The sequence below is a fragment of the Bufo bufo genome, chromosome 1 (genome assembly GCF_905171765.1).
Source record: "Bufo bufo chromosome 1, aBufBuf1.1, whole genome shotgun sequence".
NCBI classification, from domain to species: domain Eukaryota; kingdom Metazoa; phylum Chordata; class Amphibia; order Anura; family Bufonidae; genus Bufo; species Bufo bufo.
Window position 1 is genome coordinate 382,621,676 of NC_053389.1, and position 230,876 is coordinate 382,852,551.

The 230,876-nt window shown below is 45.6% G+C and overlaps 1 protein-coding gene across 7 annotated transcripts; it reads left to right on the forward strand.

The window, feature by feature from the left end:
• The first annotated feature begins 44,474 nt into the window (after positions 1–44,474).
• Positions 44,475–212,029, forward strand: NSD1 (nuclear receptor binding SET domain protein 1). Of its 7 annotated transcripts, none has more exons than XM_040405307.1 (23): positions 44,475–44,676; positions 82,959–83,836; positions 87,880–88,003; positions 91,456–91,625; positions 125,770–127,801; positions 135,255–135,379; positions 137,565–137,805; positions 138,196–138,314; positions 150,628–150,682; positions 153,270–153,376; positions 153,534–153,674; positions 155,659–155,782; positions 155,915–156,115; positions 162,529–162,708; positions 167,440–167,596; positions 167,679–167,884; positions 167,966–168,078; positions 182,878–183,147; positions 183,329–183,445; positions 197,553–197,694; positions 205,405–205,511; positions 206,569–206,758; positions 207,346–212,029. In XM_040405307.1, exons 1-23 carry the CDS (start codon positions 44,619–44,621, stop codon positions 208,734–208,736), a joined length of 7,248 nt encoding a protein of 2,415 aa, XP_040261241.1. In that variant the 5' UTR covers positions 44,475–44,618; the 3' UTR covers positions 208,737–212,029. The 7 variants fall into 7 exon arrangements, with proteins under 7 accessions (XP_040261241.1, XP_040261291.1, XP_040261265.1 ...); XM_040405357.1 differs by having other exon boundaries at positions 125,770–126,019; positions 207,346–212,028; XM_040405331.1 differs by lacking the exon at positions 44,475–44,676 and adding an exon at positions 81,766–82,500.
• The last annotated feature ends 18,847 nt before the right edge of the window (positions 212,030–230,876 follow it).

Here is a 230,876-nt window from a genome sequence, read left to right on the forward strand (position 1 = left end):
TATAAATGCCCCGCCATCTCTTTGTTATAAATGCCCCGCAATCTCTCTGTTATAAATGCCCCGCAATCTCTCTGTTATAAATGCCCCGCCATCTCTCTGTTATAAATGCCCCGCCATCTCTCTGTTATAAATGCCAAATGCCCCGCCAAATGTTATAAATGCCCCGCCATCTCTGTTATAAATGCCAAATGCCCCGCCATCTCTCTGTTATAAATGCCCCGCCATCTCTCTGTTATAAATGCCCCGCCATCTCTCTGTTATAAATGCCCCACCATCTCTCTGTTATAAATGCCCCGCCATCTCTGTTATAAATGCCAAATGCCCGCCATCTGTCTGTTATAAATGCCCCGCCATCTGTCTGTTATAAATGCCCCGCCATCTGTCTGTTATAAATGCCCTTCCATCTGTCTGTTATAAATGCCCTTCCATCTGTCTGTTATAAATGCCCCACCATCTGTCTGTTATAAATGCCCCACCATCTCTTTGTTATAAATGCCCCGCCATCTCTTTGTTATAAATGCCCCGCCATCTCTTTGTTATAAATGCCCCGCCATCTGTCTGTTATAAATGCCCCGCCATCTGTCTGTTATAAATGCCCCGCCATCTCTTTGTTATAAATGCCCCGCCATCTCTTTGTTATAAATGCCCCGCCATCTCTTTGTTATAAATGCCCCGCCATCTCTTTGTTATAAATGCCCCGCCATCTCTCTGTTATAAATGCCAAATGCCCCGCCAAATGTTATAAATGCCCCAAATGTTATAAATGCCCCGCCATCTCTTTGTTATAAATGCCCCGCCATCTGTCTGTTATAAATGCCCCGCCATCTGTCTGTTATAAATGCCCCGCCATCTCTTTGTTATAAATGCCCCGCCATCTCTTTGTTATAAATGCCCCGCCATCTCTTTGTTATAAATGCCCCGCCATCTCTTTGTTATAAATGCCCCGCCATCTCTGTTATAAATGCCAAATGCCCCGCCAAATGTTATAAATGCCCCGCCATCTCTGTTATAAATGCCAAATGCCCCGCCATCTGTCTGTTATAAATGCCCCGCCATCTCTTTGTTATAAATGCCCTGCCATCTCTCTGTTATAAATGCCCCACCATCTCTCTGTTATAAATGCCCCGCCATCTCTCTGTTATAAATGCCCCGCCATCTCTCTGTTATAAATGCCCCGCCATCTCTCTGTTATAAATGCCCCACCATCTCTCTGTTATAAATGCCCCGCCATCTCTCTGTTATAAATGCCCCGCCATCTCTCTGTTATAAATGCCCCGCCATCTCTCTGTTATAAATGCCCCGCCATCTCTGTTATAAATGCCAAATGCCCCGCCAAATGTTATAAATGCCCCGCCATCTCTGTTATAAATGCCAAATGCCCCGCCATCTGTCTGTTATAAATGCCCCGCCATCTCTTTGTTATAAATGCCCCGCCATCTGTCTGTTATAAATGCCCCGCCATCTCTTTGTTATAAATGCCCCGCCATCTGTCTGTTATAAATGCCCCGCCATCTGTCTGTTATAAATGCCCCGCCATCTCTTTGTTATAAATGCCCCGCAATCTCTCTGTTATAAATGCCCCGCAATCTCTCTGTTATAAATGCCCCGCCATCTCTCTGTTATAAATGCCCCGCCATCTCTCTGTTATAAATGCCAAATGCCCCGCCAAATGTTATAAATGCCCCGCCATCTCTGTTATAAATGCCAAATGCCCCGCCATCTCTCTGTTATAAATGCCCCGCCATCTCTCTGTTATAAATGCCCCGCCATCTCTCTGTTATAAATGCCCCACCATCTCTCTGTTATAAATGCCCCGCCATCTCTGTTATAAATGCCAAATGCCCGCCATCTGTCTGTTATAAATGCCCCGCCATCTGTCTGTTATAAATGCCCCGCCATCTGTCTGTTATAAATGCCCTTCCATCTGTCTGTTATAAATGCCCTTCCATCTGTCTGTTATAAATGCCCCACCATCTGTCTGTTATAAATGCCCCACCATCTCTTTGTTATAAATGCCCCGCCATCTCTTTGTTATAAATGCCCCGCCATCTCTTTGTTATAAATGCCCCGCCATCTGTCTGTTATAAATGCCCCGCCATCTGTCTGTTATAAATGCCCCGCCATCTCTTTGTTATAAATGCCCCGCCATCTCTTTGTTATAAATGCCCCGCCATCTCTTTGTTATAAATGCCCCGCCATCTCTTTGTTATAAATGCCCCGCCATCTCTCTGTTATAAATGCCAAATGCCCCGCCAAATGTTATAAATGCCCCAAATGTTATAAATGCCCCGCCATCTCTTTGTTATAAATGCCCCGCCATCTGTCTGTTATAAATGCCCCGCCATCTGTCTGTTATAAATGCCCCGCCATCTCTTTGTTATAAATGCCCCGCCATCTCTTTGTTATAAATGCCCCGCCATCTCTTTGTTATAAATGCCCCGCCATCTCTTTGTTATAAATGCCCCGCCATCTCTGTTATAAATGCCAAATGCCCCGCCAAATGTTATAAATGCCCCGCCATCTCTGTTATAAATGCCAAATGCCCCGCCATCTGTCTGTTATAAATGCCCCGCCTTCTCTTTGTTATAAATGCCCCGCCATCTGTCTGTTATAAATGCCCCGCCATCTCTTTGTTATAAATGCCCCGCCATCTGTCTGTTATAAATGCCCCGCCATCTGTCTGTTATAAATGCCCCGCCATCTCTTTGTTATAAATGCCCCGCAATCTCTCTGTTATAAATGCCCCGCAATCTCTCTGTTATAAATGCCCCGCCATCTCTCTGTTATAAATGCCCGGCCATCTCTCTGTTATAAATGCCCCGCCATCTCTCTGTTATAAATGCCAAATGCCCCGCCAAATGTTATAAATGCCCCGCCATCTCTGTTATAAATGCCAAATGCCCCGCCATCTCTCTGTTATAAATGCCCCGCCATCTCTCTGTTATAAATGCCCCGCCATCTCTCTGTTATAAATGCCCCACCATCTCTCTGTTATAAATGCCCCGCCATCTCTGTTATAAATGCCAAATGCCCGCCATCTGTCTGTTATAAATGCCCCGCCATCTGTCTGTTATAAATGCCCCGCCATCTGTCTGTTATAAATGCCCTTCCATCTGTCTGTTATAAATGCCCTTCCATCTGTCTGTTATAAATGCCCCACCATCTGTCTGTTATAAATGCCCCACCATCTCTTTGTTATAAATGCCCCGCCATCTCTTTGTTATAAATGCCCCGCCATCTCTTTGTTATAAATGCCCCGCCATCTGTCTGTTATAAATGCCCCGCCATCTGTCTGTTATAAATGCCCCGCCATCTCTTTGTTATAAATGCCCCGCCATCTCTTTGTTATAAATGCCCCGCCATCTCTTTGTTATAAATGCCCCGCCATCTCTTTGTTATAAATGCCCCGCCATCTCTCTGTTATAAATGCCAAATGCCCCGCCAAATGTTATAAATGCCCCAAATGTTATAAATGCCCCGCCATCTCTTTGTTATAAATGCCCCGCCATCTGTCTGTTATAAATGCCCCGCCATCTGTCTGTTATAAATGCCCCGCCATCTCTTTGTTATAAATGCCCCGCCATCTCTTTGTTATAAATGCCCCGCCATCTCTTTGTTATAAATGCCCCGCCATCTCTTTGTTATAAATGCCCCGCCATCTCTCTGTTATAAATGCCAAATGCCCCGCCAAATGTTATAAATGCCCCAAATGTTATAAATGCCCCGCCATCTCTGTTAAAAATGCCAAATGCCCCGCCATCTCTCTGTTATAAATGCCCTGCCATCTCTCTGTTATGTTCCAATAGAAGTCTATGGGGCTATACACTACCTCTGCATGCCTCTAATTGCATTATGGACTGTTCTAGTAGAGAATACTTCTGAATTATGGTGCTATATAAAACCATATGGCGGCACAAAGAGTGTACTTGAGACTTTACAAAGCAAGAATTTCCCATTCCCCCCTTCTGCTTTCTCTACACGGATAAATGCCCCGCCATTTCTCCGTTAGGGCTCATCTACATGAATGTGTGTCGGCTGTTCCATGCATTGGGGACCACAATTTGCGGTACCCTATGCACGGGCAACATCCGTGCAGCTGCCGCAGATGGATCCCAGACCCATTCACTTGAATGGATCCGTGATCCATCCGTTCCGCAAAAAAGTAGTGCAAGCACTACTTTTTTGCAATGTGTAGGCACGGCCAGAAACACCACGGAAGCACTCTGAGGAACGGAACGGAATTCCAGGAACGGAATTGTGGATCCCGAAAAAACAGATCCTGAAAAAACAGATGCGGATCCTGCAAATGCGGATTCGCATCAGTTCCAGCCCCATTGAAAGTGAATGGGTCCGCAAATTGCGGAACGAATGTGGACCCAAATTACGGATGTGTGAATGGACCCTTAGACTGCAGGACAGAACATTTTCCTGTACACTGAGCTCACTTCACATGGCTCTCTAATGATTCCCCAGCAGGGGGAGGGGCGTCAGACACTGCAGGCTTCCAGACTGATGACTCATACTATTCACATGAACGAGCACGTAAGAACTCCACATAAGGAGGCGTGGCCGGCCTTCACTCTAGCTGCCTAAGCCCGCCCAGCCTTATCTGCAGAAAACCAGGAAGTGAACAACAGAGTGACTGCAGGGAAGGATGAAAGAGCAAGATGATAATACCCCTTTAATTTAACTTGCCAACAGTAAAATTGTTATACGGTGACCGCGTAATATATCTCCAGCCACATAATCACTTGTTCTTTTCTGTACGGTAAATGCCTAATATTTGGGGCCTGTACTCCACTGGCCTGCAGTAAAATTGTTATCCACTGACCGTCTAATATACCTTTGGGATTTAGACGGTATACATTTTAGCCATAGGTGCTTTACACTATAATGTATCTTATATGAGGACTCTTGCATCGTGGGTCGCATTGCCATCTGCTGTCCCTTGTATGTTATTCACTATTGAGAGCTCACCTTTACAATTTATCATGATTTAATGCAATTGATGAATTTTTGATTGTACATACATCTACCTGGATTTATAATCTGTAGGTTGCTGGGATGGTGTTTTTCTCTGTTCCCTACCCTCCTTTTTAATGGTATTATATACATTATTTATTATGTAACAATAAAGTACTTTTTTCATATTGGATGTTTATGAGCTTTAGTTTTTCTAGTTTTTTGCTATATTATATTTATATAGATGGCATTATATTTATGGGCACTACGGGTGGAGGGGGGGTCTGTTATCTGAGGATGATAGTAAAAAGAGAAATCTAAAAAATAAATCTGCGAAACTCTGCAGAGACGCGGCTGAAAGAAGGCATCATGGCGGTCTTATCTCCGAATGAAGACGTTGAGGAAAGTCTACTTGACAGGAGACGTCACTGGATGTAATGGGTATGTGCTGCTCTATTCTACTGTATAGTGTGTACCATTATATGTAATGTCTATCCACATATCTGTTTTGGGGGGGGGGGGGGGGTGGCAATAGGATTTGGCCCACACTGCCGAAGCCTGGCCCCAGACTTCAGGTCACACTGTACGTGTTCTGAATTCTGGGGCCTCACACCCATCTACTACATGAGAGAGTTACCACTGTGTCATCTGTGGTGTTACATAGGACTGTAGGAGATATCTTCTACATTATCTGTACTCAGAGAGTTATCACTGTGTTATCTGTGGTGTTACATAGGACTGCAGGTGACATCTGCTACATTATCTGTACTCTGAGTTATCACTGTTATCTGTGGTATTACATAGGACTGCAGGTAATATATCCTACATTATCTGTACTCAGCTATCACTGTTATTTGTGGTGTTACATAGGACTGCAGGTAATATATCCTACATTATCTGTACTCAGAGAGTTATCACTGTGTTATCTGTGGTGTTACATAGGACTGTAGGTGACATTTACTCCACAGTCACCCCCCATATAAGTTAGTTATATAACATTAAGTTAACGCATAAAGTATGTTCCCTGCTGCTTGCTACCCCTCCTCAATTATATAGGGGTAATATAACTGAGGAGGGCTATCTCAGAGGACATGATAAAGGGGTAATATAACTTATATAATGTCCCTGATAGCCCTCCTCAGTTATATTACTCCTGTATAATTTACCCTGATACCCCTTAGTTATATTACCCCTGTAGAAAAATGTATCCTGATACCCCTTAGTGTATTTGTGTATATAAAAATGGTGGATCTTTTATTCCCCTCTGCAACGTTTCAACCGCTCAATGCGGTCTTTCTCAAGCATACAACATGGTGTCATACAAGGGTATATATACCCACAATACATAGCAACAAATCAAGTGACAATGATTCAATTAGAAATATTCTATGGATAAAAAAAACTGTGTAAAATACAACAAGCATCTCAATATTGTGAAAATTACATCAGTAGTGATTTACATAATAAAATACATCATATACAGAGATGATAATCATAATACAAACATAGCAGTGCATTAATTTGTGAAAATAAGACACATCATTACAATGTGATATCACCTGCGTGTCGGTGTTGAAAGTGATCATAATCAATAAAGTTAAAAAGCTCACATGGCGGTGCATGGACTGAGGCGCCAAAGGTCCGCGTCCTCACAATCGGACCGCGCATGCCCGAAATCCCAACAACGTCATCCACACAGACACAGCCCAGCGACGTCACCACGGATATGTGAACAAACACATGACCAATGCGACGATCACGTGACCAGTCCAGGGGAGGCGTCGGGCTCGGTCACGCCAGCGGGGCGAGGCAAGCGCCGCCCGGCCACCGACGTCAGCATTACCGACGTCGTTGCCCCAGCAACCGCAAGCCAAACACCGCAGGCAATGACGGGCCCAAGTTAGAGAAAAGGGCCGGCGCAGCCAAAATGGAACAGGAGGGGGAGAAACACAGGGCACAATATTATAAAAAAGAATAAGAGAGACAAACAAACGGGAGCATATAAGCACCCCATATGGTCACTGTATGCAGGTTTAGGAAATAGAGTGAACGTGGTATATAAGTATATCGGCACTGAAAAGGAACACCTTCAAGGTCTGTGCCATACTGATACAGAGAAACAGGGGAACGAGGGCCAGTGGTCCTGTCATTCTCACGACCATGACCACAGGTCCATTACGGGTATGGGGTCAGGGACACGTCCATGCCCAAGAACCCATACCCAAAACCGTCCCCTAGACCTCTAGAGTAAAATAATTAGAAAGACCACCACTCATAAAACGAACAACCCTATACAGTCGACCATCATGGTATATAGTATAGGAAATACTTTGCGCCCCATGGATCTCCTCCATCACCAGAATCTCAACGGAGGAACGTAGAAAAAAGCGTCCGCCATCCATAAACAACGCCATTAGAGCATAGATGACAGAAATCTAGAGAAAGAAAACAAAAAATTATTTTAGAAAAATAAATCTAAAATTAACTGTAAATCCAGTTATCATAATTAATTGTATAGTAGATGACACCAATAGAGTTCACATATCCCAGGGCACAACGAGGAGAGGATCAAGAGGGACCAATGAAAAGGCCCACCTCATATCACACTCCACTTAAAATCAACATTAAGACCACCCGGTCTCAAAGTATTGAGGCGATGGATCCATCGAAGCTCTCTCTGTTTGAGAGCCAATGTCCTATTACCTCCCCTTCTGGACGGAGTGATCTGATCCACTATGATAAATTTCAAATCCCTCTCCTTATGATTGGCCTCCACAAAGTGTTTAGGGACTGGCAGATCTTTCCTTTTTTGTCTAATTGAGAACCGATGATTGTTTAAACGTGTCTTCATGTCACAAGTGGTCTCCCCAACATATAGGAGACCACAGGGGCAGGAAAGCACATAAACAACATATGAGTAGGGATGAGCGAACCCGAACTGTATAGTTCGGGTTAGTACCGAATTTTGGGGTGTCCGTGACACGGACCCGAACCCGAACATTTTCGTAAAAGTCCGGGTTCGGGTTCGGTGTTCGGCGCTTTCTTGGCGCTTTTTGAAAGGCTGCAAAGCAGCCAATCAACAAGCGTCATACTACTTGGCCCAAGAGGCCATCATAGCCATGCCTACTATTGGCATGGCTGTGATTGGCCAGTGCACCATGTGACCCAGCCTCTATTTAAGCTGGAGTCACGTAGCGCTGCACGTCACTCTGCTATGATCAGTATAGGGAGAGGTTGCAGCTGCGACGTTAGGGCGAGATTAGGCAGATTAACTCCTCCAAAAGACTTCATTCTGTGATCGATCTGCAGCTGTGGATCATTGAAGTGCTATTATTGACTTGCTCACTTTTTTGAGGCTGCCCAGAGCGTTTTTAGATCACTTTTTTTCTGGGGTGATCGGCGACCATTTTGTGACTTGTGGTGCGCCAGCACGAGCTATCACCAAGTGTATTTAACCATCGATAGTGTGGTTATTTTGTGCTATATCCTACATCAGCTGCAGGCTGAGCCTGTGTCACCGAAGTGCATTTAACCATCAACAGTCTGGTTATTTTTTGGCCATATACTACATCAGCTGCAGGCTGAGCCTGTGTCACCCAAGTGCATTTAACCATCAACAGTCTGATTATTTTTTGGCCATATACTACATCAGCTGCAGGCTGAGCCTGTGTCACCCAAGTGTATTTAACCATCGATAGTGTGGTTATTTTGTGCTATATCCTACATCAGCTGCAGGCTGAGCCTGTGTCACCCAAGTGCATTTAACCATCAACAGTCTGATTATTTTTTGGCCATATACTACATCTGGTGCAGGCTGAGCCTGTGTCACCCAAGTGCATTTAACCATCAACAGTCTGATTATTTTTGGCCATATATTACATCAGGGGCAAGTTGAGCCTGTCACCCAGCGCCTAAAAAATAGACCTGACATTTCTATTCAACCAAATCTGCACAGTTTTAGCTGGTCAAGTTATTTGTAGTGACCGTAAAAGCAGACTTTTTGTTCTGGGTTGAAAAAGCATTCCCAAATTTGCCATTCTGAAAATAACTAGTTTGTGGTATTTGAGGCCTACTTGAAATCTATCCCAAAAAGAAAATCTTACATTGAAGGTATTGATAGTGTCATTCAGAAAAACCTAAGACACACGCTAGCGTGCTGATAGAAGTGTCATTCTGTGATTAAACCTATAACTGTCACACAGCGCAAAAAAAAACAGGTCTCACATCTCTATTCAACCAAATCTGCACAGTTTTAGCTGGTCAAGTTATTTGTAGTGACCGTAAAAGCAGACTTTTTGTTCTGGGTTGAAAAAGCATTCCCAAATTTGCCATTCTGAAAATAACTAGTTTGTGGTATTTGAGGCCTACTTGAAATCTATCCCAAAAAGAAAATCTTACATTGAAGGTATTGATAGTGTCATTCAGAAAAACCTAAGACACACGCTAGCGTGCTGATAGAAGTGTCATTCTGTGATTAAACCTATAACTGTCACACAGCGCAAAAAAAAACAGGTCTCACATCTCTATTCAACCAAATCTGCACAGTTTTAGCTGGTCAAGTTATTTGTAGAGACCGCAAAAGCAGACTTTTTGTTCTGGGTTGAAAAAGCATTCCCAAATTTGCCATTCTGAAAATAACTAGTTTGTGGTATTTGAGGCCTACTTGAAATCTATCCCAAAAAGAAAATCTTACATTGAAGGTATTGATAGTGTCATTCAGAAAAACCTAAGACACACGCTAGCGTGCTGATAGAAGTGTCATTCTGTGATTAAACCTATAACTGTCACACAGCGCAAAAAAAAAACAGGTCTCACATCTCTATTCAACCAAATCTGCACAGTTTTAGCTGGTCAAGTTATTTGTAGTGACCGTAAAAGCAGACTTTTTGTTCTGGGTTGAAAAAGCATTCCCAAATTTGCTATTCTGAAAATAACTAGTTTGTGGTATTTGAGGCCTACTTGAAATCTATCCCAAAAAGAAAATCTTACATTGAAGGTATTGATAGTGTCATTCAGAAAAACCTAAGACACACGCTAGCGTGCTGATAGAAGTGTCATTCTGTGATTAAACCTATAACTGTCACACAGCGCAAAAAAAAACAGGTCTCACATCTCTATTCAACCAAATCTGCACAGTTTTAGCTGGTCAAGTTATTTGTAGTGACCGTAAAAGCAGACTTTTTGTTCTGGGTTGAAAAAGCATTCCCAAATTTGCCATTCTGAAAATAACTAGTTTGTGGTATTTGAGGCCTACTTGAAATCTATCCCAAAAAGAAAATCTTACATTGAAGGTATTGATAGTGTCATTCAGAAAAACCTAAGACACACGCTAGCGTGCTGATAGAAGTGTCATTCTGTGATTAAACCTATAACTGTCACACAGCGCAAAAAAAAACAGGTCTCACATCTCTATTCAACCAAATCTGCACAGTTTTAGCTGGTCAAGTTATTTGTAGTGACCGTAAAAGCAGACTTTTTGTTCTGGGTTGAAAAAGCATTCCCAAATTTGCCATTCTCAAAATTGTGGTGAACGGGAACAATGAGGAAAACATCTAATAAGGGACGCGGACGTGGACATGGTCGTGGTGGTGTTAGTGGACCCTCTGGTGCTGGGAGAGGACGTGGCCGTTCTGCCACAGCCACACGTCCTAGTGAACCAACTACCTCAGGTCCCAGTAGCCAGCAGAATTTACAGCGATATTTGGTGGGGCCCAATGCCGTTCTAAGGATGGTAAGGCCTGAGCAGGTACAAGCATTAGTCAATTGGGTGGCCGACAGTGGATCCAGCACGTTCACATTATCTCCCACCCAGTCTTCTGCAGAAAGCGCACAGATGGCGCATGAAAACCAAGCCCATCAGTCTGTCACATCACCCCCATGCATATCAGGGAAACTGTCTGAGCCTCAAGTTATGCAGCAGTCTCTTATGCTGTTTGAAGACTCTGCTGCCAGGGTTTCCCAAGGGCGTCCACCTAGCCCTTCCCCAGGGGTGGAAGAGATAGAATGCACTAACGCACAACCACTTATTTTTCCTGATGATGAGGACATGGGAATACCACCTCAGCACGTCTCTGATGATGACGAAACACAGGTGCCAACTGCTGCGTCTTTCTGCAGTGTGCAGACTGAACAGGAGGTCAGGGATCAAGACTGGGTGGAAGACGATGCAGGGGACGATGAGGTCCTAGACCCCACATGGAATGAAGGTCGTGCCACTGACTTTCACAGTTCGGAGGAAGAGGCAGTGGTGAGACCGAGCCAACAGCGTAGCAAAAGAGGGAGCAGTGGGCAAAATCAGAACACCCGCCGCCAAGAGACTCCGCCTGCTACTGACCGCCGCCATCTGGGACCAAGCACCCCAAAGGCAGCTTCAAGGAGTTCCCTGGCATGGCACTTCTTCAAACAATGTGCTGACGGCAAGACCCGAGTGGTTTGCACGCTGTACCATCAGAGCCTGAAGCGAGGCATTAACGTTCTGAACCTTAGCACAACCTGCATGACCAGGCACCTGCATGCAAAGCATGAACTGCAGTGGAGTAAACACCTTAAAAACAAGGAAGTCACTCAGGCTCCCCCTGCTACCTCTTCTGCTGCTGCCGCCTCGGCCTCTTCTGCTGCTGCCGCCGCCTCGGCCTCTTCTGCTGCTGCTGCTGCCGCCGCCTCGGCCTCTTCCTCCGCCTCTGGAGGAACGTTGGCACCTGCCGCCCAGCAAACATGGGATGTACCACCAACACCACCACCTGCGTCACCAAGCATCTCAACCATGTCACACGGCAGCGTTCAGCTCTCCATCTCACAAACATTTGAGAGAAAGCGTAAATTCCCACCTAGCCACCCTCGATCCCTGGCCCTGAATGCCAGCATTTCTAAACTACTGGCCTATGAAATGCTGTCATTTAGGCTGGTGGACACAGACAGCTTCAAACAGCTCATGTCACTTGCTGTCCCACAGTATGTTGTTCCCAGCCGCCACTACTTCTCCAAGAGAGCCATGCCTTCCCTGCACAAACAAGTGTCCGATAAAATCAAGTGTGCACTGCGCAACGCCATCTGTGGCAAGGTCCACCTAACTACAGATACGTGGACCAGTAAGCACGGCCAGGGACGCTATATCTCCCTAACTGCACACTGGGTAAATGTAGTGGCGGCTGGGCCCCAGGCGGAGAGCTGTTTGGCGCACATCCTTCCGCCGCCAAGGATCGCAGGGCAACATTCTTTGCCTCCTGTCTCCTCCTCCTCCTACTCAGCTTCCTCCTCCTCTTCTTCCACCTGTTCATCCAGTCAGCCACACACCTTCACCACCAACTTCAGCACAGCACGGGGTAAACGTCAGCAGGCCATTCTGAAACTCATATGTTTGGGGGACAGGCCCCACACCGCACAGGAGTTGTGGCGGGGTATAGAACAACAGACCGACGAGTGGTTGCTGCCGGTGAGCCTCAAGCCCGGCCTGGTGGTGTGCGATAATGGGCGAAATCTCGTTGCAGCTCTGGGACTAGCCGGTTTGACGCACATCCCTTGCCTGGCGCATGTGCTGAATTTGGTGGTGCAGAAGTTCATTCGCAACTACCCCGACATGTCAGAGCTGCTGCATAAAGTGCGGGCCGTCTGTTCGCGCTTCCGGCGTTCACACCCTGCCGCTGCTCGCCTGTCTGCGCTACAGCGTAACTTCGGCCTTCCCGCTCACCGCCTCATATGCGACGTGCCCACCAGGTGTAACTCCACCTTGCATATGCTGGACAGACTGTGCGAGCAGCAGCAGGCCATAGTGGAGTTTCAGCTGCAGCACGCACGGGTCAGTCGCACTGTGGATCAGACCCACTTCACCACCAATAACTGGGCCTCCATGCGAGACCTGTGTGCCCTGTTGCGCTGTTTCGAGTACTCCACCAACATGGCCAGTGGCGATGACGCCGTTATCAGCGTTACAATACCACTTCTATGTCTCCTTGAGAAAACACTTAGGGCGATGATGGAAGAGGAGGTGGCCCAGGAGGAAGAGGAGGAAGAGGGGTCATTTTTAGCACTTTCAGGCCAGTCTCTTCGAAGTGACTCAGAGGGAGGTTTTTTGCAACACCAGAGGCCAGGTACAAATGTGGCCAGACAGGGCCCACTACTGGAGGACGAGGAGGACGAGGATGAGGAGGAGGTGGAGGAGGATGAGGATGAAGCATGTTAACAGCGGGGTGGCACCCAAAGCAGCTCGGGCCCATCACTGGTGCGTGGCTGGGGGGAAACACAGGACGATGACGATACGCCTCCCACAGAGGACAGCTTGTCCTTACCTCTGGGCAGCCTGGCACACATGAGCGACTACATGCTGCAGTGCCTGCGCAACGACAGCAGAGTTGCCCACATTTTAACGTGTGCGGACTACTGGGTTGCCACCCTGCTGGATCCCCGGTACAAAGACAATGTGCCCACCTTACTTCCTACACTGGAGCGTGATAGGAAGATGCGCGAGTACAAGCGCACGTTGGTAGACGCGCTACTGAGAGCATTCCCAAATGTCACAGGGGAACCAGTGGAAGCCCAAGGCGAAGGCAGAGGAGGAGCAAGAGGTCGCCAACGCAGCTGTGTCACGCCTATCTCCTCTGAGGACAGGGTTAGCATGGCAGAGATGTGGAAAAGTTTTGTCAACATGCCACAGCTAAGTGCACCACCACCTGATATGGAACGTGTTAGCAGGAGGCAACATTTCACTAACATGGTGGAACAGTACCTGTGCACACCCCTCCACGTACTGACTGATGGTTCGGCCCCATTCAACTTCTGGGTCTCCAAATTGTCCACGTGGCCAGAGTCAGCCTTTTATGCCTTGGAGGTGCTGGCCTGCCCGGCGGCCAGCGTTTTGTCTGAACGTGTATTCAGCACGGCAGGGGGCGTCATTACAGACAAACGCAGCCGCCTGTCTACAGCCAATGTGGACAAGCTGACGTTCATAAAAATGATCCAGGTATGGATCCCACAGGACCTGTCCATCCCTTGTGCAGATTAGATATTAACTACCTCCCCTTAACAATATATTATTCTACTCCAGGGCACTTCCTCATTCAATACTATTTTTAATTTCATTTTACCATTATATTGCGGGGCAACCCAAAGTTGAATGAACCTCTCCTCTGTCTGGGTGCCGGGGCCTAAATGTGTGACAGTGGCCTGTTCCAGTGGTGGGTGACGTGAAGCCTGATTCTCTGCTATGACATGAATACAGATTCTGCGCTGACATAAGGCCAGATTCTCTGTTACGGGACCTCTCTCCTCTGCCTGGGTGCCTGGGCCTAAATGTGTGACAGTGGCCTGTTCCAGTGGTGGGTGACGTGAAGCCTGATTCTCTGCTATGACATGAAGACAGATTCTGCGCTGACATAAGGCCAGATTCTCTGTTACGGGACCGCTCTCCTCTGTCTGGGTGCCGGGGCCTAAATGTGTGACAGTGGCCTGTTCCAGTGGTGGGTGACGTGAAGCCTGATTCTCTGCTATGACATGAAGACAGATTCTGCGCTGACATAAGGCCAGATTCTCTGTTACTCGACCGCTCTCCTCTGTCTGGGTGCCGGGGCCTAAATGTGTGACAGTGGCCTGTTCCAGTGGTGGGTGACGTGAAGCCTGATTCTCTGCTATGACATGAATACAGATTCTGCGCTGACATAAGGCCAGATTCTCTGTTACGGGACCTCTCTCCTCTGCCTGGGTGCCTGGGCCTAAATGTGTGACAGTGGCCTGTTCCAGTGGTGGGTGACGTGAAGCCTGATTCTCTGCTATGACATGAAGACAGATTCTGCGCTGACATAAGGCCAGATTCTCTGTTACGGGACCTCTCTCCTCTGCCTGGGTGCCTGGGCCTAAATTAGGACTGAACAATTATTGTTACCAATCCCAGCACACTTTAAGGAACACCACCACCAGATTTCATCCTTACGCTACCAGGTCTTGGAACAAGTTAATACCCCACGGAGAGGTGGCAACAGGATTAAAACATTGAAAGAAAGAGAAAGCTTTTGGATACACCGACTGGACACCTAATCGGGAATGTGACTTTTATTGTGATCTCTAAATATTTATACTTATCTTTGAGTATTGTGGACTGATATGGTACTATAATGTTACTTCTGATATTAATACGTATGTACCTCTCCTTTATTTCAGGCTCCCTAGTTGGATTATAAACATAGTCAATATACAAGTTGGTGAGAAAACTACCTTCCCCCCCCCCTCCCTTTTGCCCCCCTCCTACCCTCTTCCCCTTCCCCCCCCCCCCCCCCCCCCCGCCTCCCCTCCCACCTTTTCCTCCCTTCCACCCCTTCCCCTTCCCACCCCCAACCCTCCCCCCCCCCCCCCCCATCATAGATTAGAATATAGTATAAGACTTTAGTACGCATAGATACCTATATGCTTAGATATTCATTCATAAAATCTAAGAACTATATAATGTTTTTTCGCCTTTCGTTTTTTGTTTTTTTGGCTTTTTTGTTATTTATTTCTCTTCTTTTTTCCTTATTCTTTATATCGGAGTATGCTAAAAATCAAAGGAATTGCTGTATTATGCTTCAAATTATTCCTTTTTTTATATATGTATGTGACCCCTTTTCAACTTCGACAACTGTCCCTATTCTCCCTTATTCAAGCAGCAGCATAGAACTACAAACACTCTCTATTTCAAATATCTTTAATATTTCTCATACAACCCCTCCCCCTTCTTGTGAATCAATCAGCTGACTGATCCCCAGTCGATTATTACCATTATTCACCCCTCCAGACGTAATATAGCACATATATCTAGTACAATGCTAGACCTCTACTTATCGTCCCAGCACTTAGTGCGCATGCCCCACTGTGTCCTGCGGCCGCGCTGCTCACATGACGTCACCGACGATCATGTGAACCGCTGAACCCGGACACAGGTCAAAGCAGACACATGACTTCCGGCCGCTCGTCTTAAAACGCCACCAGAGGTACACATACGCAGCGCCTACACCATGCAGTTTTACCAACCGGCCACAGTAAGTTCATGTATTACTGCAGATCGAGATATTATATACTCATATCCTAACTGCTACTCCATTTATCTATAGACATAACGTTTTTTAAGCTTACCATACTAAATTTTACCCACCTTTTTGATTGATTCCTAACTCTGACTGATATCTTACTGATGAGTAAGGGTTCATGCGCTAGCCTTATCTCATTTATCATGTCCTCTCTTCATTAGAAACAGCATCTACTCGACCAGTCATATATCCCCAATCTCCCTCCTACTTTACCTACCCTCTACTCTCTCTTTACCAAAGTCATTAATCTGAGATCTATATGTTTGCATGCAGTTGTATGTGCATGGGTGTGTGTGTATGTGTGTGTATGTGTGTGTGTATTTGCATACACATGTGCACACATGTATACATGCATGCATATATATATATATATATATATATAAATTCTTCCTATTTCTTTATGTTTTCATATGGGTCAATAGTGCACTATGGTCGCCATTTTGAGACGCCAAATAAAACCTTTATTTATACTCCTTTTCAGATCCCTTGAGAAAGGTCTTTGACAGGACCGAAACGTTGGGACATAGCAAGGCCTACAAAAATATATATATATGTGATTTTTGCTTATATCACAGTTATGGCGCGACTAGTCATATATTGACAAAATCTTGTGAAATACCAATATGTACCTACAATAAATTTGCAAAGTAAAAAGATATGGGTGTGCCGTGGATTATCTCTATATATTCTGCGACTGAAGTCCTCTGCGAGCACCCACCACCATACCAAGGTGTGCGGATTCTACAATTTCCTATAATTGAAGTTCCTCTGTGGATCCAGCACCCAGACTATATGTCTCAGAACACCTTCTCATATTATCTAGAAGCTACTAACAACATCATCGCCCAGGTACAACTGGGGAATGATTTCCTACAAATTCCCTCACAGGAATGGAAAACCAGAGATTACACACGTGACCAACGAAGACTGGTCTCACTGCAGTTACATTGCAGTACACTCACCGAGTATCACAAAAGTGGTCGCATACCGAGGGGACTACGGTCTCACTTGCGTCCCACACTTTTTCGTGATGATCCTGATTTTTGCAATCGCTTTGAAAGCATACTCAACAAATGCTCTTTTGATTTAATGCTCCTGACTATAGACAAGGCTCATCAAACAATTGGCGAATTAACGAAACAGATTGAATCCACAGAGAACCAACTCTCAACCGTATTACCGCAAGAGGAGTGGACAAACCTAAAGGAGAAAACAACCAAACAGATTTCTGAGTTCCAGAAGCTGACCGAGAACAGGAAAAGAACAAAGTTCATCAGAGACGCGGAAGACTACCGCTCCAACCGAGTCTACAGGTGGAGGGATCCCAACTTTCGACCACCACGGGATAACCGTCAACAACACTTCTCCGCCAGCTCCTCAGGATCCGAAAGCGATCGACCCTACAACCAATACAGTTCCCAACCTTTTTTAGGACGAGGACGGACACGCCAACGCTACAACAGAAACGAACGCGGAGGGGCAAGAGGCGCAGACACCGACAACAGAATACAGACTCGCTCTCAGGTAAAGTTGAGAACTTAGTCGTTAATATTTCCTCCATGAACTTATCTCCAGCACACATCTCAGTTTTGCAAAAAGGATTAGCCTTTTGCCCTACCACTCCTCTTGATACATTCCATCTAGAATTAGAATTGCAGCGATTCTTTCGCAATATAAGATTAAAGGCACATTTCAACCAGACAGACCCCATATCAACTCCATCACAAGCCAGTACCTCAGACCCTTTATCATTAAAAAACTTAGATCTGAGATTAAAAAGCACATTCATGCCTCCTAGAACCTACCACCCAGCAGAAACCTATATCTCCTTCACATACCAATCAATTCAACAGATTATTAAGGCCCAACAGACAGGTAAATTTAAACACACTAATAACCTCCCCATAGAAGAACAAAGGGCCATCACGGAATTACAAACCAATCAGGACATCATTATCAAACCGGCTGACAAAGGGGGAGCGATAGTAGTTATGAACAAGTCCATGTACATTAACGAAGTGCAAAATCAATTGAGAGACTCCACTACCTATGTGCCATTATCATCTAACCCAATATCTATGTTAGCCAACAAAATCCAGTCCGTCTTATCACATTATCAAGAACGAGGTATAATAGATAGTAAAACATCTACTTATTTAACCAAACAACACCAATAATTCCAGTTTTTTATATCCTGCCCAAAATACATAAGAGTTTAGAGAAACCCCCGGAAGACCAATCGTTGCCTCCACAGAATCCATCTTGTCCCCTCTCTCCATTTATTTAGACCGCATACTTACCCCACTTATCAAGATCATTCCTATTAGACACCAATGACTTTATTTCCAAAATCAAACAGATCCAACCAGAACCAGAAACCATACTGTTGACCATGGATGTCAACAGTCTATACACATCCATCGAACACGACAAAGGCATAAAAGCCACAGCACATCTACTTTCTACTACCTCCACTTTAACTCCTACACAACAGGAATTCTGCTTATCCTTGCTTACTTTAGTGTTGAAAGAAAACTACTTCCTCTTTGGGGATCAGTACTATGTTCAAAAACGGGGTACCGCAATGGGGGCCAATGTAGCCCCGCCTTATGCAAACGCCTTCATGATCCACTTTGAGGAACAGTTTGTCTACACACATCATCTTTTCCAACAGCACGCGAAAACATGGCTCCGATTTATCGACGACATTTTCTGTTTGTGGAAAGGTCCTATATCAAGTGCTTTACATTTTCATCATTACCTTGATAACATCTACCCTGAACTCGGGTTTACAGTCATAACCAATACTGAGAGAATTAGTTTTCTAGACACCCTAGTTCTCAAAGATCCATCAGGTCACATCCAATTTGACCTTTACAATAAACCAACGGACAGGAACAGCCTACTACATTATACCAGTAACCACTCTAGAGCCACCAAAGCGTCACTCCCTAAATCTCAACTCACAAGGTTAGAAAGAATAGTAACAGATCCATTAACATTACAACAGAGACAAGCGGATATGAAAACCAAATTCAGACAAAGGGGCTACCCTGACCAATTGATCACCAACAAATCGTCAATATGCAAACAAACTACTCCACAAACCACCATTCCCCCACCACGGATACCATGCATTCTCACATATCATCCCCTGGCTCCAAAAATCCAACAAACAATCAGAAAACAATGGTCTATACTGTCACAAGCATACCCCGAGATTCCAGAATTCCAGTCTCCTCCTATCACCTGTTATAAAAGATCACAAAATATTAGGGACCACCTTATCCGTGCAGATATTGGACCTTTAGAAAAAATACCTAAGCAACGTTTTTTACAAAATCCGAAATATGGCACCTTCCCGTGCCTACATTGCGCACAGTGCTCGAGTGTGATTAAGGGTAACTTTATTACACATCCACACACGGGCAAAAGATTCCCTATCAAAGGCTACTATACCTGTGATTCCTCATTCGTTGTCTATCTAATTAAATGCCCTTGTGGACTTTGTTATGTGGGTGAAACCACGCAACAAATAAGGAACCGTATTTCCAAACACAAATCCACCGTTAGGACTGAACAATTATTGTTACCAATCCCAGCACACTTTAAGGAACACCACCACCAGATTTCATCCTTACGCTACCAGGTCTTGGAACAAGTTAATACCCCACGGAGAGGTGGCAACAGGATTAAAACATTGAAAGAAAGAGAAAGCTTTTGGATACACCGACTGGACACCTTATCCCCGAGAGGCCTTAATCGGGAATGTGACTTTTATTGTGATCTCTAAATATTTATACTTATCTTTGAGTATTGTGGACTGATATGGTACTATAATGTTACTTCTGATATTAATACGTATGTACCTCTCCTTTATTTCAGGCTCCCTAGTTGGATTATAAACATAGTCAATATACAAGTTGGTGAGAAAACTACCTTCCCCCCCCCCCCCCCCCCCTCCCTTTTCCCCCCCCCCCACCCCCCTCCCTTTTCCCCCCCCACCCCCCTCCCTTTTTCCCCCCTCCTACCCTCTTCCCCTTCCCCCCCCCCCGCCTCCCCTCCCACCTTTTCCTCCCTTCCACCCCTTCCCCTTCCCACCCCCAACCCTCCCCCCCCTCATCATAGATTAGAATATAGTATAAGATTTTAGTACGCATAGATACCTATATGCTTAGATATTCATTCATAAAATCTAAGAACTATATAATGTTTTTTCGCCTTTCGTTTTTTGTTTTTTTGTCTTTTTTGTTATTTATTTCTCATCTTTTTTCCTTATTCTTTATATCGGAGTATGCTGAGAATCAAAGGAATTGCTGTATTATGCTTCAAATTATTCCTTTTTTTATATATGTATGTGACCCCTTTTCAACTTCGACAACTGTCCCTATTCTCCCTTATTCAAGCAGCAGCATAGAACTACAAACACTCTCTATTTCAAATATCTTTAATATTTCTCATACAACCCCTCCCCCTTCTTGTGAATCAATCAGCTGACTGATCCCCAGTCGATTATTACCATTATTCACCCCTCCAGACGTAATATAGCACATATATCTAGTACAATGCTAGACCTCTACTTATCGTCCCAGCACTTAGTGCGCATGCCCCACTGTGTCCTGCGGCCGCGCTGCTCACATGACGTCACCGACGATCATGTGACCCGCTGAACCCGGACACAGGTCAAAGCAGACACATGACTTCCGGCCGCTCGTCTTAAAACGCCACCAGAGGTACACATACGCAGCACCTACACCATGCAGTTTTACCAACCGGCCACGGTAAGTTCATGTATTACTGCAGATCGAGATATTATATACTCATATCCTAACTGCTAATCCATTTATCTATAGACATAACGTTTTTTAAGCTTACCATACTAAATTTTACCCACCTTTTTGATTGATTCCTAATTCTGACTGATATCTTACTGATGAGTAAGGGTTCATGCGCTAGCCTTATCTCATTTATCATGTCCTCTCTTCATTAGAAACAGCATCTACTCGACCAGTCATATATCCCCAATCTCCCTCCTACTTTACCTACCCTCTACTCTCTCTTTACCAAAGTCATTAATCTGAGATCTATATGTTTGCATGCAGTTGTATGTGCATGTATGTGTGTGTATGTGTGTGTGTATTTGCATACACATGTGCACACATGTATACATACATGCATGCATATATATATATATATATATATATATAAATTCTTCCTATTTCTTTATGTTTTCATATAGGTCAATAGTGCACTATGGTCGCCATTTTGAGACGCCAAATAAAACCTTTATTTATACTCCTTTTCAGATCCCTTGAGAAAGGTCTTTGACAGGACCGAAACGTTGGGACATAGCAAGGCCTACAAAAATATATATATATGTGATTTCTGCTTATATCACAGATATGGCGCGACTAGTCATATATTGACAAAATCTTGTGAAATACCAATATGTACCTACAATAAATTTGCAAAGTAAAAAGATATTGGTGTGCCGTGGATTATCTCTAATGATTCTCTGCTATGACATGAATACAGATTCTGCGCTGACATAAGGCCAGATTCTCTGTTACGGGACCTCTCTCCTCTGCCTGGGTGCCTGGGCCTAAATGTGTGACAGTGGCCTGTTCCAGTGGTGGGTGACGTGAAGCCTGATTCTCTGCTATGACATGAAGACAGATTCTGCGCTGACATAAGGCCAGATTCTCTGTTACGGGACCTCTCTCCTCTGCCTGGGTGCCTGGGCCTAAATGTGTGACAGTAGCCTGTTCCAGTGGTGGGTGACGTGAAGCCTGATTCTCTGCTATGACATGAAGACAGATTCTGTGCTGACATAAGGCCAGATTCTCTGTTACGGGACCTCTCTCCTCTGCCTGGGTGCCTGGGCCTAAATGTGTGACAGTGGCCTGTTCCAGTGGTGGGTGACGTGAAGCCTGATTCTCTGCTATGACATGAAGACAGATTCTGCGCTGACATAAGGCCAGATTCTCTGTTACGGGACCTCTCTCCTCTGCCTGGGTGCCTGGGCCTAAATGTGTGACAGTGGCCTGTTCCAGTGGTGGGTGACGTGAAGCCTGATTCTCTGCTATGACATGAAGACAGATTCTGCGCTGACATAAGGCCAGATTCTCTGTTACGGGACCGCTCTCCTCTGTCTGGGTGCCGGGGCCTAAATGTGTGACAGTGGCCTGTTCCAGTGGTGGGTGACGTGAAGCCTGATTCTCTGCTATGACATGAAGACTGATTCTGCGCTGACATGAAGCCAGATTCTCTGCTATGGCATGAAGAGACTGATTCTCTGCTGACATGAAGCCAGATTCTTTGCTATGGCATGAAGAGACTGATTCTCTGCTGATGTGAAGCCAGATTCTCTGCTATGGGACCTCTGTCCAATTGATATTGGTTCATTTTTATTTTTTTAATTTTAATTTTAATTCATTTCCCTATCCACATTTGTTTGCATTTACCTACATGTTGCTGCCTTTTGCAGCCCTCTAGCTCTTACCTGGGCTGTTTTACAGCCTTTTTAGTGCCCAAAAGTTCGGGTCCCCATTGACTTCAATGGGGTTCGGGTTCGGGACGAAGTTCGGTTCGGGTTCGGAACCCGAACATTTACGGGAAGTTCGGCCGAACTTCTCGAACCCGAACATCCAGGTGTTCGCTCAACTCTACATATGAGCTATCACATGTTAGAAAATGACCAATGTTATACTGGCTACCCGTAACAGGATGAGTAAACCTCTCCCCCTTGGTCATGTATGAACAATTCACACACCCAAGACAAGGATAGGAACCCCTCCTCCGTGAGCCAATATAGGTTTGTACCAAAGCTTTAGCTGGAGTATCCGCCCGAACCAATTTATCACAAAAATTGGTGGGACGCCTATAGGAAAGCAGGGGAGGCACCGTAAACGCTGTGACATTGGGAAGATTACTTTTGAGTATAGACCAATGTTTGCGGACAATCTGGGCAATTTTCACACTCTGCTCAGAGTATGTAGATATAAATGGAATCCTTTCCACTTTACTGCATGTAATATCTGGTGGCACATGTTGTGAACCTTTCACCTTAGTGAGATGTTTATTGATCACCCGAGTAGGGTAACCTCGTTCTTAAAACTTATGTACCATCTGCGCAAACCGAGTGGGTAACATATCTGGATCCTGTACCACCCTTTTTACCCTAAGCAATTGACTATATGGTACTGAATCAATAATTGACCTAGGGTGACAACTGTTGTAGTGTAACAGAGTGTTACAATCAGTGGGCTTAGTAAAAATATCAGTAGATAATTGATTACCCACAATAGTTACAGTAGTGTCGAGGAATTGAACATGGGTGACTGAGTGTATCAGGGTAAAGGTGATGTCCGGGTCCAAGTTATTCAAAAAATCGTGAAAGATCTCCAAAGAAATTGAGTCACCATGCCAAACCAGAAAGACGTCATCTATGTATCTCTACCACCCCAGAACATTACTGAAGTGGTGGGATACATAGATAAGGTCCTCCTCGAGGGCCATGAAGACATTGGCGTAAGTGGGCGCCACATTAGACCCCATGGCGGTCCCTCGTAACTGAAGATAAAAACTTTCCATAAACAGAAAATAATTATTTCTCAGTACCAGGTCCAAATCCTGACAATCAGGAGAGTGATTGCTGCCAGATAGATGTCTCCGGACCGCAGACACCCCCCTGTTGTGGTCAATGGAGGTGTACAAACTCGTAACGTCAAAGGAAGCCAAGAGACAACCATCCGGCAACATAACATCGGAGATCTTATCAAGAAAATCCCCTGTGTCTCTAATGTAGGACCTGGCACTGACTGCATATTGGCGGAGTAATCGATCCAAAAAAATAGAGATGTTAGAAAAAATGGATCCGGTGCCTGCAACAATGGGACGACCTGGCGGGTCAACCATTGATTTATGAATTTTCGGTAACATGTATATAATGTGTACGTGGTTGTGACATAGTTAAAAACGAATAAAGCTCACCATCAATAATGTCCTGACTCAAAGCCTTCTTGATGCATCGAGCACAGGGCCGGATTAAGAGCATCATGGGCCTGGTGCAAAAGATTTTAATGGGTCTTTTTATAGAAAATGAAAACGCAACGCAGAGCAACTTTTTATAGCATAAATAAAGTGTGAATTTACACAAAATTACACATGTGAAAATACGCATGCAAAAAGTTTGAAGTGTGAACGGGTCTGCGTAATCCCATTCAAGTCTATTGGACTAAACTTCATGCGTAATTTTGAAGCAGATTTACACACGGGTTTGCGTGTGAAAAATCTGTTGTGTGAACTTAGCCTAAGTGTACATCTCTGGCCACAGTTTAAATATACAGCCATCTACACTCACCTAAAGAATTATTAGGAACACCTGTTCTATTTCTCATTAATGCAATTATCTAGTCAACCAATCACATGGCAGTTGCTTCAATACATTTAGGGGTGTGGTCCTGGTCAAGACAATCTCCTGAACTCCAAACTGAATGTCAGAATGGGAAAGAAAGGTGATTTAAGCAATTTTGAGCGTGGCATGGTTGTTGATGCCAGACGGGCCAGTCTGAGTATTTCACAATCTGCTCAGTTACTGCGATTTTCACGCACAACCATTTCTAGGGTTTACAAAGAATGGTGTGAAAAGGGAAAAACATCCAGTATGTGGCAGTCCTGTGGGCAAAAATGCCTTGTGGATGCTAGAGGTCAGAGGAGAATGGGCCGACTGATTCAAGCTGATAGAAGAGCAACGTTGACTGAAATAACCACTCGTTACAACCGAGGTATGCAGCAAAGCATTTGTGAAGCCACAACACGCACAACCTTGAGGCGGATGGGCTACAACAGCAGAAGACCCCACCGGGTACCACTCATCTCCACTACAAATAGGAAAAAGAGGCTACAATTTGCACGAGCTCACCAAAATTGGACTGTTGAAGACTGGAAAAATGTTGCCTGGTCTGATGAGTCTCGACTTCTGTTGAGACATTACAATGGTAGACTCCGAATTTGGCGTAAACAGAATGAGAACATGTATCCATCCTCTGATGGCTACTTCCAGCAGGATAATGCACCATGTCACAAAGCTCGAATCATTTCAAATTGGTTTCTTGAACATGACAATAAGTTCACTGTACTAAAATGGCCCCCACAGTCACCAGATCTCAACCCAATAGAGCATCTTTGGGATGTGGTGGAACGGGAGCTTCGTGCCCTGGATGTGCATCCCTCAAATCTCCATCAACTGCAAGATGCTATCCTATCAATATGGGCCAACATTTCTAAAGAATGCTATAAGCACCTTGTTGAATCAATGCCACGTAGAATTAAGGCAGTTCTGAAGGCAAAAGGGGGTCCAACACCGTATTAGTATGGTGTTCCTAATAATTCTTTAGGTGAGTGTATATAGATGGCTGTATTATGTATAGCCACCCCCCAAGGAGTTAACTAGTGCTGCTGGATATGTCATTCAGGAGCATGAAAAAGCTATTCACGTCTAGCTTTTCCATGCTCCTGAATGGCATATGTGTTTATAAAAGCTAATCTATTATAAGCAGATATGCCATTGAGGAGCTTGGAAAAGATAGGTAGGCAAGAAATAGTCACCTAGCTTTTCCATTCTCCTGAATGGCATATCTGCTTATATGCATACATGTTTATAATAGCCAAGCTATTATATGCAGATCTGCATTCAGGAGCATGGAAAAGCTAGGTGAGAAACAGTCACCTAGCTTTTCCATGCTCCTGAATGGCAGATCTGCCTTTAGGCATATCTGTTTGTAATAGCTGAACTATTATAAGCAGATATATCATTCAGGAGCATGGAAAAGCTAGGTGACAATTTCTCACCTAACTTTTCCATGCTATGCTCCTGAATGGCAAATCTGCCTTTAGGCATATCTGTTTATAATAGCTGATCTATTATAAGCAGATATGCCATTCAGGAGCATGGAAAACCTAGATGAGAAATAGTCACCTAGCTTTTCCATGCTCCTGAGGTGCAAATCTGCCTATAGGCATATCTGTTTATAATACCTGATCTATTATAAGCAGATATACCACTCAGGAGCATTGAAGAGCTAGGTGACTATTTCTCACTTAGCTTTTCCATGCTCCTGAATGGCATATCTGTTTATAATAGATCAGGCTCAGCTATTATAAAGATATATATGCCTATAAGCAGATATGCAATTCAGGAGCATGGAAAAGCTAGGTGAAAAAAATCATCACCCAGCTTTTCCATGCTCCTGAATGACATGTATAAATTATACAGTATACAGTATAATAGGTGAGGTTAGCCAATGCTGATTTACTTACCGCCTATGAGTTGTTTTCTGGGCAGTACACTGAAGGCTGCTGAACACGACTCACCGCTGGCAGCACCCCTGACTCCACGCAGGAAGAATTTTGAACTTTACGGTATGGCCTAGGCCCCAGGGGAGGAGTCTGATGTGACGATGCAGCGCGGCGCGCACAGCTGACCTGTCACCTGACCTGATCTGTCAGCTGTCACTGTCCTGGTGAGTTCTGTAAAGGGCCGGCCTGGGAAATTTCTCCTTGCGCGCCGGCCCTGTCATCATCTGACAGTCGGCACAGTTCGGTCCTACTAAAGGGCTGCGGGGCGGCCGCCAGGCAACCTCAGCGAGGCGGCCAATGCGGGCTGCGCTTTTTGCTCCGGCCAAAAATCCTGAAGACTTGCCGCAAGGCCGGATCCGGGATGAATGCCCATTGAAAGGCATTGATCCGGATCCGGCTTTAAGCTAAACGTAGTTTCGGCGCATTGCCGGAGCCGACATTTAGCTTTTTCAGAGTGGTTACCATGGCTGCCGGGACGCTAAAGTCCTGGCAGCCATGGTAAAGTGTAGCGGGGAGCGGGGGAGCAGTGTACTTACCGTCCGTGCGGCTCCCCGGGCGCTCCAGAGTGACGTCAGGGCGCCCCAAGCTCATGGATCATGTGATCACATGGATCACGTCATCCATGCGCATGGGGCGCTCTGACGTCACTCTGGAGCGCCCCGGGAGCCGCACGGACTGTAAGTATACCGCTCCCCCGCTCCCCGCTCCTACTATGGCAACCAGGACTTTAATAGCGTCCTGGCTGCCATAGTAACACTGAAAGCATTTGGAAGACGGTTCCGTCTTCAAATGCTTTCAGTACACTTGCGTTGTTACGGATCCGGCAGGCACCTCCGGCAACGGAAGTGCATGCCGGATCCCAACAACGCAAGTGTGAAAGAGGCCATAGCATCAGCCTCATAACTTCTTTTCAAATCAATCAAGGTGGGAGTGGACAAAAATAAAGGCTCACTCACCAGACCCTGTAAAATCCTCTCCTCGTCCGCCCTGGTAAACGTAAAAACATCGGGGAGATCCATGATGGAGATCCTGTTGACACAATGGGGTACGGTGCAAGCTGGGCGAGTCCAAATAGACAAAAAAACTAAAAAAGTCACAGCAGCACAAGACCGATGATGTAGGTGCAAGTAATCCTCACAGCTGCAGGCTCAAACGGCTATAGGTAAGTATAATGCGGACCTTTGGCGCCTCGGTCCATGCACCGCCATGTGAGCTTTTTAACTTTATTGATTATGATCACTTTCAACACGGACATGCAGGTGATATCACATTGTAATGATGTGTCTTATTTTCACAAATTAATGCACTGCTATGTTTGTATTATGATTATCATCTCTGTATATGATGTATTTTATTATGTAAATCACTACTGATGTAACTTTCACAATATTGAGATGCTTGTTGTATTTTACACTGTTTTTTTTCATTGTCACTTGATTTGTTGCTATGTATTGTGGGTATATATACTCTTGTATGACACCATGTTGTATGCTTGAGAAAGACCGCATTGAGCGGTTGAAACGTTGAAGAGGGGAATAAAAGATCCACCATTTTTTCACTTTATGCCTGGAGTGCTGCCTCATCCTTTTCATGTTATACTTGCCTATAGCCGTTTGAGCCTGCGGCTGTGAGGATTACTTGCACCCACATCATCGGTCTTGTGCTGCTGTGACTTTTTTTATTTTTTTATTTTTATATATATATATATATGTGTGTGTGTGTATGTGTATATAATATATATACATACATACATACATACATACATACGCGCGCAGCGTGTGTTTGTGCTTTAGGGTGCACACCCTAATGCAATAGGCTGCGCACGCCTATGGTCACAGAGTGTCATCAACAGGTAGCAACAGAGATAGAGAGAGACTGGAAGAGTCACAGAAAGGCATAGAAGTGGATGTCCTTTGGCCACATCCCACACTGATGATCGCTTCATTGTGAATAATGCCCTGCGGAACTGGATGATGAATGCCACACAACTCCAGGCACATTGAAGGGAGGTGAGAGGCACTCAAGTGTCATGTCAGACCATTCAAAACAGTTTACATCAGTGTGGTCTGCGTGTTAGATGACCTACAAGGGTACCTAACCACACCACCAGGAACAGGCGTCATCATCTTGCATGGGTCAGGGAGCATCTACTCTGGATGAGGGACCAGTGGGCCTCACTGCTGTTCCCTAAGTCAAGTCAATTCACGCTGAGCAGAAATGATGGCCGCCAATGATGTTGAAGATGTCAAGAAGAGCGCTATGCATCAACCACTATTGTCACCAGATCAATCTTTAGTGGTGGTGTTGTTACTGTGTGTGCAGGTGTGTCTTGTCAATATAGAACTGCCCTACACTTTATGAATGGCACAGTGACAAGCCCATACTACTTGAATAACATCATTAATCCAGTCATTGTGCCTCTGCATGAACAACACAGACCTAATTTAATTTTCATGGATGACAATGCGCCAGCTTATCGAGGTCGCATCATTAGGGAACAGCTCCTGCACACTAGAGTACCTCAAATGGAGTGGCTTGCACTTTCTCCAGAACGGAATCTCATCGAAAACCTATGGGATCAGCTGGGAGTCGCCATGTAGAGGCTCGTAACTCTGTACCCCAGAACTTCAATGACCTGAGGGTTGCCCTTCAAGAAGAGTGGGATACCATGCCTCAGCAGGCAATAAGTTGACTTGTGAACAGCATGAGTTGTCGTTGTCAACCTGTAATTGATGCTCAAAGCCACATGACTAGTTATTGAGACACTGACATTTTTTGTGGGGGTATAAATTGTTTGAGATGAGGAAATCACCATTGCATGCTTCTACTTAAAGGGCTTATCCCATGAATAATGTGAAAAATGAAAATCAGACATCATATAGTACATGACACTCTCTTTCTAACAAAGCTAGAACCAGCCCTGTACCTCACATGGATCCAGAGATCTCCCCATTCATTACTCTGCCTGATTTATATCAAGCTGACAGCTCAAGGGGAGTGTCTTTTCTGCTGCAGCTCAGGAGGTGTGTCTCAGCTCTCCCTATCACAGCTCAGGAGGCAGTTGAAGGATGAACTGAGCATGTGCGGGCTTCTCAGTGAGCAGGTCAAAGAAATAAGAAAAAAACTAACAGCAGGTGGCGCTATACATATACATTTTATTGAATAACCCGGTGGCTATGCAAAATTTTTAATTACATGCATTCTCAAAAGTATTCAGATCCAGGTGCTGGTTGGAAAACTGTAGAATATTTTTCGTGGGACAACAACCCCTTTAACCTCATAAGGACATAGGGCGTACAGGTACGGCCTGATGTCCTGGTACTTAAGGACACAGGACGTATCGGTACGTCCTGTGTATTTCCGAGCACTGCCGCGCGGTGATCGGAACAAGGTGCCTGCTCAAATCATTGAGCAGGCACCTTGGGTCAATGCGCGGGGGGGATCCAGTGACCCCCCCCCCCCGTGTCGGCGATCGCGCGCAAACCGCAGGTCAAATCAGACCTGCGGTTTGCGGCTTTTACATGTTGCGATGCCATCGAGTCCGCATGCGGCTGTAGAGGGGACCCGATGGCATGGAAGGCAGCGCGATGCCTTCCTTAGGCATCAGCGTTGCCTTCCAGTGAGGAGCCTGTGATATCCAGCCCCCTGGATCTCACAGGCAGGAAGCTGTATGAGTAATACACACTGTATTACTCATACAGCCAATGCAAAGTGGGACAAAAAATTAAGTAAAAAAAAAGTTGAAAAAATAAAGTCCCCCCCCCAAAAAAATTAAAAGTTTCAAGTAAAAATAAATAAAAACGTCATTTTCCCCAAATAAAGTTAAAAAAATTGGTAAATATTAGGGAAAAATTTGGTATTGGGTATCGCCGCGTCCGTATCGACCGGCTCTATAAACATATCACATGACCTAACCCCTCAGATGAACACTGTAAAAAATAAAAACTGCTAAATAAACCATTTTTTTTGTCACCTAACATCACAAAAAGTTCAACATCTAGCGATCAAAAAGGCGTATGCCCACCAAAATAGTACCAATCTAACCATCCCCTCATCTCTCCAAAAATGAGCCCCTACCTAAGACAATCGCCCAAAAAATAAAAAAAACTACGGCTCAGAATATGGAGACACTAAAACACCATTTTTTTTGTTTTAAAAAAGCTGTTATTGTGTAAAACTTACATAAATAAAAAAAAAGTATACATATTAGGTATTGCCGTGTCTGTAATAACCTGCTTTATAAAAATATCACATGACCTAACCCCTCAGGTGAACACTGTAAAAAAATAAAAATAAAAACGGTGCAAAAAAGCCATTTTTTGTCACCTTACATCACAAAAAGTGTAATAGCAAGCGATCAAAAAGTCGTACGCACCCCAAAATAGGGCCAATCAAACCGTCATCTCATCCCGCAAAAAATGAGACCCTACCTAAGATAATCGCCCAAAAACTGAAAAACTCTCAGAATATGGAGACACTAAAACATGATTTTGCTTGTTTCAAAAATGAAATCATTGTGTAAAACTTACATAAATTAGTATACATATTAGGTATTGCCGCGTCCGTGACAACCTGGTCTATAAAAAAAACCACATAATCTAACCTGTCAGATGAATGTTGTAAATAACAAAAAATAAAAAAGGTGCCAAAACAGCTATTTCTTGTTACCTTGCCTCACAAAAAGTGTAATATAGAGCAACCAAAAATCATATGTACCCTAAACTAGTACCAACAAAACTGCCACCCTATCCCGTAGTTTCTAAAATGGGGTCACTTTTTTGGAGTTTCTACTCTAGGGGTTCATCAGGGGGGCTTCAAATGGGACATGGTGTCAAAACACCAGTCCAGCAAAATCTGCCTTCCAAAAACCGTATGGCATTCCTTTTCTTCTGCGCCCTGCTGTATGCCCATACAGAGGTTTACGACCACATATGGGGTGTTTCTGTAAACTAAAGAATCAGAGCCATAAATATTGAGTTTCGTTTGGCTGTTAACCCCTGCTTTGTAACTGGAAAAAAATTATTAAAATGGAAAATCTGCCAAAAAAGTTAAATTTTGAAATTGTATCTCTATTTTCCATTAATTCTTGTGGAACACCTAAATGGTTAACAACATTTGTAAAATCAGTTTTGAATACCTTGAGGGGTGTAGTTTCTAAAATGGGGTCATTTTTGGGTGGTTTCTATTATGTAAGCCTCACAAAGTGACTTCAGACCTGAACTGGTCCTTAAAAAGTGGGTTTTTTGCTTCTAAACTTCTAAGCCTTGTAACGTCCCCCAAATATAAAATGTCATTCCCAAAATTATCCTAACATGAAGTAGACATATGGGGAATGTACAGTAATAAATATTTTGTAGGTATTACTACGTATTATAGAAGTAGAGAAATTGAAACTTGGAAATTTGCAAATTTTTCAATTTTTTTTTCAAATTTGGTATTTTTTAAATAAATAAAAATGATTTTTTTTTACTCCATTTTACCAGTGTCATGAAGTACAATATGTGATGAAAGAAGTTCGTCACCAGCCTGCCAGCCAATGATCATCGCTGGCAGGTTGGTGACTTTTAAAAAATCAAATCAGAAGCCATTTAACACATTATATTTATAAATATAATGTGTTAAATGGCTTCTGTGTTCTATGCTGGTTCCTTTTCGTCGGTTGGTTCCAGCAGAGAGGGCACACATCACTGTAAGTACACAAAACACTATACATTTAGCCCCAGATCACACCCCATCACCCCAATTAACCCCTTGATCACCCCTGTCAATCACTAGTAAAAGGGAAAAAAGTGATCAGTGTAAACTGTCACTTTTTTTTCCCACCAGTATTGACTGTTAGGTTTTAGGTTAGTTTAGGCCCCTTTGGTACATAGTTAGCGTCAGTTAGCGCCCAGCCCACCGCACCGCAGTCACTGATTAGCGTATCGCTAATCAGCATTGGTACTTTTATAGTACTTTTATAGTATCTGTAAGTAATCAGAACTGATCACAGTCAGATCTATAATAGTATTAGTGTCACCTTAGCTCGCCCTCCACCCAAAACGTAGTGTTTGCCCGATCAGGCCTGATCGGTCGCCCACACGTGCGTTCACCCACGCCCGCTCCGCCGCAGTGACAAAATTTTTATTTATTTATTTTCACTGCACAATCACTTCACAAGCGCTGCGGCGATAAAAAAATCAGTTTTGATATTTTTTATCAATCACAGCGGCTTCCTGTACTTCGCTAGCCTCCCATTTGTAAGAGAGGCTTGCTTTTTTTTCTTAGGTAGTCTCAGGGAATACCCCCTAAATTTAGTTGACCAAATGGCAAGTAAGGGGTATTCTTCTGAAGAGGCCTATAGGCTTCTGACCCAGTCGGATGAGGAATGGGAACCCTCATCTGACGAATCCAGCGGGTCAGAATACGAACCTGTAGAAAGCAGTGGCAGTCTGACCCAAAGTTCGGACGATGAGGTTGAGGTCCCTGATACCACCAGGCGTACCCGGCCCCGTGTTGCTAGACCACAGGTTGCACAGGATCCGCTTCAAGGGCAGCAGAGTGGGGCTGGCGCTGTTGGATTACGTGGTGAGGCATACACCAGCAGCGCAGCCCATCCTGGACCTAGTACCAGCACTGCCGTAGAACATGGTGAAGTGGCGATGTCATGCCCCACTCTGACGATGTGCGGAGGTCGGCCAGGATAGCAGCACGAGTTTAGTATTTGTTTTGGTGTCGTGCTGGATCCGCCTCTCATCAGGTGCACTGGGTGGAGTCATTAGTTTAAATGGCCTCCAGCTAAGTGCTCTGAGCGGATTATACTGATCATTCTGGTCTGGGAAGTTTGGAGGGAAGGTTGGCTGTCAGTTCCTGCTCTCAGAGATAAGTGGCATTTCTAGCTTGGTTGTTTGTGTCATCTAGCCCATCCAGGTTCTGTGCGAGCAGGCTGCTACTATCCTCCCACTTCACCATCTCAGGGAGTTCAGGGTTTTGTCAGTCCAGGCTGGAGGACACAGCACACCTACCTTCAAGGTCTGCCTGTGGGCTGAGCAGCGCAGGGAAAGAGGTCAGGGATTAACTAGGAGGTGACACTTCCTCTGTCTCTCGTCCAGAGCCTGGTTGGTGTGTTATCGTTTATTCTGAGTGCACGTCCATCGTGACATTATAATCCGCCATACTGTGACTGCCATTGCTCAGCGTTTTTGTGATGGCGTCAATTGATACACTGGTTGACCGCATGCAGGGTTTATCCCTAGAGGTTGCGGATCTGCGTAGTACGGTCACACAGTGTCAGAGAGTGCTGGCATCAGGTACAGGTCAAATTGTTGGGGAGCCTAAAGTCGCTCTTCCTGAGAAATTTACAGGGGGTACTGATGATTTTTTCCGTTTCAAAGAGTCATGTAATTTGTATTTTCGATTGTGCCCATTTTCATCAGGTAATGAGGATCAGAGGGTGGGTATCATCATGTCTTTGCTTAAAGGAGACGCGCAATCCTGGGCTTTTTCTCTGCCGCCCGGTTCTCTGACCCTCCGGTCGGTGGAGGAATTTTTTAAAGCCCTGGGATTGATTTATGATGACCCAGATCGAGTTTCGATGGCAGAATCAAAATTACGTAACTTACTACAGGATAAACATACTGCTGAGGTTTACTGCACAGAGTTTAGGAGATGGGCTACTGAATCGGGGTGGAACGACCCCGCGTTACGTAGTCAGTTTTGTCAGGGGTCATTTTATTTTTTCTTGTCCTTATGTTAAACCACAGGGGGAAGAGATAAAGAAAAAAGAGAAAAAAAAAAACTCCCCTCACACTTAGTAGTAGTATGTAGTAGTATGAATGGTGTGGTGGAGCAGACTGGTATGCAAGTTCCCTGCAGTTCTCATTTTATCCTTTCAGCTATGGTGGCGCTAGAGTCTAGAAATGTGTTTGTTGATGTTTTTCTTGATTGTGGTGCTGGGGTAAATTTTATTGACTTTCTGTTTCTTCAAGGCCTGGGACTAAGTACTTGCACATTAGAGAACGAGATTCGTGTTTTTGCAATTGATTCTTCCCCTCTTTCTCAAAGGAGCCTTACTCACATTGTTCATGGTATTCATTTAAGGGTGGGTGATTCACATGCTGAGATTATTTCTTGTTTTGTCATGAAGGATTTGCCAGCTCCAATAGTTTTGGGGTTGCTATGGTTGTCTAGACATAACCCAATTATAGACAAATCATTGGTTGGAGCAAGTTTTGTTCGGATAATTGTCTTGTCACATCGGTTTCTGAAGTGTCCATTTCGGCCTTGCCTCAGTATCTCTCGGATTTTTCGGATGTCTTTTCGGAGGGTGCGGCTCAGGAATTGCCCCCTCATCGTGACTATGATTGCCCAGTGAATCTCATTTCGGGGGCTAAGTTGCCTAAGTCTCGGCTTTACAACCTCTCTCAACCCGAGAGAGAGGTCATGCGAAAGTATGTCGCCGAGAGTTTGGCAAAGGGTCATATTAGACCATCTAAGTCTCCAGTGGCTGTAGGTTTGTTCTTCGTGAAGAAGAAAGATGGATCACTGAGACCGTGTTTGGATTTCCGGGAGTTGAACCGTATTACAGTCCGGGATCCATATCCCCTGCCTTTGATCTCTGATCTTTTTGATCAGATTGTTGGAGCCAAGGTCTTCTCCAAGTTGGATTCGAGAGGAGCATACAATCTGATCAGGATCAAGGAGGGGGATGAGTGGAAAACGGCCTTCAATACGCACGAGGGTCATTTTGAGAACCTGGTAATGCCTTTTGGGTTGACGAATGCGCCAGCGGTATTTCAGCGGGTCGTCAATGATATTTTTCATCACTTGGTGGGGAGGTTCGTAGTTGTTTACCTGGATGACATTTTAATTTATTCTCCTGATCTGAAGACCCACCAGGATCATGTGAGACAGGTTTTGACGATCCTTCGGGAGAATAAGTTGTATGCCAAATTGGAGAAATGTTTGTTTGCGGTGCAAGAGCTTCCATTCTTGGGATACATGCTTTCTGATTCCGGTTTTCGTATGGACCCCGAAAAGGTCCGGGCGGTTCTGGAGTGGGACCGACCGGAGAATCGGAAAGCTTTGATGCAATTCTTGGGGTTTACTAATTATTATAGAAAATTTATTTCAAATTATTCCACTCTAGTCAAACCTCTTACTGATATGACCAAGAAGGGCGCTGATGTCTCTGTCTGGTCGGATGAGGCATTGCAGGCCTTTTCGGCTATTAAGGAACGTTTTGCTTCTGCTCCTATTCTGGTGCAGCCGGATGTATCTCAGCCATTCGTGGTGGAGGTTGATGCATCAGAGGTGGGGGTTGGGGCGGTGTTTTCGCAGGGTCCTTCTCCTGGCAAGTGGGTCCCGTGTGCCTTCTTCTCCAGGAAGCTCTCGGTCGCCGAGAGGAATTATGATGTTGGAGATAGGGAGTTGTTGGCTATCAAGTTGGCCTTTGAGGAATGGCGTCACTGGTTAGAGGGGGCGTCTCACCCCGTTACTGTGTATACAGACCATAAGAATTTGGCTTACCTGCAATCTGCCAAGCGTCTGAACCCTAGACAGGCCAGATGGTCATTGTTTTTTACCAGGTTCAATTTTGTGGTTACCTTTCGCCCAGGGGTCAAGAACGTCAAGGCAGATGCCTTGTCTCGCAGCTTCCCTGGGGGAGTGATTCTGAAGATCCAGCGCCGATATTGGCGGATGGGGTGGTGGTCTCCACTCTGTACCCTGAATTGGAGATGGAGGTATTGAAAGTTCAGGAGGGGGCTCCTGGTTCGTGTCCCCCAGGGAGGTTGTTTGTTCCTGAGGGCCTACGATACAAGGTGTTCAAGGAATATCACGATACTGTTCTTGCTGGACATCCTGGTGGTAAGTCCACCTGTGATCTGGTGTCCCGGAGGTTCTGGTGGCCAGGGTTACGTAAGAGTATTGAGAATTACGTGACAGCTTGTGAAACCTGCGCTCGGTCAAAGGTTGCTCATACTCGACCGCCTGGTTCACTTCTTCCATTGTCTATTCCATCTCGTCCTTGGACGCATTTGTCCACAGACTTTATTACGGACCTGCCGAGTTCCTCCGGGAAAACAGTGATTTTGGTGGTAGTCGACCGATTCAGTAAGATGACTCACTTTATACCACTAACGAGTCTGCCTAACGCTAAGACTCTTGCGCAGATTTTTGTGGATAATATTGTGAAATTGCACGGTATTCCTTCGGATGTGGTCTCTGATAGGGGCACGCAGTTTGTCTCCAGGTTTTGGAGGGCGTTTTGCTCTCGGCTTGGTATTCAACTTTCTTTCTCGTCGGCTTTTCATCCACAGTCGAATGGTCAGACGGAGCGTACCAATCAAAACCTGGAGACCTACTTGAGGTGCTTTGTGGCTGAGAATCAGGAGGACTGGTCCTCATTCTTGTCCTTAGCAGAATTTGCATTGAATAACCGTAGGCAGGAGTCCACGGGTAAGTCGCCATTTTTTTGGCGCATACGGTTTCCATCCTCAGTTTGGTACCTTTTCTGGGTCTGGTTCCTCCGGGATGCCAGAGGAGGAGAGATTCTCTTCTGCCTTGTCCTCTATCTGGCGGAGGATTCAAGGGAATTTGGAGAGGATGGGTGAGAGGTATAAACGAATGGCTGACAGGAGACGTGTGACTGGTCCGGACCTGTGTGTGGGTGATCTGGTGTGGTTGTCCACTAAGAATATCAAGTTGAGAGTGCCATCTTGGAAACTGGGTCCAAGATTTGTTGGTCCGTATAAAATTTCTGCGGTGATCAATCCTGTGGCGTTTCGGCTGGATCTTCCGCAGACTTGGAGGATCCATGATGTCTTCCACAGGTCTTTACTAAAAAAATATGTTAAACCGGTGGTACCATCACCATTGCCTCCTCCTCCTGTTTTAGTCGAGGGAAACTTGGAGTTCGAGATCTCCAGGATTCTCGACTCGAGAGCTCTTCGGGGTTCCCTCCAGTACCTGGTGCACTGGAGGGGATACGATACCCCTGAGCAAAACATCTGCATAGACGAGTCCCTGATACATTTTACCGGGCGCCTTGGCTTCAAACAATACATCCCAAGCAAGCGCGCCCGGTATGGGGTCAAATTGTATAAGCTCTGTGAAAGGGCCACAGGCTATACGCACAAATTTCGAGTCTATGAGGGTAAAGATCAGACCCTGGAGCCGGTCGATTGCCCTGACTACCTGGAGAGCAGTGGGAAGACAGTCTGGGACTTGGTGTCACCCCTATTTGGCAAAGGGTACCATCTTTATGTGGACAATTTCTACACAAGTGTGCCCCTCTTCAGGCATTTGTTTTTAGAACAGATTGGCTGCTGTGGCACCGCGCGACCTAGTCACCAGGGCTTCCCCCAACGGCTCGTTACCACCCGTCTTGCAAGGGGGGAGAGGGCTGCCTTGTGTAACGAAGTACTGCTCGCGGTGAAATGGAGAGACAAGCGTGACGTTTACATGCTCTCCTCCATTCACGCAGACACGACAATCGAAATTGAACGAGCAACCAGTGTCATTGAAAAGCCCCTCTGTGTCCACAACTATAATTTGCTCATGGGAGGGGTGGACTTCAATGACCAGATGTTTGCTTTTTATTTACTTTCCCGCAGGACCAGACGGTGGTATAAGAAGGTGTCTGTATATTTAATTCAATTGGCTGTCTATAATAGTTTTGTTCTCTACAGTAAGGCTGGGAGAACAAGATCCTTCCTCAAATTTCAGGAAGAGATCATCGAGAACCTCCTGTATCCAGGAGGTTCCGTGGCCCCAACCACCAGTGTAGTGAGCCGTCTACACGAGCGACATTTCCCCAATGTCGTTGCTCGTACCTCAAACCAACCGCCACCCCTAAAAAAATGTTGTGTCTGTAGCAGGAGTGGAATAAGGCGTGACACCCGCTATTTCTGTCCTGACTGCCCTGACCACCCTGCCCTATGCTTAGAGGAGTGTTTCCGGAAGTACCACACACAGGTACACTTAGTATAGGGATTGCGTGACACAGGACAGGCACACAGGGGTCTTAGGGCTCTTTCACACAGAGCTGCTGCAAACCTCTCCTTTCACCTGGGACAAAGTGCATAATGTACTTCGCCACATCTCTGGGCGATTTGCGCTTTGCACATTGTCCCATGGGGAAGGAGAGGTTTGTCCTATAAAGGTAAAAAAATAAAAAAAATAAAAATTTAAAAATCACCGGTAAGCAAAAAAGTTAATGTTCTGTTCCAAAAGTTTAATAAAGTTTATAAAAGTTAATGTTCTGTTCAAATGTTATATAAAGTTAATGTTAATAAATTGATTGCGTTGCGGCCAGTTTTTTTTTTTTGTTTTTTTACCTTCTAGGTGGACCAACCGATGAACCAGCTGCAGCACTGATGTGCATTCTGACAGAAGCATTGCACTGCAGTCACATTACACAAAAGTCGGTGTATGCGGCGCTGCAAGACGAGATTTCTCCTCTGCAGTAAAAAAGATACGTTTGCCGAGGCTTATGAGCTGAGGGGCGGTGTTCATATGCTTTGGCAAACACTTTGTATATAAAAAAAAATAATCCCGGCAATGATTTATTCATCCACATCGATTGATGTGAATGGAGAAATCGGGTTTGCCAGGGCATACGGGCTGAGTGGGTTTGGATGTTGGGCGGAGCTCCTATGTCCTGGCAGACGCCTTTCCCCTCCTTTTTTTTTTTTGCACATTTTTTGGCAGAGATTTTTTCATCCACATTGATCGATGCGAATGAAGAAATCTGTGCCATTCATTTTTTCTTTCAGTCCAGAGGCTGAACGGAAAAAAAAAATCTCATTACCCGTATGCTCAATATAAGGAGAATAGCATAAACTCCTAATGCTGGCCATACATGTAATGATTGCGGAGACCCTCAAATGCCATGGCAGTACAAACACCCCACAAATGACCCCATTTTGGAAAGAAGACACCCCAAGGCATTCGTCGAGGGGCATATTGAGTCCATGAAAGATTGAACTTTTTGTCCCAAGTTAGCGGAAAGGGAGACTTTGTGAGAAAAAACAAAAACAAAAAAATTTCCGCTAACTTGTGCCAAAAAAAAAATCTTCTATGAACTCGCCATGCCCCTCACGGAATACCTTGGAGTGTCTTCTTTCCAAAATGGGGTCACATGTGGGGTATTTATACTGCCCTGGCATTTTAGGGGCCCTAAAGTGTGAGAAGAAGTCTGGAATCCAAATGTCTAAAAATGCCCTCCTAAAAGGTGCTCTTTAGAATTTGGGCCCCTTTGCGCACCTAGGCTGCAAAAAAGTGTCACACATGTGGTATCGCCGTACTCAGGAGAAGTTGGGCAATGTGTTTTGGGGTGTCTTTTTACATATACCAATGCTGGGTGAGATAAATATCTCTCTAAAATCACAACTTTGTATAAAAAAATGGGAAAAGTTTACTTTTACAGAGATATTTCTCTCACCCAGCATGGGTATATGTAACAATACACCCCAAAACACATTGCCCTACTTCTTCTGAGTACGGCGATACCACATGTGTGACACTTTTTTGCAGCCTAGGTGCGCAAAGGGGCCCAAATTCAAAAGAGCACCTTTAGGATTTCACAGGGCATTTTTTACGCATTTGGATTTCAAACTACTTCTCACGCTTTAGGGCCCCTAAAATGCCAGGGCAGTATAAATACCCCACAAGTGACCCCATTTTGGAAAGAAGACACCCCAAGGTATTTCGTGAGGGGCATGGCGAGTTCATGTAAAATTTTATTAGTGGAATATGAGACTTTGTAAAAAATGCCCTGTGCGATCCTAAAGGTGCTCTTTCCAATTTGGGCCCCTTTGCGCACCTAGGCTGCAAAAAAGTGTCACACGTGGTATCGCCGTACTCAGGAGAAGTTGGGCAATGTGTTTTGGGGTCTCTTTTTACATATACCCATGCTGGGCGAGAGAAATATCTCTCTAAAATGACAACTTTGTATAAAAAAAATGGGAAAATTTGACTTTTAGGCCTCATACACACGACCGTTTTTTTTTTTTATGGTCCGCAAAAACGGGGTCCGTAGGTCCGTAATCCGTGACCATTTTTTCGTCCGTGGGTCTTCCTTGATTTTTGGAGGATCCACGGACATGAAAAAAAAGTCGTTTTGGTGTCCGCCTGGCCGTGCGGACCCAAACGGATCCGTCCTGACTTACAATGCAAGTCAATGGGGACGGATTCGTTTGACGTTGACACACTATGGTGCAATTGCAAACGGATCCGTCCCCATTGACTTTCAATGTAAAGTCAGGAGTCCCTATTATACCATCGGATCGGAGTTTTCTCCAATCCGATGGTATATTTTAACTTGAAGCGTCCCATCACCATGGGAACGCCTCTATGTTAGAATATACTATCGGATATGAGTTATATCGTGAAACTCAGATCAGACAGTATATTCTAACACAGAGGAGTTTCCATGGTGATGGGGACGCTTCAAGTTAGAATATACAAAGAACTGTGTACATGACTGCCCCCTGCTGCCTGGCAGCACCCGATCTCTTAAAGGGGGCTGTGATCCGCACAATTAACCCCTCAGGTGCCGCACCTGAGGGGGGTTACTTGTGCGTATCATAGTCCCCTGTAAGAGATCAGGGGCTGCCAGGCAGCAGGGGGCAGACCCCCCTCGGCCCCCCTCCCTCCCTCTACTGTATTAATTTCATTGGTGGCCAGTGTGGGGCCCCCCCGCGGGACCCCTCCCTCCCTCTATTGTATTATTTTCATTGGTGGCCAGTGTGTGTCCCCCCCTCCCTCTATTGTATTATTTTCATTGGTGGCACAGTGTGCGCCCCCCCCCCCCCCCCGGCACCCCCTCCTTCCCTCTATTGTATTATTTTCATTGGTGGCACAGTGTGCGGCCTCCCCTCTTCCCCCCCCCCCCCCCCGATCATTGGTGGCAGCGGAGAGTTCTGATCGGAGTCCCAGTTTAATCGCTGGGGCTCCGATCGGTAACCATGGTAGTAGTGCCTGGTTGCCATGGTTACCGATCGGAGCCCCAGTGATTAAACTGGGACTCCGATCAGAACTCTCCGCTGCCACCAATGATAGGGGGGGGAGAGGGGAGGCCGCACACTGTGCCACCAATGAAAATAATACAATAGAGGGAGGGAGGGGTCAATACAATAGAGGGAGGGAGGGGTGGGTCGGGGTGGACAGGTCATACTTTTTTGACGGACAGGAAACACGGCTCACGGATGCGGCTGCAAAACGGTGCATTTTTCCGATTTTTCCACGGACCCATTGAAAGTCAATGGGTCCGCGAAAAAAAACGGCACAACGGCCACGGATGCACACAACGGTCGTGTGCATGAGGCCTTACAGAGATATTTCTCTCACCCAGCATGGGTATATGTAAAAATACACCCCAAAACACATTGCCCTACTTCTATGCCCTACTATACTGCCCTGGCATTTTAGGGGACCTAAAGCGTGAGAAATAATTTGGAATCCAAATGCGTAAAAAATGCCCTGTGAAATCCAAAAGGTGCTCTTTAGAATTTGGGCCCCTTTGCACATGTGTAACTTGTGACAAAAAATAAAAACTTCCATGAACTCACTATGCCCATCAGCGAATACCTTAGGGTGTCTACTTTCCGAAATGGGATCATTTGTGGGGTGTTTCTACTGTCTGGGCATTGTAGAACCTCACATGACAGGTGCTCAGAAAGTCAGAGCTGCTTCAAAATGCGGAAATTCACATTTTTGTACCATAGTTTGTAAACGCTATAACTTTTGCGCAAGCCAATAAATATATAATTATTGCATTTTTTTTATCAAAGACATGTAGAACAATAAATTTTGAGAAAAATTTATATAGAAATGTAGTTTTATTTGAAAAATTTTACAACTGAAAGTGAAAAATGTCATTTTTTTTGCAAAAATTTCGGTCAGTTTTGATTAATAACAAAAAAAGTAAAAAGGTCAGCAGCAATGAAATACCACCAAATAAAAGCTCTATTAGTGAGAAGAAAAGGAGGTAAAATTCATTTGGGTGGTAAGTTGTATGACCGAGCAATAAACCGTGAAAGTAGTGTAGTGCAGAATTGTAAAAAGTGGTCATTAAGGGGGTTTAAGCTAGGGGAGTTGAGGTGGTTAAAGTTATCACCACATAAAGTGACACTGGTCAGATTTGCAAAAAATGGCCTGGTCCTTAAGGTGAAAATGAGCCCGGTCCTTAAGGAGTTAAATGCCCTACTTTCATGATATAATATCACTGTAATGTGAACTTTTAATGTTTTCCATAAATTTCATCCGAAAGTCAAATATCCCTAACTTTTTGTGCTGTATATATATATATATATATATATATATATATATTATACTTATTTGGATACCATGGTGTACTATGTTTTGACAAAGGGATTATCTATGTACTGTAGCAATACATGCTCTGGTTTAGAAATAACATCAGCTGCAGTGTCCTATAATATCTTTCTGTACATTACTTGTCATGGCCATAGTGATAAATAACATTCACGATGGACATCTTTGAATTGAACACCATAGTGCATTCAGTTGCTGACAGTGTTTGTCTCATAATAGGATCTTATAAGAATCCCATTAGGAAGCATATGGCCAGGAGACGTGTGAATTTCTCCATAGCAACTAATATCCAGTCCTGCAGTATGGCCGCCAATAAATCAGTCAGATTGTGCCTTACAACCTTCTATAGTGTGTCTTTGAATCTGATTGGGTGATAGGCATGTCTAATCTGGCAGGAGGCTGGACTTTGGGCTTAGAAGACTACTAGGTGTAGCAATCTGAGCCAATTTGCAAACTGAAAATTATCCTAGAAAAACAACTCAGGCATGAAATATTGTTATTCAGAATGAGGGATTTATAGTCAGGGTATGAAAAGGTTCCTGCAGCGGATCAGGGGTCATCCTTCTCAGGTTACACATCTGGATTAGGGTGAGATCAGCAACATTTAGCCAGAATATAGGGCTGTACAGCACCCAAATACCGTATACCCCTCAAAATGATCCCTGACCGTATGCATACACCAACAATATACAGAGCGAACTCGCTCTTTACTCTCTACACAACACAAAACCTGACTTGTTCTGTCGATACAATTCTTATAATGACTATCTATATCTATATACGTTGGCCAGGTAAATTAACTAATTTATATTTTAAAAATCCGCTGTTATTATTCCTTAAACAATGCAGCCATGACGCACACTTAGAGGTGTTGGCCACTTTCTGGTTATTGTTGATCAATGTGTATGTAAGATGACTATATAGCAATTAATATTATAGCCTTTGTTGATATTCTTCTCTATTTTCTATATTTCATAAGATATGTGGCCTTGTTAGCTAGCAGCTAAGTCTTTTGTGATGTCCACATGTAGGTCCTGTCCACAAAACGGCAGCAGATGGAGGATCATAAGGCAAAAATAACTCCAGACACATCACTCAACTCCCTCCAATCAAATACACTGCACCTGCCATCCGTACTTACACTGTTGGGAGTTTAGTGCAAGTGTAGTTTGTAGTGAGGCAGAGTGATATTTCTGGTCACATGACCCTCCATCTGCGGCCATTTTATGGACAGGACCTCTACGTAGACAGCACACAAGATTTCTCCAACAAAGGGACATGGCTTATGCAGGGGTGAGATTAAAATTTTTAACAACAGGTTCCCTACTCCACGGCAGACACGCGACATCACAACATGGTTAACAGAAGCCAGAAAGTGTCCAACCCCTTTAACTCATAAATTGCAGGTAATTATCAAAGATTATCAAAATTAGGGTTAATTAGTTTAGAAAAAGACAACTAAGGGGAGATCTAATTACTATGTATAAATATATCAGGGGGCAGTACAGAGATCTATCCCATCATCTATTTATCCCCAGGACTGTGACTGTGACGAGGGTACATCCTCTGCGTCTGGAGGAAAGAAGGTTTGTACACAAACATAGAAGAGGATTCTTTACGGTAAGAGCAGTGAGACTATGGAACTCTCTGGCTGAGGAGGTGGTGATGGCGAGTACAATAAAGGAATTCAAGAGGGGCCTGGATGTATTTCTGGAGTGTAATAATATTACAGGCTATAGCTACTAGAGAGGGGTCCTTGATCCAGGGAGTTATTCTGATTGCCTGATTGGAGTCGGGAAGGAATTTTAAAATTGTCTTCTATCTCACAGGAGTTTTTTGCCTTCCTTGCAGGATAATAGGCCAAACTGGATGGAGAGATGTTGTTTTTCAGGCTTATAAACTTACAAACAATGTTACCTTCACGAATACATGAAATATCCCTTCAATTACTTCAGCTTTTCTGGCAAATATACCTTAGAAATACAGAGTAAGTATTTCTGATACCTACTGACTTATTCCAGAACAAAAATCAGAACTCAGGAAATGTTATTTCATATGCCTTGGTCTGCAAAAAATTGCTTGATTACTGTAGTTACATACATAAGCCTGTAGATGGTGCTGCAGCATAAGAAAGCGCAGAGTATATTTGACATTCCCTTATTTGCTCTTTATGTATTGCATTAGGAAACCCCACATTGTATTAAAACAATACAATTGTTCATGACAGATCAGACTCTATTATGTAAGTCAAAATATATTTGCTGTGCGTCACTTTTTTCCTTTTATTGCTGACTCCTATCAATATAAATAAATAGTGCAATGTGCCTTATAAAATGAGCCATCAATTTTGCAGTCTGTTTTCGGTCAGAGGTTGGTATGATAACATCATTGTAGTATTATTGTGTTATGACATTTCTGAAATGAAAACGTTCTTGTGTCAATGTTATTTGCACTTTCTTAGAGTACAGCCATTCAAAACAGACATGCAGCAAAATCTGTATGTGTTGTAATACACTGATCAGTATACATAAAAACGGATCTGAATATCATTAGATGTAAAACACCATCCATGTGGCTGACAAATGGCAAGTTCAATCTGGCATATGCCAGTCACTGCAAGCGCCTGACCAATCCTATTCACTATAATTCATGAGTACTGGCATTCTGCTGGACAAAATATTTTGCCCAGGAGTACTGGCTCCTGCTGGAACTTCCACCACACATGTACAGTTGCAAGAAAAAGTATGTGAACCCTTTGGAATTATATGGATTTCTGCACAAATTGGTCATAAAATGTGATCTGATCTTCATCTAAGTCACAACAATAGACAAGCACAGTCTGCTTAAATTAATAACATACAAATAATTAAATGTTACCATGTTTTTATTGAACACACCATGTAAACATTCAAAGTGCAGGTGGAAAAAGTATGTGAACCCCTAGACTAATGACATCTCTAAGGGCTCTTTCACACTTGCGTTGGCCGGATCCGTCGTGTAGTCCATTTGCCGGAATTACACGCCGGATCCGGAAAAACGCGTGAGAACGCATCATTTTTTCATTCCGGATGCGTCTTTCCTTTTTTTTTTTCCGGAGATACGGATCCGGAAATCCTGAATGCAACATTTACGGTTTTTTTCCGGATCCGTCGTACGGATCCGGTATGCAGCCGGATCCGTCGTACGGATCCGTCGAAACAGCGGATCCGTCGTGAATTTTTGAGCGGATCCGGTATGAAAAATAAATAAACTAATAAAATATGCAAATTTTTTGGTCTATAAAAGTAGCCTTTTAGGGACTAGCTCAGATTCTGTTAGGATTGTCGCCAGGATGATGCCTGAACAAGAGTTTGCTTTCAAAGCCCTGATCTTGGTTTCAAGATGGAGGAAACAACAGCGAGATAGACGTCGGCGTCGTCTTCGTCGGTATTGGGTTCATCCAATTTCGTCAGCACGGATTACCGAAGGAGCATTTGAAGTCCTGTACCCGGAATTGCGTCATTATCCTGAAAAATTTAATAATTTTTTTCGCATGAATATGGCTAGCTTTGATGAGCTCCTAGACCGAGTATCACCGAGACTGGCCAGGATGGATACGTATTTCCGCAGGAGTGTGTCACCTACAGAACGACTCATGTTGACCATCCGGTAAGATATTGACATATAGATATATTAATTTTAATAATTTATGTGTTGTTTAGTATTTATATTTCATTATCAATTTTTTTTGACGATTTTTATAGCAGCTATACTAATCTGGATGTATTTAAATATTACAGGCGGTAAATATATATTGATGCTTTCAAGTATAGAAAAATTTTACTCATAACAATATTTATGATAATTATAGTGAATCAGGCCATATCAAATTTGACAAATCCATAATCTAAAATTTTTATGTATTTCAAATTACTAATCTAATATTTTATTTATTTTTTCCTCAGCTTTCTGGCTACAGGTGACAGTTTCACGTCGCTACACTACCATTTCCGGCTTGGGATTTCGACGATTTCAACAATAGTAAAAGAGACGTGTCAAGTTTTATGGGAGGAACTGCATGATGTGCAGAGATGGCTTCAAATTGAAAAAACATTTTATGAGGTATGCCAATTTCCGCATTGTGTCGGCGCAGTGGACGGAAAACATATCCGTATTATAAAGCCACCAGGTACCGGATCTGAATTTTTTAATTATAAAAAGTATTTTTCAATTGTTTTAATGGCCATCGCTGATGCTGAGTACCGGTTTGTGGCAGTTGATATTGGTGCATATGGCCGCACCAATGATTCAATGATTTTTAAAAACTCTTTCATGGGACGGAGCGTCTACAATCGGCAATTTGACTTTCCACCTCCTGAACCTATGCCTGGAACCGACAGTCCACCACTGCCATACGTCTTAGTGGGTGATGAAGCTTTCCAAATGTCTGGAAACCTGATTAAACCCTACTCCAGCCGTGGATTGGATGCCACAAAACGCATATTCAATTATCGGTTAACAAGGGCACGAAGAATGGTTGAGTGCACTTTTGGGATCCTTGTCTCTAAATGGAGAGTTTTTGCTAAACCTATTCAGTTGAAGATTGAAACAGTAGACGAAGTGGTAAAGTGTGGGGTAGTTCTTCACAATTTCATACGGAGTAAAGAACCCGTTATTGAGCGAATAATCGAGGACAGTGAAATGACTAGCATTGAAACTTTTGGACCACGTGGTACTGTGGCGGTGTCCGCCATGCGCGATTCATTTGCTGCCTACTTCAGCTCAGATGCTGGACGTTTACAGTGGCAGGACCAGAATGTTTAAAATGGAAATTTTTTACTGTTGAATTTTTTTTTCTCTAAAAAATTGTCCATTAATAAAGTTTAATAACTTTTTCAAATATAGTAGTATGGTGTTTCTTTTTAAATTTATATTATTTTCACAAAAAATCTTATCACCGCATGAATAGCTACTATCATTGGCTGGCTCCCCAAGCGGTGTGAGAGCATGTCAGGCCTTTATCCACCACACCCTCTCCCACCGCCTGTAGAGCGACAGTTCCAGTGTCGCTCCCCAAGCGGTGGGAGAGCATGTCAGGCCTTTATCCACCACACCCTCTCCCACCGCCTGTAGAGCGACAGTTCCAGTGTCGCTCCCCAAGCGGTGGGAGAGCATGTCAGGCCTTTATCCACCACACCCTCTCCCACCGCCTGTAGAGCGACAGTTCCAGTGTCGCTCCCCAAGCGGTGGGAGAGCATGTCAGGCCTTTATCCACCACACCCTCTCCCACCGCCTGTAGAGCGACAGTTCCAGTGTCGCTCCCCAAGCGGTGGGAGAGCATGTCAGGCCTTTATCCACCACACCCTCTCCCACCGCCTGTAGAGCGACAGTTCCAGTGTCGCTCCCCAAGCGGTGGGAGAGCATGTCAGGCCTTTATCCACCACACCCTCTCCCACCGCCTGTAGAGCGACAGTTCCAGTGTCGCTCCCCAAGCGGTGGGAGAGCATGTCAGGCCTTTATCCACCACACCCTCTCCCACCGCCTGTAGAGCGACAGTTCCAGTGTCGCTCCCCAAGCGGTGGGAGAGCATGTCAGGCCTTTATCCACCACACCCTCTCCCACCGCCTGTAGAGCGACAGTTCCAGTGTCGCTCCACAAGCAGTGGGAGAGCATGTCAGGCCTTTATCCACCACACCCTCTCCCACCGCCTGTAGAGTGACAGTTCCAGTGTCGCTCCCCAAGCGGTGGGAGAGCATGTCAGGCCTTTATCCACCACACCTTCTCCCACCGCCTGTAGAGCGACAGTTCCAGTGTCGCTCCCCAAGCGGTGGGAGAGCATGTCAGGCCTTTATCCACCACACCCTCTCCCACCGCCTGTAGAGCGACAGTTCCAGTGTCGCTCCACAAGCGGTGGGAGAGCATGTCAGGCCTTTATCCACCACACCCTCTCCCACCGCCTGTAGAGCGACAGTTCCAGTGTCGCTCCCCAAGCGGTGGGAGAGCATGTCAGGCCTTTATCCACCACACCTTCTCCCACCGCCTGTAGAGCGACAGTTCCAGTGTCGCTCCACAAGCGGTGGGAGAGCATGTCAGGCCTTTATCCACCACACCTTCTCCCACCGCCTGTAGAGCGACAGTTCCAGTGTTTGGAGGAGGAGGTTGGGGGGTGGAAGGCAGTGCACGGCTTGATCCCTCTCCACCGTCGTATGTTCTGGTGGACTCTGAAATGTGTGATGTGGGAGGAGAGACAGTGGGAGTATGCAAACGGGATGGGGGATTGGGTGAAGGAGTTGTCCGAGCCAGCGAAGAAGGAGTGGTGAAAGTAGTTTGAAAAAAGTTAGGAGGAGAGAGAGAACAGTGTTGAAAAGGCTCGGGGGTTGTAGAATGGGGAGGTGGTTGAGGTGGACGGGTTGGAGTTTGTGGAGGTTGGAAGGGGTGAGAAGGTTGGAAGTGGTGAGGAGGTTGTGGTGGGGGATAGGAATGGGAGGGGGGATAGGAATAGGAGGGGGGATAGGATGGTGGTTGGGGGACGGAAGTTGTGCGGTGTCTCAAATCCCACACCGCATCCTCCACCCTACGTCTGAACTCCAACACCTGGTCGGGCGTGAAGTCCGCCACCAGCTGATTAACTGACGGCCAATAGGGTTGTAGCGGGCCCGGCTGAGAAAACTGCGCCACACACTCCCGCAGACTTCTCAGCTCGGCCTCCATGGCTACAATCCTATTGCTGTAACCACACAAGGTCTCATACAAGAGCCTTGTGAGGTCTTCATAATCAGCTTGGCGGCTTCTACCGGCCCTCTGGCGACGCATCAACGCCTCAAAAAGTGGCGCCATAACGGCCATTGTTGCGTCACCAGAGGGCACCAGTAGAGGACGATTTGGGTCCTGACCAGGTGCTGGACGAGGTGGAGAGGGATCCGCGGGTGGCAGCTCAGCAGGGACCGCCTCTTGATGACTTTCACAAGGAGGTTCAAGCGCCCGAGTACTGCTAGTAGTTCTGTAAAAAAAACAAAAAAGAAAAATTAGCATGTATTTAAAATTGATTTCAACATTTTAACATTTTTTGGGGGAATTTTTTACTTACCTTCGCAGTTCTAGGGTTCTACGTAGGAAGCCTAGGGCAGCCGCATAGCGGTACGGCTGCCGGCGGGTTCCGCCAGACCCACTCGGCAATTGACCTCCTCATTATAATCTTTCTTATAGCGGTCCCTTATTGAGCGCCATCGCACCATGACTGCCGTCTCTGAAAAATATAAAAATAAACATTACTCTCAAATTACTGGCATTACCAAACTGCAGCCCTACAGCTGTTGCAAAACTACTACTCCCAACATGCCTGGATAGGGCATGATGGGAGTTGTAGTTTTGCCACAGCTGGAGGGCCGCAGTTTGGACATGACAGATAACTAATCAATTAAAAAAATTTAAGGCTACTTACTGCAATCTTCCTGTTGGCCTTCACTGAGGTCGTCCCAATCCGGCACTATTTTGCAACAAATCTCCATCCACAGACTCCGGGTCAGGTGATGATCTGCATGTCGGCGGTCGGTATGGTCCCAGAGTGGGACGCGTTCCTCCACCAGATGGATGAGGAGTTCATTATCAATATAGAATCCCGATAATTCCTCCTCATCCGTTCTGGCAGAGGCCCTTGAACCCTAAAAAAATGAGAAAATAATTTATTAATTTTAAAAAATAATTTAATAATTACACATGATATAACAAGATTCAATACTGAGAAATACTCACACGTCCCCGACCGCCGCGTGCTCCCCGGCACCTTGTGGGTGGTTGCTGACGACCTCTTGAGGCAACAGTAGGATTAGACTAAAATAAAAGAATATCCAACTTAATAACCAAAAATTTAAAGAATTAAGAAAAAACACAATACTTTTTAAAAAAAAATAATTACCGATTCATGGTGTCCACCCCCGACTTCCTCCTCTCCCGCTGTCGGAGCAGGGCCGTAATACGTCTCCTCCGTTGACGATTGCTGTAAAAGAAAAAAAAAATTATATTTGGGACATGGATGTGATAATAAAATAAAACTTTAAAACCTGACATACCGTTTCCAAGCGAACTCGTTGGCTTGGAGGAGAGTTCCCGGACTCACTTGAATAGCCTATTAAAACAATTAAAAATAATTAACCAATTAATTTTGAATCATTGAAAAAATTCCCTCAAAAATTATACTTACTGGACATTTTTTTCAAAAGTCTGAAGATCACGGCTGTCTCCCAAAAAATATAAGCTAAGAAAAATGAGAACAAAAAGATGAAAGTTAACACATTAATATTAAACAACAGTACCAACCAGGGGACTACTACCCCCAACATCCACCATGCAGTCACCCCAGCCAGCTGCAGTCCCAAAGAAAAAAGCACTTGGGCCTGAAGCTGGGGTGACTGCATGGTGGGTGCTGGGGGCAGCATTCCCCAGGGGACTACTACCCCCAACATCCACCATGCAGTCACCCCAGCCAGCTGCAGTCCCAAAGAAATAGCACTTGGGCCTGAAGCTGGGGTGACTGCATGGTGGGTGCTGGGGGTAGCATTCCCCAGGGGACTACTACCCCCAACATCCACCATGCAGTCACCCCAGCCAGCTGCAGTCCCAAAGAAATAGCACTTGGGCCTGAAGCTGGGGTGACTGCATGGTGGGTGCTGGGGGCAGCATTCCCCAGGGGACTACTACCCCCAACATCCACCATGCAGTCACCCCAGCCAGCTGCAGTCCCAAAGAAATAGCACTTGGGCCTGAAGCTGGGGTGACTGCATGGTGGGTGCTGGGGGCAGCATTCCCCAGGGGACTACTACCCCCAACATCCACCATGCAGTCACCCCAGCCAGCTGCAGTCCCAAAGAAATAGCACTTGGGCCTGAAGCTGGGGTGACTGCATGGTGGGTGCTGGGGGCAGCATTCCCCAGGGGACTACTACCCCCCAAAATTCATTAGCTGCCTCCTACATGCATCTACTATGTCTAGGACATAGTAGATGCATGTATTTAATGTATCTTAAAGACAAAACACACACTGAACACTCACCTCCAGGAGCTGATGACACGACCTGTCCTCTCCCGCGCGGGTTGTCTGGGGAACTTCGCGCCAGCCAAGACCTTCCTACTTCCTGGCGCAGGCGCAGACGCAACTTTCGGATCCGTCGTTGCGTCGTAACAACTGAAGATGTTAGGACGGATCCGGAATAATACATTTCGATGGGCTATTATTCCGGATCCGTCGATGCGGCAAGTGTTCCGGATTTTTGGCCGGAGCAAAAAGCGCAGCATGCTGCGGTATTTTCTCCGGCCAAAAAACGTTCCGTTCCGGAACTGAAGACATCCTGATGCATCCTGAACGGATTACTCTCCATTCAGAATGCATGGGGATAATCCTGATCAGGATTCTTCCGGCATAGAGCCCCGACGACGGAACTCTATGCCGGAAGACAATAACGCAAATGTGAAAGAGCCCTAAGAGCTAATTGGAGTGAGGTGTCAGCCAACTGGAGTCCAATCAATGAGATGAGATTGGAGGTGTTGGTTACAGCTGCCCTGCCCAATAAAAAAACAAAAAACTGTTCTGGGTTTGCTTTTCACAAGAAGCATTGCCTTATGTGAATGATGCCTCGCACAAAAGAGCTCTCAGAAGACCTACGATTAAGAATTGTTGACTTCCATAAAGCTGGAAAGGGTTATAAAAGTATCTCCAAAAGTCTTGCTGTTCATCAGTCCATGGTAAGACAAATGGTCTATAAATGGAGAAAGTTAAGCACTGCTGCTACTCTCCCTAGGAGTGGCTGTCCTGTATAGATGACTTCAAGAGCACAGCGCAGACTGCTCAATGAGGTGAAGAAGAATCCTAGAGTGTCAGCTAAAGACTTACAAAAGTCTCTGGCATATGCTAACATCCCTGTTAGCGAATCTACGATACGTAAAACACTAAACAAGAATGGATTTCATGGGAGGATACCACAGAGGAAGCCACTGTTGTCCAAAAAAAAACATTGCTGCAAGTTTTCAGTTTGCACAAGAGCACCTGGATGTTCTACAGCAATACTGACAAAATATTCTCTGGACAGATGAAACCAAAGTTGGGTTGTTTGGAAGAAACACACAACACTATGTGTGGAGAAAAAGAGGCACAGCACACTAACATCAAAACCTCATCCCAACTGTGAAGTATGGTGGTGGGGGCATCATGGTTTGGGGCTGCTTTGCTGCTTCAGGGCCTGGACGTATTGCTATCATCGAAGGAAAAATGAATTCCCAAGTTTATCAAGACATTTTGCAGGAGAACTTAAGGCCATCTGTCCACCAGCTGAAGCTCAACAGAAGATGGATGTTGCAACAGGACAACGACCCAAAGCAAAGAAGTAAATCAACAACAGAATGGCTTAAACAGAAGAAAATACGCCTTCTGGAGTGGCCCAGTCAGAGTCCTGACCTCAACCCAATTGAGATGCTGTGGCATGACCTCAAGAAAGCGATTCACACCAGACATCCCAAGAAACACTGAAACATGCACTGAAACAGTTCTGTAAAGAGGAATGGTCAAGAATTACTCCTGACCGTTGTGCACGTCTGATCTGCAACTACAGTAAACGTTTGGTTGAAGTTATTGCTGCCAAAGGAGGATCAACCAGTTATTAAATCCAAGGGATCACATACTTTTTCCACCTGCACTGTGAATGTTTACATAGTGTGTTCAATAAAAACATGGTAACATTTAATTCTTTGTGTGTTATTAGTTTAAGCAGACTGTGATTGTCTATTGTTGTGACTTATATGAAGATCAGATCACATTTTATGACCAATTTGTGCAGAAATCCATATAATTCCAAAGGGTTCACATACTTTTTCTTGCAACTGTATACCTAGCCTAAAGTCCCTTTGTCAGCAGATTGGTACCTATGAAACTGGCTAACCTGTGGCATGTGTACTTGGCAGCTGAAGGCATCTGTGTTGGTCCGTGTTCATATGTGCCCGCATTGCTGAGAAAAATGATGTTTTAACCGCCTCAGGACCGCCGTACGCAGGATTGCGTCCTGGCGGCGGCCCTGCTATTCTGGGTGGACGCATATACGCGTCCTCTCGCGAGAGGCGATATTTCCTGTGAACGCGCGCACACAGGCGCGCGCGTTCACAGGATCGGAAGGTAAGCGAGTGGATCTCCAGCCTGCCAGCGGCGATCGTTCACTGGCAGGCTGGAGATGCGATTTTTTTAACCCCTAACAGGTATATTAGACGCTGTTTTGATAACAGCGTCTAATATACTTGCTACCTGGTCCTCTGGTGGTCCCTTTTGCTTGGATCGACCACCAGAGGACACAGGCAGCTCAGTAATAAGTAGCACCAAACACCACTACACTACACCCCCCCCCCTGTCACTTATTTAACCCCTTATTAACCCCTGATAACCCCATATAGACTCCCTGATCACCCCCCTGTCATTGATCACCCCCCTGTCATTGATTAACCCCTTGTAAGGCTCCATTCAGACGTCCGTATGTTTTTTACGGATCCACTGATACATGGATCGGATCCGCAAAACACATACGGACGTCTGAATGGAGCCTTACAGGGGGGTGATCAATGACGGGGGTTATCACCCCATATAGACTCCCTGATCACCCCCCTGTCATTGATCACCCCCCTGTCATTGATCACCCCCCTGTAAGGCTCCATTCAGATGTCCGTATGATTTTTACGGATCCACGGATACATGGATCGGATCCACAAAACACATACAGACATCTGACTGGAGCCTTACAGGGGGGTGATCACCCCATATAGACTCCCTGATCACCCCCCTGTCATTGATCACCCCCTGTCATTGATCACCCCCCCTGTAAGGCTCCATTCAGACGTCCGTATGTTTTTTACGGATCCACGGATACATGGATCGGATCTGCAAAACACATACGGACATCTGAATAGAGCCTTACAGGGGGGTGATCAATGACAGGGGGGTGATCACCCCATATAGACTCCCTGATCACCCTCCTGTCATTGATCACCCCCCTGTCATTGATCACCCCCCTGTAAGGCTCCATTCAGACGTCCGTATGTTTTTTACAGATCCACGGATACATGGATCGGATCCGCAAAACACATACGGACATCTGAATGGAGCCTTACAGGGGGGTGATCAATGACAGGGGGGTGATCACCCCATATAGACTCCCTGATCACCCCCCTGTCATTGATCACCCCCCTGTAAGGCTCCATTCAGACGTCCGTATGTTTTTTACGGATCCACGGATACATGGATCGGATCCGCAAAACACATACGGACATCTGAATGGAGCCTTACAGGGGGGTGATCAATGACAGGGGGGTGATCACCCCATATAGACTCCCTGATCACCCCCCTGTCATTGATCACCTCCCTGTAAGGCTCCATTCAGACGTCCGTATGTTTTTTACAGATCCACGGATACATGGATCGGATCCGCAAAACACATACGGACGTCTGAATGGAGCCTTACAGGGGGGTGATCAATGACAGGGGGGTGATAACCCCATATACACTCCCTGATCACCCCCCTGTCATTGATCACCCCGCTGTAAAGCTCCATTCAGACATTTTTTTGGCCCAAGTTAGCGGAAATTATTATTATTCTTTTTTCTTACAAAGTCTTATATTCCACTAACTTGTGTCAAAAAATAAAATCTCACATGAACTCACCATACCCCTCACGGAATCCAAATTTTTTTATACATTTATATTCCAGACTTCTTCTCACGCTTTAGGGCCCCTAAAATGCCAGGGCAGTATAAATACTCGACATGTGACCCCATTTCGGAAAGTAGACACCCCAGGGTATTCGCTGAGGGGCATATTGAGTCCATGAAAGATTGAAATTTTTGTCCCAAGTTAGCAGAAAGGGAGCCTTTGTGAGAAAAAACAAAAAAAAATCTCCGCTAACTTGTGGCAAAAAAAAAAAATTTCAATGAACTCGTCATGCCCCTCATTGAATACCTTGGGGTGTCTTCTTTCCAAAATGGGGTCACATGTGGGGTATTTATACTGCCCTGGCATTTTAGGGGCCCTAAAGCGTGAGAAGAAGTCTGGGATCCAAATGTCTAAAAATGCCCTCCTAAAAGGAATGTGGGCCCTTTTGCCCACCTAGGCTGCAAAAAAGTATCACACATCTGGTATTGCCGTACTCAGGAGAAGTTGGGGAATGTGTTTTGGGGTGTCATTTTACATATACCCGTGCTGGGTGAGAGAAATATCTTGGCAAAAGACAACTTTTCCCATTTTTTATACAAAGTTGGCAATTGACCAAGATATTTATCTCACCCAGCATGGGTATATGTAAAATGACACCCCAAAACACATTGCCCAACTTCTCCTGAGTACGGCAATACCACATGTGTGACACTTTTTTGCAGCCTAGGTGGGCAAAGGGGCCCACATTCCAAAGAGCACCTTTAGGATTTCACAGGTCATTTTTTACACATTTTGATTTCAAACTACTTACCACACATTAGGGCCCCTAGAATGCCAGGGCAGTATAACTACCCCACAAGTGACCCCATTTTGGAAAGAAGACACCCCAAGGTATTTCGTGATGGGCATAGTGAGTTCATGGAAGTTTTTATTTTTTGTCAGAAGTTAGTGGAATATGAGACTTTGTAAGAAAAAAAAAATCATCATTTTCCGCTAACTTGTGACAAAAAATAAAAAGTTTTATGAACTCACTATGCCCATCAGCGAATACCTTAGGGTGTCTACTTTCCGAAATGGGGTCATTTGTGGGGTGTTTGTACTGTCTGGCCATTGTAGAACCTCAGGAAACATGACAGGTGCTCAGAAAGTCAGAGCTGCTTCAAAAAGCGGAAATTCACATTTTTGTACCATAGTTTGTAAACGCTATAACTTTTACCCAAACCATTTTTTTTTTTTTACCCAAACATTTTTTTTTTATCAAAGACATGTAGAACAATAAATTTTGAGAAAAATTTATATATGGATGTTGTTTTTTTTGCAAAATTTTACAACTGAAAGTGAAAAATTTCATTTTTTTGCAAAAAAATCGTTAAATTTCGATTAATAACAAAAAAATTAAAAATGTCAGCAGCAATGAAATACCACCAAATGAAAGCTCTATTAGTGAGAAGAAAAGGAGGTAAAATTCATTTGGGTGGTAAGTTGCATGACCGAGCAATAAATGGTGAAAGTAGTGTAGTGCAGAAGTGTAAAAAGTGGTCTGGTCATTCAGGGTGTTTAAGCTAGGGGAGCTGAAGTGGTTAATATATGTAAATGAGCCTTTAGGAGCGACAGGGGCATTGCTATTACTCCTAGAGACTCTGTTCTCTCTGCAACTGTCACGTCCTCTGCACTTTGATTAACAGGGCCAGGCAGTGTATATGTGATCACATCTGCCTGGCCCTGTTAATCAGAATGTGGAGAATGTTCGGCAGTTGCTGGGAGAACTGAACCTCTACCAGTAATGGAAACGCCCCCGTTGCTCCTAGAAGCTCATTTGCATATATTTAAAACATCATTTTTCTGTATCTGTATGTAACGTAAGGATCTTGGAACACTCCATGTAACAGCCTCCAGCATTGCCATATATGAACTCTTCCATGTGTTCTTTTCTTAATTTTCCGTTAATGTTTTAACAAATAATGTCAAAATCTAATTGGAATCTAGGTGATTGAATAAACCTTCTCAACCATCACCAGTTGCCACAGATTTTAAATTGACAGTTCAGACCCCAAAGCCCTAAAAGAATGGACTACATGCCACGTGACACTGGGCATACGGGGAGGGGGTATGGCTAAACTAGGATAGGAAAGCAATTGGATTTCCTATAAGGATGCTATCAGCATTTAATTGTGTTGGCTCACTGTGAGTACAATAATCTACTTCAACTATAAAAAGTGAAATATACATGTTCAATAAAACACTGATGTGGAGATTGTCCTTTGGAAGAAATAAGAATATGTAGAAAATAGATGAAAAAACCCACTGATAATCTCACGCAGGCGCACTTGGCTCTGTTTCCGCCTGCACCGTCTGTGTCCTTCTGTGTGCATTCAGCGGCATTAGAAACTGAATTGCACATGCTCGGAAAGAACGTGCAGTTCAGCCTACCCAGAAGTGCAGTTCAGTTGCTGAAGCCACTGCCCACAGAAGGGCAGAGATTGCGCAGGCACAAACAGAGATGAGAAGTATGCCTGTGTATGATTTCCAGACAGGGGTGGATTGGCCATAGACCTTATAGGGAAATTTCCAGATGGGTCGATGCACAGGGGGCCGCCTGGGCCCTCCTCAAGGCCGGCCAGTGGAAGTTTTTGGGGATGTATTTTGTGCTGCTGGCAGTATTTTGTGATGGACTGTGGTATTTGGCTCTGTTGGGGCGGTATAATGTGCACAATATGGTATTGCTGGCCCTGCCTTTCATCAGTTTGTACCCAACTACAAAACGGGGCCAATTTTTGTATTTTTTCCAGGGCCACTTTAAAGGGAACCTGTCATGTGGATATTTGATTATAATCGAACTAATTATATACAATCATTAACTACTAAAAAGTGCCTTAGATGTATTCACTTACTGGTGTGACAGATGGTTACCTCATAATATACACACAAAGATGCCGCATGCTAATGAGCTGATTGGAGTCCAGCGTGATGTCATTGAGTCCAGCGTATATTTAATTCAGAGCTATAGCCACCCCCCTGCCCACCTGCTGCTGATTCCTATGGAAACAAACTGTCATTCAGCAGCAGGTGGGCGGGGAGAGTCAGGAGCTCACCATTAGGAGCTGGAGCTTTTCAATACAAGATGTTGGCAGATTGACTGGGTCAATTAAAGAAAGTGACCCAGCATTGTGCTAAGAGAACCAATCACTTATTTATGTTGCTCTTAGTTAGGACACCATAAAACTGGTGACAGGTTCCCTTTAAGTTCCCACTCCACCCCTGTGTCCAGAGGTGGCCTGGTGACGTCTGGAGTGGAGAAAGCTGGAGTAAAGGGGCAGAGGAGAGGAACGGGGCCTGATTTGAATGGGAGCAGCTAGGCTACAGCTAGGCTCTTTTATACTAATGTGTATGTGCTAAAAAAATTATTTTCGGGGGACAAAATGGGAGAAATTGCACAGAAAAGTCTGTTTGTAATTGGAAGTATGAGAACTACAGTGCACCAGAAACTATTTAAAAATTACTGCAGTAGTGACAGACTCCCTTTAAATCCCACTGGACAACCTGGATTAAAAATAATAATATTGTACACCGATCAGAGTATAATTTCAGTGGACATAAATGTATACACAAACATCCATCAGGTCAACAATTTGTCATCTAAAATGATAAACACAATGGGAATGGCTATGCGCGCTGTAGCTAATAACTGGCTTCAGAAGTGAAGTATCATTTGGGGATATGTCACTACTGAAGTCAGTCATTGGTTGCAGCAGTGCACACGGCCATGTCCATGCCTCGGCCGGAAGAGAACAAGCCTCATACTGTAAGATGGAGGAGCGGGAGCCAACGTGCAGGACCAGAGTGAAAGTATGAATCTACAGGCCTTTTTTTTGATAGTCAATATTTTCTGCAAACCCCTTTAATTTGTGGAGATCCACTAAGAGGATATCACTACTGTGTAGGGGGCATCATTTCTGTGTGGGGAGAACTAAGTGTGCATAATTATGTCAGGACACCATTACTGTTATGTGTTACAAAAAGGGCAATTTAAATGAGTGGGAGCACAAAAGGGACTAAATTGGAGTAGGCAGGGTTAGGGGCATGGCCTAATGTAAAAAAATGTTTGCAGCAGAGCACTCTACACAACTTTGAACGTTCGTAGGTATGCAAACAGGAAGTCAGACAGTTAGGGTGACACTGTTCCTGTTTTTATCTTCTTTGTATAGTGGGAAATATAATGTGAGATAGGGAGACTTCCTGGAAATTCAAAAGGAAGTGATAAAGGGCCTAATAATTGGGAATCAGAAAGCTCCAACCAAGTACATTTTCTAGACAGGGGAGGAGGGACAGGGGAGCAATGTTTCCGACTTAGCAAGTCTGAGACAGTATGACTATGTTTGTCTGTACTGACCATTACTTAGGGGTGTATTACACCAACAAATGATCTGACCTATTTCTGTCTAATCTGACCAAGAGTTGGTGTGTATAACTAAAGATCTATATTAGAGGTCTGGAATGTATGGGATAACACTGACAATATGCTGTCAGTGTTATCCAATACATTCCAGAACTGTAAGGCCCCTTTCACACGGGCGTTGCGGGAAAATGTGCAGGTGCATTGCGGGAACACCCGCGATTTTTCCGCACGAGTGCAAAACATTGTAATGCGTTTTGCACTCGCGTGAGAAAAATCGTGAGTGTTTGGTACCCAAACCCGAACTTCTTCACAGAAGTTCGGGCTTGGGATCGGTGTTCTGTAAATAGTATTATTTTCCCTTATAACATGGTTATAAGGGAAAATAATAGCATTCTGAATACAGAATGCATAGTAAAACATCGCTGGAGGGGTTAAAAAAATAATAATAAAAATTAATAAAAATTTAACTCACCTTAGTCCACTTGTTCGCGGCCCGGCATCTCCTTCTGGCTTCATCTGATCTCTGTGCAGCAACAGGACCTTTGGTGACGTCATTTCGGTCATCACATGATCCATCACATGATCTTTTACCATGGTGATGGATCATGTGATGACCGGAATGACGTCACCAAAGGTCCTGTTGCTGCACAGAGATCAGATGAAGTCAGAAGGAGATGCCGGGCTACGCGAACAAGTGGATTAAGGTGAGTTAAATTTTTTTAAAGTTTTTTTTTAACCCCTCCAGCGATGTTTTACTATGCATGCTGTATTCAGAATGCTATTGTTTTCCCTTATAACCATGTTATAAGGGAAAATAATAATGATCGGGTCTCCATCCCGATCGTCTCCTAGCAACCGTGCGTGAAAATCGCACCGCATCCACACTTGCTTGCGGATGCTTGCGATTTTCACGCAACCCCATTCATTTCTATGGGCCCTGCGTTACGTGAAAAACGCACAAAGAGGAGCATGCTGCGATTTTCACACAACGCATTAGTGATGCGTGAAAATCACTGCTCATGTGAACAGCCCCATAAAAATGAATGGGTCGGTATTCAGTGCGGGTGCAATGCGTTCACCTCCCGCATCGCATCCGCGCGGAATACTCGTGTGAAAGGGGCCTAAAGGTTACATAGAATCATAAGTTAATAAAATGCTATGCGACCCCATCAGTGCTGGGAGGTCAGGACGGAAGCTGTCTTATACTCACGCTCCAAGTCCGGAGTGTACAACTCGCTCGTCTGAAAGCAGCCTAAAGATAATAAATAAAAAAGGGCATATATGAAGAATCCAGATGAACTGGATAATCTGTTTATATTGACACAAGAACCCCTGGTGATTCGTATTTGTAGCAATATTGATATTATAAAGGAGTGCATTCATCCACCATAACATGTATTTGCAGATGACATTCTAATGATAATATCATCTCCTCATATTTCCCTCCCTAATCTGCTTTTGGAGTTGTCCAGGTTCAGGGCAGCCTCAGGCCTCACTATTATTAATGCAAAATCAAAAGCATTTAACATCTCATTCCCACTGTCAAAAGTTTCACAACTTTGCTCTAATTTCCCTTTCCTCTATGAAACAATTACCCACCTCTCCTCCAAAAGTTGAGGCTTCTTCTAGAAAGCTGGAGCCGCTCCCACATAGCTTGGATCAGGAGTTATCTCTCTAAAAATTTCTTTCTTTCCCAAATTATTGTACTCATTTAGAGATCTCCCGGTCACAAGTCCAGCATATTTCCTGAAAGCCATACAATCAATGTCTCTTCAATTTATTTGGAATAATTCTATTCCTACAGTGACTCGCTCCACTTAATATAGACATAGACTGAAAGGAGGTCTTGGGGTGCCAAATTATCAACAATATTACCAAGTCGCTCTAATAGCTCAATTAGCCCTTCTTCACTCTTCCCGAGATGCCAGTTCTGGCTTTCCCTTGAAGCCTTGGAGACTGATCCCCTGTCCACTGACTCCATGCTATGGACTCCATCCATCTCTCAAACCACTATTACTAATCCCATCCTTAACCACTTAAGGACCACAGGTTTATACCCCCCTAGTGACCAGGGCCTTTTTTACAAATCGGCACTTCACAACTTTAACGGTTTATTGCTCGGTCATGCAACTTGGCACCCAAATGAATTTTACCTCCTTTTCTTCTCACAAATACAGCTTTCTTTTGGTGGTATTTGATTGCTGCTGAGAATTTTTGTTTTTCTGATATTAATCAAAATAGACCGCAATTTTCTCAAAAAAGTGTATTTTTTACTTTTTCTGGTAAAATTGTTCAAATATAATTACATTTCTATACAAGTTTGTGTCAGTATTTATTGTGCTACATGTCTTTGATAAAAAAAATGCAATAAGTGTATATTTATTGGTTTGCGCAAAAGTTATAGCGTTTACAAACTATGGTACAAAAATTTGAATTTCCGCATTTTGAAGCAGCTCTGACTTTCTGAGCACCTGTCATGTTTCTTGAGGTGCTAGAATGCCAGGATAGTATAAATACCCCCCAAATGACCCCATTTTAGAAAGAAGACACCCCAAAGTATTTGCGGAGGTGCATTGTGAGTTCATGTATGATTTAATTTTTTTTCACAAGTTAGCGGAAAATGACACTTTCTGAGGAAAAAAAATAATAATAAAGTTTCCATTTCTGCTAACTTCTGGCAAAAAAAAAAAAAAATCTTCCACGGACTCACTATGCCCCTCAGTGAATACCTTGGGGTGTCTACTTTCCGAAATGGGGTCATTTGTAGGGTGTGTTTACTGTTCTGGCATTTTGGGCGGGGCTAAATTGTGAGCAACCCTGTAAAGCCTAAAGGTACTCGTTGGAATTTCGGCCCCTTTACGCACCTAGGCTGCAAAAAAGTGTCACACATGTGGTATCGTCGTACTCAGAAGAAGTAGGGCAATGTGTTTTGGGGTGTATTTTTACATATACCCATGCTGGGTGAGAGAAATATCTCTGTAAATTGACAACTTTGTATAATGTTTTTTTTTAAAGTTGTCATTTACAGAGATATTTCTCACACACAGTATAGGTATATGTAAAAATACACCCCAAAACACATTGCCCTACTTCTTCTGAGTACGGCGATACCACATGTGTGACACTTTTTTGTAGCCTAGGTGCGCAAAGGGGCCCAAATTCCAATGAGTACCTTTAGGATTTCTCAGGGCATTTTTACGCATTTGGATTCCAAACTACTTCTCACGCTTTAGGTCCCCTAAAATGCCAGGGCAGTATAAATACCCCACAAGTGACCCCATTTTGGAAAGAAAACACCCCAAGGTATTCCGTGAGGGGCATGGCGAGTTCATAGAAGTTTTTTTTTTTTGGCACAAGTTAGCGGAAAATGATTTTATTTTTATTTTTTTCTTACAAAGTCTCATATTCCACTAACTTGTGACAAAAAATAAAATTTTACATGAACTCGCCATGCCCCTCACGGAATACCTTGGGGTGTCTTCTTTCCAAAATGGGGTCACTTGTGGGGTATTTATACTACCGTGGCATTTTAGGGGCCCTAAAGCGTGAGAAGAAGTCTGGAATCCAAATGTCTAAAAATGCCCTCCTAAAAGGTACTCGTTGGACTTTGGGCCCCGTTGCGCACCTAGGCTGCAAAAAAGTGTCACACATGTGGTATCGCCGTACTCAGGAGAAGTAGGGCAATGTGTTTTGGGGTTTATTTTTACATATACCCATGCTGGGTGAGAGACATATCTCTGTAAATGACAACTTTTTCAATTTTTTTATACAAAGTTGTCAATTTACAGAGATATTTCTCTCACCCAGTATGGGTATATGTAAAAATACACCACAAAACACATTGCCCTACTTCTCCTGAGTACGGCAATACCACATGTGTGACACTTTTTTGCAGCCAAGATGCGCAAAGTACCTTTAGGATTTCACAGGGCATTTTTACGCATTTGGATTCCGTGAGGGGTATGGTGAGTTCATGTAAGATTTAATTTTTTGTCACAAGTTAGTGGAATATGAGACTTTGTAAGAAAAAAATAAATATCTATTTCCGCTAACTTGTGGCAAAAAAAAAATCTTCTATGAACTCGCCATGCCCCTCAAAAGTGATCTTTATAGCGCCGCAGCGATTTTACGGTGTTTTTGCAGTGATCAGAAAAAAAAATATTCTGTCACTGCGGTGGGGCGGACTGAACGCAAGTGTGCGCACAAGATCAGGCCTGATCGAGCGAACACTGCGTTTTTTGTAGAGCCTAAGGTGACCCTAATGTACTGATATAGATCTGATTGCGATCAGTCTTGATCACTTACAGATACTATATAGTACTAGTGCTGATTAGCGACAGCGATGACGCTAATCAGCAACTAATCAGTGACTGCGGTGCGGTGGGCTGGGCGCTAACTACCTAACAAGTAGCTGTGGCGAAACCAACCTCGCCACGGTGTTTTGGAGGGGGCTGTTTGCCAGCCTCCTGCCCCAGGATTATGGCCCATTACGTTTGGTAATTGTATTTTGTTGATTGCGTCTCAAACAATGCCAGTGTGTTAGTTAATTGCGTCTCAGACAATGCTCATTGTATTTTGTTGATTGCGTTACAAACAGAGGGAAGGGTATTTTGTGTACAATTGCTGGGAAGGTTTGAATACTGTAAATGCATGTGATTGGCTGTTTTTACAAAACCCTGTGGGTGGTAACATTGTTGGAAGATGTGTATAAATCAATGCTTGTGTGTTCAAATAAAGAGAGTTCTTGTTTTTATACCTTCATGAAGTTTTGGCTCATGTTTGGGGAATGGGATAACTACACTCTTGGGGATTGCTATATCACAATACTCCCCTGAGTATAAGCTCTTGTAAGAGCTTGTTCATGGTTCCTGCTCTCTGCATTTAGGAGAGGTTCACCCACTGGAGCCTGGAGCCTTGTCGTAGGTCCAGGGTGGGTAGAAGACGGCGAGACCTCCACCAAGCTTCGGCGGTTCGTGGGGTCTGCAGTGCTGACGGTGTCAAGTGGAGTGCTTGGAGTCCTCTGGAAGCACTAGGAGCTTCTATCAACGGAGGTACCCGGTCGGGGTGCTAGGCGTTCCGCTACAGTAGCTAACTAACTGGCGGTGATAAGGAACCCTTAGGCTCCATTCACGCGTCCGCAATTCTGTTCCGCATTTTGCGGAACGGAATTGCGGACCCATTAATTTCTATGGGGACAGACTTTGTCCCGCTCGGATCCGGAACTGCGGATCTGCACTTCCGGGTCCGCACTTCCGTTCCGCAAAAATATAGAACATGTCCTATTCTTGTCCGCAATTGCGGACAAGAAAAGGCATTTTCTAAATAGTTCTGGCAATGTGCGGTGTCCGTTATTTGCGGATCCGCAAAACACATACGGACGTCTGAATGGAGTCTTACAGGGGGGTGATCAATGACAGGGGGGTGATCAGGGAGTCTATATGGTGTGATCAGGGGTTAATAAGTGACAGGGGGGGTGTAGTGTAGTGTGGTGCTTGGTGCTACTTACAGAGCTGCCTGTGTCCTCTGTTGGTCGATCCAAGCAAAAGGGACCACCCGAGGAGCAGGTAGCAGGTATATCAGACGCTGTTAACAAAACAGCGTCTAATATACCTTTCTGATGCGATTATTTTAACATCTACAGCCTGCCAGCGAATGATCATCGCTGGCAGGCTGTAGTTTAACTTCTCAGCTGTGCGTCGCTGTGAACGTGAAATCTCGGGTCTCACGAGATGACGCCAATAGGCGTCATTGAGACCTGAGAGAGCCGCCGCACTGACGCCTTTCGACGTTAGTGTGACGGCAGGAGGTTAAGAGCTATGTACACCTTTGGGGGTTTTGTGTTTTATGATAGAATTTTACTGACTTTGGGCTTAAAATCATTTTTTCAATTGGTCTTTATTAAAAATATTCATCAGCATTGTCAAATAGAGTTAAAGTCTATGTACACCTTGGGGGCAATTTTGTTTTATTATTTCCCTAATCATGTGCAGACGGTGCAATCATGTAATTATTTTTTCAATCGGTCTTTATTAAAAATGTTGAACCATTGTCTTTGTACAGCCTTGAGTTTATCTAGTAGCAGGATCTGAATTTTTATTTGTGTTGCATCAGACAGCTCAGCTGACAGGCTCCTTATCTCTGACCTTATAAACAATCATTATATATAAATTCTTATCTTACTGATAAGAATGTGGCTTAAGGTGGATTTAGAAGTGCTCCTTCCCAACAGTCAGCACCTTATTAAGTGGAGGTGAAGCACCACATTTACATACAGTGATCACCTCCATAATATGAGGATGAGGGACTGCTATTGTGATTGCTCATCCTCATACAGCTGCATTGTTTCAGGGCAGCAGATTGCAGTCTAGACGCCTTGATCTGCTGTCCAGAAAGAGCATTTCACTCATTCTTTGGGTGATTGGCACCTTCAGACGGGCAGATTGTCAGGAATGAGCGTCCACAGGAACTTTCGTTCCCAATAATCTGCCCGATTATTTGCCGGTCTAAATCCACCAAAACATAAATGTTTATGACCTTTTAGTAATTTAGAGATGAGGCTTATTAGATGACCAGCACAAAGTGAAAGTAAAAGGTATGATGCACACATCTAGAAAAAACAACAACAGTTAACCCTTTGTGACAGAACAGCTCAATATGTTTTTAATAAAGACCAATGGAAAAATTTATTTTTAGCTCAAAATGAGTAAAATGCAATCATAAAAAAATTGCCCCCGAAGGTTTACATAGACTTCTGCCTAGCTGTGAGAATCATGCTTTCACTTTGTGCCAGTCATCTAATAACCCTTATCTTTAAATTACTAATAGCTCAAAAACACTTATTTAAGCCATGTTAATTTAGTAAGATAAGAATTGAGCTATAATAAGTGTTTATGAGGACAGGAGATCAGAGATAAAGAGCCGTCAGCTGAGCTGCCTGATGGAACACAGTAAAAATACATAGCATGCTACTAGAGAATCTCAAGGCTATACAGAGAGAGAGGCTTAAAAGACCAACTGAAAAAATGATTTTTAGTTCAAAATATGTACAATACAATAGTAAAAAATTGGCCCCAAAAGGTGCCCATAGCCTTTATGCATTCTCTCAATATACTTAGCTCAGTTATTTTCCCCACACCTGCCTCTTCTACCACTTAAAAAAATAATAATTATGTCCCCTGCAACAGGATTCCCTCAGGATCATTTAGACTTTCGACAGCCAAAGGAATCAGTAGGATTTATCACTTAGGATTCTTTCACACTGGCATTAGGATTGTCAGGCAGGCATGTTTGCCATGTCTGGTCCGTCCTTATTATAGTGAATGGGGCCCGGGCGGACTTCCAGCAGCACACGTGTGCAAACGTTAGTACGGATTCGGCAGACTGTTCGTGTTGCGTGAAAATCGCAGCATGCTCTATATTGTGCATTTTTCACGCAACGCAGGCCCCATGGGGGGGCTGCGTGAAAATCGCAAGCATTCGCAAGCAACTGCGGATGCGGTGCGATTTTCACGCATGGTTGCTAGGTGACGTTTGGGGTGGGGACCCGATCTTTATTATTTTCCATTATAACATGGTTATAAGGGAAAATAATAGCATTCTTAATACAGAATGCTAAGTAAATTAGGGATGGAGGGGTTAAAAATTTTTTTTAACTCACCTCATCCACTTGTTCGCGCAGCACGGCTTGTCTTCTTTCTTTTTCTTTGAGGACCTGGGAAGAAAAGGACCTTTGGTGATGTCACTGCGCTCATCACATGGTCCGTCACATAGGCGTAGAAAATGGTTTAAATGTAAGACCGCTCGGAAGCTGTCTTACAGTTTGAAGCGGGGCTGGATACATCGAAGTTATGTAGAGGCAGATGCCTCTACATAACTTTGGCGATTCACTGCCAGAGCAGGAGCTTTATTAAGACAGCGTCTAAAACACCGGTCTTAATAAATGACCCCCTAGAGTTTTATATGGTCAACAAAAAATTTACCATTTTAGCAGACTGTCATGATCAATTCTTAAAAATATGGACATCTTGGGTGGAATACTTCCTTCCTGCTTCACCTAATAGGCCTCTGCTATCTATTTAAGAATCTACCCATACATGAGTGCCTACCCTGAGTCTGCCAGCCAGCAAGAGAACTCATGCTCCCCGCAGACAGCACCTACTGTAAAAAGATGGGACAAAGTGTACTGCAATCAGTTTACAAGAACACATCTACACAGGCAGGTTTCTTTTGCAGGTGTGTGTTGGCAGATTCTCTTTAAAAATGAATAAACGCAATATGTTACAAAAAAAAAATGAAAAAAATATTAATGTAGGTGGTAGCAACTGGATGCCTCATGCACGGAATATGATGCTGCTTCAGACCTTATATCATTGACTGAGAGGTGAGTATCATGCCAGGACTATTTTGCAGCCCACAAATCACTGATCCGCAAAACATGGATACCGGCCGTGTACATTCTGTATTTTGCGGAACAGAACATTTGGCCCCTATTAGAACAGTCCTATCCTTGTCCGTAATGTGGACAATAGTAGGACATGTTCTATTTTTTTGCGGAACGGACATGGGGACATATGGAAACGTAATGAACACAGAATAATTTAATTTATTTTTTTTGCTGACCCATTGAAGTGAATGGTTCCGCATATGAGCCTAAAAAAAACCCAGAACAGACACGGAAAAAAATATGTTTGTGTGCATGAGCCCTTAGGCAGAGATTGAGCAACCCCTTAGTGACCACGCACATTTTTTCTAAATCGCATTCTAAGGGTACTTTCACATTAGCGGTAGGGGAGTCCGGCAGGTGAACAGCCTGTCGGATCCGTCCTGCCGCTAGTTCACGTGTGTCCCTGGACAACAGCTCCGTCCTCATTGACTATAATGGGGGTGGGGCGGAGTTCCGGCAGCAGCACGGCGAGAGGCAGCAGGACTAAAACTACGACATGCAGTACTTTTAGTCCGGCTGCCTCTCGGCGTGCGCTGCTGTCAGAACTCCGACCCGCCCCCATTACAGTCAATGGGGACGGAGCGGGAGTCCGGGGGCACACGTGAACTAGCGGCAGGACGGATCCGACAGCCTGCCGCTAGTGTGAAACTAGCCTAAGAACTATACCTTTTTTATTTTTTCATCAATGTACCTGTATGAGGGCTTATTTTTTGCAGGACAAGTTTTAGTTTTTAATGCACCATTTTGGGTACATATAATCATTGATTAACACCAGCTATCTAGCTTAAACCCCCTTTGTTTACGTCAGTAAAAAGTGGTATGGGTAGTCACTAAGGGGTTAAGTGTGTTGAGACTCCACCCTCTTTGTCTCTGCAAAGGTAGAAGCATTCTTCTGGTAGAGGAACACCCTGTTGGAAGACATTGTAACAGACATAGCCGTTAAAGGCCGGAGCACTGCCAGGCCCCATTGACATTAGTGCCGGAATTTGGCCAAATACGCTGCGCCAGACAATTCGTTTTTGTCTGGCTGAATCTTGGCAGTAATGCCGAAAACAGGATCTCTGCCAAGTCTCATTATAGCCAATAGGCTATGGCAGGGGTGAGGTAGTATCTGGCTATGCTGGATATGATGTCTTACCGCAGGCTGTTCCTCTGTCAAAAGAATTTACTGCTAGTGTGAAACTAGCATTAGCTTCACTCGCATAGACTGCGGGTTCATCCGCTCGGGGACCAACTGGATATGTGCCTTTCTCTTTCTGTTCAGCTGAATTTACTATTATGCTGCTGAACAGGCATTGGTGGCATGTCTCAGGGGTAAGTACTAAGGGACACATTTATTAAGACTGGGGTTTTAGACGCCGGTCTTAATAAACCCCTAAGATGGCGGTGGATCCTCCGGAGTTATGAAAAGGAGCCGGCCTCTCCATAACTTCAGCTTCAGTTCTAAATGTAAGACCGCTTCCGAGCCGTCTTACCTTTGGCCCATTTTCTACGCCTTCAGTTGTAAAATTTTGCAAAAAAAACGACATCCATATATAAATTTTTCTCTAACTTTATTGTTCTACATGTCTTTGATAAAAAAAAAAATTTGGGTAAAAGTTATAGCGTTTACAAACTATGGTACAAAAATGTGAATTTCCGCTTTTTGAAGCAGCTCTGACTTTCTGAGCACCTGTCATGTTTCCTGAGGTTCTACAATGGCCAGACAGTACTAACACCCCACAAATGACCCCATTTCGGAAAGTAGACACCCTAAGGTATTCGCTGATGGGCATAGTGAGTTCATAGAACTTTTTATTTTTTGTCACAAGTTAGCGGAATATGATGATTTTTATTTTATTTTTTCTTACAAAGTCTCATATTCCACTAACTTGTGACAAAAAATAAAAACTTCCATGAACTCACTATGCCCATCACGAAATACCTGGGGGTGTCTTCTTTCCAAAATGGGGTCACTTGTGGGGTAGTTATACTGCCCTGGCATTCTAGGGGCCCTAATGTGTGGTAAGTAGTTTGAAATCAAAATGTGTAAAAAATGACCTGTGAAATCCTAAAGGGGCTCTTTGGAATGTGGGCCCCTTTGCCCACCTAGGCTGCAAAAAAGTGTCACACATGTGGTATCGCCGTACTCAGGAGAAGTTGGGCAATGTGTTTTGGGGTGTCTTTTTACATATACTCATGCTGGGTGAGAGAAATATCTCGGCAAATGACAACTTTTCCCATTTTTTTATACAAAGTTGGCATTTGACAAAGATATTTATCTCACCCAGCATGGGTATATGTAAAATGACACCCCAAAACACATTTCCCAACTTCTCTTGAGTACGGCGATACCAGATGTGTGACACTTTTTTGCAGCCTAGATGCGCAAAGGGGCCCACATTCCTTTTATGAGGGCATTTTTAGACATTTGGATCCCAGACTTCTTCTCACGCTTTAGGGCCCCTAAAATGCCAGGGCAGTATAAATACCCCACATGTGACCCCATTTTGGAAAGAAGACACCCCAAGGTATTCAATGAGGGGCATGGCGAGTTCATATAAAAAAAAAAAATTGCCACAAGTTGTTTTTTCTCACAAAGTCTCCCTTTCCGCTAACTTGGGACAAAAATTTAAATCTTTCATGGACTCAATATGCCCCTCATGGAATACCTTGGGGTGTCTTCTTTCTAAAATGGGGTCACATGTGGGGTATTTATACTGCCCTGGCATTTTTGGGGCCCTAAAGCGTGAGAAGAAGTCTGGAATATAAATGTCTAAAAAATTTTACGCATTTGGATTCCGTGAGGGGTATGGTGAGTTCATGTGAGATTTTATTTTTTGACACAAGTTAGTGGAATATGAGACTTTGTAAGAAATAAAAAATAATTTCCGCTAACTTGGGCCAAAAAAATGTCTGAATGGAGCCTTATCAGGGAGTCTATATGGGGTGATCACCCCCCTGTCATTGATCACCCCCCTGTAAGGCTCCATTCAGACGTCCGTATGTTTTTTACAGATCCATGGATACATGGATCGGATCCGCAAAACACATACGGACGTTTGAATGGAGCCTTACAGGGGGGTGATCAATGACAGGGGGGTGATCAGGGAGTCTATATGGGGTGATCACCCCCCTGTCATTGATCACCCCCCTGTAAGGCTCCATTCAGACGTCCGTATGTTTTTTACAGATCCATGGATACATGGATCGGATCCGCAAAACACATACGGACGTCTGAATGGAGCCTTACAGGGGGGTGATCAATGACAGGGGAGTGATCAGGGAGTCTATATGGGGTGATCACCCCCCTGTCATTGATCACCCCCCTGTAAGGCTCCATTCAGACGTCCGTATGTTTTTTACAGATCCACGGATACATGGATCGGATCCGCAAAACACATACGGACGTCTGAATGGAGCCTTACAGGGGGGTGATCAATGACAGGGGGGTGATCAGGGAGTCTATATGGTGTGATCACCCCCCTGTCATTGATCACCCCCCTATAATGCTCCATTCAGATGTCCGTATGTGTTTTGCGGATCTGATCCATGTATCCGTGGATCCGTAAAATACATACGGACGTCTGAATGGAGCCTTACAGGGGGGTGATCAATGACAGGGGGGTGATCAGGGAGTCTATATGGTGTGATCACCCCCCTGTCATTGATCACCCCCTATAAGGCTCCATTCAGATGTCCGTATGTGTTTTGCGGATCCGATCCATGTATCCGTAAAAAGCATACGGACGTCTGAATGGAGCCTTACAGGGGGGTGATCAATGACAGGGGGGTGATCAGGGAGTCTATATGGGGTGATCACCCCCCTGTCATTGATCACCCCTCTGTAAGGCTCCATTCAGACGTCCGTATGTGTTTTGCGGATCCGATCCATGTATCCGTAAAAAACATACGGACGTCTGAATGGAGCCTTACAAGGGGTTAATCAATGACAGGGGGGTGATCAATGACAGGGGGGTGATCAGGGAGTCTATATGGGGTGATCAGGGGTTAATAAGTGACAGGGGGGTGTAGTGTAGTGGTGTTTGGTGCTACTTATTACTGAGCTGCCTGTGTCCTCTGGTGGTCGATCCAAACAAAAGGGACCACCAGAGCACCAGGTAGCAGGTATATTAGACGCTGTTATCGAAACAGCGTCTGATATACCTGTTAGGGGTTAAAAAAAATCGCATCTCCAGCCTGCCAGCGAACGATCGCCGCTGGCAGGCTGGAGATCCACTCGCTTACCTTCCGATCCTGTGAAGGCGCGCGCCTGTGTGCGCGCGTTCACAGGAAATCTCGCGTCTCGCGAGATGACGCGTATATGCGTGACTCTGCGCAGAGCTGCCGCCTCCGGAACGCGATCCTGCGTTAGGCGGTTAATTACCGCGATCAGCATTATTGCCGGTCACGGTAATTAGCCGCAGGTCTCTGCTGTTTAAAACAGCAGAGACCTGCCGGCAATGTCGCTCGCTGCACGTGTGCCATGTCTACACATTGATCCAGTGCCGTACGGTAGAGAAAGGGTTAAAGGGCATTTGTGGGTTAGAAGAAAAGGTAGCTGCACTCAACGTTAAATAAACTTTGGCAGCCTTATTGAAGATAAAAAAGGTCGGACACAGGCACTGCACAAAATATCAGGCTACAGCCGTTTCGCGCACCTTGCGCTTTGTCAAGGCTTGACAAAGCGCAAGGTGCGTGAAACTGCTGTAGCCTGACCTTTTGTGCAGTGCCTGTGTCCGACCTTTTTTATCTTCAATAAAGCTGCCAAAGTTTATTTAAAGGGGTTGTCCGAGTTATGGAAAAAAAAGATTTAGCACTGTAAATCTTATTGTCAGCGATATATAACTAAGCTAAGCAAGTTTTAGGCAAAAAAATATCTATTTCCTCATTTTACTGGTTCTCTTCTGGCCCTTTGTTTACTTGCAATAAAAACAATCTCTGCCCCTCCCTCTGCACTGCTAAGGGAGTGAATACAAGTGCTGCCCTGAGTGACATGTCTGCCTACTGGGAGACTCAGAAGCATGTTGTATGTACAGAACTACAAGTCCTAGCAGTACAATGACACTGCTAATACACACAGGATCTTCGCCCTACCTGCAATGCTCTGCAGAACTTCTCTTTCAGCTCCTCTGCCGAGCATTTGTCTCCTCACTGCCTGCAGCTACACAGTAAACACTTCAGCCCTGAGTCTGTGCAGCTGAAGGGGTTAAGAATTCTGGGAGAGAGCAATAAGCAGCAGCCGGCAGTGCTGGGGGGGGGGGGGGGGGGGGCGTGGCCAGCACAGAGACTTCTTGTCTACAGGCTTGTAAATGACCTTTATCAGAGCAGGGAGAGAAGCTGACATCACAGGTCATGTGACCCTCAGTGAAATCTGAGAAGCCAGGCACTGGAGATAAAGTGAGTTAATTGGAAAGCTGTTACATTTGCTTAGTTAGAAACATAGAAAGAACAAAAAAATAACTCGGATAACCCCTTTAACCATGAGTGCCGCTACCTTTTCTTCTAACCCACAAGTTTCTATTTTTATTACGCGGAGCAGAGCACCATTGATTGTCACTATCTGTCTCGTGCGTTGAAGTGTGTGCTTTTATTGTGTAAAAACCCAGATTTGATAAATATGCAAATTAACCTGAGAGGAGTCAGAGCTTGAAAATATGACTCTTCTCTGGTCACACAAGAAAGATATGACTCTTATGTTAATTTGCATAAAAGGCGGGAAGTACAAAAATGCATAATACTTATTGAATTAGTCTGCAAATTAAATGTGTAATTGATATGTTTAGGGTAACATAGTAGAGGTGACAGGTTCCCTTTAAAGGGCATTTGTACCTATGAAGCTGGCTGACCTGTTACATGTGCACTTGGCAACTGAACTCATCTGTGTTGGTCCCATGTACATATGTGCCCGCATTGCTGAGAAGAATTATGGGGGAGTTTTATCAAAACTGGTATAATGGAAAACTGACTTAGTTGTCCATAGCAACCAATCAAATTTCACATTTTATTTCCCAAAGGAGCTCTGAAAAATGAAATGTGGAATCTGATTGGTTGCTGTGGGCAACTAAGCCAGTTCTTCTTTACACCAGTTTTGATAAATCTACACCTATGTTTTAAAGGGAACCTGTCACCTAAAAAACACCTCCCAAACCACCAGCATTACCTAAAAGTAGCCAGCAGTATGTTCCTAAAGACCCTTTTCTTCTTCTGGACAGATGCACCAAAATCTTGAAAAACATACTTTAATCCCCTGCACACGCTATGTAACAGCAGAGTTTGAAGTCAAGGGGGCAGCAGCCTCCTCACTTCAAGTCAAGATAACCCCACCCCCTTCATTTTTGATTGACAGACGATAGCTTTCGGCTGTTCAGCAAAGCCGGCCGAGTGTGCGTCAGAGGTCCACTTGCGCGGCTGTCAATCAGAGGTGAAGGGGCAGGGAAAGGGTGTGTGGTTATATTGACCTGCAGCGATGAGGCCACTGCCCCCTTGACTTCAAACTCTGCTGTTACATAGCGTGTGCAGGGGATTAAAGTTTGTTTTTCAAGATTTTGGTGCATCTGTCCAGAAGAAGAAAAGGATCTTTAGGAACATACTGCTGGCTACTTTAAGGTAATGCTGGTGGTTTGGGAGGTGTTTTTTAGATGACAGGTTCCCTTTAACCACCTCAGCCCCCTCGCTTAAACCCCCTTAATGACCAGACCACTTTTTACACTTCTGACCTACACTACTTTCACCATTTATTGCTCGGTCATGCAACTTACCACCCAAATGAATTTTACCTCCTTTTCTTCTCACTAATAGAGCTTTCATTTGGTGATATTTCATTGCTGCTGACATTTTTACTTTTTTTGATATTAATCAAAATTTACCGAAATTTTTGTAAAAAAATGACATTTTTCACTTTCTGTTGTAAAATTTTTCTAATAAAACTACATTTCTATCTAAATTTTTCTCTAAATTTATTGTTCTACATGTCTTTGATAAAAAAATGCAATAAGTGTATATTTATTGGTTTGCGCAAAAGTTATAGCGTTTACAAACTAAGGTACAAAAATGTGAATTTCCGCTTTTTGAAGCAGCTCTGACTTTCTGAGCACCTGTCATGTTTCCTAAAGTTCTACAATGCCCAGACAGTAGAAACATCCCACAAATGACCCCATTTCGGAAAGTAGACACCCTAAGGTATTCGCTGATGGGCATAGTGAGTTCATGGAAGTTTTAATTTTTTGTCACAAGTTAGCGGAAAATGATTATTTTTTATTTATTTTTTTATTACAAAGTCTCATATTCCACTAACTTGTGACAAAAAATAAAATTTTACATGAACTCGCCATGCCCCTCACGAAATACCTTGGGGTGTCTTCTTTCCAAAATGGGGTCATTTGTGGGGTATTTATACTGCCCTGGCATCTTAGGGGACCTAAAGCGTGAGAAGTAGTTTGGAATCCAAATGCGTAAAAAATGCCCTGTGAAATCGGAAAGATACTCATTGGAATTTGGGCCCCTTTGCGCACCTAGGCTGCAAAAAAGTGTCACAAATGTGGTATCGCTGTACTCAAGAGAAGTAGGGCAATGTGTTTTGGGGTGTATTTTTACATATACCCATGCTGGGTGAGAGAAAAATCTCTGTAAAAGACTACTTTTCCCATTTTTATATACAAAGTTGTCATTTTACAGAGATATTTCTCTCACCCAGCATGGGAATATGTAAAACTACACCCCAAAACGCATTGCCCTACTTCTCCTGAGTACGGCGATACCACATGTGTGACACTTTCTTGCAGCCTAGGTGCGCAAAGGGGCCCAAATTCCAATGAGTACCTTTTAGGAGGGCATTTTTAGACATTTGGATTCCAGACTTCTTCTCACACTTTAGGGCCCCTAAAATGCCAGGGCAGTATAAATACCCCACATGTGACCCCATTTTGGAAAGAAGACACCCCAAGGTATTCCGTGAGGGGCATGGCGAGTTCATAGAAGATTTTTTTTTTTTGGCACAAGTTTGCGGAAATTATTTTTTTTTGTTTATTCTCACAAAGTCTCCCTTTCCGCTAACTTGGGACAAAAAGTTCAATCTTTCATGGACTCAATATGCCCCTCAGTGAATACCTTGGGGTGTCTTCTTTCCAAAATGGGGTCATTTGTGGGGTGTTTGTACTGCCCTGGCATTTGAGGGTCTCCGCAATCATTACATGTATGGCCAGCATTAGGAGTTTCTGCTATTCTCCTTATATTGAGCATACGGGTAATGAGATTTTTTTTTTTCCATTCAGCCTCTGGGCTGAAAGAAAAAATGAACGGCACAGATTTCTTCATTCGCATCGATCAATGTGGATGAAAAAATCTCTGCCAAAAAATGTGCAAAAAAAAAAAGGAGGGGAAAGGCGTCTGCCAGGACATAGGAGCTCCGCCCAACATCCAAACCCACTCAGCCCGTATGCCCTGGCAAACCCGATTTCTCCATTCACATCAATCGATGTGGATGAATAAATCATTGCTGGAATTTTTTTAATAATTTTTTTTATATACAAAGTGTTTGCCAAAGCATATGAACACCGCCCCATTAGCTCATAAGCCTCGGCAAACGTATCTTTTTTACTGCAGAGGAGAAATCTCGTCTTGCAGCGCCGCATACACCGACTTTTGTGTAATCTGACAGCAGTGCAATGCTTCTGTCAGAATGCACATCAGTGCTGCAGCTGGTTCATCGGTTGGTCCTAGAAGGTAAAAAAACTAAACCAAAAAAAAAAAGGCCGCAACGCAATCAATTTATTAACATTAACTTTATATAACATTTGAAACAGAACATTAACTTTTATAAACTTTATTGAACTTTTGGAACATTAACTTTTTTTGCTTACCTGTGATTTTTTTTTTTTACCTTTATAGGACAAACCTCTCCTTCCGAATGGGACAATGTGCAAAGCGCAAATCGCCCAGAGATGTGGCGAAGTACATTATGCACTTTGTCCCAGGTGAAAGGAGAGGTTGGCAGCAGCTCTGTGTGAAAGAGCCCTAAGACCCCTGTGTTCCTGTCCTGTGTCACGCAATCCCTATACTAAGTGTACCTGTGTGTGGTACTTCCGGAAACACTCCCCTAAGCATAGGGCAGGGTGGTCAGGACAGAAATAGCGGGTGTCACGCCTTATTCCACTCCTGCTAGAGACACATCTATTTCGGGGTGGCGCTTGGTTTGAGGTACCAGCAACGACATTGGGGAAATGTCGCTCGTGTAGACGGCTCACTACACTGGTGGATGGGGCCACGGAACCTCCTGGATACTGAAATTTGAGGAAGGATCCTGTTCTCCCAGCCTTACTGTAGAGAACAAAACTATTATATACAGGCAATTGAATTAAATATACAGACACCTTCTTATACCAGCGTCTGGTCCTGCGGGAGAGTAAATAAGGAGCCAACATCTGGTCATTGAAGTCCACCCCTCCCATGAGCAAATTATAGTTGTGGACACAGAGGGGCTTTTCAATGACTCCAGTTGCTCGTTCAATTTGTATTGTTGTGTCTGCGTGAATGGAGGAGAGCATGTAAACGTCACGCTTGTCTCTCCATTTCACCGCGAGCAGTACTTCGTTACACAAGGCAGCTCTCTCCCCCCTTGCAAGACGGGTGGTAACGAGCCGTTGGGGGAAGCCCCGGCGACTAGGTCGCGCGGTGCCATAGCAGCCAATCTGTTCTAGAAACAAATGCCTGAAGAGGGGCACACTTGTGTAGAAATTGTCCACATAAAGGTGGTACCCCTTGCCAAATAAGGGCGACACCAAGTCCCAGACTGTCTTCCCACTGCTCCCCAGGTAGTCAGGGCAACCGACCGGCTCCAGGGTCTGATCTTTACCCTCATAGACACAAAATTTGTGCGTATAGCCTGTGGCCCTTTCACAGAGCTTATACAATTTGACCCCATACCGGGCGCGCTTGCTTGGGATGTATTGTTTGAAGCCAAGGCGCCCGGTAAAATGTATCAGGGACTCGTCTATGCCGATGTTTTGGTCAGGGGTATACAAATCTGCAAATTTGGTGTTAAAGTGGTCTATGAGGGGCCGAATTTTGTGGAGCCAGTCAAAAGCTGGGTGGCCTCTGGGACGAGAGGTGCTATTATCACTAAAGTGCAGGAAACGCAGGATGGTCTCAAATCGTGTCCTGGACATGGCAGCAGAGAACATGGGCATGTGATGAATTGGGTTCGTGGACCAATATGACCGCAATTCATGCTTTTTTGTCAGGCCCATGTTGAGGAGAAGGCCCAGAAAAGTTTTAAATTCAGAAACTTGGACGGGTTTCCACCGGAAAGACTGGGCATAAAAGCTTCCCGGGTTGGCGGCTATAAATTGAGTGGCATACCGATTTGTTTCTGCCACGACTAAGTCCAAGAGCTCCGCAGTCAAGAACAGCTCAAAAAAAACCAGTGCCGATCCAATCTGAGCTGTCTCAACCCGAACTCCAGACTGGGCGGTGAAAGGGGGAACTACTGGTGGGGCTGAAGATGGGGGCTGCCAATCAGGGTTTGCCAGCACCTCAGGGACTCTACGGGCCTGTCTGTGCGGTGGCTGCGACGGGGGAACTACTGCACGTGCCACTGTACCAGCTTTAACTGCCCTTCTGGTGCTCGCCACGTTCTACGGCAGTGCTGGTACTAGGTCCAGGATGGGCTGCACTGCTGGTGTATGCCTCACCACGTAATCCGACAGCGCCAGCCCCACTCTGCTGCCCTTGAAGCGGATCGTGCGCAACCTGTGGTCTAGCAACACGGGGCCGGGTACGCCTGGTGGTATCAGGGACCTCAACCTCATCGTCCGAACTTTGGGTCAGACTGCCACTGCTTTCTACAGGTTCGTATTCTGACCCGCTGGATTCGTCAGATGAGGGTTCCCATTCCTCATCCGACTGGGTCAGAAGCCTGTAGGCCTCTTCAGAAGAATACCCCTTCCTTGCCATTTGGTCAACTAAATTTAGGGGGTATTCCCTGAGACTACCCAAGAAAAAAAGCAAGCCTGTCTTACAAATGGGAGGCTAGCGAAGTACAGGAAGCCACTGCGATTGATAAAAAATATCAAAACTGATTTATTTTTTTTATCGCCGCAGCGCTTGTGTAGTGAATGTGCAGTGATAAAAAATAAATAAAAAATATTTGGTCACGGCGGTGGGGCGGGCGTGGGTGAACGCACGTGTGGGCGACCGATCAGGCCTGATCGGGATAACACTGTGTTTTGGCTGGAGGGCGAGCTAAGGTGACACTAATACTATTATAGATCTGACTGTGATCAGTTCTGATCACTTACAGATACTATAAAAGTACCAATGCTGATTAGCGATACGCTAATCAGCGAATCAGTGACTGCGGTGCGGTGGGCGCTAACTGAAACTAACTACCAAAGGGGCCTAAACTAATCTAAACCTAACAGTCAATACTGGTGAAAAAAAAAAAGTGACAGTTCACACTGATCACTTTTTTCTCTTTCACTAGTGATTGACAGGGGTGATCAAGGGGTTAATTGGGGTGATCTGGGGCTAAATGTGTTGTGCTTGGTGTACTCACAGTGATATGTGCTCTCTGCTGGGACCAACCGACGAAAAGGACCCAGCAGAGAGCACAGAAGTCATTTAACACATTATATTTATAAATATAATGTGTTAAATGGCTTGTGATTCGATTTTTTTAAAGTTACCAACCTGCCAGCGATGATCATTGGCTGGCAACGAACTTCTCCTGTAACTTTTACCGGCCCGCACTGCGCGAAATCTCGCGTCTCGCGAGATGACGCGCCGATGCGTCTACGAGGAACAAACCGACCACCCGCAGAACGCATCCCTGCGTTAGGCGGTCGGGAGGAGGTTAATATAAGAAAATTAGCATCTATAAGCAACGGGGGTGTTGCCATTACACCTAGAGGCTCCACTCTATCTGCAATTGCCACGCCCTCTGCACTTTGATTGACAGGGCCAGGTGTTATGTTTTCACTCCCTTGTCCTGTCAAAGTGCAGAGGTCACGGCAGTTGCAGAGAAAGCAGAGCCTCTAGGTGTAATGGCACCGCCCCTGTTGCTCCTGGAGACTAATTTGCATAAATAAAACACATTTTTCTGAGCAATGCGGGCACATATGAACATGAGACCAACACAGATGCCTTCAGCTGCCAAGTACACATGTAACAGGTCAGCCAGTTTCATAGGGACAAATCTGCTGACAGAGGCCCTTTAAAACATACCTTTGGCATTCGCTAGTGCCCAGCAGGGTGTTTCCAAACACTAGTGCCCGCCTATTTAGAGGGCCCAGTAACTCCCCTGTGCCATCACTAATGCCCTCCCCTTTCTGGAGACAGCAAATGTACAAAATAATACCAAAGGTAAGTTTTAAACCATGTCCGAGTGTGCAACAGCGCTGTAGCAATACTTCTATTGGCCAAATACTGGTGACATGCATAAAACCTTGTGTGCCAGTAATCTGACATCTAAATGTCGCAGGCTCAGCACCACTTTTAGTTTCTGAGTACAAAAGTGGTTGACACTACTTGGGGTCCCCAATGCACGGGCATAATCCGTGCAGCGGGCCAGACCCATTCAACTTGAATGGGTCCGTGGTCTTTCCGCACCGCAAAAAAAATGACGTATTTATTTGCGGTGCGGAACAACGGAAAGAAACACCACGGAAGCACTGCGTAGTGCTTCCGGTGTTCCGTATCTCTGGAATTGCGGATCCATTCAAGTGAATGAGTCCGCATCCGTGATGCGTGGTGCACACGGCCGGCGCCTATGGATTGCTGACCCACCGTTTGCATGAGGCCTTATGCCTTTTGAAGTCACTCCAGTACATGGGTGGCGTAGCAAAACTGGAGCGGCATTTCTGGACATAAATGTTAGATTTAAAGATGCGCCAAATTCAACACCATGTGACGTTTGATCAATTTGGCTCAATGTACTCCAACCCAGACTCAAGCAGAACTGACTTGAAATATTCCCTTCAGGATAAGTTCCACGCTATGGGGGAGATTTATCAAACTGGTGTAAAGGAAAACAGCGCAACCAATCAGCTATTAGCTTTCATTTTCCAGAGAAGCATTGAAAGATGGAATCTGATTGGTTGCTCTGGGCAACTAAGCCAGTTTTCCTTTACACTGGTTTTGATAAATCTGCCTCATGTGCACAATGAGGCATGTCTATTCCTCTATGTATCCGACTCCTTGCAGGGCTATAATGGACGAAGTAGCCTAAATACATAGGGAGTTGCTATTTGTGCAATTCTCTATACCCTTTAGCGTTGTGGCACCGCCGACCTCCCATTGTACTACATTCAGTTGTGAAATTTTCAAACCCGAGGCCTAGTGTCTGCATGAGGCATGTGAGCCGCCTCTAGGTGGCCGGATCCATGACAGGAATCAGCTCGTGTGCGCGGATCTCGGCACTGACTACTTCATGTTTCTTCATCTACCACTGGGGACAGGTTTCTAACTGTCCTGGGACCTGTAAAATGGACGACAGTCCGTCCCCCACCACATGAAATGGTTCCCTGACTGGCAGCGTCTCGTGCCCAGTTACCTAGCTGGTATTACACAGAGAAGGTGTGAGGGCAGAGGCCACTATTCCTCAAAGTACTGGGGCAGAGCACGGGGCGCGCCCCACCCGCCATTTTCATATTGTCTGCGCCCTAGCACCACCTCGGCTTCCCTGACTGGACTTGAGAGCTTGTGTTGTGTGCGAGGTGAATGGCCCTGTCCTTCGGGTGAGGGAGGGCAGTGTCATGACGGTGTACATGCTGCACGTCTACATTAGGCTAACCAGTGACACTTCATGGCTGCCATGCACGGGCCCGTGGATTTGTCATGTGTGCACAAAACCCTCACAGCAAACATAGGCGTCTGCGATTGTGTACAGCGCCCCCTACCGTAAACGGCACACAATGGATTCCCTGCGTATTTGCTCTCAGCAGCAAGATCCTTTCAGCCATTTCCCCTAGACTCCCAGGTCCCCCAGATTATACTGTTGTCCCCCAGCCTGCACAGCCACACTGGTTCCCCGTATTGCCACCACGTAGCAGTCGGGCCTGACAACTACCCCGGCTTTATGCACTGCCCCCACTGCCTGGCTCTCAATATTACCCCTCCCCCACTGCCATTCTGCCCTGGCAGTCCAACCAGCGCTCTCCCCAACTACCCCAGCAGCCTCCTGACTGCAGCCTCTTCCCCTCCCCCACGCAGGCTCCGCACGCCCTCCGTTCTATTGCAGGCTAGCAGCAGTGGCCTCTGCGTGCTGTGCGGCGGGGGGAGGTAATGCAGACTGCCGCGGGCTCCGGGCCTAGCGCTGTGTGATGAGGGGCAGGCGCACGGTAAGGCCGGGGCAAACGTCTCCATCCTGCATGCTCTCCATTGGTGTCGGTGTGTTTGGCGGCTGCACGTTCTTGCATGCGTTTACATAATGCCCGGGACAAAGCCGGTAACCGGGATTAACCCGTGAGGCGCTGCGCCGGAGCTTTGTGAGTAGTTGTGGCGGGGAGGCAGAGCTGTTTCCTAGCCCCTGCATGCCCCCTCCTTCTCCCCATGCACGCCGGGCCGGGGAGGCTCTGAGCCTGTGTGTGCTGCCGGCTCATGTAGGCCTCTGCCCGCCGCTGCTGGTGGCTGCCATTTTGGCCAGAGGACGTGATTGCACTTGGTAGGTGTCTGCTCTTTGAATGAAGTCCGGCTTCTATGCGATCTCCCTGCATGTTCAGCAGGAGCACATCCATCCCTCCATTGTTTATCTCCTTCCATCACTGCCTTGTGTTAACATCTGCTTCTTTTTGTCCAGGTGAATGCCTGCACAGGATGGATGATGCCTGTGATCTAGGCAGGCTCACTCCTGGCTACTACAGCTCCAGAGATCCAAATGCCCCATATAAAAGGCGTTTGGGTGAGCGAAACCTCGAGGCACGGAATGGACGTGGTGTGCCATTGACTTCAGCCCTGCAAAATAATACACCAGGTTATGGGCAGGATTCCTCTTCCCATTACATTCCTCTTCGAAGGCTCCAAGACATTGCCTCCATGATGGATCTAGACGGCTTGAATGGATCACATGATATGGAAATACCAGAGCCAAATTCTCAATCTTACTTTTATAATCGTAGCGAGCCACCGATTCAACCTGCCAGACCTGATCCCAACCATTGCTATTCAGAAGGCCCTATAAAGACCAATAAACCATTAAGGAATGGCATGCATCCACTGGATTCTTATCATGTGGAACATGAATATAGCATAGACCACCTAAATTATAATCTCGATGGATCAGGATTTGGCGTGGAAATGCCAGTCTATAGACAGCAGCCGACAGAAAGCGTGGGGGAAACTGCTTCCAAAATGAATACTCCTCCAAGCTTTGATACAGAGTTAGAGAATTTAGTTCCCTTAGTTTGGGGGGGTGATGGTGAGAATCCGATGCAAAGTAAAGAAACTGAGAGAAAAACCTCTTTTTTAGCAATGATTCAAGATCCAGAAATTCCAAATGGAGCTTACGCCAGTACAGTATCAGATAACCTTTTAGCACCCTCACCGATGGATGGTGAACTCGCTGGCCAAGGTCTACTTTCTTCAGTGCATGCAGGAGATGAATCAATGTCTCTAGATGATCTCGAAGACTCTGAAGAGAATCTTGAACTGTCTCCTAGGAGCTTGGAATTACAAGATGTAAGCAAAATCTGGTATTTGGGGAGGGTTTTGTAGTTTGCTGCTTGTTGGGACATTGCCCCGCAGGCAGAAATTGTGAAAATAACAGTTTTTATCTTAAAAGGGTTGTCTTGCCAGTCGGCTGGCATGGCTGCAGAGACCTCTAGCAAACAGCTGTAGCGGGAGTGAAGATCCATCCTGTTGTGTGTATTAGTACACGGCAGATACTTCCCTCTCTATGGTAGCAATATATCTCGGTGCACATGGACAAGATTTTTCCTGATGGAGATAGAGAATTTTTATTTTATTTTTTTGCAAACTTGAATATCTAAAAGTTTGCATCAGTGGCAGTATGTGACTTTAGTTCCTGGCAGATAGAGCGATAGCTTTTAATTTTGAAATATCTATACTTTTCCAAATCTAATGCTGAGTGAAGATTTCATTGGAGTTCTGGATGCACAGTGCTGTGTAACTATTACATGGAGTGAGCAAGTTCACTTTTAAATGCCCTGATTATTGCTCTGTGAAAACTTGCCCAGCGAGCAGCTGCTAAACGAGGAAACGCTCATTAGTCGTTGATCTCTTATGTGGGCAAAATCACCGGTTTTGTCGGCAGTACAACCAATCTTGTGAACGGGAAGTGCTGCCAACAATACTGAAACTGTATGTGCCCCAACGATCGCACCAAGTACGGCCACGTGTTCAGGTAATTTGATGTCGTTTTTGAAGTCAAAACCTGGAGCAGATTAAAAAAAAAAATCGGGCCTTTATACTTTTTCTCCCTTTTTGTGGTCCACTCTTGCTGATCGATGTGCTATGTCACTGATCAGCGCTCACAAGTGCCATAAAATATGCCTGTTAATGCGCCATTAGTCCAGAAATAAATTTATTTTTTTTATTTTTATATATATATATATATATATATATATATATATATATATATATATATATATATATATGGACCAGACAAAAAAAAGATAGCAGAGGTGCAAGCCAAATGGCACAAGACTATTGCCCAAACAAACAAAAAATGCAAAAGCGGCAGCACACTCAAATAATGAAAAAAGGATAAGGTTTATTCACCCACGTGGATGTGACGTTTCTGCTCAACCACTAGAGCCTTCCTCAGGGCTTGAGGAAGGCTCTAGTGTTTGAGCCGGAACGTCACGTCCACGTGGGTGAATAAACCTCCTTTTTTCCTTATTTGAGAGTGCTGCCGCTTTTGCATTTTTTTAGATATATATTTTTGTGTTCATTCGCTGTACATTTGTTTCAATAGTTTCTGCAACTGATATCCAGTTGCAGAAACTCTTGAAACAAGTATACAGCACCATACATGTGAATGGGGTTGTTTGTTTCTGTAGCCCAATTGAGGTAAATGGGGCAGTCACAGAAGCTTCTACAACTGATCTATCTCATGTGAATATACCCTTATATAAAGCAATGTAAATCATGAGGGAGGAGAGAGAGCAGTAGCATTTCGGTGTAGGTTCACACCTCCGCTTAAAGGGATATTCTGGTTGGATTGTTATCCCCTATCCACATGTTAGGGGATAACTATTCGATTGGTGGGGTCCTACTGCTGGGACCTCCACTGATGAGAACAGGGGCCTCATACCCCCTGCAGCCCCCCCTGAAATGAACGAAGTATTTATGTGGGAATTCTGCAGCTACCCACAGATTGTAGAGGGTGACCTGACCCTCTTTTGATGGCAGATGTCAGTGGTTAAGAAGGATCGAGTATGTCCCTCTCTCCATTGGGTTCAAGAGAAATGGCAGGCAGCCAGCATTATTTTGTGTGTGTGTGTGTATATATATCTCTATATCTCTCTCTCAATGAAAAACAGAGCAGCACTCCAGTATGGTGAAAAAAAGAAAGAAAGCTGTTTATTCACCCAGTGGTGACACGACATTTCGGCTCCAACATGAAGCCTCTCAAGCCGGTTCATGGAGCAGAAACGTCGCATCACCACTGGGTGAATAAACGGCTTTCTTTCTTTTTTTCACCATACTGGAGTGCTGCTCTGTTTTTATTGATATTATCCTGGGACGCTATTCCCATTGGAGCTTGCACCCAATCTCCAATATTCTAAGGTTGGTGCTGCCATTTATTATAATAATTTATATATATATATATATATATATATATATATATATATATATATATACACTCACCTAAAGAATTATTAGGAACACCTGTTCTATTTCTCATTAATGCAATTATCTAGTCAACCAATCACATGGCAGTTGCTTCAATGCATTTAGGGATGTGGTCCTGGTCAAGACAATCTCCTGAACTCCAAACTGAATGTCAGAATGGGAAAGAAAGGTGATTTAAGCAATTTTGAGTGTGGCATGGTTGTTGGTGCCAGACGGGGCGGTCTGAGTATTTCACAATCTGCTCAGTTACTGGGATTTTCACGCACAACCATTTCTAGGGTTTACAAAGAATGGTGTGAAAAGGGAAAAACATCCAGTATGCGGCAGTCCTGTGGGCAAAAATGCCTTGTGGATGCTAGAGGTCAGAGGCGAATGGGCCGACTGATTCAAGCTGATAGAAGAGCAACGTTGACTGAAATAACCACTCGTTACAACCGAGGTATGCAGCAAAGCATTTGTGAAGCCACAACACGCACAACCTTGAGGCGGATGGGCTACAACAGCAGACGACCCCACCGGGTACCACTCATCTCCACTACAAATAGGAAAAAGAGGCTACAATTTGCACGAGCTCACCAAAATTGGACTGTTGAAGACTGGAAAAATGTTGCCTGGTCTGATGAGTCTCGATTTCTGTTGAGACATTCAAATGGTAGAGTCCGAATTTGGTGTAAACAGAATGAGAACATGTATCCATCCTCTGATGGCAACTTCCAGCAGGATAATGCACCATGTCACAAAGTTTGAATCATTTCAAATTGGTTTCTTGAACATGACAATGAGTTTACTGTACTAAAATGGCCCCCACAGTCACCAGATCTCAACCCAATAGAGCATCTTTGGGAAGTGGTCGAACAGGAGCTTCATGCCCTGGATGTGCATCCCTCAAATCTCCATCAACTGCAAGATGCTATCCTATCAATATGGGCCAACATTTCTAAAGAATGCTATCAGCACCTTGTTGAATCAATGCCACGTAGAATTAAGGCAGTTCTGAAGGCAAAAGGGGGTCCAACACCGTATTAGTATGGTGTTCCTAATAATTCTTTAGATGAGTGTATATATCTATCTTAACAGGACCTCTGCCCCGATCAGCTGTTCTGAGAAGACACCGGCTCTCCTGTGAGCGCTGCAGCCTTCTCTGTGCGATACCAAGCACAGACGCTATACAATGCACGGTGCTAGGCTGCAGCGCTCACAGGATCGTCGGTATCTTCTCAGAACAGCTTATCCTGAGGATAGGTCAGGTAACCTATTAGTTAACAGGGGCAATGTTATTTGCCCTACAAAAGCTTTTAGTATGTTTTTATAATTTTTATTTGTGATAGTATGGGTCATTTCGAACGCAGGTTGGAAGGACTTGTACTTCTTCTGGCTTTGGTTCAAAAAGTTGCATTAAAAACTGCATCTTTAAAAAAAAAAAAAAACACTGAGAAACCACACTGCTGCTTGTTTCTGCTGAAATATGGCAACAGTAAAGACTTGTTCACACGTTGGTGAATCATGGATGTTTATTCACTTATCCTTGTGAGACAGAGGAATCGTGTACCACTTTAATACGTGTTGCGGACCAAACGCGCCCATTGGGTCCATAAAAGCAGATCACAGACGACGTCCACATTCTGTCAGTGGCTTTTACTAACCGTTGGTAGGATATCCTCTGGAAACACTCTTCAGCCTGGCAGTGCTAGTAGAAAACAAAGGACAGTCTGAGGACAAAAAATGGGGGCATGTGCCAACAATGGACCCTTCAGAGATGAGATACTGACTTTTCACAGACCTCGATCAGATAGTGTGAATAAGGTCTAGGCAGTGATTAGACTCTGGTTCTTTTCAAGTGCAGAGGTTTACTGCATGTCAGTGTCCTTGTTTAACCTGACCGGCTTTTTTTTCCCCCTCACTAGAAACGACAAAGGAGAACATTTCCTGCCCCTGTATTTGAAGAAGGGAATGTCGTTTGGGCAAAATTCGGCCAACGCCCATGGTGGCCATGCAGGATTTGTGGCACTCCTCAGCAGGACATCAATGGTAAGAGGAAAGTGTATATTCCATTGTATAATTGGATTATTTCCTATTGCTTTCATATCTTTCTTTCTTCAAAACCTTTATGAACTTCCAGCAGCTGTATATTGTGCTGCTTCCCCCTATGGTTGGGTTGATTCGTATTGGCAGGGTGACAGGTTGTTTTGTTAGTATTCCCATCACCAATGCAAGGTGCTGGCGCTCTTGACAAAATTGGCACCATACACCTATTGTCACAGCTCTTACGGACAAGGCCCTCCCAGCTATTGTTTGGTTAACTTATTTTCTTTCTGTTCATATTATTTTAGCTTTCCATCGGGTTGTATATCAGGAAGAGTTCTTGATATATGCCTGTAATGGATGGCTGTGATATATGCCACTGTGTGGGCATACAGAGGCATTTGTCTGGTATAGGTTATTTATATTGTCCTATTCTCATTTATCCTTTTGGTACCCGCTGGCGAATGGGGTCATACATATGTGATCAGTACATTCGCTAAATGTAGTTCACAAACAGGATGTGAACTGAGCCCAGTTACTACCCCGATTGCTCAAAAACCTCAGACCCATATTTTATTCACAATAGATCATAGAATAAGATGTTGGAAGTGAGACATTTTACCATTTCATTAAATTTAGAACGTGATGTGCTCTTCACAGATGAAAGCAGGTTCACACTGAGCACATGTGACAGACGTGACAGAGTCTGGAGATGCTGTGGAGAACGTTCTGCTGCCTGCAACATCCTCCAGCATGACCGGATTGGCATTGGGTCAGTAATGGTGTGGGGTGGCATTTCTTTGGAGGGCCGCACAGCCCTCCATGTGCTCGCCAGAGGTAGCCTGGCTGCCATTAGGTACCGAGATGAGATCCTCAGACCCCTTGTGAGACCATAGGCTGGTGTGGTTGGCCCTGGGTTGCTCCAAATGCAAGACTATGCTAGACCTCATGTGGCTGGAGTGTGTCAGCAGTTCCTGCAAGACGAAGGCATTGATGCTATGGACTGGCCCGCCCGTTCCCCAGACCTGAATCCAATTGAGCACATCTGGGACATCATGTCTCGCTCTATCCACCAACGTCACGTTGCACCACAGACTGTCTAGGAGTTGGCAGATGCTTTAGTCCAGGTCTGGGAGGAGATTCCTCAGGAGACCGTCCGCCACCTCATCAGGAGCATGCACAGGCGTTGTAGGGAGTTCATACAGGCACGTGGAGGCCACACACACTACTGAGCCTCATTTTGACTTGTTTTAAGGACATTACATCAAAGTTGGATCAGCCTGTAGTGTGTTTTTCCACTTTAATTTTGAGTGTGACTCCAAATCCAGACCTCCATGGGTTGAAAAATGTGATTTCCATTTTTTTTATTTTTGTGTGATTTTGTTGTCAGCACATTCAACTATGTAAAGAACAAAGTATTTCAGAAGAATATTTAATTAATTCAGATCTAAGATGTTATTTTTGTGTTCCCTTTATTTTTTTGAGCAGTGTGTGTGTGTGTGTGTGTATATACACTGCTCAAAAAATCAAAGGGAACACAAAAATAACACATCCTAGATCTGAATTAATTAAATATTCTTCTGAAATACTTTGTTCTTTACATAGTTGAATGTGCAGACAACAAAATCACACAAAAATAAAAAAATGGAAATCAAATTTTTCAACCCATGGAGGTCTGGTTTTGGAGTCACACTCAAAATTAAAGTGGAAAAACACACTACAGGCTGATCCAACTTTGATGTAATGTCCTTAAAACAAGTCAAAATGAGGCTCAGTAGTGTGTGTGGCCTCCACGTGCCTGTATGAACTCCCTACAACGCCTGTGCATGCTCCTGATGAGGTGGCGGACGGTCTCCTGAGGGATCTCCTCCCAGACCTGGACTAAAGCATCTGCCAACTCCTGGACAGTCTGTGGTGCAATGTGACGTTGGTGGATAGAGCGAGACATGATGTCCCAGATGTGCTCAATTGGATTCAGGACTGGGGAACGGGCGGGCCAGTCCACAGCATCAATGCCTTCGTCTTGCAGGAACTGCTGACACACTCCAGCCACATGAGGTCTAGCATTGTCTTGCATTAGGAGGAACCCAGGGCCAACCGCACCAGCATATGGTCTCACAAGGGGTCTGAGGATCTCATCTCGGTACCTAATGGCAGTCAGGCTACCTCTGGCGAGCACATGGAGGGCTGTGCGGCCCTCCAAAGAAATGCCACCCCACACAATTACTGACCCAATGCCAAACCGGTCATGCTGGAGGATGTTGCAGGCAGCAGAACGTTCTCCACGGCGTCTCCAGACTCTGTCACGTCTGTCACGTGCTCAGTGTGAACCTGCTTTCATCTGTGAAGAGCACAGGGCGCCAGTGGCGAATTTGCCAATCTTGGTGTTCTCTGGCAAATGCCAAACGTCCTGCACGGTGTTGGGCTGTAAGCACAACCCCCACCTGTGGACGTCGGGCCCTCATATCACCCTCATGGAGTCTGTTTCTGACCGTTTGAGCAGACACATGCACATTTGTGGCCTGCTGGAGGTCATTTTGCAGGGCTCTGGCAGTGCTCCTCCTGTTCCTCCTTGCACAAAGGCGGAGGTAGCGGTCTTGCTGCTGGGTTGTTGCCCTCCTACGGCCTCCTCCACGTCTCCTGATGTACTGGCCTTTCTCCTGGTAGCGCCTCCATGCTCTGTACACTACGCTGACAGACACAGCAAACCTTCTTTCCACAGCTCGCATTGATGTGCCATCCTGGATAAGCTGCACTACCTGAGCCACTTGTGTGGGTTGTAGACTCCGTCTCATGCTACCACTAGAGTGAAAGCACCGCCAGCATTCAAAAGTGACCAAAACATCAGCCAGGAAGCATAGGAACTGAGAAGTGGTCTGTGGTTACCACCTGCAGAACCACTCCTTTATTGGGGGTGTCTTGCTAATTGCCTATAATTTCCACCTGTTGTCTATCCCATTTGCACAACAGAATGTGAAATTGATTCACTCAGTGTTGCTTCCTAAGTGGACAGTTTGATTTCACAGAAGTGTGATTGACTTGATATAGGCCCGTGTAACCTTTTGATGCAATCAGTAGTGCATGTAGCATTTTTCTGTTCAGTACAGAAGAACCTCTGGTATGTCAAATGATGCATTAGGCACCAAAACTATTCCCATACGAAAAACATTTCTGGCAGCAGCATTTCACCCAGGATGTTCAGGAGTTCCTCGCACACAAGACTATTCTTGGCCTGACCCTCCATTCTCGGCAGGTTTGGTTGACAATACACTAATGCCTATGGGGTCCTGTAGTTTGGGTAATACGTGCACTTCCTACAGCACATTTTCTCTTTTCCTCTTTGACGTAATATGCATCATAGGCTATGATGCAGATGTGAACAGATTTACCCGTTTAACGCTTTTTCATATAATGTTCTCTAAGAAACTTACTTTAACCCGCCTTTGAATATTTTACAGAAGCGTGCACGAAGAAGCTTCCTCAGCAGTATTATGTTGAAACTTTGGGAGATCTGTCTGAGAAGGTTTGGGTCAGCGCTAAAGCAGTTGTTCCATTTAAAGGGGTTTATCAGTTTGAAAGATTGCCAGACCCTCAGCATCCACATAAACTAAGGGAAGGCTCACACAAGGTAAGTCTTTCTAAATCTAATCAGATTCCCTGCTAATTGACATCATATTATAATGATTTTATGTTGTAGCTCAGGTACCTTTAAAAGCATAACCTTTCTGAAAGTTCAGTCGGTAATGCAAGTGTCATAAGGAGGAGAAAACAATGTCTTCTCATTGAGCCGATTGTCAAAAAGTATCTTCCCCTGTACAATTGTTAGTTTTATTTTCTATTGAACTCATTAGCTACCAGCGCCGTACATGTACAGCGCTGGTTGCTCTGGCTTAAAGGGAGTCTCGCCTAAAATCACCATTATAGAACACTAACATCAGGATCTCCATTACATTCCCCATATTAGAATGCTACCTTCCATATTGCTGTCCATCGCAGATTTTCTTAGAAAACACTTTTATTCAATGTTAATTAGCTTCTGAAGGTGCTTATCTGTTGAACGGCGCTGGCGCTGAATTTCTCACTAAGAGGTGGATGTAATCAGAATAACCTAGGGCAGGCCAGAGGGATGAAAGGGGAAGGGTTTCGTATTAAAAGCAACAAGAGGCCTGGGCAACGGCTGCATGCACGCCCCTGGGCACCTTCAGAAGCGAATTAACATATTGAATAAGTGTTTTTCTGAGAAAATCTGCGATGGACAGCAATATGGAAGGTAGCATTCTAATATGGGGAATGTAATGGAGATCCTGTTAGTATTCTATAATGGTGAAAGACTCCCTTTAACCCCTTAAGGACTCAGCCCTATTTCACCTTAAGGACTTGGCCATTTTTTGCAAATCTGACCAGTGTCACTTTAAGTGCTGATAACTTTAAAACGCTTTGACTTATCCAGGCCGTTCTGAGATTGTTTTTTCGTCACATATTGTACTTCATGACACTGCTAAAATTGGGTCAAAAAAGTTAATTTTCCCTTACGCCCATGACAGCACCCTTGAGAGACCGCCTCCATCCAGGACAGGAAACAGGAACTTTCGTGGAGAGCTCATAAGGAGGAGCATGGCCCCAAGACCACCAGTTCCTGTTTCCTGTCCTAGACAGGGACGGTTCGTGGAGAAAAGAAGAAGGTTAGGCTGCAGGGCCCCTGAGAATAGTTCGAAGTGGGGTTACCTGTTCCGGCGTAAGTCTCCTCTAGGAGCCGCCGGCCGGAGTCTGGTGCTTGCTGCTGGGGTCTGGCTTACGCCGCGCTGCCGCTACTCTGCAGTCCCGGTCGCACTGAGAGGTGCGTCCGACACGCCGGTCCCTCCTGACAGTGTTCAGGCGGGCCGGGGCCTCCTCCTCACCATCCTTCTCTGGGGAGCAAAATCTCGCGATCCAAGCGAGATCCGATCTCGGCGTCGAGACTTCCGGTATTTGGAACGCATGTAGCGTGCGTTCCGGAAGTAGGAAGTGCTTCTCCTACTTAAGGCCGCAGATGGTTTCAGCAGGACCCGACCGAGGGAATCGAACCCACAGGAGGCGCACGGTCAGCAGCAGCCCAGCCAGCCTTATAGGAAGCCGGATTTTTTGGATCCTGGGAGTCACTCTACCCCACAGCGGTATGGAGGAGGAGAGTGCCCAACGTGCCGAACAGGAGGGTCATGAATGCAGACTGGTACTCCTGGTGGGGTAAGGGGGATCATTCCCCATCACTTGTTGTTTTTAGTCAGGCTAAATCTCCTTTCCCTCTTTTCTTTCTTGCTTTTTAGACTATAAAAGAGGGCCCTAGAAAGGCAAATTCAAAAACCAGAGGGAAGGAATGTGCCGTCTGTAAAAAGAAACTTGCCCCCTCTTGGTCGAAAAAATTATGTCAACATTGCATTGAGAAACTAGTGGAGGAGGAGTCCCCATCCCTTTTGCAGAGTATTAGGGAGATGGTGAAGACAGAGGTCTCGGATTCTTTGAAAGATTTCAAAAAGAGCTTCCCCTCTGTAGCCTCGAGCTCCCTTGGAACCAGATCAGGCACAGCTAATAAATCTGACTCGGATCCCTTAGAAGATAGTGATACAGGAGAAATCCTAGATAGCCCAGACTCGTCCCAGGATGAAGAATCCACGGGCAGGCCACTTTTTTCCCCGGATGATACGGAAGCTTTATTAAAAGCGTTTCGTGCGACCATGAAGCTAGACGAATCCAAAGACCCAAAATCCGTTCAGGATATCATGTTTGGTGACCGGGCAGAAAAAAAATCTAGAGTTTTTCCCGTAAACGAGAATATAAAATTCTTGATACAGAAGGAATGGCAAAAACCCGATAAAAAAATTTTTGTCCCTAAAAATGTGAAAAGGAAATATCCTTTTGATGAGGCAGACTCAGTAAATTGGGACAGGCCTCCTAAGTTGGATGCACCGGTTGCAAAAATCTCAAAAAGATCGGCTCTACCGTTTGAGGACTTGGGTACTCTTAAAGACCCTATGGATAAACGAGCAGAGGGTTACCTTAAAAAAGTTTGGGAGACCTCAGCTCAAGCGTTCAAACCAAATATTGCCGCCACATCCACTGCTAGGTCTCTGAAATTATGGCTGGAAGAATTAGAATCCCACATTCAAGATAAAACCCCGAGAGATCAATTGTTAGCCGTTTTTCCCACTCTACTTAAAGCAGTAGACTTTATTTCTGATGCCTCGGCAGATGCTTTAAAATTAAATGCTAGGTCAGCTGCACTTTCTAATTCAGTCAGACGAGCTATTTGGCTAAAAGGATGGTCGGGAGACACTGGATCAAAAAATAAACTTTGTGCAATTCCTTGTCAGGGCGATTTATCTTTTTGGGTCCGTCTTGGACGACCTTTTGGATAAAGCTTCGGACAATAAAAAAGGATTCCCGGTTTCCAGACCCCTGAAAAAACGTTTTTTTCGCAAAAACAAGAAAGATTTTTTTAGGGGCCAGAGGAAAGACTTTAGAGCAGACAACAAGAATAGGAAAAGTAAGGGTTTCCTCTTTAGTTCCCAATCCTCCTCAACCTCTAAACCATCACAGCAATGACTGTCTCTCTCCCGTGGGTGGCAGACTTTCTCTCTTCCCTTACGCTTGGGATAAAATCTCCTCAAGCCCCTGGATTTTAAGCGTAATAAGAGAAGGGTTTTGTCTAGAGTTTGTCTCTCACCCACCGGGCAGATTCAAAATTACAAATTTTCTAGGAAATTCAGGCAAAAATCTAGCTTTACAACAGGAGATTGCATCCTTACTTCAAAAAAATGTTCTAGTTCCGGTGCCAGAGGCGGAGAGAGGCAGAGGTTTCTACTCTTCCCTTTTTCTGGTTCCCAAACCGGATGGAACATTCAGAACAATCATAAATCTAAAAGATCTAAATCAGTATCTCTCCTACAAAAAATTCAGAATGGAATCCATCCAATCAGTTTTAAAACATCTTTTCGGGGGCTGTTTCATGGCTACGATAGATATAAGAGATGCGTACTATCACATCCCTATTCAGGCAGACTGTCAAAAATTCCTCACAGTCGCTGTTTCAATAGGAAGTCACATTCAGCACCTACAATATACAGCCCTTCCCTTTGGGATTTCTCAAGCTCCCAGGCTTTTCACGAAAGTCATGGCTCATATAAGAGAAAGAGACATTCTAGTGATTCCTTACCTAGACGACCTCCTGGTGGTAGCAGAGTCAGAATCCCTTCTCGAAATACAACTCAAAGTAGTGCAGATCCTAGAAGACCTCGGCTGGCAAATAAACTGGGAAAAATCACATCTAATACCTTCCCAAGTTCGTGTCTTCCTAGGAATGATGCTGGACTCAAAGAAACTACTTTGTATCCTACCCCAAGACAAGATTCAGAGATTAATACAACAGGTTCAGTCCCTGATATCTTCAAAAAACCCTACTATCAGGCAAGCAATGGCGGTCTTGGGCAGAATGACTTCCACTATACCAGCGGTCAGTTGGAGCCATCTTCACTCCAGACCCCTACAGTGGCAAATTCTGAAGGAATGGCAGGGCACCCTACGCCCATTAGACACACCCCTCACACTCACCCCCCCAAGTGATCCAGTCTCTTCGCTGGTGGCTGAATCCTGTAAACCTGTCCCAGGGGCTCCCTTGGATCCAACAAAATTTTGTTACCCTTACCACCGACGCAAGTCCTTCCGGTTGGGGAGCCTGTTGCCTAGGGTACTTAAGGCAAGGTGTTTGGGGGAGAGAGCAGAGTCTAGACTCCCAAAACATGAGGGAACTGAGAGCGGTTTTTCTCGCCTTAAAAGAATTTCTTCCTCTACTTCAGGGAAAAGCTATAAAAGTTTTTTCGGACAACGCCACAGTTGTCTCCTACTTAAACAAGCAAGGAGGAACCAGATCAGAAAATCTTATGCAGTTAACAATGGATATCTTTTCCCTTATAGTTCCCTCTGTTCCATTCCTTATGGCAGTACATCTAAAAGGTACAGAAAACAAGGTGGCAGATTTCTTAAGCAGCAATACACTAGACCAGGGGGAATGGTGTTTGAATCAAATGGTCTTCGATCAAATAATTCAACTTTGGGGTCGCCCTCATCTGGACTTATTTGCTACCAGAGAAAACAGAAAGTGTCATCTTTTCTTTTCCCTCAGCGCGAGAGATTCACCAACAGGGATAGATGCCTTCTCCCTTCACTGGCCGAACCAGCTCCTCTACGCCTTTCCTCCGTTAAGACTTCTTCCAAGATTCCTACAGAAGTTGAGACAAGAAAGAACGACAGTGATCTTAATTGCTCCATTCTGGCCCAGAAGAACCTGGTTCACTTGGTTGAGGAAGCTATCCTTGACAGACCCTTGGATTCTCCCGGAGAGGCAAGACCTTCTGTCCCAAGGACCGGTCAACCATCCGAATGTGAGGCAGTTACACTTAACAGCATGGCTCTTGAGGGGGAAATCCTAGAAAGTAGAGGACTCTCCAAGAAGGTAGTTTCCACTTTACTATCCTGCAGAAAGGATATCACATCTTCCATTTATCTCAGAATTTGGAACACCTTCCAAAAGTTTGCCAAAGATCCGGTGAATCCTTTAAATCCTCCACCTATGTGTAAGGTTTTAGATTTTCTGCAAGCCGGTCATGAAAAGAATTTGAGGCCAAGTACTCTTAAGGTACAGGTATCCGCTTTGAGTGCATTCTTTGATTCTCCCATCGCCAACCACCCGTGGGTCCGAAGATTTTTTAAAGCCATCAGCAGGCTTAGACCTATATCTGGACCTTCAGTTCCCCCCTGGGACCTCAACTTGGTCCTCACTAGCCTCACGGAGCCTCCCTTTGAGCCACTTAAAGAGTTACCCATAAAAATCTTGTCCTTCAAAACAGCTTTTCTTGTAGCAATTACCTCAGCAAGGAGGGTTGGTGAGATTTCGGCTTTTTCTACTTCACCACCTTACAGACCCTTCCTTCTTACCGAAAGTAGTTTCTATGTTTCACAGAACACAGGATATTATCCTTCCTTCCCTGTGTCAAAATCCGAGAAATGAAAAAGAGGAAAAACTCCATTGTTTGGATGTAAAAAGATGTCTATCCCATTATCTGGAGGTTACTAGTCAGTGGAGGAAAACCTCAAAACTTTTCATTCTATTTAGTGGGAAAAATAAGGGTCTCCCAGCTTCTACTAAAACCCTTTCCAGATGGATCGTGAGAGCCATTAATTTGGCCTATTCTTCAACTGGAAAGCCTCCCCCGGGGGGTTTTGGTGCTCATTCCACAAGATCAGTTTCCACCACTTGGGCAGAAAGGGCCGACGCTACCTTAGAACAGATTTGTAGAGCAGCCACATGGCAGTCGCCGGGCACCTTCTTTCGTCACTACAGATTAGACCTAGGCACTAGAGAACAACTAGCCTTCGGTAGGAAAGTCCTCCAGGCAGTATTCCCACCCTAAAAAATAAAGGGGTTTCTATTCTATTCGTCTCTCAAGGGTGCTGTCATGGGCGTAAGGGAAATTTAAGATTACACTTACCGGTAATCACTTTTCCATAAGCCCATGACAGCACCCGGGTTTATTCCCACCCTATATAGAATTAATACCAAAAAAAAAAAAATAATATATAGATATATATGGAAAAAAAAAAAAATCGTATATAAAAAAATTAAAATAAAAAATAAATAAAATGTGGAAGAGTGTGGTCTAGGACAAGTTCTTGCGATTAACTGGTGGTCTTGGGGCCATGCTCCTCCTCATGAGCTCTCCACGAAAGTTCCTGTTTCCTGTCCTGGATGGAGGCGGTCTCTCAAGGGTGCTGTCATGGGCTTATGGAAAAGTGATTACCGGTAAGTGTAATCTTAAATTTTTTGCATAAAAAAATACCATATTGACCAAAAATTTTGAAAAATTTGCAAATTTCTAACTTTCAGTTTCTCTACTTCTGTAATACATAGTAATACCCCCAAAAATTTTGATGACTTTACATTCCCCATATGTCTACTTCATGTTTGTAGCATTTTGGGATTGATATTTTATTTTTTGGGGATGTTACAAGGCTTAGAAGTTTAGAAGCAAATCTTGAAATTTTTCAGAAATTTACAAAAACCTAATTTTTAGGGACCACTACAGGTCTGAAGTCACTTTGCGAGGCTTACATAATAGAAACCGCCCAAAAATGACCCCATTCTATAAACTACACCCCTCAAGGTATTCAAAACTGATTTTACAAGCTTCGTTAACCCTTTAGGTATTGCACAAGAGTTATTGGCAAATGGGGATGAAATTTGAGAATTTCATTTTTTTGCCTAATTTTCCATTTTAACCCATTTTTTCCACTAACAAAGCAAGGGTTAACAGCTAAACAAGACTGTATCTTTATTGCCCTGACTCTGCCGTTTACAGAAACACCCCATATGTGGCCGTAAACTACTGTACGGGCACACAGTAGGGCGTAGAGTGAAAGGTGCGCCGTTTGGTTTTTGGAGGGCTGATTTTGCTGGACTGTTTTTTTGACACCATGTCCCATTTGAAGCCCCCCTGATGCACCCCTAGAGTAGAAATTCCATAAAAGTGACCCCATCTAAGAAACTACACCCCTCAAGGTATTCAAAACTGATTTTACAAACTTTGTTAACCCTTTAGATGTTGCACAAGATTTAATGGAAAATGGATACAATTTCAAAATTTCACTTTTTTGGCAGATTTTCCATTTTAATAATTTTTTTCCAGTTACAAAGCAAGGGTTAACAGCCAAACAAAACTCATTATTTATGGCCCTGATTCTGTAGTTTACAGAAACACCCCATATGTGTTCGTAAACCGCTGTACGGGCACACAGCAGGGCGCAGAAGGAAAGGAATGCCATACGGTTTTTGGAAGGCAGATTTTGCTGGACTGGTTTTTTTGACACCATGTCCCATTTGAAGCCCCCCTGATGCACCCCTAGAGTAGAAACTCCAAAAAAGTGACCCCATTTTAGAAAGTACGGAATAAGGTGGCAGCTTTGTTGGTACTAGTTTAGGGTACATATGATTTTTGGTTGCTCTATATTACACTTTTTGTGCAGCAAGGTAACAAGAAATAGCTTTTTTGGCACGTTTTTTTTCTTTGTCATTTACAAAATTCATCTGACAGGTTAAATCATGTGGTAATTTTATAGAGCAGGTTGTCGCGGACGCGGCGATACCGAATATGTATACAATTTTTTTTTATTTATGTAAGTTTTATACAATAAAATTTTTAAAACCAAAAAAAGTTTTAGTGTCTCCATAGTCTAAGAGCCATAGTTTTTTCAGTTTTTGGGCAATTATCTTGAGTAGGGTCTCATTTTTTGTGGGATGAGATGACTGTTTGATTGGCACTATTTTGGGGTGCATATGACTTTTTGATCGCTTGTTATTACACTTTTTGTGACGTAAGATGACAAAAAATGGCTTTTTTTACACCGTTTTTATCACCGTTTTTATTTTTTACGGTGGTCACCTGAGGGGTTAGATCATGTGATATTCTTATAGAGCCGGTCGATACGGACGCGGCGATACCTAATACAGGGAGTGCAGAATTATTAGGCAAGTTTTATTTTTGAGCATTAATTTTATTATTGAACAACAACCATGTTCTCAATGAACCCAAAAAACTCATTAATATCAAAGCTGAATATTTTTGGAAGTAGTTTTTAGTTTGTTTTTAGTTTTAGCTATTTTAGGGGGATATCTGTGTGTGCAGGTGACTATTACTGTGCATAATTATTAGGCAACTTAACAAAAAACAAATATATACCCATTTCAATTATTTATTTTTACCAGTGAAACCAATATAACATCTCAACATTCACAAATATACATTTCTGGCATTCAAAAATAAAACAAAAACAAATCAGTGACCAATATAGCCACCTTTCTTTGCAAGGACACTCAAAAGCCTGCCATCCATGAATTCTGTCAGTGTTTTGATCTGTTCACCATCAACATTGCGTGCAGCAGCAACCACAGCCTCCCAGACACTGTTCAGAGAGGTGTACTGTTTTCCCTCCTTGTAAATCTCACATTTGATGATGGACCACAGGTTCTCAATGGGGTTCAGATCAGGTGAACAAGGAGGCCATGTCATTAGATTTTCTTCTTTTATACCCTTTCTTGCCAGCCACGCTGTGGAGTACTTGGACGCGTGTGATGGAGCATTGTCCTGCATGAAAATCATGTTTTTTTTGAAGGATGCAGACTTCTTCCTGTACCACTGCTTGAAGAAGGTGTCTTCCAGAAACTGGCAGTAGGACTGGGAGTTGAGCTTGACTCCATCCTCAGCCCGAAAAGGCCCCACAAGCTCATCTTTGATGATACCAGCCCAAACCAGTACTCCACCTCCACCTTGCTGGCGTCTGAGTCGGACTGGAGCTCTCTGCCCTTTACCAATCCAGCCATGGGCCCATCCATCTGGCCCATCAAGACTCACTCTCATTTCATCAGTCCATAAAACCTTAGAAAAATCAGTCTTGAGATATTTCTTGGCCCAGTCTTGATGTTTCAGCTTGTGTGTCGTGTTCAGTGGTGGTCGTCTTTCAGCCTTTCTTACCTTGGCCATGTCTGAGTATTGCACACCTTGTGCTTTTGGGCACTCCAGTGATGTTGCAGCTCTGAAATATGGCCAAACTGGTGGCAAGTGGCATCTTGGCAGCTGCACGCTTGACTTTTCTCAGTTCATGGGCAGTTATTTTGCGCCTTGGTTTTTCCACACGCTTCTTGCGACCCTGTTGACTATTTTGAATGAAACGCTTGATTGTTCGATGATCACGCTTCAGAAGCTTTGCAATTTTAAGAGTGCTGCATCCCTCTGCAAGATATCTCACTATTTTTGACTTTTCTGAGCCTGTCAAGTCTTTCTTTTGACCCATTTTGCCAAAGGAAAGGAAGTTGCCTAATAATTATGCACACCTGATATAGGGTGTTGATGTCATTAGACCACACCCCTTCTCATTACAGAGATGCACATCACCTAATATGCTTAATTGGTAGTAGGCTTTCGAGCCTATACAGCTTGGAGTAAGACAACATGCATAAAGAGGATGATGTGGTCAAAATACTCATTTGCCTAATAATTCTGCACTCCCTGTATCTACAACAATATTTGGAATTGTCCAATTTATGGCCAGTGCTGGAAGGAGCTGAGCCTATATCTGGGAAACTGTTACAGATCCATAGTTGGCACAACAGGTTTGGAGAGACACCAAATTGTGTCAATACCAGGACTGGTCAGATGATATACCCTTATGGGATAATCCATTATTCCCGCACTTGCAGTCCATAGAGGGTACTCACATTTGGTTATCTTTAGGGATTACTGCGCTGCGAGACTTATATAAGGACGGCATTATCTATTCCTTCTCCCAAATTCAAGAGAAATTTGGACTGGAACGTACCCAATTTTTTAGATATCTGCAGATCAGACACGCCTTGCAGGAACAATTTAAGGATCGGAACAGAGTCATCTCCTCCTATCCTTTAATTGGAGTCATAAAGAGGATGATGTGGTCAAAATACTAATTTGCCTAATAGTTCTGCACGCAGTGTATGTATACTTCATTTTTATTTATGTAAGTTTTACACAATGATTTCATTTTTGAAACAAAAAAAATCATGTTTTAGTGTTTCTTTAGTCTGAGAGCCATAGTTTTTTCAGTTTTTGGGCGATTATCTTGGGTAGGGTATGATTTTTGCAGGATGAGATGACGGTTTGATTGGTACTATTTTGGCGTACATGTGACTTTTTTGATCACTTTTATTACCTTTTTTGGAAAGTAAGGTGAGCAAAATTTCAATTTTCTCAGTTTTTATTTTTATGGTGTTCACCGTGCGGGGAAAGTAACATGACCGTTTTATAGATCAGGTCGTTACGGACGCGGCGATACCTAATATGTGTAGTGTGTTTTATTTTTTTAATTTTTATTCAGTGATGAATGTTTTTTTTTTTTTTATCTTAACTTTTTTCACTTTTTTTTTACTTTTTTTTTGACCCAGACCCACTTGGTTCTGGAAGATCCAGTGGGTCTGATGTCTGTATAATACAGTACAGTACAATATATATTGTTCTGTACTGTATTTTACTTACACTGAACAGATCTATGCTTTTAGCACAGATCTGTTCAGCACCATGGACAGCAGGACGCCTGAGCAGGCGTCCTTTTGCCATGGGAACCTTCCCCGTCTGCCACAACTTCGCAGACGGGGAAGGGTAAGCACAGGGCTGAGGGGGGCTCTCTCCCTCTCCATCGGGGGGCTGCAAAGGCACAGCAGCCCCCCGATGGAGAGGGAGGGAGCTCCCTGACCGATGACGGTTAACTTTTTCCATACAGCGGTCCGTACAGACCGCGGTATGGAAAGGGTTAAACGGCTGACATCTGCACAGATGTCAGCCGTTTATACCAGGGTGCCAGCAATGTGCAAGAAGCCAACGCCCCCCACCGCATGCGACCCGCCGGCATCAAATCGTGCAGGGGGGCAGGGGGGGGGGGGGGGTGAAAAATATTGATTATAGGCACTCAAAAGTTTCTGATCCGCGGGGATCAGAAACTGCAAAAAAGCGCAGCAAACCGCAGGTCTGAATTGACCTGCGGTTTGCTGCGATCGCCGACATGGGGGGGTCACATGACCCCCCCTGGCGTTGTCACAGGATGCCGGCTGAAGGATTTCAGCCGAAATCCCGTTCTGATTAACCCCTGGGGCGCCGGAATACTGATTTCAAGTTAGGACGTACCGGTACGCCCTGAGTCCTTAAGGACTCAGGAAGTAGGGCGTACCGATACGCCCTGCGTCCTTAAGGGGTTAAAGAGGACCTTTCATGGGTCCCAACATTGTAAGATAACTATCTGGACATGTAGAGCGGCTTACTATTATCCCTGGGCGCAGCTCCGTTTGCCTGCTGTGACCCTGTTACCTTCTCCCGCGCTGTATGGTAATTGCTACTATCAGTAAACCAGGGAGGAGTCTGTCCTGTTTCTCCCTGGGCATTCCTTCTCCCAGGTTTTTTTTTCTCCATGGCTGTGAGCTCTGCACTGCGATTGGACAGCGCTACAGCCAAGGAGAAGGAATGCCCAGGGGGAAACTGGGCAGACTCCTCCCTGGTTTACCGATAGTAGCAATTGCCATACAGCACGGGAGACGGTAACGGGGGCCACAGCAGGCAAACGGAGCCGCGCAAAGGGATAATGGTAAGTGCAGTGAGATCCCTGGGCGCCGCTCTACATGTCCAGATAGTTATCTTAAAATGTTTGGACCCATGAAAGATCCTCTTTTTAGATACCGGCGCCATAGTACTACAGCACGCTGATTGGGTGGGTGCAGGAGCTGCGCCCACCCGATCAGCTGCAGGGGTCCGGCAGTGACTGATAGCCAGACCTCTGGTGTATGCGCCGGCATACACAAAAAAAGAAAATGTAAAAATTTCAAGTAAAAAAAAAAAAGCGTCCTTTTACCCAAAATAAAGTTAAAAGAAATTGTGGGACAAAAGAAAAGTAGACATATTGGGTATTGCCGTGTTCGTATCGAGGTGCTCTATAAAAAATATCTTATGATCCACCCCCTTAGGTGAATGCTGTAAAAAAATAAAATAAATAATAATTCAAGTTTTTTTGGACACCTTGACTCACAAAGTGTAATACCAAGCGATCAAAATGTCTTATGTACACCAAAATGGTACCAATTAAACCGATATTTCATCCCGCAAAAAAAAGCTCCTACCTAAGACAATTTCCCAAAAAATAAATAAAAAATAGCTCTCAGAAAATGGTAACACAAAAACAAGATTTCTCGCTGGTATCATTGGGGGACACAGGACCGTGGGTATAGCTTGCTGCTGCCACTAGGAGGCGACACTAGGCTGAAAAAAGACTTGGCTCCTCCCCTGCAGGCTATACCCCCTCCAGCCTGGAGAGAGCATGTCAGTTTTAATCTTAGTGTCGTAGGAGGCTTTATTAGTTGATTCTTTTTTTTTTTTATTTTATATTTTTCCTTTTAGGTTGGGAAACAGAGTTGGCCAGCCTCTCTGTTATCCCAGGGAGCAAGACTGGTGAGAAAATCCACCGCTTACCTCCCCACAGAAGAAAAAGGTGGACCCCTGCTTCCCGCCAGCCAAGGGGTCACCTAGGTCCACCAAAGAAGGTGTAAAATGGTCCAAAGGACATCAGTAGTATTGATTTGAACACCAAAGACCACCCTCCCGCCATTCCAGACTCCTTCCACTCCGGTACCAGCAGCTGAGGGGGTGACCCTGCTGGAAAAGCTGACCTGCCGGTCCACTAGGGAGGGTGAAGAGAAGAGGAGGAAGATGATGGGGTCAGTACACGCAACTAGGTAAGTAGGTTTAACCCTCTCCCTGCCTCCCTCCCTCTAAGGGCAAGTACCGGACTCCCTCTTCCCTTTCTCTTCGGCCAGGACACCGGGCTCCATTCTCCCTCACTTTTTCTTTGGCAGACACCGGGCTACAATTTTTGTGCCCAGGATTTCTGAAGGCATCCCTCCACTACCCCTCACGGCGCATAGGGGGTTAATGGCCACGTCCCACAGACAATGTCCGCACGCAGTGGCCGTCCATGCTGCTGCGGTCCGGACCTTTAATGCCAGCAGTCATGCAGGGAGGGGAGCCAAGAAGGCTTCCCGCTCCCCAGAGCTATTATCCACCCTTCTAGGCAGCAGGTGCCGTGCGCGCCGCTCCGGAAGGGTTAAAGCCTGCACAGGACGACCGGACCCTGGCTTCACTTGAGCCTACCTCCCTTCCATTTCCGTTCCCAGCAGCTCCAAGTCGCTCTGTACTCCGGCCGGCAGTGACATCCCTGTCGGCCGTGCTCCACAACTTTAGACCCCGGCTTCATGGCCTACTAGGCCGCAGCTCTCGTCCGGTTATGTGTGTGAGGGGAGGGGGGGGGGGGGCGTGGTCTGGGGTGAATCCTTCCCGCCTAGCCTCCCCCTCCCCCAGTAGCTTGCTGAGCCCCGCCTGCGCAATCCAATGGAGGACCACCGAACCTTCCCAATCACCCTCTGGGGTCGTTTGGTTGATAAAGCACCGCCTGCTCAGTCCAATGGAGGATCTCTTGACCTTCCCAATCCACCCTCCGGGGTCGTTTGGTTGATAAGACACCGCCTACGCAGTCCGGTGAGTGAACCTCTGGAAGTTCCCATTCCACCCCCTGGGTAGTTTGGATGATGAATCCCACCAGGGCAGTCTGCGGCTGCCATGGAGAAGACTCTGAGAGTCAAGATTGCACACAAGCGGACCAGAGCAGGATGTATTTCCTCCTGACAGAGGTTCTGTCCGAGGGGGGGCGGGGAATCACTGGTTTGGACTCTGGTTTGTCATTACCCAGCGCAATCTTCAAAGTTTGCGTTCATGGTAGGCTGCAGTATTTGTCGTATGCATTGCTCCCTTTCTTAGGCGGAGTATTTGCACTGTTACTGGATACAGTACTTGCCTTAGACATTACCTCCTTCCATAGGTGGACTAATGGCGCTAGCACGGGCTTCAGTGCCTGCGGTAGGCGTTCCCCCTTCTGTAGGTTGCGGAATTGCATTTCCATGCGTACAATACTTACCGTATGCATTAGCCTCTTCCATAGGTGGCGTTATGGCACAGTGTTTCCCGTATGCATTACCCCTCTCTAGGTGGAGTAATTGCACTCTCACCGGTTATAGGACTCGCGATATGCATACCCTTTTCCTTACGTGGCATAATCTCTCTGCTATTGGATTCAGTTCCTGCAGTATGCATCACCCCTTTCCTTAGGTGGGGTGCTTTCACTTCCTCGGGATACAGTTCTTTTCCTCCTTTAGGGCGGAATTTTTGCACTACCACTGAGGCAGTGCTCAATGTAGGCATTGTCAAACTCCATCGATGGGGTACTTCCAGTACTGTTGGATACGGTTCTGAAGGTTGCGCTACCCCCTTCCTTAAGCGGAATATTGCACTACCACTGGAGGTTATTTCTTCAGTCACATCAACATCTCCATGCTTACTGCTATTTTCTCGCACATTCCATTGGGGGACACAGATCCATGGGTATAGCCTAGGTCATTACTAGGAGGAAACACTATGCAAATAAAAAAGAGAGCTCCTCCTCCCCGGGCTATACCCCCATGCTCCATCGGGAGGACCCCAGTCTTGCTTAGTGTCGGATAAGGAGGTGACATTTTAGACTCTCTATTCCCGTTTATTTTTATTTTTTTCAGCAGAGTACGCAGGGTCGCAATTTTGCTTCCCTGGTCTTTCGGCGGAGCGAGCGCCAGGGTCGAACTGGTGTCCCCGGCTACCTCCCCCAAGAAGTTAAGTGGAACCGGGCTCGACCTGCAGCTCCGGCAGCCTACCAGATCCGGGGTCACCTATCCTGCTCTCTTACCAGATCACTGCCACTCCTTGTGACAGCTGACTGAAGAGGTGACCCCCGCTGGTGTGGAGCAGAGGGCGAAGACTGCAGGTCACACATAAGTATACGGCACTCCTGCAGAGCCCCCTGCCCTCCCTCTGTCTCCCGGTGCGACACTTAGGGCCGCTTGGTGGGTGAGTGAAGGTGGGAAGGATTCCTGTCTGGGGCAATTGCTCTTACAGAAGTGGCAGCTTCCTCGGCTCTCCCACAGCAGTGCTCTATAGGAGCGGGTTCTCCTACGCTTCCGGCGTCCGCAACTCTATTATTTTTCATACTTCCTGCGCGCGGGTTTCGCGCCAACCTTTACGCGATTTGTGGGCGGAGCCCTATTTCATCAGCTCCGGCGCTTCTGTCTCAGCGCTCTCCACACGCGGCTGCTCCCGGCTCCACACTTGTCGCGGTAGGATAGTGTTTACTCAGCGTGCTGCAGGAACGGTAGGAGACCCTGACCCCTTGTTCTTTGCAGGGATTGCCGCCATCATGCCGAAACCTGGGGCCCCCCAAAAATCCAAGTCGGCTCCTCAGGCCCCACTGGGGCCATGTAAGGTCTGCTGTTTGCCACTATCGGTCACTGGATCCTGTGACTCTTGCCTTGCCTCTGGACAGGATCCTCCTCCTCCTCCTCTTCCTCCTCTTCTTCCTCCTCCCCCTCCCCCCGCGGAACCCGCTTGGGCCTCTGCCATTTCTAGGGCGGCCGCTGATTTAGCCCAAGTCTCTCGGGCCGCCATGGCCTTCATGGATCCTGTGGCTAACACCAATCCACTTCCCTGTGGTTCCCACAGAGGACGCTCGGCCGTTAAGAGGCAGCGTACACAGCAGCATCCTTCCTCGGATGATTCTGCTTCCCCTCCTCGCTTGGAGGCCCGTTCAGACACTTCCCCTTTCGCAGGGACAATAGATTGGAAGGGGAAAGATCTAGTTCTAATGAGGACACAGAGCTGGAACCCTTGCTCAAACTGTCCACTATGGTGGCAGACTTGGTGGCGGCGGTCCGGGATACTTTTGATATCCAGGGGGAATCTCCTTCCTCTGGTAGCCAGGAATTCCCTCTTTTCCACTCTAGGAAACCACAAACTGTTGTATTCCCGATCCATGGCGATTTCGACAAGGTCCTCTCTAAGGCCTGGGACCGCTCTAATCACCGGTTTTCTGCCACGAAACGCATGGATACTCTTTATCCATTTCCAGCAGAAAATGTGCAACAGTGGTCTTCTCCTCCTAAGGTCGACCCGCTGGTGGCCAGATTGGCTAAGAATACGGCCATACCTATCTTGGACGGTTCATCTCTATGGGACTCGGTTGACAGGCGTTTGGATTCTCTGTCCAAAGCCATCTTCACTCTGGCAGGCACAGGCCTGCGGCCCGCTTTTGCCTCTGCCTGGGTATCCAGAGCGCTTTCGGTATGGTTGCAGCACCATCAGGACCTAGCGGAGCAGGATGCCTCTGCGGACACCTTGAACTTTGTCCTCCAGATGTCTCAGGCGATAAAGTTTCTCTGTGAAGCTTCCTTTGATGTTCGCATTCTCTTTGTGCGGGTTTTGGTCACTCAGCGCAGAGAAGTCTGGTTGAAGGTTTGGGACGCTGACTCTTCCTCCAAGCGTTCCCTCACTAACCTCCCCTTTGCGGGTTCCAGGCTTTTTGGTGCTAAGCTGGGCAAGATCATCTCGGACGCGACGGGGGGCAAGATCATCTCGGACGCGACGGGGGGCAAGAGTACCAACCTGCCCCAATCTAGATCCAAGCGTACCTTTTTGGAGCTCGGTCCTCCGGTTCTAGGAACCAGTTCTTTCGTCGCTTCTCCTCTTCCAGATCTGCGGCGGCCCTCTTCCCGGATGGCTCTCAGGACTCCCGCAAGAAGCCTGCCTTTAAGCCCCAGCCTTCCTGGCGCCTGCGGCCACAATCAGCCTGCCCCGCGGCTCCCAAGCAGTCCTCCGCCTGAAGGGGCGCCCCCACCTCTTACGGTGGGGGGCCGATTACTCTCCTTTCAACAGGTTTGGAGAGCTCACATCCAGGACGCCTGGGCCCTGGAAATTGTAACATCCGGTTACAAAATAGAATTAGCTTCCAGGTCTCCAGAGCGTTTCTTCCCTTCTCGGGTTGCGGGGATCCGGTCCGGGCCTCGGCCCTTTTGCAGGTGGTCTCTTCCCTTTTGGACAGGGGAGTGATTGTTCCAGTCCCCCTGGAGGAGCAAGGCGCAGGTTTCTACTCCAACCTATTCGTTGTGCCAAAGAAAGAGGGATCGGTATGTCCGGTTCTAGACCTGAAGCTGTTAAATAGGTCTCTGCGGGTCTGGAGGTTCCGGATGGAATCCCTCCGCTCCCATTATTGCTTCTCTTCTTCCAGGGGAGTTCCTCGCGTCTGTGGACAACAAAGACTCCTATCTGCATGTCCCTATAGCAGAATCTCACCACAGGTTTCTGCGCTTCGCTGTCGGCGGGCAGCATTACCAGTTTGTCACCCTTCCCTTTGGGCTGGCTACGGCTCCTCGGGTATTCACGAAGATCTTGGCGCCTCTCCGTACCAGGGGCATATCTCTGTTGCCCTACCTGGATGACATACTGATAAAGGCTCCCTCCCTTCCCCAGGCCAAGGACAGCGTCCGAATCACTGTTCAGACTCTGGAACAGTTCGGCTGGCTGATCAATGTCCAGAAGTCCTCTCTTCACCCCTCTGAGGGTGACCTTCCTAGGGATGGTTCTGGACACCACGGCAGCTCGGATATTCCTTCCGGATTCCAAGTCCGGTCGGATTCAGGAGTCTGTATCTCGCCTACTGTGCTCTCGACGTCTCTCCATCCAGGAGTGCATGAAGGTTCTGGGGCTTATGGTGGCCTCCTTCGAGGCCGTCCCCTTTGGCCTCTGCAGCGGGCGATCCTGTCCTTTTTGGGACAGGACATCGCACGGTCTGGACTCTCGGGTCCGTCTGCCTCCTTGGGTTCGTGTGGAACTCCATTGGTGGCTGTCTCCTCAAAACCTGACTTCAGGGAGGTCCTTCCTTCCGATCTCCTGGACAGTCGTCACCACCGATGCCAGCCTCCTGGGTTGGGGTGGTGTTCTCTAGGCCCGGACGGTTCAGGGGGTTTGGTCGGCGGCGGAAGCCCGCCTTTCTGATCAATGTGCTGGAGCTCAGAGCAATTTTCCTCTCCCTTTCTCATTGGACTTCTCTCCTAGCAGGTCACCCGGTAAGGGTCCAGTCGGATAATGCCACAGCCGTGGCTTACGTCAACCACCAGGGCAGGACCCGCAGCCGGACGGTGATGCAGGAGGCGGAAAGGATCCTCCAGTGGGCGGAGACTCATGTTCCAGTACTGTCGGCATTGTACATCCCAGGGATCGACAATTGGAAGGCGGATTTTCTCAGCCACAACACAGTGCATCCGGGAGAGTGGTCTTTAAATCCGGAGGTTTTCAAGGAAGTCTGTCGCCGGTGGGGCCGCCCTGACGTCGACCTGATGGCATCCAGGCTCAACAACAAGGTTCCCACGTTCCTGGCCCGTGCTCGGGATCCGGAGGCGTACGGGGTGGACGCGCTGGTGTCTCCATGGCAAGGCTTCCCCCTCCTTTGTCTTTCCACCACTGCCTCTACTACCAAAGGTCCTTCGCACGATCTCGTCGGAAGGGATTCCGACCATTCTCATCGCCCCCCGATTGGCCTCGCCACGCCTGATTCTCGGACGTCACTGGCAGACATTCCATTGCCTCTTCCTCTCAGGGAGGACCTACTGTCTCAAGGATCGCTTTTCCATCAGAATTTACCGTCACTTCGTTTAACGGCTTGGCTGTTGAGACCGCCATCCTGAAGAAGAGGGGCTTCTCGGATTCTGTTGTGAAGACCATGATCAAGGTCAGAAAACCAGTTTCCTCCCGGATATACTATCGTACCTGGAAGGCCTTTCTTGCCTTTTGTGAGAAGCTAGGCGTTTTTCCCCTTCGTTTCTCGGTTCCGGTGGTCCTCTCCTTTCTCCAGTCGGGCTTTGAGATGGGAATGTCCCTGAGCTCCCTGAAAGGCCAGGTCTCGGTTCTAGCCGTTTTCTTCCAGCGATCCCTGCCTCTGCTTGGTCCAGTGAGGACTTTCCTACAAGGGGTGGTGCATTCGGTCCCTCCGTATGTTTCCCCCCCCCCCTGCCCCCCTGGGATCTCAATTTGGTTCCGTCTTCCCTCCAGGTGGCTCCCTTTGAGCCTCTGAGGGAGGTTTCTTTGAGTCTTCTCACCTGGAAGGTGGTCTTCTTGGTGGCCATCACCTTGATCAGGAGGGTATCGGAGCTGGCCGCTCTTTCCTCTAGGGAGCCCTTTTTGGTCTTCCACCAGGATAATCACAAAAGAAACAGTCGGCACTCACTCAGTTTGCATGTTGCACGGAATAGGAAGTGGTCTCCACGAATATACAAAGAAAATCCCAGCAAACGTGTCTTCAATCAAGTGTTGTTTATTTGATCAAATCAATCCTGGACGTTTCGGCTAGCATGCCTTCATCAACAGGTACAAGTAAGCTGGGTATGTGTCCCAAACTACACTTCACAACTATATATATATATATATATATATATATATATATATATATATATATATATAATATATCTATCTCTCTCTCGCCTAAAGAATTATTAGGAACACCTGTTCTATTTCTCATTAATGCAATTATCTAGTCAACCAATCACATGGCAGTTGCTTCAATGCATTTAGGGGGGTGGTCCTGGTCAAGACAATTTCCTGAACTCCAAACTGAATGTCAGAATGGGAAAGAAAGGGGATTTAAGCAATTTTGAGCGTGGCATGGTTGTTGGTGCCAGACGGGCCGGTCTGAGTATTTCACAATCTGCTCAGTTACTGGGATTTTCACGCACAACCATTTCTAGGGTTTACAAAGAATGGTGTGAAAAGGGAAAAACATCCAGTGTGCGGTTGTCCTGTGGGCAAAAATGCCTTGTGGATGCTAGAGGTCAGAGGAGAATGGGCCGACTGATTCAAGCTGATAGAAGAGCAATGTTGACTGAAATAACCACTCGTTACAACCGAGGTATGCAGCAAAGCATTTGTGAAGCCACAACACGCACAACCTTGAGGCGGATGGGCTACAACAGCAGAAGACCCCACCGGGTACCACTCATCTCCACTACAAATAGGAAAAAGAGGCTACAATTTGCACGAGCTCACCAAAATTGGACTGTTGAAGACTGGAAAAATGTTGCCTGGTCTGATGAGTCTCGATTTCTGTTGAGACATTCAAATGGTAGAGTCCGAATTTGGCGTAAACAGAATGAGAACATGTATCCATCCTCTGATGGCTACTTCCAGACGGATAATGCACCATGTCACAAAGCTCGAATCATTTCAAATTGGTTTCTTGAACATGACAATGAGTTCACTGTACTAAAATGGCCCCCACAGTCACCAGATCTCAACCCAATAGAGCATCTTTGGGATGTGGTGGAACGGGAGCTTCGTGCCCTGGATGTGCATCCCTCAAATATCCATCAACTGCAAGATGCTATCCTATCAATATGGGCCAACATTTCTAAAGAATGCTATCAGCACCTTGTGGAATCAATGCCATGTAGAATTAAGGCAGTTCTGAAGGCAAAAGGGGGTCCAACACCGTATTAGTATGGTGTTCCTAATAATTCTTTAGGTGAGTGTGTGTGTGTGTGTGTGTGTATGTGTGTATGTATATGTATATGTATATATATATATATATATATATATACACTGCTCAAAAAAATAAAGGGAACACAAAAATAACACATCCTAGATCTGAGTTAATTAAATATTCTTCTAAAATACATTGTTCTTTACATAGTTGAATGAGCTGACAACAAAATCACACAAAAATAAAAAAATGGAAATCAAATTTTTCAACCCATGGAGGTCTGGATTTGGAGTCACACTCAAAATTAAAGTGGAAAAACACACTACAGGCTGATCCAACTTTGCTCTAATGTCCTTAAAACAAGTCAAAATGAGGCTCAGTAGTGTGTGTGGCCTCCACGTGCCTGTATGACCTCCCTACAACGCCTATGCATGCTCCTGATGAGGTGGCGGACGGTCTCCTGAGGGATCTCCTCCCAGACCTGGACTAAAGCATCTGCCAACTCCTGGACAGTCTGTGGTGCAACGTGACGTTGGTGGATAGAGCGAGACATGATGTCCCAGATGTGCTCAATTGGATTCAGGTCTGGGGAACGGGCGGGCCAGTCCATAGCATCAATGCCTTCGTCTTGCAGGAACTGCTGACACACTCCAGCCACATGAAGTCTAGCATTGTCTTGCATTAGGAGGAACCCAGGGCCAACCGCACCAGCATATGGTCTCACAAGGGGTCTGAGGATCTCATCTCGGTACCTAATGGCAGTCAGGCTACCTCTGGCGAGCACATGGAGGGCTGTGCGGCCCTCCAAAGAAATGCCACCCCACACCATTACTGACCCAATGCCAAACCGGTCATGCTGGAGGATGTTGCAGGCAGCAGAACGTTCTCCACGGCGTCTCCAGACTCTGTCACGTGCTCAGTGTGAACCTGCTTTCATCTGTGAAGAGCACAGGGCGCCAGTGGCGAATTTGCCAATCTTGGTGTTCTCTGGCAAATGCCAAACGTCCTGCACGGTGTTGGGCTGTAAGCACAACCCCCACCTGTGGACGTCGGGCCCTCATATCACCCTCATGGAGTCTGTTTCTGACCGTTTGAGCAGACACATGCACATTTGTGGCCTGCTGGAGGTCATTTTGCAGGGCTCTGGCAGTGCTCCTCCTGTTCCTCCTTGCACAAAGGCGGAGGTAGCGGTCCTGCTGCTGGGTTGTTGCCCTACTACGGCCTCCTCCACGTCTCCTGATGTACTGGCCTGTCTCCTGGTAGCGCCTCCATGCTCTGGACACTATGCTGACAGACACAGCAAACCTTCTTGCCACAGCTCGCATTGATGTGCCATCCTGGATAAGCTGCACTACCTGAGCCACTTGTGTGGGTTGTAGACTCCGTCTCATGCTACCACTAGAGTGAAAGCACCTCCAGCATTCAAAAGTGACCAAAACATCAGCCAGGAAGCATAGGAACTGAGAAGTGGTCTGTTGTCACCACCTGTAGAACCACTCCTTTATTGGGGGTGTCTTGCTAATTGCCTATAATTTCCCCCGGTTGTCTATCCCATTTGCACAACAGCATGTGAAATTGATTGTCACTCAGTGTTGCTTCCTAAGTGGACAGTTTGATTTCACAGAAGTGTGATTGACTTGGAGTTACATTGTGTTGTTTAAGTGTTCCCTTTATTTTTTTGAGCAGTGTGTGTGTGTGTGTGTGTGTGTGTGTATGTGTGTATGTATATGTATGTGTATGTATATGTATATATATATATATATATATATATATATATATATATATATATATATATATATATATATATATATATATTCCTCCAAATCAAAAGTATATATGCACATCTACCACAAACATTTCATACTTCCAGGTATATGAGATCCCTCAGCGAATATTTGATGTCTGAAAAATAAGTGTATACATAAATAACACTATCAAATATGCATGATCTCATAATCCCTATTAAGGCCTCTAGGGTGCAGGGTATCCAACGTATGGATCCAATATGCCTCTCTGCACAATAAGTTTTTTCAAATCTCCTCCTCTCCTAGGTCTTTTAACCTGTTCCAATACTTGGAATCTCAATTGAGCAATCCCATGGTTGCACTGTTCAAAATGAAATGGGATAGGTAACATTAAATTCTTAGTACGAATAGTAGATTTGTGTTTCCCAATTCGATCCCTAATCGTCTGTGTGGTCTCTCCAATATATAATAAACCACAGGGACATTTTATCAAATAAATCACATTAGTGGATTCACATGTGAAAAAACCCTCAATTGCAAAGGGTCGCCCGCTATGAGGATGATAAAATGTAGAACCTCCAATTATATGGGAGCATTGAGAACAGGGCAAACATGGGAATGTGCCCTTACATTGAGTCGCTAACACCAATTGTTTTAAAGTCTTCTTTGTACTCCCAATATCAAAATGTACCAGTTTGTCCCTATAACTGGAATTTTTCTTATTGCATATTAATGGAGGATTTTTAAACTCCTCTATAGTAGCATAAGCCTTCTGTAACAGAGGCCAATGTTTCCGAATAATATTATCCCGTTTCTGGTTATAGGGATGAAACTTATGTACCAGTGCTACTCTAGATGATATATTTTTAGGTGGTTTATCAGAATCAATAAGTTGTTTTCTAGTTTCACTCAGGATTGAATGGGGATAACCCCTTTGTTCAAATCTCCGGGTCATCTCATCAATTCTGACAAGCTGCATATCAGGATCAGATACAATACGCTGTACTCGCTGATATTGGGATTTTGGAATTTCTCTTTTTAATGCTGGTGGGTGAGAGCTTGTAAAATGGAGAATACTGTTCCTGTCCGTATCCTTCCTAAACAGGTCTGTAGATAACCTGCCATGTTGATTCTTTATCACCATCGTATCCAGAAAACTAACTTTCTCTATCATAAATTAAGGTAAATTGTAACCCTTTATGTGCATGGTTCAAGTGATCGAGGAAGGTCAATAGGGTCTCATGTGACCCCGCCCATATGCAAAAAATTTCATCAATAAATCTCTTCCAAACGAGGACATTATTTAAATACCAAACGCTGTTATATACCTGTAATTCCTCAAATTGTGACATATATGCATTTGCATAGGACGGGGCCACATTCGACCCCATCGTGGTCCCACGCCGTTGTAGGTAGTAGTCATCCTCAAACATAAAATAGTTTTCATATAGTACAAGTTTCAATAATTGCAACAAAAATTCTTGTTCTTCCTGAGTATATTTACTACTACCTAATAATGATTTAACTGCTTCAATGCCAGTAACATGGTCAATAGAGGTATACAAACTCACCACGTCTATAGTTACTAAGAGACTATCAGATGGAACTGATTCTAAACTGGCAATTGTGTTAAGAAAATGTTGCATATCAGATAGAAATGATTTTGTATCCTTAATTAAAGGGGTCAATGCTTTTTCCAACACAATTGCCAGGGGTGATGATATAGATACTACAGAGGCTACAACCCCTGAGGGTTTTTTCACATGTGAATCCACTAATGTGATTTATTTGATAAAATGTCCCTGTGGTTTATTATATATTGGAGAGACCACACAGACGATTAGGGATCGAATTGGGAAACACAAATCTACTATTCGTACTAAGAATTTAATGTTACCTATCCCATTTCATTTTGAACAGTGCAACCATGGGATTGCTCAATTGAGATTCCAAGTATTGGAACAGGTTAAAAGACCTAGGAGAGGAGGAGATTTGAAGAGAGGTGTATTGGATCCATACGTTGGATACCCTGCACCCTAGAGGCCTTAATAGGGATTATGAGATCATGCATATTTGATATAGTGTTATTTATGTATACACTTATTTTTCAGACATCAAATATTCGCTGAGGGATCTCATATACCTGGAAGTATGAAATGTTTGTGGTAGATATGCATATATACTTTTGATTTGGAGGATTGTGTGTGTGTGTATATGTATGTGTGTGTGTGATGATAAATATATATATATATATATATATATATATATATATATATATATATATATATATATATATATATATAATTTTACCCAGCTGTAGAGATTTATTGATGGGCCTTTTTCTGTTAGTTATTCACCCCTCCCTCCACCTGTGCAGGTGAGGGGAGTTGGTGATGGTCACATGGGGAGGAGTTTATCCCATTATATATTACTGGTCATTCTGTATACTTGTACCTGTTGATGAAGGCATGCTAGCCGAAACGTCCAGGATTGATTTGATGAAATAAACAACACTTGATTGAAGACACGTTTGCTGGGATTTTCTTTTGTATATTCCGCCAGGATAAGGCGGTGCTACGCCTGGTCACTTCACTTTTGCCCAAGGTGGTCTCCGTCTTCCACCTTAATTAGGATATAGACCTGCCCTCTTTTTGTCCATCCCTGGCGAACCGCAAGGAGCGCGCTCTCCATTACCTGGACGTTGTCTGTGCTCTGCGAGTGTATTTGTCGGTTACTGCCCCTTTCCGCCGTACGGATGCCCTTTTTCGTGATTCCTGAAGGGCCTCGTAAGGGTCTGGCGGCTTCCAAGGTCTCGGTAGCTCGGTGGATTCGATCGGCTATTGCCCCGGCCTATCGTGCCCATGGCAGGGTTCCCCCAGCTGGGGGGCCTCCTGGGCTAGGCGTAATTGCGCCTCGGCATCTCAAATTTGTAAGGCGGCCACCTGGTCGTCCTTACATAACTTTTACAAAGTTTTACCAACTGCACTCATTGGCATCGGCTGATGCTGTCCTTGGGCGCAAGGTATTGCAGGTGGTGGTTCCTTTTTGACCGCTGGGCGTTCCCCCTGGAGGTGCTGATCTTTTTCCCACCCCATGGACTGCTCTGGGACGTCCCATGGTCTGTGTCCCCCAATGGAATGTTCTAGAAAAGGAGATTTCTTTTGTGAAACTCACCTGTAAAATCTTTTTCTCGTCTTTTCCATTGGGGGGGACAGCTCCCTCCCATTCTTGCCTGTTGCAGGAGGGGTTGGTTTAGTTCTTCGGGACCTTAGGGTTATCGGTCCGATGGCGGTATTCCTTTGTTCTGGTCTATTCAGTTTTTTGGTCTCCTCCTACTGCTTTTGCACGCGCTGGGGTCCTCCCGGTGGAGCATGGGGGTATAGCCTGGGGAGGAGGAGCTCTTTTATTTGCATAGTGTCTCCTCTTAGTAATGACCTAGGCTATACCCATGTCCACCAATGGAAAAGACGAGAAAAAGATTTTACAGGTGAGTTTCACAAGTCTCCTTTTTATTTTCGTTAGTGATCGCTAACAGGTGGATAACTAAGCATCTTGAGCTGCTGCACCTCCACTGTGCCAGGGCTCAAGATGCCTTAGCTTCTTTTGGGCCCTGGACTATTCATCTGGTAACTATGGATGCCTACAGTGGATACCGTGGCTATTTCCCAGTTGTGGCCCTTTTTTCTTGCCGGGACTGGTTTGAGGCTTGAATATGTCACCCTCTGTCCTCTCAGGGAGTTACCCGGCAACACTTCAGTATCCTAGAGACCCACATGTCATTTGGTCATGGTATTTGTTTTCAACAAGGTGAAGGGCGTACGCCATTGCACATAATATTGTGATTCTGTTGCAGTGGGGCGTCCCCCCTCAGGTAGAGCTTCTTCCCTGACGTTAGCTTGACGGTTGCTCCTGTTCGGTGCCCTTGTCTGGTGGGGTGTTTTAGGCTAGCTCTACTTAAAGGGAACCCGTCACCGGGATTTTGTGTATAGAGCTGAGGACATGGGTTGCTAGATGGCCGCTAGCACATCCACAATACCCAGTCCCCATAGCTCTGTGTGCTTTTATTGTGGGGGAAAAAACGATTTGATACATATGCAAATTAACCTGAGATGAGTCCTGTCCCTGACTCATCTCACATACAGGACTCATCTCAGGGTAATTTGCATATGTATCAAATCGGTTTTTTTTACACAATAAAAGCACAAAGAGCTATGGGGACTGGGTATTGAGGATGTGCTAGCGGCCATCTAGCATCCCATGTCCTCAGCTCTATACACAAAATCCCGGTGACAGGTTCCCTTTAACTGGGGCAGTAGGGTTCCATGACTTATACTGCAAGTCCTCAGACCTTCCCCTCACATGCTGTGACTACAATGACACGGGTATTTACGTCGTCACGACATACTAGGGTTCTTCCTCCACAGCTCTTTCGTTTGGTGGCGGATTCTTCTAGCGTCGCATTCGGTGGCCTCTGCCGTGTGGCCCCCTCTTCAGTTGGAATGTGATGCTAGCAATATACTTGTGGTTACCCTTGCATGGGTTCCTTCTTAGGCTGAGGATGGCACTGCCACTATCATCCTGTGGCTTCTTCTGTATATTGCCAGTCCCAGATGGGGAATGAGCTTTGCCCTGACTTTTCTCTCCTTCCATCTTTTTCCTTCTCTGGCTCCGGGTTCACGGCCACCCCGCAAGCCTTTGGTGGCTCCTACCTTACTACTTTCCCTTCATCTGCATTGGCACGGGGTATTGGTTCCGGTCCCGACTGGTGGACTGTGACGCCTCCACACCCTCCTTCTACAGGTGAAACCTTCCTATTGATCCTGGGTGTGCTACCTGTATCTACAATTATCTCTCTTACGGCATGAGTAATGTCCGTCATGTCCGTCCGATAGTGATCGCACCTTTTCACTACCCATTCTGTGGGTAGACTACGAGACTCACCACGCCAGGCGGAGCGGGGGTACTGTCATGCCTTACCACCGCTGATGGATGTTTCGTTCCTGGAACGGAACATCTTTTCTATTCTTCCTCCTCGAGCCGCTTGTTGCTTGTCTCTCCCTTCTATCTACCTGACCAGTAGCCATGCGTGGCACTGCTCTGGACTCCCCTCATCATTTTTTCCTATCTGACCAGTGTTCTCTGGTAAGGGTGGGGCGTTGGACGTCGTCATCGCACTCCATCCAGCATTTTTTATTTTTTTTTCTTATCTTGGTCTGGTCAGAATTTACATTGAGCGGCGTTGCTACGCTGTCAACATATGGTCACTTATGGAGCTCCTCACTGTCGGCGGTTCTCGCACCAGCTTTACTCTACCTATCTCACATGTATTGGTTCCTTGCCCTGCGGTTGGGCGTGTCTCATTCAGGCGTTTTTTCTCTGTGGGTTATCAACCAGCTTTCAGTCTCCCCGCATGCCGCCTCAGCTCTGGGGGCATCGGTCTGCCAATCGAGCTCTTCTGTGGAGCGTCTCTCTTTGGCAGAGGTGTATCCTGTGCCCTGGGATTTGAGTTCTGCATCCAGAGTTAGGACCAGGTACCTGGTTTCGTCCAGACGTCCGATGGGTCGTTTGGTGGCGTTTCAGTGAGGAACATGACCCCTCTTTTTATTTCTGGGAAGGTGGAATTCCTGGGGGCGGGTTTTTCCACCCAACGAATTTGGGAGTGCCTTTCTTGTACGTACGTTTTTCTTGAAGGTACTCACATAAGGCAGTGCTCCGCCCATTACCTTCATTTTTGCTGAAGGTAGTCGCCGCCTTCCACGTCGACAGGACATTGTTTTCCCTTCTTTTTCTTTCTCCATCAGAATGAATTCGAGCTTGGAGGTTTGCTCTTTCCGCCGTGCGGATTTTTACCTGGTCATTTCTGGAGGTCCTTGGAAGGGCTCGATGGTCTCCAAGGGGTGTTCCAGGTGGATCCGTTGGCGGTTGCTTAGGCATTCCGCTCCCGATGCAAGGCACCGCCCAGCGGAGTTCGGGACATCTGACCAGCGGTCAGCTCTTCGTGAGATACATGTTTCATACTGCATCAGCTTCGCGGTTGTCTAAGGCACGTTCACCAATTTTTTTTGCCAGGTGCTTCCTAGGTATCGCCAGTGCTGTTTCGGGCCGCAGGATCTCGCAGGCAGCCGTGCATTTAAGCGTTCCATGGTCCTGTGTCCCCCAATGATACTAGCAAGAAAACTAGATTTTTGTGAGACTCACCTGTAAAATCTTTCTCGCGTGGTTCATTGGGGGACACAGCACCCACCCAGTATTTATTATTGTTGATGGTGATATCTGGTTGCCGGTCGGGTGTTTAGCCGGTTCGCTTCCGCCAGCGTTTGTTGCATTCTCTTTTACTTGGCACATGTTTTCTACTGCTCCTACTGCTTAAGCACAAACTGACATGCTCTCTCCAGGCTGGAGGGGTTTAGCCTGCAGGGGAGGAGCTAAGTCTTTTTTCAGCCTAGTGTCGCCTCCTAGTGGCAGCAGCAAGCTATACCCACGGTCCAGTGTCCCCCAATGAACCACGCGAGAGAGATTTTACAGGTGAGTTTCTCAAAAATCTCGTTTTTATTCTGTTCAAAAAGGCTTTTACTCTGTAAAACTTTAAAAAATAAATAAAAAATGATACACATTGGGTATTGCTTCATCTGTAACGACCTGCTCTATAAAATGAGATTGCCCCTCAGGTGAATGCTGTAAAAAAAATAAACAAAAAAAACACTATGCCAAAACAGCCATTTTTTTTTTTTTGTCACATTGCCTCACAAAAAGTGTAATACCAAGTGATCAAAAAGTCTTATGTACCCCAAAGTGGTACCAATCAAAACGTCACCTCATCCCGCAAAAAATGAGCCCCCACCTAAGGGCTCTTTCACACCTGCGTTGTTGTCTTCCGGCATAGAGTTCCGTCGTCGGGGCTCTATGCCGGAAGAATCCTGATCAGGATTATCCTAATGCATTCTGAATGGAGAGAAATCCGTTCAGGATGCATCAGGATGTCTTCAGTTCCGGAACGGAACGTTTTTTGGCCGGAGAAAATACCGCAGCATGCTGCGCTTTTTGCTCCGGCCAAAAATCCGGAACACTTGCCGCAAGGCCGGATCCGGAATTAATGCCCATTGAAAGGCATCAATCCGGATCCGGCCTTAAGCTAAACGTCGTTTCGGCGCATTGCCGCATCCGACATTTAGCTTTTTCAGAGTGGTTACCATGGCTGCCGGGACGCTAAAGTCCTGGCAGCCATGGTAAAGTGTAGTGGGGAGCGGGGAGCAGTGTACTTACCGTCCGTGCGGCTCCCCGGGCGCTCCAGAGTGACGTCAGGGCGCCCCAAGCGCATGGATCACGTGATCACATGGATCACGTCATCCATGCGCATGGGGCGCTCTGACGTCACTCTGGAGCGCCCCGGGAGCCGCACGGACTGTAAGTATACTGCTCCCCCGCTCCCCACTACTACTATGGCAACCAGGACTTTAATAGCGTCCTGGGTGCCATAGTAACACTGAACGCATTTGGAAGACGGTTCCGTCTTCAAATGCTTTCAGTACACTTGCGTTTTTCCGGATCCGGAGTGTAATTCCGGCAAGTGGAGTACATGCCGGATCCGGACAACGCAAGTGTGAAAGAGGCCTAAGACAGTCGCTCAAAAAATAAAAAACCAATGGCACCCGTAACAATCCATCTAAATCTGCGCTGCAAAAGCCATATGGTGCGCCTTCTATTCTGAATCCTGCCATGAGTCCCCAAAGCAGTTTACCAGCATATATGGGGTGTTGACGTATTCAGGAGAAAATGGGTAACAAGTTATGGGGTGCTTTTTCTCCTGTTACCCCTTGTGAAAAATAAACATTTGGGGCTAAAGCAACATTTTATTGGAAGAAATAAAACTTTTTTTTCTTTTTCACAGTCAAGTGTTTCCAAATTCCGTAAAACGCTTAGGAGGTCAAAGTGCTCAGTACCTCCACTAATATATTCTTTAACCCCTTAAGGACACATGACGTATCGGTACGGCATGTTTCCTGAGTCCTTAAGGACACATGACGTACTGGTACGTCATGTGTTGTTCCGATCACTGCCGCCCGGCCGGCTGTAATCGGAACAAGGTGCCTGCTCAAATCATTGAGCAGGCACCTCGGCGAAATGTGCAGGGGGGTCCCCCATGTCGGCGATCGCAACAAACCGCAGGTCAATTCAGACCTGCGCTTTGTTGCGCTTTCACAGGTCCGGATCCCCGGTGGGAGGTGTATGACAATTATTATTATTTTTTTGCATTTATTTTGTAATAGATGTTTTAGTACAAATATATTTATCATGCCTATATATCTATATATCCGTCCTCTTAGTGACCACTAATACGCCTTTTTACTGACCTAAAGATAGGTTTTTAGCTAAACAGCTGGCTTTAAAGGGTTCCTCCCACCTTGTTTTGACATAATTAGCTATCAGACACTAGCGATCCACTAGTGTCTGCTCTACCAAACAATGCTATTATAATACCTTTGTGTGCAGCCGTTTGCCCAAAAAACGAACTTTTATTGATATGCTAATGAGCCTCTAGGTGCTATGGGGGGGTCTTTTCAGCACCTAGAGGCTCGGTCTACTCACACAAAATGCCGCCCAGCGTGTCCCTCCAGCCTGCCCATCTCCTCTGGAATGCGATCCTCCCTCTGAGCCAGCGTACGAATTCTCGCGCCTGCGCCTTGCGCGTCTGTATTCAGCGCAGTGAATGTCTGACCGCTCCCTGCACAGACCTCTCCACTGCGCCTGCACCGATGACCGATATGTCTGTGCAGGCAGCGGTCAGACACTCACTGCGCCTGCGCCGAATACAGACGCGCACGGCGCAGGCGCGAGAATTCGTCCGCTGGCTCAGATGGAGGATGGCATTCAAGAGGAGATGGGCGGGCTTAACGGACGAGCGTGGCGGCATACAATGTGAGTAGACCGAGCCTCTAGGTGCTGAAAAGACGCCCCATAGCACCTAGAGGCTCATTAGCATATCATTAGCACAAAAAGCTATTATAATAGCATTGTTTGGTAGAGCAGACGCTAGCGGATCGCTAGTGTCTAATAGCTAATTATGTCAAAACGAGGTGATAGAAACCCTTTAATCAATCATTACATGTACTTAAAGTGGTGCATTTAAAAACGATAACTTGTCCTGCGAAAAAACAAGACCTCACAAGTACATGAAAAAACAAAGTTATAGCACTTGGAATGCAATTTTTGTGCCCTCAAAGTAACTCAACACACAGCCATTAATGTCTAAACCGCTGGCAACAAGTGAGTACACCCACTAAGGGAAAATGGCCAAATTGTGCCCAATTAGCCATTTTCCCTCCCCGGTGTCATGTGACTCGTTAGTGTTACAATGTCTCAGGTGTGAATGGGGAGCAGGTGTGTTAAATTTGGTGTTATCGCTCTCATACTGGTCACTGGAAGTTCAACATGGCACCTTATGGCAAAGAAATCTCTGAAGATCTGATTTAAAAAATTGTTGCTCTACATAAAGATGGCCTAGGCTATAAGATGATTGCTAACACCCTGAAACTGAGCTATATCACGGTGGCCAAGACCATACAGTGGTTTAACAAGACAGGTTCCACTGAGAACAGGCCTCGCCATCAGCGTCCAAAGAAGTTGAGTGCACATGCTCAGCGTTATATCCAAATGTTGTCTTTTCAAAATAGACGTAAGAGTGCTGCGAGGTTAAAGGTGGGGGGTGGTCAGCCTGTCAGTGCTCAGACCATACGCTGCACACTACATCAAATTGGTCTGCATGGCTGATGATGCACCAGAAAGCTTGCAAACAGTTTGAAGACAAGCAGACTAAGGGCATGGATTACTGGAACCATGTCCTGTGGTCTGATGAGACCAAGATAAACTTATTTGGTTCAGATGGTGTAAAGTGTGTGTGGTGGCAACTAGGTGAGGAGTAGAAAGACAAGTGTGTCTTGCCTACAGTCAAGCATGGTGGTGGAAGTATCATGGTTTGGGGCTGCATGAATGCTGCTGTCTGTGGGGAGCTACAGTTTACTGAGGGATCCATGAATACCAACATGTACTATGACATACTGAAGCAGAGCATGATCTGAAACTAGGCCGCAGGGCAGTATCCCAACATGAGAACGACCCGAAACACACCTCCAAGACTACCACTGCCTTGCTAAAGAAACTGAGGATAAAGGTGGTGGACTGGCCAAGCATGTCTCCAGACCTAAACCCTATTGAGCATCTATGGGATATCCTCAAACGGAAGGTGGAGGGGAGAAAGGTCTCTAACATCCACCAGCCCATTGATGTAGTTATGGAATAGAAGAGGATTCCAGTGGCAACCTGTGAACTCCATGCCAAAGAGTGTTAAGGCAGTGCTGGAAAATAATGGTGGCCACACACAATATTGACACTTTGAGCACAATTTGGCTATTTTCCCTTAGGGGTGTACTCTTTTGTTGCTAGCGTTTTAGACATTAATGGCTGTGTGAGTTATTTTGAGAGCACACCAAATTTACAGTTATACTAGCTGTACACTGACTGCTTTACATTGTATCAAGTGTTGTCCATATATATACAGTGGATCTAGTCTACACACCCCTATTAAAATGTCAGGTTTCTGTGATGTAAAAAAAATGAGACACAAATCATTTCAGAACTTTTCTTTATATATATTTTTTTTTTGTTTTCTTCCCTCTACCTAAAAGATTTCAGTTTGTTTTTCAATTAAGTTGTACAGTTTATAGGTCACATCAAAGGTGGAAAAAGTTCTGAAATGATTTATCTTTGTCTCATTTTTCTACATTACAGAAACCTGACATTTTAACAGGGGTGTGTAGACTTTTTATATCCTGTGTGTGTGTGTGTGTGTGTGTGTATATATATGTGTGTGTGTGTGTGTGTATATATGTGTGTGTGTGTGTGTGTGTGTATATATATATATATATATATATATATATAACAGTACAGACCAAAAGTTTGGACACACCTCATTCAAAGAGTTCTCTTTATTTTCATGACTATGAAGGCATCAAAACTATGAATTAACACATGTGGAATTATATACATAACAAACAAGTGTGAAACAACTGAAAATATGTCATATTCTAGGTTCTTCAAAGTAGCCACCTTTTGCTTTGATTACTGCTTTGCACACTCTTGGCATTCTCTTAATGAGCTTCCTTCAAGAGGTAGTCCCCTGAAATGGTCTTCCAACAGTCTTGAAGGAGTTCCCAGAGATGCTTAGCACTTGTTGGCCCTTTTGCCTTCACTCTGCGGTCCAGCTCACCCCAAACCATCTCGATTGGGTTCAGGTCCGGTGACTGTGGAGGCCAGGTCATCTGGCGCAGCACCCCATCACTCTCCTTCATGGTCAAATAGCCCTTACTTTCAAAGTTTTCCCAATTTTTCGGCTGACTGACTGACCTTCATTTCTTAAAGTATCGATGGCCACTCGTTTTTCTTTACTTGGCTGCTTTTTTTCTTGCCATAATACAAATTCTAACAGTCTATTCAGTAGGACTATCAGCTGTGTATCCACCTGACTTCTCCTCAACGCCACTGATGGTCCCAACCCCATTTATAAGGCAAGAAATCCCACTTATTAAACCTGACAGGGCACACCTGTGAAGTGAAAACCATTTAAGGGGACTACCTCTTGAAGCTCATCAAGAGAATGCCAAGAGTGTGCAAAGCAGTAATCAAAGCAAAAGGTGGCTACTTTGAAGAACCTAGAATATGACATATTTTCTGTTTCACACTTGTTTATGTACTCTTTGAGTGAGAAGGTGTGTCCAAACTTTTGGTCTGTACTGTGTGTGTGTGTATGTATATATGTGTGTGTGTATGTGTGTGTATGTATGTGTATGTATATGTATATATATATATATATATATATATATATATATATATATATATATATATATACAAATATATTATGAATGGGGGTGTGGTGCCGTACACTTTAGTGCATTATTTTGCATGGAAGATCTTGTGATTAATTCAGGCGGGGAATGTGAAGTTTTCTCCTATAGCAAATTTACTGATAAATGTGGCTCTTTCTTTCTTTTCTAGATTCCATCAAAACTTCTTTCATTATGGCAGTCAAGTATTGCTCATGCAGTAGATTGCCTTTCCAAGACTGGTTATGGAGAGTTTATGCATCTGGGAAGTCATGGCGACCAACAAGTGGAGTCTGTTGGAAAGGAGTTCAATGGCACAATTAACAGCGGATTGAATGGTTTTGTGAAGTCCTCTCTGCATACCCCTCTCCCATCCCCTTGTGCTAAAAGAAACACTCTTCTAAAGAATGAAGGCATAAACTGTAAGCCCATAAATAAGACTGCTGACAAGAGCAAACTGTTGCATGCAGACTCTGTTAACGCTTTAAAACCGGTGTCTCCTGATTATTTGTGTAGCATAATCGATGATGCAAAGCTTACAGTGACTCCTTCTCAGAAGGATGTTAATGCTGGGCAAGGGTTTAAAGACACCTGTAGCCTTAATCAAAGCGTTGGGTCCAGTGCAACTAGTTGTGACTTGATTTCCAGCATTTCCTCCAAGATGTTGGAGAAGAGGGTCTGTCGTGTGGAGCAAAATACTTGTTTGGCAGAAACAGACTCTACTAAACATCAAATAGGAACCTTGAGTCCCCCTTCTTCTAAGCGGTGTGAGTCAGAAGATGAATTGTCTACAGGAATGAATAATGATAAGAAACGTGTGAGGAATGCCTCCAGCCCTTTAAACTCAAACAAGAAGCCTGCCACATCTAGAGACACACAATCCCCTAGTAAAGAGCAGCATCCAGTGACCAGTAGAGCAGACAGTCCAGGTATCCATAGTAATAAGTGTACTACACTAGTATCTTCAGCAGCGCACGTTGTGCTGGGTAGCAGTTTTACCAGTAAAGGTACCCATTCCATGAAGGATGATGAGGGTATTCCTCTAAAAGTTGAAAACAAATCTGAGTTAGATGTGGAAAGCTTATCATATCCCAAACATGACAATCTCAAGGTAGGCTCCAAAACCATCTCTACGCCTGTTTCCCCTTTACCTAGTAAGAATGGGAATGTGACTGCAGCTTGCTTTGAACCACATAGAAGACCTAGTGGTCCTTTACAGGTGGGGGATGTGAAGCATTTATTGTCTGGACTAAAAGAGCCAACCAACAGGGCAGGCAAAGAACACAATTGTGAAAGTCCAGACTCCAAACAATCTCTGCAGGATAAAAAACCTATGGAGCCAAGTTATCAATTCAGCACCTTGTTGATGATGATCAAAGACTTGCATGATACAAAAGCAAAGGAGAGGCAAATTATGACTGGACAGAATGCAGGTTCCTCACATAGCAGTCAAGACCTTTCTTCTGAGTCAGTGGTATGCAAGCAGTCGGTGACTGATGTGAATTCTGAACATAAGGCTAATGAAGGTGCCAGTTCTGTCATAAATGATTCTTCTGCAGTACACTGTAACGCACCATCACTGTCCACAGGTAGCGGGAAGGAGTCTGCAAACCTTAATTCTAAATTACTTTGCTCAAACAAAAGATTTATAAAACCATGCATTTTACAGAAAAGAAGAGCCCAAGCAGCAGACAACCTAAGTCCTTGTAAAGTAATGAACTCTCCGTGTGAAGACTCATTGTTTTCAGATCTTAGACAAAACTTAATGGCTGGAAGTGCACCTGGTGGGGCAGAGCTGGATTCTTCCTTCCATTGCAAGCCATCTCCCAAAAAAGACACACTAACAAAAGAAAATGTAGGCACTTTTGCACAGTCAGATATAGAAACCCCTGATGCAAGTATAGCACAGCCTCACCAAAGTCTGACAAGTGAAACGCTTGTTCGTTGCAAGGAGCTGGTTGAACCAGAGTCCAAACTGAGTAATGAGTGCCTAGGATTGGATGAGTCTGAGGAGTCCAACTGTGTTGCACCAAAAAAGCGCTGGCAAAGGTTTAAGCAAGTGGGCCTAAACAGCAGCTCTTGTAGTCCTACTATCGATCAGTGTGTCAAAGATGAGGAGGCATCTCAGGAGCAGGATCCTTATACCACACTTTCAGAGGCTGGGCTTTCTGATGCTGTTACAAAAGCAGAGCCACCGAAGCGAGGTAACTGACACAAAGTTCTTACGTATTGGGCCATAGGGTTGTCACGATGCCAAAATTGATTCGATTTTGATACCATAAAGTATCACGGTATTTGATACCACGCCCATAATAGAACAGTCCTATACTATTTTTTTTTGGGGGGGGGGGGGGGGGGGCAAGGTGACAAAAAAATGGCGAATTGCACGTCTTCACCACATAGGATATTTTAATAGTTTGGACTTTTCGGATGTGGCGATATCTAATGTTTATTGTTTTATATATTTAATATGTAAAATTGGGAAAGGGAGTGATTTTAAACTTGTGTGTGTATATTATATTTTATGTAATAGATATCTATCATAAAAAAAAGAAAATATGATATAGACACACAAGTGTCTATCTATTAGCCCCCTTATGGAGCTAGAACCTGGGATCTTCTAATGCCCTGTCCTATTCATCCTAATAGAGCTCTATTAGGGTGAATAGGATTTTACACTCTTGCCAAGGCTTCAGTAGTATCCTGGCTACCATGGTAACCGATGAGCCCCGCGACTTCACTGCTGGGGCTCTGATCGGAAGCTGCCACCTATGAAAGAAGGGGGGGGGGGGGGCCACAAATGAAGATAACTAACCCATTAATACCAATATAGGCGGCGGGTGCCAGCAGCAGAATCGCAAACATTGCCTCTGACAAGACGCTATGATCTGCGTCAATTAACCTCGCCGCCTATATTTGTATTAATGGATTAGTTATCTTCATTGGTGGCACAGTGGCCAAAGCCCCGTCCCTTCTCATTGGTGGCAGCGACACAGTGGGGAAGAAGGGAGAGACTCTCTCTCCTTCTCCCCTGTGCTGCTGAGGTGAACATGGAGCACGCTGAGAGCGGTGCGTGCCGTGTTCTTTGATACTAGACTGTGCAGTAGCGCAGCCTAGTATTGGTGAATGGCAAATCCGGGTACAAAAGTATCGATTGGGTATTGATTCGATACCCAGTGCAACCCTATTTGGCCATGTTTATACATTGTGGATTTTAGCACCAAAAATCTGCAGTGAAGTGCAGTGTATTACTTGCATCCAGTACTATAAAAACCCTATTCACATGATGCAGAAGTTGTAATGCATGCTATGTATTTCAACTACTTTATACTTAAAGGGAATGTGTCACCAGTGACCTTCCTATCCACCTATTGGCATATACACATCACTGTGGTTCACCTCATTAAAACAGTTCTTTTGTCGATCTTGGACTCCACTCTTGTGTGTTCACAATATTTTTTCTTAATGTGCAAATTACGTCTTTGGCGCAATGATGGCAAATGTTGCTCTGGTCTCACCCAAACGCCTCTCCTTTCTGTGGCCAGCCCGTCCCTCACTTCTTTGATTGACAGGGCCAGGCAATGGAAAAGTAGAGAAGAAGGGGCTGGTTACAGAAGGGACTGGAGCTTGGGTGCAGCCAGATCAATGGCGATACCCTCATTGCACCAAAGACTTAATGTGCGTATTAGGAGAAAGTATGGTAATTTGGGAACAGAGCCTCGGGTCAACAAAGGAAAAACAGCATTCAAGTAAAGAGCTAAAACAGACCAACGAGCCCAGTAACATCTCTACCTGCAGGATGTGGAATTTTGTATGGCAGAAATTTCAGCAATTAAAAATCGGTTGCAAAAGTTTTTCCAAAAAATCTGCCTATGAACTTGCCATAACTTTGTTTTCCACGGCTCACAGCTTGTAAGGAACAGTGCCAACCTGTGCATTTCACAGTCCTGCTTGTAGGAAATTGACCATGTTCTTCACTGTAGCAACTTAACTCAAGAAGCCAAGAGTGTATAAGACAAGAAAATGATATGTTTTTTTAAGTTTTACAAAAAGAGATAAAAATGAGAGAACCTGTCGCCACAAAATGCAGTCTGTAGCATGTTATAGAGCAGGAGGAGCTGAGCAGATTGATGTATAGTCTTGTAGGAAATGATTGGATTTATACATTTATATAGATGTTCCTGAGCTCAGTAGTCATGGGCTTACGGCTATCGCTGTATGCAGTGCTGCATTAGGAATGCTGTCAGTCACTGATAAGATGGTCCACCCTGCTATTGAGCTCTGGAAGAGCAGAGATTTAAATGAGTTAGGCCTTGTTTACATCAGCGTTCAGCCTTTCCGTTCTCCTGCTCCGTTATAGGAGCAGGAGAACGGAAAGGACGGATTCGGCACATAACTGAGCCGAACGGAGCCTACAGACCCCATAGACTATAATGGGGTCCGTTAGGTTTCCGCTCAGAAGAGGATTTTGGAGCGGAGACAAAAGTCCTGCATGCAGGACTTTTGTCTCCGCTCCAAAATCATCTTCTGAGCGGAAACCTAACAGACCCCATTATTCCAGTTCCGTTGCCTGGCAAACTGTATGCAAACGCATGTCATTTTTTTTGACTGATCAGGCATTTTTCAGACTGATCAGGATCCTGGATCAGTCAGAAAAATGCATTGCAATACCGGATCCGTTTTTTCCGGTGTCATCAGGCAAAACTAATCCGGTATTTATTTTTTCCTCATTTTTAACGGTCTGCGCATGCGCAGACCGGAAGGACGGATCTGGCATTCCGGTATTTTGAATGCCGGATCTGGCACTAATACATTCCTATGGAAAAAAATGCCGGATACGGCATTCAGACAAGTCTTCAGTTTTTTTCCGCTGGAGATAAAACCGTAGCATGCTACGGTTTTCTCTTTTGCCTGATCAGTCAAAATGACTGAACGGAAGACATCCTGATGCATCCTGAACGGATTGCTCTCCATTAAGGGCTCTTTCACACTTGCGTTATTGTCTTCCGGCATAGAGTTCCGTCGTCGGGACTCTATGCCGGAAGAATACTGATCAGGATTATCCTAATGCATTCTGAATGGAGAGTAATCCGTTCAGGATGCATCAGGATGTCTTCAGTTCCGGTACGGAACGTTTTTTGGCCGGAGAAAATACCGCAGCATGCTGCGCTTTTTGCTCCGGCCAAAAATCCTGAAGACTTGCCGCAAGGCCGGATCCGGGATCAATGCCCATTGAAAGGCATTGATCCGGATCCGGCCTTAAGCTAAACGTCGTTTCGGCGCATTGCCGGACCCGACGTTTAGCTTTTTCTGAATAGTTACCATGGCTGCCGGGACGCTAAAGTCCTGACAGCCATGGTAAGTGTAGCGGGGAGCAGGGGAGCAGCATACTTACCGTCCGTGCGGCTCCCCGGGCGCTCCAGAGTGACGTCAGGGCGCCCCAAGAGCATGGATCACGTGATCACATGGATCACGTCATCCATGCGCATGGGGCGCTCTGACGTCATTCTGGAGCGCCCGGGGAGCCGCACGGACTGTAAGTATACCGCTCCCCCGCTCCCCGCTCCTACTATGGCAACCAGGACTTTAATAGCGTCCTGGGTGCCATAGTAACACTGAAAGCATTTGGAAGACGGTTCCGTCTTCAAATGCTTTCAGTACACTTGCGTTGTTACGGATCCGGCAGGCACCTCCGGCAACGGAAGTGCATGCCGGATCCCAACAACGCAAGTGTGAAAGAGGCCTTAGAATGCATGGGGATATGCCTGATCAGTTATTTTCCTGTATAGAGCCCCTGTGACGGAACTCTATGCCGGAAAAGAAAAACGCTAATGTGAAAGTAGCCTAAGGTAGCTTGCTGATATTCCTCCTGGCTGTCATTGTGCCCACCAGGAGTTCATAGGATATCAGTTGTTAATGTTTGATGTGTAACACGTTTGGCTATATTCTTCTTTATCTCGGGATTATCGGCCGGGGGTATTTCTATTCTATATTTTAACTCGTAAATAAGGACTTTTTCACATGAGTGATGCAGGAAAAAAACTGATGGTTTTGCATGCAAGTACAATCAGTGTTTTCTGTGATTTACATTCGATGTGTTTTTTCCTTCTGGATTGCATGTGTTTTTCACGTGCATGAAGAAAAACTGTAGAATAACTATCTACATCTCCTAGCACGATCAGTGAAAAATGCATTGCAATCAGATGCCTTCCGTTTTTCATGCAAGCCCCATTCACTTCTATGGAACCAGAGCTGTATGAAAGACACAATATAGAACATGCTGCGATTTATTTATTTCCCTGAGCGCATAAATGTGTGAAAAACGCAGGCCCATTGAAGTGAGTGGGTCAGGATTCAGTCCAGACCCTTTGGGTTCACTACACGCATCTCATCCGAACGAAAGAATCGCTCATGTGACAGAGCCCTAAAGGTTAAAGGTGTATTCCAATCAGACATTGAGGGCATATTGCTAGGATATGCCCCCATTGTCTCATAGGTGCGGATCACACCTCTGGCACCCGCACCTACGCCAAGAACGGAGTGGGCAGAGTGGAGGACCCTGAGATTTCTGGCCACCACCAAGCACTCTCCCCATATAAATGGATGGGAGCGCACCACACTTGCGTGGCCACCTCTCATTCAATTCTATGGGGCCACGGAGATAGCCAAGCCAGCGCTCTGTTATTTTCGGCGGTCCCATAGAAATGAATGGGGGGCGGCTGCGCATGCGCAGTGCATCCTCCACCACCTTTCCCTGCTCCGTTCTCTGGGACCTGCACTTATCAGACAATGGGGGCATATCCTAGCGATATGCCCCCATTGTCTGAGATGGGAATACCCCTTTAAGTCCTTTTATTATTGGGGTTTCTCTTTACTTTCAAATGTAGGCGACAGGTTTCGGCTGTTTGATGTGTGGCTTTTTAGAGCATTATTATTTTTTTTTATATCTAAGATACAAAGGTGCTCCATAGTATAAAACCCACGATAAACAGAGACACAAAATGGTAGATATGCACTCACCAGAAGGTGCCTTAATCACCCTGGCGCTTGCTGCTCCCTCTCCTTGGTCCCGGTTCTGGATCCAATGAAAATTAACAAGTATAAGGGGGGGAAAAAAGCATTGCGGGGTGCTGCCTCTTCTATAATTTTTTATTTTTTTATAAAGGGGAGATAAAAACAATAAAACGTGTGATGTGTTTTGCCAGCGGACCACTGACAATCTTATAAGACTTATATACATGAGATCCTAATGTTCTCACATGTACGTACTGTAACTACTGCCTGTAGGCATCATTCACACTTGTGTTTTCAGAGTCCATGTTCTGCCCGTGTACAGTATGTAGTACACAGCCAGGGTTATTTTTTGGGGCAGTTCTCATTCATTTTTTCTGTGTGCTTGAATTTTCACTCACATTCTATATATTGAAATAGACTGCATTCTCCATCAGTTGTAGTGTGGCTGCTATGTTTCCAGCGTAGAAATCCATGGACCCTGGGCACAAAGGGCTTCATATTTTAAATCCATATTGTGCTGTATGAAATTTTAACTCAGGGGGGAGGACTGGGCGAAATTTTGTTTTTACATTTTTTTTATTTTTTTTTTCTACATTCCAAGAGCCATAACCCCCCTTCCCTTAGTAAATTAAGTATAGTGTCCAATGATGGTGCAAAATACTGGGTTCGCTGTTACTCCAATCGGTAAGTCAGTGTGATGGTTCAGTATGTTAGATGAAGTTGGTGGGCTGAGCTGATTGAGGCTTTGTTTGGCTGGTGTTTCTTTGCTGTTTGCTGGCTCCTATGGTGGCCATTTTTTAGCAAACAGATATTGTCCTTTTCTTAAGGAAATGGGGATTAGTCTTAGTTAAGTGGTTGGCTCTGAGCCCACTCTTCAGTAGCCAAACCAATAATCAAGTGTGTCAATCAAGAGGAGGGGGGAGTGTGCAGAGCACAGGGGGTGTTACAAAGCAGAGCTCAAAGGATTCAGCCCCGCCTCCTTGTGCTCCAACTTCTCATTTATATACGAATAAAAACATAGACTATTCCAACTTTTATGTTTTTAGTGGATCATTTTTAGATTGGACTCTTGTTTAGTATTAACCACAATATATCGCATATATAGTGGTTCTAAACCAAAAGCTTATGTCTGTGCACAAGTATATTATATAATTTTCTATTTCTATTTATTCTTTTTGTATTTTTATTACCAATTATTCCTGACCAATTAAAACATATATTACTGTAGGACATCACCATTTTTGAATATTATATTGAATTTTCCTTTCTGTTGGCACCAGAGAAATGAGTCCTTGGTTTATATTTATTTCTATTGTTATATATATCCTAGATTCCCCAAGTGAGCTGTCTACTCTTATTTTATTTATATTTTTTAAGCGTACCATTTAATATGCCTGGTCTTGTTTAGAAAATGGGCTAAAAAATCTGTGTGTGGTGAGACAGAAAAGTAAGGCTACTTTCACACTAGCGTTCGGGGCTCCGTTTGAAGGGGCTCACAAGCGGCCCCGAACGCATCCGTACTGCCCTAATGCATTCTGAGTGGATGCGGATCCGCTCAGAATGCCTCAGTCTGGCAGCATTCAGCCTCCGCTCCGCTCAGCAAGCGGACACCCGAACGCTGCTTGCAGCGTTCAGGTGTCCGCCTGGCCGTGCGGAGGCAAACGGATCCGTCCAGACTTACAATGTAAGTCAATGGGGACGGATCCGTTTGAAGATGACACAATATGGCTCAATTTTCAAACGGATCCGTCCCCATTGACTTTCAATGTAAAGTCTGGACGGATCCGTCTGAAGCTGCATTATAGGAGCGGATCCGTCTGTGCAGACAGCAGACGGATCCCCTGTGAACGCAAGTGTGAAAGTAGCCTTAATGAAATTGTGCCATGTTTTTTGGTGGTTTTATTTTTATGGAATTCACTGTGTGCTAAAATGACGTATCTACTTGCATGCTAGTACGATTACAGCAGTTCCAAACTTACATAGTTTTTATGTTTTAGTGCTTTAAAAAAAATGAAAACATACTGTTGCAGTTTGAGATTTTTGGCTAGCTTTTTGGCTAGTTAACAGGCAGTTGTCTATGGTAGGCCTGGGACGTTTCACAAGTCTCCAAGCTGCCATACCAGCTGATCGGAACCTGCAATTTGGATGCATGGGTGCTAGTTGGAAGACAGAATGACATTACTGCTGGGTGTCAGCTGTATTACACAGCTGCTACTCTCCACACATGGGTTAAAGGGAGTTTCCAAGGAGTCCCTTTTTAAGAAAAAAAACCCACTGTAACCTGTTGAAAGAATCATTACTCACCTCCACCAATCTCCTGCCACTGCTGTTCCAGTGCTGCTTTCCTACCTTCTGCTCCTCTAGCAGCAGTTCCTGCACTTTCCAGCTATGCATGGTGTATATTGGTTGTATTCAGAAGACTCTATGCATATGAGACTGGAGACCTCTGGCCAAAATTGGTGGCTTTGGACAGCTTTTCTTTCAAGTGTTTGGCTAGCTTTTAGTGTGACCTCTCCCACCACAGGCAACATTGCAGTTGTACAGCCCAAAAAATGAAGAGCCATAGTGAGAAGCAGGCTGTAAGTAGTTCATGTAGCTGACTGATTACTGATTGAGAAATGTTTATCCCTTTTCTGTCTTCAGGGCCAAACTGGGGTAAGAAATACAGGAAAAAATCAAAAAAGAGACTCCTAAATCATGCAGATGAGCGATGGATGTCCAGCACTCCAAAGAAACGGAATTGTCGACAGCCTGTCGCTTCTTCTCTGGTAAACATCTCTATAGTCCTAACTAAGTAGATTTTGTGATATCCAGAAGAATTGATGTCCATCAAAGAAATGTTAATAACCTTGCTACTTTACTCTCCAATTAAAAGCCAAGTTAAGGCAGATTTTAATTTTATTTTTATTTTTTTCGTGCAGATTCTGCGCCTTAAAATCTGTTCTGTACAGTGTGTAACATTTTGGCTTTTACAGCATAATCGCTTTATCAGACTACCCGAACCAATGTTTCTTATGGTTGTTTCGAAACTGTGGCTTCTGATTTCAGAAACAGTTTTTGGACTTAAAGAGGACCTTTCACCTGGAAAAACATTGTGAACGAAGTATGCTGACATGGAGAGCGGCGCCCAGGGATCTCACTGCACTTACTATTATCCCCGGGCGCCGCTCCATTCTTCCGTTATGTCTTCCGGTATCTTTGCTCTGTAAGTTATAGTAGGCGGTGTCTGCCCTTGTCCTGTGGGCGTCTCCTTCTCCTAGGCTGCAGCGCTGGCCAATCGCAGCGCACAGCTCACAGCCTGGGTTAAAATGGAAAATTAGGCAAAAAAAAGAAATTCGCAAATTTCATCCCCATTTGCCAATAACTCTTGTGCAACACCTAAAGTGTTAACGAAGTTTGTAAAATCAGTTTTGAATACCTTGAGGGGTGTAGTTTATAGAATGGGGTCATTTTTGGGCGGTTTCTATTATGTAAGCCTCGCAAAGTGACTTCAGACCTGTAGTGGTCCCTAAAAATTGGGTTTTTGTAAATTTCTGAAAAATTTCAAGATTTGCTTCTAAACTTCTAAGCCTTGTAACATCCCCAAAAAATAAAATATCATTCCCAAAATGCTACAAACATGAAGTAGACATATGGGGAATGTAAAGTAATCACAATTTTTGGGGGTATTACTATGTATTACTGAAGTAGAGAAACTGAAAGTTTGAAATTTGCTAATTTTTCTAAATTTTTGGTAAATATGGTATTTTTTTATGCAAAAAAATTAACTTTTTTGACCCAATTTTAGCAGTGTCATGAAGTACAATATGTGACGAAAAAACAATCTCAGAACGGCCTGGATAAGTCAATGCGTTTTAAAGTTATGAGCACTTAAAGTGACACTGGTCAGATTTGCAAAAAATGGCCAAGTCCTTAAGGTGAAATAGGGCTGAGTCCTTAAGGGGTTAATGGGTCCGCAAAAAAAATGGAATGTACTCCATATGCATTCCGTTTACGTTCCGTTCAAAGATAGAACAGTACTATCCTTGTCCGTTATGCGTATTTTTTTGCGGACCGCAAAATACTGAAAAAGCCATTCGGTCGTGTGCAATAGACCTAAAGGATTTTTCTAGGTTCCTGATATTGATGACCTCAGGATAGGTGATCAGGAGCCGGGGTGTGTGGAGGGAGCTCGGTCCCCGCGCTGCAGTGACTGGGACCCGATGGCAGGGAAGGCAGCCCGATGCCTTCCATGTAAGCCTGTGAGATCCAGCCCCCTGGATCTCACAGGCAGCAAGGCTGTAAGTGTATTACCCTGTTTAATACACTTACATCCAATGCATCACGATATAGAAGTATTGTCATGCATTGTAAAGGGGATCAAAACCCCATAAGTTGTGGGGAAAAAAAGTTATAAAGTTAGCAATTAACTCTTAGCAGCTATCGGTGAAAAACGCATTGCATCCGTACTTGCTTGCAGATGCAATGCGTTTTTCACGGAAGCCCCTTCACTTCTATGGGGCCAGGCCTACGTGAAAAACGCAGAATATAGAAGATGCTGCGTTTTTCACGCAACTAAGAACTGATGTGTCAAAAAAAAAAAAGCTCATGTACACAGACACACGAGTGGAAAACTCGCTCGTGTGAAAGGGGCCTAAGTGTTAAAGTTTTTATTGATGAATTGAGCTATTGGCTTTTTGGTCAATTTATCTTTTTTTGCAGGTTAGGTTAAATAGATTTTGGATGGGACCAAGTGATTTTTATATTGTATTTTTAATATATATATTTTTTACACATACTAGTAGACCAATGGATAATGATATTTATGTGTAACGTACATGTTTGTCATTGACACTGTACAGTTGCTTTTAAAATTATAAATGTAATAAATCTGCTCTACAGAAACATGTAATTCAAGAAAAGTAGGCATGCTGGCACATTTTTGACACTCATCTCATTATTTCTGTATGCCAGTCCGAAGTCACCAAAGAGAAAGGCCGGGTAGGTCGCCCACGTAATAGTGACCGGATTAAGGAAGCTGCTGAACAACTCATACAGTCAACTTGTGATAAAGATGATGGCTCAACTGTGGAAGCAAATTCTCCAAGACCTCCTTGCACTGATTTTTCCATTAAAACAGAGGTTACCACTCCATTGTCTTCAGATGTTTCTGACCAACCTGGTGGGGGCACAGAATCTTCGCCGTCAAAGCAAGGTGAAGAGCTTAAATGCAGTAGTCTGTGTGGTCTATCTGGTTTCTAGGCTGGTGGTATTACTGGATGATTCTTCTTTATCTGTTGTCAGCTGTGGTTCTGCAAGCCGATCTACATGCACTGATAATTTAACAGTAATTAATAAAGAAATAACTACAGTAACTGGTAGCATGGTTTCCTCTCCTGAAACGTATTCTTTACAATTTCTTTTAGCACCTTTTTGTTCTGTCCACTTTAGAAAATGCAGACATGTACCCTGTGTTCAGCTGCAGGAACGGTAGATTGCACAGCAGGAGTAGATCAGATCGACTTATTAAATAAATAACCTCTGTGGTCTCAAGTCTCTGGATACTTAACAATTTTCTTTCTTTTTCTTCTTTTTCTAACTAAAGCGCAATGTGGAAGCAGACGGAAAAGTAAGCTAATTCCCAGAGTGTGTGAATTTGATGACTTGGATGAACAGCTTGGCCTTCAAGAGGATGAAGATGAAAATGATTTTACTCATTCTAAGGTGGTCTGCTTCTCTTCTAATGGCGTTAATGATTATTTTTGCTAAAGGAATTTGTAGTAAGAGAAAGGTGATTTTACCTTAGAGGGTCTGTCAGCTCTCCTGATAAGTCTGTTCCCTATGAACTAACGATTCTCAAGCATTTTTTCCATGTGACAACTGGGAATTACCATTTTGCTTGTCAAAGATGTGTGTCCCGGTTTATACAGCAAAGAGTTCCAAGAAAAGAAGCTGTAGAATTATTTTATCAGGAATACAATTATTTAGCAGGCAGGTTCTTTATAAAACAACCCACCAGTCTGACATCACTTACCATTATTTAGGGACTGCTTAGCAGTTACCTGGTGTCCTTCTCACTCATTGTGTTGTTGATTCCCAGGCCCCTGTCTCCACTGCCCCCATCTCCCTGCCCACCTGCTGGGGAGTAACACATTTCCTAGGGAGAAAGCCTGAGGCCTCTTGCACCCGGATTAAATCTGGATGCGTTCAGGAAAACTCGCACCATTTCGCAAGCAAGTTTAGTCAGTTTTGTCTGCCATTGCGTTCAGTTTTATTTGCGCGGGTGCAATGCGCATTGATGCGTTTTTTACGCGCGTGGTAATAAAAACAGAAGGTTTACAAACAACATCTCTTAGCAACTGTCAGTAAAAAACGCATCGCATCCGCACTTGTTTGCAGAGGCGATGAGTTTTTCACGCAGCCCCATTCATTTCTATGGGGTCAGGGCTGCGTGCAAAAAGCAGAATATAGAACATGCTGCGATTTTTCACACAACGCACAAGTGATGCGTGAAAAACAACGCTCATGTACACAGACCCATTGAAATGAATGGGTCCAGATTCAGTGCGGGCGTAATGCGTTTGCATCACGCCTTGCATCTGCGCCTAAAACTCTCTTGTCTGAAAGGGGCCATAGCTGCCAATCATAAGCATGGGCAGCAGGAGCTTATGAATACAGCTACTTTCACACTAGTGTTTTCGTTTTCCGGTATTGAGATCCGTCATAGAGGCTCAATTCCGGAAAAAAAGCTTCAGTTTTGTCCCTATTCATTGTCAATGGGGACAAAACTGAACTGAACGGAATGCTCCAAAATGCATTCTGTTCCGATTAGTTGCGTTCCCATACCGGAGAGCAAACCGCAACATGTTGTAGTTTGCTTTCCGTTCCGGGATGCGGAGCAAGACTGATCCGGCATGACTCCCAATGCAAGTCAATGGGTACCGTTTTCTCTGAGACAATCTGCCACAATAGAAAATGGATACTTTCTCCGTTGACTTTCAATGAAGTTCATGACTGATCTGTCTTCGGTGTGTTAAAGATAATACAACCGGATCTGTTCGTAAGAAATGCAGACGGTTGTATTAATAAGGGAAGCGTTTTTGCTGAACCCTGCCTGTTCCAGTAAAAGTAGCCCAAGTCTTAAACTCAGATTTCTCGCCGCAGTTCTACATCGGCAGATGAGCGACAGCTGAAATCTGTGTGACAGTCCCTATTGCCTTCAGTGAGGACTGCATAAGGGATATGACAGGTTCCCTTTAAGGGCCATACAAAAGCTTCATAAATGTTGGCATATACTGCTAGTTAAATAACCCTAGGCCGCAGTAATAGTCTGGCTGATTTGTATGAGATGGCATTATACTCTGAAAGACACATAAATGGCATGTGTGTGGACTGTATTTATCATTGCACTAGTTTCTTTAGCCCCAACGCTTCTGTCAGAAAGAGGTGAAAGTGTTGACTAAAGGTAACTGCACGTGATCTGGCTTACGTCCAGTTTTTCCGCGCAGATTTATGTACAGAAAAATGGCAGCATAATACAGTATCATCAAAGTGAATAAAATTTGCCAAATCTTACTTACACTTTGTGCGTTTTGTATGCGCGGAAATTGATCCTCTGTGCAGATTTTTAAAGGGAATCTGTCACCAGTTTTAGGTTACATGCACATGACCGTTGTTTTGGTCCGCATCCGAGCTGCAGTTTTTGCCGCTTGGATGCGGACCCATTCACTTCAATGGGGCCGCAAAAGATGTCGTCAGCACTCCGTGTGCTGTCCGCAAGAAAAATATAACCTGTCCTATTCTTGTCTGTTTTGCGGACAAGAATAGGCAGTTATATTAATGGCTGTCCGTGCCGTTCCGCAAATTGCGGGACGCACACGGACGCTGTGCGTGTTTTGCGGATCCGCAAAACACACAACAGTCGTGTGCATGTAGCCTTATCCTGCTAGGTTCTAACTGCTCCAGCACATGCCACGGAGTACACATATTCACAAGCTCCCGGCCTTTGCATCAAAACTGACCAATGCCCTTCATTTTCGGGGTCAGTAAAATTACAATGATGCCCCTTTATGTATAGGTTTTTATGTCTAAATAGTGTAAAAAAAAAGAGTAAACTTTGTAAAAAAAAATAAATATATATATATATATATATATATATATATATAATATCACCATATTTTATTTTTTACATTTTTTTTATAGTCCTTTCTCGCCCATATTCATTGGGGGACACAGGAACTGTGGGTATAGCGGTGTCCTCTAGGAGGCGTTGACACTAGGCAAAAGCTGTTAGCCCCTCCCCTGGCAGCTATACCCCCTCCAGCCTGGAGATAGAGCTTCAGTTTTAGCTTAATGTCATAGGAGGAAAGACCTCCCTGCCTTTTGCAGGGCGGCTTACTTAGCCGATTCTTTTTTATTTTTCCTTTTTCCCTTTTAGGTTTAGGCAAACAGTCGCCTAGCCTCTCTGTTATCCCGGGGAGAGAGGCTGGTGTCTGAATCCCTCACCGCTCCACCTCCCCACAGAAGCAAAAGGAGGATCCAGGGCAGCCTCGCTCCCCTGCTTCCCGCCAGCCAAGGGGTCACCCAGGTCCGCCAAGAAGACCCTCCCGCCATACCAGACTCCTGCCACTCCGGTGCCAGCAGCTGAGGAGGTGACCCTGCTGGAAGAGGTGACCTTGAGGGTCCACTTAGGGAGGGTGAAGTGAAGGTGACGACACGGGACTAGGTAAGTATGGTTAACCCTCTCCCCCCTCCCTCTCCCCCTAGGTGGCATTGTTTTTCAGGTCTGTAGGGTTAATAGGCACTGGGCCCCACTTAGTAGCCTAGGACCCCTAAGGACAGGCTCCTTCACTCCCCCTCGGTGCCCATGGTTCTAGGCACATAGTGGGTTAATCCTCCCCGGCTACTAACCAGGGGGCATGGAGAAATCGCGCTTACCAAGGGAGGACCTCCTCAGTACAGTATAGGCCCAAAATGGCTCCATCATTCCCCTCGGTGCCAATGGCTTAAGCACATAGGGGGTTAATTTCCATGTCCCCCACCTCACAGGCAAGGAGGGGAGCGGATAAATATCCCCCTCCCCGATATCAGACTCCCTGATTTGCCCTTTTCAGAAGTGGGCGCCATGCGCCGCTCTGAAAAGGGTTACTGCTGGCACAGGCTGTTATCGCGGCGGCTGGCGCCGCAACGCTTTATTGTCGTGGGGCCGCGGGGTGTACAGTCGTGGCCAAAAGTTTTGAGAATTAGATAAATATTGGAAATTGGAAAAGTTGCTGCTTAAGTTTTTATAATAGAAATTTGCATATACTCCAGAATGTTATGAAGAGTGATCAGATGAATTGCATAGTCCTTTTTTGCCATGAAAATTAACTTAATCCCAAAAAAAACTTTCCACTGCATTTCATTGCTGTCATTAAAGGACCTGCTGAGATCATTTCAGTAATCGTCTTGTTAACTCAGGTTAGAATGTTGACAAGCACAAGGCTGGAGATCATTAGGTCAGGCTGATTGGGTTAAAATGGCAGACTTGACATGTTAAAAGGAGGGTGATGCTTGGAATCATTGTTCTTCCATTGTTAACTATGGTGACCTGCAAAGAAACGCGTGCAGCCATCATTGCATTGCATAAAAATGGCTTCACAGGCAAGGATATTGTGGCTACTAAAATTGCACCTCAATCAACAATTTATAGGATCATCAAGAACTTCAAGGAAAGAGGTTCAATTCTTGTTAAGAAGGCTTCAGGGCGTCCAAGAAAGTCCAGCAAGCGCCAGGATCGTCTCCTAAAGAGGATTCAGCTGCGGGATCGGAGTGCCACCAGTGCAGAGCTTGCTCAGGAATGGCAGCAGGCAGGTGTGAGCGCATCTGCACGCACAGTGAGGCGAAGACTTTTGGAAGATGGCCTGGTGTCAAGAAGGCCAGCAAAGAAGCCACTTCTCTCCAAAAAAAACATCAGGGACAGATTGATCTTCTTCAGAAAGTATGGTGAATGGACTGCTGAGGACTGGGGCAAAGTCATATTCTCCGATGAAGCCTCTTTCCGATTGTTTGGGGCATCTGGAAAAAGGCTTGTCCGGAGAAGAAAAGGTGAGCGCTACCATCAGTCCTGTGTCATGCCAACAGTAAAGCATCCTGAAACCATTCATGTGTGGGGTTGCTTCTCATCAAAGGGAGTGGGCTCACTCACAATTTTGCCCAAAAACACAGCCATGAATAAAGAATGGTACCAAAACACCCTCCAACAGCTACTTCTTACAACAATCCAACAACAGTTTGGTGAAGAACAATGCATTTTCCAGCACGATGGAGCACCGTGCCATAAGGCAAAAGTGATAACCAAGTGGCTCGGGGACCAAAATGTTGACATTTTGGGTCCATGGCCTGGAAACTCCCCAGATCTTAATCCCATTGAGAACTTGTGGTCAATCCTCAAGAGGCGGGTGGACAAACAAAAACCCACTAATTCTGACAAACTCCAAGAAGTGATTATGAAAGAATGGGTTGCTATCAGTCAGGAATTGGGCCAGAAGTTGATTGAGAGCATGCCCAGTCGAATTAGAGGTCCTAAAAAAGAAGGGCCAACACTGCAAATACTCACTCTTTGCATAAATGTCATGTAATTGTCGATAAAAGCCTTTGAAACGTATGAAGTGCGTGTAATTATATTTCACTACATCACAGAAACAACTGAAACAAAGATCTAAAAGCAGTTTAGCAGCAAACTTTGTGAAAACTAATATTTGTGTCATTCTCAAAACTTTTGGCCACGACTGTACAATAACACGGGTTCAGTGCCGGATGTATTTTCCCCCACTTCTGTAGGTGGCAAAATGGCATCTCTGCTGAGTTCAGTACCTGCTGTATGCATTGCCTTCCATAGGTGGCGTGATGACACTATCACTGGTTACAAGGTGTGCTGTATGCATTACCCCCTTACTTAGGTGCAATAATTGCACTCCCACAGGGTACAGGACTCGCCATATGCTCTAGCTCCCACCGTGGGCATTAATCCCCCTTCATAGAGCATTCCACTTCTTAGGTGGAGTAATTTCACTACTATTTGATACAGTCCCGAATGTCGTACTATCCTTTTACATAGACGGAGTGTTGCACATTACCGTGCTTCCTGTTGCATTATCCACTAGTGGGGGAATAATTAATCATCTTATGATGCCTTAGCTTATTCCAAGTGGGACGTAGCATCAGTTGGTACCCGCGAGTGCCTGGTACTCTTCATCTAGTATTATGGATGCTGCAAGTGGATACGATGGCTATTCCACATGGTATCCTTCTTTCTTTGGTGCTGGTTTTGGGCATTATTATATCTTCCTCTGCCTTCTCAGGTGGTTACCTAGCATCACCTATGTGTCCTGTGGGACCCCCCATCTCCATGGGCCTCGTCTGTTCCAGTCGGTCATAATAATGTTCGCAGCAATGCATAGTGCGTGCACCATTGCACATAATTATATGGTGAGTACGTTTCAGTGAGTCGAGTGTGTTTTCATTGACTCTATATTCTCTATCCACCACTCCTCCTCTGGAAGGTGGTTCTGCTGGCACTCTGGTTTAGCTACTACAGCGTGTTCTCCTCCACAGGTGCAGCTTACGCTAATGCTTGAGTTCGTGGTCGCTGCAGTGGGGCGTCCCCCTCAGGTAAGGGGTCCTACCCTGGCGATAGCTTTGGCAGTTGCTCCTGTTCAGCACCCTTCCAGGTAGAGTTTTTTACGTTAGCTGTACTTCTCTGGAGCAGTATGGTACATGGCTTCTACGGGATAGTCAGCCCTCCCCCCTCAGTTTTGCACTGACGGGCGAGCACTAGCTACTACTGGGGCAGTGGTATTGCCTTACTACTCCATACTAGGGTTCTTGCTGCACAGCTTCTTTGTCAGGTGGTGGACTCTTATAGCACTGCATTCAGTGGCTTATACGGGTGGCCCCTCCTCTGCTGAGGTATAGGGCTAGCAATACAGTGGACTCCCCTTGCCTGGCTTCCTCCTCAGGCAGAGTTTTTTGCACAGCCATCGTATCCTGGCTACTTCTGTATAGCGCTAGTCTCAGATGGGAAATGAGCTTAGACCTAGCCTATTCCTCTCCTTCTGTCTTTTCCTCCAATGGCTCATGATTCATAGCCACCCCGCAAGCCTTGGTAGCCTCTGCGTTACTTCCTTCCCTCATCTGCATGCACGAGGCATTCTTTCGGTGGCCGTCCATTTCCAGACATGCTCCGGTCCCAACCGATGGACTGTGGTGCCCCCCACATCCCTCCATCTACAGGGAATCCCTCCCACTATGCGAAATCTTCCCTCCTTCTCTCCCGAGTAGGAGATCCAGAAGCATGTGGTGTGCACGCCCTGTTTTTTCCCCTTGGCAGGAGTTCTCACTACTTACGTGTCGTCCTCCCCCCCCCCCCTTCCCACTCCTACCAGGGTTCTACGACATATCTAGTGGAGAGCATTCAGACGATCCTAGTGTCTCTGGATTGGCCCTGTCGCGTGTGGTACGCTGACCTTGTTTTCCTTCTAGAAGACATCCCTTGGTCACTGCCACTCAGACTACCTTTTTTCTCAGGGTCCGGTCTTCCATCAGCATTTAACGTCTCTTCGTTTGACGACGTGGCTATTGAAACCGCCATTCTGTCGCGGAGAGGGTTTTCGCCGGACGTCATCCGCACTATGATCAGGCAGGAAGCCTGCATCGCCCAGGATCCATTAGAGGACCTGGAGGTCCTTCCTGGGCTTCTGTAAAGGCCGGGGCATTCCCCCATTCTGTTTTTTTTATTTTTTATTATTCTTTCCCCATGGTCCTGTCCTTCTACAATCAGGGTTGGACCTTGGATTAGCCCTTCGTGCCTTAAAGGGTCAAGTGTCGGTGCCTTCTGGCCTGGGGGACACAGCTTTTCCAGAGTCCCCTGGGCCATAAAAACCTTCCTTCAGGTACTGGCCCGTCCTCCTCTACCGCCTTAGGTTCTGAGTATAGTCTTCTCAGTGCTCCAGACTTCTCCCTTGAGCCCTTGCAGGAGATCTCACTCCGACTCCTGTCCTGGAAGATAGTATTTTCTTGTAACTGTCACATCCATCTGATGGGCGTTCGAGTTGGCGGTGCTCTCTTGCAGAGAACCCTTTCGGGTTTTTTCACAAGGATAAGGCGTTTCTCTGGCCCATTCCTTCTCCCGAAGGTGGTCTCTGACTTCCATATCAACGAGACATTGCCATTACCTCACTGTACCTCTCCTCCACACCCTAAAGAAAAGGTGTTGCGCCATTTGGATGTTGTCAGGGCTCTGAAGATTATAGCAGCCTCCAGTTCCTTCCGGCGTACGGTCCCCCCCCCCTTTTTTTTTTGTCATTCTGGGAGGTGCTCGCAAGGGATTGGTGGCCTCCATGGTGGCAATCGCACGTTGGATTTGGGCTGCACTTGCGGAGGCACACTGTTTTCAGGGCAGGTCCCGTCCTTAGGTGTCACGGCTCACTCCACCAGACCGGTGGGTGCATCTTGAGCTCGGAGGAATCGTGCTTCGGCAGCACAGTTGTGCGAGGCGGCTACTTGGTCCTCCTGACCCACATTCACAAATTCTACCAGATGCATACTTATGCATCGGTGGACGCTGTCTTGGGCTGTGTGGTCTTGCAGGCGGCAGTTCTTAGATGCCTGCAGGGACGCTTGCTTCCATGGGTCTGGTTCCCCCCCCCCCGTGGACTGCTTTCGGACATCCCACGGTTCTATGGGCGAGAAAAGGAGATTTTTGTATAACTTACAAGTAAAATCTCTTTCTCGCTCTTCCTTGGGGGACACAGCACCCACCCAGTAGTGTTGTTCGACCACAGTTGCGGCAGTTGCTGGTTAGAACCCCGTTGATTCCTTGGCATTGTTGGTGGTCCACGTTTTTTCGTCGGTTTACTTGCCTCTTTTGCTGCTTGTACACAAACTGAAGCTCTCTCTCCAGGCTGGATGGGGTTTAACTGCCAGGAGAGGGGCTAACGGCTTTTGCCTAGTGTCAACGCCTCCTAGAGGACACAACTATACCACGGTTTCTGTGTCTCCCAATGAAGAGCGAGAGAGATTTTTACTGGTAAATTACACAATCTCCTTTTTCTACTGCTGTTTGGGGGCTCAAAAAAAAAAACGGTGCCAAAAAAGCTATTTCTTGGTACCTTGCCGCACAAAAAGTGTAATATAGAGCAACCAAAAATCATATGTACCCTAAACTAGTACCAACAAAACTGCCACCCTATCCCGTAGTTTCTAAAATGGGGGCACTTTTTTGGAGTTTCTATTCTAGGGGTGCATCAGGAGGGCTTCAAATGGGACATGGTGTCAAAAAAAAACGGTCCAGCAAAATCTGCCTTCCAAAAATCGTATGGCATTCCTTTCCTTCTGTGCCCTGCCGTGTGCCCGTACAGCAGTTTACGACCACATATGGGGTGTTTCTGTAAACTACAGAATCAGGGCCATAAATAATGAGTTTTGTTTGGCTGTTAACCCTTGCTTTGCAACTGGAAAAAAAATATTAAAATGGAAAATCTGCCAAAAAAGTGAAATTTTTAAATTGGATCTCTATTTTCCATTAAATCTTGTGCAACATCTAAAGGGTTAACAAACTTTGTAAAATCAGTTTTGAATACCTTGAGGGGTGTAGTTTATAGAATGGGGTCATTTTTGGGTGGTTTCTATTATGTAAGCCTCGCAAAGTGACTTCAGAGCTGTAGTGGTCCCTAAAAATTGGGTTTTTGTAAATTTCTGAAAAATTTCAAGATTTGCTTCTAAACTTCTAAGCCTTGTAACATCCCCAAAAAATAAAATATCATTCCCAAAATAATTCAAACATGAAGTAGACATATGGGGAATGTAAAGTCATCACAATTTTTAGGGGTATTACTATGTATTACAGAAGTAGAGAAACTGAAACTTTGAAATTTGCTAATTTTTTCAAATTTTTGTTAAATTAGGTATTTTTTGGTGCAAAAAAAAAAATTTTTTTGACTTCATTTTAGGGCTCTTTCACACTTGCGTTGTTGGGTTCCGGCATAGAGTTCCGTCGTCGGGGCTCTATGCCGGAAGAATCCTGATCAGGATTATCCCCATGCGTTCCGGAACGGAACTTTTTTGGCCGGAGAAAATACCGCAGCATGCTGCGCTTTTTGCTCCGGCCAAAAATCCTGAACACTTGCTGCAAGGCCGGATCCGGAATTAATGCCCATTGAAAGGCATTAATCCGGATCCGGCCTTAAGCTAAACGTCGTTTCGGCGCATTACCGGATCCGACGTTTAGCTTTTTCTGAATGGTTACCATGGCTTCCAGGACGCTAAAGTCCTGTTTGCCATGGTAAAGTGTAGTGAGGAGCGGGGGAGCAGTATACTTACAGTCCGTGCGGCTCCCGGGGCGATTCAGAGTGACGTCAGGGCGCCCCACGTGCATGGATGACGTGTCGCATGGATCACGTCATCCATGCGCATGGGGCGCTCTGACGTCATTCTGGAGCGCCCCGGGAGCCGCACGGACTGTAAGTATACTGCTCCCCACTACTACTATGGCAGCCAGGACTTTAATAGCGTCCTGGGTGCCATAGTAACACTGAACGCATTTTGAAGACGGATCCGGCAAATGGAGTGCACGACGGATCCGGACAACGCAAGTGTGAAAGAGGCCTTACCAGTGTCATGAAGTACAATATGTGATGAAAAAACAATCTCGGAACGGCCTGGATAAGTCAAAGCGTTTTAAAGTTATCAGCACTTAAAGTGACACTGGTCAGATTTGCAAAAAATGGCCTGGTCCTAAGGTGTAATAAGGCTGTGTCCTTAAGGGGTTAAGTACCAGGACAACATGCTGTACCGGTATGTCATGTGTCCTGAAGAGGTTAAAGGGACATTGTCACCTGGATTTCACTTACTGAGCGATTGACATCACCACAACAGTCTCCACGATTTAAATTAAAGTATACTAGTATTACTCCCCTGGGTCTTGTAATTTGTCTATTAAATCGCCCCCAAATCTGGCCATTGGAGCCCAGCACTGCCCCACTGCTAATTTATTCACTGCTCATCGCTGATGTAATGTGTTTGTTTCAGCCGAAATCTTGCGCATGCACCATGGATACTAATGTCCGCGCCCATACGGTGTCCTGGTATTGCCCCCAGGGAACGAAGTGCGCATGCGCCAGCTTCGCTCGACCCGGAAATGTGCGAGAATTCGGGCGCAACAAACACATTACGTTGGGCTCTCTGAGGTAATTAGCATATTAATAAAAGCGATTTTATAGACTAATTACAAGACACAGGGCAGTAATACTAGTATATTTTAATGTAAATCGTGGAGACTGGTGTGGTGATGTCAATCGCTCAGTAAGTGAAATCCAGGTGACGTCCCTTTTAAGAAAGTGACCCAGCATTTTGCTAAGGAAACCTGTCACTAGTTTATGTTTCCCTTAGGACACCATAAAACCGGTGACAGATTCCCTTTAATACTTTTGGGGCACTTTTTTTTGTTTTCCTTCTCCGCCTTTTTGCAGGACAAGTAAAATTTTTAATGCCACAGCTTATTTTACCATAGCTTCTATTGGCAAATGGGAACAAAATTCTTTGTGCAGTAAAATTGGAGGGGAAAAAATGGTAAGTTTGCGAAAGTTTTTTGGGGTTTTGTTTTTAGGCTGTTCACTGCACTAAAAATGACATGACAACCTTATTCTGCGGGTGATTAGATTTCTGGCAGTACCATGCAGGGCAAACTAATTTTAATGGTACCATTGTGGGTTGCATGTGACAAATGAATAGTCAGTGATGTTAACAAATGTATTTCTAGGGGGAGAGCGGGGTCTAGGGTGATTGCAGATCTTTCTGTCTAGATTTGTTTCAGAAATGTTCTTTGAAGTGTTCAGTACTCGGGGTGGGGCAACTGTAACAGCTGCTCCCTGAATCTAAGACAGTTTTCCTCATGTGAACATACCCTCAAAAAACCTTTGTTTCTCATGAGAAGGGGCCGATGTCCTATCACTGGGTTGCTCCCTGACAGAGAATTCTCCAAAACAGCTGCATCCAGATGCTTTGTAAGAGCGATGTCACCATTTCTACATGCCTGTTTGGAAGAGTGATGTACAGTTTAAAACTTCCACAATTTCTTTTTCAAAATTAGCTGCTACTTCTAATACCCTCCAGTAATGTAATCCCTTAAACCCCCGTGATGTACTAGCACATCACGGTGGTGCAGGGGATGTATGGAGTGGGCCTCTGGAACAAGCCCGCTCCATACGCGGCGATCGCACCACCCCTGTCCTTTAACCCCGCTGATTGCGGCACCTGTGAGTGAAGGCAGAGGGATGCGCTTCCCCCCAGTGAAATCGTGGGACTCAGATTGGTTGCCATGGCAACCTGGATGCTGCTGAAGCGATCCAGTCCTGCCATGGCTTTCTCCATACTGAGCTATGCACGAGGCATAGCTCAGAATGGAGAGTGTAAAAATCCTATTCACCCTAATATTTGTATTGCTTTTTATTGTACAGTGAAAAAGTTTACTAAAAAACTAAAACATTTTAAATATTTAAAAGTCTAAATCGCCCCTCTTTACCAATTCTACAAAAACCTTGGTGGAATTTCTTATTTTTATTTTTTTTTTCAATTTAACCCCACAAATTTTTTTTTTCTTTATGTTTTCCGATAACAGAAATCGTAAATTAAATGGTGCTGTTAAAAAAATGCATCTTGTCCCTCAAAAAATATGGCTACATGAACGAAAAAATAAAAGATAGTTATTGGAATGGTGGGAGGAAAAATGAAAATGCAAAGCAAAAAAATGGGCTTGGTACTTAAGGGGTTAAGGTTTTCAAGGTACAACCAGTTATCATAGTTGAGGCATTCTTTCTGTTGTCCCCTCTAATAAAAAAAAAACTGTCTCAGATGCTACCCTTGTGAATTGCAGAAAAAATTTCTGATGGTGCAGAGTATGTTTTACTAAATTGTTGCTGGTGTTGACTTTTTAACCCTTTTTATAGTGGCTTATCTGTTACATCATTTTTTTTTCTTTCTATTTCTTATTTGTTTTTAGTACTCAGTAGCCGTGTCTCTTAAGAAAACCTCCCTGAAACGTATACGATACCGAGGTATGACTTTGTGGGAACTAAACAAATGTTCTTTTGGTTTTTTTTCCAATCACTTTTAATGTAACAATTGACAACGTTCAGGAGCATGGCAGCAGTTTAACGTCATTTGGCTATATCTGCCTGCTGTGATGTGTGTGTATTTACTGCCATGGAACTTAGCCTCGAGCCACTTCAGGCCTTATTTCGTACACTGCCTAAGACTAGGTCTACACGACGACATTTGTCGCACCAATGTCGCGCAACAATTTTTATTATGGTTGTCTATAGTGTCACACTGCGACGCGACAGTCGCAAAAAATCCATTTGAGATGGATTTTTTTGCGAGCGTCGCAGTCGCAGTGCAACACCGTAGACTACCATTATAAAAATTGTCGCGGGACATTGGTGCAACAATATGTTGCGCGACAAATGTTGCAGTGTAGTTGTGCCCTATCTGTCACGCAACTTATTGTCGCGCGACAAATGTCGTCGTGTAGACCTAGCCTAAAGGTCCCTTTTAGACGGGACGATACAGCAAGCGATTGTCGAAGGAAGCATTTCTTCCCGTTGGTCACCTGCTCGTCAGCAGAGGAGACCGCTGCACTTCTATTCAGTGATCTCCTCCACAGTATGGGAAGGAGCGATCGTTAATTCCATCACTCGTCCCTGTACAGACTCGTTGTTTGCTGGTAGCATAGCATGTTTACACAGCACGATCTGCCGGCAAGCAACAAAAATTTGTGTCTGAACCAATGATCTATTACCCGATGAACGAATGTTTCTCTAGTTCATCAGGTGATCGGCACAACCTTTATACCGTCAGATAATCGTTAACAAGCGTTCCTATGAATGCTTGTTGGCAATTAGCTGGTGGATTCTTGGCCCATGTAAAGGCAACTTTACTTAACTCCTCAAAAATTCTAAGATGAATATTTTTACTTGCTGTAAAAAAAACTAATTTAGTGCTGCCTTTGTCATGTCTGTTCTCAATTACAGTATCAGCTCTGCAAATCATTGTGGCAAATATGGCAACACAACTTGGTGCATAGTGATGCTAACAAAAAGAGGGACGTATTGGGAGATGGAGGTTGATTTCTAGCTCTATACTGCTCTATGAACCCTTCCTTGTTACCACAGGGTTTCCAGTTTTCTTACAAATTGAAGTCTTTATCATAATCTCCAGTAAATGCTGCTCCCATTCTTCCCTTTTGATGTTAACACTACAGTCTAGAAAGCGCACACTAAAAATCCTTTTTTTGTCACAATAAGAGACAGTGTGCAGATCTAGAAGTGGCAGATCCTTTTGTATGTTTGTGTGGTTTATCATTTACTTACTATACTAATGCTTTAGTTTTCAGCATTGCGGTAATTCATTAGTAAGTAATGAAACGGGATTACCTTTTTTATTTTGACCCTTCAACTAATTTTTGTATATATTTACTTGGAGGTCAGTGTTAAAGGGATTATTCAAGAGTTTAAAATTGTTGCCCTATTCTAAGCATGGGCCCTTTTAATATGTATCGATGGGGGTGTGACCTGGGCTCCCTGATTAGCTGTCTTAAGAGAACCTTGGAGTAAACAATAAAGGGGACTGCAGACCCATCAGCAGCTGATTTACAGCAGTGCTAAGAGTTGGTGCCCCATGTAAAGGGGTTGTGTCTCATCTTCATTGACATTGTCTGATAACCATATGCATTCCATTGGGACGATGGTGCAATATGATACATTATACTCATCGAGATACTCTCACAACCCGAAGCCATGTCTTTATTGCTAACAGTATATGTATATAAATATCAGGCATAAATATATAAGCCAATATGTACAACAACCGTACTTTTACTTTGATATGTAACAAGTCACTTGATCATTATATGCTTTTGGATGAATGTCTGTGCCATGCCTAAATTGTTATACTTCAATAAAACGAGTCTAAAAAAGGGGGGGGGGTTGTCATCTCCGACAATTTGGGCATATTGCTAGGATTGGGAATACTCCTTTAAATAGCATGGGTGATTAAATATGTAGTTGAAGAGAACAATTCCCTGTCCAGGAATTTTTGCCTTTTCATTTTTCAGTTTAATGGATGTCTTATTTTTATTTACTTGCTTTGTTCCAAATTTTAATAGAACATAAATATTGAGCTGGCTCTTTCCATCATATTATCAATCTATCATGTAGGGGATATTCATTCTCTCCTACATCTGTTTTACATGAAAAGACTGGTCAGATTGCCACTTGAGAAGTAAAGCATTCCATAACCTCCGGCACTCCAGCTGTGGTGAAACTACGACTCCTAAAATGCTCCATTCATTTCTATGGAGTTCTGAGTACAGCCAAAAAAGTGTGCATCTTGGGAGTCGTAGTTTTACCACAGCTGCAGTGCTGGAGGTTAGCCATCACAGCCTTAATATATAAAAAGGCAGGATAATGCTAAAGTATCTATTTCAGCAAAAATTAACTTGCATGCTGATCTTTGGCTTATCTTGTCCTCTGTCTGTTTTGGTATTGGGTTCTTAAGCATGCCAGTAAAGTAAAACTTTATAGCTTTATTACATACGTAAACATTGAAGATATTGAACTTATCAAGGTCACCCACATTTTTCAGCATCCAGCAGGCTATCTGAAAACCAGAAGAGACGTAAACGACTAAGACTTGCTGGCAGATTTAGAAAGTCAAATAACCTGATGCGCCGGGAATCCCCAAACTTTGAGGTAAGTTAAGGGGAAACGATGTACATCCAGTGTTAACGTAGTGCTCTGCAATAGTTTTTATATATTTTTTGCAATGGTTAGTTTTGACTGTAGAGTGCTTAGTTTTTGGATATATGTGCTTATCTGTTCAGCTTATACCTGTGTTTTGTATATGTAGAGAGAACTCCATGAGAATGATGCGGCCAGTCCAAGTGACACAGCTGAAGACGGGCTCGAGCATGAGCATGGAACTGCCTCAAAGAAGGCCCAATTTGAACGTGGTGGTGGCGGCGCTGCCATGAAAGAGAATGTGTGTCAGGTATGGTGCTGGTGTTCCTTCACTCTTATATTGTATTTACTATCTTACATTTGGAACTTTGTATTATACTATTGGGCAGCCAGTATATCCCACATCATACTTCAAGAAAGTAAAGTTAATCTTCTGATATTGCTGTAGTCAAGAGTAAAATATATTTTAAAGGGGGTTATTCCAGTATTCCCAGTAAGTCATTGATGATTGATCAATGGTGGTCTGACAACAGAGAACCCCACTAGTCAGCAGAATCACTCTGTCCCAGAGAACCCCTTTACAGTCTGTATAGCTGGTTTTAGAGAACCTTACACCAGTTTTTTCTTTATAAAAGCAATACCTCATACTGTTGTACACTAAGAAAAGCTGATGTTTCCTCCTCCCTGTAATGATGCTGTTAATTAGCATATCGGGCACCAAAACCAAGCGGGGGCATAGCGGGTGGCGGATCATGAAAAATATGGTAAGATGGTATCTCCTGAACTGAGGTATTGCTTTTATAAAGAAAAACTGATGCAAGGTCCTCTAAAGCATCCTGTATTCTTTGTTGAGCACTTTGTAAGATCATGTATTTTGTAGTCTTTGCGCTGGTTTCACTATGCAGTAATCTTTAAGGAAACCTAACTTAATACAGTGCAGCACTGATCATTTTCTTCTAGGAGTTCAGCGAAGGGGTTCTAGGAGCACCCAGCAGAAATCTGAATGCAGCTCCAGGTTCTAAGACGCATGTTCTCCTAGTGACTGACAGGCTGATGTGTACACATCTATACAGATCAGTCTATCGATCACTGCAGAAAGGAACGGGGAGAGTACTCTCTTCATAAATACGCATAAATGTCCACTCTATTTTCAGGGCTCCTATTAGCCAAACAGCACAACTTTTTTGTGACTTTGTGGCCACAAGATGTATAGACCTGTAGCTGTGTTATGTTGCCCTTATATAAGACAGCATATTAAGCTGATGAATATGTAAGTGATGACCTATTATTCCATCATGATCAATGGGAGGTCTAGCTGCTGGACCTAAGGTTAGCCCTGATACTCAGAATTAAAGACGAGCAGCAGCCGTGATGGTTAAAGAGGAACTGTCACCTCTCCTGACATCCCTGTTTTAGTAACTATTTGCATTCTCCATATAATCATTCTGGAGCATCTATTCTTGTGACTCTGTTGTGCCATTCCTGCTAGAAGTTATGAATGAATTGTCGAAGCTTGCAGTTAAGGTATAGATGGGTGTTACCAGTTGGACAGAGTCGGACACACCCACCACTGGTAACACCCAGCAGTACCTTTACTGCATACTGCTGGCAATTTATTTGTTAACTTCTAGCAGGGATAATACAGAAATGGCATAGCAGAGTCATACGAATAGATGCTACAGAATTGTTGTTAGGGCTCATGCACACAAACGTGGTTTTGGATCCGCATCCAATCAGCTTTTTTTTTTTTTTTTTTTTTTTTCGGTTGTGGACCCATTAACTTCAACAGGGCTGCAAAAGATGCAGGCAGCACACTGCACTGTGTGTTGTGCACATCCACACGTCCGTTCCACGCCATCTGGAAAATTTATAGAACATGTCCTATTATTGTCCACATTAAGGACAAGGCTAGGACTGTTCTCTTAAGGGCTCGTTCTGTTCCGCAAAATGCAGAATGCACACGGCCAGTGTCTGTGTTTTGCGTATCTGCAATTTGCAGACTGCAAAACGGCCACGACCATGAGCCCTTACATGGAGAAAGCAAGTGATTACTAAAACAGACATGTCAGGAGTAGTGACAGGCTTTCCTTCATAGATTTCCCTGCAGTAAGTGTAACTCCGTCCTATGCACTTGGTGCTTTGTTCTCTTGACTTGAGATCGGACCCCTAGTAGAATGCCATATCTTCAGATGGCGGAAAACACCTTTTGTAAATGACTACAGTCTTGGTGAGAAAATAAAAATGTATCGACCTATTTCTGTGTTTTTGGAGAATGTGCCATGTCTTTTATACAGGTGTGTGAGAAGCCCGGAGAGCTGCTGCTGTGTGAAGCCCAGTGTTGTGGAGCATTTCACTTGCAGTGCCTTGGTTTGAGTGACATGCCACGAGGAAAGTTCATCTGCAGTGAGTGTTCTTCAGGTAAGTGTCAAATTCAACTGCTTTTATCTGTAATAAAAGTCACGTGGATACAGAGGAACGCTTAGTTTCTCTTTTGGGTTATGGATAGATTGGAGGAGGCCGATACATGTTTTTTTCTTTGTTTTTTTTTAGGTGTACATACCTGTTTTGTATGCAAGACCTCAGATGAAGGGGTAAAACGGTGCTCTCTCCCTCTGTGTGGGAAGTACTACCATGAAGATTGTGCTTTTAATTATCCCCCCACCATTCAACTAAATAAAGGTTTTCGCTGTTCTTTACATATCTGCGTCACGTGTCATGGCAACAACCCTAACAACCCATTTGCATCAAAAGGTGAGCTGTGTTTCATGTCTATGATTATACAGAATGACTGTTTTATTGAAGTTTTGGTAGAGTTGGAAAAAGTCAATCAGTTACTCCCATGACACGGAGTATCATATTGATAGCTGTTGCTATTAACCCCTTCTCGTCATCTGCCGTAATAGTACACTGGATGTTGGGTCTTTAAAGATGTGTGAGCACCATAGCAACACAGCATTTCTCACAGCAGAACCTGGGGCTAATTTAAACCCTCAGGCACTGTAATCAAATGTTACCACGACATCTGAGAGGCCTAAAACCTGGATCAAAATGGCGGATTCTCTGTATTTTCATCCCCTCATCTCCTCTAAAAAGTGATCACTGTCGTATGTACCCTAACATACAATCAATAAAAATTACGGATTGTCCTGCAGAAAATTAGCCCTCGCACAGCAACATAGATATAATAAAAAAGTTCTTTCAGTATTTAAAACACAAGAAAAAGTATACAAATATTGTATTCACTGTAATCGTACTGACCTGGAGAATGAAGAGAAGAGCACAGGTCAGTTTTACCGCATAGTGAGCAATTAAGTTTTTTCCAATTCCACCACATTTAGAATTTTTACCAGCTTCCCAGTACATCCAATGCAATATTAAAAAGTACAACTTATCTTTTGAAATTAAGTCTTCATACGACTATGTGAACAAAAAAATAAAGTTATGGCTCTTGGAAGGCAGGGACTTAAAAACGGAAATGCAAAAATGGAATGGGTTAATACTGTCTTCTTCTATTATTCAAGTTTGAAAGTAATGCTATAACAGTCTGATCCTCCTTTCCCCTGACATCTGCCATTGGTGGATTAGAGGGTCTGACTGGTCTCATCAGAATGGCGGACATTCATCTAATGTATGAGGCCAGCCTAATACAGCCAGTCCACTGCAGTGCCCTTTTAACAGATCCATCTTGCATTAGTGCCCCAACAATAGAAGCATCAAGCAACAATGGAAAAGGTTGGAAACGAAAGAGACACATCCTACAGTACTATTACTAGTTGAGAACCGATGCTGTAGAATGCAGAACATGGACCTCTTTTTACTGTCATTACCTTATTACACTCTTTCACAAACGATGCACCCAGGTAGAAATGTCAGATTGCTGTAAAACTCAGCATGCAGTTATGTCTCGGGCAGATACGTGAATGATTGATTATAGGTGTGGTCTGATTAGACACTTGGTCTTGCCACAAGAAGGCGTAAAAGTGCTTCCCCAGCTGTCCTATATAAAGTCTCTCAGAGACTACTTTTGGTAGCGTACCTTTTTGTGACAGTTGACTGCTAGAAATGCTGATAAGATGAACTCAAACACATTTTGCCCAGTTGACTGAGTTTTACAGGGGGCGCATCAGTGGTCTGAGAGAAACAGGTGGTGGTTTCCATGAATTGCCCTCCATCTAGGACAGGGGTGGCCAACCATCCGCACACAAAGAGCCAGAAAAAAAAAAAACGTATGACTACCAGGAGCCACAGCAATACATCGCACGGTTGTGATTTAAATTTTTTTCTGTTATGGCGTTCACCGCGTAGAAAATATTTTTTTAGATTTTTCGGGCATGGCAATATGTAATATGTTTATTTTTTATTGTTTGTAAATTTTATATGTATTGTTTTTTTTATATTATTATTATTTTTTATTTATTATTACTATTAGCCCCCTTAGGGGCTAGAAACCCTTGTCCTACTCACCCTAATAGAGTTCTATTAGGGTGAATAGGACTTTACACTCTCCCTGCTGCCCTGTGCATAGTACATACTAGGGTTGTTGCGGGTATCGAAATTTCGATACCCAATCGATACTTTTGTCCCGGTATCGATACGATACCGGGATTTCCGTTTTTTCGATACTGGGCTGCGCTTCTGCGCAGTCTAGTATCTCTGAACATGAGCGCGCTGCTATCGGCGCGCTCATGTTCTCTCTCAGCAGCACGGGGAGAAGGAAGCTGTCCTCCCTCCCCCTGTGCTGCTGCCGCTGCCACCAATGAGAAGAGAGGGGCGGAGGAGGGGCGGCAATGAGAAGAGAGGGGCGGCAATGAGAAGAGAGGGGGTGGAGGAGGGGCGGCAATGAGAAGAGAGGGGCGGAGGAGGGGCGGGCGCACTGCGCCCCCAATGATAGGATTACTATCGGAGCGATGGGAGGAGACATCAGCTTCACTAGTGGGCGTTCCTTTTCCCTGCGCTGCGATTGGACAGCGCTACAGCCAGGGAGAAGGAACGCCCACTAGTGAAGCTGATGTCTCCTCCCATCGCTCCGATAGTAATCAGCAGCATGTGGAGCAGGAGAGGAGACGGTAATGGGGCACTGCGGGCGAACGGAGCGGCGCCCAGGACTAAATGGTGAGTGCTGAGACATCGCTGGGCGCCGCTCTGTGTGGCCTAATAGTGAAAGTCTGGACTCATATACAGTAGTCAGTCTTTAACACATACAGGAGGCGGGTGCCGGCAGCAGAATCGCATTGCCGGCACCCTGCCCCTGACAGGGAGCTGCGATCAGCGGCAGTTAACTGCCGCTGATCTGCTAGTACCCGCCTCCTGTATAAAGGGGTAAAATCATTGGTGGTGCAGTGTGCCCCCCCCCCCTCAATCCCCCCATCCCATTAAAATCATTGGTGGCACAGTGCGCCGGCCCCTCTCAACCCTCCAGTATTAAAATCATTGGTGGGAGTGGCCACAGGGACCTCTCCACTCCCCCTCATTGGTGGTGCAGTGGCAGCTTCTGATCGGAGCCCCAGCTGTGTAAGCCTGGGGCTCCGATCGGTTACCATGGCAGCCAGGACGCTACAGAAGCCCTGGTTGCCATGGTAACATCCCTGATGCTGTGTGCACAAAGCACAGAGCAGCAGGGACAGTGTGGAGTCCTATTCACCCTGATAGAGATCTATCAGGGTGAATAGGAAAAGGGATGAAAGATCCCAGGTTCTAGCCCCTAAGGGGGGAAATAGTTATTAAATAAAAAGTGAAAAAAAAAAAAACACTAAAATATGAAGTATAAATCACCCCCCTTTTCCCAATTTCACATATAAAATATATAAATAAACATATTACATCGCCACGTCAGAAAAGTCCAAACTATTAAAATATAAAAAAAAAAATCTAGGTGGTGAATGCCGGAACAGAAAAAATAAAATAAAAACTGCGCGATTCGCCATTTTTAAAAATGAGGAATGCACGTGGCTTTTTTTGTTTATTTTTTTCGCGTGGTATCGAATGGTATCGAGTATCGCAATACTTTTTCATGGTATCGAAACCGAATCAAAAATTTGGTATCGCAACAACTCTAGTACATACAGAGTGTGTGTGCCCCTTTCTTTTGCTATCAACTTTTCTTCACTCTGTGCCTGAGGGTGGGCACCTTATCCATCCACAATGAGAGGTTGAGCCGCTGAGTTTCCCATTTCTGTGCCTAATATAGTGTCTCTAATCTGTGGTGTTATGTAACCTATAGTGTACTACATCAGAAAACAGTATCTGTATTGCAGATTCCAGGTGGTGATGGGACATCGGAGTCTGGTCGTCTATCGACACTCCGATCTCCCCTCCCTATCGGATAGCTCTCCCTGTACACGTACCTCTCTGGGATCCAGGATGTTCCATCTCTTATAAGGATCTTGAGGAATGAATATGTATGAGCTTTGTTTCTCGAGGGAATTCTATGTATAGTAAAGATTCCCTAAAAAAAAAAAAAACATATAGCAAAACTGCAGGGTAAATGTTATCTTTATATTGATGTGTTCCTTTCAGACTCATAAGTGTTATTGTTGACAAATTCACAAATGCCCTACTTATGATGGGGAATTGTAACCCAAAGTTAGCAGAACCGCACGAAAGACGCTAGGTAAATTCTGATGCGTTTTCTGTTGCACTACCTTGTGATTTATGCGATTTTCTCCAATCCCAAATATGCTAGGGTATATATGTGTTTTATCATTTTATTATGTATAATGTCATTTAGGATGTGATTGGGCATTTTTAGAGTATATGGGCCGATTCCATACCAGGATTTGAGAATGCATGATATTGTGGAGACCCTACTCCATTTCCGAGTTTAGTAATGCAGGATAAAGTGAAGCACTATGGGAATATTTGTCCCCTATATAAGAGTGAGGATACGCTCACTCAGTTGGCCACTGAGGAAGAGGTACAGCACCTCGAAACGCGTCTGGCGTAAGGAGTGAGCGTTCCACTCATTAGTCCAGCAGAGATAACAATACAAACAAAGAGACAAAGAAGTAAAGTTTGGATCCGGTGAAAGCCGTCCCTTACTAGTGACGACACTTCAGCTTCATCCGGACTCCCAAGCAACCAGGTCACGTGGGACGCCACGCTAAGGTCTAGCACACCACGTGGGACGCCGCTAGTGTGCGGCCGCCTGGGACCAGCGCTGCAGAGTGGCAGTGAAGAAGGGTAAGACCTGTGGGGAGCTTGTTTTGTAGCTGTGCATTCACTGGGCACTGTCACGGAGGCATATTTCTGAGCTGCATTAAGTGACTGACTGTGATTAAGTCGCGTTTATGAACTGGACTGCATTTGGAGTATGTTTTAATGCTGCTGTGATAGCCACATGTCTGAGTGGACGAATCGCTAAACGGCAATATACATTGAAACTGCTATTCACATTGCAGCGCATTTGTATATGGGACCGACCATCTGGTGCACTCATCACGGTGCGGAGCTGATACAGGTCTCATTTACACCATTGCTTATATCTTGAACAGCCAAAAGCAGTATACTGGTGCATGAGACTCACCATTTGCTCATCAAGCGGCGTGCAGCTAGCACAGGTTGTATAGGTGCTACTATTTATATAGGGCCATTTTTATGTATGCTTTTATGCCCATTTTTAAAGGGGTTTGTATCTGTTTTATTAAATTGGCAATTCAAGTGCTCCCATCTGAGTGTGCCCCTTTCTTTTGCTATCAACTATGTTTATTTTTTATTGTTTGTAAATTTTATTTGTAAAATTGGGAAAGGGTGCGATTTTAAACTTTTAGTATTTTATAATTTTTTTATTTATTATTACTATTAGCCCCCTTAGGGGCTAGAACCCTTGTCCTACTCGCCCTAATAGAGCTCTATTAGGGTGAATAGGACTTCACACTCTCCCTGCTGCCCTGTGCATAGTACACACAGCAGCAGGGAGCTAACTATGGCAGCCAGGGCTTCAGTAGCGTCCTGTCTGCCATGGTAACAGATCGGAACCCCAGGATTACACTGCTGGGGCTCCGATCAGAACTGCCACCAATGAAGAGGGGACCCTGTGGCCACTGCCACCAATGATACAAATACTTGGGGGGGGGGGGGGGGGGGGTGCACTGCCGCGGGTTGGCTACCCCTGATCTAGGACATTCTGACCTAGCTGTTGGGAGCAGTGGGTACATGAGGGCATGCACACACTGCCAACAGGCTCCGGGTGGTCCAAATGGACGACCAGTAGAGAAGGTTAATTGATCTGCCCATGAGTACCTTCCCGTATACAGACAGATAACACTTTCACTATACGACCCTTTCTCTGGGCGTACCATTTTCATCCACAGCAGAAGGAAATTTGATGTTGCAGCCCCCATTATATGTCCTGGCACGGTTGCCTTCATTTGCAGTGTTGTCATGAACGAGAAACCTGGACTGCTATGGAACTGAAACCATATGGTCTTTAGGGAGTAACCCAGGTTCTGTTTGGGATCTGGTTTGAATATGGAAGCCTTGTGGTGAGTGCTTCAATCCTGCATTTTCTGTCAAGTGTCACACTGCCCCAGGTGGTGGTGTAGTGATCTGGGGTGCAATCGCATACGACGGTCGGTCACCCATAGTGAAATGAGCAATCTTAACATCTCAACGATATGTGCAAGACATCATGTGGCCATGTGTGACCTAGCAGGGCTTCCAACTGGCATTTTTCAGCAGGATAATGCTTTCCCAGAAATATCTCCACCAGATCGCAACGCTTCCTTGGCCTGCCCTGTCACCAGATTTATCACCAGTCGAGCATTTATGGGACCGGCTGGGTGACCAGCTTCAGCAACTCTTGAGTGTGCAGGATGCTACAAATGTGCTAGAGGATACCACGTGAAACCTGTATGCCTCCATGCCTGACCATATCTCATCTTATATCTAGGCAGGAGGCGGCACAACAAGGTACTAGAGCCTCCTTTCGAATGTACAGATTTCCCCAATAAACGTAGCCTTTCACTCTAATTTTATATTATCATTACATTCACACATACTGTATAAAGTTCATTCTGTTCCAACAATTCCTCCTTGATTTATATATTTTTTTCAGTGAGTGTATACATTTCAACTAAAGCTGTAAAGATATAACTCTAATAAAGTAATATGATTGTGTGTGAAAGTTAATCATCTCTTTTTTTTCTGTCTCCTACTTTGGGTCACAGGTCGTTTGATGAGATGTGTGCGCTGCCCAGTTGCCTATCATGCCAACGATTTCTGTATGGCAGCAGGAACAGTGACTTTGGCTTCGAATAGTATTATTTGCCCAAACCACTTTGCTCCTCGTAGAGGTTGTAAGAACCACGAGCATGTTAATGTCAGCTGGTGCTTTGTGTGCTCTGAAGGTAAGTTTAACTTTATAACCATTTCCACTGCTACCATTGCTACCATACTAGTTTTAGTCAGTGAAATGGCTTAGAGGTTGTGATCCACAGGATAGGGACCACTAACTGATCGGTGGTGATCCAATTGCTGCTGGAAGCCCGAGAATGGAGTCCTGTTTCACTGCTCCATTCATTCTCTGTGGGACTGCTGCTAATAGTCAAGTACTGTGCTTGACTATTTTGAGCTGTCCCATAGAGAATGAATGAAGTGGCAAGGCACGTGCTCAACCTGTCGCTCCATCAGAACATGGGAACAAGACCCCTGTTCTCAGGATCAGTGTCAGACCCATACTGATCAATTATCCCCTATTTCTCGCCCATTCCATTGGGGGACACAGACCATGGGGTATAGCTTAGGCCATTACTAGGAGGAGACACTATGCAAATAAGAAAAACAGCTCCTCCTCCACTGGCTATATCCCCATGCTCCAACAGGAGGACCCCAGTTTTAGCTTAGTGTCGGATAAGGAGGTGACACTCCTGCTCCTGCAGGGTTGTCCCTGTAGTTTTTCTCTACTCCGTTTTTTTTTTTTTTCTCAACAGAGGACGCAGGGTCGCATGGTGCGTCCCTGGTCTCTCAGTGGAGCGAGCGCCGGGGTCGAATGGACGTCCCCGGCTACCTCCCTTTCCCCCCAGAAGATAAGTGGAACCGGGCTCGACCTGCAGCACCGGTGGCCTACCAGATCCAGGGTCACCTACTCCTGCCCTCTATCCAGATCACTGCCACTCCTTGTGCCAGCTGACTGAAGAGGTGAACCCTGCTGGTCTGGAACAGAGGGTGAAGGCTGCAGGACGCAGATAAGTACATAAACGGCTCTCCTGCAATCTCCTCGCCCCCTCCCCCCAAAAATCTAAGGCTGCAACTCAGGCCCCACTGGGATCCTGTATGGTCTGCTGCTTGCCACTATCTGTCACAGGCTCCTGTGACTCTTGTCTTGACTCGGGACAGGCTCATCCTCCTCCTCCCCCTAACCAGCCCAGTTCCTCTTCCGCCCCTTCGAAGCCTGCGGAGCCCTCCTGGGCCTCTGCCATATCTAGGGCGGCCGAGGACTTGGCCCAAGTCTCACGCGCCGCCATGGCCTTTATGGAACGCATGGCGGCCACGGATCCTGTGGTTAGCACCGCTCCACCTCCCGGTGCCCCCCACAGAGGACGCTCGACCGTTAAGAGGCGGTCTCTTCCCTTCTGGACCGGGGAGTAGTTGTCCCAGTTCCTCTGGAGGAACAGGGCGCAGGGTTCTACTCAAATCACTTTGTAGTACCGAAGAAGGAGGGATCAGTGCGTCCGGTCCTAGACCTGAAGCTATTGAACAAGTCCCTGCGGGTGCGGAGGTTCCGGATGGAATCCCTCCGCTCCGTTATTGCTTCTCTTCTTCCAGGGGAGTTCCTCGCGTTGGTGGACATCCGGGACGCCTATCTGAATGTCCCTATCGCAGAATCTCACCACAGATTCCTGCGCTTCACCATTGGCGCCCGTCATTATCAGTTCGTCGCCCTTCCCTTTGGGCTGGCGACAGCCCCTCGGGTATTTACAAAGATCTTGGCGCCGCTCATGGCGCTTCTCCGTAACAGGGGCATATCTCTGTTACCCTACCTGGACGACATACTGATAAAGGCTCCCTCTCATCCCCAGGCCGAAGACAGAGTCAGGATCACTGTTCAGACTCTGCAATAGTTCGGCTGGCTGATCAACTTCCCGAAGTCCTCTCTCCAACCTTCCCAGAGGGTGACCTTCCGGGGATGATTATGGACACCACTGCAGCCTGCGTATTCCTTCCGGATTACAAGACCTCTCGGATACGGGAGTCGGTGTCTCGCCTTCTGCACTCCCCGTGTCTCTCCATCAGGGAGTGCATGCAGGTTCTGGGGCTTATGGTGGCCTCCCCTTTGCCCAGTTTCACACTCTGCCTCTGCAGCAGGCAATCCTGTCCTTCTGGGACAGGACGTCGCGGGGTCTGGACTCTCGGATCCGCCTACCTCCTCGGGTTCGCATGGAATGCCCCTGGTTGCTGTCGCCTCAGAATCCGACTTCGGGGAGATCCTTCCTTCCAATCTCCTGGACAGTTGTCACTACCGACGCCAGTCTCCTGGGTTGGGGTGGCGTTCTCCGGGAACGGATGGTTCAGGGGGTGTGGTCAGAGGCGGAAGCCCGCCTTCCGATCAACATACTGGAGCTCAGAGCAATTTTCCTCTGTGTCATTGGACCCTTCTCCTAGCGGGTCTCCCGGTAAGGGTCCAGTCGGACAATGCCACAGCCGTGGCCTACATCAATCAATTATCAGGGCGGGACCCGCAGCTGGACTGTGATGCAGGAGGTGAAAAGGATCCTCCATGGGCGGAGGCTCACGTTCCAATACTGTCTGTAGTGTACATCCCAGGGGTTGAAAACTGGACGGCAGACTTTCTCAGTCGCAACAGGGTGGATCCGGGAGAGTGGTATCTGCATCCGGACGTATTCGAGGACGTTTGGGGCCGCCCGGACGTGGACTTGATGGTGTCCAGGCTCAACAACAAGGTTCCCACGTTCCTGGCCCGAGCTCTGGATCCGAGGCGTACGGGTGGATGCTCTGGTGTCTCCGTGGCAAGACTTTGCACTCCTCTGTCTTCCCGCTACTCCCAAAGGTTCTTCGCAGGGTCGAGGCAGAAGGAATCCCGACCATCCTCATCGCCCCCGACTGGCCTCACCGCGCCTGGTTCTCGGAGGTCACTCGGATGCTGGCAGACGTTCCGTGGCCTCTTCCTCTCAGGGAGGACCTGCTGTCTCAATGACCACTCTTCCACCAGAATTTACAGCCACTTCGTTTAACGGCCTGGCTGTTGAGACCACCATCTTGAAGAGGAGGGGCTTCTCGGACTCCGTCGTGAAGACCATGATCAAAGCCAGGAAACCAGCTTCCTCCCGGATATATTATCGTACCTGGAGGGCTTTTCTTGCCTTTTGCGAGAAGAGAGGCGTTTTTCCCCTTCGTTTCTCTGTTCCGGTGGTCCTCTCCTTTCTCCAGTCTGGCGTTGAGATGGGAATGTCCCTGAGCTCTCTGAAGGGTCAGGTCTCCGCTCTGGCCATTTTCTTTCAGCGGTCTCTGGCTCTGCTCGGTCCGGTGAGGACCTTCCTACAGGGGGTGGCGCATTCGGTTCCTCCGTATGTCCCTCCCCTGCCTCCATGGGATCTGAACCTGGTTCTGTATTCCCTCCAGGCAGCTCCATTTGAGCCCCTGAGGGAAATTTCCCTGAGTCTTCTCACTTGGAAGGTGGTCTTTTTGGTGGCCATCACCTCTATCAGGAGGGTATCGGAGCTGGCCGCCCTTTCCTCTAAGGAGCCCTTTTTTTGCCCAAGGTGGTCTCTGCCCCCCCCCCCCCCTTCCCTTAATGAGGACATAGTCCTGCCCTCCTTTTGCCCCTCTCCGGCGAACCCCAAGGAGTGCGCTCTCTATTCTCTAGATGTTGTCCGTGCTTTGCGGGTGTACCTGTCGGTTACTGCCCCATTTCGCCGCTCAGACTCCCTTTTCGTGGTTCCCGAGGGCCCTCGTAAGGGTCTGGCGGCCTCCAAAGTCACTGTGGCTCGGTGGATTCGGTAGGCCATGGCAATAGCCGATCGGTCCCGTGGTAGGGTTCCCCCAGCGGGGGTTACCGCGCACTCCACCAGGGCGGTGGGGGCCTCCTGGGCTAGGCACAATCGAGCCTCTGCATCACAGCTTTGTAAGGCGGCCACCTGGTCGTCCTTACATACCTTTACAAAGTTTTACCAGCTGCACTCTGTGGCTTCGGCTGATGCTGCCCTTGGGCACAAGGTATTGCAGGCTGTGGTTCCTGTTTAATCGTTGGACGTTTACCTCTGGAGGTGCTGGTCTTTCCCACCCCATGGACTGCTCTAGGACGTCCCATGGTCTGCGTCCCCCAATGGAATGGGCAAGAAAAGGAGATTTTTTTTGAAACTCACCTGGAAAATCTTTTTCTCGTCTTTTCAATTGGGGACACAGCCACCCACCCATTCTTGTCTGTTGCAGGAGGGGTTGGTTCAATTCTGTTGGGACCTTATGGTTAACGTCCCGATGGCGGTGTTCCTCGGTTCTGTTTTTCTTTGTTAGTATTTTTTTGGTCTCCTTCTCCTACTGCTTTTGCACGCACTGAGGTCCTCCTGTTGGAGCATGGGGGTATAGCCAGTGGAGGAGGAGCTGTTTTTCTTATTTGCATAGTGTCTCCTCCTAGTAATGGCCTAAGCTATACCCCATGGTCTGTGTCCCCCAATGGGAAAGAGGAGAAAAAGATTTTACAGGTGAGTTTCACAAAAAATCTCCTTTGTGGATAGAGGATACAAAACATTGCACAACCTCATGCTCATGCACACACCCGTGATCTGCGTTTTGTGTCTGCAGTATCTCCCGGGCTGACCGTGGCTCACTTGACCCAAACGGACTCAATCATAGTAGCTTATGATATTTTATAGGCGTGTACTCGCATGACGTGTAGCTCGATGAGCAGATAGAGACTGACTTCACCATAAATTACTATGATGGTAATTTCTGGTCAGGGGAGCTGTAGTCATCCCAGAAGATGCGGCCGACCTATGGACCTCATTCCAAGGCCGATAACTGTCGTGTGCATGAGCCCTATTGGTTATTTTTTATGTAAATGTATATAGTATATATTACAGTGCAATATAATTACGTTTTTGATGCCTTTTTTTCCTTGTCAGGTGGAAGTCTTCTTTGTTGCGAGTCCTGTCCAGCTGCCTTTCACCGTGAATGTCTTAATATTGAGATGCCAGAAGGTAGCTGGTTTTGCAATGACTGTAAAGCTGGCAAAAAGCCTCATTACAAAGAAATAGTATGGGTTAAAGTTGGGAGATACAGGTAATTTTGCTTTCAACCCCCACACTCTGTCCCATTTTTCCTCATACGGGTTGGGGAAAACTTCTTGTTTGTTTTAACCCAGGTGGTGGCCAGCGGAGGTTTGTCATCCAAAGAGCATTCCCTCAAATATCCATAAGATGAAACATGACATTGGAGAGTTTCCAGTCTTGTTTTTCGGTTCTAAGGACTACTTATGGACTCACCAGGCTAGAGTATTTCCTTACATGGAGGGGGATGCCCTTAACAAAGACAAGATGAGCAAGGGAGTAGATGCTGTTTACAAGAAAGGTATGGTGAAGGTGTTCGCTTTTGCACCCATTTCTAAATTTTAAAATTTTTAAAATTTACAATTATATCCCTTTCTCGTAGGACTGATGGAAGCTGCAGAAAGATTTGAAGAGTTAAAAGCACAGAAGGAAATGAGGCAATTACAAGAGGAGAAGAAAAATGATAAAAAACCACCACCTTATAAGCACATTAAAGTAAGTAGCACAGTGTTATTCTGACTTCCTCGTGTAATTCATTGATCCCGTAACCCGAATTTACTTTATAATAGCCTACTTTACTTAATGGGGTTGTTTGAGTTATGAAAAAAAGATATATAGCACTGTAAGGCTACTTTCACACCTGCGTTAGGGTGTGGACCTGTCTGGTATCTGCACAGACGGATCCGCACCTATAATGCAAACGCTTGTATCCGTTCAGAACGGATCCGTTTGCATTACCATGAAGTGGAAAATAAATAAATATATATATATATATATATTTTTTTTTTTTGTTCATGATAATGCAAACGGATCCGTTTTGACTTCCACTGAAAGTCAATGGGAGGCGGATCCGTTTTCAATTGCACCATATTGTGTCAGTGAAAATGGATCCGTCCCCATTGACTTACATTGTAAGTCAGGACGGATCCGTTTAGCTCAGTTTCATCAGACGGACACCAAAACGCTGCAAGCCACAGCGGAATGGAGGCTGAACGGAGGCAAACTGATGCATTCTTAACGGATCCTTATCCATTCAGAATGCATTGGGGCTAAACTGATCTGTTTTAGGCCGCTTGTGAGAGCCCTGAAACGGATCTCACAAGCGGACCCAGAAACGCCAGTGTGAAAGTAGCCTAAATCTGATGCGCAGCAATATGTAACTGAGCTAAGCAAGTTTTAGGTAAAAAATAATTCTATTTCCTCATTTCCCTGGTTCTCTTTTGGCCCTTTGTTTACCTGAAATAGCAATCTCTGCCCCTCCCCCTGCTCTGCAGAGGGAGTGCATATAAGTGCTGCCAAGAGTGACATGTCAGTCTGCTTTTTTTGGTCTGGCTGGGTTCCTTTGTTTCTCATCCTTCCGGAATTGACTTCCCTTGCTACTGGGTGTTCATCAGGGCCTTTCTTTTGCTTGCCCTTAAGGAGTTTTTCCTTGAGTCAGGACTTCTGTCTTTTCCCAGGTATTTTCTCCTCAGGTTCCCTGGCCCTTGGGGACCATCATATCTTCTTGCTGGAGCTGTGGTGGGGCTGCAGCTCCTGGGGTGCACACTTGCTTGGCTGTCTCTGAACTCCACAGAAATGGGTTGGGCATCCTGGGAGTCGCGGTTTTGCTGCGGCTGGTGTGCTGGGGGTTGGTCATCACCGTCCTTGGGCATATTTCTATATCTAGTCTGGCTAGGTCCCTGCCAATGGTCGCTTTATGTTGGTGATGCGCTCCTGTTTACCAATGGGAACAGGGGATCTTCCAGTTCCTCCCTCTGGCTCTCCAGTGGGCATTTGTTCACCTTTTTTTTTTTTTTTTTTTTTTTTTTTTATCAAATCTTTTTATTTGAGATCAATTTTTCATTTTACATGTGGACAAAAGTAACACATATAAACCCTCCCCCCCCCCTTCCCCAGCCCCAAAGTCCAGGTGCAGTCCATCTCGGAAATAATCCACAGCATAGTACAGGATATGATCCAATTCACACTCGTACTACAAGCACACCAGCTTATACGCATATTACTTTTTAAAGTACACTATACCCTAATTTCTTTATTGTTACCTATGACTTTCACATCACACTCCATCCCCAGGCCACTGTCCTAAACAGCAATATGGAAATGTTGAATCCATGTATACCAGATTTTATTAAACTTTTTTATTCCCCCTCTTTTGATAGACATAACTCTCGAGTTGCACCAAAGTGTGTGTCGCTGTTACTAATTCGCTTAACTCCGGTGGATCTTGAGCTATCCATCGGGACGCTATCCTCTTCCTAGCCTGATATAAAATGCGCTGAATTGCCAACTTAACCTCTCTAGACCCCTAGACCCCGACACTTCACCAACATACCCCAATATGCATAATAAAGGAGAACGTTCAATCGTAACCTCATAAACCTTCACGATGAGGTCTGCCACATCATTCCAATATCTGCGTAGGCGTGGACAGTTCCACATCAAGTGTATTAAGTCAGCAGACGTAGCACCACATCTTGGGCATGTATCATCAGCACGAAATCCTATTCTATGTAACATTTTCGGGGTCCTATATACCCTGTGAAGCAACAGCAATTGCGAGACCCTGTGCGCCTCACTCACCGCTATATCAGGAAAATCAGCTAACCCCTTAAGGACACAGGACGTACCGGTACGCCCTATTTCCCGAGTCCTTAAGGACACAGGACGGGATTAAAATTGGGATTCTGGCGCCACGGGGGTTAATCGCAACGGGATGCCGGCTGAAATCATTCAGCCGGCATCCTGTCACAACGCCAGGGGGGGGGGGGGGGGGGGGGGTGTGTCATGTGACCACAGAACCCCCCCAACCCCCGTATCGGCGATCGCCGCAAACCGCAGGTCAATTCAGACCTGCGGTTTGATGCGCTTTTTGCAGTTTCTGATCGCGGGGATCAGAAACTTTATAATGCCCAAAATATATATATATATTTCACCTCCCCCTGCACCTCTGCATGATTTTAGCCCGGTGGGAGGTGCAGAGGGAGGGTTGCGGGCGGTGCGGCAGGCGGGATCGCGATCCCCGCCCGCCTCCCCTTGAATAATCTTTGGCGTCTAGTGGGTATACCAGGGTGCCAGCACATTGCTGGCACCCTGGTATAAACGGCTGACATCTGCGATGCGATGTCAGCCGTTTAACCCTTTCCATACAGCGGTCCGTACTGTGCCTTTGCAGCCCCCCCCCCCCCCCCCCCCCCGAGAGGGAGAGAGCCCCCCGACAGCTCCCCTCCTTACCCTTCCCCGTCTGCGCAGTTCTGGCCAGTACTGAGCAGACGGGGAAGGTTCCCATGGCAACAGGATGCCGTCTCAGGCATCCTGCTGTCCATGGTGCTGAACAGATCTGTGCTAAAAGGCATAGATCTGTTCAGACAAAGTGTAAAATACAGTACAGTACAATAAATATTGTACTGTATTATACAGACCTCCGACCCACTGGATCTTCAAGAACCAAGTGGGTCTGGGTAAAAAAAGTGAATAAAAGTGAAAATAAAGTAAAAATCAAAAAACACATTTATCACTGATTAAAAATGAAAAAAATGCCATTAGCCCCTCATGTCAGCCATAAGCCCCCATTAGCCCCTCATGTCAGCCATAAGCCCCCCATTAGCCCCTCATGTCAGCCATAAGCCCCCCATTAGCCCCTCATGTCAGCCATAAGCCCCCCATTAGCCCCTCATGTCAGCCATAAGCCCCCCATTAGCCCCTCATGTCAGCCATAAGCCCCCCATTAGCCCCTCATGTCAGCCATAAGCCCCCCTTTAGCCCCTCATGTCTGCCCCATGTCCCCCAGGTCAGCCATCAGCCCCCAGTGCAAATAAAATAAAATAAAAAAACACTTACCTCTCCTGCTCCTGGTCACCATCGCGATCCTCCTCATTCTTCATTCTGCTGTCGGCTGGCTGTGTATAGCGGCGCACAGCGTGAGGTCACAGAGAGATAGCCGAGCCGAGGACCAGGAAGTGGTGAGTACAGATCCTTCACCGCTTCCTGGTCCTTCTGTACTAATGAAGCGCTTCCATAATGGGAGGGAGTTCGCCCTTTTTCCACCTAAAAGACCGGAGGCTGCCGTCTTTCCGGTCCATGAGGAATTTTCCGCGGTCTTATCCAAGGCTTGGGACCGTCCTAATCAAGTTTTCTGCCACCAAACGCATGGATACTCTTTATCCTTTTCCGGCGGACAGTGTGGAGAGGTGGTCTTCTCCCCCTAAGGTGGATTCCCCGGTGGCCAGGTTAGCCAAAAACACGGCCCTCCCTGTCCTTGACGGCTCCTCTCTGCACGACGTGGTGGACAGGCGCCTAGATTCCCTTTCCAAAGCCATTTTCTCACTGGCGGGCATGTCCCTGCGACCTGCCTTTGCCTCAGCATGGGTGGCCAGAGCTCTTTCGGTGTGGTTACAGCGCCACCACCAAGACCTGGCAGAACAAGATACGTCTGCTGACACGCTGGATTTGGTTCTCCAGATGTCTCAGGCTTCCAAGTTCTCTGTGAGGCTTCCATGGACATTGGTTCCCTCTTTGCCCGCATTTCAGCTCTCTGTCATTCAGCGCAGAGAGGTCTGGTTGAAGGTATGGGACGCCGACGCTTCTTCCAAGTGTTCCCTTGCTAACCTCCCCTTTTGAGGGTTCCAGACTTTTTGGGGCTCAACTGGACGAGTTCATCTCTGCCGCTACTGGGGGCAAGAGCACTCATCTTCCCCAACCTAGGTCCAAATGCCCTTTTCGGACCAGGTCTTCGGGTTCCCGGTACCAGTCCTTTCGCCGCTTCTCTTCTAGCAGGATGTCGTCTGCTTCCTCCGCTGGGGGGTTGCAGGACTCCCGCAAGAAGCCCTCCTTCAAGCCCCAGCCTTCCTGGCGCCCGAGGGCGCAGTCGGCCTGGCCTGCTGCTTCCAAGCAGTCTTCCGAATGAAGGGACGCCCCCACCCCTCGTGGTGGGGGGCTGCCTGCTCTCCGATCAGCAGGTTTGGAGGGCTCATGTTCAGGACGCCTGGACCCTGGAAGTTGTAACATTGGGTTACAAGATAGAGTTCGCGTCCAGACCGCCGGAACGTTTTTTCCCTTCTCGCGTTCCGGGGGATCCGGCCCGCGCCTCGGATCTCTTAATGGCAGTTTCTTCCCTTCTGGACCGGGGAGTTGTTACCCCAGTTCCCCTAGGGGAACAATGCACAGGTTTCTATTCAAACTGTTCGTAGTTCCAAAGAAGGAGGCGTCTGATCCTGGATCTGAAACTGCTCAACAAGTTTCTGCGGGTGCGGAGATTTCTAATGGAATCCCTCCGCTCCGTTATTGTTTCTCTTCTTCTTCTTCCACGGGGCCGTGGATATCCAGGACGCCTATCTGCATGTCCCTATCGCAGAATCTCACCAACGATTACTGCGTTTTGCCATTGGTGGCCGGCACTATCAGTTCGTCGCGCTGCCTTTCGGGTTGGCGACCGCCCCTTGGGTCTTTACAAAGATCTTAGCGCCGCTCATGGCGCTTCTTCTCACCGGGGGCTTTACCGTGCTACCCTACCTGGACGACATCCTGATAAAGGCTCCCTCGCTTCCGCAATCCGAGGACAGCATCCGGATCACTGTTCAGACTCTGGAACAGTTCGGCTGGCTGATCAACTTCCCAAAATCCTCTCTCCTCCCTTCCCAGAAGCTCTCCTTCCTGGGGATGGTCTTGGATACCTCAGCCGCCAAAGTGTTTCTGCCAGACTCCAAGTCTTCCCAGATTCAGGGGTCGGTGTCGCACCTGCTGCGCTCCCCTTGTCTCTCCATCCGGGAGTGCATGCGGGTCCTAGGTCTTATGGTAGCCTCTTTCGAGGCTGTTCCATTTGCCCAGTTTCACACTCGTTCGCTCCAACGGGAGATCCTTTCCCTCTGGGACAAGATCTCTCCCGGTCTGGACGATCACATCCGCCTGTCTCAGCGGGTTCAGGCAGCTCTTCCTTGGTGGCTGTCCCCGATGAACCTGAGGTCTGGAAGATCCTTCCTCCCAGTCTCCTGGACGATCGTCACCACCGATGCCAGCCTCCAGGGTTGGGGCGGCTTTCTCCAGTCCCGCACGGTTCAGGGGGTTTGGTCAGCGACGGAATCTCTCAACATTCTGGAGCTGAGGGCGATCTTCCACTCCCTCTCCCATTGGACTCCTCTCCTTGCGGGCCTCCCGGTGAGGATTCAGTCGGACAATGCCACGGTGGTGGCTTACATCAACCATCAAGGCGGAACCCGCAGCCGGATGGTGATGCAGGAGGTAACAAGAATTCTGCTGTGGGCGGAGTCACACGTTCCGGTGTTGTCAGCGGTATACATTCCAGGAGTGGACAACTGGACAGCAGACTTTCTAAGCCGCAACAAGGTGGATCCAGGCGAGTGGTCTCTGCATCCGGATGTATTCGAGGATGTCTGCCGCAGGTGGGGCCGTCCGGATGTGGACTTGATGGCGTCCAGGCTCAACAACAAGCTCCAGGTGTTCCTGGCTCGCGCCCGGGATCCGAAGGCGTACGGGGTGGACGCGCTGGTGTCGCCGTGGCAGGACTTCAGCCTCCTCTATGTCTTCCCTCTGCTTCCTCTGCTGCCGAAGGTTCTGCGCAAGATCGAGGCAGAAGGAATTCCGACCGTTCTCTTCGCCCCAGATTGGCCTCACAGTGCATGGTTCTCGGACGTGGCTCGGATGCTGGCGGACGCCCCATGGCCTCTTCCCGACAGGGAGGATCTACTGTCTTAGGGACCGCTCTTCCACTGGAATTTACAGTCTCTTCGTTTAACGGTGTGGCTGTTGAAACCGCCATCTTGAGGAAGAAAGGGTTCTCGGATTCAGTGGTTAGAACCATGATCAGAGCGAGGAAGCCGGCTTCCTCCCGGATTTACTATCGTACCTGGAAGGCCTTCCTGTCCTTTTGTGAGAACTTGGGCTTCCCTCCCCTTCGTTTTTCCATCCCGTTGGTGCTCTCTTTTCTTCAGTCCGGTCTCGAGATGGGACTGTCGCTGAGCTCCCTGAAGGGTCAAGTTTCGGCTCTGGCTGTCTTTTATCAGAAGTCTCTTGTTCTTCTGGGTCCTGTGAAGACTTTTCTTCAGGGGGTGGCGCATTCGGTGCCTCCGTACGTCCCCTCTTTGCCGCCTTGGGATCTCAATTTGGTCCTTCGCGCCCTACAGACGGCCTCCTTCGAGCTTCTGAGGGAGGTCTCCCTGACCTTTCTCACCGGGAAAGTGGTCTTCCTTGTGGCCATAACTTCCATCAGGCGGGTGTCGGAGTTGGCCGCACTTTCCTGTCAGGAGCCTTATCTGGTTTTTCACCAGTATAAGGTGGTGCTCCGTCCGGTTCCCTCCTTTTTGCCCAAGGTGGTCTCTCCCTTCCACCTTAACGAGGATATTGTCCTCCCCTCCTTTTTGTTTTTCTCCGGCAAACCCCAATGAACGCGCTCTCCATTCTCTGGATGTCGTCCGGGCCCTGAAGGTGTATCTTTCAGCTACCGCTTCCGTCCGCCGTTCAGACTCCCTCTTTGTGATTCCAGAGGGGCCTCGTAAGGGTCTGGCGGCCTCCAAGGTCACTGTGGCGCGATGGATCCGCGCGGCTTATCGCGCTCATAGTAGGGTTCCCCCGGCTAGGATTACCGCTCACTCTACTAGGGCGGTGGGAGCTTCTTGGGCAAGGCGCAATCATGCCTCTGCGTCTCAGCTGTGTAAGGCGGCCACCTGGTCGTCCTTACATACTTTTACGAAGTTTTATCAGTTGCATTCACTGGCTTCGGCTGATGCTGCCTTTGGCCGCAGGGTTCTGCAGGCTGTGGTTCCTGTTTGACCGATGGATGTTCTTCCTGGCGGTGCTGATATTTTTTCCCACCCCATGGACTGCTTTGGGACGTCCCATGGTCTGTGTCCCCCAATGGAAAAAAGTAAGAGAAAAGGAGATTTTTTGTGAAACTCACCTGTAAAATCTTTTTCTCGTCTTTTCCATTGGGGGGACACAGCTCCAACCCATTCTGCCTGTTGAAGGAGGGGTTTTCAGTTCAGTCCTGTTTGTGATTGGACCTCATGGGCTTTGGTCCGATGGCTCCCATTGTTTTTTCTTGTCTCCTTCTGCTACTGCTTTTGCAACGCCTGAGTTTCTCCTGGTAGAGCCTGGGGGTATAGCCCGAGGAGGAGAGCTCTTTTATATTGCATAGTGTCCCTCCTACTAATATCTCTAAGCTATACCCATGGTCTGTGTCCTCCAATGGAAAAGACGAGAAAAAGATTTTACAGGTGAGTTTCACAAAAAATCTCCTTTTTCCTATCTCCTGTTGGGTCACATGGTTCTCCTGCACCTGTACACCCAGCCGGTTGCATGGCTGTTCTTTTCCCACCCTCGGGAACTGCTTTAGGACGTCCCATGGTGCTGTGTCCCCCAATGCCATTAACGAGAAAATTGGATTTTGTAAAATCTGTTTCTCATTCATTGCACTGGGGGACACAGATCCCACCCTCTGTTTTTACTTTGCCTGTCGCTGGGCTGTTCTCTTGTTCTTCTCTGGTCCAGGGCTTGTTGGTTCTTTGTTTCTGTTTTTCTCTCCTGCTTTTGGTACAAACTGATTAGCCTAGTGGCTGTGGAGGGGGTATAGCCCACCTGGGCGGAGCCAACACTTTTCTTTTGCTAGTGTCAGCCTTCTAGTGGCAGCTGGGCACATACCCAATGCATTGAACAAGAAACAGATTTTACGGTAAGTACAAAAATCCAATTTCTCGTGCATGGCATTTGGGGGACACAGCACCATGGGTATACGTCCAGCTACCACTAGGAGGCACTAGACACAAAAAGTGTTGGCTCCTCCCAGGTGGGCTATACCCTCTCCACAGGCACGAGGCTATTCAGTTTTAGTCTAGTGTCCGTAGGAGGCAGAGGAGGCAGACCTGTCCTGCTGGTCCTGCTGCTTTTTTATTTTATTTTTATTCTTTTCTTCTCTCTTCTGCAGGTCTCGGTGATCTCCACCGTTATACCTGCTGCAATTTAGTTCACCCCCCCCCCCCCCCCCCCCCCCCCCCCCCCCCCCCCCCCCCCCCCCTCCCCTGCGGGCGCGTACTTCGATACCATTGCCGGTCACCCAGTCGCGGTCAGCCTGTCCCTGCTTGTGTGCAGTACCTCTTCCCAGACCCCATCGTGTCCCCTGACCAATCCTTTTGTGTAGGTCCCCCTGAATGGGCTCCGTCCCTGTCAAAGCCATGGGAACCTGGTCCGACTCTCCCAATCCCTAGCAGAGTCGCTGGACCGCTACATACCCAAATTGCGGCCACCGCTGCCCTCCCAGGGTCCTCCTTGCAGATGGGGCACGCTCTATACCAGGTCCGGCAAGGGGTAGCTTACAGTACAACCTCGGGTGGTCTCAACAGGGTCCCACCCCTCCTCGGGTCCTCCCCAGGACAGGCCTGAGGCTGGTGACAAATGCTTTCCTGTCACCCCATCCGTTGCCTCTGGGGACACCTCTGCACCTATTCCCTCGGAACAGAGCATCAGGCGGTCTTCCTCCATACAGACGCCCTCTGGGAGGTCAAGACTAACGTGCTCGGAGGAACCGCTCCTATCCAGGGTTGGTATCCCCTCTAGTGGATTTTTTCGGATGGCGCTCCTCTGACTGCACAGGTATTCAACCGCACAGGTAAGGCAGCCGTCCCCGTGTTTAGCATACTGAGTCACCTATGTGGTGTCTCTGGTACGTACGCCTTCTCCTTAACAGGGGGGTACCTGCACTACTGCCATAGCCTGTACCTGACAAGCCTTCTTGGTTCCCCTATACCAGGGGCTATGCTCTACACATTTGAGAGTGTTTCCACCGGGTCCCCATCCTGGTGCTGGTGTTTGCCACTCTACCTAATTACAGGGGGTCCCTGTTCTAGGCAAGCTGATAGCTCAGGCAAACGCCTCCTGTAGATTGGTAAGAAAAAGCAATTATATCTGTCTGTTTCCAGCCCCCTTGGTCCTTTCATAGGTAGAGTACCTACACCTACTCCAGATGCTGAAGCCATTACTCCTGGCTGGCTCTATGGTGTTCAATGCGGCACTATTTCTCCCTTCCGGGCGAGATATACAGGCCGCCTTCAATTGCTGTAGCAATTGCACCTGTCTGTTCCCAGCCACTTCGCTCCCTTCATAGGTAGAGTACCTACACCATCTCCAGATGCTGTAGCCAATACCCCTGGCTGGCTCTATTGTGTTCCATGCGGCAACATTTCTCCCTACAGGCGAGATATAGAGGCCACTTTCAATTACCGTAGAATTGCCCCTGTCTGGTTCTAGTGGGCACCAAGCTGCCACCTTGATCCCTTCATAGATAGAGTACCTGCACCATCTCCGGATGCTGTAGCCGTTACTCCTGTCTGGCTTTATGGTGTACCATGTGGTATTTTCTCTCCCTTACCGGACGAGATATTGAGGCCTCCTCCAATTGCTGTGGCCATTGCACCTACCTCATCATAGTGTGCACCAAACAGCCATCTTACTCCCTTCATAGGTAGAGTTCCTGCACCGTCTCTGATGCGGCAGCCGTTACACCTGTCTGGCTCTATGGTGTACTATGCAGCCCTGTTTCCCTTTTTTCAGGCGAAATAGAGGGTCTCCTTCAGGCCATTGCACCTACCTGATTGTAGTGTGCACCTGTCTTGTTCTTTGTGGTTCCGTGCGGCCCTATTTTCCCCTTCCCGGGCGGAATATAGGTACCATTGCTAACGCGGTAGCTGTTGCACCTCTCTGGTTCTAGGGTGCACCATGCGGCCACATTGCTCCGATCTTAAATGTAGTACCTCTACCATCTCCAAATGCTGTACCCACTACACCTGTCTGGTCGTATCTCTGCACTACAAAGCCGTATTTCTACTTTACAGGTTGAGTACCTGTGCCCTCCAAATGCTGTCGCATTCCCAGATGCTGTGGCTATGTTTCCACTCTCCTTAGAGTGCAACATGCAGCCACTTTACCTATATTTTAGGCATGTGTTTGTAGTATCCTAAGTGCTGGGCCCTATGGTGCAATCTGTGGCCCATACAGTTTCTGTATTACTGGGTGCTTTCTGCCCCAGGTTCTAATCTGTGCTGCGGATGTTGGTTCCATCCTTTTGGTTCTTCCATACATCTGCCACTCCGTTACTGTCGTGCTCAATAGTCTCCTTGTATTTCTCAAGGCACTGTCTACAACAGGCCATCCTGGTTCAGCATGTGCATGGTTACCATATCTGGCAGGGGTGGGCCAGCCCAACCCCCACCTTGTCGGTCTAGTGCTACTTTCCAATAGCCTTGTGGTCCTCTTGGGATTCGTGTCTCTTTTCCCATCCTCCCACGTCAAGTACCTGGTATTGAGTGGTTTAGTGCTACGGTTTGCAATTCCGCCGTATGGTCTACTTCGGGAGGGACCTCCTCCTGTTGTAGAACCTTTCCTCCTTAGGCTGTTGGAGTACTCTGCTTTTACTCCCATGTCTCTGTCCAGTGTGTCCCTGCTGAGATTTCCTGGGCCTGTATCTGGTTCCTTTTTTCCCTGATACTTCATATGCCCAGAGTTTCCTCTGGTCTTACGCTTCACAGTGATATCTTGTTTTCAGAGGCTCGAGCCTCGTCTCCTGTTTTTGGGACACAGGTCTTATCATTCTCTTTTCCTGGCCTTTGCCTACAATCCCCCTTCTTGTCCAAGGGTTTGCGGTTTCCTCTAGCAGCCTTGGGGTTTCACCTTTAAATAGGGCGCTTAAAGGGTTTCTATCACTTCGTATGACATATTTAGGTGTCAGACACTAGCGATCCGCTAGTGTCTGCTCTAACAAACCATCCTAATATGATAGGTTTTGGGGCAGCCGTTTTGCTAAAATAACAACTTATATCTATATGCTAATGAGCCTCTAGGTGCTATGGGGGCGTCATTAGCACCTAGAGGCTCCGTCTACCTTCATAAACTGTCGCCGCCCAGCGCGTCCCTCCAGCCCGCCCATCTCCTGCTGAATGCGATCCTCTCCGTGCGCGTCTGTTCGGCGCATGCGCAGTGAATGTCTGACCGCTTCCCTGCTCAGACATCTCCACTGCGCCTGCGCCGATGACATCATAGTGCTCCGAGGAACAGGCACAGTGGAGATGTCTGAGCAGGGAAGCGGTCAGACATTCACTGCGCATGCGCCGAACAGAGAGGCGCACGGGGAGGATCGCATTCAGCAGGAGATGGGCGGGCTGGAGGGACGCGCTGGGCGGCGGCAGTTTATGAAGGTAGACGGAGCCTCTAGGTGCTAATGACGCCCCCATAGCACCTAGAGGCTCATTAGCATATAGATATAAGTTGTTATTGTCTGACACCTAAATATGTCATACGAAGTGATAGAAACCCTTTAACTTCTTCACCTGCCTTATGGTGAGGGGAGACCTGCTCCCTTCACATGTGAGCCTTGCTATGGCTTCCCTCACTCGTTTGGCTTCCAGTGCTTCCCTGGCTTTGTCAGGGGTTGGCCACAGGTTGTTTCTTTGCTCCCCTGGCTTGTCAGGGGTTGGCCACAGGTTTTTTCGCTCTTTGGGTCTGAGACAATTTAGAGCGTTAGGTAATTCCAACACGCGGTGCTGTTCTAATTTTTTCTCCAGCCCTTGGCTGAGCTCGGTGTTCCCCTTTGCCTTCTTCTTGCATTTTGGATTTTCTTCCAGGCATTTGTCCTGGGGTGCTGGCAGTCTTCACTGCTTCTTCCTTGAGGTTTCTTCCTTGTTATGGAACCTCTTGCCCATTCTGTGTTTTTTCCTGTTGGGTCACATGGTTCTCCTGCACCTGTATGCCCAACCGGTGGCATGGCTGTTCTTTTCCCACCCTCGGGGACTGCTTTGGGACGTCCCATGGTGCTGTGTCCCCCAATGCCATGCACGAAAAAATTTTGGATTTTTTTTGTACTCACCGTAAAATCCTTTTCTCGTAGTAGGCATTGGTGGACACAGATCCCACCCTATGTTTTTACTTCCGCTGCTCCGGGCTGGTCTCTTGATCTTTCCCGATACGGGAGTTGTTGGTTCCTTGCTTTTCTTCTCTCTCCTACTGCTTTTGGTACAAACTGAATAGCCTCGTGCCAGTGGAGAGGGTATAGCCCACCTGGGAGGAGCCAACACTTTTTGTGTCTAGTGCCTTCTAGTGGTAGTTGGACGTATTCCCATGGTGCTGTGTCCCCCAATGCCTACTACGAGAAAAGGATTTTATGGTGAGTACAAAAAATCAAATTTTTCTATTTAAGGGGCAGAATGGATTTTCTTGCTCAACATTCCTGGAGATGACTGATCATTTGCTGGCGATTGGTTGAGCAGGCATATCCTGCCATTTTCTTTGTATCGAGCTGGGAGTGGGGGTTAATTGCATTCTGATAAGGGAAAAGTAGCAAATCTGTCCATAGCAATTGGTGCTATTCCAGCGTTTAGAGTCAGACATATCCAAAGTTTGATCCGAGGGAGTCTGAGTGCTGCTACTCCTACTGATATCTAGGAGGTAATAGTGCTTGTATATGGCACTCTCTTCTCGTTACATGAGAGGGATAGAGACACTCAGTAGAAGGTCTGTCTCGATTCTATCCCTTGCGGTGAGGAGAGAGAGAGCTATATACAAGTGCTTATCTCTTCATTGTAGCGGTCGGTGAGGTTTCAGCACTCAGATCCCCATTGATCCAAATTTTTGTGTCTCTGACATATCAAACGTTTTATGAAAACTCAGTGACGCTTTAATTTAAACGCTTTTTTTTATTTATTTTTTTTGCAATTGAAAGCACCTACCTGTATATGTGCTTGCTATGGGTGCTGCACCTGATCCAATTTTCCCTTACATTTAGTTTTATCTATGGGATCTGTATTATTCTAATAGACTATGAAAGACTTTGGGGGGAGTTTAGCATTCCTTTCATGCCACTTTACTGGATCAAAAGTCACAAACCTAGTATTTACAACTTTTCATCCGCAACTTGCAACAAATTTTTTTGCAAGTGGTGTTTCTGTGCTGCCCTCACCACTTTCCAAAAAGGGGGCACAGTGAGGGAGGGGGTGGTTCCAGGGCAACCAGCACATTTATTGTACAACCCTTGTGCCAGTTAGGCTACTTTCACACTGGCGTTTTGGTTTCCGTTTGTGAGATCCGTTCAGGGCTCTCACAAGCGGTCCAAAACTGATCAGTTTTGCCATTAATGCATTCTGAATGGATAAGGATCCGCTCAGAATGCCTCAGTTTTCCTCCGTTCCGCCTCCATTCCTCTGCTAGCAGCGTTTTGGTGTCTGACGAAACAGAGCCAAATGGGTGACCTAATATGGCACAATAGAAAACGTATCCGTCCTCCATTGACTGTCAGTGGTGTTCAAGACGGATCAGTTTTGGCTATGTTAAAGATAATACAAACGGATCCGTTCTAAACAGATGCATGCAGTTGTAGTATCTGAATAGATGCGTTTGTGCAGATCCATGACGGATCCGCACCAAACGCGAGTGTGAAAGTAGCCTTACCCGGCATAAATGAAGACTGAAATGTAAGGCTCAGATCTGCCGTAGATTTCAATCTGGCACATGGTCTGCCAGAGGGGATGTGCCATAAATTAGACGCATTATCCGGCAGCGCTGGGGATATTCTGAATCTCCCCCTTTGTTTCCAAAATTAAATTCCATTGAGATGTTAGAGGAAACTTTCTGTTCAAGGAAATCTGTAATTCAGATGAACTTTTAAGAAGACTTATCATGCTCCTGTGTCAGATTTGTGCTGCCAAATATTTGTGCTTTTCAGATTTGCGCCAGAATTAATGGCCTCTTAATTATGGCAGATCTTGTTCCACTTCACTCTAGTGTTAGAAAACCTCTTATGTTTTCCAGTGAATGCTTTGTTCCTAATTTCACAACCTGCGCTTTCTATAAAATGTATTTATCTATTTACTATGCATATTAAGCCTAAATTAAATGGGTTACCTGGTTTCAAGAGGACACCGGAGAACACAGTATTCTCCTGCAATCAAGAACTGATCATTACTTACCTGGCAGCTCCGGCAATGCTGCTTCAGTTCTCCTGACTGGAATCTTTTTGTCTGCAGCAGTGATTTCACGTCAATGACTCGTGACCGATGCAGCGAATCGTTGGCCTCAGTAATGCACAGAAGAGGCCAATGACTGGCTGGAGTGGTCAGATGTTGATGTGACATCACTTCTGCAGCTGTGAGAAATGGAATGGGATTTTCCAGGTTAGTAGCGGTCACTTTATTGCAGGCGTATCCCCTGTGTTATCAATCTGTTTTGATTTGCGCCTTTTGAAGAGTAAAAAACATAAGCGTTTGTTACATATTTGAATGGTGTAGTAATTTCATTTATCTCCAGGTAAATAAACCAGTCGGTAAGGTCCAAATCTTCACTGCTGATCTGTCAGAAATTCCACGCTGTAACTGCAAGGCCTCAGATGACTACCCTTGTGGTCAAGACTCTGAATGCATTAACCGTATGCTGCTGTATGAATGCCACCCTTCTGTGTGTCCAGCTGGTGAGCACTGCCAGAATCAGGCCTTTTCTAAACGTCAATATCCAGACGTGGAAATTTTCCGAACTTTAAGCAGAGGCTGGGGACTCCGATGCAAGGTCGATGTTAAAAAAGTACGTTAACCATGTCTCTTTTTTCTTTGCATTACAAGTACCGCTGTTTTGTTCCTTTTCTCCAGTTACATTTTTATTGTATTACTTATTTTGGCTTTCCACCATTAAATACATAAATGATAAATTTTTCCTGCATATAATCATCTAATCATTTATTGATTGTGTTCTGTATTCCTTCTAGGGTGAATTTGTTAATGAGTATGTGGGAGAAATGATTGATGAAGAAGAATGTCGTGCTCGTATCCGCTATGCACAGGAGCATGATATCACAAACTTCTACATGCTTACCCTTGATAAGGTAATACATTTTCGCTTATTTATTATTTTGCCCTACAGCTGTTGTGAAACTACAACTCCCAGCATGCTGCATTCATTTCTATGGGAGCGGCAAGAACAGCCAATTAAGTGTGCATGCTGGACGTTGCAGTTTCACCACAGCTGGAGTGCCGAATGTTGCTGATCCCTGCACTCAGTTACAACTGTGACCACATGTAGGATGAGTTTGAGTTCCCAGTACTAAACAATGTGGGCAGGCTTGGTGTTTGCCTCTTCCCAGTCCCCAGCCTTTTAATCTTAGTGCCCCTGAGTTCTGAGGTCCCTCCCTGATTCCACCCACAGGAAGTCACAGTGAACTAACTGCACAGGCCCTAAGGGGGGGGGGGGGGGTTTGAGAGAGAATGTATCATTAGGCTAATTTTTGAAGTTTTCCTTGAGTCTGCGTTTACGTACTGTGCACAGAATTTATCAAACATTGCACATGGTTTCATCTTGCTGTTACAAAGGTGAGATAAGACTAAGCCCGACCAGTGGTGCTCTGCTATTTCACCAACTTCCATTGCAGTAAGTGGGAGTTATGGAAACCTCGAAGCTTAGCCAAGCTATGCTCTGTCCCTAAGGCCTCTTGCACATGGCCGTAGTGCTCCCGTGGCCGTATTGCGGGCCGCATACGGTGGTTCTGCAAGGCACTGGCCGCTTGCATTCCGCATCACTGATGCGGACCCATTCACTTGAATGGGTCTGCAAATCTGGAGATGCGGTGCAGTAGCACGGAACGGAACCCCAAAGAACCACTACGGAGTGCTTTCGTAGTGTTCCGTTCCGTGCTTACCCATGTTCTATCTTTTTTGCGGAACGGAAAAGTGAATGGGTCCGCGATCCGCATGCGGCTGCCCCACACAGAGCCATTACGTTCGTGGGCAAGAGGCCTAACTCGGAAATGGCATAGCTTGCTGTGCTACACAGTTTCCATAGCTACCATACACTGCAATGAAAGCTACTGAAATGGTGGAGCACTGTCCTGCTCTGCTTTTCCTTGCCTCCTAACAGCTGGGTTTGGTACCAGTGATAAATCTGGAGAAAAATGAATCAACTGGAGTGCTGAGTTCACATCCCCATTTATTTTTCTGTTCTTCTGATCCATGAAAAGAAGAGAAAAAATAATAATCATCCGGTATGCACAGTTGGCATCTGTTTAAGTATGCAAGACTTTTTTTTTTTCCTGTCTAAAATAAGGGATCTCAGATGGCAATGGCTAAAACGGATGCAAAATGTGCATAATAGATGCTTAAAATACAGGAGCGTTTTTTTTAATTTTATTCTTCTGTTCTGACGGAAAACGAAACTGTAACGTGAACTCAGCCTCAGTTGTATAATACAAAAAGATGTAAAATTTTGTGCACATAAGGCTACTTTCACACTAGCGTCGGGGCTCCGCTTGTGAGTTCCGTTTGAAGGGTCTCACAAGTGGCCCCGAACGCATCCGTCCAGCTACCAATGCATTCTGAGTGGATGCAGATCCGCTCAGAATGCATCAGTCTGGCAGCGGACACCTGAACGCTGCTTGCAGCGTTCAGGTGTCCGCCTGGCCGTGCGGAGGCAAACGGATTTGTCCAGACTTACAATGTAAGTCAATGGGGACAGATCCGTTTGAATTTGACACTATATGGCTCAATTTTCAAACGGATCCGTCCACCATTGACTTTCAATGTAAAGTCTGGACGGATCCGTCTGAAGCTACTTTCACACTTAGAATTTTTTCTACAATATAATGCACACGGATCTGTTCTGAACGGATCCCAAGTCTGCATTATATGAGCGGATCCGTCTGGGCAGACCCCAGACGGATCCGCTCTGAACGCAAGTGTGAAAGTAGCCTAAGCCGCAGAGCCCTATTTTGCTCCTTTTTTGAAGGTGGATTTCTGGAGTGCTAGGTATGATAAATTCCCCATATGTTGACTGCAGTTAGTTGCTCTCTGAACTTAAATTAGCTGTTTATTGTTGCGTTAGTCCTCCCTGAACACTATGGATTTATGGAATGACAGGCAATGAAACATTCCTGGAAGGAGGTAGTGTCTATGGAGAGAGCAGGAGGCCGCTGCCACTAGGAGCAGTGATAGAGCCTTATCTTACTAGGTATGGTAGAGTAAAAAGTGCTAGTGTAGCAGAGCTAAATAACTGCAGTTTGTCTCCTTAATGTCAGTGTTAAAAGCTGGCAAGAGCAAAGCAGCCTGATAAAAGCAGATGGAAGCCATTTTCTTTAAAAATATATATTGCAAAGTTTCAAGCACTATTCACTATGAAAAGCTCTTTTATAATGTGGCAGCTGTTGAACTCCAGTGAAGAATAAGGATCTTAAAACAATAAAAAAAAAAGTTCTGTAAAACCTATAGACACTAACCCAATCCAATACTAGCTTCAGTGATGAGCTGCGAGGCAGCAGTCTATGGTAACTGCACTGGTGTCACTCATTTTGACATACACAAGATTCTCAATATTGATTGCTGTGCCAAAAAAGGGAGGGAACTCCCAGTTGTCTTGCCACTCTGAACCCCAGCATCATTATTGAAGGGATTTACAGAAGGATAACCTGGGGCCACGGGCTCTCCTTTAACAGTGCTTATTCAAGGAAACTAGGAGGCCTCAGTGCCCACAGAGCGTCACAGCCTCTTCATACAGCTGATCAGCAGGACTCTGACCCCTGCTGCTCTAACATTCATGACCTATCCTGAGAGGCCATCAGTATCAAAATCCTGGGGAACCCCTTTACAGAACAAAAGTGTTTTTTGTCGATTTTACGGTACCTGTATTGAGGTCTCTGCTGGGATTCTAGTATGTGATTATTTCCTGGTAGAGACAGAAGTGCTTGACTCCTCACCTACTGCTATCGTGTTTGCTAGGTGGAACTTTGGCCGCAATGTTAAAAGTTTAGTGTGGGGGCTCTGTGACAGCCAGAGGTCGCAGTAACGCCTGTACAAGCATCATAGACAACTGTTCAGGCCATTTTACTCCCTGGAAAAAGTCTAAGGCGTACCAATACGCCTTAGACTTTTCTCTGCCATTCAACAGCGCAGTGAATGCTGTGAACGGCACAGGCAGCGCAGCGATGAAACAACAAATAACAAGGCTCCTTACAGTGAGGAGCTTTGTTATTGGCCAGTTTGAGCGGCTGCCGGAGCTTATGGCACGCCACTCTGAAGGGAGGAAGGAGGCGCGTGATCCTCACTGGCGGGGTAAGTGGGGATCTGTGAAATTTAATGGGGATCAGAGCGCCTTGTTTTTCCCCTATAATGATGAGTCTGCAGCGCTCAGCCGAGCGCAGTCTCTCCTCCCTGCTGAGTGCGGTACTGAAGACGGCCTCAATAGAAGGTCTATCTAGGGGATCGTCTTCACTACCGCGCTCAGCAGTGAGGAAAAGTGGCTGAGCGCTTCAGACTCCTGCTCATAGAAGTCAGCGCTAGACACTCCAACAGGAGACCTCCATTACAACAGACCTGTCAACTTTCTTATGAATCCATCAAGGATTCATTGCAGCATGTTCCATCAGACGCTGAACTAGGGATATTGTGTGCTATAAGGATTTCTTCTGTAATGCGGCGCCGCATGGTGGCACATGGTGCTACAAGGACTGCATGTGGCCATTTACAGCCTCTAGGACATGCCAAGCGCATGAAGTCTTTGCTGTAAGACTGTATAATGCAATAACTACAGCGGTGGTGGCACTTTTGTGGCATGAGATGGGGCAACAGGGTCATGGAAGACAAACTCCCCTTCATAGCGAGATCAAGCATAACACAAAATGACAGCCTCTAGATCAGGGATCAGCAACCTCCGGCACTCCAGCTTTTCTGAAACTACAACTCCTCCTTTAACTTCTTTGGGAGTTACAAGAACAACTGAGCAAGTGTGCATGCTGGGAGTTGTAGTTTCACAGCAGTGCTGGAGTGCCGAAGGTTGCTGCACCCTAGATCAGTGGTTATCACTGCGTGATAACATCATCCAGATCCATAACATGTGACTGTGGCGGTGCGAGGTATGTGCCGGGGTCTTTCGCTTGTGTCCTTGGCACAAGCATGCACCACCATCCATTGTGCCTGTGTCCTGCTCCTGCTCAGCCAGTGCCTCAGGTCTCTTCAGAGTCTACCAACAGCCCCGGTGGCCCCGACATACCCACCTGAGAGCTCATCTACAAGGACGTAACTTTGGTGGGCAGCAATGGACCAGTGGCACAGAAACAGCAGCAAAATGTACTTCATATACTTGAAGGGGACATGTCGGTTTTAGTAACGACTTGCATTTCCCATCTCAATTCTTGTGACTCTATATTGTAACATTCCTTTATTATTCCTACTAGAACTTATGAACGAGTTGCTAGTAGTCTGCAATAAAGGTCCAGCTGGATGTTACCAGTTGACAGCACTGAATAATGTCAAGCTGTGCAGGGACACCCCCATCTGGACCTTCACTGCAAACTGCCAGCAAGTCATTCATAACTAATAACAGGAATAACAGAGGAATTGTGCAACATAAAGTCATAAGAAAAGATGCTACAGGATTGTTATTACATGGAGTGGTGCAAGTAGTTACCAAAACAGACAAGTCAGGAGAGGTGAGGGGTCCTCTTTAACGACATGTGATAAATAGCGATCTTAGGACAAACCCATTAAACCTCATAAAATCACTGCAACAGTGACCTCAATGGTACCGACCCCCTCAGTGCAACAGTGACCTCAGTGGTACCGACCCCCTCAGTGCAACAGTGACCTCAGTGGTACCGACCCCCTCAGTGCAACAGTGACCTCAGTGGTACCGACCCCCTCAGTGAAACAGTGACCTCAGTGGTACCGACCCCCTCAGTGCAACAGTGACCTCAGTGGTACCGACCCCCTCAGTGCAACAGTGACCTCAGTGGTACCGACCCCCTCAGTGCAACAGTGACCTCAGTGGTACCGACCCCCTCAGTGCAACAGTGACCTCAGTGGTACCGACCCCCTCAGTGCAACAGTGACCTCCGTGGTACCGACCCCCTCAGTGCAACAGTGACCTCAGTGGTACCGACCCCCTCAGTGCAACAGTGACCTCAGTGGTACCGACCCCCTCAGTGCAACAGTGACCTCAGTGGTACCGACCCCCTCAGAGCAACAGTGACCTCAGTGGTACCGACCCCCTCAGAGCAACAGTGACCTCAGTGGTACCGACCCCCTCAGAGCAACAGTGACCTCAGTGGTACCGACCCCTCAGAGCAACAGTGACCTCGGCTAAATAAAAAATTGGCTAAATTTGCTATTTATGCATGGAAGACAGTTCTAGAGCACTAGTAATGATTTCCCTGCATAAATGGCAACCCCTTAATGTTATACAGGCCTTCGTATTAACTATCTGAATTACTGTAACTTTCTTACTCATCGGCTGAAAATACTCCTCAAAAATGGTAAGAGGAGTATTTTTACTCTTCCAGAAAAAATGTAGCGCGACCTCTGCTGACAGCACTGCTATGGGGATACTGCTGCATATCGAAAACTACATCTCCCCCTGCAATGCCCAGATACGGCTGCAGAAAAATGAATGACTATTGGCTTCCTTGCTGTCTTACATTTAGACTAGTTTCTACACCTAAAACAGGTGTGGAAAATGATGAATGAGAGACGGGTATGCCGACCCTCCCCCATCCCTGCCGATTACGGAGCAAATAACCCTTTTGTCGCAATCTGCGCCAGAAATACTCCTAATATAGACATATTTCTGGATAGTAAATGACCCCCAAAGTTTATACACTTTTGGTATCTCCAAAAACGTAGTAAAAAAACTATACATGTTTGGTATCACGTTAATCTAACCCATAGATTAATAGTACCACACTGTTTATGCCTCACAGAGAATGTAGTAAATGTTAAAGTGCAAAAAAAAAACAAAGGTTGGAATGTTTACCACACGCCAAAAAAAAAAAAGTTAATCGACAAATTAGTCCGGCAAAAGACAAGCCCTCATACAGCTAGATGGACAAAGAAAGTTATGGCAAAAAAAGGGGAAAAAGATAATCGGCCTTAAATAAATAAAATCTTGATTATGCAAAAACAAAATTTTAAATCTCCCAGCCCTAACGTGGTGGGTGCTTTTTTTTCCCCCCTATGATTTAGTTGGCACCACAAAACATAGAATATCTTCCTTCATATATATTTTCTCGTACTTTTTTCCATTGGGGTACACAGACCATGGGTATAGCTTAGAGGTATTAGTAGGAGGGACACTATGCAAATATAAGAGAGATCCTCCTCCTCGGGCTATACCCCCAGGCTCCACCAGGAGGAACTCAGTCTTTGCTTAGTGTCTGGTGAAGGAGGATGACACTTATTGATTCTACTCGGGGGTCAGTACAGAGATCTATCCCATCAGCTATTTATCCCCAGGACTGTGACTGTGACGAGGGGACATCCTCTGCGTCTGGAGGAAAGAAGGTTTGTACACAAACATAGAAGAGGATTCTTTACGGTAAGAGCAGTGAGACTATGGAACTCTCTGCCTGAGGAGTGAGTACAATAAAGGAATTCAAGAGGGGCCTGGACGTATTTCTGGAGCTTAATAATATTACAGGCTATAGCTACTAGAGAGAGGTCGTTGATCCAGGGAGTTATTCTGATTGCATGATTGGAGTCGGGAAGGAATTTTTTATTCCCCTAAAGTGGAGAAAATTGGCTTCTACCTCACAGGGTTTTTTGTCTTCCTCTGGATCAACTTGCAGGATAACAGGCCGAACTGGATGGACAAATGTCTTTTTTCGGCCTTATGTACTATGTTACTATGTTACTCCTTTTTGTTATTTTCTTTCTAGAGGGGGACACAGGTCGGCATTGCGCCTTCCTTGTCCCCCGTGGAGTGCCCGCCGCCGTCTGTTGGACGCTGCCTGGCTGCCTCCATTTTCCCCCAAGAAGGCAAGTGGATCCGGACTCGACCTGTTAGCTCCGGCATCCCACCAGCTCCTGGGTCACCTGCTGCTGCCCTCCATCCAGAGCACTGTACTCCGGGAGTCAGTCAGATGTCTGAAGAGGTGAGCCCTGCTGGTACAGAACAGAGGGAGAAGACTGCAGGGGCAGATAAGTATGGCTTCCCCTCTGCCCCCCCCCCCCCCCCTCCCCTCCCTATGGGATTTGGTGGCGGCTGGCTGATCAACTTCCTGACACTGATATCTTGGGGAATGGAAGGGCCGACTGAGTGAGCTGGGAGATGGGTGTTTCGTTCTGGAAGGGGCATCTGGAGGCACTATACCATGATTATCTCCCTGCTGGGACCCTTATCACTGCTTTTCTCTGCATCCACCGGTGCCTGCAACGCCGACCCTGATTAGGGGCGGAGTCTTCTCTCCGGCAGCTCCCGACCAGCGGTGGGCACCCCGCTTATTCTGAGGGCCGCCGACACTGGGGGTCAACCACCGGCCTTCATTAACCCCTGCCATACCGCTTTTCAGCGCCGGACATCTTTTTTCATAAAGCACGCGCTCTCTTTTCGCGCCTCTATGACGCGTCCTGGGCGCTTCGCTCTGGCGTCTTCCCCTGCTTCCTGAGAAGCTCCTGGGTGCTCTCTGCTCCTCCGGTGGACGTCTGTGCTGTTGCCTGGGTGGTAGGACCTTTTAGCCCTTTTTTTCTTGCTGCATCTGGTTGTGGTTGCCATCATGCCTAAGCCTGGGGCCCCCCTTAAATCTGCCAAGTCCTCTTCTCAGACGGCCAAGACCTCTTCTCAGATCCCAATGGGGTCCTGTATGAAGTGTCTTCTGCCGCTTTCTGTCTCTGGTATCTGTGCCTCCTGCCCTGCCCCTGGACAGGATCATCCTTCTCTTGCCCAGTCCAGTTCCCCCCTGTCCCTGCGGAGCCTGCGGTTCCCGCTTGGGCATCTGCCATGTCCAGCGCGGCCGCTGATTTGGCCTTAGTCGCCAAGGTAGCCATGTCTTTTATGGAACGTATGGCAGTTTCCAATCCTTTGGCGCCAACCACTCCATCTCCTCTCAGTGGTTTCCGCAGAGGACGCCTGACTACTAAGAGGCAGCGTGAGCGGCAGCATCCCTCCTCGGATGACTCAGTTTCGCCCCCTCGCCTAGAGGCGCGTTTGGACGACTCTCTCCCCTCCCCTCCCCCCCCATCCTAGGGAGCTCAAGTCTGAAGGGGAATTGTCCGGCTCGGACGAGGTCATGGAGCGGGACCATGGTGGCTGACTTAGTGGCGGCTGTCCGAGACACTTTTAATCTCCAAAGGGATTCTCCTCCTTCCACTAGTCAAAAGTTTGCCCTTTTTCCGCCAAGAAGCCGGAGGCTGCCGCGTTTCCGGTCCATGAGGAATTTTCCACGGTCATATCCAGGGCCTGGGACCGTCCTAATCAAAAGTTCTCTGCCACCAAACGCATGGATACGCTTTATCCTTTTCCGGCTGACAGTGTGGAGAAGTGGTCTTCTCCCCCAAAGGTGGACCCCCGGTGGCCAGATTAGCCAAGAACACGGCCCTCCCTGTCTTAGACGGCTCCTCTTTGCAGGACGCTGTAGACAGGCGCATAGACTCTCTTTCCAAGTCCATTTTCTCACTGGCAGGCACGTCCCTGCGACCTGGCAGCGCCACCACCAAGACCTGGCGGAACAAGATGCATCTACTGACACACTGAATTTGGTTCTCCAGATGTCTCAGGCTTCTAAGTTCCTTTACGAAGCTTCCATGGACATTGCTTCCCTCTTTGCCCGCATGTCAGCCATCTCGGTCATTCAGCACAGAGAGGTCTGGTTAAAGGTGTGGGACGCCAACGCCTCTTCCAAACGTTCCCTCGCTAATCTCCCCTTTGGGGGTTCCAGACTTTTTGGGGCTCAGCTGGACCAGTTCATCTCTGCCGCCACTGGGGGCAAGAGCACTCATCTTCCCCAACCCAGGTCCAAGCGCACCTTTCGGACCAGGTCCTCCGGCTCCCTGTACCAGTCCTTTCGCCGCTTCTCGTCTAATAGGACGTCGCCTGCTTCCTCCGCTGGGGGGTCTCTGGACTCCCGCAAAGAGCCCTCCTTCAAGCTTCCTGGCGCCAGAGAGCCCGCCCTGCTGCTCCCAAGCAGTCTTCTGCATGAAGGGGCGCCCCCACCCATCGTGGTGGGGGGCCGCCTGCTCTCTTATCAGCAGGTTTGGAGGGCTCATGTTCAGGACGCATGGGTTCTAGAAATTGTAACATCAGGTTACAAGATAGAATTCGCCTCCAGACCGCCGGAACATTTTCTCCCTTCTCGCGTTCCGGGGGATCCGGCCTGAGCCTCGGACCTCTTGATGGCAGTTTCCTCCCTTCTGGACCGGGGTGTTATAACTCCAGTTCCCCCAGAGGAACAGGGCACAGGTTTCTATTCAAACCTGTTTGTGGTCCCAAAGGAGGGGTCGGTGCGTCCGATCCTGGATCTAAAGCTGCTCAACAAGTTTCTGCGGGTGCGGAGGTTTCGAATGGAATCCCTCCGCTCCGTTATTGTTTCTCTTCTTCCATGGCGCTTCTTCGCACCAGGGGCATTCCTTTGCTACCCTACCTGGACGACATCCTGATAAAGGTCCCCTCGCTTCCGCAGGCCGAGGACAGCGTCCGGATCACTGTTCAGACTCTGGAACAGTTGGGCTGGCTGATCAACTTCCCAAAATCCTCTCTCCTCCCGTCCCAGAAGCTCTCTTTTCTGGGGATGGTTTTGGATACCTCGGCCGCCAAAGTGTTTCTTCCAGTCTCCAAGTCCTCCCAGATCCAGGGGGCAGTGTCGCACCTGCTGCGCTCCCCGTGTCTCTCCATCCGGGAGTGCATGCGGGTCCCGGGTCTTATGGTAGCCTCTTTCGAGGCCGTACCATATGCCCAGTTTTCACACTTGTTCGCTCCAACAGGAGATCCTTTCCCTCTGGGACAAGACGTCTCGTGGTCTGGACGCTCACATCCGCCTGTCTCTGCGGGTTCGGGCAGCTCTTCCCTGGTGGCTGTCCCCTATGAACCTGACGTCGGGAAGATCTTTCCTCCCGTTCTCCTGGACGATTGTCCCCACCGATGCCAGCCTTCTGGGTTGGGGCGGCGTTCTCCTGTCCCGCACGATTCAGGGGGTTTGGTCGGAGGCGGAATCTCGCCTCCCGATCAACATCCTGGAGCTGAGAGCGATTTTCCACTCCCTCTCCCATTGGACTCCTCTTTACCGGCCGCCCGGTAAGGATTCAGTCGGACAATGCCACGGCTGTGGCTTACATAAACCATCAAGGCGGGACCCGCAGCCGTGCGGTGATGCAGGAGGTGAGGAGAATTCTGCTGTGGGCGGAGTCTCACGTTCCGGTGTTGTCAGCGGTATATATTCCAGGAGTAGACAGCGGACTTTCTAAGCCGCAACAAGGTGGATCCAGGCGAGTGGTCTCTGCAACCGGAGGTATTTCGAAGACGTCTGCCGCCGGTGGGGCGGTCCGGATGTAGACTTGATGAACCTGGTGTTCCTGGCTCGCGTCCGGGATCCAAAGGCGTACGGTGTGGATGCGCTAGTGTCTCCATGGCTGGACTTCAGCCTCCTCTATGTCTTCCTTCTGCTGCCGAAGGTTCTACGCAAGATCGAGGCGGAAGGGATTCCGACCGTTCTCATCGCCCCGGATTGGCCTCGCCGCGCATGGTTCTCGGACGTGGCTCGGATGCTGGCGGATGCCCCATGGCCTCTTCCCAACAGAAGATCTACTGTCTCAGGGCCCACTCTTCCACCGGAATTTACAGTCACTTCGTTTAATGGCGTGGCTGTTGAAACCGCCATCCTGAAGAGGAGGGGGCTCTCTGATTCGGTGATTAGATCCATGATCCGAGCGAGGAAGCCGGCTTCCTCCCAGATTTACTATCGTACCTGGAAGGCCTTCCTTGCCTTTTGTGAGAACTCGGGTTTTCCTCCCCTTCGTTTTTCCATCTCGATGGTACTCTCGTTTCTTCAGTCCGGACTCGAGATGGGACTGTCGCTGAGCTCACTGAAGGGTCAAGTTTCGGCACTGGCCGTCTTTTTTCAGAGGTCCCTTGCTCTCCTGGGTCCTGTGAAGACTTTTCTTCAAGGGGTGGCGCATTCCGTCCCTCTGTACGTCCCCCCTTTACCTCCTTGGGATCTCAACTTAGTCCTGTGCGCCCTCCAGATGGCCCCCTTCAAGCCTCTGAGGGAGGTTTCCCTGACTTTTCTCACCTGGAAAGTGGTCTTCCTTGTGGCCATAACTTCCATCAGGCAGGTGTCTGAGTTGGCCACACTTTCCTGCCAGGAGCCTTTTCTGGTTTTTCACCAGGATAAGGTAGTGCTCCGTCCGGTTCCCTCCTTTTTGCCCAAGATGGTCTCTCTCTTCCACCTTAACGAGAATCTTGTCCTGCCCTCCTTTTTGTCCTTCTCCGGCAAACTCCAAGGAACACGCTCTCCATTCCCTGGATGTCGTCCGGGCCCTGAAGGTGTATCTGACGGCTACCGCCTCCGTCCGCCGTTTAGACTCCCTCTTTGTGATCCCCGAGGGACCTCGTAAGGGTCTGGCGGCCTCCAAGGTCACTGTGGCGCGATGGATCCACTCGGCTATCTCCGCGGCTTATAGCGCTCGTGGTAGGGTTCCCCCGGCTCGGATTACCGCTCACTCCACTAGGGCGGTGGGAGCTTCCTGGGCAAGGCGCAATCGTGTCTCTGCGTCTCAGCTGTGTAAAGTGGCCACCTGGTCGTCCTTACATACTTTTACGAAGTTTTATCAGTTGCATTCGCTGGTTTCGGCTGATGCTGTCTTTGGCCGCAGGGTTTTGCAGGCTGTGGTTCCTGTTTGACCGTTGGACGTTCCTCCTGGCGGTGTTGATATTTTTTCCCACCCCATGGACTGCTTTGGGACGTCCCATGGTCTGTGTCCCCCAATGGAAAAAAGTACGAGAAAATGAGATTGTTTGTGAAACTCACCTGTAAAATCTTTTTCTCGTCTTTTCCATTGGGGGACACGGCTCCCACCCATTCTGCCTGTTGCAGGAAGGTTTTCTGTTCAGTTCTGTTTGTGGTTGGACCTCATGGGCTTTGGTCCGATGGCTTCCATTATTTTTTCTGGTCTCCCTCTCCTACTGCTTTTGCAACGCCTGAGTTCCTCCTAGTGGAGCCTTGGGGTATAGCCCGAGGAGGAGGAGCTCTTTTATATTTGCATAGTGTCCCTCCTACTAATACCGCTAAGCTATACACATGGTCTGTGTTTCCCAATGGAAAAGATGAGAAAAAGATTTTACAGGTGAGTTTCACAAAAAATCTCCTTTTTATGCAAACATATTTTTATCATGTGTTATCTGGACCACCACCAAACACGGGATGCACTTGTTGAGTTTCTTTTATGGAGCTAAATGAAAACCTTTTGAGGCTCTGCCAACCTCTGGGATCTGCTGTCATTAGTTGACACCAGCTCAGGTAATGTTTGCTTTAAAAATGAGAAACAGAAATCTGATGCTACATAATTATGGGATATTTTGTTAAAATTGGCTTCTCTAGCTGCTTTGGGTGTCGAGAATGCTTGTCCTTTAAAGGGGTTCTCCAGGAGTTAAGAAAATAAAAATACCTAAATATTACTTTATTGTAAATATATTCCCAAATATCTTTAATTAGTTATAATGGCTCGTTTTATTAAGGGGGCAATCATTAGGAAAAATAAAATGGGCACCATCCTATTAGGACACACAAAATCTGTCCTAATCACACAGGAGGACAAGTTACTTCAGAACTCTAAGCTAAAGAACAGCCTCATCCTCCTCTCCTACTTGTCAGGTATTATGATGCTGTATACAGCTGATAAGATCTGCAGCTGAATGTCTGTAGGAATGGAGTTCATGAGAAGACATGATGTACAGAGAGGACTGACAGGACAGACTGTGCTAATGTGGGGCTGTGGTAATGGAGACTGCGTACAAGTGCTACTACTAATTACCCCCACCCTCCTTTCTGTACTTCATATCTCAATTCCTATAGAGATTCAGCTGAAAATCATATTAAACTGTATTCAGGATCATATCTGATAAGCAGAGCAGAGAGGAGAATGAGGCAGCTCTTTAGCTCAGTGCAGTGAAGTAACCCGTCCTGTGTAATTAGAACAGGTTCTGTGTGTACTTATAGGACAGCGGCAATTTTATTTTCCCCTGATTGCTCCCTAGACAAAACGAGCCATTATAACTAATGAAAGGTAATTGGGAATGTATTTATAATAAAGTAATATTTATGTATTTTCATTTTCTTAATTCCTGGAGAACCAGCATCCGCCGGGGACTCCAAGATGGCTCGGGATGTGTAAAAGCTCAAGTTCTTGCAAATCTCACGAGAACTTGAGCTCTGATTGGATGCGCTCGCAGCCAGGTCAAATTCAAGTCCCAGCCTAGTTGAACCGAATTTCCTCATTAGCATATGAGGCGCCAAAACAGACGGGGACCACAGCGGACGAAAGTGGGGGTCCTTTGAAAAGAAAAAAGCGTTAAGGCATCACTAGGGGCCGAACTGTAAGGTAATATAACAATTTCAATACATGTATCCTGGTGAAAGGTCCTCTTTAAAGTATTTTTTCCCCACAAAATCTTTTATTCTCTGATCTGTTAGAAAGGTAAATGATGTAAACTGTAGTGAAGGTAATCTTCTTACTAGTGACTATATTTATCCCTTCTGATTCTCAGCTGTGTCGTGACCAGCAATCAGACTTTCCAAATAACACAGCATTGTGTGTGGTTAGGAAGTCAGTTTCTCTGTGTATTCCTATAGGAACCTCAGTCTCATAGGGATGAATACAGAAGGAACTGATCTCCAATTGACATAGGACAGAAAGTCAGAGAGTTGGTCACATGATACAGCTGAGGATCAGAAAGGAGCTTATATCTCACAAATAGTCACTGGTAAAATCATCTTCATTATAGTTTACATCATGTATCTTTCTAACAGGTTAGAGAATAATTTTGGTGCTTTTTTTCTTTTTTTTTCTTTATTTTGGAATTTTGTTTCTTACAAAGCATATTTTGACATGTTAAACAGATGGCAGTGGTACATAAGATTTTGAAAAGCATATGGTTGTGTGATGCTTGGGAGTGCTTCTTTAAGTCTAGTGGCGTTTATTATTAAAGTTAGATCCCTGAGCTCATGAGTCTTTCCTCCGTCCTTATAGGATCGTGTAATTGATGCTGGGCCAAAGGGAAATTTTGCACGCTTCATGAACCACTGCTGCCAGCCAAACTGTGAGACTCAGAAATGGACTGTGAACGGTGACACTCGTGTGGGTCTTTTTGCCCTGTGTGATATCAAAGCTGGTAAGCAAAAAAGAAAAATCATGTCAAATGACGGTATGCTCAGTCTTCTACAGTGGTGGTCCGTTTTACTACCTTATAAATCTAATATAGATATTTGAGACCACACAGTGAAAAGACTTGGGGCTCATTTATCAAATTATTGTAAAGTAGGACTGGCTTGGTTGCTATAGGCAACTATCAGGTTCCACCTTTTAATTTTTCACAGCTCCTTTGAAAAATGAAAGGTGGATCTGATTGGTTGCTATGGGCAACTAAGCCAGTTCTACTTTACACCAGTTTTGATAAATCTCACCCTTAATATATAATTGTTTTATTGGAGTGTTTTTCCTAGGGAGATTGTGAGAGTCTGACTTCCAGCACTTCCACCTAAGAGCTAAGTGAAGTTTCTATGGCATGACTACCAGTGTTCCCACCAGTCAGCTGATTAATCCCATCCTACCCTGTGCTGTACATGTACGGCACTGGGTCGGTCTTTAAAAATGGTGCCCGCGTGCAGGCGACATATCCACTATGTGCCTGCTGTTTTAAACAGCAGACACCTGGGGCTGATGTCTGCAGTTGACGATAATGTCGCCCACAGACATTTAACCCCTCAGACGCCATGGTCAAACGTGACCACTGCTTCTGGGAGCTAAAAAAAAAACAAAAAAACAGTCCTATAACAGCTTCCCTTAGCGGGGCTTAGGGATATCAGATACTGTGTGCAGAAGCCTCGGTCCTCCTGAATGATCCGAGGCTATTTTCCTATAGAAACCTAGGTCTCCATATAAACATAGTGAAATTCTCATAGACTCCAAACACGGATGGCGTTTGTGTGTTCCGCATATATATAATGTGTGTGTGTGTATATATATATATAAATCCCCCCTTCCCCAAAACAAACATGAGCATCACAGTGTGCCAACACTTGTATTTTTCTAATATAAAAATACTTATCCCATATAGCAAAATGGAAAAAATGGCCGATTCACCTTTTTATTTTCTCACTTGTATTATTGGGGAACACAGACCATGGGTATAGCTGCTTGCTGCCACTAGGAGGCGACACTAGGCTGAAAACTGTTAGCTCCTCCTCCTCCAGCTATACCCCCTCCGGCCAGGAGAGAGCCTTCAGTTTTTAGCTTGGTGTCTTATGAGGCAGACCCCTGCAGGGTGGCTGCTATTTTATTTTATTTTTTAAAGATTTTTTTTATTTTATTTTATTTTTTAGGTTGGGGATCCAGGGCTACTAAGAGCTCTGCATCCCCGTTGGGGCTGACCGGTGACGTTTATTCCACCGCTCTGCCCCCCACAAGAAGACAAAGTGAACCAGGAGGGCTTGACCTTCCTGCTCCCCCCAGCCATGGGGCCACCTATTCCCGCCCTCCAATCCGGTCCCTGTCACTTGTGCCAGGGACTGAAGAGGTGGCACCGCTGGTCTGGATCGGATGGGCAAAGAACACAGATGAAGACAGGTAAGTATGTCTCTCTGTGTGTCCCCAGGGGCTGGACTCTCATGAGAGGGAAAGGGTTACAATATGGACTTGGAGATCTTTCTACCTGGGGGCCTCCTGCATCGCTCCTCCATGCCTGTGCACCGAGGGGGGGGGGTTTAACTCAGCAGCGGGAGCGTTTCTATGCGGCGGCCTTCATCTGCAGCGGCTTCCCCTCGGCGATCCCCCTTTTTTTGCCCTGGGAGACATCTCCCATTCACCCCCTGTGCCTCTTGGGCCAGGGCCCCTTCTCCGCCGGATCGCAGCACCGGGGGACGGGGCTTCGCGCTGGCGGTCCATGAGCGTAAGGGTTAATCTTCCGCCGAAGCCTAATTTTCCCGCCGTGCTCCTTCCAGGAAGTACAGTGGCAGTGCACGTTTTTTCCCACCCTGAGAGGATCGTCCTTCTCGCTGTCGATCGCTTTTAGCCACATCCTGACTCTGTGGACACGTTCCAAGGGTTACTCTGCGCCACTCTGGTAGGACCAGCGCTGCTCCCCTTCTCTATACCCTCTCTGGCTCCCCGATCTCGGTCATGTCGGACCCAGCGGATCCAGCACCCCAGGTCCTTGGTAGGGCTACCCATTATGCCTGCACTTCATGCAAGGTGAAGTTTCCTAGGGGGTCAAGCGAACCCCCTCTGTGCCTCATGCCAGGCCACCCAGAGCGTGCCACCTCAGTCGCAGTCCACTGACGTGCACCCTTCTCCTGGAAGTATGGAACCGGAATGGGCCAAATCCCTGTCCCGGGCGGTGACTGACCTATCTAAGATCTCCCAATCCACCCTTTCCTTAATGGGTCGCTTGGTGGAGACGTAGTCGCCTGCGCAACACCATCCAGGAGCAGGCACCCCAGCAAGCGTCCCAGGCAGGAACGCCCCTCCTTTTCGGATGCATCACCTTCTCCTCCTCCCCCCGGTTCGCTGTCCAGGGCGTCCTCGTTGGTTGGAGACCATTCGTCCGGAGGAGACTTCGCCGAGTCGGACACGGATCTGGATCCAGACCGCTCATCCCAGATGGCCGCCTTAGTGAACAGTCTGGTTTCGGCAATCCGGGACACCTTTCAGCTTCAAGAGGAGGGCCCATCTTCCAGTCACCAGGGGGTTTCCTTCCTGCGTAGCAAACAGGCTCCCAAGTCGTTCCCGGTACATGACGATTTTTCCGTCCTCACAGCTAAAGCATGGGAACAACCAGGTTCACGTTTCCCAATTCTCAAGCGACTGGATCTTTATCCGTTCCCCCCCGGATTGGGTGGGTAAGTGGTCTTCCCCTCCAAAGGTGGACCCGCCGGTGGCTCGCCTGGCCAAGAATACCACTATTCCAGTTGCGGACGGCTCCTCTCTGCTGGACCCCGTAGACCGACGGGTCGAATCGCTGGCGAAGTCTATTTTTTTCCGCCACAGGTTCGGCATTCCGTCCCATTTTCGCTTCACCGTGGGTGGCTAAGGCGGTTTCTGAATGGGCCTTGCGCTTACATCAAGATTTAGATTCGGACCTTTCCCGCACAGACCTCCAGTCTCTGGCGGCCCAGATATCCCAGGCGGGGAAGTAACTTTGTGAGGCGGCCCTGGACGCGGGTTCCATGGTTGCGCGGTCCTCCGCCTTTGCCATCTGCATTCGACGGGAACTCTGGTTAAAGGCCTGGCAGGCCGATTCTTCCTCCAAACGTTCCCTTCTCTCCCTTCCCTTCGCTGGTTCTCGTCTTTTTGGACCCAAACTTGACAATCATTTCTGAGGCCACGGGTGGCAAAAGCATGCATCCTCCACAGCCCAACCCCAAGCATTCTTTTCGACCACGTCCTTCTGCACCTCGCCAGTCCTTTTGCCGCTTCACGGGCACCTGCCCGGCGGCTCCCTCGACCGCGAAGCAGCCCACCCAGGAGCAACGGCGGAAGCCTTCATTCAAGCCACAACCCGCCTGGCGTTCCCGAGCGCAGCCTCAGCGCTCTTCTTCTGGCAAATAATCCCCTCCATGAAGGTGCGCCCCCACCTTCCTGGGTGGGGGGGTCAGCTCCTTCATTTTCAGGAGGTTTAGCATGCCCACATCTTAGACGCCTGGGCACTCGAGGTAGTCCCTTCGGGCTACAAGTTGGAGTTCAAATCCATGCTTCCAAACCGTTTTTTTCTGTCCCGTCCCCCCAGGGAGCCTTCTCATGCGGGAGCCTTCTTTCAAGCGGTTCAAGATCTGCTGGTCAGGGGAGTAATCTCCCCCGTTCCGGCGAGAGAGCGTTTTTCCGGTTTTTACTCCAACCTCTTCATTGTGCCCAAGAAGGAGTGAGCGGTCCGCCCGGTGTTGGAACTCAAGAGCTTAAACCGTTACCTTCGAATGCGCTGTTTTTGCATGGAGTCTCTTCGCTCCGTGATAGCTTCCTTGGCGCAAGGGGAATGGTTAACTTCTGTGGATATCCAGGACGCCTACCTGCACGTCCCCATTCGCGGTGCACTCGGACCACTACCAGTTCGTCGCCCTGCCATTTGGTCTGGCAATTGCGCTGAGTGTGTTTACAAAGGTGCTCGCTCCGCTTATGGGCCTTCTTCGCTCCAGGGGCATCACCTTGATTCCGTACCTGGATGACATTCTCATCAAAGCGTCGTCGTTCCGGCAGTGCGAGGAGAGTCTGCAGATCATCTTGGACTCTCTCGCCCGTTTTGGGTGGCTTGTAAACCTTCGGAAGTCCTCCCTGGTCCGTCCTCTCGGATTCGGTTTTTTGGTATGATTCTGGACTCCGGAGCAGCTCGGGTGCGTCTCCCAGCGGACAAGGTGAAGGACCTTCGCAGCCCGGTGCTCCGCTTGCTTCGGCAGTGCACAGTCTCCATCCGGACTTGTATGCGGGTGTTGGCCTTTATGGTAGACTTGTTCGAGGCAGTACCATTCGCTCAATTTCACACCCGGTCTTTACAGCGGGCGATTCTCTCGACCTGGGACAAGTCCCAGGAGTCCTTGGATTGTCTTTTTTTTTTTTTTTTTTTCCCTTCCTCAAGTTCGGTCGGACCTCCATTGGTGGCTCTCCCCAACTCACTTGGAGATGGGGAAGTCTTTCCTTCCGATCAGATGGATGGTCATTACGACCGACTCCAGTCTTCAGGTTTGGGGAGGAGTCTTCGTCACTCGGACTGCCCAGGGAGTATGGTCTCCGTCGGAGTCCAGACTATACATCAATGTCTTGGAGCTTGGTGCAGTTTTCCTCACTCTGCACCATTGGTCTCCCCTCCTGCGGGGCCTTCATGTCCGAGTCCAGTCGGACAATGCCACGGCGGTGGCATATGTCAACCATCAGGGGGGGACTCGCAGCTCGAACGCCATGTCGGAGGCGGCGAGGATTCTCAGGTGGGCGGAGGCCCATGTTCCGGCCCTGTTGGCGGTCCACATTCCCGGCGTGGTCAATTGGACGGCGGATTTCCTGAGCCGGACGACTATAGATCCCGGGGAATGGTCTCTCCATCCATGCATCGGCGCTCTCTGTCATCGCTGGGGACGGCCGGACATGGATGTGATGGCTTCCGGCCTCAATCACAAGCTTCCTTGCTACTTCGCTCGCGCAAGGGATCCTGCAGCTTGCGGAGTGGACGCGCTCGTGGCACCATGGGACGGGTTCACGGTCCTCTGTCTTTCCGCCATTGTCCCTCCTGCATCGGATCCTCCGCAGGATCAAGTGGGAGGGCGTTCAGACCCTGTTGATCGCTCCGGCCGTGCCGGGCATGGTACTCTGATCTTGTCCTCCTACTAGGGAACGTTCTGTACCCGCTCCCTCTCAGACCCGATCTTCTGTTGCAAGGGCCCGTCTTCCACCCAAGTTTAGATACTCTTAGTTTGACGGCGTGGCTCTTGAAACCTTCCTTTTGAAGCAGCGGGGTTTTTCCGATGCAGTGGTTCAGATGCTCATTCGGGCTAGGAAACCTACTTCTTCCAGGATATATTATAGAACTTGGAGTCCTTCCTTCGTTTTTGTGAGGAGCGGGACCTATCTCCCAGATCCTTCTCCCTGCCGGTCGTTTTGGCTTTCCTTCAGTCCGGACTGGAATTGGGCATGGCACTCAGCTCCTTGAAGGGCCAGGTGTCTGCCCTTTCCATTTTCTTTCAGCGATCCTTGGCGGCACTGGGTCCTGTTAGGACCTTCCTTCAGGGCGTTGCGCACTCCGCTCCGCCTTACCGTCCTCTGCTTCATCCGTGGGATCTTAACTTGGTATTGGGGGTTCTGCAAGCTTCTCCCTTCGAACCCTTGCGGCAGGCTTCCCCCCCGCCTCCGCTGTCCTGGAAAGTGGCCATCACATCCATACGCAGGGTTTCAGAGTTGGCAGCTCTGTCATGCCGTGAACCATTCCTGGTTTTTCATCAGGACAAGGTGGTCTTCCATCCGGTCCCTTCCTTTTTCCCCAAGGTAGTGTTGGCTTTTCACCTCAATGAGGACATTGTTCTGCCGTCCTTTTGCCATGGGCCCTCCCATCCGAGAGAGGTGTCGTTACACCGTCTAGATGTGGTACGTGCTCTGCAGATTTACCTTTCGGCTGTGGCTCCCTTTCGGCGCACGGACGCCTTGTTCGTCATTACGGAGGGGTCTAGGAAGGGTATGGCGGTTTCAAAGGTGACGATCTCTCGGTGGATTTGCTCCACTATTTTGGAATGTTACTGCGTTCGGGACAGGACGCCCCCTCCGGGGATCACGGCCCACTCTACCAGGGCACTTGGATCCTCCTGGGCTCACTTTCACTGTGCGTCGGCGGCTCAGTTGTGTAAAGCCGCGACCTGGTCTTCCCTCCACACTTTTACAAAGTTTTACAGGGTTCACAAACTCGCTTCTGCGGACGTCGCTCTGGGCCGCCTGGTCTTGCACGCTGCAGTGTGATAACTGTCACGAGGTTCTCTACCTTCTTCACTCGGGTTTGTGTTCCTTCCCCAGGGACTGCTTTAGGACGTCTCATGGTCTGTGTCCCCGCTTGATTCATTGGGGGACACAGCACCCACCCCGTTTGGCTCCGTTGACCATGGCGTTGGTTGATGTTGTTTTAGCCTTCTGCTTCTCCACAAACTGAAGGCTCTCTCCTGGCCGGAGGGGGTATAGCTGGCGGAGGAGGAGCTAACCGTTTTCAGCCTAGTGTGGCCTCCTAGTGGCAGCACGCTGCTATACCCATGGTCTGTGTCCTCCAATGAATCAAGCGAGAAACAGATTTTACAGGTGAGTTTCACAAAATCTGATCACGTTATACACACCCCAAAATTGTATCCATGACAAGTACAGCTCACCCTTTAAAAAAATGTAGCCCTCATAAAACTCTGGATACATAACTACAAAAAAGTTATGTGGGTCAGAATATGGCAGCGAAAAGGTTTTTCTTTTTCTTTTTTTTTTCAAGTATTAAAACTAAAAAAAAAATTATACAAATGTGGTATCGCCGTAATCGGACTGACTTGGAGAATGCAGGTAACAGGTCAGTTTTACTGCATAGGGAACTCAGTAAAAACAAAACCCATAGAACTGTGGCAGAATATAGATAGATAGATAGATAGATAGATAGATAGATAGAGATATATATATATATATATATATATATATATCTATATATATATCTATATATATATATATCTATATATATATATCTATATATATATCTATATATATATATCTATATATATATCTATATATATCTATCTATCTCAATTATTTCAATTCCACACAATTTGGTATTTTTTTTCCAGCTTCCCACTATATCATATGCAATAAAAAATAAGCCCTCATACGACTATGTGAATGGAAAAATATAAAATAAAATTATGGCCCTGGAAAGGCAGGGTGAAAAACAAAAACGCTAAAACAAAATATCCTCCAGCAGTGTGAAGGGTTAAAGGAGTCTTGGTACTCTTGAATGGGAATGAGTTGTAAAATGCTACGCAGCTATTTTTGGGCATACCGTAGCAATGAATGGAGGGTAAGCCACACAAGCAAGGCCAACTCTCCATTCACCACTACAGGACTGCTAGAAATAGCTGGGGCAGCAGTCCTCTACTCTTGGAACTCCCATAGCGGTGAAGGGAGTTTGGCCATGCATGCAACGCTGCTTTTCGTTCATTTTGAGTGTGCCGTTCTGGAGACAGGATTGGACCCCCAAAGGTGTGATCCACACCTATCTGACGTACATGGCATATCCTATAGATGTCCATTGTCTGACACTCAGACGCAAATGTATGTTTTGATATGTTAAACCATACGTCCTGATTGATATCTGACCATTTAAAATTTTCAGGAACAGAGTTAACTTTTAACTACAACCTGGAATGTCTTGGAAATGGGAAGACTGTATGTAAATGCGGTGCTCCAAATTGCAGCGGCTTCCTTGGCGTTAGGCCTAAGGTTTGTATCCTCCAATGAAAGGGGCAGTGTTTATTTTATTTAGTTCTGAACTTAAAGCATTTAATGATAGTAAGCCACTAGTGGACTTTGAAGCAGGAAGACAGTTCATCTACTTCTGCTATTTAACTGTGCTTTTCCAATGGAAAAATGTTAGAGTTCACGGATGCCTGTGTCCTACTCATATTGTGCCTTTTTTTGAAAATTCTCAAAATCCTTTTAGGCTTGTTTTCAGATCACAGCCATAATGAGCATGGTAGTACTTTGCTGCTGTAACTCCTATTCTAATAAACTATGTTGCAAAGTTTGGAACCTATGCCAAGCCATGCACCATTTTCTGTATAAGAAAACAATGGCAAATGTTTGTAATGAGCTTCTCTCTTAGGGACTCAAAGCATAAGGATAGTTGTATGTCTGGGGGACTCCCTGGGAAGACAGGCACTCGACCCCAGCACACAACGCACACTAGGGTCAATTTTGTAGGAAGTCAGTTTGCCTATTTGTATGTTCTCCCCGTGGGTTTCCTCCAGCACTCCAAAAATATAGAAACTCCTTGCAGATGTTGTACCTGGTCGAATTCGACCCAGGACCACAGCACTACGATGCACCAGTACGAACCACTGAGCCACATGGTGCCCACCAGAGGTACACCTTATAAATTATTAGATATTTATAAACAGTCTTAATTGCAGCTCTTATCCACAAGATATGCTATAAATGTTCTGATAGATGCGGCTGTCATCTCTGGGAGCTGCTCCTGTCCTGCTCAGCCGGAAATGAGGTGTCTGCACATGTGTGGCTTTCTCGCTACAGTAGCACTTCCTATAATAGCTGAGCCCTCTGACAGTGCTATTGAAATGAATGGAGAATGCCGTCCAGACACCTTTCCATTCCTGACCCGTCATGACAGTACCCTATTCCAATAGGAATGGCTCCTGTACATACTGGACATTTATGGCATATCCTGCGGTTATGTCATAAAAGTCCCAGATGGGACATCCCCTTTACATTTGCTGTAAAGACGCAAAAAATACTAATTTGTCTCTGATTTCACACGCAGAACCAGCCCACTGTTTCTGAGGATAAGGCCAGGAGAAAATATGTGAAACGCAAGAAAACTGAAATGGTAAAAGAGCATGAAGACGAGTGTTTCAGTTGTGGAGATGGAGGACAGCTTGTATCCTGTAAAAAGCCAGGGTGTCCTAAAGTGTACCATGCAGACTGCTTAAGTTTAACTCGTAGACCTGCAGGTAAGTACACATTACTTTGTGAAATTGTTGTTTTGGTTATATTTTGTGCCAAAGGAACATTATTAAAATGAATGAATAATTGTGAAGTAATTGCTGCTTAAAATGAGATGCTGTTGAAATGAGATGCCCACTCTAAAGACTGGGTGATGACTGCACATGTCCATCACCCTGTGTCATTTGTCAGGTTGCTTCCTCTCCGCTCTAGATAATCCATCTCTAATGACATTTAGTCATTTATTATCAAAATTGAACACTTCTTCTCAGAGCTAAAACATGATGCCAACTGTTGGGGTTGCCTCCTGCCTGCTGCTGATTTATATTTTGGTCTCATTTGCTTTATTGGAACGGAGATGCAGTACCAGATGCAACCCATACACGGGAGTGAACCAGTTTTATGAAGAAGCAAGCCATGTATGTGCTCCCGGGGTCCTGTTTTGGGCATAGGCGTGGGTCTCACCTCTGCTACCCACTCCTAGACATTTTATACAAATATAGACATTCATATCATGAAATTAATTTGGTTCTTAAAATGTGTTTTTGTTTTTTGTCATAATTAATTTATTGGAGTTTTCCTGTTCTCGTTACAGGCAAGTGGGAATGTCCATGGCATCAGTGTGATGTCTGTAGCAAGGAGGCAGCTTCATTCTGTGAAATGTGTCCTAGCTCCTTCTGCAAGTTGCACCGTGAGGGCATGCTCTTCATTTCCAAGCTGGACGGACGGTTATCCTGTACAGAGCATGACCCATGTGGACCACATCCTTTGGAGCCAGGGGAAATTCGAGAAACTGAATCCTCGGCAGAAAATATGTCCTCTGGGCTATCTCAACCATCAAAGCACACTAGTGTGCGTAATGTCAAGGAGAAATGCTCAAGTAATAAACAGAAATCGGTGCTAACCAAAGTGCTGATGGCTCCATCCGTGACTAGTACCTCAGAAGCTAGTAATGTGGTGTTGGCTCTTGGAGGAAATTCCCTGCCTTCTGCAAAGGTTTTGGTAAGCCCCTCTGAGAAAACATCTCTACCAGCTGGAAAATTACTTCTGACCCCTGGTAGCCAGAAATCACCTGTGGGTGGGAAACTATTTCTTGCATCATCTGCACAGAAACAGTTGCCTGCAGGGAAAGTCCTCTTGGCCTCTTTAGGAAAGAAAGCTTTATCTCCTGGTAAGGTTTTGTTAGCTTCTATAGATAAAAAAAATCTACCTGCTGGGAAGGTATTATTGACTTCTGTTGGTAAAAACTCTTCATCAGTAAGTAGAGTGCTGCTATCTTCTGCAGGGAAACAGCCTGTGTCATCTGGGAAGGTTGTATTGGCAACAGCTGGAAAATACCCAATAGAGTCTGGAAAGGTGCTGGTGAAGACCGCTGCTGTAAGACGCCAGATCATTGAAGAAAAGCCTATTCTTGGTGATGGAGATAAAGACCCAAAAGAGATGCCTAATCCTGTTAATTCATGCTTGGATGGAATAGAAACTGACAGCACTGTTTATTCTGTAAAGAGACCACTGCGTGTTCCAGAAGACAAATCTTATTCTTCTTTACAGGAACAATTGACCCCAGTCACTACTGAAAAGAAGCCAAATGTGTTACAAAAAGTAAGCAGTCTCCAGCATCTAGTAAGTGTTAAAAATTGTCTCTCACATCCAGTAGAACAGTCAAATAGATCACGTAGCCATACCGGTGCAGATGAGCCAACCACACAGAAACCTACATGTTCTACGGCAACTGAGAAAGAGGAAGGGCCTGCAGATTCAGTACAGAATTTAGGCCCTACTTTAGAAGACCAAACCAATGATGAGAAAACTTCTAACAGCTTACCTGGAGATCTGCCGGTTGGCATAGTAGAAAACACATTTATTGGTGTTCAGCAAGAGGAGTCTGTTTCTGTAGATCAAAACTTTGCTACTCATTGTCAGTCAAAAACTGCATCTAGCCCTTGTCCAGCTCCCCCTGTGTGTATAGCACCAGACAAGGAATGACATCTGGGACTACAGTAGAGGACTCATTGTTGTGACATATATTTTGGATGTGGCTGTCATGTGTCCCCACACACAGTTTCAGCATCATCAGTATACAGACTCTTGACAAGCAGGCTGCTGCGTTCAGATTTTGCTTTTTAGTTTTCTGCTTCTTGCGGTTACAGACTTGCGAATCACATCAACTATTGAACTGCTGAAGTCCTAATGAATCAGTGTGTCTAGTGAATCAGGTTAATCGCTTACCTTTTGAAAGAGGCTGTATTCTGTAAAAGAGAAATAAGGCACTTCTATCAGTGTGGTAAATCTGCAAATACTATGGGCCTTGATGGCTGGGAAAAGAGAGGTGCCTTATTACAGTGAGGTGTGGATATCAGGAAGCCTTTAAATGCCAGTGGACCTCATGGGGTTGGTTGTGTGTGTTTGGTTAGAATACCTGTTCTTGCCTGATCAAATTATTCTAATGCTGAGATCTGTTACTGCATGTCTAAGGTTTCTTCTTATGACATAGGGTTGGAGAGACAACCTCAAGATATTTGTTAGTCATGCCAAAATACAACTACTATTGATGACTAGTATTATGGCGCACGTCGTAGGTTGTTACTGCAGTATTAAATCATTAATGTGAATCCTTCCACCATTTAACCATGCAGATGCATCTTATGGGAGTTGAACAGCCTTATTTCATGCTAGGTCCAAGGAGATCTCTGGCACATAAGGATAATAGTACAATCCCACATGTATAATGCTGTCAACCTGCTACAAGAGAAGGCCTAGTCTTAAATCGGTAGTACTGTATTCATATATTCAGCTGAAAGATCCCATCAGGATATTAGCAGAATGAATAATGACGGTGAAGCAAAGTGATTTTAAGAGGTTTCCCAGTTTTGTGTAACTAAAGATTTATCACTGTGTAATGAAATGTCCCTCAGCTTTCTAACATGTCTTGTTTCAGATCCTCAACTTGTAAAAGGCAATCTGTCTCCAGTTTTATACCGAGAGCACTGTAAACTGGTAACAGAGACCCTGGGTCAGATGCTGGGTCACTTTCTGGAATTGACTGGGCTCTTTATTGCAATTTAGTATTGAACATATTCATGAGCGCCCAACTTTTGCCACCCTCTGTGCCAATTGCAATGGGAATTGTGCTCTGTGTGACGTTGGAGGAGGGGGGGGGGGGGGGGGCGGGTTGGACGCTTATGAATATGTTAACACCCTAGCAGGCGCTCTGTATTGAGCAGACTCTGTTCTGATTTTAGCATGTCTACTGGTCAATTCAAGAAACTAACCCTCAAGGTCTCTGTCACCAGTTTACTCTGCCTTGGATGGAAAATAAAATTGGCAGATTCCCTTTGTTTGTCTTAGGGATCCAGTTTAGACAAGGTGGACACTAAACTCAAGGCTGGTACAATATATGTGTAGGAAATGTGTGAAACTATCATGACAGAAGTTAATGTGATGCATCACAGGTAATTCTAAAGCGGACACAGTTGTAGAAAAGACAAATCTTTTAAATGGTAAAGAAAAAAAGTTGAAACAAAAAGTAATCCTAGGACATTTCATTACACTGATCAAATATGAATGGCATTTACCTGGGCTAATCGCCCAAGTGATCATTCTCGATCAGTGGCCAGAGCAACTGACGAACAATGATACACTCATTTGTTTTATGATGACAAAAAATGTTCATGGTCAGCAGCTTCTCCTCCCGTGTAAACTGGTGTCGTCTGTAATGGTAACCACTTTAGATGAGAAAAGACAGTGATCGCTGGCATGAATTAAAATCCTACAATTATTGTACCATCCTTATGCAAGTCCTGTGCTTATATCCGCAAATGGCCCCCATATTATCACTCTGCCTGTGTAAAGGACCTTTTAGTTACATAAAACCAAAATACCTGTTCCACGTTGCCACTGTAATCCATCTTGAATCCCTTGTTACCTTATTTAACAATGGATTGTAAAATGAATTGTATAATTTTTCAGGCTTTTTACCTTTTGAATTTGCATCTGTGTATAGACATTCTTCTACAAAGTGAAGAGAAGGTGCTCAGCCATATAGTAGAGATCATAGGTAGGGTAATAAATACTAGTCAAGCAACATAGATGGCAGACGATAGGCAGCTGGATTAAAGTATAATGGTCTCCTGTCACGGGCCAATAGTGGTCATTGTAGTCCTTCAGACACCACACTAAACCTTCTCCGCACATTACACTCACACCTGCCTCCATTGAATCTGAGCAATTTTGCAATGGAAATTTTGGTGCTATGGGCAGCTGTGCTTAATGTTTTACTGTATGTTTTTGTTTTTTTATATAACTTTTGTTGTAAACGTTGGTGTTGGTGTCTTTACCAGTGCCTCTGACGTAAGCTGAATTATCACTTTTACATTTCTGTTTTTCTCAGTCCTGTGAATGTTTGTAAATTTTACCTTTCAGTGGTTTGGTTTAGCGTGCCGAAAATATTTTTTTTCTTGTTTATTAATAAACTAGACCATTGTGATTTTAACCCATTGTAAATGCATGGCTGTTGCAGAATCGGTGTGTTTTTTTTTTTATATGTATGTGCATCTTTTTATTTTTTCCCCTATACCCATGCCCAGCCAAAGCTTCAAGATAAACTAACCACTGGTAACTATTAGCTGGAGATTCATGTTATTCTGTACATTTTATCAAATTTCAGTTTTCTAAATCCAGCTATATTCCCTGGGAACACGTGGCACAGTTGTGGGGTCACAGCAACAGAAAAGAGGCGAGGTAGTCCTATACTACATAAAGCACATAAAAGGGATGGGATGCAGACTTGTCCTGGATCTTATTTAGGAGGTTATCAGGTTGTCCATTTGTCCTGCATCTAGTGTATAAAGGCAAAGCATGATACATCCAGAAGTGGAGATCATTCCGTCAAACCATATAACTCAGTATTCCATTCTGTGCATATTTTAACCTGTTGTAACTCATATATTTTTTGAGGGCTATCCTGGACAAAGACTGCAGTTCTAGCCTCTGGAGTAAGCTTACTCAAAATACCATGTGCAAGACTCCACAGTCACTGGTGCTACCCCACTGTAGAGCAGCAGAGCTTACTTCTGAATTTCCGCTCCATCCTGCTTGACTGTACATAAGTGATCTGAGTGACTGAATGGATACGGGGTATAACGCTGTCCATCACATGTTGAGGATGCGGCACAACTGCTTTTCAACTTTACTTCCCTTGTAACTAGGCTCTTGCATTTCCTGTCACTAGTGGAAGGTGGTTGTGCACCTTCTATCAATATGTACTGTAATACTTTGTATATAGGAGAAATCACAATACTGTAAAGTTTAAGCCTACTCTTGACTCCTGTCTTGTTTTGTTTTCCTCATTTACTGTCCATCGTGCTCCATGCCAAATAAGAATAGCTGTGGAAAACAATAGAATTTGCATGGAGAAAAATGTTCATGATCGTCAGAAATTACATGGCCTTCCCAAGTGATGGAGAAATCCACCAGGAAATACGCTGGTGCGGGTTATCTGAGATGGAGACATTCTGCTTTAGAAAAGCTGCAACACATCTTTGTTTGCACAGCAGAATGTTATTCCACAGTGAAGTACCCCATAAGATAATATGGGGGGAATATTTGAGGGCTATTTTCTGGTGGATTATTCCGTTGGGTGAAGACACTTTTAGTCTGGTTGAAAGCGCTGCTGTGCAGCACTCTGAATTTGTTTCCAGCTCTAAAAATCTGATCTTTAAGCTCACATTAAAGGCAAGTATTGCTTTAAAGGGAACCTGTCTCCTACAAAACGCATGTTAATCCACTAGCATTACCATACAGATGATTTCATCTTGTTTCTAAAGTTGGTTTACTCATTGCTGTCTGAGCCTAACCGCCGAAAAAGACTTCCATTCCCACGCAGGCCGTATATACATTAAGGTCTTGAAGTCAAGCTCCGCGCGCCCCCTAGCATTTGATTCATGGTCCTGGTTATCTTTGTCATGTTTGATTCTAGCCTGAAATCTCACGCAGGTGCCATGTCTTAATTCCTGTGTATTGTTCCGATTTGCTTGTTTTCAGCAGCTCAATGTGGCGATTAGGCTGATCAGACAGCAATGAGAACACCAACTTTAGAAACGAGATGAAATCATCCAAAAGATAATGCTGGTGTGTTAATGTGCATTTTGTAGGTGACAGTTTGCCTTTAAAGCTGTCAAGATTGGCACATCACTTCCTAGACTTTTATAGAGTCTTGTGGTCGCAGAAACCTCAGTGACATCCGTGCACATAAGACAGGAATCACTCGCCATTGGAATCTGGGGCATCCTTCCTGACTCGTTTCTGCTGAATAATGGGAGTTGTAATTCATTGCACAATATATTCTAACGAAATCGTTCTCATGTTTCTGGACATAGGTTAATCGAGACAAAGTATCAGACAAGATACAGTTGGCATGTATTGCGTCTGTCTATTCAGAATCTGCACATTTTCAAGCATAGGTGTTCTGTACTATGCTACTGCAATATGGCTGGAAGACTCCTTAAAAGGGGACAGGGGAGTGATGAAGGCTTATATCACATGCCTGTTTTGCGGCTGTAAATATTTGGACCGTGTTGCATTTGCAAACGTCAGAATTTTTCTGTAGAGGATCAGTGTTCTGTCTGTGGAGTTCTATGGGCGTGTTTGGTCCACAATATGGCCCAAGGAAGGAAGTTAGTAGAAAAACAAGGATGTGTGAATAGAATAAGCACACTAAAATCAATAGACACCTGTGCTATCCTTGAAGGACACAGACAGCGCATGTCCATGATTCACTGATGCGTTGAATAAGGCTTCATTCACACGTCCATGGAACACGGTCCGTGAGATACCGAACTGGCATCATAGAGAGATAGCTGTAGCTCTTTGCCCCCTAGGCAGAGAGCTACAGCAGAAAGGGCATGCTCTGAGCTGTGATGGGAGAGAGCTACAGCAGAAAGGGCATGCTCTGAGCTGTGATGGGAGAGAGCTACAGCAGAAAGGGCATGCTCTGAGCTGTGATGGGAGAGAGCTACAGCAGAAAGGGCATGCTCTGAGCTGTGATGGGAGAGAGCTACAGCAGAAAGGGCATGCTCTGATAGGGAGAGAGCTACAGCAGAAAGGGCATGCTCTGAGCTGTGATGGGAGAGAGCTACAGCAGAAAGGGCATGCTCTGAGCTGTGATAGCAAAGAGCTACAGCAGAAAGGGCATGCTCTAAGCTGTGATGGGAGAGAGCTACAGCAGAAAGGGCATGCTCTGAGCTGTGATGGGACAGAGCTACAGCAGAAAGGGCATGCTCTGAGCTGTGATGGGACAGAGCTACAGCAGAAAGGGCATGCTCTGATAGGGAGAGAGCTACAGCAGAAAGGGCATGCTCTGAGCTGTGATGGGAGAGAGCTACAGCAGAAAGGGCATGCTCTGATCTGTGATAGGGAGAGAGCTACAGCAGAAAGGGCATGCTCTGAGCTGTGATAGGGAGAGAGCTACAGCAGAAAGGGCATGCTCTGAGCTGTGATGGGAGAGAGCTACAGCAGAAAGGGCATGCTCTGATCTGTGTTAGGGAGAGAGCTACAGCAGAAAGGGCATGCTCTGATAGGGAGAGAGCTACAGCAGAAAGGGCATGCTCTGAGCTGTGATAGGGACAGAGCTACAGTAGAAAGGGCATACTCTGAGCTGTGATGGGAGAGAGCAGCAGCGCACAGTGTCATTGGTTGCTATGACGCTGTGCCGCTGCTGCACTACAGTAATACTCGTATGATCTATACAAATGTATTACTGTACTGCGGCGGCGCACGGCGTCATAGCAACCAATGACGCCGTGCGCTCCTGCTCTAAGCAGGATGCCAGTCCAGTATCTGACGAACTGTGTTCCACGGACATGTGAATTCAGCCCAAGGGCTTATGCACACAAACGTGTTTTTCTTTCTGCTTCCGTTCTGTTTTTTTGCAGACTGTATGTGGAACTATTCACTTCAATGGGTCAGCAAAAACAGAAGGTACTCCGTGTGCATTCCATTTCCGTATTTCCATTCCGCAAAAAAGTAGTGCATGTCCTATTATTGTCCGCAAATCACGGTCCAAGGACCCATTCAAGTCAACGGGTCCGCACAAAATACGGAACACATCCATATGTCATCTGTATTTTGCGGATCCATACTGTAGAAATGCTATGCCCAGCCCATATTGCTCATGTGTTTGGTGATTAATAAGTTACTGTTTCTGATCCGCAAATATAATCTCATACGGAAACCATATGAATATGTTTTGTGGAATAACAGAACGGAAAAGGACTTAAAGGGATTCTGTCACCTGCTTTTACCATTTTAAGCTGGCACCATCGCTATGTTGACTAAAGTACCTTATTTCCAGCAGTCTTCTTTTTACTTTATTTCGTTTTGTAGTTTTGATATAAACTGCTAATTAGGGTCCACGGTGCCCAGAGGGGTGTTTTTTTCACTCTCCGGAGCCCAGTGACGCCCCCCTGCAGTGCCCAAGAACGCCTCCTGATCATCAAATAACCTCCCACAGCCCCGGCAAATGGTTCCGCCCCCTCCCCACGTCATAGTCTACCTTATAGAAATAGCCCGTCCTTCTTCCTGTCTGCGGCCAGAAAACTCGCGCAGGCGCAGTACTGCCAGCGGCCTGCGCGATCATCAACGTCCTGAGGGCTTTTATATCAAAACTACAAAACGAAATAAAGTAAAAAGAAGACTGCTGGAAATGAGGTACTTTAGTCAACATAGCGATGGTGCCAGCTTAAAATGGTAAAAAGCAGGTGACAGAATCCCTTTAAATCGGAGAAGAAAAAAAAACCTCAGATACGGACCAACGGATCTGTGAAAAACGGACCGCAAAACAGTCGTGTGCATGAGCCCTAAGTCATAAGAATTGTGGTAGCTAAATTTGTCTAGTCCAGCCTATTGGATGCTGTAAATGGAACCTGTCATCCATATCATCATAGTAACATAGTTTGTAAGACTGACAAGACATCTGTCAATCCAGTTCAGCCTGTTCTCCTGCAAGTTGATACAGAAGAAGGAAAAAAAAAACTGTGATGCAGAAGCAAACTTTCCTCATTTTAGGTGAGGGGAGGGGGGAGCAGAGGGGGAATTCAGAAAAAAAACTCCCTGGATCAACAACCCTTCTCCTGAAATCTAGTCACTATAACCTGCAATATTATTACACTATAGAAATACACTACTCCCCAAAAAGTTAGGGATATTTGGCTTTCGGGTGAAATTTATGGAAAAAGATAAAAAGTTAACGATACAGTGATATTATATCAAGCCTGAACTCTGGAGGTGATGCGTGCTGCGGGCCATCAATACGCCATACCTCCACATATGAGAAAGACACAGCAGTTCTAATGGACTAATCCGACGTCCCTTGTAGGAGGCGTGGCCATGGTCACCACACTATTCCCCCTGCCTTGCAAGTAATGGCCCTGATGGACTTTATTTTTTTCATTTGGTCTCATCCACTACCAAAATTATTTTTTTTTATTAGACCAATATCATTAGCTCTATATACCCGATAACGGGACATTTAGCCTTATATGTGTCATATATTGGGGAATATATAACTACTTTAATATCTATATTTAGAGCTGTTACAATGGAGGTGGACCCACAGTACTATAAACTGGATCAGTGGATTATACATAATTTCCGCTATGTAGTACACCTCATGGTAATCAACATTGAAAGGGTATCTTCCCTATCTATTTTGGTCCCCTTTTGGCACCGTGAAACACATTGGCACAGAGTTTATTCATCGATGGACTGGGACAGGTTTTATCCATTTGTCTTCTTGATATATGAATTTAATTTTTTTTTGTATCTTCTTTTTTTTTATGACTTGATTAATTGAATTTATTAGATGGCCATTGATCATAGAGAGATTTAGGTGAGGAATCGGACATATATCATGACAAACTGATCGTGGTGTTTTGTGTCGGGGAAAACCTAGGGACGCTAGAAGGTTCCTGACATAGGATCGCCCTTCTCGGGGCAGCTTATTCCGTTTGTAGACAGAACTCTAAAGATGGGGCCGAATAGGGATATTATTCCACTCATCATTGTGTACATAAGTCCTTAAAATCACTATTTGGCACTTCATGGTATTTTTAGATTTATCCAATGAAGGTTATGTCTTAGTGGTGATGGTCTGGGATACTCATGTTTTTAGAATCCCACTACAGGTCAAGGCTGTGATTTTTAGCATGAAAGTAGTGCATTTAAGTAGAAGCATGCAACGTTGATTTCCTCATCTCAATTAATTGAAACAAAAGCCAACAGTGGTGGGTATACCCCCACAAAAATGTCTCAAAAACTTGTCATTGGGCATTAATTACAGCTTGACAATGACGTCTCATGCTGTTCACAAGTTGACTCTTGAAGTATGGTCCTCAAGTCATTGAGGTTCTAGGGTACAGAGTTACGAGCCTCTACACGGCAACTCAGCTGATCCCATAGGTTTTTAATGGTATTCAGGACTGGAGAAAGTGCAGGAAACTCCATTTTGAGGTACCCCAGTCTACAGCAGCCATTCCCTAATAATGCAACCTCGATGAGCTGATGGATTGTCGTCCTTGAAGATTAAATTAGGCCTGTGTTGTTCATGCAGAGGCAAAATTACTGTATTAATGTTCAAGTAATATTGGCTTGTCACTGTACCATTCACAAAGTGTAGGGCAGGCCTGAATTGACTAGACACACCTGCTCACACTACCACCACCACCACCAAAGGCTTGTCTGGTGAAAATAGTGGCTGATGCATAGTGCTCTCCTTGACGTCTCCAACATCGTTGGCGGACATTTCTGCTCAAAGTGAATTGACTTTCATCAGAGAATAGTACTGAGGCCCACTGGTCCCTCGTCCAGCGTAGATACCCCCTGGCCCTTGCAAGACAATGACGCCTGTGCCTGGTGGTGTGGTCAGGTACCCTTGCAGGTCATCTAGCACACAGACCACTCTGATGTAAATCGTTTTGAATGTTATAACATGACACTTGCATGCATCTCACCTCCCTTAAATGTGCCTGGAGTCATCATCTGGTTCCGCAGGACATTGTTCACAACGAAGCTGTAATCAGTGTGGGATGTGGCCAAAGGACGTCCACTTCTATGCCTTTCTGTGACTCTTCCAGTCTCTGTGTATCTCTGTTGCAACCTGCTGATGACACTCTGTGACACGAAGCGTCTGAGAACACCCTGCTTAAACCCTCGCAATGGTGAGGTACTGTTGATCAATTGTTAGGGGTCATCTTGGTCTCATGATGTCAAAATGTGAACAGCATGATGAGGACTGTTTAAATACCAATTCTAATTGAACCAGGAAATTTCAGGTGAACTTTTCTGTTAAGCTCCTTGTTAGAGAACCGCAAAATGTACTGAAATATTGAACAGTTGGACATGTGCATTCAAAAGTTTAGAGAAGGGCACACTAATCCTTAGGATACCGGAGGTTTTTTGTTTTTGTGTTTTTATTTTTCTTCCTGGAGCCATAACTTTTATTTTTCCGTTCACATATCCATATAAGGACTTTTGCTGGACAAGTTGGACAAATTTACGGGTTTTATCCCTACAGCATTCCCTTTACAGCAAAACGGTCCTGTGCTCTTCATTCTCTGGGTCTGTATGTTTACAACGATACCACCTATGTGTAGGTCTACATGCTGTAAAAATAAATAACTTTTAAAGAACTTTTTTTTTTTCTTTCAATCACAATATTCTAACCCCATAACTTTTTTTCATAGTTACGTCTACTGACCTTTTGTGGGGGCTCATTTTCTGAGGGACGATCTGTAGTTTTTATTGATGCAATTTTTTTTCAGTGTGAGACTTTTTGATCAAATTTTATAAAGAATGTTTGGGTAAGACCATTTACGGGTATGTAATGGAATGGTCTTACCAGATCCTGAAGTACATATACCGATTTTTGTCTGCCCAGTGTTCGTCCTTTACTGTCAAGACGAAACACCTAGAAAACAGCAGGGTCTCAAGAAGGGAATCCCCCGTGGACAGTATCTCCGTATCAGGAGGAACTGTTCACAGCAGACTGAATTTCTGAAACAAGCAGCTGATTTGAAGGACAGATTCCTAGATCGGAGTTACCCTCTCCATACTCTGAAGCCAGCCTTTCAATTAGCATGTTCGCAGACATTAATCAAAGACATGATTAATTGCAAGTCTAAAGGTGTTATTTATAAAATAACGTGCACGTGTGGTAAAGAATATATTGGAAAGACGACAAGAGAATTAAGACGCAGAGTTGGAGAGTATATTGGGGACATAAACCAGAGAGAGATATCTGTCTCCCACCATGTTAGAAATGAACATGATGGTAGACTTGACTACCTTGATTTCATGGGGATTGATTTGGTCAAACAGGTAGAAGACAAGACTGGGATAAAATGGTTCTGCAACGTGAGGCTAAATGGATTTTTACTTAAACTGTATATCCAATTGACCTCAATGAACAGCTTAATTTTAGTTTTATTTGATTTCCATATTTACCATATGCCCTTTAATTGGGCTTCAGACATCTCGGTGATATATAACATGGATCCAGCATGAGGTTTTATGGTTCATCTCCATTTCATGTTTTATTAAGTTTCTGACTGCATCCTTCTAAGTTACTTACCTATGAATCCGGTTTGCTCATAATGTAGATCAGCCATGCTACATTGTCATGGCAGTCAGGCGAGCGGATTTATGCGTCGTCCGGTTGCTATGCAATGACACACGCTGCTCCCTCGCATGACGATACTTCTGGCTCCCCCATTGTCACATGACAACTCCTTCCTGTTCTCCTCAATGTGAGCGCAACTAGCATGTGCTCCAAGAGCGTTCCAGCGCGCTGTGGAGAGGAGGAGCCAAGTGCATTTATTTCATGTTCCATTCTTTGGAGATTCGGATGCTGTCAGATCTGTAGACAGTTCTCCTTACTGCAGCAGGAAATTAAATTTTTGAAATCTGAAATATTTAAATTATCTGTTAAACAAACTCCAGCTAGGACTGCTGCAATGCCACTGCCACAGAGGACCCCCAGAAATGGCAGATGGGTTAATGTAGGTTCTGGAAGACTTAGAGTGGTGGATAGAAGACATGTCCCACAGTCGGTGGTTCTCCATAATTCATTTGCAGCACTCTCAGAATGTAAGGACAACATGGATATGGACTCAAGCACAGAGGGTGAGAAACCATCGACTCCTATGTCTAATGTATGCAACAAAAAAGATAAAGTGAAGTCTCAAAGGAAGCAGCTGTTGCTGGGTGATTCAATCATAAGAAGTGTGGAGCTTAAAGAAAATGGTTTTGTGAGATGTCTCCCTGGGGCTACTGCTAGAAGAGATAGAAGACGTATTATTAATATTGTTAAGCAAGCAAAGCAGGAAGGGGACGTGGATGTTCTTGTCCATCTAGGGACAAATGACCTGGCTTGCAATAAAGTGTCAGAGGTGAAAAAAATCTTTTATCACACTTGGTAATGACGTACAGGATTTTGCATCCACCATTTCATTTTCAGAAGTTCTGCCTGTGCATAATGTTCAGAATGATAGGCAGAGGCGCATAAAGGAGTTCAACATATGGCTTGGTAAATGGTATCAAGAGCAAGGATTTGGCTTTGTTTCTCATGATAGCTCTACTTGGAATAGAAAGGAACTGTACAAAAAAGATGGTTTGCATCTTTCTCTCAAAGGAACAAATGTACTTAGTGAACAACTCCAAGAATTTGCGGAAGAGTATTTAAACTAGGAAGGGGGGGGCAAAAGAGTGAAAATAAGAGTCCAATTGCCCCCCGAAACAATGCCAGAACAGGTCAGAAGCACAGAGGTTAAGAAATGATAAGCTCAGAGTCCTGTCTACAAATGCTCGCAGTTTAGGTAAAAAAATCAATGAACTTGGGTCAATAATGGCATCTGAGAATGTAGATTTAGTGGCTGTTACGGAGACATGGTTTAATGAAAGAAATGACTGGGACATAACCATACCAGGGTACTCTTTATACAGAAGAGACAGAGAAGGCAATAAAGGAGGAGGAGTGGCCCTGTATGTGAAAGATAGCATTAAATCTAACCTAATACAAGTTGGTGAGGCCAACATAGTCAGTTTGGGTTACGTTGCAGTTTGCTAACCATGCAGTAACTCGTGTAGGTGTGATATATAGACCACCTGGTCAAGTTAAAGAACTAGATGATCTACTAGTTGAAGAAATAGCTAAAATGACAATGAAAGGAGAAGTTCTCATTATGGGAGATTTCAATCTTCCAGATATAAACTGGAAAACCAAAATAGCAAGTTCTACCAGGAGTACAGATATTCTAAATTCCCTACTGGGGTTATCTCTACAACAAGTGGTTGAGGAGCCAACCCGGAGGGAGGCCATTTTGGATTTGGTATTCACAAATGGGGATTCGGTATATGATGTCATTGTAGGCGAAACCTTGGGATCTAGTGATCACTAGTCAGTGTGGTTTAATATAAGAACTGTGAAAGAGTCCCACCACACAAAAACAAAAGTTTTAGATTTTAGAAAAACAGACTTTTCAAAAATGAAATTAGTCATAAATGAGTCCTTATCAGACTGGAACGGATTACATGGAGTCCAGGAGAAATGGGACTACTTAAAAGGTGCATTATTGAAGGCAACAGAAAATTGCATTAGACTTGTCAGTAAAAGCAAAAAAAGGAAGAGACCACTGTGGTACTCAGCAGACGTGGCCCAAATCATTAAAAATAAAAAGCTAGCATTTTGTAATTATAAAAAAACCCAGAGCAATGAAGATAAGGAAATCTACAAGATTAGGCAGAGAGAGGCCAAGCAAGTTATAAGAACTTCTAAAGCGCAGGCAGAAGAAAAACTAGCTCAGTCTATGAAAAAAGGGGATAAGACATTCTTCAGATATATAAATGAAAAAAGGAAATTAAAACAAGGAATAACTAAATTAAAAACAAAGGACGGAAGGTATGTAGAAGAGAATAAAGGGCTAGCCGACTGCCTTAATGAATACTTCTGTTCAGTTTTTACAAAAGAAAAAGGAGAAGGACCTCCACTAGAAAGGATGACTAATAAATCATTTGATGCATGTATCTTTACAGAGGAAGATGTTCTAAGTTTGCTATCTAAGGTAAAGACAAATAAGTCACAGGGGCCTGATGAGATACACCCAAAATTATTAAAAGAGCTTAGTGGTGAGCTGGCAAAACCGCTAACAGATTTATTTAACCAATCATTAGTAACAGGAGTTGTCCCGGAAGATTGGAAATTGGCAAATGTCGTGCCCATTCACAAGAAAGGTAGTAGGGAGGAATCGAGCAACTATAGACCAGTGAGTGACATCAATAGTAGGCAAATTAATGGAAACCCTATTAAAGGATAGGATTGTGGAACATCTAAAATCCCATGGATTGCAAGATGAAAAACAACATGGGTTTACTTCAGGGAGATCATGTCAAACAAATCTTATAGATTTTTTTGACTGGGTGACTAAAATAATAGACGGTGGAGGTGCAGTAGACATCGCATATCTAGATTTTAGTAAGGCTTTTGACACTGTCCCACATAGAAGACTTATCAATAAACTGCAGTCATTGAGCATGGACTCCCATATTGTTGAGTGGATCAGGCAGTGGCTGAGTGACAGACAACAGAGGGTTGTAGTCAATGGAGAACATTCAAAACAAGGTCATGTTACCAGTGGGGTTCCACAGGGATCTGTACTGGGACCAATTTTGTTTAATATCTTCATAAGTGATATTGCAAAAGGCCTCGATGGGAAGGTTTGTCTTTTTGCTGATGACCCAAAGATATGTAACAGGGTTGATGTTCCTGGAGGGAAACGCCAAATGGAAAAGGATTTAGGAAAACTAGAAGAATGGTCAGAACTCTGGCAACTGAAATTTAATGTGGATAAGTGCAAGATAATGCACCTGGGGCGTAAAAACCCAAGGGCAGAATATAGAATATTTGACACAGTCCTGACCTCAGTATCTGAGGAAAGGGATTTAGGAGTAATTATTTCAGAAGACTTAAAGGTGGGAAGACAATGTAATAGGGCAGCACGAAATGCCAGCAGAATGCTTGGATGTATAGGGAGAGGTATAAGCAGTAGAAAGAGTGAAGTGCTTATGCCGCTGTACAGAACACTGGTGAGACCTCACTTGGAGTATTGTGCGCAGTACTGGAGGCCATATCTCCAGAAGGATATAGATACTCTAGAGAGAGTTCCGAGAAGAGCTACTAAACTAGTACATGGATTGCAGGATAAAACTTACCAGGAAAGGTTAAAGGACCTTAACATGTATAGCTTGGAAGAAAGAAGAGACAGAGGGGATATGATAGAAACTTTTAAATGCATAAAGGGAATCAACTCGGTAAAGGAGGAGAGCATATTTAAAAGAAGAAAAACTACCACAAGAGGACACCGTTTTAAATTAGAGGGGCAAAGGTTTAAAAGTAATATAAGGAAGTATTACTTTACTGAGAGAGTAGTGGATGCATGGAATAGCCTTCCTGCAGAAGTGGTAGCTGCAAATACAGTGAAGGGGTTTAAGCGTGCATGGGATAGGCATATGGCTATCCTTCATATAAGATAGGGCCAGGGGCTATCCATAGTATTCAGATATATTGGGCAGACTAGATGGGCTAAATGGTTCTTATCTGCCGACACATTCTATGTTTCTATGACCGGGAGAGTTTAAAAGGGAGGTAGCGCAGTACACCGCGCTCCCTCCGTGTGACTTTACAGGTGTTGAGACGTGGGTTTCTGTGGGGACACTTCCCTAACCCGTCCAGATACAGACCACTGTTTTTCTCTGGAGACCATTATAGGAGTTGCCTATACATCTGACATCTCCAATACATTTCTGAGCGGTTAGTGGATCCTCATTTCAATATCTAATGGATCCAATTGGTGTCTAAATAAACACTGGTATTTATTCATTATTCTTATATTTTTTTCTCTCTCTATTTTTGTTTTAGTTGACTCTCTACATATATATCCCCTGATGAGTCCCCAAATGGGATGAAACATGTCATGTTGAGACATGAGAGGGACATTTTTAGGGAATAGTCCCCTTAAAGGGACAGGTTCCTGATGGGTTTGCCACTATCGGGGTGGGTGCTCTGTATTACTGCTAGGTAGGGACTAATTTCAGGGTTTACATGGTAGGGTTATTTAGGATTATGTCCCCAGAAGAGACACCTCAGTGATGCAGACCCTGCTGTTTTCTATGTGTTTCGTCTAACACTGGGCAGACAAAAATCGGTATATGTACTTCAGGATCTGGCAAGACCATTCCATTACATACCTGTAAATGTCTTGACCAAGTATTCAAAATAATGTTTTGATATTTTATCCTTTTTCACCGTATTATTTCAGCACCATTTTTATTTGAATTTTAAGGACTTCAAGTAAAGTTATGTTTTAGTATTTTGTAGGTTAAGACCCTATATTTATATTCAGGTATTGAGTATAAGTAGATTTTGATATTCCCATTGGCCACAGGGGGATGCCGGTAATAACCTGGGTCACTGTTTAGATGCCGTGATCACAATTGATCACGGCATTTAAAAGGCTGTAATGACCATGATAGGCATTATTGCTGTTTGCAGTCATTAGCAGAGATCTTCTAGCCATGGTGCCCGCTTCAGCTCTGTACATGTATGGCGCTGGTAGCAAAGGGGTTAGGTTCACCTGTAAAGGTTAGAGTTCATTTTAGGTACATCCTGAAATTTCACCCACAAGCCAAATATCCCTTATATCCCATAACTTTTTGTGAGTAGTGTACATCCAGGCCCCTCTTGAACTCTTAGTGAGTTCACATCACCACTTCATCAGGCAGAGAGTTCCATAGTCTCACTGCTCTTACAGTAAAGAATCCTCTTCTGTGTTTTGTGTATTAACCTTCTTTCCTCTAGACCAACCATGCTCAACCTGCAGCCCTCCAGCTGTTGGAAAACTACAACTCCCAGCATGCTCGAACAGCCTACAGCACAGCATTGTGGGAGTTGTAGTTTTACAACAGCTGGAGGGCTGCAGGTTAAGAAAGCCTGCTCTAGACGTAGAGGAAGTCCCCTGGTCACAGTCCTGGGAAGAAGTCTGACTAGTGATTTCTAAATTGTAAACTATGGGGGTCATTTAGCAAACTGGTGTAAAAGTAGAGCTGGCTTAGTTGACCATAGCAACCAATCAGATTCCTCCTTTCATTGTGGACAGTTCCTTTGGAAAATGAAAGGAGGAATCTGGTTGCTATGAGCAACTAAGCCAGTTCTACTTTACACCAGTTTGATAAATATGCCCCTATGTTCTCATCACGTGCATCTATGCCCCTTTTGATGCACCCCATATCCTTATTGACCTTGGAATCCGCTGCCTGACACTGTTTCTACAGTCATGTTTGCTGTTCATTAAAATCCCTAAGTCCCTTTCCATGTCGGTATTACCCAAACCTTACGTTTGTCAGTGTTAAACCTCATCTGCCACTTATCTGCCCAAGCCTCCAATCTATCCAAATCCATCTGTAGCAGTATACTGTCCTCTTCAGTGTTAATTACTTTACACAGTTTAGTGTCATCTGCAAAAAGTAATATTTTACTATGCAAGCCTTCTACAAGATCATTAATAAATATATTGAAGAGAATAGGGCCCAATACTGACCCCTGAGGTACCCCACTAGTGACAGTGACCCAATCTGAGTGTGTACCGTTAATAACCACCCTCTGTTTTCTATCATTGAGCCAGTTACTTACCCACATACATTTTCTCCCAGTCCAAGCATTCTCATTTTATATACCTTTTTTATAACCTTTTATGTGGCACAGTATCAAATGGTTTGGAGAAATCAAAATATGACATCCAATGACTCAACTTGCTCTAGAACTTACCTCTTCATAGAAAATTATTCAAATTAGTTTGACAGGATCGATCCCTCATGAAGCTGTGCTAGTACGGTGTTTATACGCTTATTTTTGAGATATTCCAGAATAGTATCTTAAAACAGTTCACCCAAGACAGATGTTATACTTACTGGCCTATGGTTTCCGGGCTCTGTTTTTGACCTGTTTTTATTTTTGTTTGTTTTTTTACACCATATTTGCTAAGTGCTTATGCTGTGGAACACTTCGTTATTATAGAGTCCTTAAATATCAGAAGCAATGGTCTGTCTATTAGGATATGGGGGGTGTATGCCATCTGGACCCAGTGATATCTATTAAAAAAAAATATTTAAGACACTGGTGCACTTCTTCCTTGGTCAGGCAAGCCACTTTTAATGGGGTGTTTCCTTTTACACACTGCATTTCATCTGACAGTTCATTTTCCTCAGTGAATACAGTGGAGAGAAAAATATTCAATAGATATTCTTCTCGCTGGGCTCTATAACTCCTCCCTCTTTGCTCTGAAAAGACTGGAATACTTCCAGGTTTAAACTTTTTACCATTTATATAATTTAAGAATATTTTAGGGTTAGTTTTACTCTTTGGCAATGAGTCTGTCTCTAGCTTGGCTGCTTTTATCATTTACATATTCTATTTTTTTTTTTTCCCTATAGATTTTCAATGCTTCCTCGCTATCTTCCTGTTTTATTAATTTATATGCTTTTTTTTATTGTCATTTATTGCTCACTTTACATTTTTGTTTATCCACAAAACGTTTTTCTTGGTTATCACCCTTTTATTCCTATAAGGTATGTACCTCTCACAATTAGAGTTTAGGATGCCTTTAAAAATATATCCTGTTTTGTGGCTGCATTTTTATTTTTGAGGACATTGTCCCAGTTAGTGAGGACAATGGGCCTCTCTTAGCTGGTCAAATTTAGCTTTTTGGAAGTTTGCAATTTTTGTGCCTCCCTGAAGGAATACCCTTCTAAATAACAATTGGAAGGTTATTACTTTATGGTCACTATTTCCCAGGTGTCCAACAACCTGCACATCTGTTGTTCTGTCAGGCCTATTGGTTAATACTAAGTCCAGTATGGCCGTTCCTCTGGTAGGATCCTGAACCAGTTGGGAAAGGTAATTGTCTTTGGTTATTGACAAGCGCCTATTTCCTTTGAGATCTACAGGTTTCGGTTTCCCAGTCTATATCTGGGTAGCTGACGTCCCCCATCCACCTCAAATTTCCTAAGTAGTAAAATTTTCTGTGGACTCTGTAATATTAGATGGCATATAACAAACACCTATAAGTATTTTATTATTGTTTTGCCTCCATGCATTTCTACACAGGATAGGTCGCCAATATCATATAGGTAGGGGCACCCCACCGATCAGCTGTATGAATAGAATGCAGCGCTCATGAGTGCTGTGTTCTCACGGTTTACGTGCTCATCATAGACATTGCTGCAGTGAGCAGGTGTAATTAGAACTCCATCTGTTTCACTTTAGTGGGTGAGCTCTGAGGATAGGTCATCAATATAGGATAAGTAGACAACCCCTTTTAAAGGGCATCTGTCAGCAGATTTATACCTATGAAACTGGTTGACCTGTGCGCTCGTCAGCTGAAGGCATCTGTTTTGATCCCATGTTCAAATGTTCCTGCATTGCTTAGAAAAATGTTTTAATATGTGAAAATGACCCTCTAGGAGCAACAGGGGCTTTGCCATCACACCTAGAGCAGGGGTAAGCAACCTCCAGCACTCCAACTGTAGTGAAACTACAACTCCCGGCATGCTCCATTCACTTCTATGGGAGTTATGAGAACAGCAAAAAGAAAAAAGTGCGCATGCTGGGAGTTGTAGTTTCACCACAGCTGGAGTGCTGCAGGTTGTTGATCCTTGATCTAGAGGCTCTGCTGTTTGCAACTGCTGTGCCCTCTACACATTGATTTACAGCGCCAGGCATTGTAAGGGCTTTTTCACTGCCGGGATCCTCTGTTCTGGACTTGCAGGAGCGCATGGCATTATCATGATCTCTAATTCTGTGCCTCTGCTTGACCTTACCGATACAGAATCATACTGACAGCTTTATCTCACTATGATTCTGTAGAAGTAAGGTCAAGCAAAGGCATATAGCATTATAAATCATAATGCCATGTGTTCCTGCAAGTCCAGAATGTATGATCATGTTCACACACGGAGCGATTCCTGCAATGAACCCGCTCGTGTGAAACAACCCTAAATGTGATCACACCTGCCTGGCCCTGTTAAAATGCAGAGGGTGCTGCAGTTACAGAGAGCTAAGCCTCTAGGTGTAACGGCAACGCCCCTGTTGCTCCTAGAGGCTCATTTGCATATATAAAACATTTTTCTCAGCAATGTAGGCATATATGAACATGGGATGCCTTCAGCTGCCAAGTGCATAGGTCAGCCAGTTTCATAGGTACAAATCTGCTGACAGATGCCCTTGAAGTTAAAGGACTTTGTTCTAGTTAGTCATTTGCTTCAGTTATGTGACCTACCACAGCTTCAGATCACTTTCTGTAATTTCTTTTTAATTGCTTATTACAGGCATGCTCAAACTGCGGCCCTCCAGCTGTTGTAAAACGACAACTCCCACAATGCCCTGCTGATAGCTGTAGGCTGTTCAGGCATGCTGGGAGTTGTAGTTTTGTAACAGCTAGAGGGCTGCAGGTTGAGCATGCCTGGCTTATTACATTGCCTACTGTATAGGCACAGTGTTAGCCCATTACTCTAAATCCCTTAAATTAACTGCAGCCCAAGGAAGAAACCTTTCTGTGAAATTTTGCATAGAGCTGTGTCTAAGAAACCAGGATGACAATCGGTATAGTTGCATGTCCTTTTCCGCAGCAGCAATGTTATACGTCGTAACATAATTCTGACTAAACGCTGGTATGTGTGTCTTTCCCATTCTGGATAGTGGGGAGAAAGCTGGGTTACAACCATATGGAACTGTAATAGACTACAGAATACTAAATCTACCAAAATTAAATCCCCCCTCCCCATTAAAAGATATACACATATACGGGTGGGTTCACACTAGCGTTATGGAGTCAGTTATGGCTTTCCGTTATAACGGAAGTAATAGGATGGAATGCAAAACGGAAGCCTTTAAAAGGCATTCTGTTTTTGCTCTGTCCTAACAGAAGTCTATGAGAAAACATAACGGATCTGTCTGGGTCCCTGTCAACAGGACTTTGTTTTCCGTCTTGCATAACGGGAACCAGACTGATCTGTTTTGATTCCCATAGACTTCTATTAGGACGGAAAGCAAACGGAATGCCTTTTAAAGGCTTCCGTTTTGCATTACGTCATATTGCAAGTCTATGGGCAGCAAAACAGATCCACCCTTCCGTCTTAGGGATTCCGTTATGGCTTTCCATTATAACAGGGTTATGACGGAATCCATAACGCTAGTGTGAACCCACCCTAAACCAAAGGTTTGTAGAGCGACTTTGAGAAAAGGTCTGTTCTGATGGGGCAACATTATAGGGCAGTGATGGCTAACCTCCGGCACTGCAGCTGTGGTGAAACTATGACTCCTAGCATGTTCCACTCATTTCTATGGATATCTGAGAACAGCCAAGCAAGTGTACATCTTCGGAGTTGTAGTTTTAGCACAGCTGGAGTGCTGGAGGTTAGCCATTATATTTAGGGCTCATTCACCCGACAGTGTGCCCCCCCCCGTGACCGTATTGTGGCCTGCAATACACAGGGCTACAGCTGTGTGCATTCCGCATCACTGATGCGGACCCATTCACTTGAATGGGTCTGCAAATCTGGAACGGATGCACTACGGAGTGCTTCCTGGGGTTCTTTTCCGTGCCTCTGCACTGCAAAAATATAGAACTTGCTCTATCTTTTTGCGGAACAGATGGATCACTCACCCATTCAAGTGAATGGGTCCACGATCTGCATTCGGCTGGCCCATGGTCTGTGCCCGTGTGTTGTAGACCACAGCACAGGCTGCACACGGTCGTGTGAACAAGCCCTTGTAGGGAGAGGGGTATGAGAGAACTACACCTCCCAGCATGACCAGAATTATTGATCATCAATTGAGATTCCATAGAGGGATGATAACTGCAACTCAGCATTTTTATTAGAGGCTGTTATCAGAGGATGTTACAGGAAGTCGTATTAGGAAAGAACAACAACTCCTAGTTAGGGATGAGCGAATAGACTTCAGATGAAACATCTGAAGTCTATTTGCATAAAACTTTGTTTCAATACTGTATGGAGCAGGAGCTCTGTGCAGTATTAGAATGTATCGGCTCAAATGAGCTGAAGTTATTACTTCGTGAAGTCTTGTAGGACTACGTATAATAACTTCAGAAATTGGTTTATACTGTAAAAAAAACATTTTCTGAACTCTGGTTCGGTTCCAAGTGGTACCTTGGAACTGAACCTGAGTTTGGGAAATGTTTTTTTACAGTATAAATCCATTTCTGAAGTTATTATGCGAAGTCTTGTGAGACTTTGCGAAGTAATAACTTCAGCTCAGTGGAGCCAATACATTCTAATACTGTATGGAATGCTTGCTCCATACAGTATTGAAACAACGTTTTATGCAAATCCCTACTCCTTGTATTTGACATCTTATAGAGGGAAAATACTAACTGCTTTCACACACAACACAGGAGCTCTGCCCACATTGTGACATTGCACAGATCCTTCAACCCTTCTCTCCCTCAATGGGGTTAACTAAAATTGGCTGGAGTTGAATGAGCAAGTTGAAAAGGCAGGGAGGCAGATAACAGATCTCGGGAGTGGGATACTGTGAACTCTGGTAGGCTACAATGGGAGCCAGCATAAATGCCGGCTTTCATCCAGACAAAAACTTGTGCATGCAGAAACAGCCAGCCATAATGTATTCAAAAGAAAATAATAATTAGATGACCTGTCCCATCTACAAATAGTATGCATACTTGAATAATTCCGAGCACTTACTTTTTGCCTCCATACCTCTGGTATTACCTTTATTTATGGTGCCCAGTATGATAACTGATTATATTGACAACTGACTGTTCTCCCCAGCCCAGTACTGGAGACGTATGAACCTGATCAACTCCGTCAATGTCCAGACAGTTATCACAGCAGCTCCAGCAAAGTGATGTTGTCAGACTACACCAGATCCTGAGATCATGCTGCCTTCTGTTAGCAAGGCTGTACAAGAGATCTGTCTTCGGGACAGATGATCCTCATACATATGCATGCTCGGCTGAGCATCCATATGTAGTGACCAGACAG

What these genes read in the sequence shown, in the direction of transcription:
- NSD1 (XM_040405307.1), top strand. Translation starts at nt 44,619, where the DNA reads ATGAAATATCCCTTCAATTACTTCAGCTTTTCTGGCAAATATACCTTA. An exon ending in ATATACCTTAGAAATACAGA is followed by an intron (nt 44,677 to 82,958) that starts GTAAGTATTTCT and finishes CTTTTTGTCCAG; the next exon opens with GTGAATGCCTGCACAGGATG. An exon ending in CAACCCATTTGCATCAAAAG is followed by an intron (nt 156,116 to 162,528) that starts GTGAGCTGTGTT and finishes TTTGGGTCACAG; the next exon opens with GTCGTTTGATGAGATGTGTG.